The 288,358-nt window shown below is 36.5% G+C and overlaps 21 protein-coding genes and 3 pseudogenes across 30 annotated transcripts in view; 15 read left to right on the forward strand and 9 right to left on the reverse strand.

The window, feature by feature from the left end:
* Positions 1-16,526: 16,526 nt before the first annotated feature.
* On the reverse strand, positions 16,527-20,787 carry EMB2191 (Cytidine/deoxycytidylate deaminase family protein). Of its 2 annotated transcripts, none has more exons than XR_015120441.1 (8): positions 20,297-20,787; positions 19,793-19,858; positions 19,256-19,293; positions 18,785-18,851; positions 17,491-17,650; positions 17,085-17,383; positions 16,888-16,943; positions 16,527-16,747 (listed from the first exon to the last, which is right to left on the reverse strand). XR_015120441.1 is itself a non-coding variant. In XM_086232699.1 (8 exons), exons 2-7 carry the CDS (start codon positions 19,856-19,858, stop codon positions 16,891-16,893), a joined length of 561 nt encoding a protein of 186 aa, XP_086088825.1. In that variant the 5' UTR covers positions 20,297-20,787; the 3' UTR covers positions 16,527-16,747; positions 16,888-16,890. The 2 variants fall into 2 exon arrangements, 1 of the variants encoding a protein (XP_086088825.1); XM_086232699.1 differs by having other exon boundaries at positions 17,207-17,383.
* A 4,500-nt stretch (positions 20,788-25,287) lies between these two features.
* Positions 25,288-30,172, reverse strand: CIA2 (chloroplast import apparatus 2). Of its 2 annotated transcripts, XM_086232934.1 has the most exons (3): positions 28,237-30,170; positions 27,168-27,323; positions 25,288-25,711 (listed from the first exon to the last, which is right to left on the reverse strand). In XM_086232934.1, the coding sequence occupies exons 1-3, from the start codon at positions 29,314-29,316 to the stop codon at positions 25,652-25,654; spliced, it is 1,296 nt and encodes a 431-aa protein (XP_086089060.1). In that variant the 5' UTR covers positions 29,317-30,170; the 3' UTR covers positions 25,288-25,651. The 2 variants fall into 2 exon arrangements, with proteins under 2 accessions (XP_086089060.1, XP_086089061.1); XM_086232935.1 differs by lacking the exon at positions 25,288-25,711 and having other exon boundaries at positions 27,169-27,318; positions 28,237-30,172.
* A 13,477-nt stretch (positions 30,173-43,649) lies between these two features.
* PEP (RNA-binding KH domain-containing protein) lies at positions 43,650-48,651 on the forward strand. Its single transcript, XM_086232164.1, has 6 exons — positions 43,650-44,202; positions 45,651-45,909; positions 46,719-46,867; positions 46,951-47,229; positions 47,817-48,011; positions 48,121-48,651. Exons 1-6 carry the CDS (start codon positions 43,792-43,794, stop codon positions 48,316-48,318), a joined length of 1,491 nt encoding a protein of 496 aa, XP_086088290.1. The 5' UTR covers positions 43,650-43,791; the 3' UTR covers positions 48,319-48,651.
* Positions 48,652-49,604: 953 nt separating this feature from the next.
* On the forward strand, positions 49,605-51,605 carry LOC147293568 (Tautomerase/MIF superfamily protein). The gene is made up of 3 exons (XM_086231928.1): positions 49,605-49,881; positions 50,109-50,309; positions 51,084-51,605. The coding sequence occupies exons 1-3, from the start codon at positions 49,771-49,773 to the stop codon at positions 51,117-51,119; spliced, it is 348 nt and encodes a 115-aa protein (XP_086088054.1). The 5' UTR covers positions 49,605-49,770; the 3' UTR covers positions 51,120-51,605.
* A 1,484-nt stretch (positions 51,606-53,089) lies between these two features.
* On the forward strand, positions 53,090-68,945 carry ATLIG4 (DNA ligase IV). The gene is made up of 27 exons (XM_086233468.1): positions 53,090-53,515; positions 53,954-54,045; positions 54,116-54,201; positions 54,289-54,425; positions 54,805-54,879; positions 55,008-55,099; positions 55,373-55,444; positions 57,411-57,490; positions 57,594-57,631; positions 57,719-57,725; positions 57,889-58,044; positions 59,352-59,427; positions 60,020-60,144; positions 60,251-60,285; positions 60,608-60,666; positions 62,511-62,594; positions 63,038-63,133; positions 63,225-63,273; positions 63,426-63,513; positions 63,700-63,903; positions 64,401-64,526; positions 64,623-64,722; positions 64,823-64,928; positions 65,138-65,268; positions 65,389-65,550; positions 66,594-66,758; positions 67,782-68,945. Exons 1-27 carry the CDS (start codon positions 53,183-53,185, stop codon positions 68,581-68,583), a joined length of 3,576 nt encoding a protein of 1,191 aa, XP_086089594.1. The 5' UTR covers positions 53,090-53,182; the 3' UTR covers positions 68,584-68,945.
* A 454-nt stretch (positions 68,946-69,399) lies between these two features.
* LOC147293570 (mitotic checkpoint protein PRCC-carboxy-term protein) lies at positions 69,400-73,386 on the reverse strand. The gene is made up of 2 exons (XM_086234573.1): positions 72,180-73,386; positions 69,400-69,707 (listed from the first exon to the last, which is right to left on the reverse strand). The coding sequence occupies exons 1-2, from the start codon at positions 73,236-73,238 to the stop codon at positions 69,549-69,551; spliced, it is 1,218 nt and encodes a 405-aa protein (XP_086090699.1). The 5' UTR covers positions 73,239-73,386; the 3' UTR covers positions 69,400-69,548.
* A 6,227-nt stretch (positions 73,387-79,613) lies between these two features.
* Positions 79,614-84,480, reverse strand: LOC147293571 (basic helix-loop-helix (bHLH) DNA-binding superfamily protein). Of its 2 annotated transcripts, XM_086232603.1 has the most exons (6): positions 84,418-84,480; positions 84,299-84,383; positions 84,011-84,173; positions 83,511-83,747; positions 83,130-83,300; positions 79,614-79,828 (listed from the first exon to the last, which is right to left on the reverse strand). In XM_086232603.1, exons 2-6 carry the CDS (start codon positions 84,370-84,372, stop codon positions 79,739-79,741), a joined length of 735 nt encoding a protein of 244 aa, XP_086088729.1. In that variant the 5' UTR covers positions 84,373-84,383; positions 84,418-84,480; the 3' UTR covers positions 79,614-79,738. The 2 variants fall into 2 exon arrangements, with proteins under 2 accessions (XP_086088729.1, XP_086088728.1); XM_086232602.1 differs by having other exon boundaries at positions 84,299-84,444.
* Positions 84,481-94,051: 9,571 nt separating this feature from the next.
* On the forward strand, positions 94,052-98,316 carry PAP28 (purple acid phosphatase 28). 2 transcript variants are annotated; one of them, XM_086232288.1, is made up of 4 exons: positions 94,052-94,352; positions 94,448-94,595; positions 96,821-97,155; positions 97,521-98,316. In XM_086232288.1, exons 1-4 carry the CDS (start codon positions 94,155-94,157, stop codon positions 97,995-97,997), a joined length of 1,158 nt encoding a protein of 385 aa, XP_086088414.1. In that variant the 5' UTR covers positions 94,052-94,154; the 3' UTR covers positions 97,998-98,316. The 2 variants fall into 2 exon arrangements, with proteins under 2 accessions (XP_086088414.1, XP_086088413.1); XM_086232287.1 differs by having other exon boundaries at positions 96,728-97,155; positions 97,521-98,314.
* Positions 98,317-102,007: 3,691 nt separating this feature from the next.
* On the forward strand, positions 102,008-106,150 carry LOC147293573 (uncharacterized). Its single transcript, XM_086234410.1, has 3 exons — positions 102,008-102,837; positions 102,916-105,345; positions 105,563-106,150. The coding sequence occupies exons 1-3, from the start codon at positions 102,114-102,116 to the stop codon at positions 105,907-105,909; spliced, it is 3,501 nt and encodes a 1,166-aa protein (XP_086090536.1). The 5' UTR covers positions 102,008-102,113; the 3' UTR covers positions 105,910-106,150.
* A 1,902-nt stretch (positions 106,151-108,052) lies between these two features.
* Positions 108,053-119,773, forward strand: LOC147293574 (putative LRR receptor-like serine/threonine-protein kinase At3g47570 pseudogene; annotated as a pseudogene).
* Positions 119,774-123,080: 3,307 nt separating this feature from the next.
* LOC147293575 (uncharacterized) lies at positions 123,081-127,093 on the forward strand. The gene is made up of 2 exons (XM_086234077.1): positions 123,081-126,186; positions 126,557-127,093. The coding sequence occupies exons 1-2, from the start codon at positions 123,153-123,155 to the stop codon at positions 126,913-126,915; spliced, it is 3,393 nt and encodes a 1,130-aa protein (XP_086090203.1). The 5' UTR covers positions 123,081-123,152; the 3' UTR covers positions 126,916-127,093.
* A 2,310-nt stretch (positions 127,094-129,403) lies between these two features.
* On the reverse strand, positions 129,404-133,238 carry LOC147293576 (mediator of RNA polymerase II transcription subunit 15a-like). Of its 2 annotated transcripts, none has more exons than XR_015120381.1 (7): positions 132,640-133,236; positions 132,281-132,417; positions 132,042-132,153; positions 131,710-131,869; positions 131,012-131,092; positions 130,099-130,279; positions 129,404-129,710 (listed from the first exon to the last, which is right to left on the reverse strand). XR_015120381.1 is itself a non-coding variant. In XM_086232256.1 (7 exons), the coding sequence occupies exons 2-6, from the start codon at positions 132,388-132,390 to the stop codon at positions 130,763-130,765; spliced, it is 507 nt and encodes a 168-aa protein (XP_086088382.1). In that variant the 5' UTR covers positions 132,391-132,401; positions 132,640-133,238; the 3' UTR covers positions 129,404-130,658; positions 130,748-130,762. The 2 variants fall into 2 exon arrangements, 1 of the variants encoding a protein (XP_086088382.1); XM_086232256.1 differs by adding an exon at positions 130,748-130,806 and having other exon boundaries at positions 129,404-130,658; positions 132,281-132,401; positions 132,640-133,238.
* Positions 133,239-153,474: 20,236 nt separating this feature from the next.
* Positions 153,475-154,277, forward strand: LOC147293577 (uncharacterized). Its single transcript, XM_086231087.1, has one exon. The coding sequence runs from the start codon at positions 153,480-153,482 to the stop codon at positions 154,275-154,277; it is 798 nt and encodes a 265-aa protein (XP_086087213.1). The 5' UTR covers positions 153,475-153,479.
* Positions 154,278-154,834: 557 nt separating this feature from the next.
* LOC147293578 (putative LRR receptor-like serine/threonine-protein kinase At3g47570) lies at positions 154,835-157,370 on the forward strand. Its single transcript, XM_086233200.1, has 2 exons — positions 154,835-156,614; positions 156,844-157,370. The coding sequence occupies exons 1-2, from the start codon at positions 154,928-154,930 to the stop codon at positions 157,188-157,190; spliced, it is 2,034 nt and encodes a 677-aa protein (XP_086089326.1). The 5' UTR covers positions 154,835-154,927; the 3' UTR covers positions 157,191-157,370.
* Positions 157,371-158,529: 1,159 nt separating this feature from the next.
* Positions 158,530-159,407, forward strand: LOC147293579 (receptor kinase-like protein Xa21 pseudogene; annotated as a pseudogene).
* A 2,257-nt stretch (positions 159,408-161,664) lies between these two features.
* LOC147293580 (cytochrome P450 CYP82D47-like) lies at positions 161,665-169,119 on the reverse strand. Of its 3 annotated transcripts, none has more exons than XM_086231409.1 (3): positions 168,106-169,119; positions 167,770-168,030; positions 161,665-162,027 (listed from the first exon to the last, which is right to left on the reverse strand). In XM_086231409.1, exons 1-3 carry the CDS (start codon positions 169,096-169,098, stop codon positions 161,665-161,667), a joined length of 1,617 nt encoding a protein of 538 aa, XP_086087535.1. In that variant the 5' UTR covers positions 169,099-169,119. The 3 variants fall into 3 exon arrangements, with proteins under 3 accessions (XP_086087535.1, XP_086087534.1, XP_086087533.1); XM_086231408.1 differs by having other exon boundaries at positions 161,665-162,015; positions 167,743-168,030; XM_086231407.1 differs by lacking the exon at positions 161,665-162,027 and having other exon boundaries at positions 167,407-168,030.
* A 925-nt stretch (positions 169,120-170,044) lies between these two features.
* On the reverse strand, positions 170,045-171,472 carry LOC147293581 (xanthotoxin 5-hydroxylase CYP82C4 pseudogene; annotated as a pseudogene).
* Positions 171,473-183,027: 11,555 nt separating this feature from the next.
* Positions 183,028-185,086, forward strand: LOC147293582 (uncharacterized). The gene is made up of 4 exons (XM_086231088.1): positions 183,028-183,410; positions 183,694-184,245; positions 184,332-184,455; positions 184,610-185,086. Exons 1-4 carry the CDS (start codon positions 183,028-183,030, stop codon positions 185,084-185,086), a joined length of 1,536 nt encoding a protein of 511 aa, XP_086087214.1.
* Positions 185,087-189,557: 4,471 nt separating this feature from the next.
* On the forward strand, positions 189,558-191,825 carry LOC147293583 (4/1 protein short form protein). Its single transcript, XM_086234185.1, has 6 exons — positions 189,558-189,620; positions 189,773-189,878; positions 189,959-190,166; positions 191,027-191,160; positions 191,258-191,353; positions 191,455-191,825. Exons 1-6 carry the CDS (start codon positions 189,558-189,560, stop codon positions 191,598-191,600), a joined length of 753 nt encoding a protein of 250 aa, XP_086090311.1. The 3' UTR covers positions 191,601-191,825.
* Positions 191,826-192,423: 598 nt separating this feature from the next.
* Positions 192,424-202,153, forward strand: LOC147293584 (mannosyl-oligosaccharide 1,2-alpha-mannosidase MNS1-like). 3 transcript variants are annotated; one of them, XM_086231437.1, is made up of 15 exons: positions 192,424-192,697; positions 192,843-192,890; positions 192,997-193,146; positions 193,378-193,490; positions 193,762-193,827; positions 194,007-194,178; positions 195,996-196,085; positions 196,296-196,420; positions 197,232-197,297; positions 198,447-198,555; positions 198,637-198,735; positions 200,139-200,219; positions 200,296-200,466; positions 201,295-201,508; positions 201,614-202,153. In XM_086231437.1, the coding sequence occupies exons 1-15, from the start codon at positions 192,503-192,505 to the stop codon at positions 201,640-201,642; spliced, it is 1,728 nt and encodes a 575-aa protein (XP_086087563.1). In that variant the 5' UTR covers positions 192,424-192,502; the 3' UTR covers positions 201,643-202,153. The 3 variants fall into 3 exon arrangements, with proteins under 3 accessions (XP_086087563.1, XP_086087564.1, XP_086087565.1); XM_086231438.1 differs by lacking the exon at positions 200,139-200,219; XM_086231439.1 differs by lacking the exon at positions 201,614-202,153 and having other exon boundaries at positions 201,282-201,446.
* Positions 202,154-224,442: 22,289 nt separating this feature from the next.
* Positions 224,443-228,641, forward strand: LOC147293585 (Double Clp-N motif-containing P-loop nucleoside triphosphate hydrolases superfamily protein). Its single transcript, XM_086233204.1, has 3 exons — positions 224,443-225,791; positions 226,645-226,861; positions 226,968-228,641. The coding sequence occupies exons 1-3, from the start codon at positions 224,443-224,445 to the stop codon at positions 228,594-228,596; spliced, it is 3,195 nt and encodes a 1,064-aa protein (XP_086089330.1). The 3' UTR covers positions 228,597-228,641.
* Positions 228,642-234,664: 6,023 nt separating this feature from the next.
* Positions 234,665-249,083, reverse strand: LOC147293586 (CLEC16A-like protein). Its single transcript, XM_086232738.1, has 21 exons — positions 248,890-249,083; positions 247,073-247,124; positions 246,908-246,984; positions 246,682-246,815; positions 246,474-246,570; positions 246,306-246,363; positions 244,557-244,665; positions 244,295-244,418; positions 244,026-244,212; positions 243,550-243,872; positions 242,847-242,935; positions 242,657-242,727; positions 241,232-241,348; positions 240,002-240,067; positions 238,895-239,032; positions 236,666-236,771; positions 236,516-236,587; positions 236,347-236,405; positions 235,922-236,081; positions 235,578-235,744; positions 234,665-235,307 (listed from the first exon to the last, which is right to left on the reverse strand). The coding sequence occupies exons 1-21, from the start codon at positions 248,940-248,942 to the stop codon at positions 234,978-234,980; spliced, it is 2,589 nt and encodes an 862-aa protein (XP_086088864.1). The 5' UTR covers positions 248,943-249,083; the 3' UTR covers positions 234,665-234,977.
* Positions 249,084-276,742: 27,659 nt separating this feature from the next.
* On the forward strand, positions 276,743-277,652 carry LOC147293587 (Oligosaccharyltransferase complex/magnesium transporter family protein). The gene has a single exon (XM_086232160.1). The coding sequence runs from the start codon at positions 276,837-276,839 to the stop codon at positions 277,368-277,370; it is 534 nt and encodes a 177-aa protein (XP_086088286.1). The 5' UTR covers positions 276,743-276,836; the 3' UTR covers positions 277,371-277,652.
* Positions 277,653-286,990: 9,338 nt separating this feature from the next.
* LOC147293588 (plant intracellular Ras-group-related LRR protein 6-like) overlaps positions 286,991-288,358 on the reverse strand; it is a 3,019-nt gene continuing 1,651 nt past the window's right edge. The window contains exon 3 of the mRNA XM_086232159.1: positions 286,991-287,779. Coding sequence (XP_086088285.1) covers positions 287,101-287,779 — 679 coding nt within the window. The 3' untranslated portion in view covers positions 286,991-287,100. The remainder of the gene's footprint in view (positions 287,780-288,358) is intronic.

The raw sequence follows: 288,358 nt of genomic DNA on the forward strand, positions 1-288,358 counted from the left end.
TAAGATCTAAAATTGAAAAAAAAATAAAAAATTATATCATAATCCCCCACCATCTTTATCAGGCCTACATCACAATCCTTAACACCAAGATCAGGATTATCAATAATGAAAAACATCTCAGTTTCTTGTTTCCTAATAAAAAAATAATGAAAATTAAGCCTAAAAGCTAAATTTATGTTGTCAACCTAGCTATATTACAGTTTGCTAATGCAACATAATTTATATAGGTTGTTTAGGAAGGCAATAGTATGCATTAGTTTACTTTAGATAAGAAGCAACTTGAAAGTAGAAATGTCCATTCTCCATAACAACTAATTGGTAATTACTTTAAACAAATTTCTTACATACAACAAGGAAAAAACCTAAAAGAATGAGTGATTCTATCGAATTCATTTACAAAAAATATAAGTGGTTAAAATTCGGAGAGAAGAGCAGTATCTCACAATATGGAAGACGTGATTGAATGGCATGCAAAAGCACGGATGAGACCTCCTTGAGAGGCCGGACCTCCTACAAGATACATGTTTGTGGGAAAATCCACATAGATCCGAACAGCCAATCACGGCTCGACACGTGGCTGGTCAACATCCATCTCGGAGTTGGCTCTCAGTGGTCAAACTTTGACCTCCACGTCATCACCACTCAGCACCGCCTCTTCCAGCTCGGACCGGATCTCCATGCCAGGTCCTCCATGTTCGGTCCGAGCCGAACCGATGATCTTCCAAAGGATTGAGTGTCCATCTTTCCACGGTCATCCCGGTTCGGCTCGGCTCGGCACCAAAGTGACCTCCTTTCGAGTTCTGACGTCAGCCAGTTAGAGTTTGGAGGGCCCCCTGTTTCTATGTTCGGCTCGGTCCGGGATCCCATGCCCGATCCGATCACACAGACTTCATGCACACGCATAAGGATAGAAGTTCGGTTCGGCTCGGCTCTTCGCCGTCATTCCAGGGAAGATCACGCTGGGACGAACCGCCACACTTGAATGCACCTGACACAATCTTCTGACAGATAGAATATCCAGTCTGCATTCATGACTACTGGAGCAGTTTGCCTGAACCTTCCAACCTTGCATTTAATGAAGCATTCAATGCAACATTAAATGCTGAGGAAGTAAGCAGCTGAACATGCAACTAGGTCTGGCCAGGTGCGTGGATCTCTGGCAACCATTCATTCACATGCAGGTAACTTATTCATTAAGTCTTCCTTTGCCTATATAAGGCACCACATATGCACAAAATGAGCATCTAGCAATCTATGCACAAAACACTTACACAAAAATTCCCATCCACAAAAGAGCCTACCCAACTTGCTGAGAATAACCCAGAACATTTGCCTTGTTCTTCCCATTCTCCCAAGTTCATCCTTTGTTCTTCCTCACCCACCATCAAACACAATCACTGACTTCATCATCGGAGTGTGTTTGGCTGGTACCACACCGGTCCATCTCCTTTGATCTTGTTTCTCTTGCAGGAAAATCCTAATCAACATCCACATCAGCATCCAGCAGGACTTCGGATCAGCCAAGTCATCATTTCTACGTTGTTGCATCTGCCTTACGAGAATTTGCATCAACAGATTGGCGCCGTCTGTGGGAAGCTGACTTCAGCCGTTGTGTTCATCATCGCAAGTGCTAAGCTCTTCCTTCACGCAAGTCATCATGGCTACCGTCTATCGGGACACCAGCTCTTCTTCAGGGGCGTCTCAGAATGATGAACAACATCAACCTGAGACACCTGAGAAAAGGAGGGGAGCACAACTCCCCAGGACATCTAAGTCCAAAGGTCCCTCAAAAATCCGAGCTGCTCACAAGCTCCTTAAGGAGAGCCAGCGACATCTAGCCGCTGAAAATGCACTCCTAAAGCAGAATAATGAGCTACTTGCAAAACAGGCCGAGCTGGCCGGGGAACTCGCACGCCACCGCGTTCAGCTTGAGAATAGTGGGGGATCGGGCTTCCGATCGCGCCGGACCCGAACCGAGCAGGAGGTCCTTTCACCGTCTCCTTCTCGGCAAAGCACTCCTGCCGAGCCGAACGATCAGACCGATCGGCAGGACTCGGATCACGTCTTCCCGGGCTTCGAGGACATGCCCCCGGCCGAGTGCCTGAACGCCCACCGTCTTCTTCAGCAAAAACAGGCGGCTTTCGGGAAACGTGTCCCCAGGAATTCGGGCGGAGACCGTGCCGACCCGAATACAAACCGACGACCCCCGGCCCAATCCAGATTAGGGGCCAACAGTCCAGCCGGTTCGGCCGAAACCATGGTCCCGATTGGGGATAGGCTCGGCCCCATCACCAGCCAGGATCCTTCCCCATCAGGAGCTCACTCAGGGAGACGATCGGTGAGCGACCGACTGGGATCGACTATGATCATGTCGGATCGACGACCGGTGAGCGAGAGGATCACTCGCCAGCCGGTGAGTGAGAGACTCGGTGACCAGGCCGAATGCTCAGGGGAAAATGCGGCCGAACCGACCCCGCCCGACGTGGAAAATCTTGTCCGGACTCTGGTCCAGGACCAAATCCGGAGTGTCCACGATCGGCTCGGCCACGTCGAGGTCTCCAGGGGGTACACCGGTAGGGCCGACCACGGAGAGGAACTCCCCCTCCCGTACACCAGCAGAATCCTGGATGCTGAGGTCTCCCGCGACACCAAACCCCCCAAGATGGATCAGTACGATGGGACCAAGGATCCCTACGACCATCTTGACAGCTTCAGATACGCCATGGAGGCCCGCCAGGCATCTGAAGCCACGAAGTGCAGAATCTTCCCTTCGACCTTGAAGGGCTCGGCTCGGGGATGGTTCCGAACTCTCCAACCGAACTCCATCGACTCCTTCTCCGACCTCCGAAGGGCCTTCTTGGCGAGATATCGGGTTGTATCCGAACGACTCTACAACTTGAACGATATGTCGCTCGTTAAGCAGCAGGAAGGGGAGAGCCTCAAGGCCTATCTGATCCGCTTCAACATCGAGTATACGAAGTGCGACGATTGCGACGATAGGTCAGCTAAGAACGCCCTCATGCAAGGTCTGCACGCCGGGGGACTCCGCTCCCACCTAATGAGGAATCCTCCCTCCACTTACGATGAGCTCTCTGCCGAAGCCACTAAGTGGGCGCGGGCTGAGGAGTGGGATGCTCAGGTGGAGGCCCTGAATCCCAGGCCGACCTCGGCCAAGAGGAAGGAGGGAGAGGTTGCAACTCCCAAACCCCAGGTCCAATCCAAGAAGACCAGGACCGAGGAGCCACGCCAACTTCTGGGCAAGGGGCCCAAATTTGTCCAGTACACGGAGTACACTCCCCTCAACGCCGGTCTGGAGGCAATCTACTCCAAGGTCAAAGACCAACTCCCAGTTGCAAGGGAGATCAAGGGACCACCCCCAGACAAAATCAGGGAGGGCGTCTTCTGCAAATACCACTCCAATCACGGCCACGTCACGGGCGATTGCTACGCTCTCCGTGACGGGATTGAAACTCTTGCCCGGGCGGGTAAGATCAATCAATTCCTGGCCGGTGGGCCTAGGGTACCCAAGGCCGCGCCGAAGAAGCCCACCAATACCATCGACGTCCGAGATGCTGCCATCGGATCAATCGGGGGGGGACCAACCTTCGTGGGGAGCTCGAACCGATCCCAGAAGGAGTATGTCCGACAAGCGGCTCAAGCTCACGAGTCCCTGTCGATCCAGGCAGGTCAGCCCAGCACTTCCAAAAGACAGCGGAAGGACTGGGCACCGGTCACCTTTGAGCCGAACGAGGCAAACGAGATCATCTTCCCCCACTATGATCCGGTCGTTATAGTGGCTGAGGTGGCCGAGACAACCATCGCACGCTCCTTCGTCGATGGAGGGAGCTCAGTCAATATCCTCTACCACTCTGCGTTCGCGCAGATGGGCATCGGCGAGGATAAGCTGGAGACCGATACACCTGCCTTGGTCGGGTTCGGGGGAGAAGTGGTTCAGCCCCTCGGACACATCTACCTTCCCCTTTCGCTCGGGAAGACCGATCAAGAAGACCTGCATGACGTACTTCATTGTCGTCAAGCGGCCGTCAGCCTACAACATCATACTAGGCAGACCGGCTCTGGTCGACCTTGACTGCATCGTCCATTACGCCAACCTCCTTATCAAGTGTCCGGTGGGCGACGACTGCATCGTCATTCAGGGAGATCAGTGCTCGGCTCGGTCTTGTTACGCCGCTTCGATCAAGCAGAAGGGTCAGCTGCCGAATTCACAGGAACTCGACTCCATCGCTGATTCAGGCAGGTGGCCGAGGGCGGAAACATTCGACTTCACTTCCGAGCCGAACCCAGACACTCGGCCCCTTCCCGCCGAGGCCTGGGAGGAAGTGCCGATCTCGGCCGAGACACCGGATCGGCTCGTCCGAGTGGGGACTCAGATCAGCCCCGAGCAACGTTCTGCCATAGTTGACTTCCTCCGTGCCAATGCGGAAGTGTTCGCCTGGTCTTACGATGACATGCCAGGCATATCGTCTGACGTGATCACCCACAGGCTGAACACCGACCCGGGATGCAAACCGGTCCGTCAGAAGAGGAGGTCATACGATCCGGTCCGATACGCCGCCATGGCTGAAGAGGTAACCAAGTTGCAAAACAACGGGTTCATCCGGGAGGTCAATTATCCCGACTGGCTTGCCAACGTGGTCATGGTAAAAAAGAACAACGGGAAGTGGAGGATGTGCGTGGACTTCACCGATCTGAACAGGGCTTGTCCCAAGGATAGCTTTCCCTTGCCCAGAATAGATCAGCTCGTCGATGCGACAGCAGGGCATCAGCTCCTCAGCTTCATGGACGCTTATTCTGGGTATAACCAGATACTTATGCACAAGTCCGACCAGGAGGGCACATCTTTCATAACGGACCGCGGCATGTACTGCTACAAGGTCATGCCCTTCGGACTCAAAAACGCCGGAGCCACCTACCAAAGGCTGGTCAACCACATGTTCAGATCTTCCATCGGCAAATCCGTAGAGGTTTACGTGGATGACATGCTGGTCAAAAGCATCAGGGCGGACGATCACGTCAGGGACCTCTCAGACATGTTCGGAGTCCTGAAGGAGTATCAGATGCGGCTGAACCCAGCCAAATGTGTCTTTGGGGTTCGATCGGGAAAGTTCCTTGGCTACCTGGTCAGCCAACGGGGAATCGAGGCCAATCCAGAGAAAATCCAAGCCTTGATCAACATGAAGTCCCCAAGGACACGCAAAGAAATCCAGAGTCTGACTGGAAGAGTCGCCGCCCTGAACCGGTTCATCTCGAAGTCCACTGACCGGTGCCTCCCCTTCTTCAAAGCCTTAAGGGGAGCAGGGAAGGGCATAGAATGGACCCCCCGATGCGAGCAGGCCTTTCAAGATCTGAAAAGGCACATGGGGGAACCTCCCATATTATCCAAACCGGAGGAAGGTGAAGAACTTTTTCTCTACCTCTCTGTCTCTGACTCGGCTCTCAGCTCAGTTCTAGTGAGAGAGGTCGGTGGTGTACAACACCCCGTCTTCTATACGAGCCGAGCCCTCGCCGATGCCGAGACCAGATATCCAAGGTTCGAGAAGATGGCTCTCGCCCTGGTCAGCTCGGCTCGGAAGTTGAGACCCTACTTCCAGGCTCATTCAATCGTTGTCTTGACGGATCAGCCGCTCAGACAAATCCTGGCAAAACCCGAGACTTCGGGTCGGCTCATCAAGTGGTCAATCGAGCTCGGCGAGTTTGACATCATCTACCGTCCCAGGACGGCCATCAAAGGTCAGGCCATGTCGGACTTCATCTGTGAGTCGACCACCTCGACGGAGGATCCACCGCGCACCGACGCTATGCCAGCGGCGTCCGATCCGAACACAATCGGCGAACACGGCCAGGTTGATCTCCTCACCTGGACCCTCTATGTGGACGGATCTTCCAACGCCATGGGAAGCGGAGCCGGGCTTGTTCTGATCTCCCCAGAACAAGTTGTGATGGAGTATGCTCTTCGCTTCAGATTTCAAGCATCTAACAATGAAGCAGAGTATGAGGCACTCATCGCCGGGCTCAGATTGGCAAAGGAGCTCGGCGCGACCAAACTAAACATCTTCAGCGACTCCCAACTAATCGTCAATCAAATATTGGGAGAGTATGAGACTCGGGAGCCCAGCATGACTGCCTATCTCGAGAAGACCCGTTTGCTGCTCGGGAACTTTCGCGAATACAAAATATCCCAAATCCCGAGAGCAGAGAACTGCAGGGCCGACGCCTTAGCACGCTTGGCTTCGGCCACAGACACCGGATCCGCCAGGCATGTTCCAGTCGAAATTCTGGACAGACCTAGCACCACCGAAACCGAGGCTGCAGTTATGCAAACCGAGGCCGAGCCGAACTGGATGACGCCGATCATCACCTACCTGGTCTCCGGGATCCTTCCCCCAGAGAGGGACAGAGCACGTCTCATCAAAACGAGGTCGGCTCGGTTCAGCATGATCGATGGTCAGCTCTACAAGAGGAGCTTCTCCCTGCCTTACTTACGGTGTGTCACTCCCCAAGAAGGCCAGGATGTGCTGAGAGAAATCCACGAGGGGATATGCGGCAACCACTCTGGAGGAAGAGCCCTAGCCTACAAGACGATCAGACAGGGTTACTTCTGGCCAACGCTGAACAAGGACGCAGATCATCTGTCCCGCGCTTGTATCAAATGCCAGCAGTTCGCCGCAGTCCCTCATCAACCTCCCCAGTTGCTGACCTCCATATCCAGTCCCTGGCCGTTCGCGCAGTGGGGACTCGATCTAATCGGCCCTATGCCGAAGGCGAAAGGGCAGGTCACCATGGCGGTAGTAGCAGTCGACTACTTCACCAAGTGGGCCGAGGCCGAGCCCCTAGCCACAACCACAGCCGAACGGATGGAGACCTTCGTCTGGAAGAACATCATATGCCGGTTCGGTATGCCGCACACCATCATTGCGGACAATGGCAAACAGTTCGACTGCAAGAAGTTCAGGAGTTTTTGTTCACGTCTGAACATCAACTTGCGCTTCACCGCGCCTTACCATCCGCAGTCGAACGGACAGGTCGAGGCCATCAACAAGATCATCAAGAAGATCATCAAGAAGACCCTCAAGACTAAACTGGATAATGCTAAGGGAAATTGGCCTGAACTCTTACCAGAAGTGCTTTGGTCCTACCGAACTTCCTATCGCAACTCCACGAAGGAAACACCCTATGCATTGGCGTTCGGAACTGACGCCGTCGTCCCGGTCGAAATGGGGACTCCTTCATTCCGGACCGGCACATACAATCCCGAGACCAATGACACCGGACTTCGGCTCGGCCTGGACATAATCGAGGAGAGGCGAACCGACGCCAATCTCTGCCGAGCCGCTTACCAACAAAGGGTAGCCAAATACTACAATCAAAGGGTCAAACCCAGAAGCTTCGGATTGGGCAGTCTCGTCATGAAAAAGAATCCCCTTGCCATCAAGGAAAGCTCATTCGATCCGAACTGGACCGGACCATACAGAATCACAGGCATAGTCAAGCCTGGCACTTACAACTTGGCCACTCTGGCTAGGAAGCCTCTCAAGCATAGCTGGAACGCTGAACACTTGAAGACTTATTACCAGTAAAATGTAGTTAGGATCGGGGACTGTCCGACCTAACACCTATTCCGATCAATGAAGAGATGAACACATTTTGACTCATTTCTTCTTATTTTTCGAAACAAACACTGGGGACTCTACTCCTATACACTTCCAACAAAGAGGAAAGATCTAAGTGTTTCCTTCGAAAAAATAATAAACTCATGTGTCGAGCTGGCGCGCCATTTCCGGCCCGACGCTCGGCATATTACAGACTCATCAGGTCTATAAACTCATGTGTCGAGCTGGCGCGCCATTTCCGGCCCGATGCTCGGCATATTACAGACTCATCAGGTCTATAAACTCATGTGTCGAGCGGGCGCGCCATTTCCGGTCCGATGCTCGGCATATTACAGACTCATCAGGTCTATAAACTCATGTGTCGAGCGGGCGCGCCATTTCCGGCCCGATGCTCGGCATATTACAGACTTATCAGGTCTATAAAAATCCCTGTCCGAGCCGAAGTGACTTCCTACAGTCCTAACGTTCAACAGGATATTTCTAAAAGAAAAATATACACTCCAACCAAAACTTTCATCGTGCATGCCGAGCCGATCTGAAAGTAGGTTTGAATATTTTTCTCAAAAAACTGCATTCCTAAATATCTCAATGGGTATGCCGAGCCCATCCGGGATCAACTAGGGTTTTTGAATTTTTACTTATCTTGGTTATGCTTATCAAGCTGATCCGAAGACAAGTTCTAATTTATCATTACCATTCATTTTTATTGCGATCGGCATGCCGAGCCGATCTCAAAATGCTTTGGTTTTTATTATGTTTTTCACTTTTATCATTTTCTTGTCCATGTGTTATTAGTTTTGTCTTTTAGCTTAATTTCCGAGCCGAACTGACAGCAACTTGTATCATAAAAAGAAAATACTGATAAAATTAAACGAGATAAATCAAAAACAACATATTGTTCAAAAATCAAATCAAACCCGAGCCACACATCGGCTCGGGGAAAAAAGTAAAAACTTAACATAAAAATAAAATGCAGCTATCATCCCGATCGCTCGGCAGGTCCCTCCAGGATTGGCTCAGTAGACTCCTCGGGCGTCTCCTCGCCGAGCTGCACCACCTCAACCCCGCCGATCTGCGTCTCAGCATTAGGATCGGATTCGGGAACTGGGGGGATCGGGATCGGCTCACAGTCAGGCAGCGGAGGATCCTCCGGAGTCGGCTCGGCTTCAGCGGGGACTTGGCGATCGGGAGGAGGAGGAAGCTCGTCCTGGTGATTCCCCTGGGTATCCTCCCCCTCGTCATCGGACTCGCCAAGGAATGAGACATCCCAGTCCGGCCTCTTCGATTTGATCGCCTCCAAGAGCTCTTGATACCCATCAAAATGGGCATCAGCCAGTGCCTGGACGCTTGGAATCCCAGCTCGACGCCGAGACTCGGCCGCCCTTCGTTCGGCCTCCTCAACATCTCGCTGGAGCTGATCAGCAAGTTGCCCCAGGTCGGCCACCTTCTGCTCCGAGGACGCAAGCTCCTTCCTGAGCCGAGCGACCTCTACCTCCCTCTCAGCCAACTTGGACCGAAGACCCGCCGACCGGTCGCGCTCGGCCTTCACCACGCGCTCGGCCTCGGCCAGCTTCTCCTTGAGCTCTTGGGTCCGCTCCCGAAATCTCCCCAGTGTCGCCTCGGCCTCGACGGCGGCATGGGCAGCTTCGAACTGCCTCATGGCGAGCTGCAAAAGAAACACATTTATCACTAATCTGAACCGAGCGGATAGACGAAATCCGAAGTTAGAAAGACTTACCAACATAGCCTGGCGGGATGTGGTCAGAGCTTGGTAGCTGAAGCTCGGCTCGTCCTGACCAGCCCAGAGCCCCTCCCGCGCCCTCGCCGTCATCACGCGCTTAAGGCCCGAGACGAACGGCTCGATGCAGGGGTCCACCTCCACCGCCTTCAAGGGCGCCGAGCCGGACGCCTCAGCACCAGAACCACTGGGCTCGGCCCGAGCTCTCTTTTCCACCCGGGCCTCGCTTTGGGGAGCCTTCCTCTTCTCTGCTGGCCGAGCCGGTCTCGGCGCAGAAGATCCAGGCTGAGCTGCCGCTGCGGCAGGAACCTGGACCGGCTCGGCAGGAGCCCGCCCCGCGGCCCTCCTTTGGACACTCCGAGCAGCCTTCCTCCTAAGACGAGCCTCCAGCTCGGTGGGCGCCATCCCCCTCTCGGCTCGCGGATTCCACCTGGGCACAAACCAGGAGATCCCGCTTTGTCTGATCTGAGATTCCCCGAGCAGAAACTTAGTTGACAAGTATTCTGCTGGTGAATCCCTGATCTCGGCGATCTGATCCTTGAGCTCGCCCCTCAGCTTGTATTTGCCCCAGCTGACTGCAAAGACGAAACCAAAAAGAGTTAGGAAAAAATACAATTATCAAAAAAAAAACATATACAAATTGCCCTCGGATCGGCCCCGGATGTCCAATGCCCACCTGGAATCCTAAAGGCTCTGGGGACCCGAGCCGAGGTGGTGCTGTTCGGATCGGCGAACTCCCAATCCCCAGAGACAAAAAAGTATCTTCTCTTCCATGTCTTCTGGGAGGAGGGATTCCCACTGAAGAGTGGCCCCGAGTACGCCTGGAGGTTGTAGAATCCGAGCTCACTCTGCTTCGACCTCAGCGCGTAATTGCAGAACAGGACATCCTTGTGTGGCACACACTTGTGCACTTTGTGCCACAAGATATGCATGGACAGGATTATCCTGTATACGTTCGGATTCAGTTGGTGTGGCGCCGCGCCGATCGTCGCGAGCCAGTCCTGCAGGAATGGGTGTAGGGGGAGCCGAACCCCATTCTCGAACATCTCTGGGTACATGGTCACCCATCCCCTGGGGGGTCGGCTCGGCTTCTCCCCTTCCATCGGCAATCTCGTCTGCACGGACTCGGGAACTGAGTACCTATCCCTCAAGTCCCTGAGATGATACTCTGTCATCTCATTAGGGATCTGATCGGCTTTCCACGCCAAATCCTCGTAAAAATCCGGGTCGATCGGACTCCCCGTCATTCCCTGAGCCGAGGTCGACGCCTCGTGACCCCTGTCTCTTTCGTCCGAACCTGAGGTGAGTCTGCTCGGGATGGTGGCGATCGGCTCGACGTCAAGAGGCTCTTCGTCACCTCCTTCGGTCGTCCCTTGTTCCCGGTCAGAACTCAATATTTCGGGGTTTTCCTGGTCCCCTCGGGCTCGGCGCTCTCCACCTGGGTTGCGATTCAATGCCGAGCCGGCCTCGTCCAATTCTTCGACAAGCCATCCCAACTTGCCTCGCCCGCCGGTGGGCTTCGGCTCTGCTCGGCGTCACTATCCCCCTCAAAGGCTTCTCCCGAGCCGATCCGGCCACTCGAGTCAGTCTCAGACATCACTAACAGTTTTTCTACTTTCTCTCTCTAACTTTATGGATCAAAACGTATGCTTTTCAAGAACTCTCAAGAACACACACCCAAAACCCGAAAATGCAAAACTCAGAAAATGAGGAGAATCACTTACTGGTTTTCCTCCGGCCAAAGTCTCCACCCCTCACACACTCAGACCAACCTCGCCTACGGCCACGCTCGGTCGGAACTGCGGCCGGACTGCTGCACTGACGACGGAGATAGAAGAGGATTCGCGACGGAGGAGAGGATTCGCAGAGAGAGAGAGTGGAGATTTCTGGAAAAATTGGAAAGTGAACAGGAAGAGAGAGAAAGGGGCCTTTTATACCCCATGCAAATCAGATCTCAGCCCTTCATTTCTGGCGCTTCACATGCCAGATCTTGACACCTGTCAAGCATTCAAAAATGCCCATAACGAGGTGACCCTTACGTTCCCCCATGCAGAAATCAAACGTCCCTTCACCTGTCCCTGAGATATTTTGGCCAATCACAAGTCGTCATGTGTTCGGATCTTCGGGAACATGGACTTGTAGGGTTCGGCTCGGATCAAACAAAGTGCTATCTTTGGGAAGATCCTTACATTTCAACTTCCAATCCACCACTGCCCGCTCGGATCGGAAGTTGGGGGACTCCTGTTTGTGGGAAAATCCACATAGATCCGAACAGCCAATCACGGCTCGACACGTGGCTGGTCAACATCCATCTCGGAGTTGGCTCTCAGTGGTCAAACTTTGACCTCCACGTCATCACCACTCAGCACCGCCTCTTCCAGCTCGGACCGGATCTCCATGCCAGGTCCTCCATGTTCGGTCCGAGCCGAACCGATGATCTTCCAAAGGATTGAGTGTCCATCTTTCCACGGTCATCCCGGTTCGGCTCGGCTCGGCACCAAAGTGACCTCCTTTCGAGTTCTGACGTCAGCCAGTTAGAGTTTGGAGGGCCCCCTGTTTCTATGTTCGGCTCGGTCCGGGATCCCATGCCCGATCCGATCACACAGACTTCATGCACACGCATAAGGATAGAAGTTCGGTTCGGCTCAGCTCTCCGCCGTCATTCCAGGGAAGATCACGCTGGGACGAACCGCCACACTTGAATGCACCTGACACAATCTTCTGACAGATAGAATATCCAGTCTGCATTCATGACTACTGGAGCAGTTTGCCTGAACCTTCCAACCTTGCATTTAATGAAGCATTCAATGCAACATTAAATGCTGAGGAAGTAAGCAGCTGAACATGCAACTAGGTCTGGCCAGGTGCGTGGATCTCTGGCAACCATTCATTCACATGCAGGTAACTTATTCATTAAGTCTTCCTTTGCCTATATAAGGCACCACATATGCACAAAATGAGCATCTAGCAATCTATGCACAAAACACTTACACAAAAATTCCCATCCACAAAAGAGCCTACCCAACTTGCTGAGAATAACCCAGAACATTTGCCTTGTTCTTCCCATTCTCCCAAGTTCATCCTTTGTTCTTCCTCACCCACCATCAAACACAATCACTGACTTCATCATCGGAGTGTGTTTGGCTGGTACCACACCGGTCCATCTCCTTTGATCTTGTTTCTCTTGCAGGAAAATCCTAATCAACATCCACATCAGCATCCAGCAGGACTTCGGATCAGCCAAGTCATCATTTCTACGTTGTTGCATCTGCCTTACGAGAATTTGCATCAACAATACACATAGAAAGTTATAAACAATATAATATATATAATTGCATACCACCAACAACAATCATTTTCTTTTTTAATTATCTTTTGTTTGGGGGGAATTTTCTTATTTTTGGATTTGGGGGGGGGGAGGGGGGGATAGTACACAATTTGCATCACTTGGAAACCATGAAACTATTAATTGGCGTATGATTTTTAAGCACATGCAGCCATCACTCACCAGTTACATAAATGTCATTCTGATGTTGCTCCATTAATGTTTTTGAGTTAAAGCTTTGAGAAAGTGTAGGGAAACCATGTAATATGGTTTGCACATCACTCTGCCAAAGTCGCCAGCTATATAATCAAAGAAGTGAGATGATATCTGCCAAAGAATGTCTATAAGTACTAAGCTAGCTATGTTTCATATAAGATTTCATAAATTACACAAGGAATTGAAAAAACCAATCTCAAAATAATTAAGTAACAAATCCTGCATGTGTCTGTATGTGTGTCTGCTTTAAGTGTGTGTGTGTGTGTGTGAGAGAAAGAGAGAGAGAGAGATATGCAAAAAATAAAAAATAGAAATAAGAAAGGAATAATGTTGGAGAATCAGAAAATAAAACTTCCAAACACAAACCATAATTATTGCAAATTAAACACAGTAAGCATGCAAAAAAAACTTTCAAAATATCTTATTACCACTAAAGAAGCAATTATATACTCATTCTAAGAGATGGAAGACATGACATCAATGCAAATGCAAAAAACACTACAAATTAAGTTACAACGAAAGTTATATTTTTACAAATTTTGGTGATAAGATACAAAGCGGGCACCTCTCAGCTGTCTAATAACAATATTACTGTAATAAAAAGTGAAAGAAATGGTGTACAGAATGATTTATGGAGAAAAAAAAATTAAATCTTTAAATACGATCAGAGCAAGAAAAAAGGGGGAAAAATATTGAATTGAATTGGATTGAAACCATGATTCTTACAATTGAAAGCACATCACTATATCAATGACCAATGTAAAGAGAAAAAAACAACTAGGAAAAAAATATATAGTGAACCTTAAAGCTATTCAAACCCCTTCTGTGTGTTCAATCCAGTCCCAACAGCTATACCACCCTGTGCAAGCAGCTCAAATCAAATTACCAATCAATTAGAACATTTAAATGGAAAAATAAAAGGTGAGGGACAGCAACTGACAGTCACATTAGATGTCAACCTGTTCCATGTGAGACTCGATCAATTCCATACTTCACCTGCAGCCAAAGCAAAAGGCTTTTGGTAAGTCTCTCCCTGCACACAAGACTCGGTTACAACTCAAATAAACAAATGTGTCTTGACCAAAAAAAAAAAAAATTAACAAATGTGATACGTGAACAGTCAAAATAGGGACCAAGAAAAAATAAATAAATAGATGTTTTGTAACTGATTGAACTTTTTCGAAGAAATTTCTGTCATCGCAAATGAAATAAAATATGAAATAAGAAAATGCATATTTGCATCATCTTGCTAAATTGAAATGAACACGTTAACAGTACATATGTATTGGCTATAGGCTATAGCGATGTTAAATCTCACATACCACGTGCATGTTTATGAAAAAGAAGTCAAAAAAATTGAGAAAATTGATGTGTGGTTCAGGTGCGTGATATTTGAACTCAAGTACAACCCACAAACTTTCCAATTTACTCATTTAGGTTTAAGTTTCAATTTACTCAATGAGTTTTGGGGGCTGAGTGAACATCCCGAATGACATATGCCTTGGTTTTTGCACAGCCCACGCCGCCTAAGGACACACGTGATCAAGTGCATTTAATGCGAAGATATTGTGCCGTTGGAAAGATCTTGTCCGTCGAATCGGCGTTGTGATCATCACGGCTAGAAGAGTGAATTCAGTGAAAAATTGTTAAGTGTTGGACATCAGGTGTTTCGCCGAAACCAACAAAATTCTTAAAGATTTACAAAGTTTGATCGAGAAAATCATTTAAAAAAACTTGGCTAAGATGGCCGAATTAAACTCAAGGAAATGGGGGGCATATGTTTACACTTATATTTGGTTTTGGGCCAGATTCACATTTCTCAAGTAGGAAAAGGTTTTCCTAGAAGATAAGGAGATGATCCCTATATAAAGAGGCACCAGCCATGAGGAAATAACTCTTAACAATATACAACTTTAGAATTCTCAAAGATCTCAAACAGCTCGATCTCTTAAGCTTTTGGGCTCTTTTTCTTCTTTTTAGATCTATTAGGGTTTTATATTGTCCTTAGTATTGATCTTGTTCAAAGTTTCGACTTTTGATTTCATGTTTGTTTATCATGAGATTTATTGTTAGAACTTTCATTGTCACTCAAGTTCAAGATAATCAAATTACATACACCTTTTTCATCAAAGTTCATTGTTTGACTTATAATCCGGCCTATACTTTCGAGCCTTTAATTTGTAATTTCGATTTCACAAACACAATCATTGAAACCTATGATTACTAAAGTCCTTGAGGATCAAGGCATAGAAGAACCTAGACGAGTTTCTTGTTCCTTATTCGTCGTGCAATCGTTAAAGAAGAAGTAAGTTCGACACAAATCATTAAATCATACAAACACATCCAATTATGCAAACGGCTCTCGGCCGAAAGCAGTGGCACACTCGCATTGACACTAAAAGATATAGTGTTCTTTTTAAGAATTTGGGCAATCTTTGCCGTGAAGCATGACACAAGTAAATAGGCATGTCATACCGAAGTTTTTAGCTCATCAAACATGGCACAACCCGGGCCAAGTAGGGGCGGGCAAAAACTGGTTCAAACCAACCAACCCAACCAAATTGGGTTAGATGGGTCCGGTTTTTAACACTCAAAAATTGGAGGTCAGTTTATAACCCAACCACCAATGGGTTGGTTAACGGGTTGGGCTCTCAAATAACCGATCAAAACCGACCTGCCCGACCTAAAAAAAAACATTTATATATTTAAATAGACACTTGGCAACACATTATTGGTTAGTTTTAGGCTTATTGTGGTCTTTACTTGGTATCACATATACGTGACATATGCATAATGAGGTGGTAAATCTAAATGTTACTTATTATTAGGCCTTAAAATTGACTTTGGGCCTAAATCCACATGTTTTTTTGGGCCAAGCCTAAACCGTTCAAACCGACTTTAATTGGTTTGGATTGGTTCGATTTTTTCACTTTAATTAGTTTAGTTTGGTTTGAAAATCCACCAAACCGAATGTATTGGTTTGGTCTACGGTTTGAACCTAAAACCAAACCAAATTGACTCGTATCCACCCCTAAGGCCAAGCATGGTTGGCCCGAAAACGAAATGAGCCCGAACTAGACACGACTCGTTTAATATTGTTTTTGCCCTTTTCAAAAAACTTTTCATCAATAAAATTCAATTTTTTAAGTAAAAGAATGTTAATATCTAATTTTAAGAAAAAAAAATTCAAACAATAATTTTTTTAGAGTTAAAAAAGAGAGCCATGGAATGACCCGTTTAAGGTAAGGCACAAGCACAAATGGGCCACCGACATTGAGCCGTGATAGGCCTAAGTCTTACCTATTTGTGCCGGCACGACACGAAAGCACAAATGTGCCCAACTTAAACAGACTAAGCCAACATAGCACAAAAGTACGAATGCGCCCAAATTAAATGAACTGGGCTAGCATGGCAAACAACGCGTCGTTGTGTCACTTATTCAATTGGGCAAACCACACGTGGTTTTTAGCTACAAGTTAAGGATTGAGAGTAGGGATGATAATAAGTTACGGATACCAATCTGGTATAAGAAATGTAATACTTCACGTTACTCATACGTTAACTAGTTTCGATAAGAATGGCAATAAAAAGACAAACCACAAAAACCATTTTCTCAAATTCTACGAAGCTTATTCCATAAAATGAATGGATTTATTAAACAGAAACGATCACAAGTCTTTAAAAGTTGTACATAAATAAAGTATATTTTCCTGAATTTCTCCCAATGTCTTCCTCTACATCCCTTCCCGCAAACCTTAAGAAGGTGTAGCTTTAACATATTGTGGTCAGGTTAACCCAAGAAAGCATAAACTTATGAGAACAGAATGTAGCAAAAACCTGCAAAGAGCAAAACTAAGTTTTATCAAATTAAACTTATTAAAAGAGAGAAAACAAAACCCAAAAAAATATAAATGAAACTTAAATACACTCAGCATCACCGTCTAAATAAACTCAATGAGAAATTACCAAATACCTACATTTTATTGTGTGGCAGCTGTTTCCGGATGAGCAAGAGGTCTATGAGGCTTTGGAGCTGAAAGAAACCAAGCATTACGATCAATTAAAGACATAAAAAAAGCTTAAAGGAATACTTTCAACTAGAAAATGGACATCTTAAACAAATATATGCCAACAAAGGTGGTATCTTTAGATGAATTTGTGTGAATTTAATTACCATGGTAGGCACTGGGAACAACTCAATGAAAAAAGGATTTCATGAATTCAAAAAACAAGAATCGACAATTCCCCGATGATGAATGCTATCCAAAAAGCATAAATTATTAGTAAACCAGATACCATTAGGGTTTCCTTGCTCATAAAAACTACGGAAAAGAGAGACTGCTTCGGATGCCATTATCCCTCCATTGGATTTGAAACCTTTTCCCTGCGGAGCTCCACCACTATGCAATGACAATATTGATCCACACCCACCAAATTTATCATTGGCACAGCCATAAAATACTTCCTTTATTCCTAAACAAGGGGGGATAAGTCACCTATACATTGATCAAATTGACGGAAGGAAAGAGAAAAACAAGAGTTTCAACATTTACTAGCAGATTATAAGAAAATGAGTATACCAAGAATTGATAAAGCTGCTGCACACATTATACATGGTTCACATGTAACATAGAGGTTACATTTTGAAAAAATTTTGGCAACTTCCGACTTTGAAAGCCTCTTTTCTCTCCACTGCTCAAGAAGAGTATCAATGGCTTCCATCTCTGCATGCCTTGTAGCCTGCATTTTTATGGCAAACACATCAAACTAGAAAACCATAGGTTCCAATTTCCAAAAGCTTATATAGGAAGCAGACTTCATAGAGTGCCAAACAGAGCTCTTATAAATTATGATAATAATTGAAAGAAAAAAGAAACTGTAAGAAAACCCAAAAGAAAGGTGGTATTATATATGGTGACATGCTATATTTTGAAACATTTGGTCTTAGAAGAGTGCATTAATTGTAGTATCAATTAGGAGCTCAGGAGAATACCCTAGAAGTTAAGCATAGACCTGCATTTTTGGGATAAAGTAGGAGGCAGGTGAAAAATAATAGTAGTGAGGAAAGATGTAGCGAGATCAAAGTGTACAGTGTAGACCCACCCTACCCTCTTTAAAATGGGGAAGGGAGAAACGAGGCAGGCATAAATGCTCAAACATTGAACATATACACTCAGACATGGAAGGGGGGAAAACCTGATTAGAATCTAGAACTACCTAAATAGTCAAAAATTATATCGTCTAAGTAAATGATGGAATCATCTACTAATAAAATGAGCTCTTTTAAAAATGTTCAATAAAAATGATAATAATTGTAGCTTTGAACATTACACACAGACATCGCAGGGACCTATATGCTTTAAATTAAATTAGAACTTCACGCCAAAAGAACAAAGGATAGAAAGAAAACGTAAAAACTCCTCCGAACTACACAGGTAGTCAAAAACTAAATCATCTAAGTAAACGACCGAATCATCTACTTAACACTTGAGCCTTACTAATATTTTCACAGATAACTTATAGTCTAGTTCCAAGTAATTGAGGTAGTCTCAGCCATCCCACAAGCAACCATTAAGATATATGTGAAAACGTGCATTAACTGGACCCCATCTTTTATTTGTGATTCAAAAGAAATCAGACTTTAGGAGAAAGACGCAATTGAAATGTGAGAAATTATCTTTTATGAATCAAACTAGAGGCATGACCAGGAATTACAAATAAAAATCTAGATAAACAGTAGCAAATGCTTCTTCAGTTTACAAACAGTCACCATAGATAAAGTTACCCAAGAAAACAGAACCGACACAAGAATACAAATCGGGAAAGTAAAAAAAAAAAAAAAAAAAAAAAGAAAGGAACAGGTGGTAAGTTTACATTTCGTGTCTCAGTAGTTTGATTTCTTCCGGATGCTATGACCTTCCCGTCTTCAACAATCACACAGCTGATCAATCAAATTTAAAGATTATAAAAAAAAAAATGCACCCATATAATCATACCCTTGACTTTTAACAAAAGAAGCAAATTCCACGCATACTAGTTTTCCTAGGATCAACAGGTCGACTCTGTGTCAAGCCTCAATGATGTGGATCAATAGAATCAATCCAAAAGAAAGACTTTAAATTCTGAATTCAGTAGAAGCTTAATTAAGTGCAAAGTTGTGTAACATGTTAGCCCTGCATTCTTGCCATAGAATGAGTGACAGGCATGCTTTGCAAATTCAGAAGATAGTATTCCATGCTAGCAATATATACTTAAGAACAAGGTAAGCTAACAAATTTCCAAAAGTTATATATTAAAGAAAAGGACACAAAAGGTGAGTATAAAACCCAAAGGAACAAAGCTTACCCAACAGGCACTTCGAGGCTGTCCAAAGCCAGCTTTGCCTACATATAAGAATAAAAAGAATAAAATAACGACATGCAATGCAATCAAATCCACATGATGCCTGGTGTTTCCGCCAGTTGAAATGCAATTTCTGTTCGATGATTGGAAACACCAATAGCACTAACAGCTACAGATAAACAACAAGCACCAGGCTCAACCATGCTATAAAAGGAAAAAAATGAAAAAACAAAGTTTGCACTGATGTTGTCTCAGAAATGTTCAAAAATCTCAGTGAATGGCACATAGTAATATCAACAGGAGTCCATCATTGATACATCAACTTTGGGAATTTGTAAGGAATAGACAATCTTTTCACAATCTTAAGAGCCTGAAAATTGAAGCCAAATCACATCCCCCAATTTATAAGCCTCCCCATATTTCAGGATGTTTAAGGTATCTACGTGTAAATTTAGTCCTTAAATTACAATTAATTGACCAGAAACACACCTAAACACCAATTTAAAATTACAGCCTACTTGTGGGAAGTCTCAGCATTACCTGTTCTATAGCAAGCTCCATGAATGTAAGGGTATCATTAGGGTACTCTTCTCCAGGAGTTTCCATCTATTAAAAAATGAGAGAAGGGAAAAGAAAAAAGGCAAAACATGTAATAGAACACAAAGACGACTTTACTGTAATTACATAATCAACTCATGAAATACTCCAAAATGCATACTTAAGAGTTCTATCAGGCCTAATTTGCCACCAAAAATGAACAAATCATCAAAGGTTGACCTTTTTCTCATGTGTAACATAATTTAAAAGCTGATAATAGTTGGTTACTGCTAACTGCAATGACTACTAAAAATTGAAAGAATAAATAAATAAATGTCCTGAATGAAAGAGCAATGCTTTAAAACTTTTCTTGATTAGATAATCACTCAAACAAAGATTGACTTTAAGGACTATGATTCTCGGAAGTTCAATTGTCACCAACCATTTGAAAAACTAGATCAAATAAAGCTCAAAAAAAAAAAAAAAAATTTGCTTTAAAGTACTTACCTGGGCAGTCTTGGAGCATTCCTTTCTCTCTGTATCACTTCTACTGCAGAAAAATGCAAATGAAGGGGTTTTGTTTTGTTTTTGAGTTTTTTTCTCTTCTCTTTCCCTCAATTGCAATGGTGAGCAGGCCAGAGATCAACTTCTGCTCGTTGCTGACTGCTATGGTTCTAAATTTGCTTCTTCACATATCCAAACCATCGATGTGGGCTTCGAGTATGGACCCAATAGTAGACAGAACAGATTGGGCTTAGTCGGATTAAAAGTAGGGGTTTTCTATTCGCACCCAAAACTTGATCTTCACACCCAAGTAGGGGCTTTGCTAAGAAAGATGATCAGTAATTGCCAATGGGGATGGGGAGTGAAGAGAGAGGGAAAGAAAGAGAGAAAAGGAAGAGATGGCCGGCTGAAGCCGACGGTGAGTGGGTAGCCGGCGCCGGGATGGGGGGTCCCCCGGTGAGAGGGTTGGTGAGGTGGGGCTTGGGTAGTTGGGGTTTTTTTTTTTTTGGGTCGAAAATGGTTGGGGTTTCTGGTTTTTATCTTTTAATTTTTTAATCGTTTTTATTCGAATATGATTTTATATCATCTATTATAGATAGTAACATGAGACAGCCTACCTGCAAAAACACAAACACGATGTCAGTGTTTACTGATTCAATTTTAATGAGCCGAGCGCTCAGCACTATTTATTGTGTGGTCGATAATTACTATTATGTAACAATAATTATTTAAAAATAATATAAATATACCTTATATTTTTTCTTACATAAATATGTCAAAAACTAATGAAACTAACATAAAATACAAAATTCGATCAAGCTTATGGAGTCCACCCGCATTATAACATAAAAATGACTGTTACTAATTATTACTGTTTAAGTGTGGTAATCTGCCCAGTTTCCAAAAAAAAAAAAAACACGATAAGCCCTAGACAGAAGGGTGAGCGCTTGGCACCAAAAACATGGAACTTGTTATAATGTGAGTTTATTTGTCAAAAAAGTAGACCTATTTGTCAATACCATATTTTAGGTGAGTTTATTTATAATTAAGAACAGTAAAATGAACTTTAAAATCATTTACTTTTAACTATTTGAAGTTTTGGACACGTCACATGTGTCATTTTATTCAAAAACAAAATCTAAAATTTCTTTAAAATTTAGGATTTTTTTTCAAACTTGGTACCTAAACTTTAACCTATGTCCCAAAGTGATACATGAACTATTATTTGACCCAATTAGGTATCTAAATTTTTATTTTGTGTCTAATAGGTATCAAATCCAATTTTCATCCAATCTGTTAACAGAACCCAGGGGTAAAAATGTCCAAAAAAAATTTATTTCTCCTCTGCATTCCCTCTACCCCACCCTCCTAAGCCCACACCGGCCATGCCTCCCTTTCTCTCCTTCCCTCTCTCTCTCTCCTTTCCTTTCTCCCTTTCTCTCTCTTCCCTATCTCTCATTTCTCTCCTCAGCTCCTGATCGGAGAACTCCCACCCAAACCCGCTCGCTCCCAGACTTTGGAAGACAATCTTTAATAAGACCAATTGTCTTTATGGTCATCGTATATCAATACAAATAGAGTTAATTGTTTGTAACAAAGCTTTACCTACATATCAAAGTGGAAACTATTAGCTTTTGTCTTATATTTTTTTTTGAAATCTTATCAAAATGCTTAATTGGGTTTTTAACAACAATTTGAAAGTTCCAAAGAAACTAAAAGAAATCAACGAATTCAGTAGATTAATTACAATTGATAGAATTAAAAAAAAACAAAAAACAAAAAACTTACCAAAGAATCAAACAGAAGAATTCAAAGGGAACAAAATAAGCTCAAAGCTGCAATGTTCGTTTCTAGTAGTAATATCTATCAGAAATGCTGATTTGACTAAACCTTGCTCTATTAAATAGTATTTTTCAACATTTAAAAGATCAGAAAACATATGAGTATTGCAAAACCCAACTAAAAGAAAAGAAGTATTAGAAAATTGAAAGAGCCTCAAGGGAAAGAGAGGAGAAAGAGGAGAGATATAGAAAGAGAGAGAAAGGGAGAGAGGAGAAAGAGAGAGAGGAGATCGAGGAAAGAGAGGGAAGGAGAGGAAGGGAGGCCTGGCCGGTGTCGACATCGGAGAAGAGATGGCCGGTGTGGGCTAGGGTGGGTGGGGGCAAAGGGAATGTAAAGGAGAAAGACATTTTTTTGGACATTCTTACCCTTGAGTTTATGTTAATAGATTGGATGGAAATTGGATTTGGTACCTACTACACATAAAATAAAAGTTTAGGTACCTAATTAGGTCAAATAAAAGTTCACGTATCAAGTTGGGACGAAAGTTAAAGTTTAGGTACCAAATTTGAAAAAAACCCTAAAATTTAATACATCAAAAAATTAAAAATATTAAATTAAAAGAGGAGAGCGCATCTCCCGATCAGAGTTAGGGCATTACTCCCTTACCGAAGATGTAAATGCAACTCCTTTCAAAAGATATTTCAAAATGTCAAAAATCTTGTGGAGTTGTTGTAAATTTCAAAGCGGTAGGTACATGAACTACAAATCAATAACTAAGGCAGAATTGATGGAGGTACATAAATGGAGGCACACCAATTAAATTCTTTTCCGTCATAAAACCAGAGTTACATAAATGGACGAGGTAAACTACTTGCCCCTCTACAATGTAGAAGCTTTGTTGACATGTACCTCTTCCTTTTTAATGCATGAATTCCAAGTTAGAAGTTACTGAACTAGTATATGAGAATTTCATTTTTCATGTTTATAAGAGAATTTTGTACTAGTATATAGAGTTTGGTTTTGTGCACCTACTCTTGTATTTTCAAAAGAAAACAATAAAAAATAAAATTTTATCTACGACCAAGTTATAAGTAGCGATACAAAATGCAAGTGCATTAGGAGAAAACCCTACTTACACTTGTATACATTCATTTATTTATATGCTAGTCATATGATGTACAAAGTGAGATATACGTTGAAGTTGTACAGAACGGGTGGCGGTCAGTTTTTCTCGTCTTCCTATAATTATTGCAAGCAAGTGAAGTGAGTGGAGGTAATTATTAGTGGCAATTTTTGAATTTGTACATAAAGTGTTGGACATTTTTTGTTATTACATTGAAAATAAAAAATCAAACTCAATTTTTTTTTTAATGAAACATTAAAACTCTTAACCTATCTTAAACTTATGTCTCCACCCTTACTCACCATTTAGGCTAATTAAATCATGGACTATATGATAGATACTGGTTGGGTTCGGTACAGTTACCGAACCACCAGCCCCCAACCGACGACTGACCGATACCCTGTCAAAATGGCAATTACTAACCACCACCGCGCGACAATGTCGATATACTGACGAACAGTTTTAGTTGTTTTCGATTAGTAACAATCGGTATTGGTGGTGGCTGGGATGGTAGTGGTGGTGGATGGTGGCTGTGGGATGTTCACAGGAGAAAGATAAGAAGAAGAAGTGGGGCGGTTCAGTATCGGTATACCGACGATTTGGGATTTGGGTCAGTATGCAGTTTTTGCGGTATGTCGACCCAACCTCATGATAGATTTAACCAAATAATTATTCTTTATACTACACAGAGGCATAGACACGATCATACATGTTCAATCAGATTCATCATGTTATCAACCATGAAATAAAGACATACCTTATGAAGCCATCTCCTTCGGGTTTGATCTAGGCAAGATCTGTATGCTTTATCTCTCAATGCGGTAAGACAACTGAACTGATTAAGTTGTGAGAGCATGGACCTTGTCTTATATATATGTCATGTGCCAGAAACATTAACCTACCTATACATTAAGGGGGAGGCTATTCAGACCACCCTAAAATATTGAGTTGACCACCCTAAGATTTTTTTCCCCATTTTTTTCCTATTTTACCCCTACCCCTATTTTTTTCCCCATTTTTTCCTATTTCGGCTAATTACGACCAACTGCCACCATCACCCCTCCCCATATTTGGTTCAAACCAATCTAACCAACATCAAGAACACAACGAGAGGATCGAAAACCATACATGGATCGACCCAATTCGTCGCCGGAATCTGTCGGAATCGGCGACGAAAGCCGCAGAGCTTCACGACGTCGATTAGCCGCGCACGATGGTCGGATGAGCAAGGGAAGACCAGGGTTGGACTCGCTGTGATCTGGGGAACAAAACCCAAGTGGTCTGGCGTCTCAACTCTGCCGGAAAATGAAGATCGTCGGCGAATGGGGCAATCGGGTCTTCGCCTGGGTTCGAGTTTTCTGGGCTTTCCTGGTTTAAAGGCTACCATGGGGAGAGAGAGGAGAGGCAGGCGAGTTGACTGGTGGTGGTCTCGCCGCCACTGATCGCCGGACGGCGGCACACCGAAGAGAGAGAGAATGACTGGTCGGTCGGTCAGGCGGGCGGGCGGGCGAGTGGGTGAGTGGGAGGGATGGGGTTTTGTGGTTTTTTTTTTTAATAAATTTTTTTATTTACATTAAGGGTATATTAGGAATATTTGTAAAATAATTAAGGAGGGTGGTCAATTTAGCATTTTTTAGTGGTCTGCATAGCCTCCCCCATACATTAACCTAATTCTATATCTTATTTGGGCTTTATTAAAGCCCATATAATTAAGCCCAAATACTATAATATTAATCACAATATTATAGTTACTGGATATATTACATATATTATCTTTTTACTTTATTTGCAAGGTGTCACATATAATATTGTGTAATCTTAATAATTATATGATATGTTCAATTAGGTTCTTACACTATAGTCATATCAAAATCTGAACTACTTGTTAAAAACTTCTATGTAAACGTTGAACATTTTTTTTAGTAGCTAGAACCAATCAATTAATTGAACCATGGACTGCAACTATAATGAATAACAAATTGAGCTGCATACAAAGAAAATTGCACTCCAAGGATGGGGATCCAGTTTTCCCAAGAAGAATAGGAATGATAAGAAACATAAACCCTAACACACAAAAGAAGCAACCCAATTGAATTTGAACTGACATAACTTCATTTATGTGCTACTTTTGCCTCTCCAACAAAATCTCTTTACCTATCAAAAGGTATTCATGAGTTTGCAACCGAGTAGAAACTAAAGTATCTTTGCAACAAGACTAGAACAAAGAAAGAGAAACACATATAAAAATGAGAACCTAGATAGACTAAAAGTTATTGGATTCTCCATGCTCCTCTTCTTAATTAACTAGTCTCCATCTCTTTGGCTTCTTAGTGTGAAAAACATAAAAATAAAAAATAAAAGAAACTAATAAAACAGGAAAAAGTAAGTAACTAATACAACAAAGAGAAAGGACAGAGCGGCCACAAGTGTCATGGCCACAATCCAAAAAGCATTCATATTTCTTTCTGTCTTTGACCACTTGTGCTGGAATTTGGCCTTCTAACAAATCGACCCTGTGACAAAACAAGGAACACCAAGGTGAGTGAGAGAGAGAGAGAGAGAGAGAGAGAGAGAGAGAGAGAGAGAGAGAGAGAGAGAGAGAGAGAGAGAGAGAGAGAGTTCCAATAATAGGGAATAAGTTATTTTCTTTCTACTTGTGGGTTGTATCCAATTTTAGTTTAATTTTGCATTAATGCCACAATCATCGATTTTATTAAACTAAATTTGATCATTAAATAAGATTCATAAACCTCAACTATATGCATGCTTAAGGGGGTCAAAGTTTTGCAGATGTGATTTATGCCAGCGACCATTTGGTTTAGAGATCCATTGACTTTAGGTACCAAATTATAATATTTTTTCATTTCAACTACTAAAACATTTATGTCATTTCACTTTAGGTACTAAATTTCAGTTTGGGTACCAACTTTAAAAAACATGGTTATATCGAACTGTGACTGTCTAACAGTCATAACTTTTTTATTGATTTATTGTTTTTTCAATATTTGCAAGGCTTAAACTTTAATATTTAGTCTTTGGGTTATAGGACTTCATCCCCCAAACCTAAATCAAAAGTATGAAGCCCTTAAAAATTTTGATTTTTTATAAATTTTAAATAGTCACAACTGTGGCTGTTCGACAATTACAACTGTAACTGTTCGACAATCACAACCGTATAACAAACTGATTTGTGACCTAATCCAAAATGTTTTACTCTAGGTTAGTACCTAAACTAAAAAAATTAGTGTCTTACTGCTTTATTAAAAAACTATTAATATTTGGTATTTAATCTTAATTTTCTATTGGTTAGTGGATGATATTTAGTCTTTTTTTGTTAGAGTAAGTCTTAATTTTAAATTTTGCATGAATGGTTAATCAATAAAATAAATAAATAAATAAACACTCATTTGGTTTTTAAACTTTTGATACTTTGCAGGGATTGGAAAGTAAAATCAAAGAAAATATTAGACACGGTCTAATATGTTATGTTGTTGAAATGCCAATTCAAATTATTGTTTAAATGTATCATTTAAATCAACAATTTAACTAAATAAAATGTTTGATATAAGATGAACCAAAGTAAAGTCAAATATTTAAAAATTACTTGGTACCAAAAAAAGAACTTTTTTTGTTTTCAATTGAGTTCCTACTTTTAAGGGGAAAAGAAAAATGAATTTCTTTCAGTTGAGAAGAAAAAAATTAAAGTTCAAACAAAAAAAAATTCAAAATTGAGAAGATCAAATTCGGACATGGATGTGACTTGTGAGAGAGATAGAAGAAAAAAAGAAAAAAGGAAGGACATAAATATGTATGCCAAAAAGTAGTTTGAATGCATGATAGCCTATCTTGTGATTCGTTCGGTAAATCAATCACATGTTCACAGCAATCATGCCATCTTTATTCAACAAAATCCATAAATCTCAAACAATTATAGTGGACACGTGTAACAGTATTAGAGAAAATAAGTACCTTCATTCTGGGCCGTCGATCAGCGTTGACTTTTCTGACTTGGTACCTGATCTTCTTGGAGAAGAGGCGTGTACGCCGTTTTTCCTTGTAGCGCAACACGCTAGCTTCTCTCAGTCCTCCTGCGTCCGAGAATAAATCAATCTGCGCCAGCCTGGCCTGCCCCAAACAAAAAACCAATTATAAAGGCAACAATTCTAAAACCTTAAAAAATAGAAACATTAAACAAGGACAATTCCGTCATTTTCCCACACATTCTGGTTTGCTCCCAATAGATTATGCAATAATATTGACCCTTAGAAAAGGACTAATACTGCCTCCAATAAAGTAATGAATATAATAATAAGAAAATGATTTTTTTTTTTTTTTTTTTTAGAATAATAAATAGTTTGACATCACGGCAAAGCGATGCAATTGGCAAAAATACAAGTAACTTTGAATCATTTAAGCATAAAAAATTAAACCTATGCTATGAGCTATGGTTGATTGGTTGGTGACAAATAATCCTTTCTAATTCAGTTTGGGAAAATTTTTAGTACGACCCATATAATGAGTAGACATGAGAATAAGGAACAATATACAGGCGTCACGCATTAGAATCTAGAAGTGGGTTTTGAAAGATGAAAATTAATTCGATTATTTCAAAACGTTAACAACAAAAAGGCCACTGAAAAGCCTATTATAAAGAATGAGGTAGATATATGATTCATTAATAGCCCTCAAAAGCAGAAAGGGGTCATTTTCTTTTTCTTTTCTTTTCCCAAAAAGGCCCTTGTATGTATTGAGGGGAAAAAATCTCAAAATGTTTCAAAATTCTAATCTTAATGGGCTAAAAAAGAAGAGAAAAATCACCTATAGAAAATTGAGTTACTCATAATAAAAAAGAAAAAAAAGAAATCTGAGTTCACTTCTCTCATTAGTCATAAAAAAAAAAGATGCATAAAGTGCATAAAGCCCACCAACTTTATTGGAGTGACCAAAAAAAAAAAAAAACAGAGCTTCAAACTTTGAACAATATTTGTTTAATTTTTCATGGAATTTGATTTTTGCTGGCGAGGGATGAGAAACATACAGAGACATCATTTCCATCAGAGCCCGGAATCTCCTCCGAAAACGGCGACGCTTTGTCCGACCAAGCGCTCAAAACGTCGTCGTAGTCCAACTTCAGCATCAGCCCGGCAGAATCCGCCGCTGGCGGCGGATTAGGAATCGAATTCAGATTCGTCTCCTTGGGCAACTCGGCGGATTTCGATTCCGCCGCCGCCGGTTTTTCCACCTTCTTCTTCTTCTTCGTGCCGGCCGAGTTCGGAGCCGGACCGGCCGGTTCGCGAGACTTGTTGAACCGGGGGGAGATTTCGAGAACATCCACAGTGGGATAGCTCCACCAGTTCCCATCATCGACAGGCCTCAATGGCCTCACTCCACTTCTCCTTGTTCCGAACCCGAATTCGAATTTCCCGCCAAATCCCAACCCCATTGGGTACCCATAGCAAGAATTCGGATTCGGATTCATTTGGCCACCACCATTGGAGGACTCGTCGACTGTGTCCATGTTCGAGCTCATGCTTCCCATGATGCTATCAATAATACCCTCTTCAATTTCCTCGTCGAGAATGGACTCCGTCTCGAAATCGTCGTCCTGGTAGCCATTACAGAGCTCCATGGAGTTGGGATTGTTGGAATTGGGATTGAAATTCGGTTGGGAATCGAATTCCCCTGGACTGTGGCACAGCTTCTCGAACGAATTCGCGACTTTGGACTCGAATCGCGAACTGGGTTTTTCTCGGATTGGCTGGTGGAGCAGGAAACCGGAGTTGTCGACGACTCTGAAGGGCAAGAGCAGCTCTGCAGATTGGTCGAAGAAGTAGTCATGGGGTTTTGTGGATTTGCGTGGATTTGTGAGGTTTTTGGTGGAGAAGATGTTGGGGTAAGCTGTGGAGAGTAAAGCAGCGGCTTCATTGTAGGTCTGGTTGGGACGTTTTCGAGGGGTTCGGGGTTTTCGGGTTGAGATTGCGAGGCCCGAATTGCTCGATTCGGAGAGAGTTGAAGAAGGTGAAGATGTGTGGGAAGTCCGGGTCGATGTTGAAGGAGATTTGACTATGTCAAGCTCAAATGCATAGGTTCTTCCCCCGCCGCTTAAACACGAAGACATTTGGGGATGAATTCGATGAAGAAGTAGAATGAGTGGGTTTGAAATTCAAGGATTTGAATTCCGAATTCAGTTCGAGTTTAAGCCCAGATAAAACAGAGGAATTGAACTCATAGAACCCAAAATTGAGATTGAATTCAAGCTCTGGTGAAACAGAGGAGCTCACTATCTGGACTTGAGGGACTACAAAAGAGCCAAAACTTTTCCGAAAAGAAAAGGGTACAAAACCCTAAACCCTAAAAGTACAACAAAGAAAAGGTTTTGGTTTTGGCTTGAAATGAATAGTAGGAAAAGGCCAAGCAGTTTTGGGAATAAAATAGAAAGAGGAACACACTAGAACCCCTGAAAGATGAATCTTGAAATTCCCATTTTAGAACAAGGAGTCAAAATTGGATGTAGAGAAGTTTCATAAACCCAAGAAACCAACCTCAGAGTTTAGCATGAGAATTAAGAAAAGCATAAATTTCCTCACTATATTTTTTTTCTTTCTTAGAAAACAGTATCCCAAAACCCTAGAAAGAACCCAGAGACTCAAACTATTATGGAGGTGGGCAACTGGGTATTGGCTAAAAGGAATGGGAAATATCTCAGAACGGAAAGTTACCCAATAAAGGAATCAAAGACTGTATATACTGTGGAAACTTGGCATAAAACAGAGAGAGAGAGAGAGAGAGAGAGAGAGAGAGAGAGAGAGAGAGAGAGAGAGAGAGAGGAAGAGGGAGATGGTGTTTTTGCAGAGTAGTCACGAGGCTAACCAAATGAAAGGGCAAAGAACCGTTGGGAAGCCTGTAAATACAGGCATATGAAGAGAGACACAGATTCTCTCTCTCTCCAGAGGGAACTGAGAGATTGGAGAAGTGGCTATGTATGTGTGATGGAGATGAGACAGGGGAAGAGACAATGCTCAGTTTCAGCAGTTCTGGGTGTGGGACCCTTTTCTTTTCTTCTAACTTTTTTCTATTTTCTCTCTCTTTTCACCTCTTCAATCATTTTATCTTGCTCATTTACTAGATTGGCCTTATTCTTTCTTCATTTTTTTGTTTTGGCAGATTGACCTTGTTTTGCATTCCTTTTCTTTTGTTTTGCCTCTCTTCATTCTTAAGTCTTAACTTAACTAATATTTTTGGCCATAATAATAAAAATAAAAAAGAACATAATACTATTGGCCAAAATGAGTTCGTCTTTGATACAATGGCTGTATGATTTTAATAGTAGAAAGTTTATACCGTGATAGTAAAAAGGTGAACCAGTTAATATAATAAGATTAGAAAAATTTATACCATGATAGTAAAAAGGTGGACCAGTTACTAAAGTGAAAAAGAAAAATAATATTGTGTATTATATTTATCCATATTTACGCATGCTATTTTCAATTTTCACTTTCTTCAATTGTTTATCTACAAAATATGTGAGATTTATCTTTTTGGTCACATGATAAAGAAAAATTGCATAATTTAAATATTTTAATTATTAAATTTTACATGCTGGATATATTTTGTATTTATGATTTTTGTTTTCCATGGCTTGGCTGAAACCCTTAATTTCTAAAGAAACATAAAATTGATTTTGTTTTGGATTTTTCCCACTCCACTTGTGTTTATATGAGATGGGTCACATCACATGCAACCATAACCCTTATTTTTTAGGTTTAAAACCTGCGCAATTATCACAAGTTAAATATATAAATGATTACACTATAACAAGAGAAACAATAACCTGACTCAATCATTTTCTGTTTTTGGCATGAACAACCTACCAATCATTGAGGGCAACTTAAAAAGTAGAGCATTAAGAAACGCTAAGGTAGTAAATTTGGATTTCTCAAAGTAACTTAAATTAAAGTCATTTTCAAAAATATTTCTTAAGATGAATTAGTCTCTTATATATTAATTAGTAGGGGTGGAGCCATTATAAGGCCTGAAGGGGCCTAGCCTCCTGCAGTTTTTTATAATTGTTTTTGACGTGGCTCCAGTACCAACACTAATGCTTGTGGCCCTTCCAAAAGGGTAAATAATAGGCTTAATAGCTGAGTAAAACTTAGACCCAATAAAATGTGGTATAAATAATAGCTCTAAATTAATAAAACTTGGCATAACATTAACACAATAACCAAAATGAAAGAAAAAATCACTAACATAATTAGGCCCTTAGCCTAATATTCTTGCAAGTACAGTATAATTACAATAATACAAGTGTATATTAGTCAATAGCCTAATGGGTTAAGGTTGAAAGATGAATTTTTTTCTTTTTACTTTGTGTTTTCTGTATTGGTCCCCCTAAAACCTAAATTTTAGCTCTGCTAATTTCCTTGCTTTTCTTATTCCCTCTTTCTCAATATGCTTTTGGAGAGCCTAGTGATCGAGAAAGGTTTAATGCACCAAAAATAATGTCTAATAATTGTACTTATGCCTATAACTCTATATGAAGCAACAATCAACATAGAGTACATGTGATCAAGGAATTAGGGGCATATAGCAAAACTTCAGTAAAAGTACGGTCAGTTGTAACCCATCAAACCTTTGATTCAACTTAGATGAGCTGAGTGAGATGATGCAAATATTGTAAATTCAAATATTTATGTAATTAATTAAAGTGGACACTAGATTAAAAAAAATAAAAAATACTACAAGGGTAATAACATAATTTGGGGTGGCATATATTTTAATTCTAGCCAGTGTATGACATGGGATGCGGTGAATGCTAATCCAGATATTCTCATCCCAACCATGGGACAAGCATGGATGTGTTTGGATGATTCTTAGTATGCCACCCATACCACCTCCAAAGTTACTTAGAGATTTTATGGAAAAGGTTTCTTATCTGCTGACGTGGCAAGGTCCTATTGGGTGCTTGAGATTTTTAGGGCTGACTGGAATTGTGTTTTTGGGTTGGATAATATTCACGTGTATCAAGAAAAATAAGGTGGTGGGCTTTTGGATCTCTCTCTTGTAAGATCAATGATTTGAACCTTTTTGGTGTCTTTTGCCATTCTATGTGCGGTCGATGGCAATCATACGTTGAGCTTATCTTGTTCAGTAACTCAAGATTACAATATCAAATTGTTATGGTTCTTCTTTTTCTTATATGCTAAGGTGGGCTAAACAACCCAAACAAATAAAACCACAAACTATCCAGATACAAATTGTTAAGGTTTTAAGCAGAAAATCCAAATCCTTTCCCACAATCATTTCAACATCAGCTTTTTATTTTAGGTGTTTATGTAAAATTTGCAAAGCACAACGAGATAAATGAGCATACACAAGTTCTAACTCAAGTATTATAAGATGGTTAAAATATAAAAATAAGGATTTTAGGTTAGAAGATTTGTATACTTAAAAAAAAAGTACAAAGTTTGTGTATATATTAAAATATACACAATCATTAATATGATTGACTGTTTTATAAGAGTCTTTAAATTAATCTAATGTCGACACATATTTTTATTCACTCATACAAATTTTATTACCCGGCCAACAACTTGTTTTAAATGACTAGCCCTTAAAAGAAAATCTTATCCAAACTCATTTTATTTATTATCCCATTTTTACCCCTCTCACTAACGGGTTCACTATATACCCTCCTGTGATGTAGAATGTGCATTATAGAGGCTGTCTGTTAGATTTTAACTCTGAAAATCTTAGAGTCAAAACCTAACAAAAAGGTGACAAATCAGATGTAATTAGATTAATCTAAGGGCTCTTATAAAATAGTCTTCCACGGTCCCACATAATTAGTCTCTCATATTAACCGGACTCTTAACATATTTATATACTAGAAAACTTAAATAATTAAAAATATAGTCATTACTAGAAAGAAAAACCATCTCATAATAGATATTTAACATGTTTATTTTCTAATGGTACGTAAATCTAAAACATAAATTTGGACACGATATTTTTTTTTTGCATTGAAAGGGATTCAACTCTTAATTTATCCTCTAATTAAAAAAAAAAAACTCTTTATTTATCATAAGCTTTAACTCATTAGTCATTTTCTATACCCTAACTTCCTCACCACTTGAGTTAATTAACCCAATACTAGATACAAGTTTATTTAACGATCAATTATTTTAGCGTACTATTCGACAGCATAACATATATATACAGTTGTATATACTACACTATTCTGATAAGAGAAAATTACATTTACTTCAAATATCTCAAATATGTAAATTTCGTTATATAGTATTGTAGTGGAGGAATGACAAAAGTCAACATGTATGGCTCATTTCTAGATTCCCACCCTCTGTCCTCTGATACTCCAATTATCTTTTCAAAGATATTTCCCCAAAATATCCAGATAATACATCATCAAGCCTAACACATTCCTACGGGTGATAGTTACTCTGTATATTTCTATTTTTTTTCTTGGATAAATACGGTCTATTTTTATAAGGTCATATTGTAATTGTGCTTTTACTTAATCAGTTGGTCATCTCACAAGTAAAAATGAGATTTTACCCTTCCACGTAATGCGCACATACACTTTTTAATCAATAATGCTAATTTTTTCACTTTTTTTTTTTTTTCTCACATTTGTATCTTATTTGATGTGTCATTACTTCACTGAAAGAGTATTTTTTTTTTCTTTTTTAGGTTTAATTTTTTAATTTTTAGTGTCCAATGTATAAATGTCATATAAGATGGTATGAAATTGTGGTATAAAAATGTGATAAGTGTAGCATTACTGCTTTTTAATAGACATGAGACAAAATTATTAAATTGGACCAAAATTAATTACATTTGTAACCACAACAGTACAATTAAAAATTTAAAAATCACAAAAATAACATTGAAAAATGGTGCAAATTGCAAGAGCCATTTGTGTAATTTACCATTTCATAAATATCTAATTGTAAAACATTTACTCACCATAATACTAACTATTTTTTTCAGGCAAAGATGGTAATCATGGTAGTAGGCATCATTCTAATGAGAAATATTGGGTTCTCAGTACTAATAATTTTATAATATGTGTCATTTTTTTAAATAAACTTATCTCATAATTTAGTATTTTTTATTATTTTTTTAAGATATTGACACATATTATAAGTTTATTGGTCCACATTATAAACTGAGAATTAAAATGTCGTCAAAACTGAAAACCCAAAGTATTTTCCCATTCTAATTTTTTTTAGGTTTATAGGGGCTTTAGGGGAGATGACGCTTCTAAATACATTCCCATGAGTAGCCTAAAAATATTTTCTTAAGAATAAAATGGTAATAAATTTTTTTATTTGGAGTGTAAAAAAAACATATAAAGGAAGTATATTTAGATTTTAGAGGCATTCGATCCAGAAAGAGTTTGAATTTTGAAGATGTAAACTTAATTGGCAAGGGGCCAAACTGTGGAGGGGTATATGTCCATGTTTTCTTCTGACCGCAAGACTCTAAGAGCATATATCCTCGAAAGAATGACTGAATGACCACACCTTATCTGGGTGACTTGGAAATTCCACAGCCCATGAAAATGGATAAACACAACTCAAGTAGTAGCAGGGGGGTTTGGTTTGGCCTTTTAGGATTAGAAAATTCATGAAACATATGACTCATTCCTTTGTTCTTCGTAGTACACCAATTGGGTCATTATTATGACTCATTCTTTTGTGGCAATGGATATGTTGGGAATAGCTGTAAATATAAGCATTCGAATTCGACTTTTCAGTTCGACCCTCAAAGTTAGGTAGTAAAGGAGGTAAAATTCTTTATGAATTCCCTAGGCCCAGCGTGAATTGTCTGTCTTTGACCGACTCAATGAATTAATCTGGTGGGCAAAAACTGACTCAAGACACCTTCAATTATCACCAAAAAAAAAAAAAGATTCAGATCTTCTGCTAAATTTTATATATTTATTTGTTCTTTAACCTTTTATTTTATTTATATTATTAGTATTATTATTATTATTATTATTATTATAATGAATATCAAAAGGTGAAATAAATTTGTTATACTTTTGAAGTATGAATGAAGTTATGTTATTAAATCTACAATTTAAAATTTGTATTACATTATTTACAAATTTAAAATTAAAACAAGTAAAAACAAAGAAAACACAAAATTTTGGCAACAAGAGAGGTAAAATCTTTTGTGAATTCTCTAAGCCTGACGTGAATTGTCTGCATTTGACCGCCCTAAGGGTTTAACTTAATGCGCCAAAGCTAGCCCAGAACACCCTTGATTACCCAAAAAAAAAGAAAAAACACAAAATTCTAATCTCATATTATGATGTATTTTTAACCTTTATCTCCTTTTTCATTTTCATTTCCAATTTCTATAAATACTCTTATAATCTGTCTTCAACATCACAATGATGGAGAAAGCAAAAAAGTACCAATGTACCAAATCTTCACGAATCTTTTCATCATCCTACTCGTTATCCCAATTAAGTTAGGACATTTGGTTAATGCTGATGTTTGAATCACTCACCTTTATATCCAAGAGACTAATGACTAATCAGTCTATTTGGTAATGATTTTGGTAGTATTTCATTTAAAGGTAAAATTTTTATATAGTAAAAAAGAAAATCTATCAATTTTGAAGGGCTAAAAAGTAATTGTATACAGCATAAATTTTCGCCATACTTTTAATAGAGAAGTACGTGTCTCTCAAAAATCATTCCTACCTAAATAAGTGTGAATTATTTGGTTTTCTAAAGAAGTTTTTTTTTATGTGAAGCGCGTCTAAATAATTAAAAACATTATTAACAAAGACAAAAAAAAAAAAACACTTTGCGTATAAGCACGACGAATTACAAGCCTTACTCCTTAAATTGAAAATAGATTTCCTTGGTACTAGCTTTATCATTCCACTATAGCATCATATTTGAATGGTTGAGACGCACGATGCATGAAATACATTTATACATCTTAAAATATCTTAATCAATATGACAACGCCTAAGTACTACATCTTATTTTTGGTACTGAAACAAGAGGATAGCTAGTTAATCATGCTTAACGTAATTTAAACAAATGTAAGATAACCAAGTGATGGAACTATCAAATTAACTTTCTAACTCTATGTTTTGTATCTAACAAAATGAGAAATTTGTTTGTGTAAGTATCAAATTGTTGGTCTGGTCATGCTAAATTCCAAAAGCATCATTGGCCCATTCTTTTCAAGATAGCTAGATATAGTCTGCTGCCTGCAAGTGCAAGGCTAGTGTGGGCTTACCCATTTGGCCTATCTTCCCAAACTATTGATTGAACTTTTGGGATGTGAATATATATAGCTAATCCTGCCCTGCACGGACCAAAATGCTGGTATGGCTCCAAACTCTGTAATCCAGACCATCTATTCATTAAGGTTAAGGAAAGGGTGGTCGTACAATCACATGTCTAGGGGGGCTAAAATTGAGTATTTGGGACCAAATGCATTATAAGGTGTACCTGTCCCATCCTTCATAAGCATGGATCACTACGGAGCTAGCGTCTTAAACATCATTGCTGATGCTGTTTCAGCTTCTTCATTGATCAACTCGTGGATTTTCCGTCAATTCTGTTATAATTTTGTTAAAAATTGGTTATATTCCAAGCACGTAATTAATTTTTAGGAATAAAAATGTTTATTCTCTAAAAAATAATTACAAATAATAAAATTAAAATTAAAAAATTATATAAAAATTGAAAAAAAAAGGAAGGGTCGTAATCATGATTCATGACCCAGTTGCTGCAACTCAGTCAAGCCTGTGGGAAAATGAAGAGGTGGGAGTACTGTAGTTGATTCAAAGCCCAAAGGCGAAAGAGACTCTGAGATTACTACCAGAATTGTGAAACTGCTTCCCACCATGGTTGGTCTCTCAAATTGGAGATTGACCACTGTCCTCTCTGTCTTTAACATCCTTCTTCCTGGGCTTGAAGGAGCGATTATTGAGGGAGAAGGCGACGATGGAGACGACAACGATGAGTATCGAATGCGAGTCGAGAGAGGCTTTGATGAGAAAGCGCGAAGGGGGAGAAGTAGGTGACAGCGAAGGAGGTAGGGCAGGGGTCGACGATGGGGGGCCAGTCGGCCGGTGACGGAGAGGAGAGGGAGGTGGGGTGGGGATGGTCGGTGGTGGGAGAGTTCTTCATCCTCCCTCCTACTTTTTTTTATTTTTTATTATTTAATTATTTTTAATTTTTTACAACCATTTTTTAAATGGTAATATAAGTTTGTCCTTAAAAGTTGGTCATGCGCAAGTCACTTAATCAACTTTTAACAAAATTTTTGATAGACTTGACAAAATATTTTTAATTGTAACAAATTGTTAATAATAGTCAAAATGGAATTTTCAACTGAAAATATAAATATATTTAAAGTCTTTTTGCTAAAAATTTTCCATATATATAATATGTCTCTAAGTGAAATTCCAGTATTAGGGAGTTTAGGGCTTGGTAGTTGGCATTATGGCATGTGTTTAGGCCCAAGCTTCAAGCTCGAAGCTCAGAGTTCAAGACTCGAGGTTTGATCACTAGGGCTCAAAATTCAAGGTCTAGCGCTAGCTCGAGGTTAGAGGGTCAAACATGATGAGCTAATCATTTGAGTTAGGGGTGTGCAAAAACAGGTCGGACCAAACCGCTAAAAACCCGTTTGGTTTGGTTTGGTTAATGAAAAATCAAGAAGTCAAACTAAACCATTATTAGCGATTCGGTTGTGGTTTGAAATTTCTACAAACCGATAAACTGAATCGGACCATTTATTGTATTTTTTAATTTTTTTTTATATGTGGCATATATATTGTGATTGGACTTTCATAGTTGTTTGTTTGCTTGATACATATTATTATATTGATATTATTGCATGTTTTATTGTTTTACTAGTGTAGATTATGCATTTGAATGTTTTAGTGAAGTTATTTCAAATTTAATAATTAATTATTTGATTAGTGTTAGTTGAATTCAAAATTTTCTTTTACACATAAACTGCTTAATCAAACCGGTTATGAGTGGTTTGGTTTAGTTCGATTTACAAACTATTTTTGTGTCAAACCAGATTGAACAAAACTGTTAAGTTTATTGGTTTGGTTTTTGGTTTGATATACAAACCAGACTGCGCCCACCTTAATTTGAGTTTTGTCCATTCATACTTCATGTCGTATTTTACGAACTCATTTAAAAATTGTATTGTGCTCATGCTGGCCTGGTTAATTAATACCTAGGACAAATTAATATGGCATGCGGGCCATTCTTCCTCATGTCGTACATTGAACGCGCCTGACCTAACCTTGACCTTTACTCTTTTTTATTTTATGAAGTTACAAACTTATTTTATGTTATTTTTTTATAATTAAATCTTAATGTTTTTTTCACTAAACATTGAATTTTCTTTTTTTTACCCGCAAACTTCGTCGGGCCTGGGTCTCAAGAACCTTGAATGAGGAACATTGTAGTCCTCTTTGTGATTTGGTGATGTGTGTTGCAGGCATGCCACTGTTCATGGCCCAAAGGCCGGATACAAAAATGGATCAAACTGACCCAAAAGCCATTTCGCCAAGTTTGGTATGAATGATGTTGTTATTAAATCAGTTTTGGCTGATAAGCCATTATCTGTAATTTAATATTGATTGATTTGATTTGTGCCGTGATCTGTCTTCTGATCAGTTGATTATACGGCCAAGCGAGGAACAACTTTCTTGCCTTGAGTTCTTTTTTATGCCTTGTTCCACAAAAACTTTTTATCTAAGCGTCGTGCTCTCGGCAAGAAATACAATTATTAATAATAGCCAAATATCATTAATAATCTAAAAAGAAATTCACACTGTGCTCAATTGAAATGGAGGATTAGAAATACAAACAAAGCTTTTATGACAAATGTACATGAATACACTTTCATAAAGCAATCATACCAAGACAGATATACCTTGGCAGAGCTAACAAAAACAAGATAAACAAGGGATGCTTGAATTAACTTAAAGAAAATAGCTTAACATGAGCTATTGATGAATTCAGAGTGCTTGCATATCTTGGTGATGAACTCAGAGAGCTGGGCAAACTGTTTGATGAGAGATTGGACTGTTTGTATCTGTGAGCTTGAGAGCTTTAGGTGACAGGAGGGTTGTTTGAGTGAGGTAAAGAATACCAACTTGAGAGAAGAGGATAACTTGAGTGACGTGATTGATTGGGGATCAGTAAGAGAGACAATTGTTGGACGATGCTCGTTGGGAAAATGATGAGTAAGATTGATGATAGGCAATGTTAAGGATAATTTTGGATAAGCTCTGGGCTTTTGATTGATCATGGATAACTTCCTCTGCTGAATGAATGCCTCTTAAATAGGCAAGATTGATGAACTGCTGCTGATGAACTCCAGCGCTGAAGTGCAGAGAGTTAGGTAAAATGAATTATTTATGCTATGCGCTAATCAGGGAAGGAAATGGAAGTGGATGTCAGAAGAACAGGGCATGCCGAGCCCTCGCCAGAGCTGCCAAGCTCCCGCTGAGCTTCACCAAGCACTCGGTAGGGTAGCCGAGCACCACCGAGCGCTCGGTACTAGAGCCTTTCTCTGGTTCGTTGGTTTCACGCGTTTTCCACTTTATTAGTGGCTACCTAACATTTCGGTCAAGTGTTCGCATCTGTCATGGCTTGCATCATTGCCAAATGATTGGAATGCATGCACGCGGTAAAATTGTACTAGTTTCCATCTTGATGATTTACTGTGATCTTGTCATAATACCTAGACTTTTAATGAAGAACAGAGCCACCGAGTACTTGATACTGGAACTTCATACATCTCCTTGTTCTGACTTTGGGCCGGTTTAACGTGTTAGGCTTCTTCACCGGCCAACGGCCATCATCTCATCTCTCTCTATCTCTTTCCATTATCTCTAAAACCAAATCTGAAAAAAAAAAAAATTGAAAACTTAGATTTGAGTTTTTCTCTAAATGGGTTGAGAGGGAAGAGGAGACAGAGATAGAGAAAGAGAGACAAATATGAGATGTCGGTGGGGGAGGTGGAGAATGGTGGTGGGAATTGGCCAACGACCCATCATCTTCTCTCCCAACCCAAATTTGAAAAAAAAACAAAAAAAAAAAAAATTTGAAAACCTAGATCTAGTGGAATGTGCTATAGCCAAATCTGGTCGAATTTTTGGTCGCCACATGGTCGAATTTATGGTCGTCATATGGTAGAATGTGCTATAGCCAGATCTGGTTGAATTTTTGGTCGCCACATGGTCGAATTTGTGGTTGCCACATGGTGGAATGTGTTATAGCCATGTGGCGACCAAAAATTCAACCAAATCTCAGTTTTTTAGAGAAAAACTCATTTAGAGGGTATTGCTGGGCGACATAAGTTTTTTTCATTAGATTTTGCTGGATTTGTTGCTGCATCTTCTGAGTTTGTTGGATCTACTGGGTTTGCTGCATTTGCTGGGTTTACTATAACGGTGGAGGATGAGGGCGCTGATGGCTAGGATGGCGAGTGACGCGGCGACAATGAGGCAGTAAAAGAAAAAAAAATTACTGAAAAAAAGGGTTTTATATAGAGGGTATTTTTGAAATTTTAAATGCAAAAGGGTCATAAAAGTTATATTTTAGATTGGAGGGTCAAAATAATTTATGGGATATTAAAACTGGAGGAGTGCTCTAAAACTAACCAGTTAGCAAGTTAATATGAAGCTAACCATGTTTTTGGGCCCACCACATCACTAATATCATAATCCGAACCATCAATTATTTAGGCCCTACTTCAAAGATCATCATTGTAAAAAAATCAACTAAATCGAAAATCATGTAGTCATCTAATTGAGATCAAATAAATAGACAATCAGTATTTTCGATAAAAGTATAGAAATAGTTGTTATTATAATCAAATGGCTAAATGACTTCTGATTTTGAAGATTTTTTACAGGAATGATATTTGAAGTAGGGCCTAAAAAATAAATGGTTCGGATTTTGAGATTACATTGTGCAGTGAGCCCAACAGGGTGGTTAGCTTTGTATTAATTTACTAACTAGTTAATTTTAGAGCATTTTTTATTAAAATTGTATATTGAATAAAATTACTCGTTTATATAAGAGGACTCGAAGTCTCGTGTGTTGTAGTTAGGGCTGCCCATCGGTCGGATCGAATCGGTAAATGGTATTGCCGATTCGATTACTGAAAATTTCGGTATCCAATTTTGATGCCGATTTCCGAATTGATTTTTTCGATATTCGGTATTTTTTGGATCCTTCGATTTTCGGCATTTTTCGGTATTTTCAGTATTCATCACAACAGTCCTGCAGTGCCAAATCTACACATATTGGCGACTGAGTTGGGTGAGGACTGTGAGGTAGATCGAGAGTTAGAGAGATGAGAGATGGAAGAGTGAGAGTCTGAGAGAGGCAGAGAGAGAGAAAAAGAGAGGGAGCCTCTGACATCTCTGGCTTCGATCCGCCGCCGTGGTTGATCGGATGGAGAATCTGAGCACACCATCGTGCTCAGGACGTCGAGAAGAATAAGACTTGGTTGGTGGGAAGCCTTGACGCCGCCTGGAATGAAAGTCAACTCCGGCGACAGTGCCGGATTATCGGTTCGGGTTCTGGGTTTTCAGCTGGATTATGGGCAATCAACGCTCATGCCAAGAGAGAGGAGGGAGAGAGGAAGCTTTTGGGACTGGTCTCGTCGCCATCTACCGCTAGACGAGAGAGTTCTCGTCGGAGAAGGTGATCGGCGCAAGGAGAGGTAAGAGAGAGAAGAAGAAAAAAAATGAAAAGAAAAACTGGGAAAGTGAGGAAGAGAGAGTCACCGGGGGGGGGGGATAGGGGTGGGTGGGCACAAAAAAAAAACCGAAAGGAAAGAAAAAATTGAAAAAAAAAAGGATTGGGGTTTGAGCAATTGGGGTTTCGATTGGGGTTTTGTTTGAAGTTTCGATTGGAATTTTGTTTGAGATTTTTTAGTTGTTTTAATTTATGTAATACATTTCTATATAAATAAATAATTAAAAATATCATAAACCCTAATATAAACTATAGTATAAGACTATAATACCATAATACTAAACCCTAATATAATACTATAATACTATATGTTATATGTTATATATGTTACATATATAAATTATAGTATTATAAACTATATAATATATACTATCAAATATATAAACTATAGTCTTATAGTATTATAAACTATATACTATAAATTATATAAACTATATACTATCAAATATATAAACTATTGGCTTATAGTATTATAAACTATATACTATAAATTATATAAACTATATACTATCAAATATATAAATTATAGTCTTATAGTATTATAAACTATATACTATATTATATAAACTATAGTCTTATAGTATTATAAACTATATACTATCAAACTATAGTAACTACTAAGTACTAATTAGTTTATAACTTTATAACTTTATATATAACTATATATTATATACATAAACAATGTTAGGTATATATAACATTATAAAGTAATTAATAAATAATAATAGACTTAGTGTATAGAGTTTAGTGTTTAGAAATTAAAATTGTATGCTTAATTGGGTTTTAAGTTTTAAATTTTAACTTTTAATTATAGTGTTTAGGATATTAATAGAGTTTAGTGTATTTAACTTTTAAGTTTTAAGTTTAGGATATGAGATAAAGTGTATAGACTATAGAGAATATATAATATATAAGGTAAAGTGTCTAAAACTATAAGTTATAGCTAAAAGTCTAAAACTATAACTAATTAGTAATTTTATTATATAGGGTATAAGTATAACTAAAATTATATATTAAAACATTATTATATAAGTAGTATATACTATATACTATATAGTATATACTACTTATATAATTATAAACTATATACTATATAGAGTTATACTATATACTATATAGAGTTATAAATTATATACTATATAAAGTTAGTAAAGTTATAAACTATATGATATTATAAACTATATACTATATAAACTATAAACTATAAAGTATATAAACTATATGCTAAGCATATTAATGTAATAATAATACATATAAATATATATAACCATATACTAACCATATTAAATTATTAATGTAATAATATTACATATAAATATATATAATTAAATTTCGGTAATTGTTTCAGATTTTTCGGTATATATTTTGGTTTTTTTGATAATAATCGATTCGGTTGCTTTCGGTAATCGGTCGGTTTACTAACTTTTTCAGTTTTTACCAAAACCAAACTAACTTTTTTGTTAATTTTTTGTTTCGGATTTTTAATTTTCGGCTTGTTAAAATCGATTTATCAAACTGAAAAATTTCGATCGGTAGACCGGTCGGTTCGATAAATACCAAACCAATGAATACCCCTAGTTGTAGTGTGAGTGGTCACGTGCTATGTGACATCCATATTCCCAATTTCCCATACTCGAACAACAACCAAATAACCAATATTTTGCCTTTGCAACACCCACCGAGCAGCAGCTTCAACAAAACCCCTCTTCCGTTTTCTGGCATCCACTGTCTGCCCAACAAAACCTTTGCCCTAACCCCCTCCTCTCTCTCTCTCTCTCTCTCTCTCTCTCTCTCCCCCTTATGGCCACCGCCCAACCCGTCGAGAACGGCTCCGCCAAGGCTCCGGAACCTGACCCGCAACCACCCACATCCGAAACCGTCACCGCAACCGCCACAACCGCCGCACCCGAGTCCGACCCAACATCAACAACAACAGATAACAATCAGAATCAAAACCCCGAGCCCGACGCCGCCCCGAAATCGGAGCCGGGGGCTCCGGCAATCGCGACGACCGCTAGCAGCGATGCCAACTCAGCCGCCGATAAACGATGGCCGGGTTGGCCCGGGGACTGCGTGTTTCGGCTAATTGTGCCGGTGCTTAAGGTCGGTAGCATTATCGGACGAAAAGGCGAGCTCATCAAGAAGATGTGCGAGGAGACCCGAGCTCGCATTCGGGTCCTTGACGGCGCCGTCGGCACTCCTGATCGCATCGTGAGTTGTGCCTCGTTTTCTCTTTTTATGGGGTTTGCTCTTTTCAAAATTGCTATATTGAACTGTTTTTTTCGGCTGGGAAAATGATAGAAAGATGAAACAAAAAGAAAAGAGAAGAAATTTGGTCGAATTCAGCTTCAACAGTCTTTTATAGTTGTTTTCAAGTATAGGGTTTGTGCGTTTTAACTTGCTTTCGTTATAAAGTGTGTTGTTCTCTGTTTAATTGTGAGAATGAAGAGAAGCATGAATTGAATAGAAGAGAAGCATGAATTGAATAAATAATCTTTGTTGAACTTTTATATCAAAGCAGGAAAAATTGTAGCATAATCATTGTTTAGGGTGTCTACTTAAGCTTTGTGGTTGCTAACAAAGTAACAAGTCTGAGAACAATAAAGAACGAAAATTTGTAATTGAATTCTGGGAACTGAGTAGTATTTGTGTCATGAGGTAATAGAAACCCCTAAAGCAAAATTTTTCTAATGCTAGTGCTTGGTTCTTAGATGCTTATAAGATGCTTTGAAAGAATGATCTTTGGGGGGGAGGGGGTTTAGGTTTTGGTTTTTGGGTCTTGGAGGAACCAAAACAATCCGAAAGCTGAGAATGGGACATAATCATTAATGGGTATTCTGCTATGCGAACATGGCCCATTGTTACGCTAATCCTTTGCGTCTGGCTTGTATTTTAGTTCAAACAGTCAATTTATTAGTAATGGGCATAAGAGGAGTAACTGTCTCAAAGTTTTATACACATAGTTTGATTGACAATAATTTTTATAAAACTAAAACTTTGTTTTCTTAAGCACCATATGATTGAAAATAATAAGATTTCAGACCTTCATAACAGATTTCCATGGTTGTCAATGTCATGAAGCCATTATAACTTGTTTCTCTTTCTGTGGAAAGTCCTACACCTTAATCTCAAAGTGGTCTATCACTACTTTGATGGCTGTGTTCTTCTTTGCAGTTTCTTGCATGACAGAATTTTTGTTTTTTTCTCCATCTTAGTTAATAATGTGCATTGAGGTTTGTTAATTTATGTTGTATTACATTCAGCTGTATTGTTCAAACTGTACTATTACTCCATCTGGAGTAGGTGTTATACCATAAATATATTGCTAGACTGGATAATTAAGTTCAAAATCAAGTGACTGTTCTATATAAGTCTACAAATATTTTAGTTGTTTAGGGAAGACATCCAAAATGCCTCTTGGAGTTCTGATGTAGACTTATCAGTTTTACAGCCCTCTAGTTTCACTTTACAAGGGTATAGAGAACAAATGAGGAGATTGAAGTTCCCTTTGCTTTTAATGCTTTTAGTGTTCTGCTCCTTACATGCCAGTCTACTATCCCTATCCCTTCCACATGCATATCCCTTCAAATAGACATTTGATTTAAGTCTCCAGTGATACCATTCTTTGCCACAATCTTTCTAATACAATTTTCTTTTAGGTGCTGATCTCTGGAAGGGAAGAGCCAGAGGCTTTTCTTTCCCCTGCAATGGAAGCTGTAATAAGAATATTCAAACGTGTCTCTGGATTATCTGAGAGTGAGGGTGATACAAAAGTGTCTGGTGCTGCTGGAGTTGCATTCTGTTCAATCCGGTTGTTGGTAGCATCCACACAGGCAATTAATTTAATTGGAAAACAAGGTTCATTAATCAAATCTATACAGGAGAAAACAGGGGCTTCTGTGCGAGTATTGTCTGGAGGTACGCTCTCAGTGTTGCATGAAACAAGTTTTGGACACCTAGGTTTGCTATTGGTAATCTAGATTTCAATATTCATGCTAGTGAAGATACTTATTGTGATTTTCTTAATACTGTGTGTAGTTTAACATATGTTCTTCTCCCTTTTTCTTTTCCAGCAATCTGAGTTATGCATTTTTTGGATCTGTTTTCCATTTTAGAGTCCTTTAACTTCGGTATGCGGATGTTTATGTAAATATGGAATTATTCTTTGATAAGATGTAAATATGGAATTCTAAATCACAGTATGTCTTCCTATCATATGTTATGTAGCTACTCCTTAAAATTTTGGTGTAGTAATATCCGTCATTCATTTTAGAAATGCTCTAATGATACTATTTATCTTCAATCGATGTATTCAGGTTTGTAATTGGATGCAACTAATGCCTCTAATCCTTTTTTTCCCTTTTCCTATTAAGGGCCCGTTTGGCACTGCTTCTTAGAAGCGCTTATAATCAGTAGCGCTTTTGTTGGAAGTGCTTCTGCTCATAAGCACATATAAATTTTTATAAAAAATTCAAGTGTTTCATGCAAAAGCACTTGGAAGTGCTTCTTGAGGAAGTGTTTCTCAAACAACCACTTAAAAGCGCTTTTATAATCCATAAGCACTTTTATTTATTTATGTCAAACGCAACCAAAAGCGCTTTTACTAATTTGAAAGCACTTTTGCCAATTTTAAAAGCAGTGCCAAACAGGCCCTAACTCTCATTCTCAAGTCGCCTTGCCTCTTTCCATGCTAAAAGCCATGTGATAACTAATTTCTGTAATGGCAGATGAGGTTCCATTCTACGCTGCTGCAGATGAGAGGATTGTTGAATTGCAAGGAGAAGCCTTGAAGGTTCTCAAAGCTTTAGAAGCAGTAGTGGCTCACCTGAGGAAATTTTTGGTTGATCATAGTGTTCTTCCACTTTTTGAGAAGACTGTAAGCTTAATGCCCATTAACATCTGGTGTATTTTCATTTCTTTGCATTGCTGTGTATTGATTATTGGAACATGCATCTTTAGTACAATGCAACAATCTCACAAGACCGCCAACCAGAGACCTGGGCTGACAAGTCATTGCTGCATTCTTCTTCTCAAACTGGAGTTAGCAGTAATTATCCTCTCTCAGCAAAGAGGGAATCTTTGTATCTCGATCGTGAAACTCAATTGGAATCACAACTGCCTTCCTCTGGAATTTCAATCTATGGACAAGATCCTACTTCACTTTATGGCCAAGATCCTACCCTTTCTTCTATTCGTTCTTCAGGCCTTGGTCGTACTGGTGCTCCTATTGTTACTCAGGTTGGTCGTTCTAACTATGAGTTTTTAGCTTAAACTTCCTACTTTATGGTAGCGCTCATTTGCTCATTTGCATCTTCACATGTATGCTCATATACACACAAAGATGGTCTAACTTGTAATTAAGTTAAATGGGACCAAGTGTGTTATTGTAGTTTTTGCTTCCCTAAAATGCTTGAGGATCTTTCACTGTATGTCCTAAACGTGATATACTTTGTAACATTAGGAATATATATATCTTTGTTAAAAATCTGAATCTAACTAAAGTCATATGTTTTACAGACTAACTTGTTTATTTGATTACAATGTCTTGATGAGTGACCTATTGTGAAAATTTGTTGTCAATTGGGAACAGAACAATATCCTAAAATAAGCAAGATTGCATCAGGCTTGTGTTACATCTGTCAATCTCTCCATGTATACTCTGATTGTTCATAAAAAATAAAAATAAAAATTGAGTCTAGATAGGACTATGAAAAAAGAGGAACCTTCGTTCTTGAGATTTGATAGCATTCTGCTTCACATTCTTGTACTTCATTCCTATTACAAGTCTGGATAACAATATTTTCTCTGTTGCATTCTATATCCAGATTGCACAAACAATGCAAATTCCTCTGTCTTATGCTGAGGACATTATTGGGGTTGAAGGGTCGAATATTGCATACATTCGTCGTAGTAGTGGAGCCATCCTAACTGTGCAAGAGAGCAGAGGACTACCTGATGAAATTACTGTGGAAATAAAAGGCACCTCATCACAGGTTCAGATGGCTCAACAACTGATTCAGGTATGCTTTTTGAAATTTGAACTGGTATTTGTGAATTCTTTAGGGGGAAATGTGAAACCCTGCTTGGAAGTTTTAAGCATGGTCGGTATCTTTTCTTATGTATTTTCAGGAAGTTATGAGCAGTCGCAAGGAACCAGTTACAAGTAGCTATGGCAGGATAGATAGTGGATTGAGGTCATCCTACGGTCAATTAGGTGCTTCATCTTACGCTGCTCAGTTAGGTGCTTCATCTTCACTATCCTCACAACCCTATGGTGGGTATGGATCTTCTGGTCTAGGAGGAGGCTACAGCACTTTTAGGCTTTGAATTAATTGGTAAACAAAGACTAATGGTGGCTTCTCTGCTTGGACTAAGCTATTTCCAATTAATTCTGATCAGAGAAAAATTGACGTTCCAGTGTAGTATTTTGTAAAATTGCCAGAGGGGTTCCCATTATGTTATCTGATATCATCAGATCGGATCTGTTGGTAGCTTTTGAGGTAGCCAAGCTTGAGAGGGATATAGAAAGGTTGTAATGAAATAGTGATTTTCATTATGCTTCCTGAATTTGTGCACTATTTGGATGTATTTTTTTTTTTTTCCTTTTTTTGATAAGCGCATTAGTTTGCAAGTTAAATGAGCATGTTGCAATTTTTTTTTTCTTGAATATTTTGTCGAGTGACATTACCATCTCAAAAACTACTCATTTCCCGGCTGATTTTTCCTGCATTTAAAAAAAAACATTGTGACTGATGAGTGATGAGGCAGCTTCCTTTGCTCCTTTTGGTTTGGGCTTAATGTATCTTGGTTGGGGTTGCTAGTCTCTGTGTCATTTCGTTGCAATTTTTTTTTTTTTCTGTTCTTGGGGCATTGTTCCCATTTCGCAAAAAGAATATTGCAATTAGAGATGTTATTTAAGTTTGATTTTCAGAACTACTTTTAATTTTCTATTCAAAAAATAACTTTTAGTTTTTAAAAATGATAATAACATGTTTAATTTTATTGCTCCATCTGTCCATCAACATAAGAAAATGAAAAACATATATCAAAAAAGAAAAAATCAGAGGGAGATATGGTCCAATACAATAGAGGCATGTGTTGCTTTTGAAAATTTTCTAAATATGTAACCAAAGACTGTAGCAACCTTCTCAAACATGTAATCAAATGCTCTAGCAACCCCACTCCCTCCCATCCTCACTATTGGGAGGTCCAACACTGACGTCTCCCATTGTCAACGCCGGCGAGCCTAACTTCCAGAAACCCTCCCTAAAAATAGGCCGGTGAGTATTCCTATTAGTCTTTGGACTTGCTTGGAAAAATTGTTTAACAATGCAATCATTGAATATGACTCCTCACTGACACCTATTTTGAGCTGTTAAATACAGTCGTTGGATGTAGTGGCCAAAAAAAAAATACAGTCGTTGGATGTGAATCCAATGAGTGTAGCGAATTTATAAAAATGATAGAGGAATTTCATTTTATTTTGAGAAAAATTATGAAATTTGTTACCGTGCGGACGTTCCTACTTCCTAACATATAGACGCATTTCTCAAAAATTATATTATTTCTAGCTTTCTCGCTGTATGGTGCATACATGGATAGCGCTCGAGACAGCCAGAGGTGACTGCAAGGAGTTAAACTATGACAAGACGACATTCCTCGTCCTAAAAGGCGTTATCTACAAGCTGCTCTTTTGAAACCACCCATTAATCTCCCACTTCTAAGCAAAACTCTCTTCTTCATTTGCTCTCAAACTCCAAACAAAGAAAACAAAAAGAAATGCCGACGTTGAATCTGTTCACAAATGTGCCAGTGGATGCAGTGGTGGCCTCTGACATTCTCAAGGACGCCACCAAAGCCGTCTCCAAAATCATCGGCAAACCCGAGTCTGTTAAGTCTCTCCCTTTTCCCTCTTCTTGGTTTGAACGTATAGTGTTCGATGAAAGTACTAAACCAACAGAAACATTCTCTGCATGCAAACTTTTAACCGAATTTTTTGACTTCCAATCTGAATGTTACTATGAATGTGCTCATTCATGCACTCCAATATGCTGTTGGTGGCTTCTTTCATTAACATTGTGTATTCATGTTTTTGTGTTCTATATATGTTCTTTCAGTACGTGATGATTTTGCTGAATGGGAGTGTGCCTATTGCGTTCGCCGGCACCGAAGAGCCAGCTGCCTACGGAGAATTGATCTCCATTGGGGGCATTGGACCGAGTGTTAACGGAAAACTGAGTTCAACTATTGCAGAGATTCTCGAAACTAAGCTCTCCATAGATAGCTCCCGCTTCTACATCAAATTTTACGACGTTGAGGTGAGCCCAATTAACTTGTTTTGTTTTAGATTGCCTAAATTTTGCAGCTACAGTCTACTAGTCTAGAGATGTGGAATACTGCTCTTCATATTTGAACTTACAGATAGTACTGCTTTCTGGCGCTTCAGTGGTAAAAGAATTACTCCGTACTCACGACAAGAGTTTTATTCTTGTCCTGCTCTTTAGTGAATAAAAAGAAAAGTTCAAACTGTTGAAAGTTATATCATGTCGAGAATGTAAAGCCTTCCGTTACAAAATATAATGCTCTCCACTCATTGCCATTGGTTTTGGGTCTCTCCACATGGTACTAGAGCAGACAATTCACTTGTTAGGCCCAATGGTCACATGCTCTCAAGTCACCTAGTATAAGTTGTTTGGTCACGTGCTCCCAAGTCACCTGGTATAAGTGGTATTTGAGTCGAGTCACGCCACAATAAAAATGAGTTATTCTATATAGGTCTGTCAATGGACTGGATTTTGATTTTGATTCCAATTTTATTAACTAGATATGGATGGTGATTTCAATCTGATTCTGAATATATATTGGGTAGATTAGGATATAGATTGATTCTGTTTACAAACCTAATTGTATATATGGTTTGGACATTTTTCACCTTCCACAGCCCTGATGGTAGACTGGAATATGGATTGTAATCGAACAAAAATCAATCTCAATATTGTTAACACTTAAATTATCCAATGCTTAAATGCTTGTAGTAATATATTCATAATTGATTACTGACTAGTTTATATGATCATCCCTTTCTGCTGCAGCGGTCGTTCTTTGGGTTTAATGGCTCAACATTTTGATCACCGCTATTCTTGGGTAATATGTTCATCAAGTGTTGAAGGCCGAAGCTGGCTGGCTAATGACTTATTCTTGCCTTCAGTTGTAATTTTTCTTTATATGAAAGAAAAGTCATTGTGTTTGATTATATCTTTTGATGAAAATATTTAACTGTTGTTCAAATAAAAAATAGTTATCCTTAGAATTGATTACTTAATAGTTGTTATGATGTCACTGGGAAAATAGTACTGTTGAAGCTACAAATTGATTGACAATCACACAGCTCCAATGGCGGAACTGAGGGTTTGATGATGTGCTCAGAGTGGTCAAGCAGGTGGGTGCTGCTAAAACCGTGTAAAAAGGGAGTACAGGTTGTCAGAGTAACACCGGCCGGTGTGTTGTTGATGAAGACTCTCCGATGACTAAATCAGTAGAGAGATCTCTAGTACAAACATTGGTTGAATATATAATGCTATATCAATGGAGCTTGTGCTTGTTTCTAATTTTCATTTTTCCTTGTGATTCACCAAAGAAAGCAAAGTATTGCTACTATAGGAGGCTGATGGTAAATTAATAAATTTTCTGTTCATGAGCAGATAATCAAATAGTAACACAAGTTGTAGATTCATTACACATTGGTCACTAGCCAAGCCTTACCAAAGAGGTGATCGTATGGTGCCTCCAGTGAGAAGTGCCATGATCTGATCATGGCCACCATGGTCTTTCAGCCACAATGGTCAGCTTTTCTGAAAAAAATTAATGTTCTTATGTTATAAATTTCTGTTAATTTTGGTTTTACAGTTTTCCTTGAGATTTGCGGCAAATCACTACTCTTCTAAGTAAAAAAGCATCACAACCTCAAAGATAAAACACGAGCACGAAACATGCCAAGTATGACATAAGTTCGAGTACGAAATGAGCTTGGATTAGGCGCAACCTTTTATCATTGTTTGTTTTCCTTTTTAAATAACTTTTCAACCAAAAAAAGTATAAATTTTTAAGCATAAAATGTTTGTGTTTTATTATAAAAAGAAAAAATTACACAAAATAACTTTTTACCTTGAAATAGAAAGAAAGGTCATATGCTCGGTCCGTTTCACAAACAACACAAGCAAAAATAGGTTGTGAGTCGCAAATCGTGTCAACTTAGGCATCACATATACCAACGCGAGCATGACATGATTATTAAATAAGTCAGTATAAATGCGATACGAAGCACAAATGAGGTCTAACTTAAATGAGTTGGACGAGTACGACACAGCTCGGTTAACACCTCTAATAAGAGTTAATTATAACAACAATCCGCAAACTTTACCCCGTGTCTCACTTGTTTACTTTTAAATTCTTGAGTTCACAAACTTTTCTACGTCACTCACTTCAATCTACTTTGTTAAATTTTTCCAAATTTTCGTTAAATATTTGCACGTAACAAGCGCATGACTAACTTTTGAGAGAAAAAAACATTAAATTTTGAGGTCTATGTGCTTGTCACATGCAAATATATGACAAATGAAGAAAAATTGGCGGAGTGGACTGAAATGAGAAACTTGAAAAAGTTTGTGGACTTAAGGAATCTAAAAGTAAAGTTGGCGGACAGTTGGTATAGTTTTCGATAAGTAACCACCGAATGGAAATGAAAAAGACATTTGGCAATATTTTGCTGAATATTTATTATATTTGGCCATAAGCTGCCAAATTCCTTAGTATATTTCGGTGGTTTGCTGCCGAATGAATTTGGGTAATTATATAATTTTTTGCAAGAAAGGGTATGATAAAAAAAATTTATCCAAAATATATTAAGGTGGTCAACTCAACAATGAAGATAGTTGGAATAGCCTCCGCCCTAATGATAATGAGTTAAATTTTTTATTTGAGGAAAGGGGAGGGAATGCCAAATTTGGGTTCAAATAGAACTTTTTCTTATTTAAAATAAAAATAGAGAAATAAGGGAACTAAAAATTATTTAGGCGTACGAAGCACGATGAAAACTGGAAATCCAATTTTGGTCTTTTCCTACGTGCACACCTCTAACTGATTTGTACTTCGACTAAGTTCAGTGTGCTGTGCAGCCTCTTCTAGCTTGAAAATGGCTGCGGAGACTAAGTTCAGTGTGCTGTGCAGCCTCTTCAACTGGATGCAAAGAAGCAAAACTTCAACCCAAAAGCGCTCCAAATTCCGCAAATTTCTCGACGCCTTCTGCAAACCGACTGAATACTTCAACGCAATTCGTCTAATTCTTCCCAGCCTCGACCGCGAGCGCGGCACCTATGGCCTCAAAGAGTCTGTGCTCGCCACGTGTCTCATCGACGCACTCGGCATGGCCAGGGACTCCGAGGATGCTCTTCGCCTCATCAATTGGCGCAAAGGTGGCGCCAAAACTGGTGCCAATGCTGGTAACTTCGCTCTCGTCTCAGCCGAGGTACAGTTTTGGTTTTTTTCTTTCTTTTTCTTTTCTCCTTTTTGGTTTGGTATTGCCATTTTTGTGGTTTGTTTTGGTTTAGTGGCATTTGGTGTTTTGGCATCTGGGTCAGTGAAATTTTGTGTTTTTATGTTTGGGTTTTGGCAGGGTATGCTTTTTTAAGGTTTTGAATTTTGTGGGTTTATAATGGCTTGTTGCAAATAAGAGTTCAGTTGCATGAAACTGAAGAAATGAAGCCAATCAGATTATTTTGGGACCGATGATCACTTTTTCAGTGGTGATTAAAGAAACACGATACTCGGACCCCAAGGAACTCATATGAAATGACTTACAAAATTAATTCTTGGTTCATAGTTTTATAATTTTATTGTGTGGTTCCTTCGGTTTTATGCTTTTAATTGGTTTTTAATTGTTTTACATTTGTGATTTGTGTATCAGGTGCTGCAACGTAGACAAGGATTGAGTTCAGGTGGACTAACAATCAAGGAGTTAAATGACTTGCTTGATCGTTTAGCGTCAAGTGAAAACAGGTATATTACTTTACTGTTGTTTTAACTTGAGTATAAATGTTCAACTTAAATGACACAACTATGTCAACAGGGCAGAGAAAACTTCAGTTCTTTCTACTTTGATAAACAAGACAAATGCACAGGAAATGAAGTGGATTGTCATGATCATTCTCAAAGGTGTTGTCTACTAATGTTCATGACACGAATTTTTTCATATCCAATATTTTAAGCTTCAATAGTTAACGTTTTTATATTTTCTTGTAGATCTGAAGCTGGGAATTAGTGAAAAGAGCATCTTTCACGAATTTCATCCAGATGCTGAAGACTTGTTTAATGTCACTTGTGACTTGAAATTGGTTTGTGAAAAGCTGAGGGATAGAAGTCAGCGTCACAAACGCCAGGTCTGTTACAAATTCTGAAACAATTTTGTATATCTCCTTTAGACATTTTATGGCGTAACAAATTATTATGTTATTTTCCATAGTATTTACTACTCACTAATTCACGCTACTTTGGGAGAGATTATCTCAAGCTATTGTTGCATGCCAAAGATTTAAAAACCTCTGGTGATTGCTTGTGAAGAACATATCTTAAGAAGCTCTCTTTTATAAGAGCTCTCCCTGATGTTATACATCTCAAAATTGCAGTACCTACTGCAGAAGATTTGATTTTAATATTGTATTCTGGTGTATTGTTTGTGTTTTTTTAAAAATGTGTACATTATATGCATGCAAACTATATAGCTTCTGAAATAATGACAGTTCTGCGCATCAATTGCAGGACATTGAAGTTGGAAAAGCTGTGCGCCCTCAACTAGCTATGAGAGTTGGTGATGCAACTGGTGCATGGAAAAAGGTTTTATATAACAGATACACAAATTATGCACACATACAAGTATCTGTAAATTCTATTGTAATGGTGTTGCTATTTCATATGTCTTGCTCCTATAGTATCTTTCTTATGTCTTTTCCCTGCCTTCTCAGCTTCATGGTAAGGAAGTGGTTGTTGAGTGTAAATTTGATGGTGATCGCATCCAAATTCACAAGAATGGAACCGAAGTACATTACTTCTCAAGGTAGAGGCATATTTATCAGTAATCACAAGTCTTCCTCACAACTTTACCAATGTTTTCAATCTTTATATTGGGGATGCTATTATTCTCATGGACATTCTTTAATTGTGATTACAAATCTTACTATATTAAACTGTAAACTTAGTTCACAGTATGTCAGGATTACTCAAGAAGAAATATTTTTTCCCCATTGAAATTATGAACAGCATGGGCCTTTTTTATCTCAGTGGTTCCTTAAGAAAAAGTGTTTTGAAACTGACAAATTACCTTATGCAGGAATTTTCTTGATCACTCTGAATATGGGCATGGAATATCAGACATTATCATACAAAATGTTCTGGCTGATAGGTAAATATTTATGCCAAATTGTCATTTTTTGCTGCTATTTTTTTTTTTTTTCCATATCCCTTTTAGAATCTACACTAGATATGACTTGTTTTGATTTGCTGGCTCACTTTGTTCTTTTCTTGCTTTGTTGGGAATGTAAAGTATCTTGATAAGTACTCCGTAATATGGATAGTCCTTCTTTCAGTTGTTTGCATACTTTTTTTGAATGAATTGACAAAAGGATTAGAAGAAAAGAGTTGTGGGATAAATGAGCTGGAGTTACTAGTTAAGAGATACCTTTGTTCTGCAAAAAACACATGCACGCCCCCTGCGCACACACACACATATGACAGTGGAAAATGTACAACCCTTTGTAATCTAAGCAACTCTCAATGCGCAAAAATGGAAAAAGAAGAAAAAGAAAGGGATAATTTTAGCAAAAGTACTCCAACTATACCCCTAGTTGCAGTTGAGGATGCCACATTCAGTTTGTTCCAATGAAGGATCCCAAACTTTCTGTTTGGCTCAATTACCGATAAAAAATACAAATTTTGAGGGGCAAAAACGTCTCTTTGCCTAAAAAACAATTATAAAAAAAATGAAACTAAAAAAAAAAATCCACAAAACCCTCCCACACCCAGCCTCCACAACTTGGGCAGCGGCAGAGGCTTCCCCTCATCCAGGCGGAAGGAGGCGTCGTCGTCGGCAGAGGTGGGGAAAAGGAGTCGTCGTTCGAGAAGTCGAAGACAGAGTTAGACGAGTTCTTAGGGCGGGTCGAGTTGTTGAAGGTTGTTAAAGAACTGGTTGTTAGCAGAGGGGGTGGGTCGGGCTGGGTGGGGAAGCAGTCGTCGTTCGAGAAGTCGAAGATGAAGTTAGACGGGTTCTTGGGGCGGGTCGAGTTGTTGAAGGTTGTTAAAGAACTAGTTGTTTGCAAAGGGGGTGGTTTGGGCTGGTGAGGGGAAGGGGTGGGTCGGCGCTGGGTGAAGGGGAGGGGGTGGGTTGGGCTGGGTGAGGGGGATGGGGTGGGTCAGCGCTGGGTGGGGGAATGGGGTTTCGGGGTGGGGCTGAGGTGGGGTCTGGGTAGATAGGAGAGATGGGTCGGGGTTGGGGGGGGGGGAGGGAGGTGGGTCGGGGCTGGGTGAGGGGGATAGGGTGGGTCGGGGCTGGGGGGAGGGGTGGGGGGGAGCTGGGTAGAGTTATTTTTTTAGTTTTAGTTTGTAAACTATTTTTTTTATGATTATTTTTATTTTTTTATTTTTTAATAATTTTTTAAGTTAAAAGATGTTTTTGCCCCTCAAAATTGGTATGTTTGACCGAAAATCCTTAATTGAGCCAAATAGAAAGTTTGGGATCCTTAATTGGAACAAAGTGAATGTCGCATCCTCAACTGCGACAAGGGGTATAGTATGAGTCCTTTTGCTAAAATTATCCCAAAAAGAAAACCCTCAAAATCACCCCTCAAGTTGTTGTATCATTTCATAACAAACTTGTTGTGCTAAAGTTTATTATTTGGTCAAGCATATAGATTATACTAATTTTTGTCTTGCTATTGCAACCTTGTTAGGTAACTTTGCATTTTATTTGGGGGATAAGTAATAACTACATTAGAATGAGTTAAATGGAAAAGCTGTCTTTATTGTCCATTTGAACAACCATCACCAAAATTGGTACTCAATTTTCGAAGCTTCTCTCTTTCTCTCTCTCAAGCTTTACAGTTCCTCTCTAGAAAACACCAAAAGATGCATAAAGTAGTGCCTTTCACAGCTCTCTAATTATTTAACCAATCCATGTGTGAACACTATTTTTTGAAATGCTTGTATGCGTGCAAACTGTTAATTTTGTGAGGGTGTTTGGTTTAACTAGCTGTGCATCATTTACTGTCAAATTCCATACATGTTGGCGTGAGAAACCATGCAGTTGCTTTTTCATCTAATGTTTTGTAATCACCTTAAGCAATTATTAATTCTTCCCCTTCCAATGTTGGTAGGTGTATTCTTGATGGTGAGATGTTGGTCTGGGACACATCTTTGAATCGTTTTGCTGAGTTTGGTTCAAATCAAGAAATAGGTTTTCATTTTTTTTTTCCTGATTAATTTTTTCTCGATATGGTCTTTTTTCATTTTCTGCATTTTCCATTTTTAAATTTGTTTTCCTTGTCTTACTCTTACAGCCAAGGCAACGAGGGACGGATTTGACACTGATAAGCAGGTTTTCTTTTTTGTAATATTTTCTTTTATATTCAGGACTACCGAGCTAGAGTACAGCTAACTCTTTATGTTCCCCCTCCTCATGCAGTTGTGCTGTATCCTTTTTGTGTTGACCTCGCTCCAAGTTGAGGTCCAGGTCTAACTTTTCAAGCATTTCAATGTGATTGATGGTGAAAAATCATTGAATCTGCAATTCAAAATGTGAGGGACAGTTATGTAAAAAGTTGATTGTCTGTACCTTGACATGAAATTGACTAGATGTTGCATTTGATATCCTCTATGTCGGAGATACTAGTGTAATTCATCAGAGCTTGAAGGAACGACATGAGCTTCTCCAGAAAGTTGTGAAGCCTTTAAAGGGTCGTTTAGAGATTTTAGTGCCTAATGGTGGTCTTAATGCTCACCGTTCTTCAGGTAAAAACATTTTAGATATTCATAATTTGTTTATATGTTTTATTCAATATAGTAAAAAAATTTACCCTATGCATTGTGATTGATCAGTGGATTTTGTTGGTTTAGTTGACATTTTTATATTATCATCTCCTTGGTAGTGTTTTGATTTAGTGTAGACCAGCACTGGTCAAGTTTCCAACCTATGCTCTGGATTGTGTTGTAGGTGAAGCAAAGCTTTAGTCTAAGATTTGCAGTTTTAAGGAGATCAACTTTAACTAATTCAAAATTTGTTCTTATAACCGAATCTTTTTTTTTTTTTTTTTTTTTTTTCCATCAAGGCAGATGAGGATTGGGTCAACTTTGTTCATGATATCTTGGACAAATCATGTTTCTTGGTTGCCATACCGAAGTCATGTGGTCCTGACTAAATCATTTAGATCTGTGGACTCCAACATTGACTTGTATGACTAAATCTTTTAGGTTATCTGTTGGGAATTTGTGGCTGCAAGACTCTCTCTCTGTCTTGTCTCTATCTCCTCCCTTTTCTTGTAAGGGAGGCGACTGGGTGGTCATTAGGAGGGTAGAGGTCAGGGATGCTGCATTGTTCACGCTTCTCTCCTGCTAGATTACTCTTATGTCACTGAAGTAGCACTACCAAACACAACCTTCTTTTCTTTATGGTGACTTCTTAGTCAAGCTACTTGATGGAATGTCTGTTATTTTACACCATTATCTGTCACGAGTTGGAACACTTTAACTAATTTGTTGCCTCTACTGCTTCATTCAAAAAGTGGAATCCCCACATCTGTGGACACTATATCCTCTATGAAGTCGAGCATGTTGTGATGACTGATGAGAACTGCCCCCTGCGCTTGTCAATGAGTTTCATCTAAAATGTAGGATTTTCTATGGAGGTATAAAACCTCCTAAGTATTATGTATCTAGCATGGGGAGAAACTTGTGAGAGTAATCTTTGATGAGAATTCCTCTAAAAAGATAATCATCTTTAACCTGTGGAAAAGTTGTGTATGTAAACTTACTATGTGATCCAACTGGGTTTGGGAATTTTTTTTATCCCAGTAAAAAGTTATTCTCTATGGGAGAGAAATTTTACGAAAAAAGAAAGATGAAATAGAGAAAGAAGCACAAGATTCCCATCATTATTGTCTGGTGTTATGTTGATGGGTTAGCATACTCCTCTTCTGCCCCATTGGCAATTCCTGGTATACAAATACAATGATGTTTTTTTTTGTCCTTGAAAGTTAATCAATGCCAAATAATTTAATATTTACCAGTGGATCAATGTCTTACCCATGCTGGTCATGCAGGGGAACCTTGTTGGTCGCTTATTGCTCATAACGTGGATGATGTCGAGAAGTTTTTTAAAGAAACCATCGAAAATAGGTCAGCATTCCATGTATTATAAGGTCAACAGAAATTCAACTGATTTTTTAGCTTTGAGGGCCATACCCTCAGAATTCTAGTTAGTTAGAATGGACTATGATTGTTGTTTATCACGTCTATTCTTCCGGAAAAACTTTTCTTGCAAGATTGATTTTAATTTTCTTTACTGTCTGATTTCATCTTTGTTCTACATATATAATATGTATGTATATTTTATTCTCTCTCTCTTTTTCATGGTATGTTTTATGTTGCTAGGTTCTGTGTTGGTTCAGCTAAATTGAAAAGTTAATTTTTTCTACACTACTTGCAGTTTACCTTTAAAATTATGTAAGGATGATCACGCCCATCAAATGTCGAACATGAGAAAAATTTGAATAATACAAATTCAAGTAATAAGCCCTTTTCCCCATGCTGTATTAGCATCTTAATTTCTCCATGTCTGAAATCAATGTTCTCTCTTGTTCCTTGTATTGAATTTATAGTTGTTCTTTGAGATAAATGTCTTATGTGTACATTATCAAATTGAGTTGTTCACGTGTCATTTGATCAGTTGTTTTCTTAAGCTCATATATCATTTTTTTTTTCCATTTAGAGATGAGGGGATTGTTTTAAAGGACCTTGGTTCTAAATGGGAACCTAGTGATCGTAGTGGAAAGTGGTTAAAATTGAAGCCGGATTACATTCGTGCTGGTTCTGATCTGGATGTTCTTATCATAGGTCTGTAATTTATTTTTTTTAAATTCTTATCTACCTCAAAGAAACATGTTGGATTTATCATATCTGCTATAGTTTTTTAGTTAAATTTTGGCATACGTGTGTTTAGGAGGGTACTACGGTTCTGGACGTCGTGGAGGGGAGGTCAGTATGCAATCCTTGCTAATGTACTAATCTATTCCCCTGTCCCACCCAAACACACACGCGTCTGTGTGTGTAAATGTGTATCACGAATTCTCTTAAGGTCCTCAAATAAGGTTATGTTTCTCAACTGTTTAGATTATATATAGACAACTGAGATACATGCATCTCACTCACTGTGCATCTCAGTTGTTTTTATCTGATATAAATGTTGAGAAACAACCTGATTTAAGGATCTTAGGAGAGAAGAATTGTGTATTCATATATATATATAGATATATTTTTGTTTGAGTTAGCTCTAGTGATAAATTTATCATTATTGCAGGTAGCTCAATTCCTGGTGGGTCTTGCTGAGCGTCCAGTCCCAAATACATACCCAAGAAGGTAAGTATTTTTCAATGGTTAGTTGATCTATACAAAATGATTGTCCTCAAATATTGGAGCAGCAACTTAGATTTTGTATTGTCTTATGAAACGAAGATTACCCATATTTGTTCAGTAAATCTTTCTAAGAATGCTTCCTGAGCAGTCTCTCATCATTATGAAGGATAACTATTGAAACTGATTGCCCAAACCATAACTTATATGAAATGATGATGCACCATGCTTTTGTGGGGAGATGAGCAAAGAGTTAGTTGAATACTTTGAGAGAGAGAGAGAGAGAGAGAGAGAGAGAGTAATAATAAAAGTTGATGTTGGTCTTCACTGTTGGCTTCCCTCTTGATGGAATTTAAGGATTTATCTCTTTCTTTTGTAATGTTGGATTGGAGGGCAGCTGTAGGATGAGATCTCATTGTTTTTTTTGGTCATTTCATTTATAGATTAGATCTGTATCTCTGAGGTATTGTTCTGTTTTCTTTGTTCTGTATGATTGTCATTGCTTCTGTATTTCTGATGTGGATTTCTTGTCCACTGCCTATTTATTTTTGTTAGTAAAAGTAGATGTTATTAACAGAGTATAACCGTATTGTATGCTTATGTTAATCTTTATGGTAAGCTTATTGAAATCATGTTCTGGCTTAATGTGGGATTTGCGACCTTGAGTTAACAAAATATAAGCAAGCTCCAATAAATTTCTTTAACCTTCCTGAAAAGATGATTTCAATTATGTGTTTAACTATAGGATTTGGCCATGAGCGATGCAGATACTATCTGTTAGTTTGATGCATTCAGTTTTATATACATTGCTGGGGCTGCTCTCTAACAGATTTAGCTTTTGAGATCAGCAATAACTTAAATTTTTTTTTTTTTATAGGAAATGCAATAACTTAAAACTATTGAACTGATATGGTTTTGTCTTAGACCCGTTTATCCACCAATTTATTGGCAGCCTTTTTTTTCCCCAAAAGAAACGAACTTTATTGGTCATCTTAAAATGATACAGAACTGTGGACAAGATATCCACATCCTAAATACAACATTAGAATACACAGGAAAATATTTAGCTCTAACCTAGGAAAAATGAAAAATGAGCACTATACTACAGCTACCTTCAAATCTAACAATATAGAAGAAAAGCAAAAGTCCTTAATTCCGCAGAAACAGAAGCCCACGACAAAGACCAAAAATTTACTTTATCCCGAAGTTCCTTCACTCCTTCCCCTTTGTAGTCTTTAAAATCCTCCTATTCCTCTCCATCCAAATAACTCAGACCACCGCCCAAATGCTATAACGGATAAGCCCATAGAATTTCAGCCTTCCTCCCTCCATGAAACACGGCATGATTTTCAATTAGCAGAGAATGGCGCCCTGATGCAATTACCAATTCATAGCCATGATAAGACGCCATCACTTTTGCATGTGTTTCTAGCTTTTTTTGATGTTTCTATATTCTTCCAATTTCTTTACATATGAACAAGTTGATTTCTTGATTTTGGTTGGCCTTATCTATTGGGTTAGATCCTTGCCTGGGTAATTTATACTAGAGTTCAATATGCTTTAAGCCGATTCATACTTAGGTTGTTGCTACTATCTCTTTAAACATAAACTAGTTGATTGTTTCTTTTGGGTGGTCTTTATCTATCTGGTAGGATTCCTACCTGGGTCATTTTATACTAAATTTTGAATATGAATCGGCTGACTCAAAGTTGGCTTGCTGCTAAAATATTGACTCAGAGTAGGTTGCATATGCACTGTGTTACGTTGTTTGTTGGCGCTCTATGTTTTCGGTAATGTACTTCAAAACACTAGGGAACCTAAAGCATCATTGGTGCTTGTTATCCTTGCAGATTTGTATCCTTTTGCAGAGTGGGTACTGGACTTTCTGATGAGGAGCTAGATGCTGTTGCTACCAAATTAAAGCCTTATTTGAGGTATTTTGTTTTATAACTTAACATTGTGGTAGCTCCTCAGGTCATTCAAGAAAATATCCAATGAGCAACATAAAATGCCCATTGAAACAACCAGAACAGATTGTGCTGTGACAGTTTAATTGATGGCCATTAAATTTATGGTCTTGGACCGAAAATTGATTTCATTGGTGATTTTCAGTGTGGTTTAATAATCTTAGGACCCATCAGTTTGACTATTTTATAATGAATGAGAAATGCCGTTGAGATAGTGCTTGGAGCTGACACCCAAATAGGACATGTTTGGCAAATTACTGGTACCGGGAATGATAAGTCTGCTTATATGGTCAAATACTACATCTTATAAAAAAAAATACTATACCTTATGGCAACAAAATACTAGGCATTAGGTGATATACTTTTTTATTTGGTACAAATATAAATTGAATTGCTCTCTGTTCTGTCAGGAAATATGACTACCCAAAAAAGGCACCACCAAGTTTTTATCAAGTAACGAACAATTCAAAAGAGAGACCAGATGTTTGGATTGAAAGCCCCGAAAAGTTAGTATGATTGCGACTGTAGGTCTGCTGTGTATTCATTTTCAGCATATATATTCAGTTATCTTTTTCCTTTTCCACCTTTGTATTGCAGATCAATAATACTTTCTATAACAAGTGACATCCGAACTATAAGGTCTGAGGTACGTCCTAACAGCTGTAATATCAATTGTGATTCATTTAATATTCTGAATTTTGCATGTAACTCTAGTATGAAGGTCAGAGTATATAGGTTGTATTTTGAGTGTGACTTGGTCATTATTCGACTGAGCTGTTGGCTGTTGCATTCTTCCAGGTTTTTGCTGCACCATACAGCCTGAGATTTCCACGCATTGATCGAGTTAGATATGATAAACCTTGGCATGAATGCCTTGATGTGCAATGTAAGAAGATCGAATTTGTTCCAAATGCATCATGGGATTGTAGTTTTACTTATGTTTACCAGTATATTACTAATTTTCTAAACTATGATTCCTCTCTATTTCCTTAGTTTCAGCATCAAAGATGGGGTAAGCTCTTAACTGTCGCACGCTTAAAATTTTTGGTTATTTGCTTTTCTTCTGTTGCAGCATTTATAGAGCTTGTAAATTCAGGCAATGGTACCACACAAAGGGGGACGGATTATGATGGTTCACAGGATAATAAAAAGAAACACAAAAAATCTTCTAGAAAGGAAGAAAAAAGAAATATGTCTGTTGTTCCCTCTCATTTAGTTCAGACTGATGTTTCTGGCGTCAAGGAGGACACATTAATATTTTCAAATATGATGTTTTGTATCCTTTGAGGTTTCCGCTAAGTTACTATCTTAATATCTGAGTCAAGTGATTGACAAAATTACCTGATCTTTCATTTTAGATTTTTCTTAAGATAATAATAATTATTTTTTCTTTTCTGGGGCATGTTGTCAGCTTCCATGTACAATGGTTATATTTTCTGCATTTTGTCCCTTTCTTGTTTTTCCATTAAGGGGTTGGTGGGGGGAGTGCTTTAGGTGGAAGAGATGATGCACATGCGTTTGATAACCCCAGAAGAAATTATTCTTTAACATCTTTCCTCAAGGTGTTTTATGTAGATAATATCCAAAATATAAATTGAATAAAATAAAAGGCGATACAATTCACATGCAATTGGAACCAATCAAATTGGTTATTTTGATACTAGTGACCAATAATTGCATCTATTTGTTCAATGACTTATCAAAATGGGATATGGTACAGTACTGGATTTTGAATCCTTTTCTGCTGTACTGTGTTGTCCTTGACATGTTCAGACTTTGTTAATGTGCCTCCAACTCATTCTCTTGATTCGTTGCACAAAATTGTTGTTGAGAATGGGGGTACTTTCTCTATGAATTTGAATAACTCAGTTACACACAGTGTTGCAGCTGATAGCAAAGGTCTCTCTCTCTCTCTCTCTCTCTCTCTCTCTCACACACACACACACACAGAGACAATTAAGATTGGCTCTAATCAATAATAACTTAATTTGACAGGGATTAAGTATCAGGCAGCAAAACGTCATGGAGATGTCATTCATTTCTCATGGGTATTGGATTGTAGTTCTCAAAAGAAGCTCCTTCCTTTACAGCCAAAGTCAGTGACAGTATCTCATCAATTGCATATTTGAAAAGACAATGCAAAATATGATTCCTATCATGATTGTACAATGCTTTGAATTCTTTTTTTGTTGAAGGTTCTATCTCTTCATATCTGACTCTTCAAAGAAGAAGTTGCAAGAAGAGATCGATGAATTTTCTGACTCGTACTACTGGGATCTTGACCTTGCGGACATCAAGCAGGTATATACACAGAATTCTTAATTGCTCACCAAACAGTGAATTTGCTCTATTATATATGGAGTGATATAAGAAGAAAGCAAAAGAAGCATCAGATTTAAGTTTGAGTACTTATGTTTACCTTTGATATATTTAGTACTGGTAGTACTACTGGTGGGGGAGGCAGGCTTTTGATAGACAATGAGGTAATTTGTCTATTTTATTCTTTTCAGCTTTTAAGCAATGTGTATAGATCAGAGGATACCAAAACTATCGACCATTACAAGACAAAATACTGTCCATTGAAGAAATGGTCTCACTTTCACGGCTGCTGCATTTACTTTAACCCATCAATTCATTCCTTGTAAGATCTGTTGGTTATATAAAGTTTTCTCGGGAGACAGATTATATCATTATATTACCCTTTTTTCCTACATATTCTCAAATTTCTGTTATTTTCTTTCTGATTAACATTTGATTATAGGAAACCGGATTGGAAAGTCCTGTTAGGACTCACACTGAGAAGGTTGAAGATTGAAGTCATCATGGGTGGTGGCAGAGTCACTGACAGTCCTGCTCATGCTACCCATTTGGTAGTCTTGTCAGTGCAGGGTATTGATGTGGAATTTGAAATTTTATTGCAAAGGTAACCTATGGCTCATAATTTTTGGACTTATATGATTAATTATTCTCAGTCTCTTTAATTGAGGGTGACTGCTGGCTTCTTCTGATAAATAAGATATGTGAACTTATTATTGAAAATTTGAAACATTATTAACATGCAAACACATTAGGTTTCTCGGAACCTCCAAACATTATTAACATGATTATTTTTGTTTTTATGACTAATTTGTTTATTGGCGGTTTTCATCAATTATGGATGCTCAGTACTTCAATTGTTCTCCCCCCAATCATGGGTGTGCGATCACTTTAATTTCGGTACTTTTATGGATGTGTCCATATCATGTTTAGGGATGGTATTTATCGCATCTGATGAACAAAAAGTAATATGTTCACTCATTTGCTTTCCAACTATATTGGCAGAGGTGTTTTTTCTCGCATGACTTGATTTTTTCTTTTATCTTGGGGAGGGGGATCAAACTTGGGACTTCTCCAACATTGTGGAGGGAAATACTAGTAGACCATTTGCAAGTTGGTTCTTGCATGACGTGATTGACAACATGTTGGTGAGAAAATTGATTATTCACGATAATTAATCAAGAATCATGCAGTAAAGGCGTATGCATTTGAAATTGAGTTCCTGTAGTACGATTTGTCTTGAGTGGTGTCACTTGTTTCTCACCATGGCCGTATGCATGGTTTTTATAATAGCCATTGTAACTATCAAATTTCATGTTAAGAAGACACATGTTTCAATTTCTTCTTTCAACTTATGGTTGGTTAAATGCATGGCTTCTTTTTTTTTTTTTTTTTTTTTCTTTTTCTTTCCCCTTAAATGATACTATAAGGCTTTGTTAAGGTGATTTAGACATGATTATCATTATAAGAGGACAAGTTGTTTGCTCTGTCCTATTCCCCAGTTTTAGGTCCTGTTGTTTTTCCCCACTACAACGGAAATAGCTTTTCCCAATGTCCTCCCCTTTCCTCATTACAGCTGTTATCTATATCAATTTAGTCCTTGACCTTTTCTCCGTTTATCTTTTCATTATTGATTTCTCTATGTTACAGTTTCACTCAAGTAGAGAAACGCTTTCTGCATAACAAAAGGTTGCATATTGTTGGATCTCAATGGTTGGAAGACTGCCTGGAAAGGAACCAAAGACTGCAAGAAGAAACATATAGTTTAAAACCCAATGGGTTGGACGAATGGGAAGAATCCAACATTGAAGAGTGGTGAGTGAAAATATTTTAAAATAATATTTCAAACCATTTCCACTCTGCAGTGTGTGTATGTTCTTTCTTTTCTTTTCCCTTTTTTTGTTTTTTTTTGTTTTTTTTTTTTGTAAGGAGGTGTTTATAGGTCATGCTTTGGGTATTGGTGTCTACTGCTGTTTCACTTATTTGGTATTGGGCTGTACGTATTGTTAAAGCCTACTAAATGAAATCAGTTGATTTGACTTGTAGAGGCTGTTCTGATCACAAATTTGTCCATAGGTATAATCAATCTAACAAGAGTCCATATGTATTTCAGATTTATGACATGGAAAACAACAGTCCAAGACGGATTTACCTATGTCCGGTGACCTATAACCTATTTTTTTGTTGAAAAGAAATGCTTAAAACCCAGTTTTCCCTATCTCTCTGTGGAAATCACATCTCATTCTTTTCCAATACCATATAAGTTATTTATCTTCTTGAACATAGGTGATCCATTTTAGACTGTTATCGTGAGGTCTAGAAGATATGATTTTAGAAAAGAAAATATAAATAAGATAGAAAAATGATTGCTAAGACATATTGCTAAGACATATTGCTCAAGGTTAGCTGTCGTTTAGCAATTTGTTTCCTCTTTTATTCTCTCATTATTTTCTTAATTTTGTTTTTCCACTTAATGATGTACACTGTGGGGCATTTCTCTTATAATAACTCTTGGAAATAACCTACTAATCTGTGGGGGACTTCTTCATGGTATGTCAAATTTGTTTAAAGGTACAGTGCATCTCTGACATATTATAAATAATGTACATGATGCCCCCTTTACATTAAACAAGCCCAATAGTAGGTTTAAAAAATAAGGTTAATATGGTAATATAAACCTAACTTTCTCTACCACATTATACTTTTCCTCACCCTATTCTAACTTCCATCACACTGCACATGCATAGCATGTGTGTAATGCTTCTAGTTGTCATTAGCAGAACATTTGGGGGGATTTTAGGGTGGCTAATATTTTTGTTCTGCTCCTGTTCTTTCTAGCAAACATGACATGGATTTAGAAGAAGCGCCCTGTGATGCGGACACTGTGGAAAACCATAATTTTTCTTCTTTATCTAACCTAGAAGGAAAAAAGATTGGAGGCAAAGCAGCTCCAGAAAACTATAGGATCTTGGCCTCACCTGAGAAAGGTAACAAAAGGAAAAGAGGAAGACCTGCTCGCACAAGCATGAACAAAGGAAAAACAGGTGTCAACCAAGCTCGAAGAACCCGGGCACGAATTGGAAGTAAGCCTGTTAAAATATCGGGTAATGAGTTAGATGAAGGTGGTTCTCATGATAATACATCATTTGGGGAAGAGGTTGGTATAGGAGAAGGAAAACATGGAATTGTAGGTGAGGAAAGTTTAGACATCGAAGAAAATGTACTGAAGGATGATGAATCATTACAAAGAGGCAAGTCAACTGAGCAGGAGGTTGCTGAAGACATTAGATTTGATATGCATTCTGATAAAATTCCTGAAATTGAAATGATTGAGAAGCATAGTAACCGGGACAGTAAGAAGCCAGAGAAACTTGAAGTTATGGTTGATCCAGTTCAAGCCATGTTGTTTGACTTGATTCCAAGTCTTGGAATGAAGAAAGTTGAAATGACGAATATGAGTACTGAGGATGAGAAGCCACCAGTATATCTGAATGCAGAGCCTACAAAGAAAAAGAAAGTTGAAATGAGGAATATGAGTATTGAGGATGAGAAGCCACCAGTACATCTGAATGCAGAGCCTACAAAGAAAAAGAAAGTTAGCTACAAGGATGTTGCTAGTGAGCTGCTTAAGGATTGGTAAATTGTTTTCTGCATTGGTTGTTTTCTGTCTGTTCTGTATATATGTTACAATCGGGCATTATGGATTGATAGAATGTAATGGCTTTTGAATTCCCTTGTACCTAAATTATATGTCAATACTCGTAGGATAATACAAACTGAGACATTTTGTTGCGTTATCTAGACACTTATCAGTTGTGGGCATTGCAACTACTTGGGTCACAGAAGACATGAATGATGGATGTGTCAGCTAATGCTGTTTGACTTGAGCGTTCCATTTTGGTTGATTGTACTCTATCATGCATACAAATAGCATATTGATTGGAACAACATATTCTTTCATCTTGCTCTTTCGCTCTGTAAAAGACACTCAGTGCCTTGGGGAACTGCCGAATTTTCTGCATTAGGTTTGATATAGGCATGATAGAAACAGATTCTTTTATTTTTTATTTTTCCTTTGCAAGACAATAAGGTATTTCAAGCCAATAGATGATGTACTGGATTGGTACCTTCCCCCATTATTACTATTAATGTTATGGGAGACCTGGTCAGTGCAAACTCCTTTGGCTTTGCCCTTCCCATGGGTATCCAAAATCCACAAAATGGAGGCTCAAATAGCCCTAAAATAAGGCACAATATTATTGTTATCTTACGCATGTACTGTAACCCAGCTCACGTCCAACAAGAGAGATGAACTTAAACAGGCTAATTGACTCTTCTTCCTGAAAGTCCCTACTGAAGGGGATAACCTACTGTTACTAACAGGCATAATGGCTAAAGCTTCCTAACATTCCAGCTTCCCAAAGTAGACAAATCCAAATAGCAAAACTTTCTCCAATTAAAATTGAAAACATCATTGATATGATAGAATAATGAAGAAACAAATGAACTTTGAGCTAGCACTATGAAGAGAAAAGCTCATATCTTTTATGTCACTATTTAAAAATTACAGTTTCATAATACAACATATGAAGAATTGTCCCAGGATCACCACCCATACTTGGCTTGTGTTTCTGCTTTTGTGAGGAACCCTCTTGAACGCCGCTCTGCAAGTTCCATCTCCTTCTGCTTCATATCAAAGAATAGGGAACCAATCTGATGCTTCCTCTTGTGCAGCTTTGAAGGCTTCCCCTTTGTCGAAACAGGCTGCAAGTAAAAGGTACAAATAAATACGTCAATGCGCAAACTAAAATGAAAATATAATGAATGAGAACATAATAAAACACAGTCCAGCCATTTGCCTAAGATTGTAATGAGGAGTTCTTTTCTTGCTGAATGGAACGTTCTATAACATATGACTGAAATTTAGAATGATGTATTGGCTGACTGAAATCATTTCCAAGTTTCAACCAGAGACAACCGTTGTATATGTCTCTTTAACAATTAGAAACAGTATATTTCATTACCATGTGATAGTTCCTTGTATAACATGTACTAGGTGCTCTCAGAAATAAGTAACAAACAAGCACAAAGAAGAAAAAGCCATGGAAGTATAAAACAGAAAAACTATGAACCAAGTATTCAATGAACATGAACAGTAAAAAGACCAAACACCAAAAAAAGCTACTAATAACTATGATTCCATCTTGACTACACAAAAAAAAAAAAAACTAATTCCGTCTTTATATTTTTTGATAAATAAATATATATAATCCTCCATTCCAATATCAACCATTCATCACAGAAAAGTTACACAAACAGCCTTGACGGTATATTCTTCTCAATATGATCCCCATCTTCTCACTCTAATTATAACTTGTATAAAATGATATATCAATTCCTCATGACGTTTGCCAAGCACATCCATTGGGGGTAGTCTCTTGTCTAGGAATGAAATTGAGGATTGTTAAGATCTTTTTTTTTTTTTGCCAGGGAGAATTGTTAAGATCTTATCAAGCAGTACTCAACAAACAAGTTGCTCTATGGTGGTTTTCGGTAATTCCAAGTCAATCTAGTTGAAAAAGGGTCTTCCCAAATCCCAAGGACTTGCCGAGTTCCAACACACTTTAAAAAAAATAAATAATAATAATAAGAGAAAACCCATGTCCACTTATGGACCCAATTTCTGCAATGTCCACCCATAGATCCAAGCATTCTCTACAAATTTTCCATTAGTTTTTTATTTATTTTTTATTTTTGGATTGAATTTTTCCATTAGATCTGCAAAACAATGCATCTCTAACAAGAATATTTCTACAAAGCAAGTTGATTATCCACAGGCCTTCCAGTTCTTCATGCCAAGGAAAACACTCTAGTATCATAACAGACACCTTAATCTTGTCCACCATTGTCTCAGAAACATCACCTTCTGAGTCGACTTCCCATGCATAGGAACAAGCTTCTGAGATCTAACTTAGGCCATGCTTTGGATGGCTGCCTCGGTCCTTTCCTTATGACTTTCTGAATTAATTGCTCTTTTGGAGCCAACATAGTTAAAAACCATCCAAGTTCCTAACTAGCTAACTGTGCATTGGGTTCATATCGTTTTCTCTTGTAGTATTGAAAACTTAGACCCTCAATTGATTATATCACATAAAAAATAGTTACTAAGCTAATCCTATAACAGTAGGACATCTCCCAAATGGTAATTGACAGTTCAAAGTCTTCAAACTGCTGCACACAAAATGCCCTCCTGTCAACTGCTGCAAAATGCTTGTATTAGCATTTTGATTTTACTATAAATATGTGAACAGACACAAGGATGTTATGCCTTTTCGCTAATCCTATAACAGTAGGACATCTCCCAAATGGTAATTGACAGTTCAAAGTCTTCAAACTGCTGCACACAAAATGCCCTCCTGTCAACTGCTGCAAAATGCTTGTATTAGCATTTTGATTTTACTATAAATATGTGAACAGACACAAGGATGTTATGCCTTTTCGCTAACATACTTGTTTGCGCATATTTATCTAAATAACTGGCAACTGTGCCAAATTTAAACATATCCACATGGTCTCACTCCTATCAGAAATTGAACTTGCAGTCTTGCACTAGGAGAATTCTTTATTACAAATTACAGATGATTCCTCATAGACCTTTTTTTCCATCAAAATTTCCTCTTCTTCATGTAATTTTAAACGTCTTACTTCAGGACAAAAGCTCAGAGCCTCCAACTGAATCCTTGATCCTACCTGATGCCTAACATATTAAGGAACATTATGCATGGGAAAGCATAGAGGATTTCCCAGTGTTATTTAACAATTTTGTATGAATAATATATTCACGCAAATTATTAAAATAAACTGTAGTTCAGATTACAACACCTCTCCTTTCCACATCCCCTTTCATTGAGCTTATTACACTGTAACTGACTTAATGTTTGTATTGCTTTCTCTAAAATACATGCACAGATGATCAAATTACCAGGTTATATTTTTTCTCTGGTACAAGAATAATGCATGAAGAGTGTTATCATCTTCATTAATGGAAAGAATGTAATGCACTATCAAGTTCTTCCTACAAAACTAACAAGATAAATCACAATAAAAGATATATCTCAAATGCACAGAATTGCACTAAAAATACTGCTGATGGTTTCAGAATGCATTAAAAAGTAGCTATTTAATTAAATGACTGCAGAGAAAACAAGAACCTAGAACTGTAAGTGGTGATAATACCTGGTAAGAAGGCCCAAAAGCTATTCCAGTTAACTTGACCTGGTCCTCCCTTGGCCTATTCTTCATCAACTCGTCCTGCTTAACCTCAACTATTTCAGTTGGGATTTCATTCCTTCCTCTCTTTCCAGTCACTTTAACTCCAATTCCACTGCCTCCCGACATTCCGGGCACTGCAGTTGCCGATCCGCCAACCCAATCATTCCCATGCTGCTCATAACCAGCATAACTCCCATAATCATCATAACTAGCATAATTTGAAACATCACTGCCACTAATTCTTGCTTGCAATTGAATCCCAGCATCCACATTTTGATCAATACCAGATTGGTAACTCTCATAACCACCATAGCTTTCATAATTCACTCCATTCTGATCAATGTTTGATTGGTAATTCCCATAACTTGCTGCGTTTTGATCCACACCCGCATCGCTGTCCACTCTAGAACCACCCGATTCGGTTTCCACAATGGCTCTCCGGCCTGAACCCGAACTGGGAAGAGCACCCAATGTGCCGGAGTTCCTAGGCGCCGGCATAGTCGATAAGAATGACGTCGCCGATGCAGTTTGAGCCGATGATTCGGACCCTTTTCGCCGTCGCCTTTCTTCTTCTTCTTCTTTATCATCATCGTCTTCGTCTTCGTCGTCGGTTTGGGAAGACTTTATCGAATAAGGGTTAATGGGAGGCTTGAATTGGACGACCCTTTTGGGCTTTTGGTCTGAGGATGAGAGATTGGTGATGGGTTGGTTTGAAATTTGGGATTTGGGCTTTGGAAGCGAAGAGAAAATCGTGGAGGAGGGTTTGGAGGTGGGTTTTGAAACAGGGTCTTCGTCTTCATCATCATCAAGATTTGGTGGTTTTGATTGGGTTTGTTTTGGTTTGGGAAGGGATTGGACGAAAGAGGAAGGTTTGGGTTTGGGTAGAGAAGAGAAAAGAGAGGAAGAGGAAGGTCCAGAGGTGGGTTTTGAGGGGAAAGCTGTGGTTTTTGGTGGTGGTGGTGGTGGTTGTTGTTGATCTTCTTCTTCGTCAGAAGAGGCATAGGTTGCTAGCAGAGAGTCCATGAGAGCGAGCGAGAAGGAGAAAGACTCCTGCGGGAAGTTGGATTGGATTCGAGTTCAGGAATTCAAGAACGGGGAAGGGGAGCTGAAATTTGGGGTTTTTCTCTTTTTGCTAATAGCTTTCTTCAACTGATTGCTAGATGGTTGAAATTTTATTAAAAAAAATATTTTTTTTCATTATTTATTGAAGATTACTAACTATCTTTTGTATTCGCGAGCACTCGCCTTCTTTAGGCAGTGTAATTGTACGATGAAAACCATTTATCTTTTAAATTGCAGATTATTTTTGTAAAAAATTAATCAAATCAATACTAATTTAGTTATTTAATTATTATCAAATAAATAATCGGTCAATTTAACTCTTTACTTAAAAAAAATTTTATTTAATTTATTTTTTAGAGATGATTTCTAAAGAATTTTTTTATTTTTTTATTTTTTCATATGACAATTTTTAAAGGATAATCTATAAAGTGAACGGTTCTAATCATGATAAAATAGGCAGAAGAAAATGAAATGTAGAAATAGAAATAGAAAGAATAAAATAAATAACATTCCTGTTATTTTTTTGATTCAGTTACTTATAGAAGCAAAGATTAATTTTTGTAATTTTTAAAGAACTTTCATGTCAGGTGTTCGAACGCTCCATGAGCAAGTTCAAATGCTCATCGAAATTTCTCCGCACAATTTTTGAAAAACTATAAATTTTAAAGCATAAACTAATACATTTCTTTGATCATACTACAACGCATACTGGCACACCCAAATCACTTAGAATAAGCCAAAAAATATAATTGCAATTGTAGTTTTTAGTCATTCCAACTGCCAACTATAATTACAAATGCAACTACAATTATAACTACTGCCTCCAACTGCAAAGCATTCAAGTACTCGACGAAAATTGAAAAAGCACTGAACTTTTGTCATTAAAGTTAGGGAGTAATGCTATTTTGGGCTCCAGACTATTACACTTGTATCAATTGAGTCTTCAAACTTTTAATTTGAAAAATTAAGGACTCTTGACTTTTTCAATTTTGCCAATTGAGGTTATTCCATCAATTTACACATTTTTTATCCAAATTTAGCTGGAAATAAAAGAGGAAAAAATGGTGCATGAGGAAAAAATGATAAGATATAAATGAAAGGAACTATTTTGCCTTAAAAAAGGACCCCACGTGATTGGCACATAGTGCAATGCAAACGAAAATTTGGATAAAAAATGTGTAAATTGACAGAATACCCTCAATTGACAAAATTAAAAAAATCAAAATCTTATTAATTTTTTAAATTAAAAGTCTGAGAACCAAACTAATACAAATGTAATAGACTCCATACCAAAATGGCATTAATCTCAAGTTACGCAACTTTGTCATGATTGTCCTTCAAATTAGAGAATGATGATTTTAAAAGTTGTCGGGTCCTCTTCGTAGTTTACAAAAAATTAATTACTGAATTCATTTTTTTTAATTACTAAAATGTTATGCCTAATTTTGATTACCAGTAAGGAAAAATTTAAGTTTTTCCAAGGCAGTATATATCACTGAACAATCAGTTGCCTGACCGACCAACCAGCCATGAACCTTTCTATTTTTTTACAAACCCAGCTAATTATGATTTAATTATCACAACTTTTTGATTGAGTCACAATTATAACTTGTTTTATTTGTTGTTAGTTTTTTTTTTGTTTTTTTGAGCATTTATTTGTTGTTTGTTTTATAACTGCCTTGCCTAACATCATTTCAAGTGTGTTCTCCTCGAGTGTTAGAGTCTAACACATTGGTGGCAGAATTATTTACTTATACAGGTAAATGGAATTTGGATTTGCTCACTGCTTTGTTCCTACCTCATGAAGTTGATTCGATTCTCTCTATTCCGTTAAGGGGTTTGCATGGTAAATGATTGAGTTCAGGGGGTGAATTGAAGGGGGAAATTAGGGTGTTGCTTTTGGGGATTGATGTAATATCTTTGGGGTATCAACCTCGTCTTTGTAATTTTGTAGCCCATCAATTGGCTAAGTTTAGCATTGATCTTGACCATCCTTTAACATGGGTAGAAGATAGTCCTCTTTGACTTTTATCTTATTTGACCCATAATGTAATAGTTTGGAGAAAATTTAATGAATAATTTACTTACGGGCTTTTTCCCTTGAAAAAAAATAATATTTGGATTATGGTTTAAGGCTAGAATTAAATTTAAACTTTTATCAACACTAATCTGACAGCATGGTAGTCATAACCATATACTAAACAAAAATTAAAATATCACAGATTAAATCATAGACCAACAGATGGATCTACTGCAAAAATAAATTTCCCCTTTGCACAAGAATTCTGACCCCAAACTATTATTTTTCATTTTTTTAGTACCTAAACTTTAAAATTGTCATAACGAAAAAAAATCTCAATTTTCTTATCAATTTTCTTTTTTCTAAGAGAAAGAAAAGAAAAAAAAAAAATATATATATATATACAGGGGCCTTCCAATGAGGGATCTCATTGTGGGGCCCACACGAGTTACTTTGTGTCGATTCGAACCGTTTATTTTTTACATCTCCATTGATAGATCATAATTGCAAAAAATTAGCTAAATCAAAAATTATTTGCCTATCTAACTTTGATCAAACAAATGGACGGTTTCATTGGAAATATTTGGTTCGTCTATTTGTTTGATCAAAGTTAGATAGGCAAATGATTTCCAATTTGGTTGATTTTTTGCAAGGATGATCTATCAATGAAGATATAAAAAATGAACGGTTCGGATTGACACAAAACGACTCGTGTGGGCCCCACAGGGGATCCCTCATTGGAAGACCCCTGTATATATATATATATATATAACATATGTTTGTGGCACCTTGAATGGAAGCTAATCTAGGGACTAGGGAGGCCCCATTACGGTCTTGCTAGGACAATGCACAATAATGACAAAGAAAGATCATTTCAAGAGAAAAACTTACCTATAACAGATATATGGGTTGACTTGATATCCCTAGAAATAATTTCTGTGTTGAAATTAGAAAAAGTTTAATGTGATGATGTATAAAAGCATAGGTGTCATGATGTTATTGAATTGAGATATCAAATCAGTCATATCCCTGTTACAGGGAAGTTTCTCTATCCTTTCAATGTGTATGCTATTAATAACTCAGCACCAATAGTGAGCATGTGGTGTAAGAACAAGAATTGTGGTATAGTAATGGAGGAGCATTGTACGAGTTGTGTTGGAGTCATTTGGCTTGCTTTTTAGGCATATGGATTGGAGAGTGTTTTAGATGAACAATCTAAAAAAAGAATATGGGACTATTTTGAAGTTCTCAACCTCGTCAATCTTTATTAGTACCTCTCTTCTCTTCTGGTTAGATATCTAATTGTCCAGATAGTAATGATTATATCTTGTACCTGAATCGATGACTTACTTTTTCTAAGTAATGAGGAAGAGGATCAAAACATGTTATTGAAAGACTCTACTGAGACAAAGATGAGACAAAGATGGGCTGTCAAGAACGGAGAGGAGATAGGATGGATAGTTGGTCAGATCTAGTATTAATAGTTATTTGCACATATAGGACAAATGCGCCAATATTATGTTTTTTTGCTACGACTTCCTTTTTGTTTTCTCAATTTATGTCATGTCTTCCAACAAATATTCAACGCACTGATCATATCACTTGATTGATTAACTTCTTCTATTTATAAATATATAATAAAGAAATGGAATATGAATGAAGCCTTATTTATAAGCAAAAATGGATTTGATTAAGGCACTAAATGCCTCCTGCAATCGCTCTTAAGCTGCTGGGGTTGTTCTAGATCGGCCTAAAGAGGTAAGCTGATGTTGGAGTGTGCAATGGCAGACCTTGACTTGTAAGGCTTTCTATGGGCAATTGAGTTTTTTGGGTTCCTTTCAGGATGACTCACAATTTTGTCTTTCAGTCAACATTTGGGCTTTGAAGGGAGTGAGAGCTAGTTGGACGTCACTTAGGGCTTTGCTCTCTAGGTAGCAAATCTATTCTATTGTCATCTAGAAAATAACTTGTATGTCCCTGTAGTAGGGACAAGCTGGTGTCAAGGCAAAGAGAGAAGGAGAGAAGAAGGAGAGGACAGAGAGGGAAATGGAGTGAGAGAGAAAAGAGAGAGCCAATGATAGGCAGTGGAGATGCCATGCCACCTCTCCCTATTCCAGTGATAGAAAAGTTTCTCTTTATCACCTATAGGTTAAAGGTGTACTTTGTTAATATATGTAGCATTTTGCCGTGAAAATTTGTTTCCTCAAAATTAACAAATTTTATCACTTCAATGAATAGACAAATAGTTAGAATAAATAATATATTATTATTTAATCTTGAATTTATGTTTGTAGGATATATATTGATTAAAAGTGCTTCGTTTTCAAAGCCATACAAAGTAGTAAACTGGCGAAACAATTGTTAGGCCCCAAATACCATTTACTTGACTTCAGGTGGGCTTGGCTTACCTTAGGGTATGTTATGGGCTTTGTATGAGTTTCTGGACTTAGATTTATACATGGGCTTATTTAATGCTATGGACTTACTTGTCGCTCCTTCATCAGCCCATATTATTTATTGTATTGGAGAATGGTTCGAGCCTATTCAAACTACATAAATAATTCGTGCATGTCTTTATCGTTCCTCCTCATATTTTTCAATTTTCAAACCACAACCAACTTGTGAGTCCCGAATAGTGGCCTGAGTCCCACTTGCATGACATATATAACATGTATTTAAGGCCATGTTTGTTTAGTCGTAATTCAAAGTCTGGAATAAAATTAGATTTCAGTTCAGGAAGACTTGATGTTTGGTTGACTAAAAAGGAAACAAAACTAAAGAATTAACCTTAGTTGACTGTAAACCAATTCCATAAAAAAGGAGGAATAGAAATACCATGAGGGGGGAGATATTTATATTTCATAGTTAATCTCAAATGTAAAAATTATCATATATATATTCTTTTATTATTTGGCTATACTGAAAAATTAGAAAATATAATGGGAAAGATTATCAAACGTTGAGAAATTGGAAATATTGGCACATAATTATGGCACATATCTTTCCTATTATATTGATATGTGTCAATTACCAAATTAGAAAATATAATAGGAAATATTACTAATAATTTTGATTATATTTTTGTTCCAAACGTTGGAATAAGAATTGAAAACCCATTACATTCTAGGATAGACAGGAATAGGAGTACAATTATTATTCCTAATTCTAAGATTCCGGTCAAACAAATGGGGCCTAAGAGTACTACATGACTGCTTACACCATATTTGGCAATGGGCCGTCAAAGACAACCCAGAGGCCCAAGGCGTGTAGAGCAATGGGCTTGGCATAAAAATCACGGCCCAAGCCTAGAAGAAGTCAATCTTGGTCGAATAGGGAAATGAAGTTAAGGAAAAAAATAATAACTTGAAAGTGAAAAAAAAGTAGAGTAATCCTCTTCGAAAAAGGATTCCTGGTGTTCGCTAGGGTTAAACCCTTATAAATACTTGCCAAAGGTAGAGGAGAAGGATCTTAACAACATCAACAATTCAACCTCGATTTTTGAAAAACCTTGCATATTTCAAAGATTCCTCAAGAACTTATTTCCAGCAACACCGCAGTTTTCGAAGCAGTTTTCTCTCTCGATTTTCTTGTTTTAGCTCTGCTAGGGTTTTAATCTCCTTAGTATCGATCTTTCCTTGGCAAATCCATGTTTATTGGTTTCAGCATTATGAGGTATATTGTTAGAACTACAATTGTATTCAAATTCGAGATAATTAGATTACTTATACTTTATTTATTAAAGTTCATTATTGGCATTTAATCCCATTACATTGGAGTCTGTTATTCGCACATTTAAATTCACCAATACAGTCACAGAAACACACGACTAGTGAAGTCCTTGATAACCAAGGCAAAGCGAAGTTAGGTTGGGAATTGTTCCTTCCTCGACCATACAGTTGTTTGGTGAGAAAGTCAGTTTACGGCGCAAAACACATGCACAATTAATTCTATGCTTGGCCTCTCGGCCGCGTAGACGCGTAGTGGCACCCCCATACAAAAACAAGAAGGACGCAAGTGTTACTCGGACCAGTGGCTGAATCTTGGCCGTGACTTATGAGGGTACGTAACAATGACAAATCATGACTGTGGTCTAATATTTTTATTAGTTGGGCTTACTAGGGCCCTGTGATTAAATTTTAGACTCTAACAACATCTTAGACAACCAATTATTCATTTGCAAAGACATGTTTACTGCAGCAGCATATGCAGTTATTTAACACTGGCCTTGGACAAAAACTAAGTTAATTTCCTCATAATTAAGCAAAACCGAAAAGCCAAAAGGAAGCCGCTTCTTCCTCAAGGAAAACACCGAGGACAAAACCCAATAAAGAGAAGGACATTTCTATAACAAGATAGACATGGTGGCAACTAGGACGAGAAAAACATCCCACTAATTGCAGTGATGAGAAAAATGGAACTTAATTAGGATCAGTTCTTGTCATTATATGCTCATGGGGCTCTGTGGATCATTCAGAGCTGCAATGGCTGTTTCAATCTTTATCTTCAAATGATCTCTTTCTTCTTCCTCTGCCTGCAAAATCAATTGAGATTCAACTACTATTAATAAGTCGCTTTTCCATACATAATATACACACACACACACACATATATATATATATATATGAGATCTTTACTTTTCAGAAGTTCATCAAATTAATAAAAGCTAGCACTACAAAATAAATCATTGGCAAACAATCATCTGTGTCTTGTACATATCATATGTATGCATATGTAGACTTGCCTTTAAAACCAAAGACAAAACTAGATGTGTTGACATATATGTTATCTTGTCAGATTGTGAATTTAGATTATTGTTGAGGTAAATTCGTATTTAAATGTGTAATTTAGATTGGTAATCTAACAACATAACATGTCAAGTATCTAACAAAAGAACATTAATTTCCCCCCTCACAATCATACAGTCAAGCAGACAAAATATGAGATACAGCTTAGGTGGCCTCAGATATTCTATATCCAATCTATGAAACCATGACTTAAAATACTATTTAGATTATATGATGATGATGATGCTAATGTAATGATAATGGTATTTTTTTTGTGTGTTTCCTAACTAACCCCAATTGGAAGGTACGTCCCAGCTAGATTGGGGCCAAGAAACTGCAGCTACCCATCAACTCATATTATGGCGTAATAAAAAACATAAATTTTCAAAGCGTGTTTGATTATCTGATCAATTACCATTTCAAGAAGTTGAGTATGATTAAGACAAAGGATGAATGAGTGTCATTTTAATTAATAAAAAAAATAAGACAAAGAAATAGTTCTTCAAAATATTAAATTGAAAATATTTAAAATGTGCAGAAATAGGGGCGTTGTAAGATGTATATATGTGTAACCATCATACTTTTTTGGGTTGTGTCTTGCTCTTTCTCTAAAAAATAATAATAAAAAAAAGACATGAAAAAGAAATTGCAACGTTCATACCAGAAAAGGTGCAAATTGGGATCAATAAATTTTTGGCTGAAATTCATGGATTAAGAAACCTTATCCCACCCAAGAGGGCCAAGACATAACCAGAGTGTCTTTTTGGAAAACTTCCAACATGAAATGTACTTATCAAATTTTAAATATATGATTTCGACCCTACCCATCCCATCCATATTTCTCTTCCATTTTTTTGGGTACCTACTAAGAGTACCACTTAACGTTTTTGGTTAGAAGACTAGAATGATTTGTCCCTTAAAATTTTCCAGTTTTATTTATATGAGTCATTCACGTGAGCATAAATCTTTAAATTTTATTGTCCATGATGTATAACGCTAATATTTATTTAAATTTTTTAATAAATGCAAAATCTTAAATCAAGAGGGACATAACTTGTAACCCAACATAATTCTTTTATTTTTTTTCTCTTAAATTATGCGCTTAAGATTATTTACTTTTAGTAATTAAAAATTAAAAGTTTATAATGACAGCTCATATTTTAGTTAAGAGGTTCCCTTCAAAACCAACATTGTATTTTCAAATTGCAATGAAACAATGAAACCATAGGCTATATAATAACCGTAAAGTTCATAGTAATAATTTTGTTTTAAACTTTTAAAATCCCCCACGAGCTCTCTAAACTCTTATTCTAACCATCCAGTTTTGTCGGGTTGCTAGTATTTTCTGGGAAATCAACTTTTTTTTTTTTGTTTTTTTGTTTTTTTTGCCGGTCTAGGAAATCAACTTAACCCATGTGGGAAACATGTTTCTTGCCACCCATTGACCAAAACATCTTACTATTCACTACCTAGTTGAATCTCGTATAATACGAATTGCTGGATGACATTATAATTTTAAAACCACCTTTTTACTTTGATTCATGGCAAACAAAAAAGATAACAAGACTCGAACTCTTACCACATATACTAGTAGCGAAGTTATGTATAGATCTCGGGTAGCAATCTACATGTGGTTCTCTTAAAATTTGTTAATAAAATAAAAAAATATATGTAGTATTCTAGAAGATTTAGAAAAAAGAAATAATATATAATGACCATTTTAGAAAGAAAACAAAATCTAGAATTCTTGACTCTCCGAATTTTTTTTTTTCGTCTCTATTTGGGGATGTGATGGGTAAAGTATATTACTACTAAAGCTATAAATCTCAACCATTTTGCAAGTTCTCGGAGTTTTAGAAATATAAGATAAAATTACGTTTTTGAATAATACTTATGCACTTATTATATATAACATTCTTCTCACAACATGCATGATGCAACAAAGTAGAAAGAGTTTTGATATTTGATAATCAATGATGTTAAAGGAGCTAAGTAAGAAGAAAGGAGAAGCAAACTACAAGCTTAATTTGGTTGAAGAGGTGCCACAAAATTAAGGGACATGTTAAAGTGGAAATCCAAATGGGGTCGTTTTCGTCACTTTTGTTTATCGACTGGTTTTATTCGGACACTCTGGATTACACCAATAATCATTTCCCCCCCAAATAGCGGACCGGTATCACATAATGCTTCATCCACTTTATTAAAGTGCTCTCTATCGTTTCCAACCTTCTGCTTATTGTGGACCCTCAATTCTACCTAGCTCTTCTTTATTTTTATTAACTTTACTTTTTTAGTTTAAATTATATACCATTATGCTTATGCCTATCAACTACCTATGCATCCATATTCCAAACCAATCAAGCAATTATTCCTCTTCATTAATTTGATTAATGAAGAGTTTGTTCTTCATTCATTCAAATGGAACTTACTTTTCTTAATTTTATTTGTCTAAGAGGAATGTTAAGGGATTATATTTTTCAACTATATTATATTATAGTTGATGTACAATTAATAGCTAATCATAATAATTGATATTACGAATACACATTATCTATCACTAAATTATGTAGTTAGTAAATGATGCGGTGAAAAAAGTATGGTTGGCCTTTAGCATTTGTACTCTCTATGTCTATTGTTTATGATAAGAAATTGGAACCTACCAGTGCCATTTGAACCCAATTAACCCAAGTGTTACTTGATATTTTACATCAAACCCCACCTTAGCTATTTAAACAGTTGAGAAATTCACTTCAATCACTATCACATACACCAATAAAGTCCAATAATGCTCTTTATAGTTTTTTCCTCTTAATTCTAGATGACTCTTATCTCTTTTAGACCATGCTAATCACATGTTGTAAATGTAACGTGTAATGGTGTGTGTCGCGCTATATGTGAGTCCCACATATATATATATATATATATATCGTGAGAAAAATATCATATATGACCGACAGGGTCGGTCGTACAGTAACTTAAAAACCAAAAAACAAAACCCAAGATTGAAATAATTAAGAATAGTAAAAAGTAAGGAAAGGTGTAAGTTACCTCAACGAAGACTGTCTTTAAAACCCTCCCAGAGAAAGCAGTGATATTGGCTGTAATAATCTTGAGCTTCAAAGATTCAAAGACCTCACACAATTTCACCATTGTGTCAGTTCTTTTGCTACATGTCAAGCTAACCACCAGTGTCTTCTCCCCCATGTACGTAACCCTAAGCTGTAAAGTGCAACACCAGGCCCATTCATTATTTAATGATTGCCCACAATGAGAAATATTCTATTGCTACCCGTATTATCTTGTCGGACTATAAGGACAACCATACATCTAAATTAACGGTTGTAATTTTACAGGCTAACAATATAATATAATATAATGTTATATGATTTAATTGTGATTTAGTAGAGATTGAGTGAGTGAGTGACTTACTTCAAGGACTTCAATGGTGGAAGTTCTTGACCCTCCAGAATCATAGAGCTGCTCAGTCTTCTTCTTCTTTGATCTCAACAAGACAGGTAGCTCCTGTTCAAAATCACAACCCACAATATTGTTTTTCTTGGATTTGCCAGATTCCAGCTCCATTATCTCTGTTTGAATTCTTCTTTCTTGCTCATGGAGATCTTGGATGTAGCCAATGGCGTCCTTGATTATAGAAGCTTTATCCATCTGTCCCCAACCCCAACAAATCAAATAAAATTAAAAGAAAAATATAAATCAAAATCAAAATGAAACCCCAAATGAATCATGACAAACACTTTTTTCTTCAAAAATAATAAAACAAAGGGTCACATTCATATTATAATGGGCACAAATTAAATGCCACTAACTGCTACTTTGTTGCTATATAACAAAATGAAAGCAAGCAAGCAATAATGAATTATGATGAATATTATTGTATGGTTAATTTAATTAATTAATGAATTAATTACCTTGCTAATTTTGGGGACCACTGCTCTAAGAGCAAAGAGCCTTTCATTGAGCTTCTTCCTCCTATTCCTCTCGGACACAATGTTTTTCGAGGCCATCGATGACGCGGCTCCGTCCGGGGAGCTCGAATCATAGTACCCGGAAAACGCCTCATCCAGTCCCCAGCTGCCGCCACACAAAAAAAAAAAATTGTATGTCAAGAAATTAGATTGGAGCTCGAAAAATGGAAATTAGAAATTAATTAATTAATTCTTTTAATTAGAGTGTGGGTCTTTCATAATTAGTAGTACCTGTCAAGCTCTTCGGTTTGGAGGAACATATTGGTTTCCCAGTAATGCTTGTACTCATCACCAATGTTGTCCATGGTGGTTGGTAAGAGAGAGAGAGAGAGAGAGAGAGAGAGAGAGAGAGAGAGAGAGAGAGAGAGGCTTGCAGGTTTTATGAGATGCTGTTCAATTTTTTGTTGGGGGTTGGGAGCTAGTGAGTGAGTTTTGGGGGGTTTTTATAGGTGGGGGATTGACGCACGTGAGAAGAGAGGGAGGACGCTTTGTTTAATTGCTGCTGCTTCCTGGAAACTGGAAAGATCTGAGCCGTTGGATGATTGACTGAACGAGAGATGTGGTCTACAATGCCGCGTAATGATGCACCAACGGGCTGAGACGACTGATGACCCAAAGGAAAATGATGTACTAAAGGACTGTGCTACCTTCACTTTCTGTACCCGACGCGTGTTGTGCATTCTCCTAATAATTGGGTGTGTCCAAATTTGTGTTCTTTGGGTTTGGGCAGACTCTCTCTCTCTCTTTCTCACACACACCAAAAAAAAAAAAAAAAACAAAGAAAGTCTTTTGAAATTTGGAGAGAGACTTACATGTCTCCGGGATATCAGCTGTGGTATCTCTCTCTCTCTTCTCCTTTTTCTTTCTTTCTTTCCATATTATAAGGGCAGACAAATTATTCTCTAAAATTTGTGTGGGTTTCTAACCCAGTTTATTGAGTTACAATTATATTTTGAATTTAAATACAAATCAATCTAATTTGATTCAAACTTAAATTCGAGATTGTTGGATTCGACCTTATAACATATAAAGTTGGGTTTGGATTAGAGTTTTTGAGTACTCCAAAAATATCGTAGATCTTTTGATGAGATACTTAATTATGTACAACATAAGTTCCTCCTTGTTGTCTCAAGGACGACATGCTATCATAATCTTCCAATAGCGTATGGTGATGAGTATAATGAATCTGATTAGTTACGATGATGAAAATTATAAGGGTTACAATTCTGTAATTTCATCATGACTCGTGATACACTATATGGTTTTAATTAATTTTTGTCATTTACTATTGAGTCATAAACAACGTATAATGAGCTAGAGTACGTGATTGAGTTGTGTAAGAGAAGCGGAACAATTTGAGCCCAAGGTCAATAAAAGCGCGCATTAACTTGCTTGAAAGATTAGGACTTAGTAAAGGAAGAAAAAACAAAATGTAAGACTCAACTAGAGAAGAGGAACTTGCTTATAATGAAGTATGGTACTAATAAGGAAAGAATTGATATGATGGCTTTGTGGAAAAGAATTTACCATGATTCATATGAACACGACCCACCGCCCTTGTTTGGTCAAAGCAATAGAAGTTAATTCAGCGATGATGTGTTGAGTGTTGAGAGGGAAGACATATGTACTAGTGACAGGAATTTAGCTTTTATACATCTAATTGAAATGGGAATCTCATGTAAGCTAGGCTTAGTCATAAGTCAATATCGTTGCCAAAAACTATAATCAATAGTCCAAAACGTACATCTAGAAATTTATGTAGACAACAGAACAACATTATTCATATTATTGACTAATTAATGTGAAACCATCTTGATTTCAAATGTCCACACTTTCTAATGGAATGGAGGACACATCCCCAACTATAAAATAATTAGAGCATTAAGTCTAAACATATTTGATAATGGCTGGAGAGACCCAAATGATGTGATATAGCACTATCAACATGCTCCTTTACATGTGACATGATTAAAAAAAATAGACAATGCATGGATGACAAGGGAGCACATGTCGTCGGTCATTAGGCCTGACGTGTGTTGCCCGCTCTAACTATGTATAAATTGGACCATCAAATTCAAAACTAATTGAAAATTGATGGAGAAGACTAACAACTTTTATAAATTGTAACATAAGACTCAACTTCTTTGAATTTGGGACATTAATTTCAACACGCCCCTTCACATGTAATATCATTTAAGTCAAACATGCAAACAACTTTGAATGACATGGGAGCATATGTAGCGTATGATCTAACATGTGGATAAAAACTGAAATTTTTTAATGTATTAAATATGTTTTTAAAGAACTGAATTAAAACATAAGAAACTGATAAACTCGTCTAAAATTAATTTTAATTTGTCCTAAATTGTAAATAAAACCAAACTACAGATATTTAATTGAAAAAATTAAGACTATATAGACCCTAAGTGAAAAACACCCGATCTATAAGAACCACATTCGCCGTTTCCCCTAAAAATTAAAAAGTATTAAAGGACAAGTTCATTTTTACTCACTACAAAAAAAAAAGTGGGAATAAGCATTACCACCATTAAAAATGAATCTATTAAAGGACCCTAAAGTGGTAAGGGTCTAAAATATTGTTTTTTCTTTTTCTCGTAATACATAAGCCTTGAAGGAATATGTGACAAAGTTTTCAATTCCCCCGGAAAAGGGTGAAAAAGACAAAGGCACCCAAGGAATTATTAGGTCCCATAATCATTGATTGCACTTCCCTATTTTCTTTCTAGGTAACCATTCGTTACCCTCTTTCTGACGTCACTTTTTACCCTCTTTCTGACGTCATATCCACCTAAACAATTGATGATAGCCATGGTCCACGCATTAACTGTCCAAAAGGACTATAACCAATTAACCATGCATTGATGCTCTTAGGTGTAGAGGATTGCTTCTCTGCAAAGCGGCGCGACTTGGGGTCATTCAATTGAGATTTGGCACATGAGTGCCACGCGGAATTGCTCTCTGACCTTGTGACTTGACTCGCAACAATAATTTTTGGTAGAAAAGATATTTGGTCAAAATATGTTTCTGATCCTTCTTGTTTGGATCAAATTCTATTAAAATTTATATAGTTTAATTGTGTTGATTTTATCCCTATATTCTTGTAATGGTTACAATTTATGATTTTTTTTTAATTTAATCGATGAAGATGCCATATCAATTTAGGTTCAAAAGTTGGTCAATATCATTGGTAGAAGATAGAATTATAGAAACATATATTATGATATCTACATCAAATGGTTTGTAAGCCAGAAAAAATTATGTTCCTTGGTATGACACAAGACTTAGGGAACTTAATATACTCAATGTGGCAAAACGATTATGTATACATTACTATTTATTCGCTACGTAGATTATATCATGTTTGATGAAATATTATTTTATCCATCTCAAATTCAATAGGTAAAATTACAATTCTATAAAAACACATTTGTATTATCATTTTGCTATCTTCTTGAGTGACTGAATAACGTAAAAAATTAACTTGCTTATTTTCTCCAAGATTAAGGCTTTTTTTTTTTTTTTTTTCTCAACCATTCCAACACATGCTTCTTCTCTCAATCCTTCCAACGCCTACTAAATATTCTTCTCTCAATTATTTTGTTTTCTCTTTCATTACGTAGGTAATTAGAAGATTTAAGAAAAAAGATTATATCTTCTTGGAGATTCCCATTTTTTTTTCTCTGTTCTGCTAATTCTCCAAGAAGGAAAGGTATTAGGCATATGTGGGGTTAATTATTTTAATGAATAATGAAAGTTGTTTATACAAAAAAAAAAAAACAGAAAGAATAAAGTTAGATAGCTAGCATACGAAAATGGACTCAAGTGTCCCATGCTATGGCTAATTGTTTTGGACTACACTCTTTGTCCAACAATTTCCCAGCAAAGAGAAAAAGCGGCTGAGCTAGGAAGGTTGCCATGTCTTGTGAAAACCCTGCAAGGCCATTTAATTTTCTTTGTTCATATAGATAGTCAAGGCAAGTGTTTCAATTAAAGCATGATAACATTCTAGACATCAACAACACATATCACAATAATATGAACAATGCGCGCATGCAGCACACAGAAACGCGAAGCTGAAAAGAAAAAAGCCTGAACGACACAAGCAAATGCGCCAAAACAGATCAAGCAAAAGTCGTCTCAGGTATTGGTTGTTGTGGTCCTCTTTCTGGTAGATTACAAGAAATTTACAATGACTAATGACTAGTCTTTCCACTACAAAATAGATAGTACTATAAACCAAAATCATATTGGGTACGACGTTCTAGCTTTTGAGTTTTTAGTGTTTCAAATTTTCAGTGCCTTGTCCTATTGAGCACTCCATTAATTATTTGGACATGAAGTCAGCTTTGTGTTTTAAAGGATCAAATTGGGTTCTCATTGTAACAACCCTCCTTCCTTCTCTCCTTATCCTTTTGTTAATTTGTAACAACCCTCTTCCTGTCTTCTTGTTGTACTATTTTTTCATTATTATTTTAAGGAAAAAGAAAAACCTTTCTTGCTTTTCAAGCTTTCGGCCGGGTGCATTTGGATTGAATGATTTAGATCGAAGAAAATATAAGCATGGGTTTGACATAAGATCGACTAGATAAGTTACAAGAAACTATCAAAGCACTAGATATATAGTGTATTTGAAATAAGTGGATACAATATATTTGAAATGTCTATATATAATGAATTAATTATTTGATATCAAAGTGTTTTCTTCTCATGCAAATCTAAATATTTATGTATTGTAATACTCCAATAAAGTAAGTAATTAACTATATAAAATTAATTAAATCAATCCCTAAATTTGAAAGTACTCTCCTCCAAATAAATTCTTATTGTACCAACTAACTTATAGTCTAATGACTTTTCTTTCCATAATATTGGTTCTAAGTTCAATTCCTCTCTCTCCTAAGATAAAAAATAAATCCGGCCATTTGTTTATACATAGTTATGTTTGATCCTAATATATAGATGCGTTTTAGGATGAGTTAATTTGTTTTATTAGTCCTCATTGAATCAAGTGGGTGGCTTATAATAATATGCGTATTAGTACTGGGAACTTGATAATATATGATATCTCAATAGCCTCAATTGAGTGGGGTGAGAACTTACATTACTATATTAACTTATTAATGTAAGTGATTATGGCTCTTAAAACCCAGACCACAGTTGAGCAATCTCTGCCTTAGATCTAGGCCGAAATCTCATATTTGATTCAATCTGTACTGTCGATTACTTTTCGTGGGATCCACGCCTTTTCATATGGTAAAGTAAAACCTATTCACATTTTTTTTTTAGTCAATTTTGTTAACTTAAAAGACTTAATATAAAAGATACGTACCGTAACTCCGTAAGTGAGATACAACACAAATGTAACAAAAATATAAAATTAATAATTTATTGAAGTAAATTCACCTCTTAAATGACTCATGTTATAAGTCCCTAGATGGGCCAGACTGATTTTTGGTTAGTAAGCCCATTCACATTTTTATTTTGGCTAGTAAAGATTCACATTTTTGTAAAAAAAGGAGATTGATGCATAATATAATTAATTTTGGGAGTAAGTATGAATCACCTAAGCCACCATAATATTAATAGTGTTTTTTTGGCAAGTCTAGTTTAAGAGTTAAATATTTATTGTTTTTGGTGAGAATAAGACCAATTGACTTCACATTAATGTGATTCATTTAAACTAGTTAGACCCACTTGACGCACCACATGCCTGTCGATTTTGCATGACGCCCTGCATTATATTTCATGAAGCTTGATACTACATATCTTCTGAGAATATTACCAATGGACTCTCCCACAGTTCCATTAACATGATTCATTTGAAAAGGAGGCCCACAGAAACAGAAGCCGTTTGCTCAATAGAAGGCCCAAGGCAATGCCTTGCTCGCATTGAGCTTGGGCCGGCCTTGTAAGTTCTATTGGAGCTCGTATTTTTCCAAAGTTGGAGCGCAATGATCACCTCACTAAATAAATTCATTAAGACTTTATGTGGAAAATCAAATAGTTCGTCACATATTAGTAAATCAATCTTTATCAAGAATTAATTTCTTCTAATATCTTAGTTCTATGTAATTGTAAAATATTTTGTTGAAGCATTAATTTGTAGTTTTAATTAGATTATGGGTGTTCAAGAGTGGGTACTTAAGATACTTTACTCTTATTTTCATGTTAAAGATGTGATAATGATCACCTACTTGTTATCTATATATGGCTCTCCTATAAATGTGACCATTATTGAGAGTAATGTGGAGCAATATACTACATTGAAAAATTAGAATTTAGCATATGTGCTTACAAGGTCTTGGGCCTCTCCACCCATAGTCAATTTGTTTTGGGTTAGATGCCTAAATTCTATCATGATATTAGAGCTTGGTTGTCTGCTTACATGTAAGGACCAACGACCACACGCACTCCCACGTCACCTAATAAAATTTGTTCACATGTTAGACACAAAATCAACATTACAAAATGTATATGGTATGGAAAAAGAAAAAAAATGATGTTTGCATGAGAAATTTTAATTTTAATTTAGATGATTGATGGATCACCTGCAAAAAAAAAAATAATAATAATAATAAATAACTGTTGAAACGATATAATTATAAAGATATCAAATTAGTTAAGTTAAGAAAAAATAGTTGGTACATTAAATATTTTCTTTTTTACAATTTCAGAAGAGTGCTGCTATTTGCACACCCCTTATCACTTAATTAGTGATTTTACAAATTTATCATATTGTGAAAAGACCTTAAAATCCTCCCCAACACACCCCATCTTCTCTTTTATCTCTTCATTCCATCCCATTTAATTAACTGTGCCTTGCCCAGCACATTAACAATTCCCATTTCAGTCTCTGTCTGCAACTACCCCAGCCCAGCCCAGCCCCGTCTCGTCGGAGACTACCCCCACCCTTTTTGGCTTTCTCTCATTCTCTATCTCTCTCTCTCTCCATTTCTCTCTGGCTTCTCTCCTCTTATGCTTGCAGCACCACCGCGCGCAGCAGTCAACACCTTCCTCCACAGTACCTTCCAGCCACCGCACCTTCAAGCCATAGCACCGTCGAAGCCACTAGCGGGCAGCACCGTCGAAGCCATCTGCGCTCCCTTCTGTTCACACCAACTCAGCCACACCACACCACACCACCCCGCCCCTCTCTTTCTCTCTCTCTCTCTCTCTCTCTCTCTCTCTCTCTCCTTCTTTCTCTCTCTCTCTCTCTCTCTCTCTCTCTCTCCTTCATTTTCTCCTCTCGCCCAAGCAAACAGCCAAAAACAAAAAAAAATATATTTGTAACTGGTTTGGAAGTACAGTGTTGAACATCAAGAAAACCATTCGGAAATACAATGACAAACACTTTCATTCAGTCATGTTCGGCTGGTGACTGCCGAATGAAAAGAAAAATTTCGGAAGTGCAGTGCCAAACGACCTGCGACGTTAACAATCCCCCACTCGAAAATTAAATCTTAAACTCTAAAAAACCCACACTCCAAATCGTCTAAAACATACAAAAAATGTGTTAGGATGGATGTTGGGGGTGAACCAAAGGACTCTTAATTTTTGGTGCTGCGGGGAGAGAGGAGAGAGAGAGAGAGGAAAAGAAAGAGAGAAAGAGAGAGAAAGGGGTTGGGTGTGTGTGTGTGTCTTTTTTTTTTTTTTTAGTAGATGAGGTGTGTTGAGTAAATGTGGGTATTTGGGTAATTGGAGGGGTGTGTTAAAAGAGAAATTTTAAATTTTAAAAGAGAATAAAGGTGTATAGGAGAAAAATGTGTGCAAAAAGAAAAAAAAAAGGTGTGCAAATAGCAGCATTCTTTCAGAAACATTATGCGCTTCATTACTTTGAAATTCGCATCCTTATGATTGTGTTTCATGTGCCCCTTTGCACTACAAACTCAAGAGTCATAATCAACCTTTTTATACATAGCTATTTCACTTTGTTTAGAAAGAAAAAAATAATAATGACATTTTTTTTAAAAAGTATATTTTCAGTTTAACTAATTTTGTAGGGATAGTGTGAAGACCCATATTTTTATTTTTATGTGATAGAAAATTTAAATTTTTGGTTAGTAATTTTATTTATATTGTTTTATTTAATCAAATTATGATTATTAAGTTTTGGGCTGAATGTATATTAGAATCAACAGTTAATTATAAGTAGGTCCAGTTTTGGAAGGTCATTCAGACTAAAACCATATAAGAATTTAGATTTGTACTTAAATCCAATTTTTAAGGCTACGGTCCAAAAAATGGACTTTTTAAAATTTGTGACTCATATTATCTCTTAAAATTAAGATAATTAATATGAATTAATTTTAAAAATTATGGAAGATAATATCTATTATGATATTTTACATTTTTACATTTTTAAATTAAAACATGAGATAATTAGACTTGAGTCTTTTAGAAAAATAATTTTTAAATAGAGACCGGGAGTCTTTTAAAATTTACAAGAAAATCATTTTAATTCATAATAAAGTCCTTTAACTTATAAGAAATTTTTTTAATTCATAATAAAGTTATTTTAATTTATAAGAAAATATTTTTAATTTATAATAAAATCTTTTCCCGATTTGAAGGGTATTTTCCCTTCTAGGGTGTAGAGTGGGTTTTGTAGAAGTTGCATGTTAAGTTTTAACTCCGGGATTTTGGGCGAAAAATAAAAGGACTTAATTAAAAACCTTAAATCACTACCGGTCTTAGTCTAAAAAATACTTATAAAATGAATTGAACTTTAAGTCTCTCTTAAAACATTCAAGATTATCTAATTTTTATGTTTTATAATTTAAAATAATAAAATATAATATTTGTTTAAATTATACAAATAAAAAAAAATGCATTAACCCACAAAATCGAAAATAGTCAAATAAGTAAGAAAAAAAAAATATAGATATATTTCAATTGTACCAATACCTAGGTTTATATATATAGGTACATTTCAATTGTACTAATACTTGAGTTGGTATATGTATTCATATTTGATTAAGTGCGCACATGATCCGAACGCTCGGTTTCCTCCGCCGAACGCTCGACCAAGTTGCTGTATTATATAAAGATGATATTTGTAAATTGTTTAATCTTTTTGAGTAAATGTGACATTTCTATTTTTTTCAATCAATTCTTTAATCATGACTTATAGCTTCTCCCTATTTTAAGATTAATTAACTAGCAATGCATGTCTTATTCGAATTTTGCATTCTTATTAGCTTTTTTTTGGTGTAAATCTTGCATGTGGTCTCATTCCTTTTGTATTTTTCTTTTGATCTTAAGCCATATGAATGGATCAGAAGGAAGATGATGTGGCCGAGCCAGCCAGCCGATGGTGCTATTGGTGGTGAGAGCGGTCGGCCGGTGGAGTGGAGAGAGTGGGGGTGAGTGGTTGGGTGGGAGGGGGAGGAGTTTTATTTTGTATTTTATTTTCCTCAAGTTGGGAATTTATGCTTATTTTTAAGTGGTTAAAATTTAAAATTATAATGACATTTTATGACAATCTTATTAAAGTGAAATAAAATCCACGAAATAATTTGATCTATGAACAACATCGTTGTGATAAAAGTTGTAATGCTAGGGGAATCATTACCACAGAGCATAGAGGGAGATGTCATAAGCATCTATATCATAAAATCGATTTTCCTAATAGAAATGCATACATTTGTCTCATATAACACTACGGGATGGTGAGCCCTATTCTTGTAACTTCTTTTTCTTCATCTGATAAGTGATAACTGCTAAGTGCTAACTGCATTTAGTGGAGAATAAAAGACATCTTTTTCTAGTTTTTAACTAATTATTTTATTTTACAAGTTTACCCGTATTTTGCGTTAACAATTTTTTTTGTTGTTGTTAGAACGGTTAACTTATTAATATTATAACAAGTTTTTGTTAGAAAGAGGAGGTTATTTTAGTTAATTAACATCAGGATGACCCTCGCTTTTATAACCAGCAGACAAAACACAACGCAAATGACTCGAATCCCTTTCGAAAATTTTATCCGCTGCGTCACGCGGTCCGGTCCGCCAAAACCGGAACGCAACCCTCTCCGCCTCTCTGATTCTCAAAAGCTGAAGCAGCTTCAATGGAGTCTTATTCTTCTCCAGCTCCAAATTTTAAACACTCTCTCCTCTATTTGGTTTTCCTCTACGCCATTCTCTCGTTCCTCCACACCCAAATCTCTCACAAGTTACTAATAGGCCATCGACCTGTAAGAGTCAAGAAGACGAACCCAGATCTTCCTCTTCGCTTTCGCTCCGATGGGACCTTCAAAATCCTCCAGGTCTTTCATCGGTCTTTGACTCTCTCAGTTATTGCTTGATTTGATTTTTTTGTTGATGGGTTTTTTTTTTTTTTTGGTTCGAAAATGTGATTAAGGTGGCAGATATGCATTACGGGAATGGAGCGTTGACTCGCTGCCGAGACGTGTTGGAATCTGAGTTTGAGCACTGTTCTGATCTCAACACCTCTCGCTTCCTCAAGAGGATGATTGAAGCTGAAAAGCCTGACTTCATTGCTTTTACAGGTACCTTTTTTTTTTTTTTTTTGTTGTTGTTGTTGTTTTTTAGTTTAGAGCTACTGTTAAGCTGTAAAATATTTCCCAGGGCTTTTTTTATTTTTGGTGGATATTATTCTATGTTAACTAACTTAATGGGCCAAATGAATAGGCTTTGTGAAGATACACACATAAAACGAATTTGGTAGTAAGAATATTGCTAGTTATGGGCCTATGGCCACTTGGGTAATCTGGAAAATAGTTGTGATCTGTTCAAAAACATAAAAAGATTTTTAATTTTACCGATTAGAATGCTTATACAGTTATACTCAATCACCAATTGGAAATGAAGAGTAAGAGAAAAACTATAAAGAACTTGTTCTAAATTGAGGCATTCTTTCTATTTTGGGCCATTACTTTCTTTTTTCCACTTGGGTTTTTCTGGAAGTGTTAGAATAAAACACTTAATTCTGAAATGAGGCATTTTTTTTTCTGTTTTGGGCCATATTTTTATTTGGGCTTCTTAAAGTGTATGCATAATGGACATTCTAAAATGAGGCCTTTGCTCAAAATGTGGCCCAGGCCTTGCTCACCTTAGGCTTGGGTCGGCCCTGATCATGTTTATTGGAATTAAGAAGTTTGTGCACATTAGAAGTGGAGTTTTGAGATCATATATGTGTCATGCATGTATCATGAATATTCTACTTTGTGAAAGTTGTATGTTTAATTGGTGCATTATTAATTGGTTTAGCATTTCTTAAAGTTTTATGTTTTTAAATTGATTTCCATTGTTTCTGTAAATTTTAACAATATTTTCATCAATAATATTGACCAAAAAAAAAAAAAGAATTTTCATTAATACTGAATCATTGATATTTTCACTGATATTTCGATAAATATAAAATACCATTATTTTCACCAACCAGACATTTTCATGCTTGGTCTTAAGTTTGTAGTCCGTACACAACACAGTCAATAAACATGTCAAGTTAGTTTCAGGACTTTTTGATATGATAATTAAATAGGTAAAATTATGGTTGACTACTACTTTACATGAACCCGAAATGACACAACACGAACACCAACATGACACGACACAATTAGATTGCCACCCCTAAAATTGACCAATGATTTCTATGAATACTCTTACAAGAGAACCCACTTAATAAATGGAGAAATTTTGAAAACTAACCCAAATTGAAGTCAATAAAAGACTTTTAACCTCTTTTTTAAATTTTTAGAAATTTGACCCTCGAGTAGTGCTCGAGCTGCCCTCGAGAAGTGCTCGAACACCCCTTGAGCACTACTCGATAGGGTTCAAGTACTACTCGAGGGGGGTTTGAGCACTTCTTGAGACGAGCTCAAGTACTACTCGAGGGTTAAAATTCTAAACATTTTTAAAAAGGGTTAAAAGTCTTTAATGACAACCAAAATGGGTTAGTTTTCTAAATTTCTCTAGTAAATGGAACAAATAACACCTATACAATGATTATTCTTTAGTAAATATTTTGCTCTATTGTGGTTTCCGGTACAGAGAAATATATCATAGCTCTTATGAACCAATTGTGGTTTTTTCATTTTTGGAACCATTATAATTTTATTTTATACTGGAAACAACCAACTAGACTGGTAACCAAAATTTCATTAAACATCTAGACTAAGATTCGACCAAAAAAGGAAAGAAAAGAAATCTGGACTAAGAAAATATTCATATCAAGGCCCTGAAGTATGAATGTTTAAGCTAAAATCTTTTGAATTTCTCAAGGTTATCCTGTTAGGTGTAAGCTGTAGCCACCCGCATCTTCAGCTATCAGACTTTTTCCTTTTAAGCCAAGGTCTAAGTTCTGCATGCAGCATTTAAGAGGTGGGGAAAAGTTAAGAAATGGACTTAGTTGATCAGTTTATGCATCCTCTACATTTGGAGGGTTACAACAGGTCCCTGGATCCAGTAAACTTAATTCCTAAGAGATCTGGATCTTTCTGAATGTATGCCGGTATCATTTATTTGAAAATAGGTTACTTTACATCTAGTTAAACTTGATCCTGATTAGTTTGTCCTTTCTGATGAAGGCCAGTAACTCTCTCTCTCTCTCTCTCTCTCTCTCTCTCTCTCTCTCTCTCTCTCTTTCAAGTATTGATTTCAATTCAGTTCCTGTAAATAGGAGATAATATATTTGGGTCAAGCTCTATTGATGCTGCTGAATCCCTGCTTAAGGCATTTGGTCCTGCCATTGAATCTGGACTTCCATGGGCAGCAATTCTAGGAAACCACGACCAAGAATCTACAATGAATCGTGAAGAACTGATGTCTTTAATCTCCCTTATGGATTATTCAGTTTCACAAGTTAATCCGTTACCGGAAGATCTCTCTAATCTTTCAAAAGGAGGGGGCATGAAAGACATTGATGGCTTTGGCAATTATAATCTGAGAGTATATGGTGCCCCAGGTTCCCAATTGGCAAACAGTAGCATCCTCAATCTTTTCTTTCTTGACAGTGGTGACAGGGAGACTGTACAAGGAGTTCGAACTTACGGTTGGATTAAAGAATCTCAACTCCGCTGGCTTCGTGGTGTTTCTCAGGGATTTCAGGTATACATTCAACATATTCAATGCAATAAAGATACTTTGGCTGCATTTTCTTGCATCTCATCTGATTCATTCCAAATTGTTCTTATGAAAAGAATTGGGAAACTTTTCAGACTTGCTTTCTGAAGTGGCATTTTCATTAAATTCAAATTCATGCATACTTTTCCCTGATTTAAGTGGAAATGTGTTTTCTGTCTTGTCAAAGTCTTTTATCCCCACCCTTATTTGAAAACTACAATTCTATATCTGTATCCACTTGTTCATCCTATATTTCCCTCATTGCTTGCCATGTTCTTCAAATTCCCACAAGCTAGGGAGTTTTTGTGGATTTAGATCTCATTAACATGTTGCAGGTAACACCATAACAGGACCAAAATCAAAATCTAGATCACTCAGCCAATGATTTCACTCCAGATAAACCACCAGCCTTTGCATTTTTCCATATCCCAATTCCAGAGGTGCGGCAGCTGTGGTACAAAAAGATTGTTGGCCAGTTTCAGGAGGCTGTGGCATGTTCATCAGTGAACTCAGGAGTTCTACGGACCCTTGTATCCATGGGAGATGTGAAAGCTGTGTTCATGGGGCATGATCACACCAATGACTTTTGTGGGGATCTTGATGGTATTTGGTTTTGTTATGGTGGGGGGTTTGGATACCATGGTTATGGAAAGGTCGAGTGGCGGAGGAGGGCAAGGGTCATATTGGCACAACTTGGGAAGGGGGAGAAAGGGTGGATGGGAGTTGAGAGGATTAAGACATGGAAGCGTCTTGATGATGAGAAACTGAGCAAGATTGATGAGCAATTCTTGTGGGATTACAAGGATAATTCTGGTTGCAGCTTTTAGAAATATTGGAGCTGCCATTAAACCATGTTGTATATCCTCTTTCATTTTTGTTCTTGTTGTTGTTAATAGTACTCTTATCTCTGTTTTGTTCTTGTGTTATTGTATTGTGATTTAGGATTTATGATCTTTGTAATGCAATAGTCGGGCTAAGAAGGGAGGGTAATCCCTTGTTGTATATATAACTCAAAAGTGCTAGAAAAAAAAACAGTACATTTTTTATGCAAAAACCTCTTGTGGCATTCCCTCTTGCTTGTAATTTGAGCTTTTAATTGAGTTCATAATGATATGTGGCATTCCCTCATATACTTCTTGCAGTTGAGTTTTAAAATTGAATGTCTATTGGGAGAGGATGCAAAAGCTTTAAAGTTGTTTTTGAGCAGACCATGTTTAGGTTCCAGCGAAGAATCTTTATGTTGGGTTCCTTTGTAGAACAACCGTAATTTTTAATAATATCATCATACAATTCATTATTGTATGATAGTTTTTTTTTTTGCCCTCATTAATGTATGCATTTTATTTAATAGATGAAGAGAGAAACTTGTCTTTTGTGATGTCAAGTTAGTTCTTATTTCTATTATAGGTGAGTTTTTTCATAGATAAAATATGTACATGGACAATTGTTAATGAAACTTATTGTAATAAATTCCAACTAGATTGAGATTATGGTTAACAAAGTCCCTGGTTGGTAACCTTGTATTACTCGCCTTAATAACAATCCTCCACTACATTAATTTGCTAAAAGTAAAATGCTTCGCAATTTAGAAGCGGAAAAGATCTGCCAATGAATGAGGAGACTAAGAAAAAAGGGTTTATTTCATATTTAGTACCTAAACTTTGACCCTTATCTTAATGTGGTACTTAAACTTTTATTTGTCCCAATTGAGTACCTAAATTTTTATTTTGTGTCTAATAGGTACCAAAATGAATTTTTGTTAAAATTGTCAATAAAAATTATGGGCAATATAGTCAAAGTATATTTTAATTATTTTCTTTATATGTTTAAAATTATTAAAAAAAAACACACAACAAACAAAAAAAATTTAAAATTTAAAATAAAAAATAAATTTTTTGAAGTGACTATATTGCCCCTAACTTTTGTTGATAATTTTAACAGAAATTCATTTTGGTACCTATTAGACACAAAATAAAAGTTTAGGTACTCAATTGGGACAAATAAAAGTTTAGGTACCACAGTAAGACAATGGTCAAAGTTCAGGTACTAAATATGAAAAAAACCCAAGAAAAAATTGATTTTGATAAGAGATTGGGAAGGGAACAAGAACAACGTTTGGATCCTGCTAGTTTGTCAAAAAGTTAAGGAAAAATATATGGCTTGAGAACTCTTTTTAATGTAGGTGTGAAGATTGTACATACCATATGAACACTAGGTAAGAAATTCATTAGTTCACAAAAAAAGGCATTAGTTCTTATTACTTCCAAGCACTAGGAAGAAAATTCATCTGAGATTGTGAGACGTTTTCCTCTCAGCTTTTGCAAGCTTTGGGATCTGAGTTTTGTGTGTGTGTGGGGTTATTCCTTTTGTAGCTTAGTATTTATACCTCTTTTTGAAGTTAGGGTTTGTCATGATCCATTTGGATGGGTTCCACGTGTAGGGCCTCCCTTGATCCTCCTTTTGGCCATTACCTAACTTTGTACTATTGCCAGCTTAATAAATGCCTTATCTTGTCCTTTCCCAACTGGAATAGTGGCGTGGCAATGTTGTAAGAAATTAATGGACTTAGTCTTTGTTCTATTCGGATGCTAACAATGCTAATAATACTTAAGAGCCAAGTAATAGGAGTATTGATCAAACTACAATAGGAAATGTCCAACTAAGTCATATTCCTAATTAGAATGGGATTATGATGACTTAGATAGTGAGCTGCCCTATACTATAAACAACGCATTTATTAATCAGTCATTATATAGAGTTATACTAGGATTGAAATATAGATATCCTAATGGGAGGTACAAGATTTGATCAAGACTCTATATAGGCTCAGGTCCTTGGCCACACAGTTAATGAATCTATGCTATTTGGTACTCTGCCCCATATTGAGTAAAGCACTGCAGAAGGCTGTGTTGATTGGAAGACTTGTGCTCTTAGACTTCAAGATACTTGCTGCAGACGACATGGCTTCTTCAGATAAGTTTATTCTCACATGTGTTATCTTTATGCAATGGTGAATATACATGTCTAGTGTTTTTATGTTGTGTGTACATACAGAATATGTATAAAGTGTTTACAAATGTTACTTTTCAGAGCTTGTCCCCTGTATATGACATCACGAGGTTCCCTTTGTCAGCTTGTTTATTCCGGCTCAAATTGTAGTGTAACTTATTACGGCCTGAACTTGGTTGAGAACGCGTTATCTCGGCTGAAGAGTTGCGACTTCTTTTGACTGGCTCTGGTCTTTGTTGTTTCCATCTTCCACATGGCGACGTCAAGGTGGTGACGCGTGGCAAGTTATTTCTAGTACCAACAGGATGTTTTGGCTCGGTGTAAATGGGGACACTATCTGATGGACCAATTGTTGCTGTCAAAGTTCTCAATTTGCAAATGGAGGGTGCCCTTAAAAGTTTCAACTCAGAATGTAAGGTGTGGCGGACAATCCGGCATAGAAATCTTATCAAGGTTATAACTACATGCTCGAGCCCTGAGGCAAGAGCTTTGGTGCTGCAATACATGTCTAATGGTAGCCTTGAGAAGTGGTTATATTCTCACAACTACTGTCTAAATCTTCTTCAAAGAGTGAGCATAATGTTGATATTGCATCTGCTCTGGAATATCTACACCACTGCCAATCAGGAATCATAGTGCACTGTGATTTAAACTAGCAATATCCTTCTTGATGAAGACATGGTTGCACATGTGGGGGAGACTTTAAAATTTTGGCAAAAAATACGGATAAAACACAAACCAGAACTATTGGTACATTTGGCTAGGTTGCACCAGGTAAGTCCACAAATTTACATATTTGTTTGTTTGTGGCCAAGACAAACTAATTGTGGTTAATTGGTGGAATATATATTTAATAATAAGCATGCATGCATGGAAGTTGGCCTTCTGTCTTGGTCTTAATTAGATGGACTATGCATGTGGCATATTCATTTATTTTGTTTTTATTTGATCACATGTTATATTGATCATTGATGGCACTCTAATAATAATGAAGCATCGGAAGCATAGATGAAACTACGTTCAATATTTTTATGTTCAATGCATGCCTTGACAAACCCCCCACCTAATGCAGTCGACCGTTTTAACTTTTGATTGTTGTGACTGAACTGAACAGTTCTGTGTTTTGACCGAACACATTTTTGGAGCTCTTGCTGATTAATTCATACATGAAGATTCAACACCCAAAAGCTATTGGATTGCTGGAGAAAATAGTACGTGTTGGGTTTAAATTAGACTTGGCCCCTGCACTAAATGATTCAAAACAGAGGAAGGAAGAGCCAAAAAGGAGTGGGGCCCTGTACCCTTGTATGTTTTAGACAGTTTTCTCTCTACCTCTACTCTGAGACTTGGACAACAAAATATCTCAGTCCATTACAAGATATCAGCCACTAACAATAGCCACTGGTGGCAGTTCATCTGCCATACAAATGCAAATGGCAAAAGACTGAAATAGACATAAGATATATTGAAATGACAACATCAAATCATTTAAGTTTAACAAATAGTTGGGTCCATCGCTGAAATGTACTCTGTGATAGTAATCGAATTGAATGATAATTTAATTTGAGAAAAGAGAGAGACAATTTAAGGAAGAGGAAGAGGGAGAAGGCAGATGGGTAATTGGTAAACGGAAAAACACAAAAAAGCACACTATTACTTACTCCCCTAATAGATAGATTAGCTAGCATGGTGGAAATCGACCATGCACTTGATTTGGTTCAGGTCAAGGTCAAGCACTTGAAATCGACCCATGCATATATCAAAGTCTTGAGCTTTAATGGCACCCGTTTAGGTGGCACCGGGCAATTAAATTCGGCTTTCGCACCAGTTTAATTAGGTGGCATTAAATTCCATTCAGACACCTGCAGGAAAATGGCCGAGGGGAATGGATGAAAGAAGGATACACATGCTTAGATATTTAAAGGGATGCCCTCATGCCCTTGATAATAATTGATACAACAAACACACACTCATATCTGACCAACCAAACTTTAGCCTTTACCATGTTCATGAAAAACCCCCAAATTCTCTTTTTCTTTGGAATTGTGTTACTGCACTACTCATGCTTCCCTCACTTTCATTTGGCCATGTCTTCAGCAGCAGCAGCCACTTCCAACTTCACTGATCAATCTGCTCTCCTTGCCTTCAAATCAAAACTCACTTTTGATCCGACCAACACTGTCTTGGGTGGCAATTGGACCACCACAACAAGCTTCTGTAATTGGATTGGGGTCTCTTGTGGTAAACGCAGGCAAAGAGTCACTGCCTTGGAGCTCCCCTTCATTGGTCTTCAAGGCACCATTTCCCCTCTCATTGGCAATCTATCCTTCTTAGTCTCACTCAATCTCCAAAATAACGGCTTCTTTGGGTTCATCCCACATGAAATCAGTCGTTTACATCGCTTGAGGATACTTATACTGCAATATAACCAGTTGGAAGGAAACATCCCACCAACTTTACATCATTGCCAAAAGCTTCAAGTCATATCCCTTGCAGAAAACAGCCTAAGTGGTGTCATACCTAACGAGTTGGGTTTCTTGCCCAGTCTTGAGAAATTATATCTCGGAGCAAACAATTATACAGCCGGTGAATTTCCATCTTTTATGGGTAACATTTCAACATTACAAGAATTGAATCTGGCGAAGTGTGGCCTCACAGGTTCTTTCCCTTAATTCTTCTCTCCTTAACCTCTCTAGTTATTCTTTCTCTAATTATTGTAAATTATTAACATTTCAGGAATTCTTCCTGCGGATCTTTGCCGTTTCTGGCCTAATATTGAACTGCTTTCTGTTCATGGCAACAACCTTGTTGGCCAGATCCCTTCTACAATCGACAATTGCAAAGAGATTAGGAACCTAAGCCTGTCACTGAATATGCTTGTCGGAAGTATTCCAAAAGAGATTGGGAGTTTACAAAATCTTGAATATCTTTATCTTACTGGTAACAGCCTAACTGGCACTATACCTCCCACCATAGGTAACTTGTCCAATTTGAAGGTGTTTAATATGGTGGGAAATAAAATTACGGGAAGCATTCCGAGGGATTTGGGGAATCTTTCGAATCTATTTTCTTTGCTTTTAGGTAAAAATAGCCTAACTGGCACTATACCTCACACCATTGGTAACTTGTCCAACTTGAAGCAACTTTCTATACAACAAAACTACATTATGGGAAGTATTCCGAGGGATTTGGGGCACCTTTCTAACCTGTTTAATTTGGCTTTAACTAATAATAGCCTAACAGGTGAAATTCCTCAAGAAATTTTCAACATCTCCTCTTTACAAACTCTCAGCCTAGATTTCAATTCCCTTTCTGGAACTTTTCCTTCATTTAGTACTACTCGAGTTTTTCTTCCTAACATTGAATATATATATCTTTCTCTCAATCAAATTACAGGACATATCCCATCCTACATTTCTAATTTTACTAAGCTTACTGAGCTTGAACTTAACACAAACTTGCTCTACGGTCCAATACCCATGAATCTTGGTAGCATAAAAGGCCTTCAATACCTTAATTTGGAAAGAAATCAGTTAACAGGAGAACCTGGAATTCTTGAGCTTAGGTTCCTTTCTAGTTTATTCAATTGTACTTCACTGCAAAAATTATATTTAGATGAAATTCCTCTAAATGGCTCAATACCCGATACCTTTGGTTCCCTTCTGGAATTTTCTGCAAAAAGCTCCCAAATCAAAGGCCATATACCCAAGACAATTGGTTCTTGGAAAAATTTGACATATCTTGGTTTGGAGAACAACCATTTGAGTGGGCAAATACCACCATCAGTTGGAGGATTGGAGAGATTGCAAAGATTGTATCTTCAGAACAACAACATTGAAGGATTCATTCCGGATGAACTTTGTCTTTTGAGGAACTTAGGAGATCTATCACTAGCAAATAACAACATCTCTGGATTGATCCCAAATTGCATCGGAAACCTCACCGGCCTTCAAATAGTTCGACTAAATTCCAACAGATTGACTTCAATGGTACCAATGAATTTATTGAACCTTGAAAATCTGTTGTTCCTAAATTTGTCGTGCAACTCTTTCAGTGGAGACTTAACATCAGGAATGAGAAAGTCCAATGTTTTTGAGATGATGGATTTATCTTGGAACCAAATTAGTGGAAACATTCCAAGCATCATTGGAGCTTTCCAAAGCCTAAACTCTTTGAATTTGTCAAACAACTTGTTTATAGGACCTGTTCCACAAAGTTTTGGTGATTTGAAAGGATTGGAATTCTTGGACCTATCATACAATGATCTATCTGGCACAATACCAAAGTCTCTTGAATCACTCAAATATCTCAAGAATTTGAATTTCTCTTTCAATCAACTCTCTGGAGAGATTCCTTCTGGGGGACCTTTTGTCAACTTCACTGCCCAATCATTTTTGGAGAACAGAGCACTTTGTGGGAGAACAAATTTTGGAGTCTTACCTTGCACAACTCCTAGCACTCAAAAATCAAAGACGAAAAATCTTTTGCTCAAATATATTCTTCCTGCCATTGCATCAGCATTAATCCTAATAGCTCTCATTTATATGTACTTGACAAAGTATCAAAAAAGAAATGCAGGCATTCCAAGTTCAGTTGAATGGGTAGCAACAATTGAGCATAAAATGATATCATATCAAGAACTTCGTCGTGCTACAAATGACTTCTGCGAAAGCAACTCACTTGGAGTAGGAAGTTTTGGCTCTGTGTACAAGGGGATACTATCTGATGGAACAATTGTTGCTGTCAAAGTTCTTAATTTGCAAAGGGAGGGTGCCTTTAAAAGTTTTGATGCAGAATGTAATGTGTGGCGGGCAATCCGCCATAGAAATCTTATCAAGGTCATAACTGCATGCTCGAGCCCGGAGGTAAGAGCATTGGTGCTGCAATACATGTCAAATGGCAGCCTTGAGAAGTGGTTATACTCTCATAACTACTGTCTAAATCTTCTTCAAAGAGTGAGCATAATGGTTGATATTGCATCTGCTCTGGAATATCTTCATGGCCAATCAGAAATGGTAGTGCACTGTGATTTGAAGCCTAGCAATATCCTTCTCAATGAAGACATGGTTGCACATGTGGGAGACTTTGGACTTTCGAAAGTTCTGGCAAAAAATAAGGAAGCAACACAAACCCGAACTATTGGTACACTTGGCTACGTTGCACCAGGTTAGTCCAGTTATTTACATTTTTTTTTTTGTTTATTGCTAAAACAAAATTTTGTCTTGGTCGCATTTGCATATAAGTTTATTTGTACAAGTGTCCTAATTTTTGAGAACGAGTAAAATAATAAGTACAAGATTTACAAAATCATTGAATAATTAATTTATTTCCATATCAGTTTGAAGGTTAGATTAATTGCTTCACAATTGATGTGTGTCCACAGAGTATGGTTCTACAGGAAAAGTGTCCACAAGAGGTGATGTTTATAGCTTTGGGATTATGTTGTTGGAAATAATTGCAAGGAAAAAACCAACTGATGAAATGTTTGTTGGAGAGCTGAGTTTGAGGCAATGGATGAATGCGTCGCTCCCTTACAATGTTCTGGAGGTAGTGGATGTTGGTTTATTGAGCATAGAACAGGAAAGAGACGTGACTGTCACAAAAGATGTCATTTTCTCCATCATGAAAATAGGCTTGAAGTGTTCTGAAGAAGTGCCAGAGGAAAGAATGGACATTAGGGAGGTAGTGCCCAAGCTCATGAAAATAAAAGTGGCACTTGAAATTAAGTAGAAACAGGGGTGTTGAATTAATATCCATGTGACTATTTCCTTGGTTGTCCATGTGTGCACAAGTTTGTTGTTGTTCATCTTCCGGTTTATATATCTTTGGTACTTTTTAATCTTCCAAGCATCTTGGATCATTCAGCAACAGTAGTATTGCAATTAGTAATAAGCTTGAAATCACTTCAACTTTTTATATGTTAATATTATGAATAATAACAGTACTTATACCGAAGATATACTCTGCCATAGTCAATGCAAAAGAAACTAGCATATGTCTTATGGCTGCTATTTGAACACCCCCTCCCTTCTCACTACACCCCATTTACCCTTACACTCCGAATATAACTTTTTAATTTTTATAGTTTCTCACTAAACATCCCCAACAATATTCCCAAATACCTTCGCGTGCCTACACCCAAAAAAAAAAAAAATAATAAGAGCAACCCAAGACTTGAGACCCACCCCTGCCCCCAACCACTGGACTCGTCGTCCACTTTGTTGGTGTGCCTCCTCCCCTCTCTTTCTCTTTCTCTTTCTTTGCACCTCCCAGGCCAGCCTAGCTCCTTTTCTGTTCAGCATGGGAGGTGCGAAGAGAGAGGAAGGAAAGAGATCGATATAAAGAGAAAGAGGGAAAGAGAGAGGGGGAGGAATTGCACCCGACAGTTGGCGACAAGGGCGGTGATGTGGTGGGAGGAGGGGCTTTGGTTCCAGTTTTTTGATATTTTTTGTACAATTTGCTCTTTTGATATTGTGTTATTTTTATCATTGACAAAGTAATTGAGGGCGGTTTGTAGTGAGAAGGGAGAGTGTTAAAATAGCAGTTATCTATGTCTTTTAGGTGGCCTAATATGCCTCCTCTAGCACCCTCCAAGTAGCAATAATCTGCTTTTGTTGTCGTTGTTTCTCTTCTGCTCCACCTATATAATCAAGCACCCAATCTTGACTGGATTGAATGTGCACTTTATCAAGAGCTTGAACCTCAAGGTGAAAGTTTCACCTACTTATTGACACCTAGTATAAATAAGAGAGTCCTTAATTCTTATTTAGCTTGCCATATACTCATGAAATGTCACCCCTGTGTGAACGAATTTTGTTGAAAACTTAGGCTCAACACACCACAAACAATATCGTTTCATCCCAGATTTAAATTCGAGATTACACATTTTTAATTCTGCCATTCATTCAAGCTTTCCATCACTCATGAATTTGCGAGTCATTGTATTTAGCATAGCTCAACTGATGCTACTTGTGCTTGAAAAATAATTGGACCCTATCACCATAAAAATATTAGAACCAATATATATCAAATGTGATTTTTCTTTTTTTAGTAACAATTGGCATTCATGAATTCAATATATACCAACAGTGATTATTTTTTTAGTAACAACCGGCTTTCATGAGTTTTGAACTCAAGACCATCTTCAACTAAGGAAGGATTGGGTGTCATCAACTAGACCAAATAGTCATTAGCACCAAATGTGATTTCATAATAAATTGTGTGTGTGAAAATGTGTGTACACTATCCATATTCACCCCAATTGTATAGACCAACAATATGCTTATACCTGTCATTTCCATTAAAAAAGGAACCACCAAACATAAAGGAAAAAGAAAAAACAACGTCAACTTCTTCACCATTCTCCTCCCACTTCTCTCTCGTCACTGGTGGTCTTTGCCAACCTCCACCAACACCAACAATTACTCAAACAATAGAATTTTTTTGTATCCACAAGCAAATACACTACTGACCGTTATGCTAATTAATGTTATGTGTTGGACCCAAAAATCTTCGAAGAATAATTGTTTGGCCGACGGGTAATGTTGACTTGGGAATCGAACTTTGGATCTCGGAATTGGGATCTTCACCCTTTAATGGATCTTGATTTGCTTTGGACACAAGGTGGGGTACCCTCAAAAAATACTTTGACACTCAAGTTAGTGATTGTTCTAGTAATGCTTGCTGGATAAGAATTGCGTACCTTATCTCATAACGGGTTTCGTTATTTATACCAAAGTTTGCTTGGAGCGCAAATAGTTTATCTCTGTGCGTCGTGCTTCCCGTGCTTCACGCGAGACTTTCTTATTTCCCACGTTCCAATTATCCTCGAGCCTTTATTAATTTGTTGTCCACTCTTTAGGCTATCCCGTGAATGGACCCAGGTTTGGGTTCATTACTTCATCCCAGGTTCATCCTTTATTGGGTTCATCCCCTAATGGGCTATTCTCTAAATGGACTGTGAAAATGGACCGTGAATGATTTCCACCACATTATACGAAATAAAACCCATAATTTATTTTTATTTTTTCTGACAAATCACAAAGCAAATAGACTTGGATTATGGATTAAGCATATAGACTTCAAACCCCCAACACAAACCACTGTATAAAATGTTCCAGATCCTCACCAAATTAGTAAAATCAAGACAATGCATGTTCCTCTTGCTCTGTGGATGATGTTGTCAAACGATAGGGCAAGACAGTTTAAGCAACAATTAGATTAAGCATTTCTTGGATTATCAACAATGATCCGAAGTTTATGTCTAATGCTTTGGTGTCTAGTAAAAGATGATTTGGTGGAGGCTGGAAACAGCAACCTTAATCAGTAATCCAACGCTAAGGCACAGGAGAACAAAGTAGCTCACCCTTCTATCAATTTGATCCCAAAATCCCTAATTTCCCCAAATCTCACTTTCCAATTCCCAATCTGATCCAGTTCCTGCAATCAACCCCATCACCAATGTTCTACAACAACAGCATATCAATCGCAGTCTCCGATGAATTTGGAAGAGCTCCAGTAGTAGTGGCTCAGTGATAAATTTGGAGAAGGAAGACTTTTTTTTTTTTTTTTTTTTGTACGAGAACGATAGAGGAAACGGAGACAAACGTTTGAGACTTTTTTTTTTTGATAGGGATTAATGTCATTGTTCCACAAAGTTTTGTTGATTTGAAAGGATTGGAATTCTTGGACCTATCATACAATGATCTATCTGGCACAATACCAAAGTCTCTTGAATCAATCAAATATCTCAAGAATTTGAATTTCTCTTTCAATCAACTCTCTGGAGAGATTCCTTCTGGGGGACCTTTTGTCAACTTCACTGCCCAATCATTTTTGGAGAACAGAGCACTTTGTGGGAGAACAAATTTTGGAGTCTTACCTTGCACAACTCAAAAATCAAAGACAACACATCATTTGCTCAAATATATTCTTCCAACCATTGCATCAGCATTAATCCTAATAGCTCCCATTTATATGTACTTGACAAAGTTTCGAAAAAGAAATGCAGGCATTCCAAGTTCAGTTGAATGGGTAGAAAAAATTGAGCATAGAATGATATCATATCAAGAACTTCGTCGTGCTACAATTGACTTCTGCGAAAGCAACTTACTCGGAGTAGGAAGTTTTGGCTCTATGTACAAGGGTATATTATCTGATGGAACAATTGTTGCTGTCAAAGTTCTAAATTTGCAAATGGATGGTGCTTTTAGAAGTTTCGATGCAGAGTGTAAGGTGTGGCAAACAATCCGCAATAGAAATCTTATCAAGGTCATAACTGCTTGCTCCAGCCCTGAGCTAAGAGTATTGGTGCTGCAATACATGCCTAATGGCAGCCTTGAGAAGTGGTTATACTCTCACAACTACTGTCTAAATCTTCTCCAAAGAGTTAGCATAATGGTTGATATTGCATCTGCTTTGGAATATCTTCACCATGGCCATTCAGAAATGGTAGTGCACTGTGATTTGAAGCCTGGCAATATCCTTCTTGATGAAGACATGGTTGCACATGTGGGAGACTTTGGTCTTATGAAAATTTTGGCAAAAAATAAGCATGCAACACAAACCAGAACTATTGGTACACTTGGCTACGTTGCACCAGGTAAGTCCAATGCTGCATTTCTTTTTTGGTAAAGTAATTGTGGAGAGAATTATAAGCACATAAGTTTTCCTTCTGCATGTCTTGGTTTTAATTACAGGGGATAGGCTTAATTTTTATTTTATGGAATGGACCTTAATTAGATGCATTATAAGTTACATTTAAGAATCAGATTAATCATTTGATTGCTTAATTTGTTTTGTTAGATTATCACTAGATACTATTCTGTAATGAAACTCTCATTTTCTATGGCGTAAAGTGCTAAAGAGTATAAAAAGACAATGTGTTAACCATGATAATAATCAACTATAAAAAGTCAATTTTCTATACAGTAGCATGTTTAATTTAACCGTTGTATTTTTACATTTTAATGACTTGATTATTATTTTCATGAAATTGATTTGTTATATTAATGAAAAGTGATAAAAGATAAAAGTAACTTTGGGTCATTTTGATGCATAAAATATATAGTTGCCTAGCAAAAGTATGGATAAGCATATAAACCATCAACCATGTTGGCCCATCGAAACGTACTAGAATAACTAGTAGAGCTATGGATATCCAAAATTATGTTTTTAAGTAGACATGAATTTGTACATGTATATAGGTATAGTGCTTCAGTTTATGCGCATATATATATATATATGATCATAAGCCACTACTACAAAAAAACGTAATATATAACGGATTTTATCCGTTGTGTAAGTTGCCAAAATATCGTCGTCTAATCGACCGATGTTTATTGGGGTATCAATAGACAACGGATAATTTAAAACCGTTGTATATACACTCTCAAAAATCAATGATTTAGGAGATACCGTTGTTGCGTACTTATCTAGACATCGATTTTTATTTAAAGACCGATGTGTACTAATAGGCGAGACAACGGTTTCTATACCCTAATGCATGTATTTTACAACTTTTTTAAGTATAAACACAAGGTGAAATAGCCATTAAGCTAGACAACGGTTTATGTATAATAACCGTTGTGTAAAATAACAATTTCAATTTACTTTTGATGTATATAATGCTTTGGTACATATATCGGTTTCTATTGAAAACCGTTGTAGGACGACACTTTAAACAATGGTTTTTGAACAATATATTGTTGTATTATGTACATGTTTACATATATTTTTAGAAGCTCTCAATTGTCTTTGATATATTACCACAATGCAATTATGAACATGCACAACCTGAGATGAGTTTTTTTGGTAACATCTAGATAAAAAGTAATTAATAATATTATCAACTTTTTCAATTTACAAAGTCAGAATGTATCAAAGAAATACATGTATATTATTCATCCCTCACAAAATAAAATGTTTTGCTGCCCCTAATGACCAAGTCAATATATGTACAACATAGATAAAGTAAAAACATGAGAAACCATTGTTACCCCCAAAAACCTTCCATGAAGATAATAAGAGAAAAATAAACCGAGAGAGCAAGAGACTACTCATTGTGCCTTTGGTGCAGATGGACCGACAACCAAAGCATTTTGAGCTCCTTCCGTCTTTGAATCCCTACAGAAAAATAGGCAAATAGACTCATTAATTAAAGAAAAATCAAAGTCTGTGTAAATAAGACACATCATTGAAAATTCTATTATAAAATAAATCATATGTCACTTGGGAGATGTTGAAACTCATGGCTGCATGAATATGATACTCATTTAAATTTAAATTGACAAGGATAAAAGACTTAGCAGCTTACCTTGATATAAGCCTTGTAGTAATCTTTAATGGTTGGGTGAACACAAATACATTTGCCTTGATAAACACATACACAAAAAAATAATGAGCAGAACAGGGACCATCACTGAACACAAATGCTCTAAGAGTGCCCACTGATTTTGTAATGATTCGCATGCTGGCTTAAGCTGGCCTAAGCTGGACTAAGTATTGTCCTACGTTTGGTGCTGCAGCAGACTAAGAAGATGAACTTTTAAAAAAATGATGACCTATGTTTGGTGCTGTATCGGACTAAAATATATTATTTTTTTAAAATAATAAAATATAACCATAATGAATTTGTTCTAATGCTTCAAATAAGTCTGTGCACAAATCATGTTTGGTCCATTTTCCTAATGCCCAACTTATTATTTGAGTAATCATGCAAGCTTTAAAATTTCATTCTGATCCAGTATTCAATCCCACAACAAATTAGAATACAAAGCTAGGCTTGAGGTTCGGACCTCACCCTTTAGGACCGGACCTCCAGTAAGATTGGATTTAGAACTTTAAGTTTGAGGTCCGGACCTCACCCTTGAGGATCGGACCTCCAGTAAGATTGGTGTTTGAGACCTAGGCTTGAGGTTCGAACCTCCAGTGGCGAACTTAGTTTTCTGTCAACATGAAGCTGAGCAACCAAGACTAAACAAAAGGAAATTAACAACATTTTCAACAACTAAAATACTGATTCAACTAACACCAAATCAATAAACAAACCGCATATCAATAAACAAAATCAATAAACTCATATCAGTAAACCAAAACAATAAAGATCAAGCAAAATAAATAAGCACATATCAGTAAACTCATATCAATAAGCCCATATAATTTACAAAATCAATAAACAAACCGCATATTAGTAAAACCCAATAAACCTCATATCAGTAAAATCAATCACAAACCAGAGAATTTAACACAACCCATGAATATTGACTAAACCCAGAAAAATACCCCAAATTTTTATCAAGTCACAATAACTTCTCCCAGAACCAGAACAAGAATAAGAGAGACAGAGCATGTGAGAGAGAGGAAATGAACACAAACCTGCATGAAGAAGATCGAAGAACAGAGCGAGCGAAGATGGAAGATGGAAGAACTGGAGGCAGCGTGACTTGTCTAGAACTTGGAGAAGTTTCTTATTATGAGTAAATCAGTACAATTTAGATCATACATGAACTTGCAACAATTTTATGCAGTGTCATGTTAGGATTAAATTGAGGATATAGATCAAGATTTTAAGTTAGGTAATCATAGAAATTTAATAAATTAACCTTTATTATGAATCCTCACCTCCGGAGCCTGGAAGCCTTTAGTTCCAATACAAGGACCTTCTCTAATTTGCTTTCCACTATATATTCATAAAAAATTAAATATGGCAAACTGAAGTAAAGACATTGTTTAGTCCAACCAGATTGTCCAATTTACTAAAAGGAACAAACCTTTGTTTCTTATCAAGTCTGCACTACTGACACCATTTCCATCAATCGAAAATATGGCATATGTTCCTGAAAGGACAAGAAACACAAAGTTGAATAATATGAGTTGACAGCTGCATGTGTTAACTCAAAGTCTCAGAGAGGAATGGTTCATTATGCAAGTTCGATCTTCCAAAAAATCTAACCAGGTCCAGGACTATTTCATTTAATAGCATAATACTACTGACCAATTATTTATTAGGAGAGGTAAAATCAAGTAAACAGAAGGAAACAAGGCCAAGTATTTTCTGCCAAGAATTATGTTATGGAAGAGGAACAACATACTCGCAATTTGCCATTGTCAATGTTTTGAATGCAGGTTTTGGCAAATAAAAATGAATACTAGCCTACCAAGGTTCTTTAACTTGGGAGACAAAATACTATAAACTTGCAAGTGCCAAAGCAACATAAGCATATGTGCCTTACTTGGTTGAAACAGAGCCCCAAGCTCCTGCTATAAAAGTCAGCATATTTAACCATAAACATGCCACAGTCAAACCTGTTATCAACAATTAATTGAAGACATTTTAATTGAGGTACATATTTCACATATATATATATGAGTAAGTTTCTCATCATTGATTTTTAAATCATATCCCACTTTTAATTTGCCCGCAAAAATATGCAAATTAGCTTCCTCATTTTACATCTTTTCCCTGCGATACTAGTATGACTAGAAAACTTCAGACAAATACATTTAGCATGTATAAGCAAATGCTGTTTTTTTTCTCTACATGAATGTCTGTGTGAACAAACAGAATTTAATGAAAGAAAAAATGTATCTAGGCGAACAATCAACTAGTGACCATCCAACAAATTAAATAAAATCTAGGTTCAGTATACTAAAGCATGCCAACAGTAAATCAAGATGCATGGAGGAGATGAAAAGCTTACTAGTATTTCCATACTTATGCATATCCTGTCAAACATAGAAAAAAAAAATGAAAAAAAAGAAGAAGAAAGAAACAACAGATTTCAACATGTTGAAAGTAGGTAAATAAATCAGTGAAACAAACGAAAAATATAATAAAATACCAATAATTAATTATAACTAACCATGGCAATATTGAAATCAATGAGGTAACCTTTGTACGTTGATCGACCTTATGAGAGAGTAGGAAATTGCCAGGTTTAACATCTCTATGTACTATTCCCTATGAATGCATAAAAAAGTATTTTAGAACCTTTTACAAAATGCTCTTGAATCCAAAGAGAATATACATATATACGTACTTGCTTAAGAATATCAAGTAAGGAACTTAATTGCATCTAGATGATTAAACAATCAGAATATTGCAAGTAAAACATGGGAACAACCTATTAATCCTTTGGAGAAAATTTAAATATAATGCAATTGAATGAAGTAACATAAAACTACTGGCTTTCAAATATAATCTACCTATTAATTAATCCCAGAAGAATCAAATGAATTGTGTGCACGGAACACTTTATAATAAGAGAAGGAAACTATAGAATCAATTATGAATCAATTTCAAACCTCTCTTTGTGGGGTCTCCCCATTGAACAAGGACATGGCAACCCCTGTTAATGTGATGGCACCTATGGCACCAACAAGACCAATCCCTGCACACATAAGCCAATACCAAAATAAAGAGAATTCAAAGAAGAAACAATACCCCTACAATCAAAAGTAAATCTAAAGAAATAAAGATAGATCTCAGCAAAACTTTCTTCTTCCTACTACTCATCATCAGGTTCTTAGAGCTCTATAGAAATCCAGTTCCGCTCATCATCAAAACAAATAATAAATTAAAAAAGAAATCAAGTAAAATACATAAATCATCAAATTAGGATATGAAAGTAATAGTGAAAAAAAAATCTTGAAATACTCTTAAATAAGCAAGTAAAATATCCCAAAGTCTTTCCTTTTCTCTTTGGCCATGCAATAAGATTCAAAATAGTTATCTTTAGATAGGCCAAAATGTCCACTATTCAGGGAAGATATGAGAACAAAGGGATACCTTGATTAGGAAAAGTGTCCACTATACGTACAACTTCATCCCTAGACATGCTATCTTTCTCATGAATTTTGTGAACAATATTAATGATATCCTCATAGTTAGGCTTCTCTCCTTAGCAAAAAAAAAAAAAAGGAGCATTGACCTTTGATTGGCTGCCCGCAGAAAATAAATGGACTCTGGGCTTTGTTTTTATGCAACCTAATACCTTGAAAAAAAAAAAAAAAAAAAAGGAGTTTAGTTAGCTACTAGCAAAGGTGTAGAGCAAGTTCAGAACAATCTAAAAGGAGTAAAGAAAAAAAACCATTGCAACAAGATGGAATCACTTGATCACCTCCACCGGTTGGACTTCTTGCAAGTATCAAACCCAATGTTGTTTTAACAAGTTGCTGCAAACAAAATGTGGCATATTGTATTTGTATAAGACAAAATGTTATTAAACAAAGAAAATTGCAGAAAAATGAAATATTGCAGCAAGATGAAATAGCATGATTGCACGTGATCACGTTTTGACCTCTTGGTTCCACTTCTTGGACTTCTATCAAAACCAATATGAGATTTTGTTTTAGCAACTTGCTACAAACAAAAGATGGTTAAGACAAAATGGTCATGGAAAAAAAAAAAAAAAACAAAACAAAGAGCAGATGCACTGGCAAGTAAAAAGACAATATGCACTTCTCTCTATGTATATATTCTGAGCACACAAATGCATGCACACACACGGATGAACGGGAGAAGCTACTAGCTATCCATTAATGGTATAAGGGGACTTCACTATTTACAGAAATGAGAAACCATTTTCCAGTAACCAACCTCAATCTATATATGACACACAATGAATAAAAAATAAAAATAAAAACCTACTGAAAAACAACTATCAAGGTATGGTAATGATTGGCTTACCTTATCAAGTTTCAAAAATCTTATATGGCTCTCTGAACATATTTATCACAGTCATCAAAGAAGAAACCAATACCTCTAAAATCAAAAGTAAAGTTCAAGAAATAAATATATATCTCAGAAAAATGAAATAAAGAAAAAATCAACCATAGACCCATTCATCAGATCAACAAACCAAACCCTAGACCTGCCCATTCATCAAATCAACAAACCAAACCTAAACCCATTCATAAATCAACCATAGACAACCAAAGAAATGCCCAAATATTAACAAAATCCAAGACTAAATTAGCTAAAACAAGAATATTAAAGAACCCATACAACTTAGCCAGAATGATGCGCGACAAGATCGATCTAAGGGGAGAAAAAATAGGAAAATTTTGGATCAATCTAAGGTGATGAGCGAGTGGAGTACGCAGCTGAGGAAGATGGCAAGAGAGAAGCTCATGGGGTTGTGAAATCGCAACTAGGGCTTCATGAAGGGTAGGAGATACACCTCTGAGGAAATAAAGAGAGAGACTGAGAAGTGAGAATGAGAGACAGATAGATAGAGGAATTAGTGAGACTCTGAGAGGGATCTGGCTGGGAGCTTGGGATCGAGGGACTTTTGTCTAAGTTAGAGGGCTGGAAAGATGGAGATCGAACAATTTGGGTTAAAGAGCAATGAAGAAGGAGATGGAGAAGTCAGAGGGGCTTTGACCAAAACGGGAGTTAAGGTGCGATAACCTTTTTCATTAATTGTAGCGTGTTTTACCAAAATACAAAGACCCGCAAAATTGCCAAATTTTTTTTAACTTAACCAACACAACGGTTTTGCCTAAAACTATTGTGTTTAACAAATCAAGAAAACCATAAGAACAAAAACCATGGCATATTATCACTTCATATAACGGTTTACAAAAAAGCGTTATATGGTAAATTAAGATAACGGACAAAACAAGAACCGTTGTCTATTGACCAATGTCTATTTACGATTTTGTAGTAGTGAGCATGCACATCGTCTCTTTCTACTGAAATTTGAAGGTTGATACTCTCGGTGGTGTACACTAAACACTCATTTTGGATTATTTGTTTTATAATTGATGTGTCCACAGAGTATGGTTCTACAGGAAAAGTGTCTATTAAAGGTGATGTTTATAGCTATGGGATAATGTTGTTCGAAATAATTGTGAGAAAAAAAACCCATAGATGAAATGTTCTCTGGAGAAGAAACTTTGCAGCAATGGATGAGTGTGTCACTCTCTAACAATTTTTTGGAACTAGTGGATGTTGGTTTATTGAGTATAGAACACGAAAGAGATGTGAATGCCACAAAAGATGTCATTTTTTCCATCATGGAAATAGGATTGAGCTGTTCGGAAGACGTCCCAGAGGAAAGAATGGACATTCAAGATGTAGTGCCCAAGCTCATCAAAATAAAATTGGCACTTGAAAATAGAAGCAGGGGTGTTTAACATCCATGCATGCATGCGATTATTGCCTTGTTTAATTGTGAGTGCGCAACTTTGTTGTTGTTCATTTTAATCTTTGGTAGAGGGGCATGTACCGTTTTTCAATTCCTAATTCACCTTTTATTTGCTTCTTGTTGTTTCTTCCGAGGTATTGACTGACGTCCCCCACGTTGTAGCTTTGGTGTTTTCGTTTATCAATAAATTATCAATCTTTGGTACTTTTAAATTTTATTTTTCTTTCAGAAGAGGGTTCAAACCCGGGTGTGTAGGGAAATACTTTTTAATTTATTTTATCACACAATTTTTGTGTGCTTCTACATTATGGATAAAAATACATAGTTGGTTCGTGTCTTTTGACAAAAAATCATATTTAGTTCTTGTAATTTAAATTTTATCAATTTGATCTTTGTGTTTTATGTCTATGGGTCACCCAATTTGTCTCCTCAATAAAAATGTATTATTTTCTCGTAGTTTCCTTCTCTTTTACGACAAAAGCAAGCATGCACATCATTCTGACTAGATTGAATTGAAGTGCCATCTTACTTAATAAAAAAACTTGAACTTGAAGCTAGCTCCACATGCTCATTGACACCGAGCAATCTGTGACATACAAGTCTTTCTCTTATGTTTTTAGATTGAGTAATTTAATTAAATAGCCCCTTTTAATCATAATTAAGCTTTTTTGATCCCTTTGTTCCAAAACTTATTTTTATAGCTCTTTTGTATTTTCAGTGACTAAACTACCCCTCTATATATATACTTTATAAATTGGAAATTCCACTAGGAGACCAAAAAGTCCACATCTCTCTCCTCCCTCCCTCCCTCCCTCCCTCCCTCACGATGGCTCTTTAATGAACAAAAACCAGATCTGAAAAAAGAAAAGAAAAAAAAAAAAGAAGCTATTATAGCTCATCAAATATAGCTTGACCCAAAAGAAATTAACAGAAAAAAAATAGATCTTATTTGCCCAAAAATTAAATTTCCTATAGCTCTTTGATGAACAAAAACCAGATCTATAGCTTTGCCCAAAAACCATGGATAATTTTATTAAAGAACCCTTTTAAATACCCGGCCCTTAAACTTTTTGGCCCCCTAACCCGAAACTTAACAGTAATGATCCTTTTACATTTTTCAGACCAAAATACCCCTTTATGTAAAAATGTTGCCACAGTCCACCATGTGTCTAACCAAAAATTTGACAAATTGCTACATGTGCTCATGAGGTCGCCACATGGTCACCACAAGTCGATTTGTGTCGACCACAAATTCCACCATGTGTCGGCCACAAATTCGATCCACAAGTTCAACCATATGCTATAGCACCACCATGTTTCTAGGCCACCATATTTTCACCAGAAATTATGCCACTTTGCCAAACCTAATCAGAAATTTTTAGCTTTGAGGCTCCACCAATTTTTCAATTCAATTTCCACCTTCACATTCAAGCAAAAGCCAGAAAGAAAACAAGATGATCGAGCAGCATCATTTTATTCACGCATTATCTATAGCTTCTCTGCACTCTGCAAATTGTACCAATACCATGCATCTACTTCTAAAACCAATCACATCCATAGCAGATATAATCATGATAATGAATTGATGAGATATCTGATGATTAATAATATATAGCAGAACTAAGGTATCCATTAAATGATCACATGGTTTAATATATCATATATAGTTGCAAAATGTAAGACGCAAATAGAATTTATATATAACCATTTGTCCCAATCAATGATATCTTATAATAAAAGTTAATAAAAAACAATGATTCTTCAGAATCTAATCCATTTTAACATGAGTATATACGTACTCCTGCTTGTGTTTGTATAAATGTATATCATCATTAGCATTCATATATATTATCTCTTTAGTTGTACTGAAATTTGAAGGTTAGATTAACTGTTTCACAATTGATGTGTGTCCACAGAGTATGGTTCTGCAGGAAAAGTGTCCACAAAAGGCGATGTTTATAGCTATGGGATTATGTTGCTCGAAATTATTGCGAGAAAAAACCCCATGGATGAAATGTTTTTTGGAGAGCTGAGTTTGAGACAATGGGTGAATGCATCGCTCCCTTACAATGTTCTGGAGGTAGTGGATGTTGACTTACTGAGCATAGAAGAGGGAAGATGTGTAGAGGGAAAAGATGTAAATGCCACAAAAAATATCATTTTGTTTATCATAGAAATAAGCTTGAGGTGTTCTGAAGAAGTGGCAGAGAACAGAATGGGCATTAGGGAGGTAGTGCCCAAGGTCATGCAAATAAAATTGGCACTTGAAATTAGAAAGAAGGGTGTTTAATTAATATCCATGAGACTTTTTCCTTGGTTGTCCATGTGCGCACAAATTTTTTGTTGTTCATTTTTTGAGTTTATCTTTAGTGCTTTTTAATTTGTTGTATTACTCAATTTTTGTGTGCTATTGTAAACCATTGACTTTATGTATTACTCAGTTTATCCTTTATCAAAACTCTAGCCGTCACCCTCAAATGCTCTCTCCTCTCTCCTCAATCCTATCTCTCTTAGCCAATGTTTTCCAGGGGTGGGGGTGGTGGCTCCTGTGCTCCTCACAGGCCTGTTGCTCCTACCCCCTCCTCTCATTTCTCCTTTTCTTCTTCACTTATGGAATACTTTCCTTCCTCTTTGTGAGAGCTTTTTCATCTCTCTCTATGTGAGTTTTTTCATCTCAATAAAGGAGAGCTTTTCTTATCGCTCTGGTTTGGTCTGCCCATGGCGTTGTGCACGATCTGCGCGTTGTGCGGCATCGAATCTTGCTTTAGAGATGATTAGTTGCTCTCTGAAGGGATTTCTTCCAGTTTGGCTCTGGTTCTTGTCACACTGTGTACGGAGGTCACTATACTCGCTGGTACCAGTCCTACAAGTTATTATTATCCGATCCGCCACCTTGGTCTACTGTCAGACTCGATTTAGAGATGTTGGCTGGATTGTGGACTCAAACGCGACTAGTTCGCTAATTACTACGATGCTTCGTTGGCTCCGTTTGACGGCTGTAGTGTCTGCTCAATGCCGACATTACGAGATCATGCTCTTATTCTGTTGTAAGCGTTTAGCTTTTTTGCCCTATTATTGTAGGGCTTCTTGCGATAACCTTGTATTCTTTCTGCCTTTTTGATTATTTTAATGCAATGTTATTGTTTTCTCAAAAAAAAAAAAAAAAAAGTTTATCCTTCAATTTTGTAAACCATTGACTTTATGTTTAATTGTTGTTTATATTTTGAGCACATATATGTTAGTGATACCATTACTTGATGTGGATTAGTAACATATGTGACGGTGTAATTACCAACTTTTGAACCCTGCAATGTACTGATGTAGCCTACTGCAGCCTGCAATGAAGAAATGAACAAAGTCAGTTTAGACAGCCCTAAATTTCGAAGATTGATGCTTTTCTCAAATTAAAAAAATCAAAAATCAAAAATCAAAACCCCCTAAATTTCAAGACTGAGATGAGTAATTACCCAAATCGATCAATGGTGCATCAATTAGGGAATTAGAAATGAAGAGATAAGAGACTGAGCTAGCCAGATAGGGAATTAGGGATTAGAGTCTGAAGATCAAATTACGGATTTTAGATGGATTTAGGGATTTGACTGTTTAGGGCTTTGGGGTGTTGATCGAAGGGCGGAGGTATATGGGGAGGTCTCGGGTGGTGGTGGTGGTCGGCGGTGGAGATCGCAGGTGGTGGTGAGTTAGGTCTGAGAGTGAGATCCAAGAGAATGTGGAATGTTGTTTCACATTGGAAAGTTAGGCCTCGTTTGGAGGACGAGACTGGACATGACTAAGCAATTAAAAAGGACAGTAGTCTCTTGTCCTATGTTTGGTGGGCTTATTAAGAATTTGGGACATGACTCACACTCGGGACTATAGTCCCAAAGAACTAAGGATTTTTGTCCTCTGCTCAAAGGTACGTAGTCCACCATGGGACTAGCCTGTGCTGACTTGTCCATAGGACATAGTCCTATCCCTTGCAGTCCTGTCTTGCATTCCAAACAAGGCTTTGTAGTCTTGTATAAGTGCTCATAATTAAGGGTCTTTGGCCTCTCATCCTATAGCCAATTAGTTTTGGGTTGGATGCTCCAATTTTCTTCATGGTATTGGACCAGGTTCACCCACGTGTTAGGCCGAGGTGGCCACACGTGCTCCACATCCTTCAATATGAATAGCCACGTGTTTGATTTAAGTGACGCCACAAATTCTGGGGTGTGTAAGTGAATGTGGAGTGTTGTCTCACATTAAAAAGTTATATTTTTGTATAAGTGCTTATAAGGATCTTGATCCATGATAGTCAACATTATTTTCACCTATAGGCAAAACACAAAACTCTAATATCCAAGTGGAATCATGCAGTACCAGATACGAGATAGAGCTAGCTTCCGAAGAATGTACAAGGCTTTTTTTGAATAAGCCAATTCATTTGGGACCCTGCGGATCCACTCTTTTTCCTATTCAAAGATCAGCCTTTTATCTTTATGTTTTCACACCGAGAATTCTTTGCAGATGAAGAGATGTCAAAGGGGCTTCTTACTTCCTAAACAGATCTTCCTACATCCATATATAAACGCTGGTTTATCAAGAATACGCAACAAAAGTATTTCGAATTATTGATTCATCGCCAGAGATGGCTTTGAACCAATTGTTCATTATCTAATGGATTTTTCCATTCTAAGACTTAAAGACTTGTAGACGTTGTTGCACATCTCACCGTACCACAAATCCCTTTTAGAAATGCAGAAAATTCAACTAATTTGAGCAGCAGGAAAATGAAATAGTGAATAGTCATATGGAATTTTTGTTATTTGTTAAAGGTGGGTACACAAATAACAAAAATTCTGTATAGTTATTCATTCTTTAATTCTTTAAAAACTATCTAGTTTTTTTTTTTTTTTTTTTTGTTTGTCTTTTCCAATTTGAAACCATTGAATATGTAACAATGAATGTTTGACTAACAGACTGGCTAACGTAGGCGTACCATTGCAACTTAAACAGAACTGTAGAAATGACATTGTAACTTTTTGAAGGCAAGGTATAAATCAAAATTTAGTATAAACTTGAGGTTGTAATGTGAAATTAATCCTTTCTATTTTGAACAAAGTTATGATGGCGAATATGGACTTACCCCTTCGATAATTTGATTACAATACAATTGGCTTGAATTTTCTGGCCATTATAATTATTTGATGGTACATCTTAGGAGAATTTATTTTAGTGGGAAGCAGAGGAAAGAATGTAATTATTAGTCACTAGATCAACTTTATATCCCCAAGGAAAATTTCAACACTTTAATTATCTGATTAATTTTTCATCATTTGTTGTCGGTGTGAGATTAGCATGGTGGATTCGATCATCTAAGACTAGGACTAGATTGCCCCAGTTTCGGTGGTATTTCCATTCAGCTTTTTCCACAAATTAGAACAGAAAGAGTTTGGAAATATTTGGGCAGTGGAGCCTCTCATATTGGACGGAATATAAATTGACGAAGACTTGTAAAGCAAAAGTCAGGGCGTGTTTAATTTCACTGCTGAAAGAAGGGCCTCTCATATTGGCAAAGCAATTTACAAAGACTTGAAAATTACAAATTAAGTAGTGACAGAGAAGTAGTACACTGACACCGGTGGAGTGTGGACTGGTTCATGTTCTCCAACAAATTCTAGACCACTCATGTCCCATCACAATTTTGCAGATATTTTACACCTCCTCATCCATAAATAAACATACTCACCAAGTCACCATTGTCCTCTCAGTGACTCAGTCCCATCTTGAAAAAATTAAACCCCAAACACCTTATAGGCATTTTCTCTCTCTCTTTTAATTACCATGTTCAAGTTCATCACGCAAAACCTACAAATTCTCTTTCATTTTGGAGTTGTGTTACTGCACTACTCATGCATCCTTCACTTTCATTTGGGCATACCATCAGTAGCAGCAGCCACTTCCAAGTCCAACTTCAGTGATCAATCTGCTCTCCTTGCCTTCAAATCTAAACTCACTTTTGACCCCACCAACACTGTCTTGGGTGGTAATTGGACCACCACAACAAGTTTCTGTAATTGGGTTGGTGTCTCTTGCAGTAAACGCAGGCAAAGAGTCACTGCCTTGGAGCTCCCTTTTATGGGTCTCCAAGGCACCATTTCCCCTCATGTTGGCAACCTCTCCTTCCTAGTCTCACTCGATCTCGGAAATAACAGCTTCATTGGGTTCATCCCACATGAAATCAGTCGTTTGCATCGCTTGAGGACACTTATACTTGAAGCTAACCAGTTGAAAGGAAACATCCCTCCAGCTCTCCATCAATGCCAAAAGCTTAAAGCCATGTCCCTTGCAATAAACAGCTTAAGTGGTGTTATTCCTAAAGAGTTGGGTTTCTTACCCAGTCTTGAGGAATTATTTCTTGGTGGAAACAAATTTGTGCCTGGCAAAATTCCATCGTCTTTGGGTAACATTTCAACATTACAAATATTGGCTCTGGAGGAATGTGGCCTCACAGGTTCCTTCCCTTCTGCTCTCCTTAACCTCTCTTCTCTAGTTCTGCTTTCTATATATGGAAATTATAACATTTCGGGAATTCTTCCTCAAGATCTTTGCTATTATTGGCCTAATATTGAATTTATTTCTTTCTCTACCAACAAAATTGCTGGCCAGCTCTCTTCTAGAATCGACCAATGCAAAGAGATTAGGGTCCTAGATCTATCAGGTAATAGGATTGTGGGAAGTATTCCAAAAGAGATTGGGAGTTTACAAAATCTTGAAAAGCTACAGCTTGGTGATAATAGCCTCACTGGCACTATACCTGTCACTATAGGTAACTTATCCAACTTGAAGGTTTTTGATGTTACAGAAAATAACATTACGGGTAGTATTCCGACCCATATTTTTGGGCATCTTTCGAATCTACAGTATTTGTCTTTAGCTCATAATAACTTAACAGGTGCAATTCCTCAAGAAATTTTCAACATCTCCACCCTACAAACACTCACACTATTATATAATTCCCTTTCTGGAACTTTTCCATCATTATCTACTGGACTTTTGCTTCCTAACATTGAATTGCTACTTCTTTCTCACAATGAAATTACTGGAAATATACCATCCTACTTTTCAAATTTTACCAAGCTTCGAAAGCTTGATGTTAGCTATAACTTGCTCTATGGACCAATACCCATGAATCTTGGTAGTATAAAACACCTTCAAGACCTTAATTTGGGAGGAAATATGCTGACAGGAGAACCTGGAATTCCTCAACTCAAATTCCTTTCTTCTTTATTCAATAGCAGTTCACTGGAAAATTTATTTTTATTTCAAAATCCTCTAAATGGCATAATACCCGATTCCTTTGGAAATACTTCTTCTTCCCTTCAGATATTTTTGGCAGAAAGTTCCCAAATCAAGGGCAATATACCCAAGGCAATTGGTTCCTTGAAAAATTTGACCTTTCTTCGTTTGGCTAACAATCATATGAGTGGAAAAATACCATCAGCAGTTGGAGGATTGAAGAGGTTGCAAAGATTGTATCTTGAAAATAACAACATTGGAGGATTCATTCCGTATGAGCTTTGTCTTCTGAGGAACTTAGGAGAACTATCTCTAGCAAATAACAGAATCTCTGGATTGATCCCAAATTGCATTGGAAACCTAACAAGCCTTCAAATTGTTCTCCTAAATTCCAACAGATTGACATCGTTGATACCAATGAATTTATTGAACCTTGAAAATCTCTTGTTCTTGAATTTGTCGTCCAATTCTTTCAGTGGAGACTTAACTTCAATAATGAGAAAGTCCAATGTCGTTCAAATGATGGATTTATCTTGGAACCAAATTAGTGGAAACATTCCAAGCATCATTGGAGCTTTTCAAAGCCTACACTCTCTAAATTTGTCAAACAACTTGCTTATGGGATCTGTTCCACAAACTCTTGGTGATCTGAAAGGGTTGGAATTTTTGGACCTGTCATATAATAATTTGTCTGGCGCAATACCAAAGTCTCTTGACAGACTCAAATTTCTCAAGTATTTGAATTTATCTTTCAATCAGCTATCTGGAGAGATTCCTTCTGGTGGACCATTTGTAAACTTGACTGCCCAATCATTTTTGGAGAATAGAGCACTTTGTGGGAGACCAAATTTCGGAGTCCCACCTTGCACAACTCCTAGCAAAAGGTCAAAGCGTTTGCTCAAATATATTCTTCCAGTCGTTGCATCGACAATGATCCTAATAGCTCTCATCTATATGTACTTGAAAAAGTATCAAAAGGGAAATGCAGGCATTCCAAGTTTAGTTGACTGGGTAACAAAAATTGATCATAGGATTATTTCATATCAAGAACTTCGTCGTGCTACAAATGACTTCTGTGAAAGCAACTTACTCGGAGTAGGAGGTTTTGGCTCTGTGTACAAGGGGATACTATCTGAAGGAACAACTGTTGCTGTCAAAGTTCTAAATTTGCAAATGGAAGGTGCCTTCAAAAGTTTTGATGCAGAATGTAAGGTGTGGCGGACAATCCGGCATAGAAATCTTGTGAAGGTCATAACTGCATGCTCAAGCCCTGAGGTAAGAGCATTGGTGCTGCAATACATGTCTAATGGTAGCCTTGAGAAGTGGTTATACTCTCACAACTACTGTCTAAATCTTCTTCAAAGAGTGAGCATGATGGTTGATATTGCATCCGCTTTAGAATATCTTCACCATGGCCAATCAGAAATGGTAGTGCACTGTGATTTGAAGCCTAGCAATATCCTTTTCGATGAAGACATGGTTGCACATGTGGGAGACTTTGGTCTTGCCAAAATTTTGGCAAAAAATAAGGATGCAACACAAACCAGAACTATTGGTACACTTGGCTACGTTGCGCCTGGTAAGTACAGTAATTTACAATATATAGTTTTTTATTGCTAAAACAAACTGATTGTGGTTAATTAGTTGAAAATAATAAGCACAAAAGTTTAATTACTTCTGTCTTGGTCTGAATTATATGGGATGGGTCTTTATTTTTAAATTTATGGGATGTGCTTTAATCAGATGCATTATTAGTTTTGGGGGATATGTAGTTAAGTTAAAAATGATGTTTATGATAAAAGTTAGTTAAAAATGATTCTTCAGAATCTAATCCATCTTAACATGAGTATATGTATATAGAATGTATATTATCATAAGCATGCATATCATTATTTCCACTGGAATTTGAAGGTTTATTAATTTGTTTGACAATTGATGTGTGTCCACAGAATATGGTTCTGCAGGAAAAGTGTCCACAAAAGGTGATGTTTATAGTTATGGAATTATGTTGCTGGAAATAATTGCGAGAAAAAAACCTACAGATGAAATGTTTTCTGGAGAGCTGAGTTTGAGGCAATGGATGAAAGCATCGCTCCCTTACAATGTTCTAGAGGTAGTAGATGTTGGCTTATTGAGTGTAGAAGAGGGAAGAGATGTAAATGCTAAAAGAAATATCATTTTGTCCATCCTGGAAATAGGCTTCAAGTGTTCTGAAGAAGTACCAGAGGAAAGAATGGACATTGGAGAGGTAGTGCCCAAACTCAAGAAAATAAAGTTAACACTTGAAAATAGAAACAGGGGTGTTTAATTAATATCCATGTAACTATTTCATTTGTTGTCCAAGTGTGCACAACTTTGTTGTTCATCTTCTGGTTTATCTTGGATCATTCAGCAACAGTAGTATTGTAATTAGTAATAAGCTTGAAATCACTTCAACTTTTTATTTTAATATTATTAATAATAACAGTACTCTATGGATGATAGACTCTGCCATAGTCAGTGCAAAAGAAGCCAAGTTTGCATAGACTCTGCACGTCTTTGGTGGCCTAATTTGTCTCCTCTTTAACCCCCTCCCAGTAGCAATAATATGTTTTTGTTGCCGTGTTTCTCCTGTGCATCACCGATATGACCAAGCACGCAATCTGATTGACACGTGAGTATAAATAACAGACTCCTTAATTCTCATGTAGCTTGGCTCATAAAATATCACCCCAATGTAATAACAATTTTTATTGATCACTTAGCTAGGCTCAACACGAAAAATTATTATATGTAACCGTAATATCACGTGGTATAATAATATAGTGTTATCAATTCACTCAAATTATAATATGTGGATGATTTTAAGAGTTTTTTCTTAGATTTTAGAGTTTTAAAAATTAATTATTATATACGTGTTATAATTTGAGTGAATTAGTAACATTACGTCAGTATGCCACGTGATATTACGTACGGTCACACACAATAATCTCTCGCTCAACACACCACAAACGATATTGTACGTTTCAACCCAAATTCAAATTCGAAGATTACACAATTTTAATTCTGCCAGTCATTCAAGCTTACCATCCCTCATGAATTCGTGAGTCATTTTGTGTTTAGCATAGCTCAACTGATGATACTTGCTTGAAAATAATAAGACCTATCAACAAAAAAATATTAGAACCAATAGCAAATGTGATTTCATAATAATTTTGTAAATGAGATGTAATCTCGATCATGCTGCTTTTTTCTTTTGGGTATGATGGTGACCGAAGCCCAAAAATCAGATTTTGCATTTTCATTTGATCATATTAGAGAGAGAGAGAGAGTTGTGTGTGTGAGATTCGAAGTAGGCCACCCGGCCCAGCCCGTAGTTCTCTCCATCTTTTTCTTTTCTTTTTTTAAACGAAAAGGCGCTAAAGACTAAAAAGTCCAGCAATTAATTGGAAAAGAAAGAGAGAAAGTCCAGCATTTTAGTCCGTTCATCACATTTTCATGTGACCAATTCCGTTAATTTTTGGATAAAAGTTAACGTTTGTACTGCTTTGATACAACTTGGAAAGTTCGTGGACTAAATTGACACTTTTTATAGTCAGTGGACCAAATTGAAATTCACTGTAAAGTTCGTAGACTATTTTTGTATTTAACCCTTCGATCAAATATATCAGGTGAAGATACCTGTTTCGTTTGGCTGCCTAGAAAACGATGGAAAATAAGACAAAATAGAGCGTTTCTCGGCAACCAAACAAACAGAGGAGGTTTTATAAATTAAAACTTAGAATTTGTTCTTGAATTCACCTGCAACAATCTCAAACAAGGCCACTTCTTTCAGATAATTAGTCCTTTATTTTCAATCTGTTTATTATTATTGCTTAATTTGTGTTGTTGCCAACGTTTTCAATTTCAGTTATTTGGATTAATTACTCACTGAACGTGTTGTTTTATGTTCCAGAAAATTTGAGGCTGACCAGATTGTATGTACACCGAATCCTTTAACAATCTGGCTGATGAGCTTGAACGCCGTACCTCATGCCAGAGCTTGAAAGAAGAGCTCAAGAGAATGAAGGATGAATGCCTCAATAAAGAAGAAGAGCATAGGAAGGCTATGGAATTGCTGAAGCATATACTACTACAAAAAAGCTCATACATATCAGTAATTTACCGATATGTAAGGCCCCTAAAATTCGATATAGGAAAGCGTGATATCTATTCTCATTGGTTTACATATCAGTTTTGAACTGATATCTATATCATTTTTTACATCAGTTTCTTTTTTAAATGCGATATATATTTCCTTCCAGGATGGTTAAAAACACAATAAATGATATATTTATAATATATTATATCAGTATTATATTTATAACTGATATCTTATAAATGAATAATATGAGTTTTAATCGTATAACTGGTATAATTATTTCCATAGACATCTGTATTGTGTATAAGAACAAATATCTTAGATTAGACTTATATGTTCATGAATTACGGAACTGGTATAAATAGTCTCGTAGATATCGTTATTGGTTCTAAGAAATGATATCGTATATCTGAATTATATGTTTTAAGAGTATGAAACTGGTATAAATATACTTATAGACATCAGTTTGAGTAATGGAATTGATTTTGAAGGCATGATTGATATCACTTACATTGAAAGAATGATCTCGAATATTTTGAAATTATTGTTATGTAAACCCTGTTTAGATATCAATTTTTTTCCTGAAAACTGAGATAATTGCTCAATACCATTACACTTGTATTGCATATTTTTTTAGTGGCCAACCCATTGAGATAAATGCTCAACATCCATTACATAGTAAAGATCCTCAATTCACATAAATTTCAATATCTCCAAGTACCCAAAATATGTCTACATATCACAAAAATTAGGGGGAGACCTCATCTCTAACCCCATCCTTAAATCTAAGCTAGGCCTATATAGTCATCAACATGTACAAATATAAGGCATGGCAGTGCACACTTGTTCTAATTTGTATCATAGCAGTTCATGAAGGAAAATAATTTTACAAACTAATTGAATCAAAATTAACCCATGAAATCTGCACCTCATTGACTTCAATTTCCTCCCATGTGTACTGCTTTCCTTATAAATTCGATCACCTAACAATTGGAAAAATCAAACAAAATTACAAAATCACAGTACTAAAAAGAAGCAAATTGAGTTTTCATACCAAATTACATTACTAAAATATTCAAGATTTCATAGCAAATGGTCTATATTGTTATCTAAATTCATTGTAACTTGTAAGAATAAAAATATATGAAAATTTTCAAACATATAGTGATTTGCAAGTGCAATATACTACAAAAGGCATGTCAATAGAGATAGGTAGTGTACATGAGAAAGGAAAAAATGCAAGAAACACAAGCAAAAGAATAACATTCCCCAAAAAACTAGGCCATGGATTTGACATCAACTTCAAAACTCATTTAAAATTTAGAATGAGATAAATTCACTCAAAAGAAGCATCAATTAGTTGTATTGTACCTCAATGGAAGGCACGCTGACTGAGATGTAAAGGTCCCTGTCATTGTTCACAGCTTCCATCATGTTAATTCAGTGAGAGCTCTCTACATTATGAGCAGGATACTGGCCAGTGGCTATGCAGATTGCAGCAACAATATTGCTGGCGTGGGCATTGAACCCCCCAAGAGCACCAGCCATAGCTCTGTAGATTGTATAATCCATATCAGGCCTTATAATTAGCTATCACATAGAATATATTTTATGTTGCATTCAATTGATTATCATGAACACAACATATCTAAAAGGATAAAAAATTTATGTCAATTTCCTGGGTTTTCTCACTAGCTATACAACTTTAGCTTCTGAAAACTGTTACAATAGTAGTAATTAGCATTACCTGAAAAGATATTGACCAATGTTTTGCCATAAAAATTAAAGGAACCAACAATGCATAAAGTTTCCCATAAAAGTTGGGGTACTCTAAAGTCTAAACCATATTTTTTATGAGGATGATGAAGAGGCTGCTAAGAGCCATGATATTGATAACACCACCAATGTTGTATGATTTAGTTAAGTAGTCACTGCATGTTGTCAAGCAATGAATTAGACTCAAAGTTACAAAGAAAAGATATGAAAAATAAAATAAAACCACTTTAGTATGTAACTTTACCATAACAAGACAAGATTAGATAGATAAGGAATGACTGCATGATGGAGAGAGGCAAGAACCTGAGTGGCAAAAGTCAGCAAGGTCAGAGAATTATAGAACATAAAGATATAAAACTATCTATGATCAATATAAGGTGAAAGGACAGCAGAGACAAACACTAAAGAAACATTATATCTAGGTTAAGCATAAAAGAACATGAAGTAAATGAACCTAAAAATAAAAAATAATATAAATTCCATTAAACTACTTTATATTGGATTGCACCTTGATTTATCTTTTGGGTTGAATATGCAGATCTTTGAATCCACAAAAAATCAATAATTTTGGTCTGAAAGAGAAGGAAAGCTGTAATACCAAAGAAAAGGCAGTTATTAGAATTGTGCATCAACAAAACCCAATACAGCAAATCCAAAAATTAAACAATCTGATTGGAGCATGAGATAGACCAATCATGCATTCTTATCCTTTCCCATTATTAAATCTAAGAAGTAAGATTTAAACAGTTAGACAATTTTATAAAGTACAACACCAGTACATAAACAATAAAATAAAAAATACTATAGCAAGTTATGGTCAGCCAAAGATTTCCAAGTACATAAACAAGTGTGAAGACAAAAACACAAAAATGCCCTTTATGTTCCTCATATTCTTAATAATCTGATCCCTTGCCTGAAAAAATAAATTAAAAAAAATATAGTAAACCAACTTCAATCTCGAACTTTCATTGTACCAACCAATACAGGTATCAACATTGAATCATTTCAGATAAGAGATGTGAGAATAAGGAAACCATAGAACATTTCAGGCATTAAGAAGAAACCTAATATAAAATATAAATGCAACCTTTTCTCCATTTCAAAAGGAATATATGCATGCAGGGAGAAGGAAGGGGTAGTTGTAAGTGTAAATGAAATTTGTATAGATGCATGAAACAGGAGCACAATGTTCAGATATGTTATTACCTGGATCAGGGGGCTTGCTGCTATTACCAGCGGAGTTGGATGGTAAAGTGGCCATTGTAGAATTGGATGGTAAATTCACCATTGTAGAATTGGCTATTGTGTATTGAGACTTAGTCTCCATGGTGAGCATCTTCAGAGAAATTTTCCGTAGATAATCTGACTGGAAACAGAGATCAACACAAAACTTAGAACACATTGCTAGCCACAATACAAAGAAAGTTGAAACACAGACAATATTTGTGTAAGTAATTACATATGTAACATAAAGGTACATATCTAAGTAGGCTTACATGTACCATGAAAAATTACGACCCCAAGAGTTATGGAGGTACTTGGCTTGTGGCAGCAGTATAAATCTTTTCCTCAAACCTTACAGCAATTTTCTTGAGTTCCTGTAATCCCTCTTGACCAGAGAAGGGAAGATGCCTCTTCAATGTGTCCATTCTGTACAAGCAATATATTTAACAAGTTATTGACCATCAAGGCATGGAGGTCGGTTCTTCACACTAAAAGTAAATTCAGGATGAATAAATCAATCCACGAAATTGTTTGTTTTTTAAGATTCACTTACATCTTATTGACAATTCTTTGCCGTGAATCTGACTGCAATTGACTCCTCCAATCGCCTTCCATAGAGGGGGGTTCGCCAACTTGAGGAGGCCTCCAATTATTGGTATCCATATATATAGAATCTAACCAACCAAAAAACTGTCAAAACAAAACAACACAAATTGAATAGCAAGTTTAATGAAAACTTACAAAGACTTCAAACAGACCCGAGTTCAAACAAACTACAAAACACCCAAATTCCAGAAACACCCAAAAAACAAAACACCCATGTTCAAACAACTTGCAGATATTAGAACCCTAAATCCGAAATCTAAACTTAAAATTAAAAAGAAAAAATAACAAAACAATCTCATCAAATACCTGAAATTGTGAAGGCTGGATGGTGGTATCAGGAAGGCTTCTCTGGGTCGATCTGGATCTCGCGACTTCGTCCAGATCGAGCTCTCTCTCTCTCTCTCTTCGCAACTTCTCAGACTTCTCTTTGTCTCTCTGTCGTGTTCACTCTCTGCAAGCCTTAGCGAGTGCTCAACCCATCGATCTCGATCTAGAAGCCTTCGCTCTCAACATCTTAAGGCTGGGTGGATTGGAAGCCCAGCTACCTAGCTTAATCTTCGAGCTCAATCCATATATCTTTGTCGGAGATCAATGAAGAAGATGATAAGTTAGGGTGTGGGTGTTGGTGTGGGTTTGGTCTGGGTGTGGTTTAGTTTGGATGTGAGTGTGGGTGTGTGTAAACACGGGTTGTCAAAAAATTTTTAAGTGGTGAACAGTGCCGCATTTTTCCCATTCTTAAATTTTCGCATCATTTATTTGTATAGATATCACTTTAAAGCAGGATTAATAAATTTGTCCAACATAATATATCACATTCAAAATCCTAATGATATGTAAAATAGTTTATATATCAGTTTTTGAAAAAAAAAACTTTTAAATGATATTAAAAATCATATTATATCGAATACCTTTAAAACTGATATTAATATAGTAATATGTATGAGCTTTTTTGTAGTAATATATATATATATATATATATGCATGACTATGCATCCAAGGTCATGACTTAGAGACTCAAATTAGGAGAGTTATCTTGTTATGTACATTGTATTCATAAATAAGAGTATCATGTTATATTGTCGAATTGTCATTATTGTCGATTAGAGGTGATTCATGCCTGAGTATTAGGTTTTTGTCTAACAAAGTAACATATGCCACTCTCTGATTATTCTATATACAAACTGAAGCTGTTTGGTTTATACCAGAGTGTTTATGCTTGAAAAGGCAACAAATGAAGCAACCATTAATCTAAAGAAACCATTATCCATGTAAAATATTAGATAAATCAGAAATCGTTTAACCATTTGATTAAAGGGCCATCATTTCAAATGTTTATGAAATCACTATGTTTGTATATTTATTTAACCACAATTAGATGTCTTAATGATTTCCGATTTACTTAATTTTTTGCAAAGATGATTCTTATATAGAGACTTAATTAGAAATTAGACGGTTTTGATTATCAAATTACAATGCGGAGTTTGTCTCACAAGTTGCATATATCTCATCATGTTTAAGATGAAGTATTTTCAATGGAAGGGGCCTATATATATATATATATATAGGCCCCTTCCATTGAAAATACTTCATCTTAAACATGATGAGATATATATATATATATATTTCCTCATAAAAACTTGAAAAAAACCTTATGTCATTTTTTTTTTTCCCAAAATAAAGCCTTTATTTTTTTTAAATAAAGTTATTTGATCATTGCTTTGTCAAAGAAATATGTCATTGTTTTTTTATTTTTTGAGAGTATAGGGTACGGGTTAACCTCATATTCCTAGGGTATAGAATGAGGTTTGTGAAAGCTGCATGTTAGGTTTTATCTCGGAGCCTAAAATTTCGAAGTTAAAACCTAATATAAAGCCGACAAACCAGAGCTTGACGAAAAAGTAAAAATGCACTGCCAAACACTCGAAAATAGCCTCCGACAACTCGACGCTCAGTATATGTGAAAACAATAAAAAATAATTGACCAATATTATGTAACATGGAATGATTACAATATTATTGGACTTTAGTTAGAATTTTAAAAGCCATAAGGTTTTAGTCAGTAAATTATAAAATTAAAGAATCTAAATGAAAGTCTTTCTAAAAACTTTAAAATAGAACTACATGTATATAGTTCCAGGAAAAAGATGTAAAATCCAGAACAGAAAAATTTGGGAAATATATTGGCCGGCCATATCAGTCCGAGTAAGACAGTAAGTAAAACCATTCACAAAGACTTGGTAATTGCTAAAAAGAAAAAAAAAAAAAAAAAAAGACTTATGCAAGTGATAAAGACTTGTCTGAGGGGCCTGGATTGTTTGAGCTTCAATTGGACCAGCCTCGGTGGCATTTCTATTCAGCTTCTTCTAAGACTACATTTTAAATTGATTCAACCCAGCATATCAAAGACTACTCTTGAGTTTTAACTGCAACAGTTTCGGTGCCATTCAGCTTTGTTCCAGGAAAAGAAGTAGAATCCAGAACATATTCATTTTGGGAATATGTACACATTGGTCCAAGAAAGAGACGGTAAGTAAATCCATTTACAAAGACTTGCAAAGAAAAAGACAAAAAGGAAAGACTGGTAAAGATATTGAAAGACTTGTACAGCAAAAGTCATGCCGTGTTTAAGCGTTTACTGCTGAAAGGCGTACTCATGCTAAGATATTTAAAGGTATACCCCTGATGATAATTGATGCTACAAAATCACACTCATCATCTGACCAGCAAAACCAAACTTGATCCTAGCCTTTACTGAACAACATGTAAAACCCTCAATTTCTCTTTCTTTTTGGGCTTGTGTTACTTCAATTTCATTTGACCATATCTTCAGCAGCAGTAGCAACCACTACCAAGTCTAACTTCACTGATCAATCTGCTCTCCTTGCCTTCAAATCTAAACTCACTTTGGACTCCACCAACACTTTCTTGGATGGTAACTGGACCACCACAACAAGCTTTTGTAATTGAATTGGGGTCACTTGTAGTAAACGTAGGCAAAGAGTTACTTCCTTAAGGCTCCCCTTGATGGGTCTCAAGGGCACCATTTCCCCTCATGTTGGCAACCTCTCCTTGTTGGAATTATGATATTTTAAGTAATGAATATTGAAATTAATTATGGAAATTTTTATTTGCTTAAATATCATAATTCTATCTGAATGGAAAATGTAAGTGGAAAGGAATTAAATATTGGGCTTTATATAGTAATAGGTCCAACATTGATTTGTAGAATCATCCTCCAGAAAGTCACTGGTATACGTTCAATTAAAACTGAAGGTTTCAGAAAGAAACACTGATTGAATTAAAACAGTCATGGCCATGAACAGATGTGCATGTTGCCTATTCAATGGAATGTGTCTCTTGGCCATTTAATTCAATCAAAACCTTTCCAAAAGGCACTTTGCATCTATAAATATAGTAGTCTTGAAATCTTTTAGATATAGGAAAAATTACTAAGAAAAACTTGCATTCATTCAAGCACAGTCTTCCATTACCAAAGAAAGAGTTATTTGCATATTTGGGTTTGCAGAACCTTGTAGTTTGAAGTGCTACTACTGCAAGGAGGAAGTCGTTGTATCCTGGGAGGCGAGCGCCGATTGACCATAGCACGGTAGGGCGGGTGTAAATCGTCTTAAGGTCATAGTGTTGAACACTAGACTCGACTTCAAAGGTTTTTCTTAACTTCCTTTACTGTCTAATTCTCTGTCTTTTTTTTTAAATCTCTTTGTTTGAATATAGCAATTTATACCTATAGTTTTCCAACAATCTTAAGACAATTTAAGTTGTGTAATTTGCTATATTGTTTCTACTTTTAATTTTTTAATTTTTTTTTTATCTATTCATTCAATAACTGCTTTGACTTTGTCAATTTTGGTGGCTTTGATTTTTGTTCAACAAAGATCTGCTTTGTTTAGTAGTCTACGTTTTGATAGATATATATTTATATATATACTTACTGTTTATTGTTCCTATTTATATCATTTTTTTATTTACATCTCTAGTGAGTTTGTTCTTAGATCTTTATTAGTTTTTTGATCTTGCCATATTTATGTCTTTTGTGCTTTACCTTTTCTACTGTTGCTTTGACATTAAAGAATTCCTTTTGTCTATTTTTTTATTACTTTCCATACATTTTATCTATTTTTTTTTTCTTTTGGTTCTGGTTGTTTATTCTGTCTTTCTTTGAAAGTCAGTTTCTTTATATTTCTTTTATTCTACTGTTGTTAAATATAGCTACTTATTCAAAGATTGTTTATACTTCAAAGGAAAAATGAGTTCCTCAAGTACTGAGAATATGAATACCATGACTGGACCTGTGATAGATACAGTCCCTTTGTCATCTGCTATTCCTATGGCATCTGCTCCTGTGTTGCCGCAATCTTCTCACCATGGGGAGAAACCTGGAAAGTTCAATGGAACTGATTTCAAGATGTGGCAGCAGAAAATGTTGTTTTATTTAACAACAATGAACTTGGTCAAATTCTTGAAGGAAGATGCTCCTGCTCCTGGAACTTCCAAAGAATCTATAGTTGTTGCTGATGCCTGGAACCATGCTGATTTTATCTGCAAGAATTATATCCTTAATGGGTTGGACGATGCACTCTACAATGTGTATAGTCCAATGAAAATAGCCAAGGCGTTGTGGGAGTCTTTGGACAAGAAATACAAGACCGAAGATGTTGGAATGAAGAAATTCATTGTGGGTCGTTTTTTGACTACAAGATGGTGGACTCCAAAAGCGTGATCAGTCAAGTCCAAGAGTTCCAACTTATTTTGCATGAAATTGATGCAGAGGATATGGTACTTCCTGAGTCATTTCAAGTGGCTACTGTAATTGAGAAATTACCGCCATCCTGGAAGGATTTCAAGAACTACCTTAAGCACAAGCGCAAAGAGATGGGGCTTGAGGATCTGATCGTGTGATTGAGGATCGAGGAAGATAATCGCCACTCTGATAAGCGAGGATCTTCCATGGAGGCTAAGGCACACATAGTAGAGAATAAGCCAAATCATAGCAAAAAGAGGAAGCATTTTGGGGAAGGCACAAGTCAAGGAAATTCCAAGAAGGCCAAGGAGTTCAATGGCAAGTGTTTTAATTGCAATAAGACTGGCCACCGTGCAAAGGACTGTAGGAGTGGCAAGAGTCAAGGCAAGAGTCATGGCAAAAAGAAAGGCAAGGGAAATGAGGCAAACATAACCGAGGAAGATAAGCTCTCCAATGATATATCTTATATCAATCTTTCTGCAGTCGTCTTTGAAGTTAATTTGGTGGGAAATATCAAAGAATGGTGGGTGGACACTGGGGCTACTCGTCATGTGTGTGCTGATAGGAAAATGTTCTCCACTTATCATGGGCTTGATGGAGAACAACTGTTCATGGGAAACTCCTCCACCTCAAAGGTTGAAAGCCAAGGGAAAGTGGTTCTGAAGATGACATCTGGCAAGAAGGTTACTCTCAACAATGTGCTCCATGTTCCTGACATCCGAAAGAACTTGGTTTCTGGATCTCTATTGAGCAAGAATGGTTTCAAGTTGGTATTTGAGTCTGACAAGTTTGTACTTACTAAGAATGGGATGTATGTGGGAAAAGGGTACCTGAATGATGGTCTGTTTAAATTGAATGTAATGACTGTTGTACCAAAAGTTAATAATAATAACACAGTTAGTTCTGCTTATATGCTTGAGTCATCTAATGTTTGGCATGGTATTAGGCCATGTTAATTTTGATACATTACGTAAATTAACTAACATGGATCTGATTCCTAAGTTTTACATTGATTCTAATACTAAGTGTGAAACTTGTGTTGAAGCAAAGCTAACTAGACATCGTTCCATTCTATTGAGAGAACTACTGAACCTCTGGATTTAATTCACAGTGATATTTGTGATTTAAAATTTATACAAACTAGGGGTGGGAAAAAGTATTTTATTACTTTTATTGATGACTGTACAAGATATTGTCATGTGTATTTACTAAGAAGCAAAGATGAGGCGATTGAGATGTTTAAACATTATAAGACTGAAGTTGAGAATCAACTTAGCAGAAAGATCAAAGTATTAAGAAGTGATAGGGGTGGTGAATATGAATCACCTTTTGGTGAGTTTTGTGCTCAACATGGAATTATTCACCAAACTACTGCACCCTATTCACCTCAACAGAACGGTATTGCTGAACGAAAGAACCGTACATTAAAAGAGATGATGAACGCTATCTGCAAATCTTATTCTCAACAAGTTGCCTCATAAGAAGTTAGACAAGACCCCATATGAATTATGGAAAGGTCACCAACCTTCTTACAAATATCTCAAAGTGTGGGGGTGTCTAGCTAAGGTGACAGTCCCAAAACCTAAAAAGGTTAAAATAGGACCAAAAACCATTGACTGTATCTTTATTGGTTATGCAATTAACAATGGTGCATATCGTTTTCTTGTACATAAATCTGATATTTCAGATATACATGTGAACACAATTATTGAATCAAGGAATGCATATTTCTTTGAAAATATATTTCCTTATAAAGAGGCACGAGAAAGAAGTTCTCTTAAAAGAACTTATAATACTGTAAATGATAATAACCAAGAAAGCCATCAAGAAAATATAGACCAAGGGTCTAGTGGACAAGAACCCAATATTGAACCTAGACGTAGCAAGAGAGCAAGAACATCTAAGTCCTTTGGTCCAAATTTTCTAACTATTTGTTAGAAAATGAGCCTCGTACTTACAAGGAAGCAATGTCTTCACCTGAACCAGCGCTTTGGAAAGAGGCTATTAATTCTGAAATTGATTCCATCTTACAGAATCATACTTGGGAATTGGTGGATCTTCCCCCTGGAAATAAGGCTTTGGGTTATAAGTGGATTTTCAAGAGGAAGATGAAGCCCGATGGAACAATTGATAAATATAAAGCTAGACTTGTTGTGAAAGGATATAAGCAACAAGAAGGCTTAGATTACTTTGACACATCCTCACCAGTTACAAGAATAACATCCATTAGGATGCTAATTGCAATAGCAGCATTACATAATTTAGAAATGGATCAAATGGATGTCAAGACGGCATTTCTAAATGGTGAATTAGACGAGGATATATACATGGAACAACCTGAAGGTTTTGTTATTCCTGGTCAAGAACGTAAAGTGTGCAAACTTGTTAAGTCTTTGTATGGCCTAAAGCAAGCACCAAAACAATGGCATCTAAAATTTGACAAAGCCATGATGTCAAATAACTTTAAGATAAATGAGTGTGACAAATGTGTGTACACTAAAAGCACTAAAGATGGGTTTGTCATTATTTGTCTCTATGTAGATGACATGTTGATTATGGGTAGTAATATTGGTATAATTAAATCAACCAAGAAAATGTTAACTAATAATTTTGACATGAAAGATATGGGTGTTGCAGATGTGATTCTAGGAATTAAAATTACTAGAACATCTGATAGACTAGTCTTGTCTCAATCACACTACATTGAGAAAGTACTTGATAAGTTTAACAAGTATGATACTAGTCCTGTACAAACACCTTATGACCCAAATATTCATCTTATGAAGAATAATGGTCAAGGTATATCACAAATAGAATACGCTCGTATCATTGGCAGTCTAATGTATCTTATGAACTGCACTAGACCTGATATAGCCTACTCAGTTAACAGATTGAGTAGATATACAAATAATCCTGGAAAGGATCATTGGAAGGCTATAATTAGGGTACTTAAATATCTAAGATACACTAAGAATTTTGGACTACATTATACAAGATATCCAGCCGTACTTGAGGGCTATAGTGATGCCAACTGGATATCAGATACTAAAGACTCAAAATCCACAAGTGGATATGTCTTTACGATTGGAGGTGCGGCTGTTTCATGGAGATCCACTAAGCAAACGTGTATTGCTAGATCCATTATGGAATCTGAGTTCATAGCCTTGGATAAAGCAAGAGAAGAAGCCGAATGGCTTCGGAATTTCTTAGAGGATATTCCATGTTGGCCTAAGCCTGTGCCCGCTATATGTATACGTCGAAGACATAACACCGTAAAGCAACTGCTCTCTAGTGGTATCATTACCATTGACTATGTGAAGTCAAGAGATAATTTAGCGGATCCGTTTATGAAAGGTTTGAATAGAGAGCAAGTTTATAGATTATCAAGGGGAATGAGATTAAAGCCCTTGTAAAAGAGAAGCCATAGTGGAAACCTAACCTAGTTGACTAGCGATCCCAAGATTTAGGTTCAAAAGGGACAACTAAATTATGGTATGCTCTGACCTAGCACTGCGGAGATAAAATCTCCTTCCCATTCCTAATAAGAAGCAGTGCTGCCTGCAATGTGAATATAGGCTAAGCTATGCTTTTAATGATTCTATATCTTGGTTTATCCAAGTGGGGTATGGCAGGATATTCCTTATAGGCAGTCACCTATATGAGTGGAAATGTGGCCGTTTCTATGAGAATTTTAAGTAGGGCTGAATTCTCTAAAGCACTCATGAATACCAGGTTTTGTTCAAGGCCGAAATGAACACAACCGTTAGAACCAAAATATGTCTGGGAGGTTATTGTGTGAATACTATTGTCTTGGTTTACACCAACGGCTGAACAGTTCAAGACGTTACGTTCACTGATTAGCCAAGTAAATCCGATAGTCCTTCACTAGGGAAGGTTCAAGGCCACAATCTATCTTGATTCAATAACTTTCCAATAAGTAACTCTTTCTAGTGTCTGCATCCTCATATGCATATATTTGTGCAAATTTTCATTCATGTGGGGGATTGTTGGAATTATGATATTTTAAGTAATGAATATTTAAATTAATTATGGAAATATTTATTTGCTTAAATATCATAATTCTATCTGAATGGAAAATGTAAGTGGAAAGGAATTAAATATTGGGCTTTATATAGTAATAGGCCCAACATTGATTTGTAGAGTCATTCTCCAGAAAGCCACTGTTATACGTTCAATTAAAACTGAATAGACACAAGGTTTCAGAAAGAAACACTGATTGAATTAAAACAGTCATGGCCATGAACAGATGTGCCTGTTGACTATTCAATGGAATGTGTCTCTTGGCCATTTAATTCAATCAAAATCTTTCCAAAAGGCACTTTGCATCTATAAATATCGTAGTCTTGAAATCTTTTAGATATAGGAAAAATTACTAAGAAAAACTTGCATTCATTCAAGCACAGTCTTCCATTACCAAAGAAAGAGTTATTTGCATATTTGGGTTTGCAGAACCTTGTAGTTTGAAGTGCTACTACTGCAAGGAGGAAGTCGTTGTATCTTGGGAGGTGAGCGCCGATTGACCATAGCATGGTAGGGCAGGCGTAAATCGTCTTAAGGTCATAGTGTTGAACACTAGACTCGACTTCAAAGGTTTTTCTACTTCTTTTACTGTCTAATTCTCTATATATTTTTTTAAAATCTCTTTGTTTGAATATAGCAATTTATACCTATAGTTTTCCAACACTCCTTCCTAGTCTCACTTACTCTACCAAATAACAGCTTATTTGGGTTCCTCCCAAACGAAATCAGTCGTTTACATCGCTTGAGGATACTTGGACTGCAATTTAACCAGTTGGAAGGAAACATCCCTCCAACTATACATCATTGCCAAAAGCTTCGAATCATATGCCTTGTAGCCAACAGGCTAAGTGGTGTCATACCTAAAGAGTTGGGTTTCTTAACAAGTCTGGAGCAATTATATCTCGGTGGAAACAATCTTATGGCTGAAATTCCATCGTCTTTAGGTAAAATTTCAACATTGAAGGTATTGGCTCTGGAGGACTGTGGCCTCACAGGTTCTTTCCCTTCTGCTCTCCTTAATACGGAGAACTATTGGTACACTTGGCTACGTTGCACCAGGTAAGTCCAATGATCTGCACTTTTTTTTTTTTGGGAAACTAATTGTGGTAATTTGTGGTGAATAATAAGCACATAAGTTTGCCTGCTGTCTTGGTTTTAATTACCGGGGATGGGCCTTAATTTTTATTTTATGCAATGGACCTTACTTAGATGCATTATAAGTTACATTTAAGAATCAAATTGATTATTTGATTGCTTTGTTTCGTTAGATTATCACTAGATACTATTTTTAATGAAACTCTTATTTTCCATGGCGTATAGTGCTGTAGAGTCTAAAAAGACAATGTTTTAACCAACATGATAATAATCAACTATTAGAAGTCAATTTTCTATACGTACAGTAGCATGTTTTAAACATTATATTTGTACATTTTAATGATTTGATTATTATTTTCATAAATATTATGATATTGTTATGTAATATTAATAACATTGATAAAAGATAAACGTAACGTTGGGTCATTTTGATGCATAAGCACATAAACCATCAACCATATATGTTGGCCCATCGAAATTAGAATAACTAGTAGCGAGCGCTATGGATATCCAAATTTATGTTTGTAAATAAACATTAATTTGTACATGTATATATACGTATGGTGCTTCAGTTTGTGTGCATATATATATGATCATAAGCATGCACATTAATTGTCACTTTTCTACTGAAATTTGCAGGTTGATACTCGGTGGAGTACGCTGAACACTCATTTTTTATTAATTGTTTTATAATTGATGTGTCCACAGAGTATGGTACTACAGGAAAAGTGTCTACTACAAGGTGATGTTTATAGCTATGGGATAATGTTGTTGGAAATAATTGCGAGGAAGAAACCCACAGATGAAATGTTCTCTGGAGAACAAACTTTGCGGCAATGGATCATAAATGTGTCACTCCCTAACAGTGTTTTAGAAGTAGTGGATGTTGGTTTATTGAGTACAGAACAGGACAGAGATGTGAATGCCACAAAAGATATCATTTTTTCCATCATGGAAATAGGATTGAGATGTTCAGAAGAAGTCCCAGAGGAAAGAATGGACATTACAGATGTAGTGTCCAAGCTCATCAAAATAAAATTGGCACTTGAAAATAGAAACAGGGGTGTTTAATATCCATGCACGCATGCGATTATTGCCTTGTTTGTGAGTGCAAAACTTTGTTGTTGTTCAATGTTCATTTTAATCTTTGGTGGAGGAGCATGTACCGTTTTCAATTCCTAATATATGCACCTCTTTTTTGCTTCTTGTTTGTTTCTTCCGAGGTTTTGGCTGATGTCCCCAGACTTGTAGTTTTGGTGTTTTTCGTTTATCAATAAATTATCTTCTCGTACCATTGAGGTTCTCTAAAAACCAAATATCTTTGGTACTTTTTAATTTGTTTTATCACTCAATCTTTCTGTGCTTCTCCATTACAGGTAAATAATTTAGTTCCTACATGTGTTTTGACCATCTTAAAACCAATTGGTAATGGGAGAAGTAGTCCAAACCCTTATAAGCCACTAGCAAGGCCTTCACATTTTCAATATGAGATTTCTCTCAACATACTCCCGGACGTTGTGGCGTCATTTAAGCCTAACACGTGGGAGCACGTGTGGCCGTTAGACGCATCACGTAAATAACCTGCTCTGAAATCATGAAGAAATCTAGGCATTCATCCCAAAACCAATTGGCAATGGGAGGAGTAGCTCAAACCCTTATAAGCCACTAGCAAGGCCCTCACATCTTCAATGTGGGATTTCTCTCAATACAATATAATATTGTTTTCTCGTAGTTTCCCTTCTCTTTAACCACAAAATCAAGCACATAATTCTGACTAGATTGCGCTGAAGTGCCATCTTATAACTTTATCAAAAACTTGAACCTGGAGCTACACATCCTCATTGACACTGGGCATCCCTGTTAAACTTTCGAATATTAAAAAATACCCTTAGTTAATTAAAATATTTAAAAAATAGTTTAATTAACAAAGAATAAAACCGTAAACGAACTAATCTCTTAATATCTGATAAAAAAAAATCTCTTAGATTAACAAATCTGAAAAAAAAAACAAAAAAAAAGTTCCTAAAAAAAGAGATACCACTACAAATTTATTTCTTAACAACACAAATTTATTATCTCAAAACAAAAAACACAATGGAATAATGTAAATTTGTGGTTTTTATTTTTTAACTATCTCTTAACTATAGTGGCTGGTGTCAAAAGAATCAAACCGGCCCGGATACGACACAAATACGGCACGATCACAAATGGGCCTTGAGCCAAGACTGTGCTTAGAGCTATCTTTTGGTTTGGTTTTTACGAGCCGACCGATTACCGACCAAAATTTTTTAGTTTTGGTACTTGAAAATAGAAATAAAATTGGCACTTGAAAATAGAAACATGGGTGTTTAATTAATTAATATCCATGTGACTATTGCCTTGGTTGTCCGGCCTGTGTGTGCACAACTTTGTTGTTGTTCATCTTGTAGTTTATCTTTGGTATCTTTTAATCTTCCGAGCATCTTGGATCATTCAGCAACAGTTGTATAAATAGAAATACGACCTGTTGAATGGTTTTGGTTTTGGTTTTTTTTTTTTTTTTCTCCCATTGCATCTTGTACAAGGTTTTGATAGATCTAGCCTCCAATGCATATTGGTTGCCTCAATCCCAAATCATTATTTCTGGAGTTTAAAAGATGGATCCGCTTAAATTGCAACAAGGTCTTCATACCAATTCAAGCTAGTGTTTAATTCCTACTACTCTCCTCGAGACCACTCAAAAAATGCAAAAGAAACTTAAGTTTGCATAAGCTCATTGGCGGATCTACAATGGGGTCAATGGGGTCATTTGACCCCATGAACTCAGAAAGACTGGGCTTGATGAAAAATCTTGACCCCATGAATGAAGCTTGTGTCTTGGTTGCAGCCATGGCTAGCAGGGGCAAGATTGCAGAGTAGGGGAAAGAACCAGAACATGGGAAAGAACCAGAGCCTGTCGCCGTCGCCCGTCGCCCCCTGCTCCCTCGCTGTAGCCGTCGCCCCTTGCTCCCTCGCCGTCACCCGTCGCCCCCTGCTGGCTGCTGCCTCTGCTTGCAAGTCGCAAGCCTTGCTTCTGCCCCTGCTGGGTTTATCTTGCCCCCATACCAATGGATGTCTAGATCCGCCACTGCATAAGTTAGCATGTTTATCTTCTGTATCACTAATATAATCGCACAATCTTGACTAGATTAAATGGAAGTGCACTTTATCAAAAGCTTGAACCTTAAGCTTCACCTGCTTATTGACAAGTTATTGACACTGTGGTATAAATAACAACTCCTCAATTCTCATGTAGCATGGTAGCATGGTAGCATGGTGTACTCATGAAATTCCACCCCTTTGAAGTAACAGTTGAGATTTATATTAGAGAGGGTGTGAGTGAGATTCGAAAGGTGGGCCACATCTCACTAGTCAGCTCGGCTCAGCCCAGCCCATACTTCTCTCTCTTTGTTTTTTTTGTTAAATACAAAAATAGTCTATGAACTTTACAGTGAATTTCGTCCACTAACTATAAAAAGTGTTAATTTGGTCCACGAACTTTTTAAGTTGTATTAAAGCAGTACAAATATTAACTTCAATCTAAAAATTTAACGGAAAATGGTCATGTACACAGCAAGTGACCACATTTTTAGAGACATTCAGTCCGTTTATCACATTTTCATGTGACCAATTCCGTTAATTTTCAGATGAAAGTTAACGTCCGTACTATTTTGGCACAACTTAGAAAATTTATTGATCAAATGACATTTTTTATAATTAGTGGATCAAATTAAGAATCATTGTAAAATTCGTGGACTATTTTTGTATTTAACTCTTATTTTAATGGGTTAAATACATAAATAGTCTACGAACTTTGATCTATGTCTCAATTTAGTCCATAAATTTTAAAATGTGACAATTTTACCCACGAACTTCACATGTTGTATCTAAACAGTACAAATCCTTAACTTCATCCAAAAAATTAATGGAAGTCATCATGTGTTGTGCACATGACTATTTTTTTAGGGGCAATTCAGTCTTATGTGCCATTTAATCTGAAGGGCTTGTGAAATTTCTATTGAGGGTTGCTATTTGCACACCCTTTTGTTAAAAAAAAAAAAAATCAAAAATCAAAGGAAAAGACACACTCACCCTTCTTACACCCAAAAACCAACTCTATTTTTTCTCTTTTGCACATTTGAAATCAACGTTCTGCTGGAAGATTCCGAGGGATCAGCCCCTTCTGAGTCTGTGCGGCCCGCGAATCCAGCGGGTTCCCAGGAAGCTAGGCCGTCCAACCAAGTCCCCACTCACTCTCCCTATCCGTATCAACCAAATCAGGTAATAGGGGGTGATAGTGTGGAGGCCATCAAAAGCCGGCTATTAGGGCACGAAGGTAATTCAACCTTCGAGGCCTGCGAATTTGCCCGCATAGAGGCAAACCTTTTGGTATGTATTGCCCCCTAACTATAGATCAGATCCACCAGACGAGAAACTAAATTCCGCACTGCTGCTGAGTCGTCGGACTTATCCACCAAGGGATTCGTGGAATTTCTGTGGATTGCGTCAACAGAAAAAAAAAAAAAAAAAAAAAAACACACACACACACACACATCCACACACACCTCCCCTTCATCTCCCTCACCCGACCACACCCACCCACGCAGCCCTCCCTCCACCAAGCCCCAGCCCCGTCGCACCCTCCCTCCAGCCCCAACCCACCCACCCAACCCTGTAACGACCCGACCCAAATTTCTACTAGAAATTTAAATTTTTATTTAACTATGTTTTTAAGAGATTTTTTTTAAGGATGTTGAATTGTATTTTAAAGATTTTGAGATTTATTTGAAAAATAAAGACGGTTTTGATTTAAAATTTTTATTTATTTTTGTTTTAATTTGGGGCTTGACCCAAAGTTCACTTTTAAAATAAATGGGCTTTCGATTTTGACTTTAGGTCCGTTAGATAGGTTTCGATCCCACGATTTCATAGACACGTAGCACTCGTCGATCCGAGTTACATGAAAGATATGGGCGTTTGAAGCGAGTGGCAATTTCGTAAAATGGACAAATTGGGTTTAAAAATCAGATTTTTTTTTTAGAAGTTTCTCTCTCTCTCTAGAACATTCTCTCTCCCCTTTTATTTCTCTCACTCCCGCACTCTCTCTCCCTGTTTTCCTCTCCCCCACACCCTCTCCCCTGCGCCATAACCCCAGCCACCCCCACTCAACATCGGCGGCCACCCTGCCAGCCTTGACCTCCGACGAGCACACCCCCCAGGCGTCGACCACGCCCCCCCAGCCTACTCTCTCTCCTCGTTCTCACTCTCCCCGTGTTCTCTCTCTGCTCTCTCCCTCTGTGCGCAGCACCGGCCATCAACGCCGGCCTCCCCTCGCAATCGCCACTCTCCGGTGACCTTCCCTCAGGCCGGCGACCTCCCCCAGCACTCCTCCAGCTAGCCCAGCCGTGCGCACAGAAAAACCAGCAGTTTGGCTCCCTTTTGTGTCGTTGGATTCTGACCAATTTCCGGCACCAATCACCTCCATTTTAGGTGAGTTTTCTTCCTCTTCTATTGGGCTTTCACCCTCTTATGGTTTAGTTGTTTAATTTTGAGTAATTGGAAATTTTGAAATTCTGGGAATTATAGTCATTTCGGGATTATCTTGGGTTTTCGGATTTGGGGGCTTTTATGGTGTTGTCTAGGACAAATTTCGTCCCTAGGAGACTCAATAGTTGTCTAGGACTAAGAAACTTTATGGGTTTGGTTGAAATTAAATTTAATTGGTTGAATTTGGAGTTGGGGCAGCCACCTTGGGCGGCACCCACAGTGATTCTGAAACCCCCCACTGCCATTCGTGAATTAAGGGCTATTTTGGGCATTTGTTGAGTGAGTTTTTTTGATATTGGCTGCTTGAGTGTTGTTAGAGAAAGCCGAGGTTTGTTTGAGGCGAAAATGTGAGACTTTACCGATGTCGAAATGACTCTAAGACGAGTTTTCCGACCGAAATGAACCTTGTTCTTATTCCTTTTAAATTGAGTTCAGTTTTAGAAGTGAGAGTGACGTTGGGTTGAGCCGGGAAACATTAGGGGCGGTTGTGGAAGTGTTATTGGTCAATTTGTGTAGATCGTAAACCAATCGCATAGGAACGAAGTCGAGTGGGACGTTAGACTCCACACACATATCCTTTAAAGGGCGTAGAACCGAGACTAATCTTTGTTTTTGTTGTTTATTTTATAGGCGAGACGACCGTGGCTCGTGACGATCTGGCGGAGGATCGAAGCTAAGGATATCACTGTGAGTGGACTTGGTTTCTTGAACGTTTTTATTTATTTCATGGATTTGTTTATATTTTATATCTTGAGTAATTGATTTCTGAGTAGTGAGTTAGATTTTGTTTTCTTTGAAATGATTTTTCATAAACTTTGAGATTTAAGTCATGATTATTATAATGAGTTTTTCCAAATATGATGATTTGTGAGTTTGATCTTGATTTTAAATTGATTATGGGTTTTATGTGGTTATTTGCCTAATTAATCATTTGAAAATCAAATATGAGATTTTATCTAGTTTTGAAAATTTCTAAATGAGATTTCCGTATTGAGTATTGACCTAGTTAACTTGGCAATTTTAATTGTGGAGAAAAAAAATATTTTAAATTTGAATTATGCAATAAGTTTATGGATTTAAAGTTTCTTGGGAAAGTACAATAACTCTATTCTTGGTGGAAAAAGGATATTTTTGGACTATGGAAAAAATGGTTTTCAAACCACCCTTGCAGTACCCTCCAGGTTATCAGATTGGATAGGTCTTTGGGACCCATCACGGCACACATATAGGCTTTGGGCCGTGTATCGGGATGCTTCGCCCTTTGGGGGCCGCTCTGCGTGCACGTATGACCAGGATTGTCTGCACATGCTGATTTTATTCACATGTGTGTATGGCCAGGATATTGCCTGCACGTGTTGGATTTACTCCACGCATGTGTATGGCCAGGATATTGTCTGCCTGTGCTATACAGGAATTCCGCACAGGTGTATGGCCAGGTTATTCAGGGTATATAGCATGGTGGAAAATGAATTTGGTTATTTTCAGAAATTATTATATATGATTTTAAGTGAGGGATTCTTTTGAATTCTATCAAGGTTGCTGTTACGATGTTTTATGGTTCTTTTGTTTTAGGAAATTGTTATCTTGAGAAAATATACATTGTTTTATTGAATTTCTTAAGTTTAAATAAACTTTATGGTTTTAAACTGGGGGATTTCAAAGAGTGACGTGAGGTCTTAGAGCTAAACGTGGTTTTGGAGGATTTTCTGAAATAGGAAGTTTACTTTTGTTTTCGTTTTTTTATTAAACTGTCCACTCACTGAGTTTGTCTCACGATTTATTTTGTTTTGTCTTAAATTGTCCCCCCAGGTAGTAGCTTTGGTGGAGGTCGAGCCAATAACGTTGAGGCATTTACGTCTATCTCCCTAGTCGGATCCTGTAGGCGCAATTTAATTTTTGTAGAAATTCCTTGTAATAGAGTAGAGGCTCTGATAACCACATTAAATATTAAGTTGGTTTCTCTATGAAATTGTTGGGTCTGAGACCCTTTTTGGTTGTGGTTGAGGTGGTTGCTGTTTAGAAGTGTTTTTTAACAGATTTTGAAATTTTGGGTTAGTCCATTTTCATGGGAGGTTCTGCCGAATTTTCGGTAGGATTTTCCTTGATTTTGGATTCCCGCAGGACCTCTCCGGGTTTCAGGGTGGAATCCGGGGGCAGTCCTGTCAAGCCCCTTCCTCCCTCCCTCACCCGACCACCACAAGTAGCACCCGACCTCACCCCAACCTCCTCCTCTTCTCTCCTCCCTCTCTCCCTTTCTCTCTCTGCTTTCTCCTTCCTTCGGCAGCCACCCACCGAACACCCACAAACCATTCGACAGCCACCCACAGAACACCCACAAACCATTCGACAGCCACCCGCCGAACACCCACAAACCATTCGGCATATATTTGCCGAACCTAGAGGGAGGTGGGCCGGGTGGGTCGAGGCTAGAGGGAGGGTGTGACGGGGTTGGGTGAGAGGGGGTGCGATAGGGCCGGGGCTGGGTGGAGGGGAGGTATGAGGTCGAGCTGGGTGAAGGGGAAGGAGGTGGGCTGGGTCGGGGCTGGAGGGAGGGTGCGACGGGGCTAGGGCTTGGTGGAGGGGAGGGAGGAGGTTGGGTGTGTTTTTTTTTTTTTTTGTCTGAGAGTAAGGGGTGTGTTGGGTGAGGGGTGAGTGTGTCTTTTCCTTTGATTTTTTTTTTTTTTACAAAAGGGTGTGCAAAAAAAAAAAAAAGGGTGTGCAAATAGCAGCCCTCTTTTTATTTACCTTAAAATTTGCTCAAAACACACTACCTAAAATTTTTTCTTTAAAATACCAACTTTTCCATTAAATGAAAATAAAGAAACAAAAAACAAAAATTGAAAAGAAAAAAAGGAAGGAGATGCAGCAGCCCCACAGCCACCTAACCCCATGGCAGCCACCTCCTTCTCCGGCGAACACTCCCTTGCCAACGGCGCACTTCCCCTCCCTCTTTCTTATTCTCTCTCTTTCTCTTTCGCTCTCTTCCCTTTCTCCTACTATCTTTCAAATCTCAAACAGAAAATAAGGAACCACCCCACCTGCTAGCCCCTGTGTCTTCTTCTTCTTCTACAAAAAACCAACCCCTAAATCATAAATCGACCAATACTCATTTTTCAAAAAACCCCATAAGCACCAAACTCAAACCGCTAGGTCCAAACTCCAAACTTGATGTGTGTTTCTTCATGGCTCAGAGAGTTGAAGTATAACCAAAAGCCATAACGTATTGAGTTGGAGTATAACCAAAACTTCAAATTCATCAACCTCGATCATCGAGCTATGAGAACCAATTTCACTAAGAACAATACTGAAAGTAAGATGGGGATCTGGAAGAGAGAAAGAAGAAAAATGGAAGAGAAAAAAATAGAAAGGGAAGAGAGGGAAGAGAGGGAAAAAGAAAGAAAGAATAGATGGGCCGTCTGCAGGGGAGGGTCCGTTGGAGAAGGAGGTGGCTGCTGTTTGGGGCCTTGGTGGTTGTTGTGGGGCTGCTGCATCTCCTTCATAGTACTTTCCAATTTTTTTTATTTTTTTTTATTTGGTCAAAATATCAAAATTTCACAAACCCTTTAGATTAAAGGCACATTAAATGACTAAAATGCCCCTAAAAAAAGTTTATTTACTGTGCACATGATCACTTATGTTAATTTTTGGATGAAGTTAATTATTTGTACTGTTTAGATACAACATGTGAAGTTCATGGGTAAAATTGTCACATTTTATAATGTGTAGACCAAATTGAGACAAAGGTCAAAGTTCGTGGACTACTTCTGTATTTAACCCTATTTTAATTATGTTCAATATGAGAGAGGGCCTTCTTTGAGCAGTGGACCCTCGGTTTTTTTTTTTTTTTTTAATTCCTTTTTGTCTTTTTCTTTACAAGTCTTTGTAAATGGTTTTACTTACCGTCTTTCTCGGACCAATGTGTACATATTCCCAAAATGAATCTGTTCGATCTGGATTCTACATCTTTTCCTGGAAAACAATTTCAAACCACCTTCTTAGTACCCTTTAGGTTATCGGATTTGATAGGTCTTTGGGACTCATTACGGCACACACATGGGCTTTGGGCCGTGTGTCGTGATGCTTAGCTCTTTGGGGGTGGCTCTACGTGCACATAAGACATGATTTCTGGCTCTGCATGCGTATGATAGATTCTCGGCTCTGCACATATATGACAGGTTCTATGGGTAACTGACTTGGTGTGTTTTATTATAAATGTATTATACGGTTTTAATGCGATCGTTCATTTTAAATTTATAAGCTATTTTCAATTTTAATGTTTGAATTTTATTTGATAAATGATTTATGCTTTGGTTTAGTTTGTTAAAATATGATAGCAACTTGAACGTGTTTCTGAAAGTGTTTTAAAACTGGGTGATTTCAAAGAGCGATGAGAGGTCTTAGAGTTAAATTTGACTTTTAATGATTCGTGAAAAGTTAAACAACAATTATTTTCCGTACTTATAAATTGTCCACTCACTGAGTATATCTTACAATTTTCTTGTTTTGTCTTAAATTGTTTCACCCAAGCCGTAGCATTAGTGGAGGTCGAGCCAACCACGTCGAGGCATAGCGTCCATTTTCTCTTCTCGGATCTTGTAGGCATCGCTTCCATTATCTTTAACTGTAAAAATTGTTGTACTAGAAGTAGTGGCTCTGAAAACCATACTAGAACCTTATGTTATTGTAGTGTTGTTTGGGTCTGAGACCCTTTTTGGTTGTGGTAGAGGCGGCTGATGGTTTTTAGAAGTGCTTTTACAGCTTAATAAATTTTGGGTTAGTCCATTTTCAAGAGAGATTCTGTCGAATTTTTGGTAAGATTTTCCTTGATTTTGGATTCTCACAGGACCTCTCTGAGATTCAGGGTGGAATCCAGGGGCGGTCCTGTCATAAAATTAGCATATAGGGTAGAAATTCGATCTTCTAAAACTACAATATTTTGGTTGAGGTCAAGGTCAAGCACTTGAGCTTTAATTGATTAGCAAGGTTCATTTGGGGAGAGTTTCATTTCAAAGTTCAGTTGCTTGAACTTAAATTGAGTTGAACATAAGTTACAGAAAGGCTCGATTCACAAGGCACACTAACGCATTTACATGGGTTGATCTGACTTTCTATGATAGAACAAGTTTCTTCAAAGCTGTAGACGCGAAACCCGTATGAGAGAGACGTTGAGGTTCCTCCAACTGCACATACAAGTGGACGCCTTCCAGGCTTCCATAACAATTAGGCAATTGATCGAAGATGCATTGCATGGGGATCAACTTTCAACTTCAGTTCAAAAATTGCAATTGGGTTTAAAAATTGATATTTTAATGTATATTTTGCAACTGAACTAGAACCACCATTGGGCTTGCTGTAAGACAACATATTAAATTGATTCAGGTCAAGATCAGGCACTTTGGAATCAACCCAACCATTTACAAAGACTTGTAAAGAGAGACAAAAAGTAATTAAACAAAAGAAGGACTGAGGGTCGATAGATGAAAGAACTTTAAGAAAAAGGATTAAAAGAAAAGACCGGTAAAGACTTTTGTATAGCAAAAGTCATGCCGTGTTTAGGCGTTCTCTGCCGAAAGGCGTACACAAGCTTAATTTGATATTTAAAGTGAAGCCCCGATGATAATTGATACTACAAACTCACACTCATCATCTGACCAGAACCAAACTTGATCCTTGCCTTTTTACCATGTTCATCATGCAAAACCCCCAATTTCTGTTTCTGTTTGGACTTGTGTTACTCCACTTTCATTTAGCAGTAGCAGCAGCCACTTCCAACTTCACAGATCAATCTGCTCTCCTTGCCTTCAAATCTAAACTCACTTTTGACCCCACCAACACTGTCTTGGGTGGCAATTGGACCACCACAACAAGCTTCTGTAATTGGATTGGGGTCTTTTGTAGTAAACACAGGCAAAGAGTCACTGCCTTGGACCTTTCCCACATGGGTCTCGAGGGCACCATTTCCCCTCATGTTGGCAACCTCTCCTTCCTAGTCTCACTCGATCTACAAAATAACAACTTCACTGGGTTCATCCCACATGAAATCAGTCGTTTACATCGCTTGAGGATACTTGTACTGCGATCTAACCAGTTGGAAGGAAATATCCCTCCGACTTTACATCATTGTCAAAAGCTTCAAGTCATACTCCTTGCACGAAACAGCCTAAGCGGGGTTATACCTAACGAGTTGGGTTTCTTACCCAGTCTTGAGAAATTATATCTCGGCGGAAACAATTATATAGCTGGTGAATTTCCATCTTTTATGGGTAACATTTCAACATTACAAGAATTGAATCTGGCGGAGTGTGGCCTCACAGGTTCTTTCCCTTCTTCTCTCCTTAACCTCTCTAGTTATTCTTTCTCTAATTATTGTAAATTATTAACATTTCAGGAATTCTCCCTGTGGATCTTTGCCGTTTCTGGCCTAACATTCAATACCTTGCTATTGGTGGCAACAAACTTGTTGGCCAGATCCCTTCTATAGTCAACAATTGCAAAGAGATTAGGTTACTAAGTCTGATGTACAATAGGCTTGTCGGAAGTATTCCAAAAGAGATTGGGAGTTTACAAAATCTTGAATATCTCTATCTAAATGGTAACAGCCTAACTGGCACTATACCTCCCACCATAGGTAACCTGTCCCACTTGAAGGAGTTTGATATAGTAGGAAATAACTTTAGCGGAAGTATTCCGAGGGATATTGGGTATCTTTCTAATCTATTTACTTTGAGTTTAGGTAAAAATGGCCTAACTGGCACTATACCTGCCACAATAGGTAACTTGTCCAACTTGAACCACTTTGATGTACAACACAATAGCATTATGGGAAGTATTCCGAGGGATTTGGGGCACCTTTCTAACCTACTTTATATGTATTTAGGTAATAATAGCCTAACCGGTGATATACCTCAAGAAATTTTCAACATCTCCTCTTTACAAACTCTCAGCCTAGATTACAATTCCCTTTCTGGAACTTTTCCTTCATTTAGTACCACTCGAGTTTTTCTTCCTAACATTGAACTTTTATATCTTTCTCTCAATCAAATTACAGGACATATCCCATCCTACATTTCTAATTTTACTAAGCTTACTTCGCTTGAACTTAACACAAACTTGCTCTACGGTCCAATACCCATGAATCTTGGTAGCATAAAAGGCCTTCAATACCTTAATTTGGAAAGAAATCAGTTAACAGGAGAACCTGGAATTCTTGAGCTTAGGTTCCTTTCTAGTTTATTCAATTGTACTTCACTGAAAAAATTATATTTAGATGAAATTCCTCTAAATGGCTCAATACCCGATACCTTTGGTTCCCTTCTGGAATTTTCTGCAAAAAGCTCCCAAATCAAAGGCCATATACCCAAGACAATTGGTTCTTGGAAAAATTTGACATATCTTGGTTTGGAGAACAACCATTTGAGTGGGCAAATACCACCATCAGTTGGAGGATTGGAGAGATTGCAAAGATTGTATCTTCAGAACAACAACATTGAAGGATTCATTCCGGATGAGCTTTGTCTTTTGAGGAACCTAGGAGATCTATCACTAGCAAATAACAACATCTCTGGATTGATCCCAAATTGCATAGGAAACCTCACCGGCCTTCAAATAGTTCGACTAAATTCCAACAGATTGACTTCAATGGTACCAATGAATTTACTGAACCTTGAAAATCTGTTGTTCCTAAATTTGTCGTGCAACTCTTTCAGTGGCGACTTAACATCAGGAATGAGACAGTCCAATGTTTTTCAGATGATGGATTTATCTTGGAACCAAATTAGTGGAAACATTCCAAGCATCATTGGAGCTTTCCAAAGCCTAAACTCTTTGAATTTGTCAAACAACTTGATTATAGGACCTGTTCCACAAAGTTTTGGTGATTTGAAAGGATTGGAATTCTTGGACCTATCATACAATGATCTATCTGGCACAATACCAAAGTCTCTTGAATCACTCAAATATCTCAAGAATTTGAATTTCTCTTTCAATCAACTCTCTGGAGAGATTCCTTCTGGGGGACCTTTTGTCAACTTCACTGCCCAATCATTTTTGGAGAACAGAGCACTTTGTGGGAGAACAAATTTTGGAGTCTTACCTTGCACAACTCCTAGCACTCAAAAATCAAAGACGAAAAATCTTTTGCTCAAATATATTCTTCCTGCCATTGCATCAGCATTAATCCTAATAGCTCTCATTTATATGTACTTGACAAAGTATCAAAAAAGAAATGCAGGCATTCCAAGTTCAGTTGAATGGGTAGCAACAATTGAGCATAGAATGATATCATATCAAGAACTTCGTCGTGCTACAAATGACTTCTGCGAAAGCAACTCACTTGGAGTAGGAAGTTTTGGATCTGTGTACAAGGGGATACTATCTGATGGAACAATTGTTGCTGTCAAAGTTCTTAATTTGCAAAGGGAGGGTGCCTTTAAAAGTTTTGATGCAGAATGTAATGTGTGGCGGGCAATCCGCCATAGAAATCTTATCAAGGTCATAACTGCATGCTCGAGCCCGGAGGTAAGAGCATTGGTGCTGCAATACATGTCTAATGGCAGCCTTGAGAAGTGGTTATACTCTCACAACTACTGTCTAAATCTTCTTCAAAGAGTGAGCATAATGGTTGATATTGCATCTGCTCTGGAATATCTTCATGGCCAGTCAGAAATGGTAGTGCACTGTGATTTGAAGCCCAGCAATATCCTTCTCGATGAAGACATGGTTGCACATGTGGGAGACTTTGGACTTTCGAAAGTTTTGGCAAAAAATAAGGAAGCAACACAAACCCGAACTATTGGTACACTTGGCTACGTTGCACCGGGTTAGTCCAGTTATTTACATTTTTTGTTTTTTTTTTTTTGTTTATTGCTAAAACAAAATTTTGTCTTAGTCGCATTTGCATATAAGTTTATTTGTACAAGTATCCTAATTTTTGAGAACGAGTAAATAATAATTAATTACAAGATTTACAAAATCATTAAATAATTAATTTATTTCCATATCAGTTTGAAGGTTAGATTAATTGCTTCACAATTGATGTATGTCCACAGAGTATGGTTCTACAGGAAAAGTGTCCACAAGAGGTGATGTTTATAGCTTTGGGATTATGTTGTTGGAAATAATTGCAAGGAAAAAACCAACTGATGAAATGTTTGTTGGAGAGCTGAGTTTGAGGCAATGGATGAATGCGTCGCTCCCTTACAATGTTCTGGAGGTAGTGGATGTTGGTTTATTGAGCATAGAACAGGAAAGAGACGTGACTGTCACAAAAGATGTCATTTTCTCCATCATGAAAATAGGCTTGAAGTGTTCTGAAGAAGTGCCAGAGGAAAGAATGGACATTAGGGAGGTAGTGCCCAAGCTCATGAAAATAAAAGGGGCACTTGAAATTAAGTAGAAACAGGGGTGTTGAATTAATATCCATGTGACTATTTCCTTGGTTGTCCATGTGTGCACAAGTTTGTTGTTGTTCATCTTCCGGTTTATATATCTTTGGTACTTTTTAATCTTCCAAGCATCTTGGATCATTCAGCTACAGTAGTATTGCAATTAGTAATAAGCTTGAAATCACTTCAACTTTTTATATGTTAATATTATCAATAATAACAGTACTTATACAGAAGATATACTCTGCCATAGTCAATGCAAAAGAAACTAAGTTTTTATAAGCTAGCATATGTCTTGATGGCTGCTATTTGAACACTCCCTCCGTTCTCACTACACCCCATTTACCCTTACACACCCAATATAACTTTTTAATGTTTATAGTTTCTCCTAACTTTTTAATTTACCCCTACCCTTCCAGTAGCAATAATCAAGAGCTTGAACCTCAAGGTGGAAGTTTCACCTACTTATTGACACCTAGTATAAATAAGAGAGTCCTTAATTCTTATTTAGCTTGGCATATACCATGAAATGTCACCCCTGTGTGAACGAATTTTGTTGATAACTTAGGCTCAACACACCACAAAGGATATCGTTTCATCCCATATTTAAATTCGAGATTACACATTTTTAATTCTGCCATTCATTCAAGCTTTCCATTACTCATGAATTTACGAGTCATTGTATTTAGCATAGCTCAACTGATGCTACTTGTGCTTGTAAAATAATTGGACCCTATCACCATAAAAATATTAGAACCAATATATATCAAATGTGATTTTCCTTTTTTTAGTAACAATTGGCATTCATGAATTCAATATATATCAACTGTGATTATTTTTTTAGTAATAACTGGCGTTCATGAGTTTTGAACTCAAGACCATCTTCAACTAAGGAAGGATTGGGTGTCATCAACTAGACCAAATAGTCATTGGCACCAAATGTGATTTCATAATAAATTGTGTGTGTGAAAATGTGTTTACCCTATCTTATTAAATATTTAATTTTGTAAATGAGATGCAATTTGATATTGCATTATGCTTGGATCCACCCCGGGTGAATCTCCATATTCACCCCAATTGTATGCACCAACAATATGCTTACACCTGTCATTTCCATTAAAAAAGGAATCACCAAACATAAAGGGAAAAAAAAAAACATCGTCAACTTCTTCATCGTTCTCCTCCCACTTCTCTCTCGTCATTGGTGGTCTTTGCCAACCTCCACCAACACCAACAATTACTCAAACAAAAGAATTTTTATGCATCAACAAGCAAATACACTACTGACAGTTATGCTAATTAATGTTATGTCCAAAAATCTCCGAAGACTAATTGTTTGGCCGACGGGTAATGTTGACTTGGGAATCGAACTCTGGATCTCAAAAATCAAAGACAACACATCATTTGCTCAAATATATTCTTCCAACCATTGCATCAGCATTAATCCTAATAGCTCTCATTTATATGTACTTGACAAAGTTTCAAAAAAGAAATTCAGGCATTCCAAGTTCAGTTGAATGGGTAGAAAAAATTGAGCATAGAATGATATCATATCAAGAACTTCGTCGTGCTACAATTGACTTCTGCGAAAGCAACTTACTCGGAGTGGGAAGTTTTGGCTCTGTGTACAAATTTGATGGAACAATTGTTGCTGTCAAAGTTCTAAATTTGCAAATGGATGGTGCTTTTAGAAGTTTCGATGCAGAGTGTAAGGTGTGGCGAACAATCCGCCATAGAAATCTTATCAAGGTCATAACTGCTTGCTCCAGCCCTGAGCTAAGAGTATTGGTGCTGCAATACATGCCTAATGGCAGCCTTGAGAAGTGGTTATACTCTCACAACTACTGTCTAAATCTTCTCCAAAGAGTTAGCATAATGGTTGATATTGCATCTGCTTTGGAATATCTTCACCATGGCCATTCAGAAATGGTAGTGCACTGTGATTTGAAGCCTGGCAATATCCTTCTTGATGAAGACATGGTTGCACATGTGGGAGACTTTGGTCTTACGAAAATTTTGGCAAAAAATAAGCATGCAACACAAACCAGAACTATTGGTACACTTGGCTACGTTGCACCAGGTAAGTCCAATGCTGCATTTTTTTTTGGTAAAGTAATTGTGGAGAATTATAAGCACATAAATTTTCCTTCTGCATGTCTTGGTTTTAATTACAGGGGATAGGCTTAATTTTTATTTTATGGAATGGACCTTGATTAGATGCATCATAAGTTACATTTAAGAATCAGATTAATTATTTGATTGCTTAATTTGTTTCGTTAGATTATCACTAGATACTATTCTGTAATGAAACTCTCATTTTCTTTGGTGTAAAGTGCTAAAGAGTATAAAAAGACAATGTGTTAACCATGATAATAATCAACTATAAAAAGTCAATTTTCTATACAGTAGCATGTTTAATTATGTAAATAATTATAAACCCCCTAGATAGAGAAAAAATCTCTCATAACCCCTACCCAAAATCTACCTCTCCCATAACCCCCAATCTTACACTTAATATTTTCCTAAACCTCCTAATCAACTAATACACAGACAAGTTTGACTCCTTATCTTTTAATTTTCCAGTTTTACCTCTTTTATTTATTTTTAATTTCCATAAAATTTTAATTATGTTTTTTTTTTTTTTAATTTATTGTAATTGAATTCTTAAATTTAGTGTAATTGAATTTCTGAAATTCAGTTTCAGAAAAAAAAAAAAATCAATTTCACCAAAATTCAGTTACAGTGATGTCAGCGCGCGTCAATGCGTGTCAGGGTGCGTCAGAAGGGTAATTTAAGATTATAAGTTATAGGGGGTTTTGAGAGAGTTTCTAGATGGGTGAGGGTTTAGACAAATTTTTTGGGTGGTTAGGGGGTTTAAAATTACTCACTATGTTTAATTTAACCATTGTATTTTTACATTTTAATGACTTGATTATTAATTTCATGAAATTGATTTGTTATATTAATAAAAAATTGTTCGTATGATTAATCATCTTGGCATAACGACAAGTCACACAAGGCTTAATATCATGTCGTTTGGGCCTAAGCCCAAAAGCTAAGCCCCTCCTAGGCTTATGGGCTCCTAGGCATCGACTTCCTAGGCCCAAAAGCTAAGCCCGTCCTGGGCTCCTAGCCCCTGACCTCATAGGCTCCGGCCTCCTAGGCTCCGGCCTCCTAGGCTCCGGCCTCATAGGCTCCGGCCCCCTAGGTTCCGGCCTCCAAGCTCAAGCCTCATAGGCTCCGGCCTCCGAGCTCAAACCTCCTGGGCCCTCGGCCCGTGTCAACTCATTCGGATCCTCGAGACAGGTGACACGTGGCGGTCCTACAGTGCGAGTCATCACAAAGGGACACGTGTCATCACCAGATTGGTCGACACTCCTCCAAAAGTACTATAAAAGAGGTACTTTCTGTTCACAAAAGGACAACTGAAATCATTATTATACTATTCACTCACTCTGCTCTCAGATTCTCTGAACACTGACTTGAGCGTCGGAGGAGGTTTGGCCGGTACCACATCGGTGCCCTTCCCGCTCACTTTTGTGTACTTGCGCATGGTGCTTTGAATACTACTCTTTCTCTACTATTCACCAGTCGGACCCAGCTACCTGTTCCTGCCCCACTTCGACGTGTCATCCACTCAGTGGTAGGTCAACGGGCCCACGTGGTTCGACTCGACGTTGATTGCTTTACCATTTTTCAGCATCAACAAAGATAAATGTAACTTTGGGTCATTTTGATGCATAAAATATATAGTTGCGTAGCAAAAGTATGGATAAGCATATAAACCATCAACCATGTTGGCCCATCGAAACGTACTAGAATAACTAGTAGAGCTATGGATATCCAAAATTATGTTTTGAAGTAGACATGAATTTGTACATGTATATATAGCCTTTATAGGTATAGTGCTTCAGTTTATGCGCATATATATATATGATCATAAGCATGCACATCGTCTCTTTCTACTGAAATTTGAAGGTTGATACTCGGTGGTGTACACTAAACACTCTGGCATGGGCTGACATGTAACAAGGAAAAAAGATGATATGGGGATTGGACTGCGTAGCGCGGCCCAGCATGGTGTGTTGCATGTTTACTTTTGGGCCATTGGCCTCCTTGTAACAAGGAAAAAAGATGCTCTTTGCTTCCATGTATTTTAGGCTGTGTTTGTTTTTGCATTTTTACTTTTTAACACTCAAGAATGGGTGGATGCTTCCCATGTTTGGCAGAGGTCTCAGCTTAGGTATTTCATAGATTTTCAACATGAACCAACATTTAACAATTTAGAAATTTGATAAGAAGATGTTTTTGTATTGCTTGATTCAGTTACATCACATGGAAAGGAAAATCAATAGATTCTACCTTCCTCTTCCTAAAGCCCCCCCCCCCCCCCCCAATCTTAATTATTAGAAATATTGATTATATAACTTAAGAGTCCTCTACTCCTCTACCATAATCACATACAGTATTTATATTTAGTAAATTTTATCCATAAAGTTTAGAAGACAAGCGGGCTTTGATGAGAACTTGAAGAGGGGTGGCCTTGACGTTTCTGATACCAAAGCTCTCAGTCATATCAACTGGTGCATTGGAGGGAGTCCAGATTTGAAACCCATGTAGAAAACTAGCCAACGCAAATTGCACCATTTGAAGCCCAAATGACAAACCGGGGCATGCTCTTCTCCCACTACCAAATGGAATCAACTCGAAATGCTGACCCTTAACATCAACATCCTTGTGGGTGGTGAGAAATCTCTCCGGCTTGAATTCAAACGGGTCGGGCCACACTTTCGGGTCTGTGTGGATCTTCCAAAGGTTGGTGATCAACCGGGTGCCCTTTGGGACATATTACCCACCTATGGTGCAGTCCTCCGTTAACTCACGGGGTCCGGATAATGATGTTGCAGGGTACAAACGCAGCGCGTTTCGTTCACTATGGCTTTCATGTAGGCCAACTTGCTTATATCTGACTCGGTCACAAATCGTTCTCTGCCGATTTGGGCGTCCAGTTCATCTTGAACTCTTTCCATGCCAGCACGTGAAGGTTGTTCAACAATAGTGATATTGCCCATGTCAACATCACCATGGTGGTATCGCTACCTCCTGCAATCATATTCTGCAAAAACTTTCTATAAAAGTAATTGGGAATTTCTTAATATAACCAATATTGAGAATAAATGTCGACTGTATTGTGAAAAATTAAAAATACCAATAGGTCAATAGTTAATTAATTATGCTCAATTACAAAATGCATCCACCAACTATAGATGTTATTTCAGATTGGTCCATGAACAAAAAAATATTTCAAATTGGTCCACTAACTAATAAAAAACTACAAAATAGCACATTTATTATGAATTTCGTCAAAAAATGTAGTTAAATAACACTTTGGACAAAGATGACGTAAATTTTTTGAATAATGTGGACACCAAATTTGCTCCACATGGATTAATAATGTCATATTGATTAAAAAAAAAAATTAAAAAGTAACAAAACTTTTAAACCCTTTAAAAATAAAATTAAATATGACATCATTAATCTATGTGGTTTAAATTTGATACCCACATCATTCAAAAAATTCACATCAGCACTGTCTACACTGACATTTAATGTCCTTATTAACGAAATTTATAACAAATGTACTATTTTTTAAATATCTATTAGTTAGTGTACTAATCTGAAATATTTTTTTGTTCATGAACCAATCTGAAATACCCCCTATAATTGATGAGTGTATTTATAATTGAGCCTAATTATTTATAGAGATAATTAGGCTTAGGTCCTTTAAAAAAATAATTTTTAGATGGAGACCAGAGATGTTTTAAAATTTATAAAAAAATCTTTTTAATTTATAATAAAGTCATTTTAATTTATAAGAAAATTATTTTAATTTATAATAAAGTCTTTCTCCGATTTGAAGGGTATTTCCCCCTATTTGAAGGGTATTTCCCTTTATAGGGTATAGAGTGGGGCTTTGTAGAGACTGCATGTTAGGTTTTAACTTCGAGATTTTAGGTGGACCTAAACTTTGGAGTTAAAATCTAACATAAAAACGTCAATGAAGAAAAATAAAATAACTTAATTAAAAACTCTAAACCACTACTGATTTTAGTTTAAAAAATACTTATAAAATGTACTGAATTATAAGCAAGGAGTAAAATTTCAAAATTTTCGCCGAAATTTTCGTTTTTTTGGGGTATGAAAATTTTAACACTATACCAAATTAATTTCGTTTAAATTTCAAAAAATTTCGCCCAAATTTTCGAGCTGGGAGGCGGAGCTAGAGGGAGAGAGGGGAGGAAGTGGCCAGCCGTCGCCGGAGGAGGGCGACAGATCGAACAGAGAGGTGATTGGGGAGGGAGGTGAGAGAAGAGAGGAAATCTGGGAGAGAGAGAGAGATCGAGGAGGGAGATGAGGAAGAGGTAGGCCAGAGAGAGAAGAAATTTGGGACAATCACAGTGGGACTGGGAGAGAGAAAGAATAGGTGAGAAATTAGAGGGAAGCTTGATAGAACCGCCCCCGGATTTCACCCTGAAACCCGGAGAGGTCCTGTGGGATTCAAAATCAAGGAAAATCCTACCGAAAATTCGGTAGAACCTCCCCTGAAAATGAACTAACCCAAAATTTATAAACATGTAAAAACACTTCTATGTCTTTCAGCCACCTCTACCACAAACCAAAACAATAAGTTCTCATTCACCAGAGCACAACAAATTCAGAGCATAACTAAATTTCCATTACACTATAAAGTTAACTCCTCAACTTAAGAGAAATGACGATGAAGATCTGAAAGTCCTGTCTCGACGTGGTACGGCCCAACCTCAGCGATCTATAACACTTGGGGGGAAAATGTTATCAACAAAAATAAAGAAAACGTGAGATAACTCTCAGTGAGTGGACAAAATAAAGAAACAAAACATTAAGTGATTCATCCCTTCAAATTCCTTTAAAATCAAATCTCCACTAAGACCTCACGTCACTCTTTGAAAATCCCCCAGTTTTAAAATGCTTTTGGAAACACGTTCAAAGTTGTTTTCATAATTTAATAAACCCAACAGAAGCACAAACCATTTATCAAATAAAATTCAAACCTTTAAAATTCTGAATAGTTTATAAATTTAAAATAAACGATCGCAATAAAACTGTATAATACATATATAATACAACACACCAAGTAGTTACCCAAAGCATCTGTCATACATGCGCAGAGCCGAGAATCTATCATACACATGCAAAGCCAGAATTTCTGTCTTACGTGCACGCAGAGCCACCCCCAAAGGGTCAAGCATCACGACACACGGCCCAAAGCCTATGTGTGTGCCGCAATAGGTCTCAAAGACCTATCTAATCTGATAACCTGGAGGGTACTGCAAGGGTGGTTTGAAAACCATTTTTCCATAACCCAAATAATAGATCCTTTTTTCCACCAAAAATAAATATCATGGTACTTTCCCAAAAGAAACTTTAAATCCATAAGCCAACATACGAAATTCGAATCAAATTCAATATACATAAATCAAAATAATACTTTTCGACAAAATCGAAATATTAAATGAACCTTGTATATAAAATGAGAAACCAAATTCCTTTCCCAAAGCCCAACAACTCGCTAAAACTAACATGTAACTATATGGTTTAAAAACTTATTTATGAACACATTTGAAATTCGAAATCTATCGCCATTGATCAAATCCCAAATCAATTCAAGATATTATGCATAATAGAATTAATTTATAAGATGTGCAAACCAATTCGGAAAACAAAAGTCCACTCACAGTATTTGCCGAGCTATGCTCAACCCCTTTTTCGGAACACGTTTCTAAATCACAAACCCTCACTTGTTCGCCACTAACAGTAAACCAAGAGATGAAGCTCCATCGACCTAATACAAAAGTAATCGCTCACTTTAATAATCGAGGATTAAGTATATATATATGAATTTTAATTAAGAAACTAAAACGACCAAACGACCCTCGTGGTGTAAGTGAAGTCTCATACTAAATTTCCATGATTTATCTCATCTTATCAACTCAACTCAAATCAAACGTACAAAACCAACTTATACCTCTTGTGAGAGTTCATTCGACAAATGATACGGGGTCGGTTTTTGCATTGAAATTGAAGTTTGACTCTCGATCGGTTTCTGGGCAATAATTTCCGAGTCACTGCAACCTGCCCACAACAACGATGTACCATCAAACACTATTCAGAGTTCACGCAAGGTAATATTTTGGCTGTTAAATGGTCAAAATGGACAGTAACCACCACGCACGGTGGCTGCCCGGCCCCAAACAACAAACAACACTCACCAATACGCAATAGGGATCCTGGGATTGGTCTCTGGGTGTCCTAGGGAGGCTGATTAACAAGGGAAATCACCCAACCCGCCGCCACAAGTGGCAGTTCCGATGGTGGCAGCGGCGGCAAAATCCTGAAAATACCCAAAATCCACTCTAATTAAAATAATTTAATTTTAATTATGAAGGGCCTATGATTTTACATTATGGACATATTATGGACTATGAGATCAACTTGTGTACATATCATCATTATTAGACATGTAGTCTACATCATGCAGATATAATTTATCTTCAATCACTGGCTCATATCATATAGATGCAGAAAAATATTAGGGTCGGGCATGACATGTTTAATTAGTAATATATGTAAACTATTTTTCTAATAAATTGAGATCACATATGGTATTAAAAATATATATAATACCTTTTGTATTATTCATAGGAGTAACATATATAATTGCCAACATTGATGAGCATGGAAGATGGGCACAAAACGACAAGGATTGAACAACTTTAACAATTAATTGATGCTAACCAGGAAAAGATCTTGAGAGACTAGTACTTAATTGAGTAATTGACCGACTACGGTTTACTTTCGGTACGTGCTAAACTTCCATACGTACGTAATGGTGATGGAGGGGAGCACGCAGCCATTGATAAAAAACTATGTAATGGATCGAGGATGGAGCACGCAGCCATTGATAAAAAAACTATGCAATGGAGGATGGAGCACGCAGCCATTGATAAAAAAAACTATGTAATTGAGGATGGAGCATGCAGCCATTGATACAAAAACTATGTATAAAACTATGTAATGGAGGATGGAGCATGCAGCCATTGATACAAAAACTATGTATTTAATTTGTCTGCTTGCTAGTTTTACTTTTACCAGACTGAAGAATAGTAGTGCATGCTGTACCAAGAATATTCAAACTTGAAGGCTGGTCAGTCACGGTCTAATATTATTTGACAATATATGGCAAGTTTATTTCCAAGCTTAGTGAATCCGGCCACTAGTGACATTCAATGTACTTATGTCGCAGAGCTGGACCATTTGGGTAAGATACAATAATTATCCTCGTGTCAAACATCGAACCCTATATATATGCATCTCACAGATAAATGGGAAGGATTTAATTAATCAGTTAGGATAATACTGGATCCTTTCCTTGTCAAATTTATGTTGATCGATCTGCACTCAATTATTCATGAGAAGATTAAATAAATTTGTATCAATTACTATTTTGATCCCTGATGTTGGCTAAAAGTGAAGCTCAATAGTACTCAAAAGTGGAAGATTTATTAAATATGTATAAGTGAATCTCACTATAAAAGTGGAGCTCAATAGTCAAAAGTGGGAGATTTATTAAATATGTATAAGTGAATCTCACTATGTACAAGTGGGCTTGATCATCATGTGTGTTTAATATAGTTTGCGGTGCAGTATTAATGACTTTAGATGGAGAAAAGTTATTATATTTGGTAGTTGCGTGATCTCATTTTCAACGTATATAATACAACTTACAGAGCCAGTAATTTCTCCTAAAATATTTAATGAAATCTGGCTGTTTCTCTTTAATATTTTGTAAAATCATTTGTACAAGTGAGCTCATTGTGTTTTTATCAGTGCCATCCGGATAATAATAATATTTAAAAGTAAAGATATCATTTTTCTTTTTAATCTGGAGAAAAGAATTTGAGTTTAAAATATTTCTAATATTGTAGTGAGGAATATTACTAAATCAATAATTAATTAGTGTTAGAATATGATTTTAATTAATGTTTGCAAGTGAGAAATTTATAGAGATTGTCATTATAATTAAGAAATACACACGTATACATTCAATGATTACATGTTATTTCACATTAATCCTAGCTTATTCATATAGTAGAGTTGAGCATTAAATTCACATTAATCTTAATCAACTCATTCATTAAGATTCGGAGACAAGCGTGGCTTGACGATGACTTGAAGCGGTGTGCATTTTATGTTTGAAAGTCCAAAGCTTCCTGTCATATCAACTGGTGCATTTCCTGGAGTTGTGATCTCAAACCCATGCAGAAGACTAGCCAGGGTTAAAAGCGTCATTTGAAGCCCAAAAGTTATTCCGGGGCATGCTCTTCTACCACTACCAAAGGGCATGAGCTCAAAATGCTGACCCTTAACATCAGTGTCCTTGTGGGTGGTCAGAAATCTCTCAGGCTTGAATTCCATCGGGTCGGCCCAAACCCGTGGGTCGGTTTGGATCTTCAACAGGTTCACTAATAGCCAAGTGCCTTTCGGGATATGGTACCCTCCTACAGTGCAGTCCTCTGTGAATTCTCTTTGGCCCGAAATTGGTCCAGCTGGGCATAAACGCATTGCTTCTTTAACTGTGGCTTGCAGGTAAACCAGGTTGTTGATATCTGATTCATTCACTAGTCTTGCTTTGCCAACATGGTTGTCTAGTTCTTCATGGACTTTCTTTAAAGCTTGAGGGTTGTTCAACAACAGTGAGAGTGCCCACGTCAGGGTCACCATAGTTGTGTCACTCCCTCCAGCAATCATACTCTGCAAAATGTTAAATGATACAATAGTATTTCATTTATTCAAATTTAAATTCAAGGATCCTAGCATTATACGTACCAAACATGTTGCTTTGTTGACGGTATCAGCATCGAAGCCTGCAACATCAGTTCCATTAAGAACTGACAGCATGACATCCATGAAATCTTGCTCACCTTTAGCCTCATGACCCAGCTTGGCTCTTCTCTTCTTGTGTTCGGCCAACCAGTCCACAACTATACTGTCCAGTTCTTTTGCAGTTTTCTTCATAGCCTTCTGAACCCCACCCAAATCCAACCATCTAAGCCATGGAACAGCATCTCCCAACACAAACTGTCCCAGCAAATGAACCATCTCCCTCATGGCCTTTTGGCACCGTCGTTCCTCTTTCTCCTCATCACTCAAATTAGTACCACCAGCATTAGCAACAACATTATTAAAGTACCTTTTTCCGGAAACCATCCTAAAAATCACGTTTAGAGTCAAATCGTTGAACCACTGCTTCATCTCCACCGAAAATTGACCCGACCCATCTTTTCTTTTGACCCATTGCTTGTACAGCTCTTTCAAACTCATCTCTACTTCAGATACTCGAACATGTTTGAGTAGCTCCAGCCTGCGGTTTGAGAGAAGCTCGAGGGCAATAATTTTGCGCATTTCACGCCAGAAAGGACCGTACGGACTAAACCCGAGCATGGCGTAGTTGTAACCCAAAAGTTTGGCGCCAATAGTAGCGGGGCGGGAGGAGACAACTGAGTCATTGGTGGTGAAGCAGTCCTTGGCGGCCTCCCAAGTGTTGACCACCAGAGCAGAGTGGACGCCGATATTGATGGTGAACACTGGTCCGTACTTGTCAGCCAAGGCTCCCAAGGTTATATGGGGAAGCTGGGTCGGGTCGGATCCTCCGAATAGGTGGAGATGGCCTATTAGAGGCCATCCACCTGGGAGTTTAGGTGGTTTGGGACCCTTATTGGCTGCAGCTGATTTGGACCTCCTTATGGTGAAGTAGGAAAACACAAGTATGGCAAAGAGTCCTGCTATGGCAGTGTTTAGGTGTGGGAGAGGGAAATCCATTGTACTACTATCTTTGGCTTATTTGGCTAGCTAGTTTCAAAGCTTAATTCGATCTTATTAAGTGAGTATATATAGTTTTATATCTATCAGTGGATGATTTAATATTTCTTCATAAGTTTGACCCAGAATAGTAATGCGTAGGCTAGGAAGCAATTGTCATTCTGGTTATAAAACCAAAAAGTTCAGCAAAAAAGAATTATTTATACCACAATTGAAAACTATGGTATAGCTAACATTACTTCATAAAATTTGAGCTTCACTTCAAATTAATTTGAAGATAATTTTTTGACCTTTGGATTTTCTCAAAGGTTGCTTCGAAAAAGATATATACCTAGCTAAATCCTATATATTTAATCTTATCCGATACTATATGCTTTTTTATTTCTGTACAAGATAGTGTCAATCTTTTTATTTCTACATACTTTTTCTTGTGGTTTATTAACATTCAGCACTAAAAGTCTCTAAAGAGGGGAAAGAACAAAACAGAAGAGGTTGAAAACTAGCATCTTAAGAATCTTTGCTTTGAAAATTCATAATTATCATGGAGGCTACTGGCCGCCTTAAGATTAGTCTTATATATCATGATACTTCGATATTAATTCTTCATTGTACCTTGTCTAAACATAGATATATGGGCCTACTATGTAGAATGGGCACATATGAGTTGTACAATGGACCCATAAATATTTCATTCTTTTTCAATGCAATTATTATTACATTTGAAATAATTTCATAGAAGCCACAAGGCAAGCAAGACAACAAATAAAAGGCTATATATAAACCTCCTTTATGAACAACATTCCATCTTCCGTTATTCAAATGCGCTTCAACGAAAATAAAAATTTTATATTGCATTTTATGTGTCTAACTCTCTTATTAATCACATAACTTAGTACGTGATGGATAGAAAAACACAATAAATGTATATATCTGATTCATAAAAATTTTACTCCAAATAAAGTATACTAGGGAGGAGTGGGGTGAGGAGGACTTGTAAGGGAGTTGCTTTGGGAATGGTTAAACCCGGACTCTCGGTCATGTCCACAGGCTGGCCCAATGGGCTTTCAAACCGAAAGGAATGAAGCAGACGAGCAAGCGTGAGGTGAAGCACTTGAAGTGCAAACGACACACCAGGACAAGACCGTCTCCTAGACCCAAAAGGAATCAGTTCAAATTGTTGGCCTCGAACATCAACATTCGAATGGCTGGTCAGGAACCTCTCTGGTTCAAAAGCAGATGGGTTGGTCCAGACCCTTGGATCCCTCTGAATCTTCCACACATTTACCACCTACAGTGCAATCTTCCAAAGCTTCCCGCGGTCCTAATAGGGGTCTAGCTGGGTACAGACGAAGAGTCTCCTTGATAATGGCTTGAAGATATACTAAGTTTTTAATGTCTGATTCATCAACTTGCCTGTCTGTGCCCACATAGAGGTCTAACTCTTCTTGTGCCTTCTTCAACACATGGCCATTGTTGAGCAGTAATGAGATTGCCCATGTTAGAGTGCCTGCTGTGGTGTCACTCCCACCCAGTATAACCGCCTGCTTTCACAATTATTTGGTAAGTAAATTTAGCGAGTCTAGAAATAGTGATGAATTAATTATTATATCAAGTTTCAAAATACCAGACAGGTGGACTTGATGCTGGTATCTGAAGTGTAGTCAAAATTTGAGAGGTCCCCTTTCTCCTGAAGAGACAACATGACATCAATGAAGTCCTCGTCGCCTGCTTCGATCGGTCTTGACTTCACCAGAAATTCTCTTCTGGCGATGCTCCTCCAGCCAGCCTCCAAGTATGGCATCCAAGTCATTGGCAGTCTTCTTCATTGCCCTCTCGTGCCCCTGCAAATCCAACCACCATAAAAACGGACAAAAATGCCAATCAGATGAAAGAACTGACTAATTGCTTGCTGACACCGCCTTCCCTCGCCCTCATCACAACCAGCTGAGGCACCAAAACAGCGTTTTCGCGCCACCATCCTGACCACCACATTCAGTGTCAACTCCTCTAACCAACGATTCATTTCAACAAGCAGAGGACTACGCGACCCATTTTGGACCCATAAACTATAAAGTTCCTTTACACCCATGTCAATCTCAGAAGTCCTGACATGTTTGAGCATCTCCAGCCGTCGATTTGAGAGAAGTTCAAGGGTGGCGATCTTCCTCATCTCGCGCCAAAAGGGGCTTTAAGGCGCGAAGCCAAACACAGCGTAGTTGTAGCCCATGTGCTTGGCAGCCACTGTGGTGGGACGTGAAGCGAGTGCCTTGTCGTTTACGGTGAAGCAGTCCTTTGCCACTTCCCAACTGCTCACCACAAAAGCTCGGCGACTGCCAAGTCTGATGTTGAAAGTTGAACCATATTTGTCAGCCATTGCACCGAGCGTTCGGTAAAGGAGCTGGTCTCAGCCGCCTAGAAGGTGGAGGTGGCCTATAATTGGCCATCCACCAGCAGGTTCAGGAGCCTCTACTCTACACTTGGAAGCTACAGCCGCATTGGTCTTTCGAAGCAAATCATGAACACAACCGCAATATTCAATTTCCTATTGGCTAACTTAAACTGCGATTATTAATTTATTACTACCAGGAAAAATAAAATAAAGAAAAAAAAAACTCCGTGGGCTGAACAATTGACGCGTGAGGCCCAATCTCCGTATATGCTGCAAACCCAGGCCCAGTCCTAGAAATTTTTATTCCCGAAACAGCCCTTCCGTTTTAGTTGTTTACATGAGATGGAGATGGAATCATTAATCCCGGCCAGTGACATGAATCGAAATCTTTATCTAACAAATAATAACCAAGTAACAGAACGGTATTGGTGCATTTGAGTATTTCTCTTGCATGATAGCAAAAAAAGATTTATTGAATAAAACCCAGTAAGACAATAAGTCAATGAAAATGTTTAGCACATATATGTCATGAGCAAGGAAATATACAACAGTCCACTCTATCGCCAACTTTACACTCAATATTCATCATTTGAATATGGATATGACTACGTAAGATCTAATTTAATTTCATATAACTGTCAATTAATGCTAGCTGAAAAAGGAAAATCGATTATGAAGCATATATAGTGAAGTGTTAATTTGTAAGAAGGGATTAGGGAATAAGAAAAAGGTCTAGCTTGAACCATAAATTGTTAATTTCGATCAGATTCATGATCTTTGATTGACCTAAATAGTCACAGAACCTATTTCATACTTTCACTTCATGACCCAGATCGACCCACCTATGGACCGGCTTGTCGATCCATTAGTTATCAGGGTCCTCTATAGTTGGTCTGCAATTAACCAAGTACCGTACCAGAAATATATGTCTATATATGCATGAAATAATTTAGTGGAAGTCCCTTGTCCTTTTGATAAATCCATGCCATTAATAAATATATCTGTTAGAAATATTGGGCTACCAGTCCCAACAAAAGTTTCATGTAAATAACAAGGTAATTATAGGTACCATGCATTCCCCTCCCCTAATTTTGTGGTCAAATATATAAAAGGACAAAATTCGAAGAAACATGGAATCAACAAATAACAATTACATGCATGGTGTGATCGATATGGATGAGCCTAAATTAAGGGAGGAAAAGATATATTAATTAATTTTAAGTAGTAGAACTGTTTAATTAACACTATGGAAGGTAGGTAGGTAAGGTAGCTATATATAGCTAGCTAGGGGTTAAGTACTCATTTGAAGGTTGAGAGTATTAAGTTGCATAGTCCATTCTTCGCCACTTGGCCTTCCAAGGGTGAACTCTAGATTGAGGTACATATCATGACGATCCAAAGATGACAAGGAGCTACAATCCAACCTCTCCTTCATGCTCTCTCCACACACATCATGCCGGGCTGAATCCTGGCCTCCTGCTCTTCCACCTATTTAATAGAAATTCAAAATTAATAAAACTATATTTTATATCATACATTATAACAATTAAGCACAATATATGATACATGCATGGTTAATTTGATCTATAAAATTTTATAATTACGATATATACCTTGCTACCATTTGATGACGGGGAATATTGAGAATAAGTCAAACTATTGCTGCCATTCGTCTCCATTGAACAAGGCCACGAACCTCTGCTATATATTACAAATTAATTAGCATTTAATATAAAGTAAATGATTATAAAGTCCAAATTTGAGCTCTCACTACTTTTAAGATCCAGGTACTTTTTCTATTTTTGAAGGAGGTCCAGTTTATACCAAACCGGTCCTCTTTTTCTTTCTCCGTCTATCTTCCACTCCCTCTGTCATTTCTTTCATTTCAAAGTTAGCATTATTCTCTCTCTTCACCATATCTCTCTCTCTCTCTCTCTCTCTCCTCGATGTATAGTCATTCGGCCATGGATTGCAGCGAGACCGACCTCCCCATGCTCGCCTTTCCTCCTCTTCCTTCCCATGGCCTTCGATCGTCCATCCAATCATCAACGGTGACAAAACGACGCGAAACCTGAGAGTCAACTTCGATGGAGATCTGCTTCTTCCGGCCACCACGAGGCACCGAACCTGTCGGGTTTTGTTCCTCTCGTCGTTCTGAACAAGACGGTACCCTCCGATCGCCCATCCACCCAGCCATGGCGGCGAATCGGCGACAGAGGAAGTGTTGTATTTGATGCAGCGGCTCTGGAAAGTTGACTTCGAGTCTTCTCGGCGGAGGATTCGACTCGGCCACATTGAAAACGCCTCTTCAAGTGCCTGGTCTCAATTAAGGTGTCATCTCCTCCTTTACTTTTTTTTCTTATCAGTAAAATGGAAATCTTATTTGGTCCATTCTGCCTTCGATAAGTTGTTTAATTCAAATATTTGGACTAATAATTTGGTGGGTTAGTTTAATTTTCCTCAGTTTTTTGTGTACATCAAGTGATTGATCTTCTGAACATTATGTTGTGTGTCTGTAATTATGCTGACATATGCTAAGTACACCCCAATCTGTAAATGAAACATGCGTTATGCTAATTGTGTAAACTCAAACTTGAAACTTCTACTTTTGCTTGGCGCCAATGTTGTTTGCTTGCCTATTGTAGCATATAGCATTGACTCTTATTTTGGTGGTTTGCGTTTTTGTTTTTTTTGTTTTATTTTGATTTTGGTCACTTTCGTGTCCATTGTTCCCTCATGTGTGAATTCCAGTAGCATTTCTTTTGGTGAATCTATTCATGCTTGTGTAGTTAAACATGGATAAGACAATCTTTGGCCAAAAAACAAAAACATGGATAAGACAATCAACTTCCTGTACTAACAGCCCTTGTATCAATGTATGCCAAGGTTGGAAATATTAATTCATCCAGGTATCTTTTTGAACAAATATTAATGTAGGTATGCTCATGCATTTAGTATAAAAAAGGGTATCCACTCAAACCTCAATATGTCAAACACACTGTTGGCATTTTACTCTGATTGTCATCACCTCTCTTATTCTATTACTCTGTTTCATAAGATGCCTATAAGAAATGGCATAACATGGAATACCTTGATATCTAATTGTGTACACCATGGAGAAATGGAAATGGCAGTTGCTCTTTACCACCAGATGCAAAAAAAAGGCTTCAAGTTGGACTTATACAAGTGAGACTATAATTGTTACTGCTTGTTAGTAACAATCATAACCTCTATAAGTGAGGTTATGATTATTACTAACAAGCAGTAACAATATGTAAGTGGGACTATGACCGTTTTTTGACAAGCATATAGAACATGTTACTTGTATTATATGTTTTTGATAGTGACAATTGTTAAATAGCATTTTTTTGACAGTGGCTATTTTTTTGACAGTGGCTATTGTTAAAAAGAAAAAAAAAAAAAAAAAAGACACACGGCAGCTTCAACAAAAAAGAAAAAAGAAGAAGACACATGACAGCTTCATAAAAAAAAAAGAAAAAAGGAAGTACATGTCTGCTTCAGCAAATAGAAAAAAAGAAGAAGACAAAGATTTTTGTTTAAGTTTTTTTTGTTTTTTATGTGTTTATGTTAGAAAAATACATAAGATTTGTATATGTATGTTGTTTCTAGGTTTTTTTTGGAACAATGAGAATAGTCATTGTTCGATAGTGGCAAGAAATAATAGTTGCCACTGTGACAGTAGCAATTAGATGATTGTTACTGTGTGATAGTAGCAAATTAACAATCACTTGATTTGTTACTGTGTGACAGTAGCAATCAAGTGATTGTTACTGTGTGACAATAGCAATCAAGTGATTGTTATTCTGTGAATTTTGTAATTTTCTATAGTTTGAATTTTGGTGATTGTTATTGTATGACGATAACAAGATATATTAGTTATTTTCAACATGTGATTGTTACTGTAAGACAGTATCAATAGGTGATTGTTACTACCAAATAATAACAATTTCTGATTGTCACTGCCAGACAATAGCAATAAGTAATTGTTATTATCAAACAATGATAATACTTGATTGCCACTGCCCGGCAGTAGCAATAGATGATTGTTACTATTCGATAGTAACAATTATATTTACTATTAAAACGTAAAAGATTATGGATGCCTCATCTTGATTTTTTGTATTTTATATTGGTTATTATTTAATATGTTTATGACATGAAAATACATAAATTATTATTTGTTTTTTTTGGGTAGTTTATGTACCAATTGGTACTAAAATTATAAAAAAAAAAAAAAAAAAAAAAAAAAAAAAAAAAGGGGAAAAATGGCATTTTAAAAACACTGTAGCGCGCTACAGTAACGGCGTCACTGTAGCGCTGTTACTGTAGCACCGGTTTTTTAAAAAGTGGGCCGCTACAGTATTTTACTGTAGCGATTGGGCCGGATGAATAGTAAATTTTAAAAAATGGACTTTAAAAAAAAAACCCTTTAATATATTGGTCAGAAACTTCAACAATTAATATATTATATATGAACCACAAAATTAAATCCCCTTAATTATTTGTGGTAGTTTTGTTGGTAGGAAAAAGTGTTTAATTGTCAGGCTCGATCAACAAAACATTCATATCAATAATGCTCATTTAGTAGTAGGAAATTTGAACTGAAACTGGTGAGTTGAAGTCAGTAGAAAACAATTCATCTGTTGCCCTCTTATTGGTTCTGATCACGTTCCAATTATTATTAAAACTGAGCCCATGGTTAGGAAAGGACTTAGGCCTTTCAGATTCGAAACTCATTGGGCAAAAGATGAGCATTGTAGGATGGTTATTTCTAGGAGTTTGTCCAAACCGGTCCCTGGAAGCTTGGCATCGCAGTGGGTACAGAAACTTGAGGCTTGCAAGAGGGATTTAATCCCCTGGAGTAGAAAATTTGGGAATGTCAAGCGTGAGATGCTCTTTGAAATCAATAAACTCCAAGACTGCCCACAAGATAATGCTAAGCTTATTGCTCTACAGCGGGAAATTAGTAAACTGTGGGAGAGGGAGGAACTGTATTGGAAGCAGCGCTCTAGAATCAACTGGCTTCGGGAGAGGGACTCTAACTCCCGCTTCTTTCATATCACTACCTTGCAACACCGCCAGAAAAACAGAATTCTCAAAGTAAAATTAGGGAACGGCGAGTGGGCGGAGAGAGACACAACAATTCGAAATGAGTTTAAAGACCATTTCAAGCACATTTCCACTTCTAATGGGCCAAGAAATCTTGCCAGTGCCCTCGATTATATCCAGCCAGTGGTCACTGATCAAATGAACCAGGATTTGCTTAGGCACCTTACTAATGAGGAAATTCATAAGGCTGCAGTGCAGATGGATGCCTATAAGGCTCCAGGGACTTTTTTACCATCAGTACTGGTCTATTATTTGTGACATGGTTCAGGGGGCTGCGCATTTTTTTGATGGAGGTAACCTCATTTCTCTCTTGAATCAAACTAATAACGTCCTTATTCCAAAGGTTCCGAATCCAGAAGTGGTTTCACAATTTCGTCCTATTAGTCTCTGCAATTATTCTAATAAGATTTTGGCAAAGGTTCTGGCCAAGCAATTGAAGCTTATTCTTCCAGACATTATCTCTCCTCATCAGTGTGCTTTTGTCCCTAATCGCCAAATTCAAGATAATATTATTGTGGCTCATGAAGGGTTTCATCACCTTAAGCTTAAGAAGAGCGGGAAGATTTTTGAAGTCGGTCTAAAACTTGATACGAACAAAGATTATGATTGTGTTGAATGGGACTTTCTTGAAGGAGTCATGTATAAAATGGGTTTTGTTGCTACGTGGATTGGCTTAATTATGGATTGTATTAGAACAGTCTCTTTTGCTATCACCATCAATGGAAAGAATGGAAACCACTTTCAACCTTCTAGGGGGCTTCGGCAGGGTGATCCACTATCTGAGTAGAATGTTTGGGTTAATATTTTGATAATTTCTCATTACCACAAAATAAAGTATATATACAAGGTCCTATAGCTTAATTATAGGAGAAAAATAATTAACATAATTACACCCAAAAATATTCTCTATTAACTACCCATATATTCTCTATTAACTATTCCGTTGACTCACATCAACACTCCCCCTCAAGTTGGTGTATATATATCACACATACCCAACTTGTCTAGTGAGTCCATAAAAATCCTGTTTGCCACGGCCTTGGTCAATACATCTGCAAGCTGATCCTCAGACCGCACAAATGGAAAGTTAATGATTTTAGCTTCAAGCTTCTCTTTAATGAAGTGTCTGTCAATCTCAATATGCTTCGTCCTATCATGCTGAACTGGATTATGTGCTATCTCAATAGCAGATTTGTTATCACAATATAAGTCCATTGGTTTGGTAAGTCTGCAGCCCAAATCAGTCAACAGATTTCTCAACCATAAGAGTTCAACTACTCCAAGAGCCATACCTCTGTACTCAGCTTCTGCACTCGATCTAGATACAACTGATTGTTTCTTACTTCTCCAAGTCACTAGATTTCCTCCTACAAAGGTAAAATAGCCTGAAGTAGACCTTCTATCATCAGCTGAGCCTCCCCAGTCTGCATCAGAAAAACCTTCCACATTCAATTGACCATGATTAGCAAATAACAATCCTTTTCCTGGAGCAGATTTTAAGTATTGTAAAATCCGTTCCACGGCATCCATATGGGGTTTACACGGGGCATGCATGAACTGACTTACTACACTAACAGCATAAGCAATGTCAGGTCTAGTATGAGATAAGTATATTAACCTTCCAACTAGCCTCTGATATCTCCCCTTATCTGCAGGTGAAGCCCCTAAACACTCAAAAAGTTTGTGATTCTGTTCCATAGGAGTCACAGCTGGTTTACATCCAAGCATACCAGTTTCGGCCAATAAATCTAGAACATATTTCCTTTGAGACAAAAAAATGCCATGTTTAGATCTAGCAACTTCAATCCCAAGGAAAAATTTCAAATCCCCCAATTGCTTCATTTCAAATTCTCTAGACAAGTACCTCTGTAAGTCAGAGATTTCTTCCTGATCGTCTCCAGTCAAAACCATATCATCAACATAAATGATAAGACAAGTAATTTTTCCCTTCCTTCGTTTTAAGAACAAAGTATGATCAGAATTACTTTGTCGATATCCATAATTCTTCATTGCACGAGTAAATCTCTCAAACCAAGCCCTTGGAGATTGTTTAAGACCATACAGAGATTTTTTCAATCTACATACCAGCCCTTTATTATCAAACTCTGGTACACCTGGAGGCGGATCCATATATACTTCTTCAGTCAGCTCACCATGTAGAAATGCATTCTTGACATCGAATTGAAGAAGTGGCCAATTCATGTTTGCGGCTAACGACAATAGAACTCGTACTGTGTTCAATTTTGCAACAGGAGCAAAAGTCTCCAGGTAATCTATGCCATATGACTGGGTGTATTGTTTTGCCACTAGACGAGCTTTATATCTTTCAATTGATCCATCAGCTTTATGTTTGACAGCAAACACCCATTTGCATCCAACTGTTTTCTTCCCTTTAGGTAGAGAGACCAATTCCCAAGTTGAATTTTTCTGTAGTGCCTCCATCTCTTCTGCCATAGCCTTAGTCCACCTAGAATCTGCAAGAGCATCCTGCAATCTACTAGGGATAGAAAAAGAAGATAATTGCAAGACATAGGATTCATATGACTCTGACAACTTAACAGAAGACACATGATTTCCAATTGGGTACCTAACTTTAGCATTGGGGTCTGGCTCATATTTAACTGGTGGTTGTCCTCGGTTAGACCGAGGAGGAAGAGTAAATTTAGGAGCAATAGTATCAAGAGTAGGATTGGAAACAAGAGTATTGTTGATTACCTCAGGAGTTTGATCCAATGGAGTAGGAGAGGTAACCGTACTATCATGGAGTGGTGATTCTTCAACAATGGAAGTCTCATCTTCTTCTTCAACAATGGAAGTCTCATCTTCCACAATTTCAGTAGTCTCATTAGTCTCATGTTCCACAACCTCAGTAGTCTCATTTTCCACATTCTTATCAGTCTCATCTTCCACTTCTCTATACCCAAACTGATCAAAGAACAACATATCCTCTCGATTCTGCACTTCACTAGAACTCTCCCCCTGAAGTGTAGAGTCCATTGTACTCGAGGAGTAAAAAAGCCGATGTTCGTGGAAGGTAACATCCAAAGAAACATAGAAACGCTGGGAAGGGGGATGGTAGCACCGAAACCCCTTTTGAGATGGACCATAGCCGACAAAAACACATTCTAAGGCCCGAGGTTCAAGCTTGGATCGTTGATGAGAATGCAAATGTACAAAAGCAACACAACCAAAGACCCGTGGTTCTAAATGAAGAATACCTGGTAAGGAAACAAAATCGGATAGAGCATCTAACGGCCAACGAAAGTTCAGGACACTAGATGGTGTTCGATTGATCAGATACACAGCGGAACTCAGAGCATCACCCCATAAGAAAGAGGGCACATGACCACCCAAGAGAAGGGACCGGGTGACCTCTAATAAATGTCGATTTTTCATTTCAGCAACTCCATTCTGTTGCGGAGAATGAGGACAAGAAGTTTGGTGAAGAATCCCAGCAGAACGTAAATACTGACTCAATTCAGTATTGATAAATTCTCCACCATTATCAGAGCGAAGAACCTTAATAGGGAATGCAAACTGAGTGAGTACCATTTTATGAAAGAGTTGAAAAACAGTACACACATCACTTTTATTTTTCAGAAAATAAACCCAAGTCATTCGTGTGCAATCATCAATAAATATCACAAACCATTTCATCCCTTTATGTGTAACAGATGGGGCAGGACCCCAAACATCTGAGGGTATCAATGCAAAAGGAATATCCATACGGTGATCATTAGAAGGAAACACAGTACGATGGCTTTTCGCCAAAACACAGACCTCACAACTGAAGTCAGAAATATTTAAATCAACAAATAACGAGGGAAATAATCTTCTAAGGTAACCAAATGAACGATGACCAAGTCTACGATGTCACAACCAGATCTGTTTCTTATTCTGTAAAGAATTAGCTCGAACCACACTCACAACGCCACGACCATCTGATGGAGAAACACCACTGTGTAGATAGTACAGTCCACCTCTCTTCTTACCACTGCCAATCTTCTCCTTGGTATGGATGTCCTGAAAAATACAATGAGTAGGAAAGAATGTGGCCACACAATTATGAGTTTGAGTTAGTTTACTAACAGAAATAAGGTTGCAGTTGAGGGAAGGAACAAACAAAACATCACGTAACAACAACCTAGAAGACAAAGACACAGTGCCGCCCCCGACAACAGGGGATGACACACCATTGGCATTGATAATAAATGGTTTAGGACAATTTGATGATAGATGACTCAACACATAATAATCAGAGGTCATATGATCCGTAGCACCTGTATCAATTATCCATGTACCATCACTAGAACAAGCAGAAGTACTCAAAACAGAGTTAGAGGTACCTGACTTGGCAACAAAGCTGGATGCACTAACAGAATTCACCCTGGAACTAGTATTGTCAATCTTGGAAGTAGAGGGAGAGGCTTTCACACCTTTCGGATGCCACTCAGGATAGCCATGTAGTTTAAAACATTTTTCAACCACATGAGTTGTACCTCCACAGTGAGTACACTTCCTGTCATTTTTCTTAGCATCTTTATGTGAGAATTTTCGGGCTGCCATAGCGACTGCCCCGTCAGCACCCCCCATCATAGCGTCTTGCCGATTAGCCTCGGAGCACACAATTGCATAAGCCGCCTGTAATTTAGGTAAAGGAGACATGGCAAGAATACGGCCTCTAACTCCATCTAGATGAGGATCCAACCCAGCTAAAAACATGTATAATCTCTGAGAGTTAATCATAGTAGTATATTTTTCAACATCACTCGCATAATCCATAATACAAGGTTCAATTGCATCAATATCCTGCCAAAGTTTTTGTAGCTTGCCAAAATAGGAAATAATAGACCCACCATTTTGACGTACAGAGATTACCTCACAATGGAGTTGATATGCCTTGGAGGCATCTTGGCTCACTGTATAAGTTTGTTTGGCTGCGTCCCAGATGTCCTTCGCCGTCGGTAATCGAATAAAGAGTGATCGGACTTCTTTGGTCATAGCATCAAGAAGCCAAGACTTGACCATGCAATTCTCATCCTCCCATGTTTCAAACTCATCTGAATTTACATCTTCTGGAGCTGCTCTTGTCCCTGTGATAAAACCCCAACGTTTTCGACCTCTAATCTTATTCTGCACTATAAGAGCCCAATCAATATAGTTTGAGCCATCAAGTTTCTCGGGTGAGATTAGTGAGGACACATCTTGGGAACTCAACGGAGGGAGAGCAGGCAGTAGTGGTTTTGGGTTAACCACATCCATGTTCTTGTTTTTGTTTGAGCCACCAGGACTAGAGGGGGGTGTCTGAGACATGGTGATTAACAAAACAGAGAAAACACACACAGACCAGCAAGCAGCCAAGCAGTCGATGTTACGGAGAGCAGTACGGAGCAGAGCACTCGGGGCCGCAGCGAGCGACTGATTGTCACTGCAAACAGAGAAGACGCGCACAGAGCAATCGGCGTCATAGTGACTGGTCGGCGCACAGGCAGGCGCACATGCGAACAGACGAGGTCGGCTTCACGGCGACTTGGACGGCGCTCAGGCGAGCAGAGCGCACATGCGGAGGGCGTCGACTGGTTGGCGCACAGGCGAGGCGGACGGCGTCGACTGGTTGGTGCACAGGCAGGCGCACAGGCGAATGGACAAGGGTCGGCCTCACTGCGACTGGACGGCGCTCAGGCGAACGGAACGCACAGGCGGACGGCGTCGACTGATCTGCGCACAGGCGAGGGTCGGCGTGACGGCGACTGGACGGCGCACAGGCGAACGGACGACGTTGACTGGTCGGCGCACAGGTGGCAGTCACGGGCAGGGATGATTTTCTGGTGGAGGGAGATAGACGGGCAACGGGACTTCGTCTTTGATGTTTCTCTGTTTGAACAGAGTTACACAGCCTACACCAGTACACTAAATTCTGATAAAAAACAATTAATTTAGGATTAAGGGGAATAATGATCAAGATACAACCCTAAACATCCAAAAAACAAACCACGACCTAAACCCTAATACCTATGAGAAGGAAGAGGTGAGAAGGGTCGGCTCTGATACCATGAGTAGAATGTTTGGGTTAATATTTTGATAATTTCTCATTACCACAAAATAAAGTATATATACAGGGTCCTATAGCTTAATTACAGGAGAAAAATAATTAACATAATTACACCCAAAAATATTCTCTATTAGCTACCCATATATTCTCTATTAACTATTCCGTTGACTCACATCAACATCACCTTATTTGTTTCTACTGGTTTCGGAAATCCTCTCTTCCATCATCTCCAGATAAGTTAGCCTCAAGACCCTTGAGGGAATTGTTCTAAGTCCCCAGGGGCCTCCTCTCTCGCATCTTTTCTTTACAGATGATGCTCTCTTTTTCCATTCGTGCTTCTGTGCGTAATTGTAAACAAATGAGAGATTTGTTGGATGTTTATTGCCATGCCTCTGGCCAATTGGTTAACTTTCATAAGTCAAATTTATTCTTTTCTCCTAATACCCCTGTGTGTTTAAGGAATGCAATTGGTGCCATTTTAAATGTGGGGCAGTGTGATGTTCCTGGACTTTATTTGGGCCTCCCTACTATTTGGGGTAAGGCCAAAAGGGCAGCTCTTGCCTTTGTGAAGGAAAAAATTAACAATCGAATTCAAGGCTGGAAGCAAAAAAATTTATCCCAAGCTGGTAGGGAAGTCCTTATCAAATCGGTGGCCTATGCTGTCCCTAACTATCCCATGCATTGTTTCAAATTCCCTTTGGGTATGCGTGCTGAGATTGATTCTTTGGTTTCCAATTTCTGGTGAGGGCAGCATGAGGATGAGTTCAAAATTCATTGGAAGTCTTGGGATATTTTCTATTTGTCTAAAGAGAATGGTGGCTTGGGCTTTAGAAGCCTTTCTTGCCAAGCAATGTTGGCGCCTCATCCAATCACCCAACTCTCTCTAGGCAAGGATACTGAGAGGCCTCTATTTCCCGGATGGCGATTTCCTTAACGCTTGTAAAGGTGGGCGGGCTTAGTGGGGTTGGAGTAGCCTCCTGGAAGGACGTGATTTTCTCTTAAAGGGGTCTCTTTGGCAAGTTAGGAATGAGACTAGCATTAACTTTCTGAGGGACAATTGGGTTCCCAACTTGCCATCTAGTACAATTCAACTGTTGGACAATTCGACTCGACCTATTCCTTCTATTGTTGATCCGCTTATTGACTGGTCCTCAAGAAGTTGGGATGTTAATTATCTTGCTGGTCTAGTGGATGCCCAAACTTTGAAGAAAATAACAGCTATTGCGCTGGGTGCGGAGTCTACAGCTGATAGGCTAATCTGGCCTTCGTCCTCTACTGGTGACTATGTGGTCAAGGCTGGGTATCACTTTACTCGGGTTGCATCTTTTCAATCTCTCCCTGTGCGTCCTGGCCCTTCTAGAATGACTGACTCTGAAACTTGGAAAAGACTTTGGAAGATCAACACTTTGCCAAAAGTTAAGCTGTTCCTATGGAAATGCCTGCATAATGCTATCCCTTCCTTTCACAATCTTTTTAGAAGGAAAATCATTCTTTCGCCTGTGTGCAGTCTGTGCGGTGAAGGCCTCGAGCCAACTGAGCATGTTATTTTCCTTTGCCCATGGGCCAGAGGGGCATGGTTTGCTAGCTCTCTAGCTCACATAATAAATTGCAGAGATTTCACTTCTTTTGCAAGATGGTTTGCTCTCTTTTCTAACCCTGCAGGTTCCTCAAGGTCGGAGTTGGAGTTAGCGCTCACTCTGAGCTCCTTTCTTTGCTGGGAGATTTGGAAAGCTCATTGCAGCTTCTTGTATCAAGCTACTCAACCCTCCCCGATTATGGTGGCTCGGCAAGTTAATGAGGCGACGTTGGAGTTTCTAAAGGCTAGAGCCTCATCCTTGGAGGACCCCACCCCTGGATGCGATGACTCTGATGTCCCTCCCCCCATGTACTGGACACCGCTCCCTCCAGGAACCATTAAAATCAATTTTGATGGTGCTTAGGATTCTGGATCCTCGCAGGGTGGTATTGGAGTAATTGCGCGTAATTGTAATGGTGATCTTTGCGGGGGCTCGGCCCGAACTTGCTTCTCAAATTCAGCTCTAGAAATGGAGGCCTTGGCTACACATGAGGCGGTTCTCCTAGCACAACAACACAATTTCAAGCAGATCATTTTTGAATCCGATAATAGAGAACTAATTCAGAGTATCTCTGGTTTTATCAAGAGGGGCAATTGGAGATTGTACCCTATTTTAAAGGCTATTACTGAGGCTTCTTCCTTCTTCTCTGCATCTGTTTGGTCGTGGATTCCGCGATCTACCAATTCTGTGGCAGACCATGTCGCAGCTCTTGCTAAAAGGAGGATGTGCCCAGAAGTTTGGGTCCCCAGACCCTCATCCTCCTTAATGTTCATTCTCTCAAGGGATGGTCTACCTTGCCCCCTCTTTTTGTTGTTTGAGGGGGGTATAGTTGCCTTCTAGGTGTTGCTGGACTTGGGTTCTCCTTTGTCTAATTGGTAGCTCCTGGAAGCTTCTTCGTGGCAGCTCTGCGTTGTTGTTTCTTCCTTTTGTTTTAAGTGTTGGCGTTGTTTTTTCTCTTATGGCTTGGTTGGACTTGCCTTTTTTTCTGCTTCTTGCCCTCTGGGCTGTTCTATGATATTCCAATTTGACCAAAAAAAAAAAAAAAAGATCACATGCATAGTGATCATAAAGAGGACCATTTATATGTCAAGTGTGATACTTCACAATTAAGTTCACTTGTCATATAACTTTTGACCATAACTTGTTGGTATTTTATGTGAATATCGTTGCTTATTGTGATTATAGGTGGATGCTACCATTTATATTGGAAATCATGTCTATAGTCCTATGAGTTGATGATATTTGACACTAAGTTTGAGATAGATATTTTTATCAAATAGCTTTCCAAAGTTGTGCACGTAAGGAAATCGATCCTTAATTGGTTGTAAAGAAGGATTTTTGAATAGATGTGGCACTCAAGTGGGAGAATGTAAGAACCTTATTTGAGCTTACATCTATTTAGGAGTCCTAATTGATTAAGGATACAAGAAGGGAAGTTTTATTTGGTTATCTGGTTTCTTAAAGGTGAAGTAAATTACTAATTATTAAGGAATATATATCCTATTAGGTTATGGATTGTGGAAGTGATAAGGATAAGTTTAATTTAGGGTACTTTTCTTTATGGGCAAGAAACCTTAAGCCTTTCACCTATAAATATAAGGCTTAGGTCCCCCCTCTCACACACAACATATATACAAGCACAAAACCTACCTTATATTAGGAGTGCATAAGGACGTGTAGAGAGAGAGAAAGATCTTTGCTATTGCCACATATCATCAATGGCTTCTCAAGGTTAGTACTTTTTGTATGCATATTAAAACAATCTAACATTAGTTAGCAATAGGTTCTGGTTGTCTAAATTTCCTCGATCCAACATTTGGCAAAGCATGTAATAACCAATATATAGTGCCACAGGTATGCCCACTGCAATACAAAGAGTAAGGTAGAAGAACGTGTAATTTGTTGAATTGGCAATCACTGTAATGATATAGGAAAGGTACATTGAAAACATACAGAACTGAAGCTGCCATCGAAAAGGGAAATTGGAGACCCTATCATGAAGGGTTTGAGGGACAGAGATCCTTGCTTAAAATGTCGTTGTAGCCACTAATACAAATACAACTAACAGTGCCTTATGGGCGTCATTTGGAGAATCTCTTTGACCCCGTACGGGGGTACTATAGTTAGTAGTAGAATGTTGAACTATGTTTGGTGCCACCGAATTAGCTGATGGGACATCAAGAAGGATCTGGTGGATTTCCCTGTCACCGGTTTCACTTGGGAACATTAGTAGCACATCAACAGCTTTGAGATCCCTCCTGTTTTTAATATTCACTAATTCCAATCTTGCATCTGGAGTATGAGCACCACGTCCATTAGGACAATAACTGTATAAACTATAAAGTGAGCTGGTTTAACATTTTAAAAAATAATATATGAATTTTTTTAATATTAAAAACATTAGGTGAAATTCAAAGTGGACTTAATAATATCATTTTTTTTCTTCATGGTATTGGTATTTCTTTTAATAGATAATTACAAATAAGTCAATAAAATATTTCAAAATTATAAAAAGGTCGATACCAAATTTCCTATCTCATTTTAGTCAACAATATAATTTCATAAATTACATTTTCATCAATAGCCCTGCAGATCCCTGCCCATGATTGATTTTTCTTCGAGTTTATTTTACCCTTTTGCCTTAGCCCATTGTTTTATTTTAATAATTTAGTTAGTTTGTTACCTTTAATTTGCATACGTGTCAGCTTCTGATTAGTTTTGACTTTTTTGTAATTTTTTGAAATTTCTATGGTAATGGCAGTGGCTGTAATTTCTAATATTTGTTATGTCCTCTTTTGTATAATGCATAATTTTATTCAATTCATTTTAGTTAATGGTGATTATTTTGGGATTTAGAAAATGTTCATTGACCTATTTATAATTTTAAAATATTTTATTGACCTTTTTGTAAATAGTCCTTCTTTTAACCTTTCGCTTATTTTTCTTTTTGGTCAAGTCGTTGTTGCTATTTAAGCTCAATATTCGAGGTTGAGTCTTGCTTGGATTTTAATGTGAAACAGTAACTACAAGAGAAGGAAGATGGATAGCATACTAGCTTGCACGCAATGAACACTGTTATTTTAGGATGCAAAATTCACTTTTAATTTATTTTATTCTTTTTTTGACCTAGATTTCAATATTTTCAAAACATAATAATTATATTTGGCGATATGAAGTATAAATACATGTTACAAAATTGAATCTAACACATGTAAATAGACTCTGTACTTGGATGTTTTTGTAATCCAATCAGAGCATTCAATCAAAGAGACTCAAAATTGAGATGTAAGGTTTATATATAATACTACTTTTATATATTAAGACGTAAGGCTCGTAGTACTCCATGTGATGAGAATTTGTAATACCATGTGAATCCATTTTTGCTGCAATTGTGGTCAAATACAACTAACAGTGCGTTACGGCCATCATTCGGAGAATCTCTGTCCCTTTTACGAGGGACTATGGTTATTAGCAGAATGTTGAACTATGTTTGGTGCTACCGAATTAGCTCCAACAACATCAAGGAGAATCTGGTGGATTTCACTGTCACCGGCTTCATTTGGGAACATTAGTAGCACATCAATAGCTTTGAGATCCCTCATTTTTTAATATTCACTAATTCCAATCTTGCATCTGGAGTACGAGCATCACGTCCATTAGGATAATAACTATATAAACTAGATAAAAGATGCTCGATGAATTATATGTTGAAATACAAAACTTATAATAATATTCAATGTGAGCTAGATTTCAATATTCTCAAAACATAACAATTATATTTAGCGATATGAAGCATACATACATGTTACAAAATTGAATCTGACATGTAGATAGACTCTTTGCTTAGATGTTTTTGTAATCCAATCAGAGCATTCAATCAAAGAGACTCAAAATTGAGATGTAAGGTTTATAATACTACTTTTATATATTAAGATGTAAGGCTCATAGTACTCCATGTGATGAGAATTTGTATTATCATGTGAATCCATTTTTGCTGCAATTGTGATCATATATCTAGAGGTAAATAAAATAACAACTAATAGCATGCATATATGCTCCGTACAAAAAAAAAATAATAACATGCGTACATTTTTTGATGACTATTAATGCATGGAGCAATGCCCACGAACATAGAAGAATTCAATCGAATTGATTTGGACAAGAAGCATACAACTGTTGATAACATATCACTGTATGTACTGTAGGGATAATGGGATGGAAAGTAACGAGGAATGGAGGAGCAGAGTAGATTTATTTAATCAAATACGTCCTTAGAAGTCATTTGAAAAAGGTTTATTTCCTAGTTTGCTTTTTGAAAGTAACTTCTAATTTAATTTCATCCCCTAAGATTTATTTTGTATCACATTATCTCCTAAAATTAATTCTTTGCACACTTCTTATTTTTACAAATTTTGAAAATTAATTAAAAATAGCTTTGGACTTAAGACAAATACACAGAAAATTCATACGAACTTGTCTTGACTAGTTCTAATTTACTATGGGGTCAAATTACCAATTTGCTCTCTGAGAGTTTCTAGAAAATTTGGGAAGTCCACATTTAGGTCTAGAAAATTAAAATAAATTTCCCTCTATAAAATTTTAAAATTTCCATAAAATCTCAGATGAATTCTCAAAAATATTTTAGAAATTACCAAAAACCTGTTTTAGAGAATTCTTCCGGAATTTTACGAAAATTCTAGAATTTTTTTAGAATTTATTTTATAGAGGGAAATTTATTTTTCACTAAGACCAAGAGGTCTTTTGGATAGCAAGTGTTCACAAGAAAGGTAGTGTTATTTTTTAGAAGACCAACGATGTAAATCTCGTATTTTTTGGAGTTCGAGAGATTATCCTATGAATTTTTAAAGAGTCTAGAGTATTTTAATTTTCTGGAAACACTCGGATGAAAAATTGGTAATTTGACCCCATAGTAAATTAGTGCTAGTCAAGACGAGTCCGTAAAAATTTTCCGTGTATTTTTTTGAGTTCAGAGCTATTTTTAATTAATTTGTAAAGTTTGTAAAAATATGAAATGAACAAAGTAATATATGAGAATTAGTTTCAGTAATGTGATACAAAATAAATTTTAAGAGGTGAAGTTAGATTAAAATTTAATTTTATGGGGTGAAATAGTAAATAAGTTTTTTTATTAAAATTTTTTTTTATCAATTTTATTAAAATATGAGTAAAAACATAAGAAAATGGGGTGATAAATATAAGTATATAACCAATCTTTTTTTATTTTACAAAATAAATAAAGAATAAAAGCAAACGGAAAGGCGCTGAAGACTGAGAAGTGTAGCAATTGGAAATGGCGGCAACGAGTGACGAAGAAATGGATTCTCTGCTTTCCACTTTCGATCAAATCTACCAGGTACAACTACAGCTTTCCTCTTCCTCTATATCCTATTCCGTTTGGCTGCCTAGAAAACGACGGAAAATAAGAGAAAATTGAGCGTTTCTCGGCAACCAAACAAGAGAGCTGAGAGGAGGCTTTGTTAGTATTAACTCAGAATATGTTGTCAGGATTTCAAGAGCGGCGTAGCAGAGATCCAGCTGGTGAAATCCGCGAGCAATGCCGAGGCCAAGAAGCGAGAAACTCTTGAATTCACCTGCAACAATCTCAAACAAGGTTGGTACTTACTTCTTTCAGCCTCTCGTTTTCATTTTCAGTTAATTTTTCGATTACTGAATGGACGCGTTATATTTCAGAAAATTTGAGGCTGACCAGATTGTACACCGAATCGTTGAACAATCTGGTTGATCAGCTCGAACGCCGTACTTCATGCCAGAGCTTGAAAGAAGAGCTGCAGAGAATGAGGGATGAATGCCTCAGTAAACAAGAAGAGCATAGCAAGGCTATGGAATTGCTTAACAACGACTATGCATCCAAGGTCCATCACTTAGAGGCCCAAATTAGGTGAGCTTTCTATTGAACAAAATGTACTCCTTATTCGTAAATAAGAGTGTCATAGATGTTATGTTGTCGAATCGTCAATGTAGATCGTCGACTAGGGGTAAAATCATGTCTGAATATGTGGTCTTCAATGATGTTGTCGGATTATCAATCTTGATCTACGACTACTTGTGAATCATGTCTGCGGTCTAACATACCAGACTCTAGACTCTATGACAGTAGAAAACTGTTCTGTATACAAACTAAAGCTGTTTGGATTACATCAGAGGGTTTATGCTTGAAAAGATGACAAATGAAGCAGCCATTAGTCACCTTCCACCGGATTTAGCTGCCGATAAATCCCATATGCAAGTTCTAGCAAGTCCATTTTGATGTGGAATCATAATGTGAGGTCTTAGGAACTCCTTGGTTTTATATCTCTGTTAACAAGTATTAGTTTAGGACATATTCTTAAGAATCAGGATTTGAAGGACTGTCTTGCAATAGAATAGCAGGAGAAAAATGAGTTGAATAGAAAAATCCAAGACTTTGAAAAGGGATGTGATAGTGAGATTGCTTTTAGTTTCCTTTGTGTTCAAATTGTTTTACATATCCATTCAATGTTCTTGTTTTCGCCTGCCAGAACTGTTACATGCTAATGGTTTCCAAATTGTTACTCTAATGTATCCATTCATTCGTTATATAATCACATAAGTCTAAATATGTGGTCTTTATTGATATTGTCAGATATCAATCTATATCGTCAATTAGGGGGTGAATCATGTCTAAGTGTGTGTAATCTACATCAGATGATGTAACATGTGGCCTTTTTTTCAAGAGAAAATTACTCTGTATACAAACTAAAGCTGTTTGGATTATATCAGAGGGTTTATGCTTGAAAAGGCAACCAATGAAGCAACCATTAATCATCTTCGACAGGATTTAGCAGCCCATAAATCCCATGTGCAAATTCTAGCAAGCAGGTTGGACCAAGTCCATTTCGATGTGGAAACAAAATGTGAGGTCTTAAGGAACTCCTTGCTTTTATATCTCTGTTAAAAAGTATTAGCCAGAAGGTGTTCATGTTGATGAATTCGATAATCCTTCCGTGACAGATATTCTTGAGATTCAGGATCTTAAGGACTGTCTGGCAATTGAACAGGAGGAGAAAAGTGACTTGAATAGGAAAGTCCAAGATTTAGAAAAGGAATGTGAGTGTGAGATTGCTTTCAGTTTCCATTGTATTCAAATTGTTTACATGTATATTCAATGTGCTTGTTTAACATGCTACTGATTTCTTTGGTACACTCAGTGCTGGTCAGCAGATCAAAGCTTGTCGAACAGCAACGCGATTCGAATTCAGTTTGGCATGTTGAAACACTTAAGTCCAAGATAATGAAGCTGAGGAAGGAGAATGAGATCTTAAAGCGCAAGCTTCTTCATTCAGATGAGGGCTAGGTATAGATGGGTGGCAACAAAAGGTGTTATGAATGAACTCATTTAGACTAGTCTATGGAAAATATGCAGTCTGTACTAGTGGATCAACAGCATCATGTCATAAGCCTTTTGCTATGTATATATGTCAACTGTTAACTGCTAGATTGGTGGTTTGTGAAGTGTTTGAATGGCTCTCTTAGGCCAGTGTATTGCAGGACTTGGACAAGGAGGTTATGGAAGTTTGCAGTACTCTGGACTCTGGATTGGTATAATATCTGAGTGAACCCTCTTTTGCTTTTTAAGCAGTGGATAAATGCATTAGTCAACGACAACCTCTATGTACCAAAAGCAATGACAATCTATAAAATATTCAAGACTGTAAGTATTAGTATTTGGAGCTTTCGTTATGATAGTCAGAATTTTTTTTTTTTTTACATAATTTTCTAAGGATGCATTTGTAATAAAGAGTATAATAAAAAGAGGAGATAAACAAGATGGGAGTGAAGATAAATAAAAGCACTATTTTAACTTTTTTCTAACCATTATTGTCTCTTTAAAAAGAGAAAGGAGAGAGGGCGGGTGGATTCTGTTTCTTGTATTAATAATGAATATATGTATATTAAAATAGGAAAAATTTTAAAATTTTTTTTACCAAAAAAAGTTGAAATTTAAACATTGGGCTATAATCAGAAAACCTTAAACATCTGGAGTAGGCCCACTTTGTGTTGGGCCCAAAAAGTATGAGCCCAGTCCACGTAGACTCCCTCCATCTCTGAGGCACCTTTCTTAGTTCAAATCAACCAACTACTTTTCCTCTCCATTTTGGCTAAGAATCAACCAAAAAGCCTCATCCTCCCTCAAATAGTCAAATCTGAGTCTTTTTCCTTTTTCATTTTCATAATTCATTTATTTGCAAATAAAAAATGAAACAAATGGGAAAGAAATCGTCATCTTCTTTATCAACATCGTCATCGCCGTCGTGGTGGTGGAGAGGGCGGAGATATCTTCACCCGCGGTATTACCTGAAGAGGCCGCAGCTGCTGGCACTCGTCATTTTCTCATTCGTGGGTCTCACATGGCTGGTCTGTGACCGCCAATCCATCAGCGAAGAGCACCAGGTTCTTTTGAATCATTTCTAATTGTGCATGCCGCTTTATGCTATGCTCTTCAGCTATTGCATTTGAAATTTCAAAATAATTGAATGAATTAGTGAGTAATTTTATGAACAATGTGAAAATGTGTCTGGCATTTGAATTTGAATAGGTAGTGGTGTGGAGGTTGCATAAGGAACTGAAAATCTTGAAGAATCAGGTAATTTTGAGAAGTGGGTTTAGCTTGTTAGAGTGTGTGTGTTGTGGCAATTGGCATTGAGATTTGGGAGTGATAATTGATAAAATAAAAAAATGATGAATTGTAGCTAGAGAATGTGAAGAAGCATATAAAAGGTTGGAGGATCGTTGAGGATGATGATCCTATCAATGCTGAACGAAGAAAGGCAGTTAAAGATGCTATGATTCATGCATGGACTGGCTACGAGAAGTATGCATGGGGTCGTGATGAACTCCAGGTACTATGAGTAATGCCTTAATTCTTGAGTAATGCTATATGTGACACACTCACCACATTACTTATCACATCTCTCAAAAAGGGTAGGAACTATAAAGTGGGTCCTATGTGGGACCTACCTCTGTGATATGTCGTTAGCAATGAGGTCGGAAAATATGGCACAAGCAGTTTTATTCTTAATGCATTGCTTTGAATGCTGCAACTCTAATGACTTAACTCTAAATCAAAACAGCCACAGACAAGGGATGCTGTTGATAGTTTTGGCGGTCTCGGAGCAACTCTAGTGGATTCTCTTGATACATTGTATATAATGGGGCTTGACCATCAATTCCAAAGAGCTAGAGAGTGATTTTCTAACTGTTTTCATTCTTACCCTCATAGATCTATTTTCTCTGTTAAATGCCTGACATATGTGTAACATGTATGTATAACTGTAAAATACACATTCAGATTGAGAAAACACAGTTGTATTTCCAAATGATTTTCTTGATGTGTTAGTTTTCTCAACTAGTTCTAGCTGTAACATCCAAATTTCTTTTAATTATTGTGGTTAAGGTTCTATAATTTTTATTCTTGGTTTGAAGTGGCTAATACTGAAGATCATAAATAATTGCAGGTGGGTTGCAAAATCATTGAATTTCAACAAGAATTACGAGGCTAGTGTTTTTGAGACAACCATAAGGTTGCATTAGAAGGTTTAATTTTATTTTACATAATAACCAAGTTACTTATTTGTTTTCACACATTCCGACTAAGTTTCCTACCTCATTTGGACAAGTACCAAAATATGATAGTGCATGTCCATTGCTCCAAGTCAACTCTAGTGACTGACTCTTTGTGGCTACTATTGTTGAAATCTAGAGTTTTAGGTGGACTTCTTAGCGCGTATGATCTCTCTGATGACAAAGTCTTCCTTGAAAAGGCTAAAGACATTGCAGATAGGTTGCTTCCTGCGTGGAATACACCTTCAGGAATCCCCTATAACATGATAAACTTGATGTATGGAGATGCCCGTAACCCTCGGTGGACAGGGGTAGGTTCGAGCTTCTTTTGTTTACAGATGGATATTCTTAAGTTGTTCTTACCAGGACCATCTACTGCTTTGTTTGTCTCTTTATCTTTTTACCTTTAAGTCAACCATAAAATCATTTGCATTCATTTTATTGCATGTTTTTCTGAATAGTGTATTTATTATAATAACTGAATAATATCACGTACAAAATTAAAGAAGCCTCAAGTTGTGATACCCCTGAATCCCACTTTGGTAATGCACTGGGGATATTTGGGGTACTTAAGGCCTAGAAATCTGACATTTAACTTTGGATAGCACTTTTGGTGGAGCCTTGTGTCGTTAAAAAAATGATTTGAGTGCAACCAGCCCATTGCCTATGTGGGACTCAAGGGCCATGGTTAGGACGACGACTAAAGGCATTGTCCCCTTGGCTATGGGATAATGTGGATCTCTAAAGGAGGGGAGATTGTGATATCCCTAAATCCCACATCGGTAATGCGCTAGGAAATCTAGTAGGAATCCATAGTTAACTTCGGGCCAACACTTTTGAAGGAGACATTGGGTCGTTACACAAGTAATAGTTCAATACTGTATATTTTAATCCCCTCTTGCCAGTCTAACTGGGGACTCTACGGTGAGTGTGTTGTAGCCTGAGAAAATTTGAGGGGTATAGAACAAATAAAAGTGAAGGAGTCTGGGAGGTGCTCCCCCTGCCCTCCTTGTTTTTTTTTTTTTTTTTTAATATGAACTTGGATTTTATTTGATGAAACTTTTGCATCTATTTTGATAAATTTATTGACAATCAGTTTTTTAAATCATTCTATCCAAAAGGGAAGAAAGGATCTGTTGATAATCAAATCTATACTGTTTGGTGTCTTCTTCTCAGTTTGAACTGCATAAAGAAATTAAATATGGTTATCATTGTCACCGAACTTGCTTTCTGCTTTGTTAGGCATGGAAAAAGTTGTATAACCATTCCTCTCCTTGATCATAGTTTTCAAGTCTTATGACTTAAACTATGTTCTGGCCCAATAGAAATATGCTTTGCTAATTTAATGACTTCTTATAATTAACCTGTATTCTCATTGATATTGGTCACACTCTCAAAGCATTGTGAAACTCTGCCATGGATGGCTTTGTAACCATGATGTCCTGCTCATGAGACCTCTAGTCGTTTATCATGTGTTGTTAGAAAAGTTCGTACTGCAAAATTTTCTGACAAATAAAAAGGATAGCAAGGACTATCTTTATATAAGTGCTAATCTTATGCATGTTGTCATTATTTTTTTTTTCTTTTTTCAAGAAAAAGGAAAGAAAAGGCTGTGAGAATCTATTCCATATATGAAGTTGTTCATGTGCTTCGTAATAAAATTACTCTTGCATGTTGATTCATATATCCCTTAAGCATTCTGATCCACTTCATCAACTGCCATATATCTTTTTAGGGATCATGGTGAAAGTTTTTCCAGTTGATCAGCACGCCTTAATTACTAGTGCTAATGAGAAGAAAGTTTCATTTCAACCATGGTTTTATGACGTAATACTTAATTGATTCCCTTAATTGTCTAGCTTTCTCCCATTTTAATGGACAGTAGAGAGTGCTTGTGAGTTCATTATTGAACATTTAGGTCTCTAAATTACTATGCCTCTGCTTGGTGTTACTTAGATTGTAATGTCTGACGTATGAACACAGCACTATAATCTATGTAAAATTCTAGTGGTGTAAACCAGTGTATGTTGATATGTTGAAGTGGTCATCTAAATGGCATCGGTTATGAATCTTTTTGCAACATCATCAGATTTTCTTTTTTGTTTATGCAAACATTTTATGTTGCTAGGGAAAAAGTATTCTGGCAGATGCTGGTTCAGAGCAGCTTGAATTTATTGCTCTATCTCAAAGGACGAAAGATCCCAAGTACCAGCAGAAGGTTCTGTTTTATGTTTTGACAATGTAACTCAGAAATTATTTTGATACCTGCCTATCAGATGAAAAAGAATAATCATTATCGTGGCATTATTGTTAATATTCTCATATCTCAAGCTAATTTCTTTAGAATGAACAGAAAATGTAAATCTCAGAGAGAGCAACTCTTTTCTTTCTTTGCTCCCTATAAACTCTTTGCATGTTGATATTACAGGTGGAATATGTTATCAAAGAGCTTCATAAGATCTTCCCTGCTGATGGATTGCTTCCCATCTATATTAATCCTCACACTGGAACAACATCATACTCAAAAATCACATTTGGTGCCATGGGTGATAGGTATTGAAACTTGGAACTTATTGTAATACATATTCAATAAAAATGATTTTCTGTGTTTGAAAGTTTCCAAATTTTAAAGGAGGAAAATAACAGGTTAGCTATGTCAAGTTTTATGTGGGTATCTCCACAATTCCACTATTGAGTTTGTGCTTTTGAGGCCTTGTAGATTCCGATAAGAATTGGCTGTTGAACCCACTGTTTATGACTCTCGTTCAAGCTAGTGCTTGGTTACCTTCCCTTTTATCCTGAAACTGTAATTTGTGAAGTACATTGGAATGCTTTGGGCTATTATTTGCAACAAACATTAATAACTTGAAATTGAATGATTATTAGTAGATAAAATTTTAGCATTAACAGAAATGATGTGAGGTTTTGAAAGAAAGTTTTGGGTTAAGAAGGAAAAACCACAAGTTTTGGATGGATTTGCCTACTGAAATATAAAATCAAATTATGGATTTTATGCCTGTTAAAAACTTCATGGAGGACACCATGATGGCTGCTGTGAGTTTTAGATGTCATTATCTCTAGAATTTTGTTCATGTTTCTCAAGTATAGATAGGAACATAACGTATTTAACAAATATGTGCTGTGTATATCTGATCATGAATACCTTATTTTTGGACAAGAAACGAAATTTCTATTGAAAGTAGTGGAAAGGTACAAAGTAATGAAAGGAGGACCAGTATTCCATTCTGTATCTGATCTTCTCTACATTGAACATGAACACATATATTACCCAGTAACTTTAGGAGGGATGATATCCATACATATGGCTGGCCAATTGTTTTGCACAATGTCTTTGTGGATGCAGTTTTTATGAATATCTACTCAAGGCTTGGATACAAGGGAACAAAACTGAGGAGGTAAAGCACTACAGGTGAGAAGCTTTAGATATCATTTTTTGCGATGCATGGTACTCATTTGGGTCACCACTCTTTTGTGTTACATTTACAGTGACTAAATTGCTATGCTAAGACTGCAAAAGATTCATACCGCCACAACCTTAAGGAGGTTGGCCCATATGGCATTACTTGGTATGTCTATACTAAAGAAATTGATGATCATATGGATTTAGTGGTCCTCAGATGTACATTTCTATGCTGATATTTTGGCATTACAAATTTAATTAAGTCACCTATTAAAGCTAATGTAATTACTGTAATTGCAGTGGTCAAACCTTTCAAAGGTGCTTTCAAACTGCACCTTTAGGTGAGGTAGGCCAAAGTTATGCTAAAAGTACCGATCTTTGTATAAGATTCCTGAACAGAAAAAGCCAATACAAATGCACATTCTTAGTAAAGAAGACTTGTGCATTTAGTGCTTGTTTTTGGGCAAGTGTACTACGCCACCAGTCAACCATGGTCAAAACTAGAAGTAGCATTTGTCTAGTGTAAAACAAAAGCCTACTCTTCAATTATTGTTAGTTGACTGCTAAGGCCATACAAAATCCTCTCACAGAACTGCCTAAGAGAAAAGGAAGCAAAGCTGTAGTTTTTGTTTTGCATACTGGCAACAAAAACTGCTTTCATCTCTGCTTGTGCAACATATATAGGTTCACCTTTTTTTTTTCGGTAAATAAATATATGGGTTCACTTTACTATTTTTTATTTTACACTTCCGTATTTCTTGTTTCTGATCAGGTAACTTTTGGGGTTTAATGCTTTCTCACTATTCTCCAAATATAATAATCTTTATGTAAGATTCAAATTTCAAAAGGCTTATGCCTTCAATTTGTCAAGGCGTGCCTTGCCTCAAGGGACAACTGATTTGCCTCAAAAAATACGACAGTAATATTTTAATGATATAGTTAATCATGATGAATGGATGTACACTATTATCAACATTTCACAGTTAATAATGGTGACACATGTCAGTCTTTTGCCTTTGCATGTGACAGTACATGTGCTCTCTCTTTTTTTCACTCTGATAAATTATGATGATATGTTATGGCTTCTATTAATATCATTTAAGTCAGTTAGTTGAATCTCTTTTCTGACAAATCTTTGCCCATGAATGCTGGAATTAGGGAAATGTGGGAGACATCAATGAAAGGTCTGAAAAGCTTGATTCGGAGGACAACACCATCCTCATTTGCATATATATGTGAGAAGATTGGAAGCTCACTGTCTGATAAGGTAGTATATGAATAAACTGACTATAGTGTTTTGCCAAATAAGTTGTGAAAAATTTGGAGGGCTGTGCCTTGGTGTATGCAGATGGATGAATTAGCTTGCTTTGCCCCTGGCATGTTGGCTTTAGGATCTTCTGGCTATGGCCCTGGTGAAGCTGAAAAATTTTTATCCCTTGCGGAAGAGGTACTCACAGAAAGTATTTGAAGTCAAGTTTTTCTTTAGACTCAATTTAGCATGTAGATGATGAATAGTTGTCCTATCAACCAAAAAAGAAAAAGAAAACAAATAAATATGTTCAAATAAATACAATAATACAGTATAGTGTGTTGATTGAACTCTTCTTGATGCTCCACAACTGTTATCAGTTAACAGTAACACTGATGCTCCAAAATGTTTTGCTTTTATTTGAGACTCGTACAAAATTTACATTGCATATTGAAACTTAAAAGTTTATTTCAAAACAGTTTCAGTTTAGAATCGTGTGACATTAGCCAAAAAAAAAAATCTAGTCAAAACACTCATTTGGTTTCGTACTTGCAAGTCTGGAAAAGGCTGTCCACACAGTAAAACCAATTAACTTTTTATGGGATTAGGGAGAAAAGGCTGTGTACACAGTAAAAAAATAATGCTATCAGAGGAAAAGGAGGTAAAAAAGGCTTTCTGTGGAAGAGACTAGAGAATTAGCAGCAGCAACAAAAGAAAGAAGTGTGCATGTATGATACAAAACTCTACATTAATGTCTTGGAACTTGGAAGTTCTGATCAAGATGCAACAGAAATTGGTGGTATGCATTGTTTGTATTGTATGCTTGTGTTGCATCATCAGATTCTAACAACCATGAATGCAACCCTTATTATATTCCATCATATTAAGGATAAAATAGCCTTTTGTCTGAGGGGTAAAATTGATGAAGAGGATACTTTAACACCCAACTTTGAGTGTTTATTAAAATGTAAACAAGAGAATCACAATCTCAAGTTCTTGAAATAATTACATCAGATAAGGATCACCCTTGGTCCTTGCATACAAAATATCTAAGAATTAACATTGGTGAAAAAAACTTCTTTATCCTTTGTGCTTGTTCTCAATATGTATTACATATTGTGAGAAAACTGTTTCTATGACTGCTCTTATATTGAGCCAGTAATGAGAGTTCCATCATCTTTGTAATTTCACTGAGAATGCATTTCGGGAAAGTTTGACTTTCTTCCGAAAAATGAGGGTTGCTTATTAGAGACCAAGTGGTTATCACGAATGTGAAGTACATTTTGCTTGGTTTGTTTCTTTGGGATCACTTCCTTAAGTTCATATATAGGAACAATCACTCTTGCCATATATGTGGCATGTTATGTTGTTAGACGGTCACAAGAGAAAATTAATATACAGAGGAAAAACTTACAAGCAAAAGTAATAAACTAAAATAGTGGGTCTTTCATATTGTAATCTAATTTGGCTAACTGAGTTTCACAGCTTCTCAACCATTACTATTGTAGGTTGGATCTTAATAGCCACAGTTGAATGATAATTGTATTATGTATTCATTTGCTTATGTCTTAAATTGCTATTTCTTGCTATTTCTCATGTAGCTTGCATGGACATGTTATAACTTCTACCAGACAACACCTACAAAATTGGCAGGAGAGAACTATTTCTTCAATTCTGAACAGGTCTTAAACTTCCATTCTTCTTATACTTTACTCCAAGATGTAGATAATATTAACTTTACATCATAAAATTTTGTAGGAGATGAAAGTTGGAACATCATGGAACATCTTGAGGCCTGAGACGATTGAGTCACTCTTTTACCTATGGCGTTTCACTGGGAACAAAACTTACCAAGAATGGGGTTGGAATATTTTCCAAGCATTTGAAAATAACTCTCGCGTAGATACGGGATATATTGGACTTAAAGATGTAAGAATGTTCATTAAAATGAATTGTATGTTATTTTCTATTTTTTTGAATTTTGAGGTAGGTACAATAGCACACACACATGCAACCAAGACTCACATGACTAAATGATTTTCATCATCTTCTGCTAAAATTTATTTTCATTTTGAAAACTTTATTCCGTTGCCTCCGCCCAGCCCCCCCACCACCACTATGCTCATGAAAAAAAAAAAATATATATATATATATATATATAAGGAAAGGTCACAAATAGGTGCATCTGAACCCTTTGCTATTCTTCATTCCCATGGTGCAGTATGTGTCCATATATGTATGCACTGTGTGGCAACTAGCTCCACCTATCCCTATTGGCAGGTAATTGGAACTAGGGACATTTTTGGGGCAGGATCAAGTTAATTGGAAGTGTGAGTGACCCATATATACCTTTTTTTTTTTTGGTTGACTGTATATACCTTGTTTCCATGCCTAAGCCCTTTTTGGGGCAGGTTCAGTAGGTGTTCATGATGTTGTTTTTTAAGGAGCAGGGTTGTTTGTGGTCGGTGTTAAATTGTTGGATTTTGGAGAGGTGGGTAGCAACAACCTAACTTAATGCTGCAATTGGGCTTTAAAATCTTTGTTCATGGCATGTCAATAAATAACCAAGTTAGTAAAATTGGGACTCTTTCTCCTTTTATGTGTATATATATATATATAGGCTCGATCAATGCGAACATCTGCACCTGAATAAAATTATATATATATATATATATATATGTATGTGTGTGTGTGTGTGTGTGTGCATCCTTAAATATGTTAATATCCTTACTGAAGTATTTTAGCCAATTTTCTCAGGTGAGTACAGGTGATAAAGACAATTTGATGCAGAGCTTCTTCCTTGCAGAAACGCTGAAGTATCTCTACCTCCTCTTTTCACCTTCATCTTTCATCTCTTTGGATGAATGGGTATTTAACACAGAAGCCCACCCTCTAAGGATTGTGACTCGAAACGCTAATGGAGAGAGTTATAGTAAAGATAGATTAACAGACAGGTTTCATGGTAGGAAAGGTCGGTCAGGATCTTATTAGTTCCCGTATTTGGTAAAAGTCCTCAGTTCCCACTTTCCTACCATATATAATGTCCGAGTCTAACAGCATTAGTTCCTTGATCTAGATATTGAAGGCAATCAAACAATTCAGTGATCTGGTGCTAATGGTGAATGGCTGTGCTGGAAACTGATGAGCTGTCTTGGTATGTAACAATAGATTGTAGTATATTAGAATGAGTTCAGATCCTCTGTTTGCATTCTGAATTTTGTGTGCTGCTATTCTGTTTGTGGCCAAAACAAAAAAAATTATGTTGTTCCAGCTCTTTAATTCTCTCTCTCATGTTATCTTGTAAACTGAAAATAACGTAGTTTTGGCCATAAACATGGTATCATCACGTAAAACACAAGTAGAGGATCCTATTTTTATTAGAATACGATTGCATAGTGGTAGTTGCAGGTTTCTACATCCTAGGATCACAAACATTAAGGATGACATGTAATAATCATTTTGGCCGGTAATCATTTGGATGCTTAAATTCCTTGTAATGCTGAGTCAAGTGTCAAATGCATGTAATTATAAGAGGGCGATTGACGAGCCTTATTTATGTATAAAGTTTTGGGTGCAAGGAATTTGAATGATTTGAGTTTTGAAACACTGTTCTTTTTGTTTTTGTGAGTAAACAGACATTTTATCAGCACAAAAAATATAAATAGAGCATCTGAACTCCTTTACATTTTTTTTTTTTTTTTGGGTTTGCTGATTATTTGGGCATATAATGCTTCTCAATAGATTGTTTGATCCTATAAAAAAAACAGAACTAGGTTCTCTAGTTTATAGGTTTGATAATTCGCTATTGAAGGTCTAGTTTTATAGCTTGCTAATTTGCTATTGAAGATAACTAAAAATTTGCATGCATGGTGACAGAGGTAATTAAGGGTTGTTTGGTGTTCTATTCAACATCTATTTTCAAAAAATTTCTTAATTATATTTCATCTATAAATATCATTCATGAAAAAAAAGAAAAAAATCAGTTTCTGGAAATGACTAAAGAAGGCTCAAAATGACTAATATAATATTCCTCTCATCTTGTTGATGCCTGTATTAATTAACAAGTAACCTATCAATTGGATTCGATTAATTAATTAGATAAGTTATCATCGAACACTATGATCCGAACTTCTGCAAAAAGCAAGGATCACAAGTATGATGCCCAAGTAAAATTTTGGATCCTTGATTTTGTGTGAAAAAAAACATATACATATACATATAAATGTATCTTTGTATATGATATATATTAATGATGTAGATACAGCTTTATGATTGTATTTTATGTATATAAAGTTCTACAAGAATCAAAACTATTGATTTGTAATCAGTACATCACTGACGGCACATTTCACAACTGTTACTGCCCAAGGAGTCCGAGTCACTTTGTTTCTCTTTTCACCCCTTTTTTTGCTACAGAAAGGAGTCACTTTGCTATAATCAAACATTTCCACAAAAACCAGCAGCTATGTACATAATATAATGGTGCTCCAAATTCCCACTTTCCGAAGGAAACAATCTTAGAAGTACCTTAGCATTGCAATGTTAAACAATCATTAACTTTAACTTGTTAGAGATATATAGACTAACAATTTATATCGAGCTAACAGTTTTTTACGTACAGTTCTATTATGTACGTGAAAAGACAAATATAAGCAGATAAACATATAGATGTAGGTCCACACCTCCACCTCACCCCTTACAAACCACAACTACTAAGTGTGGAATGAGGATCAATTTCGTACACATGACCTCATGCCACCAAGGCTTGATATATATCATGTTACAAAATCACTAGAATTTAAGTTACTAGAGAATGTACCACCAATAGCTATCAAGTTAGCATGCGTGAGCTTCATCATGTAGCTCATAAACAAGTGTACATAATTGATTTTCTCAAATTTTAAGGATCAAATAATGTGAACTTGACAATAATTTACTTATTATAAATAATGAAGTTTAGAATGAACTCAAACATGAATATATAAAACACTATATCAATAAATATTAACAATATTCAAATAATTAACAAATGGGAGAAAGAACTTACCACCTCCTATATGGGGTTTCGGTTTCTTTGCTTGTTTTACTTAACCTTTAATCTTAATAGGGTATTATAAATTTAAGAGTGTGAGCAAAGAAAATAATGTTTAAGTATGCATGAGATGACATTTATGAATTTATAATTCTTGTATTAAATTCGTAATATACTACTAAAATTGATGATTTAAATTAATGATTTAATAATTAATGAGGTAGCGACAAGAAGAGCTTGTGCCTGAATGTTCCTCCATTTCACACAGATAGACACACAGAGGTGGTCAAAACCTAGACAAGTGGAAGCAGAAAGAGATAATAAATGAGGAACATTTACAAACCCAAGCAAAGACTAAAGAGACATTCCCTCAACGTCCCTACCAAAAAAAAGTAAGAATGATCGAACAAAGCAAAAGGCAGCTGCAGCCCATCCATCCCCACCACCTCTCTCAAGCAATCATGACATCAAGAGTGGGAGTGGGGTTCTCTCTCGCTCTCTCTCTTATATATAAAAGCTTCGATCTAGTATTCTATAATATATTATTTATAAAGACTCAAAAGGATCGTTCACTAGCCCTTAAATTCCCATGCAAAATAAAAGTAGACAATAAAATATAAACTCTCTCTTTCTCTCTCTCCCACACACACTATTGTGTACTATTAATTTAAATATGATGAAAGGAGAAAAAGTGTGAAAATAGAATCTAGTACTATCTCTTGAGAGAGGTGATGGGTTTTGCACTGGCAAAGAGAATCCATGTTGGGAGCTTGAAAAGGTGAGCCATATGAATGAGAGAGAGAGAGTTAGTAACATTAGGGGGATGTGTGTGTGTCAGCTTCACAAGGCATGCGTTCTTCAAACTTCAAAGGAACTTGTTTTGTTGTTGCATCGATCAGACACATTAAGGAATGTTAGTGGGAATTGGGTTCTTTCCCTTTGGCGTTTTCCCACATTCCCTTCTATTCTCTCAGGCTAAGGCCAAGGTTTAATTATTTCATCTTGTCCATATTTAATCTATGTAATATATATGTATATATATATAAGATAATTTTTTTTTTTTTCGCACTAAGAATCTGAAACACTCATAATCAATAATCAAGCTAATTAATGAATAATATTTACAGCCTGATAATATAAAAACTTTATATTATCACACTACTTTTATTTATAAGGAAAAATTATTTGATAAGAGAACATTTTTATACAATCAGAATTCACAATTTGAAAATATAAGAATGCTCCTTTTATAAAACATATATGTATTGAGAGACTACTTATTTATACATACGTGTGTGCAGTTTAGTCTCTGGGGCATAAACACTAAATTCTATAAACAAATTCTTTTCTTGCTTTGTCCTGTCGGTGGGATTAATTCATCTTTGAGAATTGAGACAGAGCTAGAAAAGGAATTAACATGGCAGGGAGAGCCCAATGGAGCCTCAAAGACATGAAAATGCAAGTGAGATACGGATAAAGCTTTTTTTGATTCGACCCTCTATCCAACGATTTAAATAAATAAATAAAACTGAAATATTTAATTTAGTGAATAAAGAGATCCAAAAACAGATGTGAAAAAAGGTCGTAGAAAACTTTTTGACTATAATAGTGCTCTGTACACTTACAGTACCTTTTGGTCCTAATTGAATAATGTAAATGAAGTACTCAAAAGCTTTTCCCTCAAAGTTACTGTCATATATGATATATCATATATTGTAAGGGATTATTAATTAGGTCATTAATTAATCACGGAGGGATATTAGCTAGTCTTGGAAGAATTGTGTATTTTGAATAGAGGCCAAATCACTAATTTTATTACTGTAGTTTCACTAAGATGTCAATTTTGTTCCCGTAATTTTAATTTCAACGATCATACTTACATTTCAGCCATTTTCAATTTCTATCAAATTTATTGGACATAACAATCAATTTCCGTTTGATAATTCTGTCAATAATTTGACAGACATTGATAATTGTTCTTAAATTACAAAGTATTAAAACTAAAAAAATATATACTTGTTAAAATTGAAACTATAAAGACGAAATTAATATTTTAATCAAACTACATGAAAGAATTGATAATTTAGCCTTGAACAAAAATAAGCTGTTTTAATTTATCTTTTTTGTACATTGCATTTCCTTTATAGCAAGTATATTTCAAAATACACATCGGTAATTAACACCAAAACAAAAAAGTGAGCCAATGATTTTCGTGTGACATGCAACTTTTATCTTCTACGATAAATTTTGAATTAATTAAGCTTTGTAAACCTTATAATACATTTAATATTTTCTTCGTCAAAAATAATGAAGTGGAATTTTAGAATAGATATCAAGTGGATCTTTTTCTTCATCAAATTAAATAGTAAAAAATAGTTTTATATTTTTTTTAGTTTAGATACGAAGGAAATGAGACACAATCACACAATTAGCGTGGAGTCAAAAATTTTGTATAACACAGAGAATTTTTTAGTGGGCAAATTACACGTAGATACCTTAAGTATCCACATTTTTTCAAGTTAGTACCCCAACAAAAATAAATGTTGCTCAGAAGTATCTCAACTACCATTTTTTTACACCCGCATACATTCGTTAAGTTTTCCGTTTGAGAGGCCGTTAACCGCCAACATGGCGCATTGACATGGTTTCTAAAAAATGCCACATGGACTAAAAAATAATAAAAAATTAAATAAACTTTAAAAAATAAAATAATTATAAAAAGCCTAAAAAAATTTAAAACTCAATAATTAAATTTTTTTTTAAAAAGGCCAAGAACCCAACAACCTCGCAGCCCCGAGCCCTCCTCCCTCCGCCTCCCCCGTGTCGGCCACCCAACCCAACCACCCACCTCCCTCCCCCTCTCCGACCACCAGCTCTACCCTTCCCCCTCCCTTCCCCACCACCGTCAATGTCAAAAAATGGTAGTTGAAGTACCTCTGAGCAACTTTTTTTTGTTGGGGTACCAATTAACTTAAAAAATGGTGGATACTTGAGGTACCTATGTGTAATTTGCTCTTTCTTAGTAAATTGATTTGTTGTTCTACATAGCAATCTCATGATCTACTGATCAATTTGTTGTTATATATACAAATCATTATGTAGTGTTTTTTTTTTTTTGGTTTGGTAGTTGTGACTGCTACACAATCATTGAGGTATGACTACCATGCAGTCACACTAGAGTTCATAAAAGTTCAAGGTTTATAAAGGTCTAGACTTCACATTAAAGTTTGAGTGCTAAATTCCTAAAATCAAGAGACTAAACATTAAACTCTAAGTCTTACATCAAAGTCCAAATAAATTGAAGAAATTGAAGCATCTGACCCAAAACTAATTGGAAATGAGTGGAGAGACTTACGAGCAATATTGGTGAGAGGTAATATTTCAAATGAGCCCAATGCCCAATTGTGTATGGAAATTGGTGCTTTATGAGCAACATTAATTGTTGTAGTATAAGTTATGGAAGGCTTCACATATCTGATGTGAGATACACTCAATATACCCCACATGTGTGACAGCTCTTAAGCCAAATATCTAAACAACATCATGTAACGTGGAAGCGTGTGTGGTCATTGAATCTGACATGTGTATTGCCTGTGCTTTAATATCATGAAGAAATTAGAGTATCCAATCCAAAACTAATTGGCAATGGGTAGAAAGAGTCAAGATCTTATTTTTAGTTACGCAAGACTTTGCATTCTCAATGTAAGATACTAGGGCTGGGCACGGTACGGGACAGTTCAGTATGGACCACTTATCGATCCTAAAACCAAAATAGGTATTCGGGACATGATGGTTCGGTATTGCCATTTTTAAACTGAAATCACCTTGATCAGTTTGATTCGGTACCAATTTTGGGAGGGCATCAAAAATAAAAATTCATATCAAATGTGGCTTTTCAAAACAAAATTCAATTGAGTCAGTTCACAATATGGCTTTTATAACAATTTGTATGAGTTATAAACCAATGGAAAACAAACAAAAGGAAGATAAACATAAAGGAATGCAATCAGACTAATCAGTAAATCACCGCCGGCTTCATCTATTTGATTCTCCTTTGTGGGTGAGAATCGGGGTAGGGGAAGGGCATGGTTGAACTCGCTGTGACCTAGGGAAGAGAACCCAGGTGGTCCAGCGTCTTAACTCGGCTGAAAACGTCGATCACCGCCGCGACTGTACAATCGTGTCCGGGGCAGGATGTTGGTTTTAGCTGAGTTTTTGAAAAATCAAAGGCTATGGGGAAAGAAAAGAGGAATAGAGAGAGAATGGTAGTGTTCCCATCGTCATCAGCCGCCGCACAATGAGGTTCTTGCCGGAGATGGTGGCTGGCAAGAGAGAAAAGGAAGAAAGTGTGTCGCAGGGAAAGAGAAAGAAAAATGAGGAAAAAGAGGAAAAAGAAAGAAAAAATAGGAGCACTGGGAATGGGCGGGATTAGGGTATAGGTGTTATTGGTTGTGGTCAAGTCTATACTATAAGTATAGACTTGCCCAACAACTAACCATAGGTTGACATGTAATAAAAATTAAATAAAAAATAAAATTAATTCTATTCGGTTCGGTTCAGTACGGGAACTATTGGGAATGAAATGTGGGAACTAGTGGCAGAATGAGACATATGACTAGCTAGGCTATAGCCCAGCTGAAAATTTTGCTAAAAAAAAGATGATTATATATATATCAAGCCCAATAACTATAAAATCTGAAAAGTCAAAAAGAATTTTTTAAGTTATTAAGTTATTAACCTAACATAGGCTATATAGCTATATCTAATATTAGGTATTCACATAATAGCTTTCAAACTTCTCCTTCTTTATTCAGAAGCTTTCACGAGAAATATAAAATAAAAAAAAACTGCTCCCCTTTATTCTTTCATTACCAATTAATCTCCAACTTATCATCAATTCTTCTTGATCAATCTCATGCCTAAGTAAGTAAAATTTTGAGTTATTTTTCAATATTTAATTTAATTTTGATTTATTAATTTGAATTGAAAATTTAATTTAGAGTTTAAAGTTTAAGATTAGGGTTTAATCTTATTCCCTTTGAATTTGCTGATAATATATATTGATTATGATTTTGTGATTGATGAGTTTGATGCTATGGGACCTCGTAGGGCAAGATTTAGATAATATTATATTGTAATCGCATTGCATGTTTATTTACTGTTTTCTTTGTTATAGTTTAATGTTTGTATAGATATGCATTTTGAGGGGTAAGGTTCAATATATCCCCTCTGACTATGTATATTTTTTTTTACTAGGAAAAAATTGTCTAGAGATTTATACCACCCAAGTTTCAAATCTTGGTTCTGCCACTGATGGGAACCAATACCATCTCATTTAACCCGGTTTGGTTCAATTTCATACCGAACACTAAAAACAAAACGGTTTGAGTTTGGTTAAGTTGGAACCGGTTTGTGTTCGGTTTTCCGGGTTTAATGCCCAACCCTATGAGATACTCTTAACAGAAAAACAAAAAATTTGTGAATAATTTTTGGATTACCATTCATCGTTTTAGCTGAAGTAGATTTTGAGCTTATTACATCATTGGCTACACGCATGGGTTGACTTGGCATCATATTAAGTGGCCTTTAATTGTGTCCCCTGAATATGGTAATTGTGTGGCTGCGTGACATATATATAGTACGTGGGAGGTGGTAGTCCGTTTGCGAGTAAGTGTTCTATCAATGTTGTGCATGCAAACAAAAAATTAAAAAAAAAAGTAATATATAAGTGGTCTATCAGCTAGATTCAAGATTTTAATAAAACAGCAAATATTGTGATGTCCAGGAGGCCTCGAATGTTTATCAACATATGGGGTTATGTGAAGACGTATTCAAATCTCTCAAGTAGTCGTGTTATAATTTTCAAAAGATCAAGGTCTGTTTTGAAAAATCCTAATCTTTAAGGGGTCTCCATGTAATTGTCTTATTAATTTATTGTTCAACAAAACTTAAATATGTGATTATTAAGTTATTAGGATCTCTCCAGAGTCCAGTCTCGATCTCCACCATTGGGATAAAACATGTTTTTATTTTATTTTTTGGACGATAGAAGGGATAAAAGATTATTTTGAATACTTTTTTTTTATCAAAGATTATTTTAAATACTTGAGGCCTTCACACATTATTCTTAAGAATAGTAAGAATATTAGCATAGCATATTTTCCTCTCTTTTTTCAAAAAAAAAAAAAAATGATTGAATGGAAAAGGTGAGAATTTTGTACCAGGGTAGTCGGTAGCTCTCAAATCTTAGTCAGTGTCCCGCCAACTGGTCTGAATTAAATATGGCCATGGCGCAGATTGTATGCAGGCAGTGACATTGTAGCATATATGGATAATGGATGCAGATTTTTATTCCCTCTCAGTCTCAGATTGACAATATGTGTTGATGTAAAATTTATAGAATCTTTTCTGATTAACATGTACACATCGTCTTCCTATTTGCTTGTTCAATAATTCTGTTCTTTTAAAACATTTTTTTCGCATTTGGGTGGATTTATTAGACCTCCAATTATTTGCTCGGTTAACTGTTCTTATTCTTAATTTGTAAACTCTTTGTTAGCTAGCTATTAGAACCAATCAAGTACTATATATCAACAATAAGATAATATGGTAGAAATGCTCTCAAAGCCTCCCAACTCATGGCCTGTCACAGGTCATGCATGTCCTATATTTACAGTACGTACGTAATTACAACCACTATCGAATTCCAAACCTTAAATTAATTAGGTCCTATATATATTTTATAGAGCTCGATCTTCAATTAAACCTAAATTAATTAGTTTCTTTCTTCCCCTCTCACTCTTTTTATATGTTTTTTTTTTAAGAAAAAATTAATTAAACAACAAAAAACAAATTGATATCAAAGAGAGGCCTAATATATATTTGCTAGTTTGAGTTGGATCATGCAGTATTACTCCGTTGATGTCATATCGATCTTTACTTTTAGTTAGATCAAATATATGATTATCTTTTAATATTCTTTTAGTAAGGTTGATGTCATATCTTTTCTTTGACCAAAAAGCATCTCCTTCTCGCAAAGTATGGGGGTAAAGCTAGGGTGATTACTGGTTCAACAACACTACCTGCTATTTGCTTGAGTAATAGATGTGTTGTCACTAGCTTCAAGTTTGGATGTTTACTATTTTTGGATGAAACCTGCATGCTGATGATAATAATATGCTTACTTTACAAGAGACAACCCATCATTTGAATGTTCCTATTTACAGACCGACTTATATAAACCAAGCATATATGATGATCAAAAGGTTAATTTTCCTATTGCCATTAAAGCAATACTCAAATGAATATATATATATATATAGGCCTAATTACAATTTAGTACCTAAACTTACTATATTTTTTAAGCTCATATCTCAAGTTCAAAAATTTACAAATACATACCTCAACTTTCATTTTTTGTTAATTAATTCGTACGCTTCATTAGGTTTTCTATCAAAGTTATTTGCTGAGGTGGCAAGGGTATTTTTGTCTTTTCACCAAATGTAAAATAAATTTAATATTTTTAAATTTTTTTGAATAATAAAAAAAAAACTATTTTCATCTTTCTTTTAAAAAAAAAAAAAAAGTTCTTCCTCCTTTCCCTCCCCCTCCCTGCCCCCACCCCTCCTCCTCACCCAAGCCCAACGCACCCTCTCCCCCTCACCAAGCCCCGCCCCACCCTCTTTCCCGTCTCTTTTTTCTGTAAGGTTGGTTTGCCCGAAACCCGCCACAATAGCTCATCAAACAAGTCAACCCGATAGGCTTATCTAGCAAGTTCATCGTTTCTGGCAGCGTCAAGACCTTCCACCACCTTTTTCTTCTTCCTCTTGACGTGGTGAGTGTAATGGTGACCTTCGATTGCCCAGCCAACACTCGACGGCAGCAAATCGATGATGTAAAGGCCAACGGCTTCCTCCTCCTTTTCCGGCGAAACCAACTAGCGGCAATCTCGAGCCATCAAGGGTATAAGGTCACTCCTCTTAACCTCCTCTTGCTTTTGGGTGGATTAATGAGTGAATTGTTGCAGACAAAGAGGAAAGAGAGATGTGTGAGGAAAGAGATATGCAGAGGTTGTGGAGAGAGAGAGAGAGAGAGAGAGAGAGAGAGAGAGAGGTGAGAAGCAGAGGGGTGAGGGGAGGATGGGAGGGGAAGGGAAGGGGCTAGGTTGGGGGGTGCTCGGGTGAGGGAGGCCGGGAAAGGAGGAAGAACTTTTTTTTTTTTACGGAAGATGAAAATAGTTTCTTTTTATTATTCAAAAAATTTTATATTAAATTTATTTTACATTAGGTGAAAAGACGAAAATATCTTTGCCACGTCAGCAGATAATGTTCTCTGACAAAAAACTTAATTAACGGATGTATGAATTTGACACAAAACGAAAGTTGAGGTATGTACTTGCAGTTTTTGAACTTGAGGTATAAACTTGAAAAACATGGTAAAATTGAGATACTAAATTGTAATAAAGCCATATATATATATATATATATAACACAATGAACCACTCTTTCTAATTAATAATGTACTTGTAGGTTATTTTAAGTTCTGAACGGGAAACAAAATTATCTATATATCCTATTATAGTGACGTGGCATCACACATGTGAGAGGAATATTTGGGACATTAAAAGTTGGGACTAATCCTCATTTCTCTATGATGGCGCGTCAGTATAATAGGATCGAATAGATCAAAATGTTATTCTCCTCAACGGGTATAGATCTAGAGATTTTAATACATATATATTATGAATTCATCGCTCACGCATATATCTTATAGTAAAATGTAAAATGTGATTACACTAGAAGTCTAGAACCACCTTTTATTTGGGTTTAGTCTTATTAGCAGTATTTGACCAAAAAAAAAAAGTCTTATTAGCAGGTGTATAGAGGAGAATGAGGTCTAACGCCCTGACACAACAAGATTTTCTGCATTAATTTATTATAACAACTCATTCATATTTTCATTAAGGCAAAAACAAAATACTCGATGAAATGTCTAAAAGAAATTGAGGTAGGTAAAAATTCCTGAATCCTCCACCGGTGGTCCCAGAGTTAATTCGTAGTGCATATATGTTTCAAAACCACAAGACAGTGTGCAGCTTAGCAAGTTAGCACGCAATGGGGGGATGCATGCATATGTATATATAAACCCGTGAGAAGTCTATTCCAAAGCTAGCAGGTACTCACAATTAAGTCAAATACACACACAAAGTGAAAATGTGATAGCTAGCTAGGTCTATTTTTAAACCCATCACGTAGCACTGAGCAGTGGTCAGTCTGAACTTTGAAGGGTCTATTTTAAAACCAGCACAAGTCTCAGGAAGGTTTTGTTTGTTGTGGACTTGGACTATATATCTAGATTAATGCTAGATGATTGTACGTACTTATATGCTATGTGCCTATGCATGCATGTCTACTTACTTCTCTGCCCTTTGTCCATCAATTATATATATAAATATCAAATCTCATCAGATGATCAGACATCAGAGTAAGCTTTTGTCCATCAATTATCAGCTCACTGCCTCACTGCATATTGGGAGTACTACATGCCTGCCTGACCATCTTTCTGTTAGCATTTGCTGGCTTTTTGTAACTGTCAGAGTAATGGGATGGCAAGAAATGCCCAAAAGAGAATAAAACAGGCTACATGTACAAAATATATCTGTCCTGCTGTCATAAATTTGGGAACTTGGGGATTTTATTGGGCCTGTTGGCTTTTGGGTTGATTAATGTGAAAACTTAATTGGGTTGTTTTAGTGTTTTAATTAGTTCTCTTTTTTTTTTTGGTCCATTAATTATTTTTCCTTATAAGGTTTTTTTGTTCCGATCTATATATATACGAAATCCAATTTTAAATTTTGTTAGTTTGATGCTTGTGTACGTTTTATGTCGTTTACAATCTCATAACAATTTTGAAATTTTGTTAGTTAATCCGAAATTTGGAGAAGACTGATTTGTTTGCATGTTTTCAAGAAAACATGTTGTTGGGGACTTGAAAAATCATTTTATGGACTTTCTAAAACTAATTTTAATTTTCAATACTGTGTGTACTTAATTGATAGAGATATCAAGGCTCACATAATGTTTAGGATTTGAAATTTTCATTAATTCGACTAATAGAAATTAAAAAAAATTGATTGTTTTAAAGAATAAAAACACAATTAAATCCTAAAAATTAATGTAGGTTATCTAAAGTTTTGTAAGGGGCCCAATGGCCATTTGGTTTTGGTTTAGTACGTAGATGACACCTAGTCTCCTCTTGTCGGATGAGATCCTGAGTTCAAATTAATCTCATGAATAACTGTTGATAAAAAGAAAAAAAGTTATTTAAAAAGAGCATGGGTGTGTATTTATACTCTTAACATTGAAGTGCATTGACAAACTTAGGAATCTATATCAGTCATTCTCTTATAATTAAAGATTTCCTCATTTTAAGAAAAGTAAAGACAATTAATATTGGTGGGGCCCATCATACAATGTGTTCCCAATAATTGAAACCATCTATTTTTGCATAGAGGTATCCATTTAAGGATCATAAAAAAACGACTAAATTATAAATCATTAGCGATTTGATTGATTATCTTCGTAATCATTTATATGTTTATATATAAAAAAATCACATTCATATATTTATTTGGTTATAATTAAATGACTAAATAATTTTAGATTTTGTTAAATTTTGTAAGGATATATGATCATTATAGAGAAACTAAAAAATTAATAAATAGTTCTAATTATTGAATCACATTACACGTTAGGTGCGCACCAACATGTCGTCCTTATTTTTCTTAAAATGAGAGCATTCTTATTAAAGAATTCTCATGTATACTATATAAAAAAAAAATATAAAGTATTTTTTAATCAACCAATAAATCTATAATGAAATAATGTTTCTTTATACTTAATAGTACAAGGAAATCTCCTTTGTTTAAACGTTTTTTCCTTTGTATAAACTTTTTTTCCTTTGTATAAATTTCACAAAAATCAAACTTAGCCATTTAGCTAGCTAGTGAACAGAATCTCCTTTTTCCCTTGATCAAATTAGTATTGTACGTGTCAGCAAGTTGTTCCAAACTCCATGAAATTCTTTCTTTTTAAAGCTAAAAAAGGGAGAGAAAAAGAAAATATTGATGATCATGTTCTCATAGGGATTAGGGAGCCAAAAGGAAAGAGTGGCAGTAATGATGGGGTTGGGTTGTCATCGGCAATCGGCATGCAAATATGCAATGTACAGAAAGAAGGGAATTAAAGAGAGAAAGCAAACAACACACTTTCTTTCACACACACACACACACACACACACACTTATATACTTACCTTTTCTTTTTTATGTTTTTCTTTCACTTTCTGGGTGACCCACTTTAATCACTCTCTCTTAGATTTCAGTAACAAAAAAGCTTTACCCTTCTGATGCAGGCCTCTTTTTTTTCCTTTACCCCTTTTTCATGGTTTGTATATTCATTATTGTGATCTGTCTAGTACTACTTAATTTGTAGTTTGCACTGTATATATATACTTTGTAATACCAAGCTCATTTAATAATGTATTCTTTGTGTGGAATCATGGAGTACTAGATCGAATTATATATAGAAAGTAAGAAAGAAATTTCCATAGTATAAGTCGATTGAATTAAATGTAAAATTGATATTTAACTTTCATCATTGTGTTATTTGTATATAATTTGTTCTCAAAAAACTAAACTTAATTGATTAAGCTTGTTGCAAATTAAGGAGAATGCTCATTTATAGATTTAAAAAATAAAAAAATTAATTCACAGAATTATTTTAAAACGGTACAATATATGATTTAGTATTCAAGCCTTAACTTAGAAAATAATTCAATAAAAATATATATAAAAGAATATAGTTTTGAATATAAACACGTACAATTCGATCAATAAAGAATAGCATAAACTGAGGATTGACACTCGAGAGTCAAGAAAGAAGGCAAGGATTTAGTGATTTTGTTTAAAACATCATGATATGATGAATTACTTAGGCTAATTAATTAGTGGTAAAAGTTGAAGTTCAAATTGTTTCCTTATTACTATCTTGAAGGGCATATATATATGCCAAGGAAAAGCCCAACTATATATTTGTTTATAATTCATTAATTTCATTATGTGTTATAATTTCTAGGACTTCTCACCAAATGATTCAGGGTATGATTTGGTTGGTGCATATAAATCATGTCGAGCTTGCCATGCATATATCCCTTTTGCTTCTCATGATCGATCAATCAGGTTAAAACATGCGCGCAGCACACCATGCAAATTAATTATACAATGTTATAATAATTTAGATGAAGAAAAAGGTTGGAATAATTAAAACATTCACACGTGGGACTTAATTATTTCAGTATGGAGCAGTTCATGGAGGGCTTCTCGATAGAATGATCATTATGTAGGACGCAATATAAGAATTATATCACAATTCATTTTTTAGACAATTAGACAAAACTCCAATTTTTGGAAGCTGGTTTTGAATTTTATCCTTTTAAAATAAAAAAAAATTAGATATACATCTATTTTCGAATTTGCTATGCACGATTTTTTTTTTGCAGAAATTTTATTTTTTGGATATCTATTTTATCTTTCAAGTTAACAAGGATAAATTTTAAATTTGGTCAATTAATGTTTTATTTAAGCTATTAGCATTTTGTAAATAATTAATTATAATTTTCAAAATGAAAATTTTCCTTTCTATTTATTTTTAAATTTCAAATGATGTCTTACGTTATTCATTTTGGGATTTATATTTGTTAATCATTTAGACGTTGTTCACCTGTAGTCTAGGTTAACCATATTTGTTAACCATCAAGCCAATGCATGTCCTTTTCATAAAGAACCTTTGGTTCCTAACCTCAGGCACTACTCTCTCCTATCTCGTATCCCAACTCTTTTGCGCCCAACTCCCTTCAGTTCCAATCGATCAACACGTACATGTTTTGAAGGTATGTTTCGTAATCACCCTATAATAGGCCGGTGTAATACGATTGGGGAGAGGGTGGCGTTTCATTCACAAAAACGATTATGATCTGCTTTTTTTTTTTTTTTTTGGGTTATTTGATTGGGAAGATGAAAATGGATTTTGAGTTTTTGAAATGATGATTTTACATGCATATTCTTCTACCATATTTGCTATTATTTGAGATTTACGATTAGGAAGAAATGTGATTTAAAGTAGGAGGCTAGTGTTGACACTTCATGTATGAGTGCTACGTACTTGACAATATTCATGGATCTATGCCTTAGCAAGAGAAAGAAACTGAGAGAAAATAGGGAAAGCGAGAAAAATGAAATGCATGTGTTCTTTGTATTGATTTTCTGAATGAATTACAATGAGAGGTTTACATGTACTTATATGCAAGTACTCAACCAATCAGCTTGCATATATATAGCTAATAATTAATACTCTAACCAAGACCAACCAACACTAATTACTAACATTTTTTCTGACTACACTTATGCCGACTCAGCATTACTAGAAGGAGTGCTAGCTCTAAAGCTAACTAATAAGCAACTTAATATGAATCTAACCACTCTTTTGGTCCCACCACATGACTAATCTCATAATCTGAACCGTTCATTTTTTAGACTTCACTTCAAATATCATTTGCAAAAAATCAACCTAATAGGAAATAATTTAGTCATCTAACTATGATCACATAAATAGACGAACATTGTTTTTAATAAAAGCATATAAATAGTTGTTATTATAATTAAATGGCTAAATGACTTCTGATTTCGAAGATTTTTTACAAAAATGATCCTTGAAGTGAGACCTAGAAAATGAACGGTTCAGATTATAAGATTACATCGTGTGATGGGACCCAAAAGGATAGTTATTTTAGTATTAATTTGCTAACTAGTTAGCTTTAGAGTATTTTCCTTACTAGAAGGGTCTACGCACCCTTAACACTACTATTCTATTTGTCCACCCATATATCCTCTTTTCTCACAATCTCACCTGCCAAGTTTTAAAGAAGAAAAATTAATCTACTCTTCTCACCTCACTATATATTTTAAGGATTTTTCATATAATAACGTACTTTTTTTTTTATAAAAATTAATTAAACTATTTTAAGTTCAAAATAAAAATTATTATTTTTATGATTCTTTGGACATTTTTTGAATCAAAATACCTCTTATGTCAACCTAGAATCTCGACCTATTCGATTTTAACATTTTAAAAGTACATTGATCTATTCGATTCTAGATATTTTGATCATTTCATATCTAAAATGTGTCATAATTAAAAGCAATAATTTATGTTTTGAGGTTAAAACAGTTTAAGACCCTAACAAGGGTCATTTAATTTACAAAATATTCCATTATATCCCATATGCTCCTAATGTAATAACTCAACCACCCACCCCATGTTTTTTAGGTCATGTGTAAAAATAGAAGGGTTTAAGCTGGTTGCCTCAGCTTCTGTTACAGTGTTACTAAAAGGGGAGAAATTAAAGAGGGAGCTCAAAGCCTCAAACAATCTGGCAATCTCCATGTCATGAAGTGTAAATTAATTTTACCAATATTTTGTAGCATAATTAAGTTTAGCATTCATCACAAGAATCACAAGAGAAAAGGATAAAAGAAGGAGCTGGTGGAGTAAGAGACAACCAATCATAAACAGAGTTAACAATTGAAAAAAACAATAATAAAGGAGGCAATATTATCCAGTCCCCGAGAAAAACAATAATAAAGGAATGTAATGTGAGTACGTAGAAAAGAGTGGGGAATTGGAATTGGAAAAGAAAAGAAAAGGAAAAAAGCAAAAGAGGGATTGATGAGACTGAGTGAGGAGAGGCAGCCAGCCAGCCACATACATGTCATATGATAGGATATGTGTCCGGCCGAGACATTTATTGTATAAAGTTGCACGCTTTCTTTTCACCCTCTCTTCCCCATTTACTTTTTCAGTCAGCTGTGAGTGTTTGACTGGCATTTTATACCAACTTTTTAGAACAAATGTGAATATGTACCAAGCTCAAATCTAAAATGATCTGTTGTGCGTAGGTATAAGATTATAAATAAAAACTGTATATTCAAAATAATAAAAGAGGAATAATATAGAAAATAATGTCATATTATCGATCATATGATGAATTAAGACAATATACTCAATACGCATGCATGATTCCATTGAACTAATGAACACGCATGTAGATTTAGATACTACTCTACTTAAAATAAAAATCCTAATTCATAATATAATAGCATAGCATAATATATTGTTAAGTTATCAATTCATATCGTATATTCGAATGTGATTCCAATAAAATAAAAGATTACAATACGATAACATAAGAAATGGTAGTGAAATACTACTAGCTATTATTAATTTCATGCTAGTAATTACATATTTATTTTGAAGGAAATTTGAGCATCTAATTCAAAATTAATTAGCAAGAGAGTTAAAATTTAAATTTAAACAATTTATATTATGTGACGTGAAATACGTATGACCACTAGGCTTAATACATGTTGGTGAAACTGGTTTGATACTATAAAGGAAATTAAAATATTCAACCCAAAAATCAATTGATAATAAAAAAAGAGGACCAAAATCTTTATAAACATTTATACAAGACTACAATTTTTTAATGTGAGACATCTCACATTCGCACTCGCCACATTCTCACACATTCAAGATGCATTGTTCACATGATTCAAAGGGTCCACTCATTCACCTTATCCAAACTCTGTGTCTCAAGTCTCTCTTTGTTTTTGTTACAACATTCTCTATCTCTTTTTTTCTTTTCCACATATCACATTCCAACCTCGAATTCGTAAAGGTAGAGCGTTATTTATGTTCATGAGCTAGCACCGCATTTAATTGTGTGTCCTGGAAACGAAATGACCTCGGCCAACAAGAATTAATTTGCTTGCATCATGCTTTTCTAAGACTACCCACAAGGCTGTTAGGTGAGGCCGGGCCATTGTTATCACCAAACAACAACAATGATACAGAATTGCAGATCAATCACTCGATCTGTTGTCCAGTACTTGCAATTATCGACCGATCAGGGAAGTACTGGCACGCAGTTACTTGAATTTATGAGCTACCTACCATTGCATCATCCTATAGCAAACTAGCTAGGAATAATCGCATTGAAAATATCCTACATGACAAATTCTAATACAAAGTTCTAATTTCCTGAAATGAAATATCTTTTGTTAGGTTTCATCTGTCCCAAAATTTGAAAATTTGAATGCAATTTAATGATTGATCGAATAATTCATTTGTTAAGTCTTCTTTAACCATTATTCTTGCAAAAAAATAAAGTTAATCAAAAAATATTTAATGATTAAAGTATAACGATAAACACCAAAATGATCACAATAATAATTAAATGATCAAATAAATTTTAATTTTATTAATTTTTTGCATAGATAATTTTTAATGAAGATCGATCTAATTTGAATTATTTGACACATTATGAGGGCGGCTCCACCAATGCAAAGCCTTTTGCTTCTTATAAAAAGGCATTCCTCTTATGAATTAGACCCTATATATCATAATTCTTATCAGAAATAACAACTAAGATACTTATGTCGCCCAATTATAGATATGGAGTAAGGCCGTCTAGATTCACAAGTTAAACTGTTGGGTAAGAGAAGGCCATAAAATAATTGTTATTTAAGAATTATGAAAAGAAAAAAAAAATTACCCAGGTGAAACTATTTACCTAGCTGGCTCAATTGGCTTTTTGGTCCTATTCAAAAAAATTGTCTTTTTGGTATGTGGGCCAAAATGTTTCATTTAATGTAGCTTGTAATTTATACTTTCTTGCTTTGTTGAAAATGTGTTAGGCAAAATGTAAACCAAATCATTAGATGACGCATTCATTCCAACAATAGTGAAATCCGTAGTCTCAATTAATTCATAAAGGGATACTTTTCTTCAAGCTAGAGCAAACCCAATTCCGTTCTCTTTGAAAAAAAGAAAGAAAAATAATGTTCCAATGATTTGGGCACTCCCTTTTCTCTGCCTTTCAATCAATTTCACAATCTCCCTTCAATGGAGTTGGAGGGCGTTGATAAATGATAACCCCACAAATACAATGAGCCTATTATTATTATCTAATTAAACCATAATTGTATAAAGCTGCAAATGAAGTGCTCCATTTGATAAAAAAATGGGTGCTCAGAACAGACAAAAATGCCCCAACCCCATCATATATTATGACATTCAATGCTCACTGTCTTAACTTTTTATCTTTATCATCACATTCACGGTATATGCAAATCTCAGATGAAGTTTTCAATCATGAGATGGATGTAAGTGACAAGAGTTAATAATTAATAATGGCAATTAATTCCACCATTAATTTTGCATGAAATTTTAACCTAGACGATATGTATGACTTTGACTGCAAAAGTACGTGGTGCTCATCAGCTCTTTTTTTTTTTATATAACTAAGCTCAAAAGTTCAAACTTCGATCAGATAAAACCTGTTCGATCTATATCTACTACTTTTTTGACCCAAAAGTGCTTTTAGCTTTTAGTGAAGTTCCATATGTCTATTGACTAGTAACATACACAGAACATATTGCAATAGTATTCATTTCTGTTTTAATTTTCCCCATAAGTAAGTAAGCTTTGGTAGAAACGGCGGAATGATAATGAGTATATAAATCAATAAAGACCAAAGATAAGTCTAAACTCTAGCATGTTGTGAAACAAAGATTTTCAATGAATACCTTTCAATTCTCGAAGTAGTATTTCCAATATGATATTTGAATATATCGGATTCTATCATGCAGTATCTGCATGCCTATACATTCTTTTCCAATTAACCTATGGTGCATATTGTATGCACACCACATAATTGTATTAAAAAGAGAATACTATGGTAGAACGTAATATATATGAGAATGTCATATAGGTTAGGAGTAAAAGGTTGAATTAAATAGTATGGTGTTCAAATTTATTCACCAAACATTATTCATGTCAGTATCTTATTAGCAGGAAATAAAATCCATCTAGAGTGAATTCATATTTGAATAAAAAATAAAAAATGACACATCATTAATGAATAAATTTGATAAATGGTAGCTAAATATATGATTGATATATATATATATATAAACGAAAGGTATATTAATTCTCAATTTTATTAACATTGAATGTGCTTTTCCAAATACTTTGAACTGAAGCTAGGCACTCCTCCTTTACTAGTTGGTAGTGGCTTCAGCAAGTTTCTATCTTTTGGCTCCTTTTAATGCAATAGAAATTGGGAAATCACCCTTCAATCTTCCTTTTACCACATCTTTAGATGCTATTCTTGAAATGCACGCCAAGAGCTTAAACCATCAAGCCATTCCTGCTCGGCCCCTCTCTCCCTAGTTGCATGTCTCGATCTTTCTTTCTTCACATTGGTCAAACTATCTAGCTAAAGAAAAAGGGAAAAACAATTAGGGTTCATGTGGTCTAGTTTTATGCACCCACACTGATATTATCTCCAATTTAACCACGTACTTTCCAAACTCAGTTCTCATCAAAACAATTAATTGCTAGCTACATTTGTTATATAACCACAATACGCTTCAAAAAGTTTCAACTATTAAAAAATGAGTTAACAATATATATCAAACTTACAACGTTCACTTAATACAATTATTCTAAAGATAATAATGATGTCATTTGCATCATTAAGAGAACACAAAATACTTTTAAGAGGATTGCACAAAGTTTTCCCCAACAAAAATAGAAGTGATGATATATAGAGTCAATGGGATAGTATTTCCTAAAACATGAAATCATCAATTCCAAATTAGTTCATTGCCATTAATTTGAGACAAATCCATTTGGGTTTTATTTTCTTCCTTTAAGCAAAAAAAACAAACATAAATGGCAGAAACTTGCTACCTGCTGGTCTACAAAGTCTGAAATGAACTTCATTTGCAGCTTTAATTTGGCGTATAGTACTGTGGTCTATCAAAATTTTCAAAGGTTACAGCAGCAAATCATTTTGTCTCTACCAATTAATTGAACTATCAAGGTACAGAAACCAAGAAATTAAATCTGAGTTCAATTGACTAAATAGAAATTATCTTGTTCTATTTGTTTCTATCTTCCACTTCAACGATGGCTCTCATTTAATAGAACAAATACGAACAAGATAATTTTAAAAGCAAGTACTGATATGTAAGTAAAGGGTGGTAAACGATGATATCAAAAACCAGTCAAAAAAGTCACTTATTAAAGTTTAACAAAAAAGCCCGGTATGTAAATTCTTGGCATGCAGGCTTTGTTTTTGGTCTACAAGTATCAAATATGACAAACCATGTGGTTGTGAATCTTAATTACATAATTACAAGAATGTGAACACATTTCTGGGGTATCCATTAAAACAGTAGGCTTGATCTGTTAATGCCTTCCTTTATTTGGTTAAACATAAAAGTGTTGATAAGTGGGTAGTTGGAAATTAGATTTTGGGGGATTAAACAAAAGGTAACAGTGCAGTTTTTGCACAGAGAGAGAGAGAGACTGAGAAAGAAGCAATAATGCAATGTAGGATAGCAGACAGAGGGTTGCTTTTTGGGTACTTGGGGAATAAAATGCTGTCTCTCTACGAGGATTGGCGTGAAGAGAGAGACTCTCTTTTTCCTCTCTCTCTGTGGATCTCTCTCTCTTAAGAACAAAGAACAAGCCAATATTTGCACATATCTGTCATGCATGTAAAAAGAACAAATTATAAACACGAGAAAGGAAAATTTGGAAGAAAATAAAAATAAGTAAAGAAAATAGGAGTGTGGCCTTTTTATCTTTCATCACACACAGACACCCTGTCTTCTTTCTACCTTTCCCTTTTGGTACTGTTTTTGAATTTCTGCTGGCTTTGTCTGTCCATTCAAAGGCTGATGTGTAAAAAGGAGGGAAGCCCTCTTTCTCTTTGTGCACCATAAGAATTTTGAATTGTGGGTCCCATTAGTGAACCCCTTTTGATGAAATCCCAATAGTTATTGCATAAAAATATATACATATAACACAGTTTAACACAGCAGAAAGGATGACTTATTAATACTGTTACTATATAGTGTAAATCCTAAGATTTTCGTTCCTTGTCTGTAAATGTATAAAAAACTCACATTTATAAGAGTGTCATTGATGACCAAAAACAAATAATAACAGTGTCATTGAAGTAAAAGCAAAAAGAAAAGGCAATTAAAATAAAAAGAGAGAGTAGATTGAAATCTTCTTTTGCAGCCTTTGAGGACCATAATGAATATGAGGCCAGGGAAATATTATTTGATAGGTGCATCATGTTTCATGCCATTAAAACTTACTGTATACATTGATATCTGGAAGTCCCAACAGATGAAAATGATTATAAAAAGTCACTCCTTTTTTATACTAATTGCCTTCAAAACAAAAATCTTTAGTGACATAACAATGGGTGATCATAAAAAGATGGTGCAGTGCTAACTGTAAACAGAAGAGAGAGAAATCAATAGAAAAGAAAAGCTAAAAAGAAAAGCAATCACCCCCAAAAAAAAAAAGTAAAAAAAAATAATAACAGTACACAAATAAAAAGAAAAGAAAACTCATCAATAACAGGAAGTATAAAGAAGGTGGTCTAGTTTAGCCTGGTATTTCCTAAAGCTATAGCTCATCATCAACTAAACCTCAGAGAGAAAGCTCTTTGTTTCAAAAACTCACTATCTCTACTTCCAGTTGAGGTGGTGTGTGTGATATTTTCAACTTCCAAGCTTTTTTTCTGAGCTTCTTCTTTTCAAGTTAGAGAGGGTGGGGGTGGTGTTGAGGAAGAGGGGGATAGAGAGATATAAGAGAAGAAAGTGCTCTCTTGGTTCTGAAGAAAAAGTGTTCTTAACAAAGGGGTGGGTGTTGGGGGGTGGGTTTTGGTCAAGTGATGCGCTCAGGAGGTTGTGCAGTGCAGCAGACCCTCACAGCAGAGGCTGCTTCAGTGTTGAAGCACTCTCTCAGCTTGGCAAGGAGGAGAGGCCATGCTCAGGTCACTCCTCTTCATGTGGCTGCCACTTTGCTGAGCTCAAGAACCAGTCTCTTGAGAAGGGCTTGTCTCAAATCTCATCATCATAATCAGCCACACCAAACTTCCTCACATCCACTTCAATGCAGAGCCCTTGAGCTCTGCTTCAATGTGGCCCTCAACAGGCTCCCAACAACACCTGGTCCTCTGCTCCATGGCCAGCCGTCTTTGTCCAATGCTCTGATTGCAGCTCTCAAGAGAGCACAGGCTCACCAGAGAAGGGGCTGCATAGAGCAGCAGCAGCAACAACCACTCTTGACCATTAAGGTGGAGTTGGAGCAGCTGATTATCTCCATCCTCGATGACCCAAGTGTCAGCAGGGTCATGAGAGAGGCTGGCTTCTCCAGCACCTCTGTCAAAAACAACTTGGAGGACTCTTCAGCTTCCTCTGTTTCCTCTGTTTTTCAGTGTTATAGTAGCTCTGGTGGGGTTTTCTCTTCTCCTTGTTCACCTTCACATCACCAAAACCAGCAGAGAGATGTTTTCAATAGTCCTCCTGGTAATTTTTGGCAGACCCATTTCTTGTCTTACACTTGTGACCAAAACCCACTTCTCTTTTCATCATCCCCACAGAAAAAAGTGGTTGTCCCAATCAACCCCATCATCCCAGATCACTCTGCTTCTTACAAGGAAGATGATGTCAAGCTGGTATTTGAGGTGTTGGTGAGGAAGAACAAGAGGAAGAACACTGTGATTGTTGGTGATTCTGTGTCCATCACTGAAGGCCTAGTTGGTGAGGTGATGGGGAGGATAGAGAGAGGAGGAGATCAGGTTCCTGAAGAACTGAGATCAGCCCACTTCATCAAATTCCAATTTTCACCAGTTTCTTTGAGGTTCATGAAGAGAGAAGATGTTGAGACAAATGTTTCAGAGCTGAAAAGAAAGGTGGACTTGTCTCTAGGAGGTGCTATCATTTACACTGGAGACTTAAAATGGACAATTAGTCATCATGAGAGAGAGGAAGCAGTCTCAGCTGGTGGTTATAGCCCAGTTGAGCATTTGATTGCAGAAATTGCAAGGTTGGTCTCAGACTATGATCATAGCAACAGCTCAAACTCAAACTCAAAGCCAAAGGTGTGGTTGATGGCCACTGCAAGTTACCAGACATACATGAAGTGCCAAATGAGGCAACCACCTCTTGAGATTCAATGGGGTCTTCAAGCTGTTTCTGTTCCATCAGGTGGACTTGGTTTGAGCCTCCATGCTTCCAGGTTCAATATTATATCTCTTGATCTATACATACTCAATATTTTTTCAAGTTATCTGTTAGCATGTTGTATGTTGATGTGCATAAATCCTCCATTGATGGTCATTCCTTGAGCTTGAAGCTTTTGTTTTGTACTTTTCTGTTGCTGAGCCTAGTACTACTGCCTACATGGTGGTCTGCATGAAACCAGAAACCACTGAGGAAAAAGTAAGACAGAGATATAAGAACCACGACCGTCCTTTTGTTTTCTCTTTTTTTTTTTTTTTTGTCAGGATATAGCCAACCCACTCATCAAAATTACAGATTTCACTGCCACATATTGAATTAAGATAAAAAAAATAAATATAAAATTACCAGGTCTATTTTCTTTTTCTTTTTTTCCTTCTTCACCTTATATAAATAAAAAAATTCATAAGAAAATTTAATATTACAAATAACTCTTTCGTTTGTTTTTTTTGGGTACAAACTCAACTCAGAAAACTATTTTGGAGAACCCTTAAGAGGATTATAATTAGTTAAAATAAGCTAAATAAATAGTTTTGCATGTGTAGATAAATGACTTTGTCCCTATTTTCAAGGGAAGAAAGGAAAAACATAACATAAAGTATATGCATGTACAGTATATCTGAGATGATGGCATTGGTCCAATATATACTATATTCTTTATCAAAGGGTGTTCTTCAAACAGCCAGTACTAATATTTTTTATTAGCAAAGAGAAAAAAACATTTATATAACTTATATTTTGTTAGTTGCCCCATCTTAAATATTTTATTTCATACAGTAGTATTGATAAATGAAAGAATAAATTGGTATTTTACAGCAGCTGATGTATGTTTCACTTATGTTTGATCACAGTGTGCATGACTCAAGATTAATCTTCTCTCAAAACCCATCTGAAGTGCTGGAAACAAAGCCATTCAATAGCAGCAAGGATGAACAAGATCATAATAATAAGCTCAGTTGCTGTGAAGAATGCACTTCAAACTATGAAAAAGAAGCTCAGCTGTTCAAATCTGGGCAGCAGAAATTGCCTGCCTGGCTGCAACCACAAGGCCCTGAAGCCCGTCAAAAGGTACCCAACATTTGTCATACTCAACTTTTGACATGTGGATCACATAAAATTGATTTTTTTTTTTTTTCGAATTTAATTCTGATTATAATATTACAATAATTTTCAGGATGAAGTGGCAGAATTGAGGAGAAAGTGGAACAGATTATGCTACAGTCTACACCAAGGAAGGCATGCAACTCAGAATCATTTAAGCTCTGCTTTGTACAACCATCAAAGCCTAATGGGAAAGAACTGTTCTTATACTTCATCATACCCTTGGTGGTCTACAAGGAATGGCATCTCTCCTGATTTGAATTCAATCTCCTTTGGTGATCAACCAGCTAATTCAGAGCCTGCAGCAGCCCAAGGCTCGAATCTCGTGCCGCGATTCAGGCGTCAACAATCATGCACAATTGAGTTCAATTTCGATAATGGGGTCCCAAAACATGAGCCAAGTTTGGATTCTCTGAAAGGCACTGAAGGCAAGGAGGTGAAGATCACCCTTGCTCTTGGTAACTCTGTGTTCTCTGATTCAGTGAAGATGGTGGAAAGAAAAAGTGAATTTGGGACAATGCAGAGAGGTGACATGTGTAAGGTGTTGAAAGAGAATGTGCCTTGGCAATCAGAATCCATTCCTTCAATAGTGGAAGCCATTATTGACTCCAAATCAGCAAAGCAGGAGACTTGGCTGCTGATTCAGGGGAATGATTCAACTGGAAAAAGAAGGTTGGCTCATGCATTAGCTGAATTGGTTCTGGGGTCTGCTGATTCACTCTTGCATATCAACATGAACAAAAGAGAAAGTGAGATGAACCCAAGAGCTGAAATGCTTGAAAGAGCCTTGAAATCCAATGAAAAGCTTGTTGTGTTGGTAGAAGATGTTGATTTGGGTGATACCCAGTTCTTGAAATTTTTAGGTGATGGTTTCGAAACTCGAAAATTCGGAGAAGTGAGTAGAAGAGAAGGGAGTCAAGGACAAGCAATCTTCATATTGACTAAGAGTACTGACTCCACAAGCTATGAAGATAAGGCAAAGTACCCAGATTCTATAATCCAAATGGCATTGAAGGTTGATCATGGTAAAAGCACTAATTTTGGGACACCTAACTTTGATCACAAGCGAAAAGCTGAGTGGGAGCTGCTAAGCAAGACCAAGGCTCCAAGAATTGAAACAAAGGAAGATCCAAATGTGGTTGCTGTTGAGAATGTGAATAGCAAGGGATTCTCAAGGCAATCAAGCTTCAACGCCCTTGATCTCAACCTCAAAGCCGGTGAGGAGGATGACGAAAACGAAGACAGGCCCGGGGAGCTCAGTCCTAATTTAAGTGACTTGACTCGCGAAACCACCGTGGATGGCCAAACCCCACAAGGGTTCCTCGAAATGGTGGATAACCTCTTTGTTTTCAATCGAAGCCCGGCGAGAGATCGCGAGATCACTGAGCTTTTCTTGTCCAAGATTGAAGGGTGTTTTGAGGAGGTGTTTGGGAAGCAAAATGTGGTTAGTCTTAGTGTGGATAAGGGGGTGTTAGAGGGGGTTTGTGTTGGGTCTGGTTCTTTTCCCAATAGCTTGTTTGAGAAGTGGCTGAAAGACATTTTTCAAACGAGTTTGAGGGCGGTTAAATTTGGAGGGAAAGAGGGTATACTTGTAGGGAAGGAGGGTATACTTGTAAGGCTCTGTTTGGGTAGTAGCAAAGAAGAAGGCATTTTGGAAGGTTTCTTGGGTTCTTGTCTTCCCAAGAAAATCCAAATTTCTTGAGTGAGTGAGTGATATTCTACATATTCCTCCTCTCCAAGAAATGAAACTGGCCATGTTGTCCTTCTGTAACAACTGCTAATTTTCTAAATAGTATGTGTTTTTTTTGTTTTTCTTTTTTCACACTTCTTCTCTAGTTTATCCTACATTTTTCAATGCAAATTAATTTGTTCTTCCTGTTTAATTTATATCTTTGAACGCCAAGAGAAAAATAAAGAACAAAAACACATAAATTTACGTAGTTCGACAAATTTATTGGTCCACGAAAGAATGAGATCGATGGTTCATTAACTTCATTATCAATGAAATAATTACAAAGCTTTTCCAATTACCTCTCAACCTTACAACCAACCTAAAGTCTTAATAAACACCTTTTGCACCCTCTAGCATGTGTGGTCAAATTGGACCTAATAGGTTGATAATTGTATGCTCTTACCATGTCAAAGTTGGTGCACCAAACTGTTCAAACCAAAACTAATTGACACTAAATAAAGAAATCCAAGAGTTTATATGGTGTGATACAAAGATTCGAATTAAAATTTTATATATCAAAATGTACTCTGTTTAGTCTTTGAATCTTCTTTGTTTCTTATGCTTTATCAGTTCATAAAAAGATTTGTCCCCCAAACTTTACAAACCTCATATTTTGTCAAGTTCGTCAATAGCTCCATTAAAAAATTCGACATGTCGCTTATGTGGATGAGCAACACTTCAGCTTTTTTTACGAAGTCATTGACGGACTTGACAAAATATGACTTACTGAAAGGATTTGTAAAGTTCGGAAGGCAAAATAAGAATAAAAATTACTTTCAAAAGGCATTTATCTGAATAAACCTAAAAAAAATAGGCGACATATCCTTTATTACATTTGTTGTGTGTGACTTCTATCCCTATGAAGTTCCATCATACGTTCTCATTTTAGGAAGAATTCTTTGTCAATTACAACATTTCCAAAACCATATATAGCCATGAGATAACAACGAATCAAAACCATGCTTCTGATGTTTAAACAAGAGTTCCTTCATTTTTATGGATATGCATCTCACTCAATGGCCCAACACCATTTTTTTTTATTCCCAATTTTTTTTAGGTTTTGGGGTTATTCCCCATTTTTTTAGTTTTCTCTATATATATATATATATATATATGTATGTGTGTGTGTGTGTACCATAGTGAATTGGTGTAATTGTATCTCCAAATTGAACCCATGATCCCAATGTACTGTTTCAGCAAGCATGCTTATTCACAACCACTCTACCACAACAAAAGAACCTTTTTAGGCTTTTGAGGGAGGAGTACTTAAAGAAATAAATAAATAAAAGTATTGCAAATCTTTCTTTGACAAATGTAATATCACTATGTATGTATATCTAGCATAGCTAATAGGCTGCTATCTAATCCGCAGTTCCACACCATCCCCTAAAAGAGATTTGATTCCTGTGATGAGATTATTATAAACTAAAACTTTTGCTTAGCTCACTATGCCTATCCTCCAATATTAATCACACCTTTAATGGACATTAACAAACTTCACATTTTTAAAAAAAATATACTGTACACTTCTTTGTAATTAAGATAAGGTTATTGTGCGGTCCCTTCATCTTGTTCATCATCACATCGTAATACTAAATTATTGTATAATAATCCCCATGACATATCTACTAATTATAAAGAATTGTTAGGGAAAAAGGAGGAATTAATGCCCATGTACCCTTCAAGCAATGATTACTATTTGAGACATTAACAACCCCAATCGATAAGAAAAAAACAAACTAATTAAAGTACTAGTATATACTATATACAAAGATTATCAAAGTGGAAGATTTTAGCATAGGGAGGTGAGTTCCACTTCCACTCACCAGTCACCACCAAGGTTTCTCAACCACATTTTGGCTTTTGCTAAATCACACCTTTTGCTAGACAATGGTATTTTTATTATTTTAATTTTCAAAGGAAGGAAAAATGGTTTACAATAATACTAGAGGTATAAGAATTTTTTCTTTTAATTATAAGTTTGAGCGTTGTGAGAGACTATGTATAACCATAGTCTCGTTAATTTGCAGGTGCTCTCATTAATCGTATTACATCCAATTTTTTACCAATTTTAATTATTGTGTTAATTCTAAGGGCTAGATGCATTGTCCTTCATTTGTTCTTCAAAGTATGTCCATTAGGTGCAATAAGTATGTGGAGAGAGAAAATTCCACATTTGGGAAGTAAATTATTGCTTAACAATTTATAAACTCTTGAACTTCTCCACACATTTTGATTTTGAGTTGGTTAAACTAATTTCTTCGTATTATAACTTCACGCTCTGATACCATATTATATTAGAGGCTTATCCGAGTATCTCATGCAATATGAGACTGATAATACTCCTCTTCACATAAGACTCAAAAAAAAAGAGTTCAAATATGAACAAGTTATTAAAGTACTTTCGGTTTCAAATGAGATATAAAATTTTGAATTTGTTTCGAATTCTCTTTTTCCTTCTTATACTTTTTTACCACAATCAATGGCACTTCATGCATCTGTCATTATTGCCAAGAAAAAATGAGTAATGATACATATTTCATTGGGCTTGCTCACCAAAAAAAAAAAAAAAAAAAAACATTACTCTCCAATCTCCACTACAAGCCAATGGCACTTTATGAATTAAATTATTTCTTTTCTTTAGATATATTCTATGATTACTTTGACCTAAAAGGGTTAATTGATGATAGCAAACCATATGATTGTATCGAACGGCGGATGTGGGGTCTGTCTTCCTATGATGCAACATATATGATCAAAATTTTAGTCTTTGTGAGTTTCTATGATATGATAATTAAATTCTTTGCACCGCTTTAATAAAGGTCTCAAGTGTCCATTATTATTAAGTAAAAGACTGGTCTATTATAGGGGAATGATGGGCATATATCTTCATACAATTAGTGGACCATAATAACACTCACATGGCCCATACAATTAGTGGAACATAATAAGCGAAAAAGACCCAACTTGGGTTATACTAACGAAATTGAATATTCTTCAGCCCAAGGGAAAGGCTAATTAACATTATTTACTGGGCAAAAGTAAATAAAGAGCCTCTTATAAATTGGGTAGAGAGTTTCTGGGTTAACCCAGTGGTGGGTGGGAGGATAATAAGTTAGGATTAGAAAACGTTGAGAGTTCGAGTCTCTCCAATATAGCCAAAAGTTGGGAAGGGATTCAACAAGAGAAGAACACTGCTAACATCGATCACCTCTATTCAGTTTGAATAACATGTATCATAAAAAGTTAAAAACATCTTATATTACTAGACTGTCTAATAAAAGAATAATTTTGTGCCTACTACTGCATTACTAATGATACATTTTATAGATAAGTAACCCACTTCCATATATAGATCTCACATTAGTTCCACCTCTATGAGACATGGAATCAGTGATATAATCTATGATACAAATAATTTTAATAATTCAATTTTATTTCTTGCAAGTGTCATAGTCTTGCTATTTGCTAATCTACCTTTCACCGTTTCCATAAAAGTGTGTCCAAATAGTTATTATAATTTTGGAGAATCATCTCTCCTTGTCACTTGTTAGGTTTGGTAATGATGATGAGTCTCATTTTCTTCCATGGTAGGCCGTTCTTTAGAAATACTAGGACCCCCACTTTTGTTCAATAATTGCTTCCAAAAGAGGCATTAATTATCTTCCATTATTCAGAATAATATATAACTCTTAAGTTCAAAGTGTTTGTTTGTTTTTAAATGAAGATTAGAGGTGTACAATGAGATGGGCCGGCCCGAACACAACTCGTTTAAAGTTGGTTTGGCCCAACCCATTATTAAGTGGGCCGGGCCAAGATTTTCTATCTCGTTGGGCCGGTCCGGCACGAGCCCGTCATGGGTGCCCAAATCCGTGTCAAGCTTGGGCCGGCTCGAACCCATTACGGGCCAGCCCATTTACATTAATTTTTCTCAATTTTTTTTCAAATTGTTAAAAAATAAATTATCTCCATAAATAAATAAAATTATTTAAATTCATAAATTTCCTAAAAGTTAAATACAACATATTTTCTTAAAGTCATTCATTATTAATTGTTATTTTTTTAAAACATATTTTATCATTAATTTTTTTTATAAAATTGTTTCTTTATACAATATTCTAATTGTACAAGTATCCTTATACGTGAAATATTAATTTCCCTATAATATATTGAGACGATGTTGAATAACTTAAATTAATTTTTAATTTTTAAAAATAAATAATCGGGCCGGTCCAGCACAATCCATTATGGGACGGGCCATGAGTTGGGCTGGGCTTAAAGTGTAAGATAATTGGATCAGGCCAGTCCAACCCGATTATTAAATAGGCTGACCCAAACATAGCACGAAGTAAGAATAGACCCATTTTAGATGGGCAAGTTATACACCTTTAATGAAGATGTTGCAAGTTAATTAAAGAGCAATTATCATTGGAACATCATAAAGGAACAAGGCATTAATCATTAAGTTTGTACTTCATTGTTATTAGATTTGTTTTTTTATTAATTCATTGTTATTAGATTGAAAAACAATCGATCATTCACGGACTAAGACTCTAGCAAATGAGGCCCAGCTTGCTATTACTCTAGTCTTATTGTCTTAATAGGTATAAACCTATAAGTATTAGGTACATCAAACAAACAAGGGCAATTTTACACTTCTCTACATTCGCCAACACATTAAAAATGTTGAAAGTAGCATTCCACTAGTCCATCATGCAATCATGATGCATAGACTTGGGTTTTCTGTGTTTCATGCTTTTGGGTTTGTGTTGGTTTTCAAAAATTTTAGTTTGTGTGATTTAAATTTTTCTGCTAAATGAGTGTGGAGCTATGTGTAATCGTGTTGTGTGATGTTTTGTGTTGTCTTATGTTGTAAAAACGGCTTTATTATGCCGACATGATATGACAGACCAATAGTGAAATTAAACATAGGGAGATTTAGATTTCAATCCATTTTATGAGTCTTTCTTAGACTAAAACCGGTAGTGATTTAGAGTTTTTAATCAAGTCATTTTATTTTTCTTCTTTGACAGCTTTATGTTAGGTTTTAACTCTGAAATTTTGAGCTCCGTCTAAAATCCCGAAGTTAAAACCTAACATACAGTCTCTATAAAGCTCACTTTACACCCTAAGAGGGGAAATACCTTTCAAATCGAGAGAGGACTTTATTATGAATTAAAAAGATTTTCTTATAAATTAAAAGGACTTTATTATGAATTAAAAAAATTTCCTATAAATTAAAAGACTTTATTATGAATTAAAAAGATTTTCTTATAAATTTTAAAACACTCCAGTCTCCATCTAAAAACTATTTTTCTAAAGGATTCAAGCCTCATTATCTCTTAAACATATTCATTAATGGTGAAATTCATAATATTTAAGTCATACGAATCTTATAAAAATTTAAAATTCAAAATATTATAGGCCCTACCGCCACCAATGAATACGTGTCATCTCTTTATTAGTTTGTCATACCATATCAAGACTATGAAGTGATATAAATATCTCATGAAAGTGTTTGTGTGAAGTTCTTGAAGTGCTCAAATTGAAGTTGTTGAGTGAAGGGTGTTATTTAGGATTAGATTATTCTGATGTATGCACTCAAAATGTAGGATATGGTGAATGAATGCCAAGGTGTAAACTGTAAATGTCAGTAAGCTGGAAATATTCTCCACTAAGCCTCAATCAGAACTCACATTTCTGATTGATGAAATTTTCAAAGAAGCTGTTATTTGCATTCCAAAACTAAATTCATGCAATCACACAATACTCATTTGTGAATGCATGGGTGTGGAAAAACTAATCCTGGAGTGCATTTATCATTTTCAATTACCATAAACCCACTCTTTTACCCAAGTTCTATCATTAAAACCCGTGAAATTTTCTTTAACGTTGGATGATATCCAACAGTTATAATTACAATATGCTCTATTTTTTTTTTTTCACATTTTACTGACGCTCCCTAAGAGAATCCCTATACATACAAAAACACAAAATGCACATGCACACAAAGTCATAGTATCTGTTATAAAAAGAGATGCACAAAAAAGCCTTCACTATGGAATTGCCTCATTTATACAATGTTGTTACAGGGATGACAAATTATGGAAGGAACAACCTAGGGTTAGGGCTGCTAAAGAATGAGAAGCAAAAGCTGACATAACTTAAAAATCAGGGCAAGGAAAGCTAGTATACAAAGAATGGTACTAAATTGAAGGTGATACTCTACATTTCTGGGTATATATACCTAAGGTTGGCTCAACAATATACAAAGGGTGACTAAGGCATATATATTCCCACCCCATTGAGCATGGCAAACTATTATTGGGAAAACTCAAGCAAGTTGGAGACCTACAAAGAATTGGAAGGTGTTGAATAAGAAGAGGAAACCTCAGGAGGACTTGGAGAAGAGTTTGAAGGTTCTACAACGGTTTCGAGGTCAAGTAAAGGTTTTAGTCTTCTCTCCACCTCATTGCTTTGTAGGCTTATCTCCTCCAAAATCATAGACAAAGCAGATTTGCAAGACTCTTCATCCCTGAATGCTAGTGTCCATCTGCCATCAATCAAAGCTTTTGTCTTCACTTTCCCGTAGGCACCAGATCTAGCGGGATCCACATAGGGTAAAGTGGATGGACGGATCCGCAAGTGTAACCATCTTGGATGCTTATCATCAATTTTTGGCTGAAGGCAATGAAAAGAAAAGATTAGATACAAGTGAAACCATAGCATCATGGCAATTATAATAGAAAATTATCTGGTGCTGTGTACCAATATGAACTGTGAAGAGATGGAAATAGTACACATATTTTGCATACTCTATGTTTAAGAAAACCATTAGATTTAATATGAATAAGAACAAAGAAAGCACTGATTCTATAGATGTTTCACAAAAATGTGAAACCAAAGTACAAAAAGAAAAAAAGCACAGAAACCACTTCAGCTGTAACATACGTTGGAACCTGCCAAAGGTGCAGCAACACGAACGACTCCACAATGCTGCTTTAAGGGTAATTCTTCAGCTAAAACAACCCACCCAGATGCTCCCAAAGAGATTGCTAGAAAGCAAAAATGGCGTTCTTTACCCCTCTCAAACGCAATTCTACAAGGCACAGCATCGTCTGCATATGGCAGTGACCACAACAAATTAATTAAGAAATACTTATCCAGGGTTCTAGCAATAAAGTAATATTATGTATTTGAAGGGTGCGGCATGTAAAATATTGAATTACCATTTGTATGGTCATATGTACTAAAAATTTATTATGGTAGAGATATGTGCGGGATAGAGAACTGACCAAGTCTTAGCTCAATGCCAGGCTTTGGACCTGAAGCATCTAGGCCAGCACTTTTTGCACGAGAAGTTTCAAAAACATCAGCTGGAGGATTAATAGGAGGTTGCTCAGGCAAAGCTCTACCAAGGGAGAAAATCTGAAGTTGATGTAGAAGTACAAATCCCTAAAATATGACAAATATTAGCGCCCGACCAATTTATCAGGTACCACCACAAAGGGATACAGAAGACATGCATGAGATGTATTTATGTATTTTCACAAATCACACCATAAGGTTCTCTTTTTATTTCTTTATTTAAGATTCACTAATCAGTGGCAAAACCACAGAGTAAGACATTAGTTTACTGATTTTCAGCTTCATGGATACCCAACAGTAAATGTCTACCTGAAAACATCTTAAGAAGATTAATAGAGTACAAAACACAAACCTTCACCAACTCACACATCCTTTCACCAGCAGCAAAGGATGAATCACTTGTGATACCATCTGTCAGAAAAACAGATGCATTAACTCGAAGTCTGCTCAATTAAAGCAAAAAACAACCTTGGGGGTTTCAAAATCCCCAATTAAATACCCACAACAAGTCTCAATCCTACCTTCAGAAGAGAACTTCTGAGATGAAAACAGAATGCACTTGGGCTCTTTCTGAGGGGATGAGGCCTCTATAGCTACATTTTTTCAAACACATCACTAAAACATTTAAAATAAGTAACTCATCATTCCTACCAAAGAATGACAAGAATTACCTCTCTTGCACTTTTTCCATTCGTCACAGAGGACTGTTATGAGTAGATCTGGCCAGATACCTCTAGTCTCCTTGAGAAGTGTACTAGCACAGTTCTTGTATGAATCCTAAATAAGAGAAACAATAGAAGTAAACATTGTCATGTTATAAGCAATATATCTAAAAAAATTAAAATATGGATCTACTTGGATGCAACTAGCATTCAAAGAGAGCTTTTTTTCTTTTTTCTTTTTGGTCTATGCATTGTTGTCGTTTTCAAGTGGAAGTCTACATCTATCTTCCATGGATGAACAAGAAGATGTGAAAACACACCTCCAAACTGGTCATGAGTACACAGGCAATGCGAATGCTGCAAATATGACGCAGGACAGAAGCCAAGGGCTGCTGTCTTGCTGTTGTAATAGGGTAATAGGGTAAAAACCACAGAAGAAAGGAAATTCCAGCAATAAACAGTAGAAAAGACAGAGAAGAAAGTTGAAGGATCAAAGTTGGATTGTTGATAGATGAGTTCTAGGGTAAAGAGACCCAAGAGAAACTCTAAAATTTGAAAACCCAGAAAAATATTGCATAAAAAGTGTCTATTACAACCTAAGGGTAAACATATTCCTTAATTGACTAGGAAGACAATAAACCTTAGCTAAGAAAGAAAAAATCCTAATTGACTAAAGGCACATAAGTACTAGAAATCTAACAAAATCAGGAAACTAGACTCCAAATCAAACTAGGAAATAAAAATTAGAAAGTTACTAAAAAAGAACTAAATCTTGGAAACCCTAGTAGATGCTCCTGCATCAAAATATCATGTCCCCAATGACATTGGAACTTATATGCATGCTGAGAAGCGCATATGTCAACAAAGTAGGTATTTATAGCCATAATTGGATAATCAAGGTCCAGCTAATTATGCGGGTAATTGTTTTAAATATTGGATGATGTTTCAACTTCATAAAGCTTACTAGTTTGGAAACCATTTTTACTTTACTCAAAACCATTGTCAACATGTAGCAATGTTTGTTTTTTCAGTTGTTCAAATAATGATTCAGTACAAAACCAAAAATAAGAGGCCAAAAGGAACCCCATGCCATGAGATCAAATAAGTCTTACCAGCATAAACTTTGAAAACCTTAGCAAACAGCACACAACAAGATTTGCAAACAATAGAATTAGAAGCACTAATAGAAGAAAGACGATAAGAAAACATAGAGCTTATACCACAAATAGGGCATCAATATATGGTCATATTAACCCAATCCAAATGACGTACATGAAACTGTGAAGATTGTTGTGTCCTAGTGCCTAAATCATATCCACTAAGACATGAATTTCAGTCAAGCTCCAACCAACAAGATAATATACCAACAGAAGTTCAAGATTCATGCAAACAATACGAGATCCTTCCATAGACCCAAAGTTTTGAAAGGCGAGGTGTAAGCCTTTTGAGAAATAATTAATATGATTAAAGAATATAATATATATATAAGTATATATTTATATACCTATAGATATAGTATACAAGTCTTTTAGCATTAAATTTTATTTAGCATTACTGTGTTAGGAGTCCTCTTTTATTTAGTTTTGATAGATTTTCTCTATTAGGGTTTTTATGTCTATACGACTTTAGGAGTTTGTTTTTCAAACTAAAGATGGTTTAATTTAAACATGTTTTTAAGTGAGCCCCATGCGTCACTTTGTTTTGTTGATAGCCACACACCTTTTTTAAAATAAAAATACTGTCGTTTCATTAGTTAAAAAGGGTAGTATTGTCTTTTCAGGACATCAGCTTTCTTTTTTAAAAAACCCATGCGTTGATGAAAGGAATCGTTTAATTAAAAGGAAGAAAAACAGCAGAAACGATGCCGTTCTCTCGAAAATTTTCAGAAATAAAAGGGCATCTGATTCAGATCATCTTCTTCCTTATGGAGCTGTACACCTCAACCTCCATTAGCGGTGCCTTTGCAACTAAGCGTACACTTCGCGCCGCCTCACCCGCAACGTACACACCTTTCGTGATTTCTGCTAAACAAGCCTACGCCTCACCCCGACGCGGGCCTCAAAAATTCCTTTTAAAACCTTGCATAGACCAATATAACTGGAGCAGCAACTTAAAGTGTGGCAAATTGGCAACTAATTATTACCATTAGACTGTCAAGAAAAGCCAAAACATCCATGGCAAAGAAGACAAGACAATAAGCTATTCTATTAGTATTCTGTCATATAAGATGGAACTTACATTCAGTAACTTGAGGTGATGGCTGTTAAATTCTGCCTCACTATAAGGAAGCAACTGCCGCAAAAGCCAACCACCATCCCACAATGCCTCTGCAGATATATTTGAACGGCCAAAAAGACTCACCAATGCATCAAGCACCTACGCGATATGCCCAGAAATATAATATGGTTACAAGTTTCAAACTGACAAAATGTGGACTATTTCAATTCTGTTGAATGGTACAAAGAAAATAAAAGCTGAGAGAGAGAGAGAGAGAGAAACAAATGTGCTTACTAATTGCATAAATATTTAGGGATTAAAGAAAAGGAAGGAAATCATGCATGTTAGAGTATAATACAATAGCTGGCTCACATCCAAACATCTTAAACTTTTGGGAACAATGGTTCACCAACAAAATTTGATATAATATCAAAAAAGAAAGCCTGAGTTTAAACTCCTATAGAACCTCCCAATTCATGTTGAATTTCTTACTTGGACTCTCTGGTGGTGAAGAGAGACCCACACATGATGGGGAGTGTTAGAAGATAAAACAATAATTGGCTCACATCCTAATAGCTTAAGCTTTTAGGACCCAGCTGCAAGGATTAAACTCAGGATATCTTGCTACCATTTTAAATTTTTTTGGTTACCCACCGTAGCCAAAAACTTTAGTTGTTAGGATGTGGGTTAACTATTATTCTATATTATAACAATGCCTCAGGTAAGAAACCCTAAAAGAATCTCCTAGTCAAGCAGTAAAAGAAGATGAGAACCAGACCTGAATAAGGCCAATTATATAAAACCCTTAATTTTACAAAAGCAAACCCAAGGAAATTGAAATAAATAAAAATAAAAATTCCATGCCTGAGAAAAAAATTTACTAGGAGCTGTAAATAGCCACAAGTGATGAACGGGGTGTTATTTAACATAATAATTCAAGACAATCATTGGCTTTTTGTGGACAGATTTTTTTCCGTCAATCCAGCTTAATTTTATTTAGCTTACCACAGTTAACTAACTTTAATTAGACCTATTTTTTAACTGAGTAGATTCAGTGAGGCCAACCATTTAAAAAAACTGTTCTGAAGGTGCAAAGTTTGCTAAACTCAACTTTTTTACCCAAAGTACCTGAAATCTATGTACACGAGGGCTAGCGCTCACTTCCAGAAAAGAACACGACACTCCAAACTGCTCCTGTAAGTTACAGAAAAGAAACAGTAAACTGACTTTGATAAAGAAATCATAATGATAGCAACAAAGTAACGCTGAAAACAAGCTAAAAGTTCCACCTACAAAAAGTGGAGCATTCCAGAATAATCAAGACTTTAAATTCTTATTAGCTAGGGAATTAATAAATAATCATAAAATTTAAGCGGCCAAAGGTTGTACAATAATCATTACCCGAAATTGTTAATTTATTGGCCCAACTTCAAATCTTTGAACCCTTTCATAAAACAAGTGGCAATCTAATTTTTCTAAACTGTATTATACAATTAAAACACAGCCTTGATTATCCAACTTGTAAAACCTGTGGCTAGGTGTATGAGGGATGGAGTGCACAAAATTTCACTCTATACAACCTAAGGACAGCTCTAGTAAACCTTAAGCGGTTTTATCATTTTTACATATATTATATAAATATCAACTTGAAGTCTTAGAAACCTTTATAAAGCATTTGCAACCTAAGTTCTCTAAACTGCAATGACCAATTGAAATACATATATACCTATGTATACAAATTCAAAATTTTGACCCCAAGAGCCCAAATGAATGAAATCACAATTATTGCTTGCAAGAAAACTCAAAAGTCAAACCAGTAGATAATTTTTCCCCCATCTTTTTGGTGCACAATAGAGGTGGGAGGATGAAAGACGGTTTGTTTGACATTGGAGAAACAGACAACAATATAAACACCATACTGGCACGAAATTCAGACAACATGCACACACATAATTTAGTCTTCAGTTAAATGGTTTACGGACAATATAGTATGTTCTTTGTAGAAGGAATGCAATATGGAGTGGGGTTGATCAGAGTCAACCAACCATGGATCTATGAAAAAGAGTTGACTGCCCTTTTCAAACTGATAAAGTTATTGTGGTAGAATAAAATCACCAATCATTGCCATTTGTTCCCACCAAAGAAAGGGGAAAAGCTGTGTCTTTTGTGAAGGGGTTCAATGAGTGCAATGCATGGTTCAGTAGACGTAGCTCTCTCTGGAATACTCTTCTTGCAAGTTAGCAAGAAGGAATACCGCATGTCTACTGTAAGGTATATAATTATTTGTTAACCAGTGAGTGAGTGAGAGAGGGAGAGAGAGACAGAGACAGACAGAGAGCAGTCAAAAAGAATTACTACCCTAAGCTTTTGTAGACAGCCATCCAGCTCACTACCAAATTCAATACTATCTCTCATTGAGCCACTTTCTGAAGAAAAAAGTTGCTCTTCTCCTGAGCCTTCACCAACCAAAGCTTGCTGCAAGAATGCAACAAAAAATGCATTATATTCGAAACAAAATGCAATAACATTTGCAATCATATAATGTAGTGGAGAGTGTAAATTTAAATTAAAACAATTAGGACAAAAACAGATACCCAGAAGAATCTAAAACTTGTAAATTCTTTGTTTCCCGGGAACGGGTGTATTGTTCTAAGTGTTTCTTGGATTTTGTGTATCTGTTGTGGTGGTAGTTTTTGTTTTTTTTATAAGATATATTGTTGTGGTAGTAGCTATTTGATGGACCTTCAATCCATTATATCTGCATTCCTTCACATTTCTAATAAAGTTATCCCTTCTTATCAACCAAAAAAAAAAAAAAAAAATTCATATGACAAAAAAAAGAGTGGTGGTAAAAATCTCATGCTCATCTCAATTCTTTCAGAAAAACAATACATGTAGCTATTTGGTTAATTTTAAAAAACCCCCACTATGCAATTACTTGGACATCATTTTGTATGATCATATGTCTTGTGAGTAAATAATCAAGGGGATAAATAACAAGAATTGTAAATGGAAGAGAAGAAATTAAGTAATTAACCTTACATAAGCAATATGCTTGCTTGATATGATCTAATTTGACAATTTAGAGAAATAGTGAGATCTAGGCGTCTTGTTGTTTGAATTACTTGGTTGGAAATGGATCAGAGCTGTGGCATCTATGGAAGAAAAATAAAATAATTGATTAAGAAGAGGGGTGAATGCTTTGTTGGAGCAGTTTCTGTACAGAAAAAGCACAGGATGTATGACTGTCACAAACAATACCAATACCTCGAGGAAGTCTTGTGTAATATGGGCATACCAAATGGGGTTTTACTTAAGTGAGCCCCATTTTTATTCCTTGGGGATACATACTTACTTGAAGGTGTGCAACAAAAACCAAATAAACTGATAAAAACAACCAATCCAAACCAAAGCGACCAGTTTGGTTCTGTTTTTAAATTTTATTCGTTTGGTTTGGTTGTAATTTTCAAATTTTAGAAATTCTTAAAATTTGGTTTGATTTTGGCTTTTACAATTTCAAAACTAAGATTTAAACCAACCTGAAGTATGCCACTGGTAGGTCTACCATATTACAAAATACTCCCTCCTATGTCAATGGTACCTCACACCCACCTAACCCCACTAAACAGACCCTTCCGGCCTTCCCCATTCACATATCCTCAAATTCATTAAGTGACAAAGATACCAATCATTCAGTAATTCTCTTGTTCCATGGGGTTTTGATTATATAACTCATTTCTCAAGAAAAAAAATAATCATAAAGTAGTTTTTACAAAGGCATACCAGCAGGAGTTTCTTATGCTGTTTGCGCTGAGGAAGAATTCCAAAAGCATCTAGCATTGATTCATCCAATTCTACAGAAGTGGATATCCGGTAAGAAACAGTGATGAGAATTACAGAAGTGGATTTTGGTAAGTGAACAGTGATAATAAGTTGTGAATCTGTGCTGAAATCTGCATTTCAGTAATTTAACCTTTTGTCTGCAACAAAGTAGCCAGAACACTCAACGAACCCGAAACTTGTACATCATCCCCACTCGTAATGTAAGAAAGCAATGCCTCCCTATACAGATGACCAACATCATGATGAATAATAAACAAGACAAATGAAAACAGAAATAAACAATGCCATACCACCAAATGAAAAAAAGTGACCAAATAATAAGCAGAAAATGCAATTCTGCTCATGACTGGAAGGAATAAAATATGAGGTAGAAAGACATAGGAGGAAAAGTAAATAAATGAGAACATTCCATTTATTGACCAACAGTTAGAATAAGGCAGAAATTAGCACAAGCATATCTTAAGAACTTCAAAAATCTCCATCCAGTTCATTTTTCTTTCTTTTTGCATTCCTATTTCTGGTGAAAGTATAACTTCATTTGTAAATTTTATCTACAGTTCATGAGAGAACAAAAAAAAAAATAGAGAATGCGTACAAGTTAACAAATTAAATCAGCATACCAGGGTGAAAAACTAGGGACAAACACATTATAATTTTGCTATTGGCAGCTAATAAAACCAAAACAATAAAAAACGTGGTCACTGGGCAATCTATCATTAGAGACTTGCTCTTGTAGCAGACATCGTATCTTAAAGGTCCATTTAAACGATCACGTAAGAAAAATAGAAGAAAAGAAGTCTGACGTGTAGTTGTATACAATGGCATTGCGTTACCTCAAAGAAAAATGAAAATCACAACAATCTTCTGTTGTGACATCCACTGGCTGGATTTGGGCAGAGCTTGACAAGTTTGGTACATCAACTCTTAAGAGCCCAGCATCTTTCTTGGTTAGATTATTACTGCCTGGCGGTTGACTTTTATGTGCAAAACCACAACCAGACATATAACCATTAGGTTTAGCTCCAGACTTTGGTACAAAAGCATCTAACGGACAGAAAAGAGCAGCAGCAATTGTATTTGCCAAATCCTTGATTTTCACTATGCGCAAGATGCAACAAACTAAATACAAAGAAGTGACAGCCCCGATTTGTATCCCCTGGATTTACAAACTACCAAAAGTTAAACAGGAGCAAGTTGCATTCTTAAAATTATAAAAATACACCGACTACCAACAGGCTATTAAAATCCCTTTGCCTCCCTAGTTGGAAAATTTGAAATAAAAGAGGGCAAAATGTGTATGTTTCCATACTTGGACAGCTTTCATTGTAAGAGAAGGAAGAATCAATGGGAATATCAATAGCTGCAAGATGTTGTCTGTAATTAGCCTCCCAACATCGGGAATTCCTGCAGAAATAACATCACTAAAATAGTAGAGATTGTCCTCAATCTCATCAACAGCAGCAGGAATTGATGAGATTGTGTCTGCACCCGGGTTTCTGTCACAAAATTCAAAGGAAACCTTTTAGAGAAAATAAATGCATTCTCACAATGAAATCAGAATACTACTCTCACTCTTACTTCATAGTGTCAGAAACCAATGCATTTAGATCAATGCACTGCTTCCGGAAAAATTTAACTAGATTTGAAAAATAATCTGCATGAGGGTCACTGGTGACATATCTGTTGACACAATCATCTCCAACTGAAAAATCAGAACATTTTTTTACATGTCAATATAAGTTGCACTAAACACAATAACACTTTTTAGTTTGGGTGAAAGGGGGGAGGAGTAGGAGAGAGATTAAGTTTATTAAGCAGAGAGGAAACAACTGAAACTGACCATGATAAACATTAAGCGTCAAAGCACGTACGGCAGTGCGAACCATGCTCTCCTCATGAAAAGCAAATCGTATTGCCTCAACATACAGTGGAAATGAAACTACTTCATCCTAGATGCACAAAAAGAGATACATGCATGGCTATCATTCACTAAAACTTAGAAAAGATAAAGAGATTAATTAATCAACATAGATTTACATCAAGTCATCAACTATGATTTTATTAGAACAATAAAAAAAGGTGAGAAGTACAAAAGTCTAATCCACACTACAGTACTGCTTAAAGAATGAGAGAACTCTAAAGAGAGGATTCAACCAAAATATATTCAATAAAAACTAATAACAAGTATTATTTCAAAACTTCATATTTCATCATTTGGCATAACATCTAATGCACTCCATTATAAACATGCCACAAAATTTTGCAGTTTGTTCCCAACAGACCCAAGCTCCATATAGCCAAGATACCACTAAAACATGCCCAAAATGGTATTAATTTAGAAGTTATAGCCGACATGCAAGCAATGTGCAAAATCTAAGGCAGGACAAGTAATTCATGATCCTTGTTTCCTCATACTGCATCTGTCTTGTACATGACTGCATTTTATAAGACTCAAGGCTTTTTTTATGGAGTTAAAATGTCAATCGTGTCCCCTCATGATAAAGCAATTGAAAAATGATCTAGGCAATCTTATATGGTCTGACAGTCAAGTAATGAGGAATCTAGGGTTATAAATAATCTTTCAATTACTGGTTCAAAATTTCAGAACGCTTTTCTATTTGGTGGAAGAACTATAATTTTTTAAAACATCTGCTCAGAACCTTATTAATTAGCTCTTTTAAGGGTACTTTTTAACCAAAAATCTGTCTAGAGCTTTCTATGAGTCTCTAGAAGTCAAATTGCTGTTTATTGGATTTAATATTTGCTTTTTATCGAGTTCAACTCCATACAGTTTTCCATAATTTCTCTTCTTCATATTCACTTTTCGAAGTTACCATATTGGGAGTCTTCAAGGTAGAAAATATAACTAATTCTACCAAAAAGAATTCAAACTTTTAATGATGGACTATTGAGATTAAGGCGAATTGAGTAGTACTCTCTCCCTTTCTTGTAGTTTCTATAAGTACTATTCTTAATTCCCTGTATTATTGCATTCACTTCACTACACTAAAATCAGCCCAGCTCCATATGTGGTGTTAAGGGCAAGGACAGGCCCAAAGGCCATCGGCTGTAACAGCCCCTCTATTCATTACTTTTCCATCATAAAACCCTTGTTTCTATAACCTCAATTTGTGGTATCTGAACCAACATCCAAGCATCCCAAACCTCGAGAATATAAACCCTTCTCATAATTAATTTAAAACCCAACTCAAGCCCTAGGTCCCTTCGATTACCATTAAAAAAGTAAATTAATAAAAACCTCAAATCGTGACACCTTTACAATAAATTTTTAAATGCTAACCCCAATTTGATGTTTGCCTTATATTAGTTCCCCTCACTTATTGTGCTTTTATTTTTTATTTTTAAATTTTTGTAAGTCTACGACCCAAAATAAAATTCATACCAACTAACAGCCAAGTGACGTGATAGAGTGTAGTAGCGACTAGCTATGAAGCCATATACATTAAACAAAAAAAAAAAAACAAATCAAAACAAAACAAAACAAAACAAAAGTGAATATCATTTCAAAGATAATTGTAAGTGTTATCAACAGTTCAACACAATAAAAAGAGAAAGAAACATTACTTACATTTTGAGTCTTTACAAGCAGAGAAATTGTATTCCTATCTAGCTTTCCACTTATTGCTCTTCACCAACCATAGCACGTGCAATCAAATAACATAGCAATCAGATGATTTGTAAGGATATAAGGTAATCATCAATTACCACAAAGACAACAAAGAAACCAAATACAAACCTTAAGAAGGATATGTAGTACGACAGTAGCTCTTCATTTTGAAAATTAAATGAATAAGTTATCAAGCAGTTCATATGTTCATTACTGAACATGTAGTCTGCAAAAATCTTTAATAGGTAAGACCACCAAATCCATCAACATGGTTATAACCAACTATAGAAACTGGAGAACTACAAATTTATCAGTTCTTTCTTCAGAAGCAACTTACATATAGCATGTTCATTTTTTAGGTTTTGGATCATAATGCTGATTGTCTGCAACAACTGGAGTGAAACAGTCACAGTTCTGCTAACCTTCAATATACGTACAAACTCTCCCATCACTTGCTTCTCCATGAAATATCTGCAAAATTGACAGACAATATAAAATAAATAAATAAATAAAAAACAGTAAAACATGTACAACAAGCAACACTAAGCATTGAGAAGTCCTACTCAAAAAAGGTCGGGTCATGTTGGTCACCATACGTTATCAACTCCGCAATTGATCTCAGCGCTTCAATAACGTAATCCTTTATAATAGACTAAATGTTAGTACATTGAGAAAAGAATCCAATAACATAATTCAGCTGATGGAGGAACAAAATGGACACCAATTACCTTGTTGACGTCATTCACAATTTGAACTTTCACCAACTGATCAGTTAAATACCTGCTCCAGTAAGACAAACATTGATTGAAAAAACATAATTATGGCAAAATATTTACTACCAACATCACATATCAAATTTCGAAATCAGGGTCCAAAACACCACCAGTATTCTAATGATACAATGCTCCTGAATGACAGAGAAGAAATTATGCACCACAAGAACTTCAGGATAGCAAAACATTGAAAGGAAAAAATGTGACTTAAAAAAAATGTTAGGATACCATTTATGGATCAGAAAAACACCATTAATGTAACCAGAATGATAAAAAGGGATTCTTATAAAATTGTAACAACAGAGTTTTTGATAATACAACAGATTAATAATTAAATAGCATATATATTTATTTTTTATGGACACATTCCTACCAAATGGTATTCTAATGTTTTCAAGATTCAGCATGTACAAACATAGACTTTTAGAAGTAGACGTCCATTATAAAAGAAAGAGTGAACAACATTGTAGGATCACCCCTACAATGTAGTGCAATGATCCAAACCATTTATTTTTTAGATCTTCATAAAAGGATGATCCTTCCAAAAAATTAGCTAAATCACAACATTTAACCATCTAATTGTGGTGAAATAAATATACGAATATAGCACTTTTGATAAACACTGAAATGATGATGATTGTAATCAAATGACTAAACGATTATCAATTTGGTTGATCTTTTACAGGGATGATTCTTAAGGGTACCTAAAACTAAACTGTTCGGATCATTGGACTACATTGCAAGGTGCACCCCCTTTATGTTGTGTCCAATCTTTTCTTAAAAAGTGGACCACTTTAGAGAAGGACTCTACATACCACATATCATCATATAGGTAATAAGAAGTAAACTTCAACAATGACAAAACTAAACCTTTGTTCCTTCTCTTTCTAGTTTTTTATTTGACAAAGATGAACTCATTCCAGCCATGTAGACATTTGATTTCAAGCTCTGGTCAGTTAATTGTAGGCTATTTGTAAACAGTCATGAGCCCTTTCCAAATCAAGAGTCAGCTTCACCATGCTAGTCAAAAGCAAGCAGCATTCTTCTTTGTGCCTTATCTTTATGGCTCCAGCACAGAGTCAAGGTCATTAAAAATACGCACTCTCCAAAATTCAAATTTGTTTTCCAAGGGACATTCAATATGAGGTCGAAACCTTGCTTGAAACCCTTTATTATGGTATGATTCCACTATCACTCACAGTTCAAAGAGTATAGTCTGTGTAGAAATTACACTCTTTTTATTTATATCAAGCTCGAAACAGCGCTAATTCTCAATTCAAACCTTTGGTATCTAAAGTTTCCCTCACCAAAGAACATCACTGCTTAAAAACTCAACTTGCTCACCAAACTATGAAACAAAATTTTAAATACCAGCAGTGGAAGGTTCTTGACACTATTCACACACAAACTATATCCACTTATAGTTGTCACTCTTCACACTAATTTTACTTTTTGGGATTGCTAAACAATAATTTTCTGTTTGCTGTTCTTTCCCACCACTTTCTCACAATCCAAACATAACAAGAAAAAAAAAAAAAAAGAGTAATCGACTTTGCTCCATACTTTGGATTTTGAAATATAAATTGTCAAAAATACAATCTAAAATGTAAAATTCTCAGTCACAATATAATCAAATTAATCAAAGCAAACACGCAGCACGCACAGTAGCCTGTAATTTAGCTAATTAACATTATCTTAATTATACAAAAAACAATGAAGAGAATCAGAATTCGAACTAAATTAAGCATAAATACAATATGGGGCATACAAACCTGAGCTCGTCTAAGGAAAATCGATCCCTGGATCTCCAAAATGAAAGCCACATGATTTTTTAAATTCCCAAATAATTTAGAGCTCAATATTGGAATTCATTCCAATATGGATTGCGAAGATCGAACACGAAACGCAGCGTTTTATTCAGCATCAAGTTTTAGAGCAGCTTCGGAGAGAATGTGTTTGATTTTGATCGCAGACAACGTAAGAAACAGAAAATTTGCCAGAAAGGCATGAAGGCCTTGTCGCCTTGATGCTGGTGGAGCTGGCAAACGGGTCACGGGGTTTTGGGCCGGGTTAAAGTTTTATGGGGCTAGGCTATTACCGTGTCCAATATGGACTCCTATACCTACAACAATTTGATTAGTAATTTAGTACAGACAGCACTCATTTGTATTTTTCGAAATCTACAAACTTGCCATTAGATATACTGATAAATAATTTTAAAAAGTGCAAATTTCACTTTTGTTCCATATAGTTTGGGCTAATTTCTATTTATGTCTATGTAGTTTTAATTATTTTGATTTAGTTTTGTACTTTACAATCCATTGCAACCAAGGACATGTTAGCATTTTTTATTTGTTGCGTATTTAGTCATATACAATAAGTCGGTCCGTTTAAAAGTGGACTATTCATGTTTTGTATTGTGTTCAGATTGAGCCAGACCAGTCTAATTATTTTAAATTTTAAGCTCAGCCCAGTCCATAAAGGGTCATGTCGGGCTCGTGTTAGGTCGGGTCGGCCCGATTAATTAATTTAATTATTTTAAGTTTCTATTATTATTATTTTATAAATCAAAGACTTAATTTTTAAATTAATCAACAATGTCAATATAAATTAAAAAAATAATTAATAAGAAATAAGTTTGTAATTGAATATATAATTGTATTTTAGTTTTTTGACAATATTTTTATTTATGGAATTAAAAATTAGTATTTAAATCTAAAAAAAAAAATTGAGAAACTAGTATAAACAGGCCAACCCATAATGGGCTCGGGCTGGACCGGCCCAACAAGATAAAAAATCTTGGCCTCACCCGGCCCATAAATACAGGATGGGCTGACTTTAAATGGACTGTGCTAGTATTGGACTCGTGTCGGCCTGACCTAATGTCCACCTCTAGTCATGTACTTTATAAACCGTTGCAATTTTAATAATGTACTTTACAAACCGTTAATAATTCAAGAACAAATTTAACGAATTAATAAATGGATATTTTAATGTGTTTTTCAATTGCAATAGTTTATAAAGTATATGACTAAATTCAAAACATGTAAAGTACAATTGAAACTATAAGAATAAAAATAAAACTTTGCCCAAATTACAGTAACCAAATAAATAAATAAATAAGTAAAGACCAGCCATAGTTGGCTGAGGAGCTCGAACTGGAAACCCCCATGTAAATGGGGGGTTCTTATGAGTCCAAACGATATATGGCAATACTGTAAATGTTTTTTGGAGGTCAATTGGACCAACAATATTCTTGATGATAGAATAATATAGAATAAAAAATAATGTCAATGAATGGGAGATGCAGCCGGTACGAAAATGCAAGAAGGTAATAACACACGTTTCTTTCACTTGGAATTATTTGAAATTGAATAATATGTAAAATGTGTCAAAAGAGGCAGGGCAATGATCATATAAGACTTTGTTTCCTTTTGGTATAGAGTGTGTGATAATGCTCGGAAAGGAAACAATCTAGAGAAAGGGAATAGAAATTGACTGGAGTCAACTTCTGTTAAATGGGCAGAATAGAATAACCACAAGAGGGTGGTATTTGAAATAATGAAATTGTGAAATTGTTTGAAGTTGACTACTTAACTGTCATCCTCTCATGGGCATTCTCATGATTTAGTTGGAGAGGATGATCAGAATTTTTTAATCTTCTTTATTTTTAATATGGACCTTCCACTATTTTACACACTAAATTTCTTGGTTTGTGCTCATGTACATGTTTGTTAGCTTAATATACATTATTGTTCATTTTTTGATAGTTTAAATTTTTAGAGTATAGTGATTATCTAGAAGAAAAAAAAACTTACGTAGGGAACTACTTACTACCTCAATGTGCTAAGTGACAAAACCACGCACTAAAAACTTTCCATTTGTTTAATTGTTACTATAAAAAATAAGTTGACAATTCAAAATATAAAATATAAATGAAAAATTATAATAACAATTGAACAAGTGATAGTTTTTTTATAGGGAAAAATTTACAAACAGGACACATACTTTGATGACTGTTTCATTTCAGAATATTAATTTTGATTCGTGTTAATGAAGGACACATACTTTTATTTTGTGTCAATTAAGGACCCTGTTTTATCTCAACTTTGGCTCGACATTGGACCTATCAAAACTCTACCAAATTTAGCAAACTTACACTTGGTTTAAAGCTATGCATCTCCTCTTTACAACCATATAAAGATCACTTAAATCGGACATTTACAACTTCAGATAATTGTCCCAAAAGTAGGGTACCCAAAACTGTCTAATCGGACCTCTAAAAAAAATTTGAAAAATCAAACAATTTCGGGTACCCTATTTTAGGGCCGATTATCTGGAGTTGTAAAGATCCAATATGGGTAATCTTTATATGGTTATAAAGAAGAGATGCATATCTTTAAACTCAGTATAATTTTTCTGAATTTGGTGGAGTTTTGATGGGTCAAACGTCGGACCAAAGTTGAGAAAAAAACTGAAAAAAACATAGTCCTTAATTAACACAAAATGAAAGTATGTGTCCTTTATTAACACAAAGCAAAATTAATGTCTTAAAATGAAACAACCATCAAAGTATATGTCCTGTTGTAAGTTTTTCCCTTTTTTTATATGTGGTTTTGCAACTCCAAGTTATCGAAATCATGTTTGTAAAAGGTCTTAGGTTTAATTTTCTCGATCTTCTAATGTTATTTGCTTAAGCTTTTGAGGGCTAGAGTTATCTAACAATGACAAAAGACTTTTTCTATTAAGCACAGGTTAAATTTATTTTTCAACAGTAAATGATTTTACGTTGTTTTGGAATGTTTTGCTAAGGTGAAGAAAAGTGCATTTACAATATCAACCCACATGCAAAGAGTTTTTTGTTGTTAGATTAATGGGGCCTAAGCCCAGAGAGAAAACAAACTACAAAATCAATTTGGGCTAAGGATGGCCAGCAAGATCATGCAAGCCCAAGCAAACCTAATGAGTAATGACCCATCCTAGCGAAGCAATCAGCAGAACAGTTGCCCCCATATTTCCATGTACACATTCACCAAATTCATCACCAAGGTAGAATCCGATTACCACAGTTGAGATTAGAGGCTAATCTGATACCATAGAAAAGAGGCCACATGCAGTTCTGCATACATCAACATTAATTTTTCTTTTATAGGAAACATATTTTTTAAAATATGTAGAAGGGAGCTTCATTTGTATTTGTGTTATGATCAATTTGACCATAAAGTTTGTGATAAGTAATAAAAATAATGGATACTATGAATATGAAGGATGATAAATACACTAATAAGAAGTGAGAAAGAAGTTCTACATCTCTTATGATTTGATTTGATTCTTTAGATAATTATTGTTTGGTCATACAAAAGTTTCATTATAGAAATCAATAGGTGTAAGTTCTTATAGGTTTAGTCAATTTTGTTTTAAAACTAGCTTTTCCCTTGCCGACGTTCGACTGGCTTTGTAGAGTTATGCCCAAATCGTAATCAGCATGATTTTCACGATTGAAACGTACTCACCTTTATATGGACTTGTGTAAATCACAATTGAATGTATTGTTGGTCCACTTTTTGAAAAATTACCATGCATATGCATGCATCCCACTTGCCCATGGCCCCAGTATATAAAACCATCGACTGCTGATTATGTTGGTCCCAACGTTGACCCATCTCAACCTTGACCAATGAATAATATATAGGGATGTGCTAATTAGGCATACGCTTTATGGAAACTTCATACAAGACTCAATTTAGTGGAACGTTTTTAATTCTGAGCTACTTTTGAATAGTTAACAATTTTAACTTTTAGGGTTCTAAATAGAATTGTATTACCCAAGAAATCGAGATGGTTGAAAAAAAGTGGAGATTAGAGTCAAATTGGTTGAGGAGATGGTTAAATTGGTTGGATATGTTTAAGAGCTTAGAATCAAGAAGGTCGAGATTAAAGTTGAGCTAATTGAACTAGTATATATATATACACACACACACGTGAGATAATTAATTTGGTAAAAGAAATTAAAGATCCAAAGAGTCAAAATTATTTGACTGGGAATTATTTGAAATTGCAAGAAGGTAATAACACACGTTTCTTTCACTGGGAATTATTTGAAATTGAATAATATGTAAAATGTGTCAAAAGAGGCAGGGCAATGATCATATAAGACTTTGTTTCCTTTTGGTATAGTGTGTGATAATGCTCGGAAAGGAAACAATCTAGAGAAAGGGAATAGAAATTGACTGGAGTCAACTTCTGTTAAATGGGCGGAATAGAATAACCACAAGAGGGTGGTATTTGAAATAATGAAATTGTGAAATTGTTTGAAGTTGACTACTTAACTGTCATCCTCTCATGGGCATTCTCATGATTTAGTTGGAGAGGATGATCAGAATTTTTTAATCTTCTTTATTTTTAATATGGACCTTCCACTATTTTACACACTAAATTTCTTGGTTTGTGCTCATGTACATGTTTATTAGCTTAATATACATTATTGTTCATTTTTTGATAGTTTAAATTTTTAGAGTATAGTGATTATCTAGAAAAAAAAAAAAAAAAAAACTTATGTAGGGAATTACTTACTACCTCAATGTGCTAAGTGACAAAACCACGCACTAAAAACTTTCCATTTGTTTAATTGTTGCGATAAAAAATAAATTGACAATTCAAAATATAAAATATAAATGAAAAATTATAATAACAATTGAACAAGTGGTAGTTTTTTTTTTATGTGGTTTTGCCACTCAAATGGTGAGGTGCAAGCAACTCCAAGTTATCGAAATCATGTTTGCAAAAGGTCTTAGGTTCAATTTTCTCGATCTTCTAATTTTATTTGCTTAAGCCCTAGTGTTATCTAACAATGACAAAAGACTTTTTCTATTAAGCACAGGTTAAATTTATTTTTCAACAGTAAATAATTTTACGTTGTTTTGGAATGTTTTGCTAAGGTGAAGAAAAGTGCATTTACAATATCAACCCACATGCAAAGAGTTTTTTGTTGTTAGATTAATGGGGCCTAAGCCCAGAGAGAAAACAAACTACAAAATCAATTTGGGCTTAGGATGGCCAGCAAGATCATGCAAGCCCAAGCAAACCTAATGAGTAATGACCCATCCTGGCGAAGCAATCAGCAGAACAGTTGCCCCATATTTCCATGTACACATTCACCAAATTCATCACCAAGGTAGAATCCGATTACCACAGTTGAGATTAGCGGCTAATCTGATACCATAGAAAAGAGGCCACATGCAGTTCTGCATACATCAACATTACTTTTTCTTTTATAGGAAACATATTTTTAAAAATATGTAGAAGGGAGCTTCATTTGAATTTTGTGTTATGATCAATTTGACCATAAAGTTTGTGATAAGTAATAAAAATAATGGATACTATAAATATGATTATATGAAGGATGATAAATACACCAATAAGAAGTGAGAAAGAAGTTCTACATCTCTTATGATTTGATTTGATTCTTTAGATAATTATTGTTTGGTCATACAAAAGTTTCATTATAGAAATCAATAGGTGTAAGTTCTTATAGGTTTAGTCGATTTTGTTTTAAAACTAGCTTTTCCCTTGCCGACGTTCGACTGGCTTTGTAGAGTTATGCCCAAATCGTAATCAGCATGATTTTCACGATTGAAACTCACCTTTATATGGACTTGTGTAAATCACAATTGAATGTATTGTTGGTCCACTTTTTTGTAAAATTACCATGCATATGCATGATTATGTTGGTCCCAACGTTGACCCATCTCAACCTTGACCAATGAATAATATATAGGGATGTGCTAATTAGGCATACGCTTTATGGAAACTTCATACAAGACTCAATTTAGTAGAACGTTTTTAATTCTGAGCTACTTTTGAATAGTTAACAATTTTAACTTTTAGGAAAAAGTCGTCTCTCTCTAGCTGGAGTCTCTCTCTCTAGAGATGGGATTTTCCCGCGTCTGTTTGGCGTCTTCTACCTCGTGAGCTTCGTCTCATAACCGCCATCGCCTTTTGCATTTCAACCATGATTGAATCTCACCATTCCATCAGGTTCGTTTATGGTTAGTTTGCTCCACTTCTCTCTGTTTTGCTGAGTTGCTGTGTTTTGGTGCTCGATTGAGGCTGGTATTACGCTTCGCCGTTTGTCTTCGTCTCTCCATGTTTTCTTCTTCGTTGCTTGTTTAAGAGGTGTATTGGTGGTTTTTCATGGAGATCTCTTCGTTTCTGGTTCTCTGACTCTAGTTAGTGCTTGCGATCTTTATTTTCTTTGCTGCTACGCTATCGGTTTGGCAGTTTCAATTTCTGATCACTTGGCTAGAGTGCTGTTTGGTTGGATCTCATTTTTCTGGCTTAGATCTGAGTGTTTGTGTAGTTCTGTTTGGTGTTTGGTTGAACGTTTTCTAGTGAAGGTTTGTGTCCTCTAGCTGTTTGATTGATGGCTTCTTCATCTGCTAATCCAAAAAGACAGGGTATGCCTGAAGTTACAGATTGTCTGTCTGTTAACTTCGCTGCAGCAATAATAGCAGAGAAAGTCCCTAATCGTGGCACTGTTATTGGCATTTTACTTAATGCTTGGAAGGGTTTTGGAGATATTAAAATGGTGGGGGTTAAGGACAGATTGTTTTCCATTTCTTGCGAAAATGAATCTGTTGCTAGTAAAATTTTGAATGGTGGTCCTTGGTCTGTGAAGGGGTATTGCATGAGCATCACTCGCTGGCATGATGAGTTAGCTATTGGGGATCTTTGTTTCTCTGAAGTTCCTTTTTGGATTCAAATTACTAATCTCCCTAGAGGTTTAATGACTAAAGATGTTGCTCTCAAGTTTGGGGAAAGAATTGGATCTGTGGTAGAGGTAGAAGATCCTCGAATCTATCCCAGAGGTGTGTTAAGGCTGAGGGTGCTTGTGGATGTGACCAAGCCTCTTCTCAGTGAGTTATGGATTCCAGGGGGATGTCATGGGGATGTCAAAGTGAAGATTAAGTATGAGCGCCTTTCTGATTTTTGTTATAATTGTGGTAAATTGGGGCATTGTCACTCTGACTGTGAGGATGAAGTTTCTCTGGATGTTTTTGGCAAAATGAAATTTAATGAAAAGTTAAGAACTAATACTGCTCCTAATTTGGACTTTTTGTTTAAAAAGAAAGAAGTGAAAAAGAAAGATTTATGGAAAAGTTTGGGACCTCAAAGAACTTTTGATAAGGCTCCTATGGTGGATAATTTTCTAGACCTGAGTTTGGAAATGCAGCAATTAAAAGGCATTAAAGATCATTTGGTTGTTGGGGATGGTTTAGGTTTTAACTCAGGTACAAATTTATCTAAGAAGTCTGATATTTCAGGGAGGTCTCCATCCTTGCTTGGCACGCAACCTGAAGGCAATATTTTGCTAGTTTCTCCCGACTGTGGAAAATCTCCTGCTATAACTAGTGGTAACTCTAGCATGGCAATTGTGCACCAAACTCATAATGTAGTTTCTACCACTACTCACACTGTGAGATATGAGAATTATCCTACTGCGTCGTCTGTTGTTGATCATGGAGAAGCACAAAAAAATGCTGAGGAATTATCTGATGGTTTGATGGTTTCAGAAGTTTTAAATGATGATGCTGTTGTGGACTATTCAGTGGCATTCCCTATTGAAAATGAAGAATTTGTCCAAGCTAAAGCTTCTACACTACTGTTTGATGATGCAATGAATGAATCCTTGGGGACTATTGTCAGCCTGGAAAGGGTTTTTAAAACTCTTAACCTCAAAAGACTTGCTGATAATTATCCAGGGGATAATCCTCCTAAGAAAGCTAAAACTGAAGTTAACATGATGTTGCTTCCTGATCCTTGTGATATACCAGTGAAGAATAAGCAAATCTATTTAAGAAAAAAGAGGGGAAGACCAAAGAAAACCTCTGCCCTTTCAACTAAGCATGTCTCAGATTCTTGTTTATCTTTGGAAATGGTGGAGGTCCCAGTGGCTTCTTTCTTTGGTGGTTTAACTCTTCAGTTGGATGGTTCTGGCCAGCCACCACAGAACAATGAGAATTCTAAGTTGGAACTGTCAGGGTCTTGGGACTGACCTGACAGTTCAGTCCTTAAGGGACATGAGGAAAATGCATAGTCCCTCTCTAGTTTTCTTAATGGAGACTAGAGGTCAAAATGATAAGCTTGAGACACTTAGGAATTCTCTTTCCTATACTGGGAAATTTTATGTCCCTCCAATTGGGTTGTCTGGAGGCCTGGCCCTTTGGTGGAATCAGGAGGTGGATGTGCAGATTCTGGATTTCTCTAAAAATGTTATCAATATTAGTGTGACAGTCAAGAAAAAGTGGGAGAGGTGGAAGGCTTCTTGCATATATGGGCCTCCTGTGGATGTGGATAAGGCTAGGTTCTGGGAGGTTTTAACTCAATATGGCAAAGGAATGGTTGGTGGATGGCTTTGCTTTGGGGACTTGAATGTCATGGCCTGGAATTCAGAGAAGGAAGGTGGTAACTTGTTATCAGCCAGAGAGTTGAGGTATCTTCAGTCTTTTGTAAACAAAGCTAATATGATGGATTTGGGTTTTAGTGGTCTGTCATATACCTGGTTTTGTCACAGAAATGGTGAATGGGTTAAAGAAAGGCTTGATAGAGCTTTAGCCAACTCCATTTGGCACTTTTTGCATCCTAACGTGCAGGTGATTAATCTTCCAGTGCTTGGATCGGATCATTCCCCCCTACTTATTGACTGTGCTTATAAAGAAATTAGATCTCCATGGCTTTTCAAATTTGAAGCTAAATGGCTTAAAAGTGAAGAGTGCAAAGAAGTGATAGAAGATTCTTGGCTGTCAGATCATATTGATCATGCTGCTGTTAGATGGGACAAAAATTTACGTTCTTGTGCTCATAATCTGACAAATTGGAGTAAAAAGCACTATGGTAATAATTTGAGACAGATCCGTTTACTTATGCAGGAGCTTTCTCAGGAGCAAAATCTACCTTGTGAACAAATGTGCAAGGAAAGAATTCATGCTCTTACAAGTAAAATTAAGCTTCTTTGGGAAGGGGAGGAGATGTATTGGAAGCAAAGATCAAGAGTGGATTGGCTTCAACAGGGAGATAAAAACACTAAATTTTTTCATCTATCTACTCTTCAAAGAAGACAGTTTAATAAAGTTTTCTGCATCAAGGATTTGAATGGGGACTGGTTACAGAAAGAAGAAGATATCCATAGTGGTTTCTTGAGTTATTTTAAGCAGCTTTTTACCTCAGTTGGGCCTCGAAATTTGGATATAGCTCTCTCTTGTGTGACTCCTGTGGTTACTGAAAGTATGAATGCTGCTTTGCTTTCCCCTATCACTCTTGAGGAAGTTAAGGTAGCTGTCTTTGATTTGGGAGCTCTGAAAGCTCCAGGTCCAGATGGTTTTTCTGGAATTTTCTATCAAAAACATTGGGAAATAGTGCAAGATGTTGTTAATAGGGCTGTTAAGGCTTTTTATAATGAGGGTTCTGTGCTGCAATCCATGAATACAACCAGAGTGGTGATTATTCCTAAAGTTACAGCGCCTGAGGAATTTTCTCAATTTAGACCAATTGGTTGTTGCAACTTTTCTTATAAGATTCTGTCCAAGGTACTTGCAAAAAGACTAAAGCCTTTCATGCCTGAGATTGTCTCTCCTTTTCAAGGTGCTTTTGTGGCTAGGAGACAAATACAAGATAACATACTTATTGCACATGAAGCTTTTCATCATATAAAGATTAAGAGGGAGGGTATTACTGGTAAGTTAGGTTTGAAAGTGGATATGAATAAGGCGTATGACCGAGTTGAGTGGGATTTTCTGGAAGCTGCAGTGTTAAGAATGGGTTTTGATGCAAGGTGGGTTCATCTAATCATGGAATGTGTTAAGACTGTTTCTCTTTCTATCCACATCAATGGTAAACCTGGTGCTTTCTTCTCTCCTTCAAGAGGATTGAGGCAGGGGGATCCTTTATCCCCTTACTTATTTCTTTTTGTGGGAGATGTACTTTCTAAGATGGTTCAAGATGCAGTCCAGCAAGGAAGTTTGAAAGGAATAAGATTGAGTAGGTCAGGCCCTATTCTTTCTCACTTATTTTTTGCTGATGATTCCTTTTTCTTCCTTAAAGCCTCTACAGTGAATTGTATGGTAATGAGACAGATCTTGGAAGACTACGGTGAAGCTTCAGGCCAGTTGATTAACTATGGAAAATCCACTTTATTTTTCAGTCCTAACACTAATAATGATGTTAGAGCTGAGATTTGTTCCATCATGAATATGGAGGCTGCTTTAAATCCTGGAAAGTATCTAGGTTTACCAACCATTTGGGGGAGATCAAAAAAAGACTCTTTGGCATATGTGAAAGAAAGATTGGCTAAGAAGATTAAAGGTTGGAAGCATGGCTTTTTATCTTCTGCTGGCAGGGAGGTTTTGCTGAAAGCTGTGGCTTGTGCTGTCCCTGCATATCCAATGGCCATTTTTAAATTTCCACAAGCAGTATGTGATGAGTTAAATTCTTTAATGTCAAATTTTTGGTGGGGTCAGAAAGATGAGGAGAGAAAGATCCACTGGATTAACTGGGACAGGTTAGGATTACCAAAGTGCAATGGAGGCATGAGCTTTAGGAATTTGGCTGATTTTAACTTGGCTTTACTGGCAAAGCAAGCTTGGCGGCTTCTCCAAGAACCAGACTCTCTGTGGGCTAGGGTTTTGAAGGGTATATACTTTCCAAATTCTAGTCTCTTACATGCCAAAAAAGGTGGAAGGGCTACGTGGGCCTGGAGCAGTTTGCTTGAGGGAAGAGATTTGTTGCTTTCTGGTGGTAGATGGCAAGTCATTGATGGGGTTTCTGTCAACATTTGGAGGGATACTTGGATTCCAGGTCTTAATTCCCCCCTCCTGGATCAAGTTGTCCATAGTGCCTCTGATGTCCCTCAAGTAGTATCTGAGCTCATTGATCAAAGCTCTTGGACATGGGATTTTAGTCAAGTCTCTTTTTATATTGATGATGAGATGCAAAGAAGAATTGAGGAAATCCATATTGGCCCCAGAATTCATCATGACAGGTTTGTTTGGCCTTTCTCTAAGTCTGGTAGTTACTCAGTCAAAACTGGTTATCATTGGCGTCATTCTCATATGAAAATTCCAAATTTGGTCTCTAGTCATTCTTCTCATCAGGTGGATGGTAGGCTTTGGAGCATTATTTGGAAGGCCAAGTCTCTACCAAAAATTAAATTGTTTTTGTGGAAGGTTTTGCAAAATGTTGTGGCTTCTAGGTGGAATTTGTGGAAAAGAAAGATCATTCCTAATGCTTTGTGCCCTCTATGTGGTGAGTATGCTGAAACCACTGAACATATGCTCTTATTATGCTCTTGGGTCAGTGCAGTTTGGTTTGATTGTTTGGGGTACAAGATTGATAAGGCTGCAATTTCTACTTTTGATTCTTGGTTATTGGAGGTATTGGATTATTGGAAGAAGGACTCTGAATATATTCTCTCTTGGATTTGTTTTATTATTTGGAATATCTGGAAGCCTAGATGTAAGGCTGTGTTTCAAAAATCTTTCCCTGATCCTGTGTGGGTTGGTCTATCTGCTAAAAGAGCTTGTATAGAATATCTTGAGTGTATGTATAATCCTTCTATTTCTCTGCCTCCCTCCTCCATTTCTAATGATCATGTGGCTTGGGCTCCCCCTTGTGATCCTGAATTGAAAGTTAATACAGATGGATCTTGGGATCAAGCTTCTCACGAGGCTGGTCTTGGGGTGGTTATAAGGGATAGCAGGGCTTGTGTCATTGGAGGAAGCTCTGTTCATTGCTTATCCGATTCTGTGTCAGTGGTGGAAGCTCTATCAGTAAGAGAAGGTTTAATATGTGCTCAGAAGTCTGGTCTTACAAAGGTTGTAATTGAGTCTGATGCTCAAACAATTATCAAAGCTTGTGATAAATCAAGTCAACAGATGGACTGGCGTATTGTCCCAATTGTAGAGGAGATTTGGCATCTTGCATCTCAGTTTGATTCTGTGAGGTGGTCTTGGGTGCCAAGGAAAGCTAATGGTGCTGCTAATGCAGTTGCTTTGCTAGCTAGAAGGAAGCTGTGCCCAGAGGATTGGGTGGAGACACCCCCATCTTCCTTGCTTGGAGTTTTGGTGGCTGATGGACTCCCTCTGGATTGATTTTTTTCTGCTGTAGCTTTCTTTTTGGTTCTGTTTGAATTTTCTAGATTTCTGCTTCTCTTCTTTTGTTGCTGCCTTTGTGGCTTTTTTGAATGGAATCCTTTTGTTCTTGGCCAAAAAAAAAAAAAACAATTTTAACTTTTAGGGTTCTAAATAGAATTGTATTACCCAAGAAATCGAGATGGTTAAAAAAAAGTCGAGATTAGAGTCAAATTGGTTGAGGAGATGGTTAAATTGGTTGGATATGTTTAAGAGCTTAGAATCAAGAAGGTCGAGATTAAAGTTGAGCTAATTGAACTAGTATATATATATACACACACACACGTGAGATAATTAATTAATTTGGTAAAAGAAATTAAAGATCCAAAGAGTCAAAATTATTAACATTTCAAAGCATGAGTTAAAATTGTAGGTGTCTAATCATTAAAATGGATTATTTTATAGAACTTCGCTTACATTTTATAGATATAGATTCCAGAGGCCCCTGATGCCAAGCGCTTGGTAGCTGCAAAATGGTTCAAAAATGTTTATGTTATGGTTTAGTTCCTGAATTTTGGGTGTAACATAACGGCTCCACTAAGTCTATTCTATACGTACCCTATGAGGGGATGAGGTGAAAAGATGAGGTTTTACTCTCAAAACTCGGTGGAGGAAGAAGCGGCGAGCGTTGCTGTGTTAAAAAAATTTTGTCGAGCGCTCAACAAAGTCACTGAGCACTCAATGATAGGTGCGTATGTTCGTTAGTGCGTACTTGATGAGTTCTCATAAAGGGGACTACTAGGGTGCCTCAATGTGCCTCAATGACATGGATTACCATGTAAATTAAGATACTTGCCACATCATATATTCTATATATAACCTATTTTACCCTTTTTTAATTTTCTTCATTTTCAGAAAAAAAAAAAAAAAAAATCTTCATTTGAATCCTCAATTATCAGTCCAAACACTGCATACTAACCCTTATGATGAACTCTCCATTTTCCCTTTATTTCCACAGATCATCATTCAATTGATTCATTAGAATCAGAGATCCTCTCCCTCCCTCCCTCCCTTCCTTTCTTCCTTCCTTCCTTCTCTCCCTCCTTGCTGGGTTCATCGAACCAACTCTCTATTTAGGATGAAACAAAATTCCTTTGTGCAGTAAATGAAAAAAACAAATTCTTGGCTAGATTGATGAAGTTTTTCTAGTCCCTCCATATTTTATTTTTTTTTTCTGGTTGGGTTGCTATTACACTGATACACTAAAAAGGAAAAAGAAAAAACAATGAAAGTCTTATATACAGCAACCGGGTTTGATTTGGAGGCCCATGTTATTCTTTGTCTTTCTATGGAGGAAGAAGACTAAACGTTTGAGAAATTGTTTTGTGCTTAGAAATTTATGGGTTGACATGGTAAATTTGTAGTCTTTAGATTTTCTCTTTGAAATATAGATGGTCCATATTAAAAGATAAGTTTAGCAGCCAATTAAGGTGTTAAATTTGGAGATGTATTTTATGGGGTAAAATGGTATTTAACTAAAAATAATTTGACAAGTAATAATGTGATTTGGCAATAAATAATTATGAGTATTATTTAAAGAGATAATTAGACTTGGGTCTTTTAGAAAAATAGTTTTTAGATGAGATCGGGGGTGTTTTAAAATTTATAAGAAAACCATTTTAATTCATAATAAAGTCCTTTAATTTATAAGAAATTTTTTGTAATTCATAATAAAGTTCTTTTAATTTATAAGAAAATCTTTTTAATTCATAATAAAGTTCTTCTCCGATTTGAAGGGTATTTCTCCTCTTAGGGTGTAGAGTGGGCTTTGTACGCCCAAATTTCGGAGTTAAAACCTAACATAAAGTCGTCAAAGAAGAAAAAAAAAGACTTGATTAAAAATCCTAAATCACTACCGATTTTAGTCTAAAAAAGACTCATAAAATAGACTGAACTCTAAATCTCCCTTATTTAAATTTGCCACATCATATTGAGGCACAAAATTAAGGCACAAAATCATTTTCCTCTCATAAATTCTATACTTGTCGATTCTTGATATTATTTAAATTTAAATATAAGTAATATCTACGTGTGTCACAAAGTAGGAAACTTCTTTAGAGTTTAGGGTTTAATAAATAAAACCAAAAAGTAGATTGAATTATAACTTTGAATTTGTAATAAAATGTTTAAATAAGAAATCAAGTAAAAACAAAACAATAAGATATAGATAACGCCTCTATATTATTCTACGCAAACCGTGCATAATATCAAAAGCTTGACCCGCGCCAAATAGTACCAGATATAGCTTGGATCCCTTTGAATCTTTTTTTTTTTTTTGGTAGAGTGGGGGCCTAAAAGACCCAAACAACAACAAAATTAGCTATTAAAAAAACGACTTCTAGAGAGTCCAACCAAATCAACAATAAGCAGCATCTCACAACCAGGAGGAGGATCTTCAAAAATAGTCAAACCAAACACCAAGGAATGGCCAGATCCCTTTGAATCTTTCATTACATGCAACATGCCTATATTCAACGTAGAGCTACCCCATGACCCCACCCTCAGTGAAACTTATACTCTTTCTATATATATATATAGAGGGAATTACCAATTTAGTCCACTTATTTGTTCCAAAGTCTCACTTTGGTCCACCCTTTTTTTTTTTGGCCAACTTAGTCCACGAAATATTTAACGTTTGCCAACATGGTCCATTCCGTCAAAATGTCAATAACAGCCGTCAAATTTAGGGGCAAAATGGTGAATTCATATGCTTAATAAGTCAAATATGGTCAAATGGGGTCAATTGGCGTATGTGGGTTGTGGACTCTTCGAGAACCGATAGCAGGCCAACGGTATTGTGGGTTTTTTTTGGATTTGTTCGCGAGATCTGGTTGGAACCTTGGTGAATTCGTGTTGCATTTGAGATCGTTGGGATTTCTGGAGATGGTTATTGAATTTCGGACATCTGGGGAGCATCCCACGTACGGTAAGTGCGCAAATTGGTCTTGTTATGCTTTGGATGTTTGGTAGCTGTTGTTTATTGTTCTTTGTTTGTTTGGTAGCTAGGAAAAAGTGTGGGTGTGGTCCCTGTGTGTTCGATTTGGCAGCTTGTAAAATGCATATGTCTGCCACTTTTAGGGTTTTCCTTTTTCTGTTGTCCTTTTTCTGTTCGATGTGGTCCCAAATAACCTTTTCTCTGTTTTGTTCTCTTTAGTCTGCTGGATGGATGGGAATCTTGAATTTTATACTGTGTTGGGTTTGTTTTTTTAAGTGTTATTGCTTAGTACAGTGGTCGGTGAACATTGAAGGCTGGTACTGGTGTAGGTGGTTTGTCCTAAATGTCCTTTGTTTTTTTCTTTTTGTGGTGTGACTGTATATAGTTTAATAGGATGGTTTGTGATGGTCAATTTTTCTAGTTAATGGGGCTGCCAATTGTGTCAATTTGCCAATGCTGATAGGATATTAGGATGCCAAATGGGTTGGTTAATTAGCATGTGCATCGAGTTTGGTAAGTGGGTAGCTAGTGTATGTATGTAATCCATGTTATATTTGTGTTACTATTAGAACATGTTACACTTAGGTATGGTTTGTGAGGAATATGAATTTTTTAATTGTGTGTAGGGGATCCTGATGGGATTACTCTACAAATTCAGTATGGGGGTACATTTACAAAAGGGGTTTACAAGGGGGGCACTGTGTGCTGGGTTGATGATCTCTCAAGAGACCTTTTATCCCTATTGGACCTCATGAAAATGGGCAAGCAACTTGGGTATGATGTGAACATGGAAAAAGTTGAGCCCAAAAAACTTAGTATATACTATAGGGTTCCTGGAACTAGTGGGCCAAATGGTTTAGTGTATATTAGGTCTGATGCACAGGTTCTCTCATTGGTTAGTGTTGTTCCTCCCAACCAACTTGGACTGTTATATTATGAGGGCCCTATTTGTACCCAAGTTGAGAGTCAGGCTTCACACGTATGGCCATCTTTGGAGGGACCAGAGTATCAGTTGACTATAGATGATGTCGATGATCAAGCTTTACTTAACAATGTGGTTTCTGGTAGTGGTGGTGATGAGGTAAACAGTCAATCAAGGAAGAGGGATCCAAATGATTACACAGACTACAATGAGTATGGTTTCACAGCTGGTGAAGATGGTGAAGATGGTGAAGATGATGAAGATGTTGAAGATGGTGAAGATGATGAAGATGGTGAAGATGGTGAAGATGGTGAAGATGATGAAGTTGGTGAAGATGGTGGAATTGGTGAAGCTGCTGAAGCTGCTGAAGTTGGTGAAGCTGCAGAAGTTGGTGAAGCTGCTGAAGATGACTCATTTGTAGACAGTGATTATGAATACAGTGATAATGAGGATGATAGGGCATATGAGACTAATGTAGATCCTGAGGTTGACCCTGTGGCTGCTACCAATGATGCTGGGGAGATTTCAGATGATGGTGACAAATCAGATGAGCTAGAAAGCTTAAGTGAGGATTCTTCTGATGGTGAAGCTGAATGCTCTCGAAGGAAGAAAAAAAAGAAAGTGCCAAAGTTCAAGCAATTCAATAGGGCCACTGATATGAACAATCCTGTTTTGGAGTTAGGTAAGCAGTTTGCCACTAAAGATGAATGCATGGAGTTCATAAAAGAATGTGGAATTAGAGAAGGCAGGCAATTAAAGTTTGTGAAGAATGACAAGGTTAGATTGAATGCAATTTGTATTGGGACCACAAAATGTCCTTTCCTAGTACGGGCCAACCCTCTATCTTCAAGTTCATCCACATGGGCCATAAAGAAACTAAGGCTGCAACATATGTGCAACAGGAAGGGGAATGTGAAGCAAGCCACTTCAACCTGGCTTGCAGACAGGTTTGCTGCTAAGTTGAGGAACAATCCTGGTTGGTCTCTGGCTGGTTTCCAGAGTGAGGTGAGACAACAATTCAACATAAATGTAACAAAGACTCAAGTTTACAAGGCCAAGAGGAAGGCTGATGTCCTAAATGAAGGCCACTATGATACTCAATATGCTAGGCTAAGAGATTATGCAAATGAGTTGCTGAGAACAAACAGAGGTAGCACTGTCAAGATTAGTACAAACAGAGAAGGTGACAAAGTGCTTTTCCATAGAATGTATATTTGTTTGGATGCATGTAGAGAAGGCTTTTTACAAGGGTGTAGGCCTGTCATTGGGGTTGATGGATGTCACACCAAAGGGCCTTACCCAGGACAGATTCTCACTGCAGTGGGGGTTGATCCAAACAATGGATTGTTTCCAGTTGCATATGCTATAGTGGAGATTGAAAACAAGAACTCATGGGAGTGGTTTTTGGAGCTTCTGATGAAAGACATCAACACTGAGAATGGTCATGGTTATGTAATGATCAGCGACAAACAGAAGGGATTAGTGCCTGCCATAGAGAGGTTAATGCCAAGTGCAGAACATAGGATGTGTGTGAGGCACTTGCATAATAATTTCAAACTCAAATACCCTGGCCTCCAATTGAAGAACCTGTTATGGGCAGCAGCAAGGTCTACTTGTATTCCATGGTGGAAACAAGAGATGGACAAAATGAGGATTGTTGATAATGCAGCCTGGGGGTGGTTGAGTGAGAAGCCTGCAAAAAATTGGTCAAGGTCACACTTTGGGACACATTCCAAATGTGATATACTATTGAACAATCTATGTGAGAGTTTCAACTCTGCCATCCTTGATGCTAGGGACAAGCCTATCCTAACCATGCTAGAGAGGATTAGAATGTGGTTGATGCTGAGAATGGCCAATAGAAGGGCTGCCTGCAGGAGCTGGCATCATTCAGTTGGGCCTAGGATCTTGAAGATAGTGGAGAAGAGAAAGCTAGAAACAGGTGTGCTGATAGTAAGAATGGCAGGGCCAGCCATATATGAGGTGGAGCATATTGGGGGCTATCAGTTCAGTGTTGATATCAGTCAATGGACTTGCAGCTGCAGGAGGTGGGAGTTGAGTGGGATACCTTGTGTACATGCTATTGCATGTGTATTGATGAGAGAGGAAGATGTGCTTGATTATGTTCATGGTTGTTACAAGAAAGATGCTTACCTCAAGGCATATGACCCCATGATTTTTCCAATGGCTTCAATGGATATGTGGGAAACAGGTGATGATGATAAAATTCTACCACCAAAATGCCTTAAGCAGCCTGGTAGGCCCAAGAAAAAAAGGACAGATGGCCCAGGTGAAGTTCCAGCTGCAAACCCTATCCCAAACCCCAATCCATTAGAAGTGGCCCCACCTCAAGTATTGAGAAGACATTGGGTAACTATCAGATGCAGCAAGTGTGGAGCTGAGGGCCACAATGTGAAAACTTGTAAAAGGGTCGTAGGCAATCAGGTATTTATGCTTCTCTTTATACATGCTGAATTTTCATACACTTATTTCATTTGTATTTGAGTCATAATTCTGGTTTGGCAGAATGTGCAAGGTGAAAGGAGTATGACATCCCCTCAAGTTCAAACTCAACAAGATGCACCAACCTCAGTTACTCGAAGTGCAAACATGGTACAATGCAAATCCTTTATGTGATGTTCTTGTTATGTTATTGTGTTGGGACTCAACCAGTATCATTAATTCAATGTGATGGACAGGTAATAAGGAAGGTGACCAGAGGTAGAGCTAGAGGTATGGTAATAGGGGGAGGGAGTGGGAGAGGTGTAGTAACCACTGAGCCTTCAAATTCAACTGCAGCAAGGAGAGGCAGAGGCAGAGGCAGAGGCAGAGGCAGAGCTAAGGCAAGCAATGTGACCAGAGGAAGAGGAAGAAGTGGGAGTTGATGCTAAGGCAGAGCTAAGGCAACCGTTGGAGTAGAAATAGGGTTACTAGATTTTTTTGCTTCTTGTTGTGTTTTGATTGACCAAGGTATTTAAGCTCTGTGTTTGTAAAAATGTGGTTCTTTTGAACATTTCTGGACAATTTTTGGGCTGGCAGGTTTAATGCAAATTGGAATGCAGTTTGGTTGCCAAATTATGGCTGGCAGGTTTTATGCAAATTGAAATGCAGTTTGGTTGCCAAATTATGCAAATTGGAATACAGGTTTTATGCAAATTGGAATACAGGTTTTATGCAAATTGGAATGCATTTTATTTGCAAATTGGAATGCATTTTATTTGTCTGTCTTGTAACCAGTTTGGTTGCCAAATTGTGATGCATTTTGGCGTACACTTTGACTAAAGGGTTTGGAATGCATAAATGAGGCAAAGCCTAAAATGCTACTTCAACTTCTAGCATTACAAAGTAAAACAAAGCCAGTTTCTACCATTACAAAGCATGCCATTTCTACACAGGTTGACCGAAATGCCATTCGTACAAAGCAAGTCCTTTACACCACCAAACACCCAAAAGCCATGGCAAAGGTCCAAAACAGAGCATACCCGAAAACCAAAAAACTTAAGCTAACAAGTACATAAACTTCCAAACACAGATCACCCAAAAGTCATTCCCACTACACCCACGTTCCTCCCATTTAAATTACATCATCATCATCATGGTCAGTATAAAGAAAACCCAACTCAGCCCCAAACAGAGCAGCAACGCCTTCTCTTTTGTCCTCTGTTTTTTGATGGTCTCTTCCAATCCTCCAATCCTTCTAAGCAATCCGGGAATAACCTGCCTAGAACGTGCACACATAGGAGGGTCCAACCAATTCCAGAGATCACATCCTCCATTTCGCTGCAAAATGATGGATTTTAAATCCACAAAACCAATGACCCGAAAATGACAAGAAAAAAAAAATACACAAATAAACACCCATGCATCTATCTTACCTTCCCGAGTTGGCATGCCTCGAATCTTCTTCCTGGGTTAAGATCAGTCCAGCTAGTGGTTGTTCGGGCAAGCCTCCCACAGTCACAGAATCTTTCACCAATCCATCTTTGCGTTGAAGATGTGGACGAAGACATGTTTCTGTTTGGGGTCAAGAATGGGGTACCTGATGTGGACGAAGATGTGGACGAAGATGTGGGCAGCAGCAAGGATATATTAGGTACCTGATCTCATACATATAACCCACAAAAACTAATATTTAATTATTGGAGGGAAATGTTCTGCCTATTATTGGAGGGAAATGTTCTGGTATAGGCAGGGAGGGAAGAAAATGGCGGGGGGAAGGGTCTTTGTGCATTTCGATCTAGACCTAATTTAGATATGAATTCACCATTTTATCCTTTAATTTGATAGTAGTTATTGACATTTTAATGGAATAGAATTAGGATATGAATTCACCATTTTGTCCTTAAGTTTAACGGTTGTTATTGACATTTTGACGGAATGGATCATGTTGGCAAACGTTAAATATTTCGTGGATTAAGTTGGCCAAAAAAAAAAAGGGTGGACCAAAGTGAGACTTTGGAACAAATAAGTGGACTAAATTGGTAATTCCCTCTATAATATTATGAGGAACAAAACTTTTGATGGCCGGCCCTTCAAGTGATCAAAGATTTTGTTTTTAGAATTCACATATGTTACAACCTTTAGATAATGCGAGATGTCAGTTGACGTCTTTTTGCTTGTATATGCAGCCAAATTTTTTATTGGTAACAATATAATATTTGAAACAAAATTTTTGATATTTTTACTATTTTCTCTTTTCTAGATTATTATTATTATTTTTTTCATATATAAGCAGATGGTAATCCTTACTTATGTATTAGTCTGAACTTTTTATCACTAAGAAACTATGGGGTTCAGTAACAAGATTGATCTACTTTACTTTTTTATTTTGTCACATATATTTTCTCTTAGCAATCCATGCTAATTCAGTATCATTAGAGAGGTCTACCTATATTGTTTACATGGACAAGTTACCGATGCCTCAAGTATTTGCTAATGATAATAATTGGTATTCATCCATGATCGATTCCTTCAAATTTTCAAATTCAATCTCATTACATGACCGTCAATCTTCTCCATCCATTTTGTACACTTATGAACATGCTTTTTCTGGTTTTTCTGTTGTTTTATCTTTAAACGAACTAAATATTTTAAAGAAGTTTCCGGGATTTATCTCAGCTTATAGTGATGATCGAGCCTCTAACTCTTGGTACCACTCGAACCCCTGAATTTCTTTCTCTTAATCCATCAACTGGTCTATGACCTATCTCAAATTGTGGCCAAAATATTATTGTTGGAATCATAGATAGTGGTATTTGGCCAGAAAATCCGAGCTTTGAAGACCATGATATGAATGAAACAAACCCAGTAAAATGGAAAGTTTCATGTAAAGGAGGAGGTCATGGAGACTTTAATTCCTCCATGTGTAACTCAAAAATCATTGGAGCTAAATACTTCAATGAGGGTGTGAAAAAAAATTACAATGGAACAGTTGTGGACTCAGCTAGGGATTCTAACAGGCATGGTACCCATGTTGCATCCATAGTTGCTGGTAACTATGTAAAAAAAGCTTCTTTTTTCGGTTATGCAGAAGGAACCTCCAAAGGTGTTGCACCGTTTTCCAAATTGGCTATTTACAAGGTTAGTTGGGGTGAAGGGTTCTCATATTTATCTGATGTTCTTTCTGGTATAAATGAAGCTATTGTTGATGGTGTTGATTTAATTTCCATCTCTTTAACTTCACTTTATAAGAAAAGCTTGTTTACGGATCTTATGGCAATAGCTTCATTTTCTGCTATGAAAAATGGTATATTTGTTTCATCAGCTGCAGGAAATAAAGGTCGACCAACCCCTCAAACATTGTTAAATGGGTACCCATGGGTCTTAACTGTTGGCTCTGGTACTATTGATCGTATGTTTGCTGGAGTTTTGACTTTAGGCAATGGAGAAACTATAACAGGATGGTCTATGTTCATTGGTGATTCATCATTATTATAAAACATGCCATTGGTGTACAATAAGACTCTAGCAGCTTGCAATAGGAAGGGTTTGTTGCGTAAAGCTCCTAAAGGCATCATCCTATGTGATAGAGGGAGCGTCATAAACCAAATGAATTATATTCTCTCCTCATATAAGCAGCTATACTTGTCCATAGTGATGGATCCCTTGAATTTAAATATAAGATATGACAAAGATAATGTAGGGGTGTCACTTGACATCGCGTCATCATGTCCCTATATTGTGATAAGAGAATCTGATGCACCACTTGTCATTGCATATGCAGAAGAAAACCCTAATCCCAAAGCTAGCATAAAATTCAAAGAGAATACTGTCGGCTATTAAATCTGCTATTATGACCACTGCAGATATATAGGATAATACTCTAGATCCAATCCGAGCTTATAGGGATGATGGTAATGACCATCTATACGCTTCACCTTTTGACATGGGAGCAGGTTAATTACATCAATCCAAATAAAGCATTTGTTCCTGGTTTGATTTATGATGCAACGGTACAAGATTATGTCAATTTATTATGCTCTTTGAATTATAGCCAAGATCAAATCTCCAATATCACTACATCAACAGTTTATAATTGCTCCGATCCATCTTCAGATTTTAATTATCCATCATTAATTTCCTTATATAATGATGCTACAACGTACATCAATTACTGAAGAGTTTACGAGGATTGTAACTAATGTTGGTGAAGGATATGCCACTTACATGGCTAATGTGACAACTCCACAAGGCTCTATGATTACTATCTCACCAAAGATATTGGCATTTATAAAAAAGTATGAAAAACAATCGTATACTCTCACTATTCGTCACAAAGGAAATGAGAACAAGGCTACCTATCACATTTGGTTCACTAGTTTGGGAGGAACAAAATGTTAGTCTATCCGCTAAACATCAAGTTAGAAGTCCTATCATTGTAGCTCCTTGGAAAATTTAAGTTTGTAATTTTTTATGAGAAATACTATTAATTACTAGACATCAATTTTGAATGGAATAATTAAGATAGCTTGTGTAAGTCTCCATTTCATTCTTACTCTTATAAAATTTGATTTTTAGCAACTGAATGCCATAACATTACCTGTTTCATTGGTAAATGATGACTGACTATACATTTTGAGCTTAGAACTATATTATAGGTGATAATGGATGCTAATTGGATAAGGGAAGATGAGGGGAGACTTGTTGGAGGACAACCAAGCTTCAATAAAATTTTAAAACTAATATCTAGAAAGAAGGGAGTTAAATTGCATTAAATTGATCAAACTAGTCTTATTGACCAATTTGTCTAATAAAACAAACCTGGGCAATATTTTAGGACATGCAAAAACAATATATTAGTCTTACCATGCATCAAGACTATACCAGTAACGAAATAATCTGCCGCTGACACAAAAGTTACACTTGATCTTAGTCTACCACTATCAGAAAAGTTACACTTGATCTAATTTTGTGTAACTTTTGGGAGAAAGTAGTGTCCTTTTCCAAAAAAAGGTATGAATAAAAACTTTTTTAAATGTCATATTTTGGGAGAATAGGTTGTGGTCATAAATTTACTAGTGTTGATAAAAATATCTAAGCTATTATATGGTAAATCCATGGTTATTCACGAAATTTCTACTTTATTACATAGTCCCTTCACTATGAGGGGTCTTCATTTCCTTGCATTTCTTTTTTGAATCTGGAATCTGTTCTATTGTTTCAGGGATCGATGTTACATATGTATCGATATGGCACTTCTTTATGAATATATCTCTCTAGCACTTCTTCCCATTTGGTGGTCCGCAGCTCTTGTACAATTTTGGATACTAACTCCATCTTGGCAGGAGTAGAAGATTCAGCTATGTCTTTTCTATTGTGGCCAAACCAATAAATTATCACTATTCTTCAGATTGGGTTGCGGTACAGACTATGTACCCAAATGGGTCTTGGTAATTTTAGCTACAATTGATCTTTGCTCAGTGCTCACCTACAAGTTCAATAAAAGCACATGCTGTAAGAAAATTTGACTTTTCTTCGAACGGGGCTCTTGTTAATGTTTTTTTTTTTCGACAGTGTGAAATGGGCCTCTTAGGTTTTGGCTCCTATAAGTTGAGCCTTTGTAATTCTTTTGGGTACATTTGATTCATTTGAATTTTTTTTTTTTTTGGCCAAGAAATTCATTTGAATATTGAATGATACATAATGCCATAATGGTTGATATACAAAGTGGGTCTATATATTTTTGTGGGGTTCTTTTTGTTTGTTGAATCCTTTGCGGGCTTTTATTTTGTAAGGTCGGGTATGTTAGGATTGAGGATTTGGGCTATATTTCGACGAAAAAATGAAAGGGATTTGGGCTATCTTATTCTTAGGTTATTGCCTAAAGTGGCACTCAACGGTCCGATCAAAGTTTTCGACAAATGGTGTCAGAAGACTCACAACCATTCAAATCATAATGGTTGATATACAAAGTGGGTCCTACAAAACACACGGCTATGATCCAATGATAATCCCTACAACAAATTCACACGATAAAGCTCATTCTAATATTTTATATGAAAACAAAATCTCATTACGTCATATATGGTCACACATCTCATTTATTCATAGAGGTGCCTCGTAATTATATTAAGAGATAATTATAGATTTAGTCTACTTATTTTATACTTAATTTAATTTTGATTCACGATTTTTTTTTAAATTCTGTTTTGGTCCACTAATTATTCCACTTATTCAATAAAGGTTCATATTTGTTTTCTCAAATTTGTCTCGCCTTTTACCCTATCAAATCTCAGCCAAATTCAGCAAATATATACTTGTTTTAAAACTACACATCTTCTCTTTACAACCATAAAAAAAATCATTCAAATCGGAGTTCTAAAACTCAAGATAATTAGCCTCAAAGTAGAGTACCCAAAACTACTAATTTTTCCTAGAAAATTTTCAGATTTTTCAAACTTCACCAAACTTCAATTCTCTTTGATTTAATACTCCAAATTGGTTTCTATGACTAAGAAATGATGAAATGTAACTTATACTTCAATTATAATTGAAGAAAACACAATCAAAATGATTTAAAATCATAACTTAAAAAAAATCGTGAACGAAAATTGAACTAAGTATAAAATAAGTGGATCAAAATTGAACTTAAAAAAGATCGTGGACCAAAATTGAATTATGTATAAAATAAGTGGACCAAATTTGTAATTTCCTCTTATATTAATTGTTGGGTGTGGAATTAAGGAAAGTACATCATTAAAATGGATCATATCTCTAACATAAAAAAGAAAAAGGCGCTACAATAAAAAAAATGGAAATTTAATTAAATAACCTACTTTCATCCAACTTAAGCTATTTTGATCCCTTTATGAAAAACTTATTTTTCTAACCTTTTTCTTTGTTTTCAGACCAAAATACCCCTTATGTGAAATTTCTCATTGCCACAATCCACCACATAGTCTACAAAAAATTTCACCAACTCCTCCACCTTCTTCCTGCAGCTGCCGTTGCCAAACCCTCTTTCATTACCCAAACAAGAAGAATGAATCCAACAAGAAACTTGAGCTAATCTATTGAATCCATTATTTCATTATTTCATTATCTCATCTATCCAATGAATCTAAATCTGGCAATGAATCTCTAGTGAATCCAGATCTGGTTTTGAGGAGGGGAAGAAGGGAGAGAGGGAGAGAGCCATCTCTAAACCCAGATCTGCAACATGAACACCGCCAGCCACATCAAATTGTTGAAGAAACTCAGATCTGATTGTTGTGGAATTTAAGGAGAAACTCAGATCTGATTTTTGTGGAATTTGTGGTTGCCAGACAGTGCTATAGCACCTGTCGACCAAAAAGTCCACCGAAAAGTCCACTTGATATAGTGCTATAGCACTTGTTGACCAAAAAGTCAACCAAAAAAGTCCACATCTACAATTTTTGCATCTTCTTATTCTTCTCCATTGAATCCAATCCAAATCCATTAGATTTGTTTCTTTATCAAATCTGGGTGGACAAAAGAAATTAGATCTGGGTGAACAAAAGAAACCAGATTCATAATTTTTATTAGAAGAAACTAGATTTGGATTACCCAATCAATCAAAAAAGGTTACATACTTATATCCCTTTCATAATTTTTAATAGAAGAAAAAAGAAAAAAAATTAAAAGAAAAAAAATTAAAGGAAATGGACAGAGCTTGGCTGGGGTAGCCTAGAGGCTAAGGGAGAGGGAGGCTGGGCGCGGGCGCTAGAGAAGTTGGGCGCAAGCGAGGCTTGGGAGGCGTGGGGGTGGCAATGTGGTTTGGGTGTTAATGTTTTCTGTGATGGTAGAGGGAGGGAGAGAGAGAGAGAGAGAAAAAAAAAAAAAAAACTACAGTAAAAAAAATTTGAGAAAAAGAGGTGCATATTAAGGGTGTTATGGATATTTCACATGAAAAAGAGTTAGAAAAATAAATATTTGAGAGGTAGGGTAAAAAAGCTTAAGAGGGATGAAAATAGGTCATTTAATTAAAATTCTTGGAAAAAAATAAAACCTAAATGGAAATATGTGAACAATTATAAAGTTTTGTTCGCTTTATCGTGTTTCTTATAGTTTTGGAATCATATTTAAAGTAGTTTTGTTAGTTATTGTTTAACAGTTACAATATAGTTCAACATTTTTAATTAATTTAGTACTAAAAAAAAACACAGAGAGAGAATTTTAAAGTTTCGGTCAGTTTCACATCTTAAAAAAAGTAGGTTTTTTTTGTGACACTAATTTTGTAATTCATTAGTAGGTGAATTATTTTATCAAGATAAGATTTAAAATAACCATTTTTATCAATAGAAAATTAGGATTAAATACCAAATATCAATAGTTTTTTAATAAAGCAGCAAAACACTAATTTTTTTTAATTTAGGTACTAACCTAGAGTAAAACATTTTGGATTAGGTCACAAATCAGTTTGTTATATAGTTGTGACTGTCGAACAATTACAGTTGTAATTGTCGAACAGTCACAGTTGTGATATGACTATTTAAAATTTATAAAAAATCAAAATTTTTAAGAGTTTCATACTTTTGATTTAGGTTTGAGGGATAAAGTCTTATAACCCAATGACTAAATATTAAAGTTTAAGCCTTACAAATATTGAAAAAACAATAAATCAATAAAAAAGTTATGACTGTTAGACAGTCACAGTTCGATATAACCATGTTTTTTAAAGTTGGTACCTAAACTGAAATTTAGTACCTAAACTGAAATGACATAAATGTTTTAGTAGTTGAAATAAAAAAATATTATAATTTGGTACCTAAAGTCAATGGACCTTTTTATCAATTTATGTAAAAGTTGAACTATTGAGAAATAATTTGTATAACTGATACACTGCCATATATTATAACTAATTTATATATCATAATATAAGTGAATGTTATTAATACTATATTTTATAAATATAAATATACCGTTCAATAATACCCTTATACATTTGATTAGTTACATAACATAACGTTATACCCAATAATTTTTCAAAAAAATATTTTATGTAACAAGGAAGTGAAGAAACAACAAGAACTGTGCTAGTTTACAAAATTTTCAAAGACCAAAACTACCCCTCCATCAAAAGTTAAAACCCATTTGACTCCCCAACTCACCCTCACATAGCCGATCATCCTCCCTGTCACTCTCGAGTCTCGTCTCTACACACTAGTACACAACCAACTCCTAAAACCCCAAACCCGAATCGGATCCAATTCAGCCAAGATGCGCCCGAAATCCGAGACCCAGCCCCCAACCACCGCAACCACCACCACCTCCTCCGACCCGTTCACCAACTCCATCGACCCGATCGTCCCCATCATCCGGATCCTTCCGTACAGCTTCCTCCGCCCGCCCCGCCTCCGCCTGAAGCTCCCAACCCTAACCCTCCCCTCCCCGATGACCGTCTACGCCCTCGTCCTCCTCACCTACTTCATGGTCGTCTCGGGCATCGTCTACGACGTCATCGTCGAGCCCCCGGGCATCGGGTCGACCCAGGACCGCCTTACCGGGTCGGTCCGCCCCGTCGTGTTCCTCCAGGGCCGGGTCAACGGGCAGTACATAATCGAAGGGCTCTCGTCCGGGTTCATGTTCGTGCTGGGTGGGATTGGGATTGTGCTCATGGACTTGGCCCTAGATCGCAATCGAGCGAAGAGTGTGAAGGTCTCGTACGCCACTGCTGGGATCACCTCCGTCGTCATTTCCTACGTTATGAGTATGCTATTCATTCGTATCAAGATCCCGGCTTATCTTCATTAGCTTAGCAGCTACATTTCAATTTGAGTTCATAATTTACAAGTTCTGGACCTTAATTAGACTTATATTTGCTTTTCTTCCAACTGGGTTTATATTAATCTATATATTAAGATTTTGGCATATCTATATCTTTCGTGGGTTTTCTGTTTTCGATTTGTTTTCGGTTTTATTCAATTGAGTTTCATGTTTTGTTGGCTGATGAACTGAAAGAAGAATGCTCTATGGGAACACTATGAACCAAGACAATGTATTCTTTGTGCTTTGGAAATGTGGTTTTTATTGAAATTGATTGGCTGCATTTTCAATGAAAATCTTATATGTAATGTTAGCCTGCTGGTGAATTAAAGGTTAAAACTCAAATGGTAATTTTTCTTAACGATGAACCTATATGATACTATGATACAATAGAATGTAGCACGGATTCTTCCGAAATGGACCCATATTTATGTGAGATACTGATACTTCTAGGTACTCCTTGGTACCTTGATAATTCTAAATGTCTATATGAGATTCTAATACTTCTGAGTTCTGAAAGTACCCCTCATTTTCTTTATTAATACTTCACCGTCGTATCCATATTACTACTTGATACATATTATGGCTTGCAAAATGTGTATGATGCTCCTAAGATTGTTAAAGGGAACATAGCGTATAGGTGTTGGGCATATGAGAGGGAGTGCAAGACCTTGGATGTTGGGGTAGCTTATTTCTTATACAGGAAAGGACTATAATTGTTTGAAAACTCAGGAAGGATTGGTTTATATTCATGAATGGAAAATACTTCTGTGATTAGATAAATTGTCAATGTATAGTTTTTAACTAGAACAGAAAGATTTTTAATTGTCAAGATATTTTTTTTTACTATTGTTTCAGCAGTATTATAACTTTTTTTCTTTCTTTGAGGTTGGTAGAGTATCTAGTCTTTTTTTTTTTTTTGGTCGAAGAGTATCTAGTCCATATCATATAACTATATAAGTACCGTGTATCCATTGCTGCTGCATATTTAATAGTTACAACATTCTCTGTAGCTATTACAATTGATTTTCATTGTCCTCATTACCTCTGGTCTACACTGTTACCTTGCTCTTCATCACAGATGACGATGATGAATTCCTTCTATTTTTATGAACACTAAAATTTTGAAAAAAAAGAGGACTATGGCACAGTACATGGAGATTATTTTTTCAAAAGCAATTGCATGGAAAAGCTCATTATTTGGGGCATCACCTATGCATATACTGGAATTCTTTATTGTAGATGAGAGAGATGTGCATTTGTCGCGTATCTCTCTCTATGTGTCCCTTGATCAAGCTGGATCCTGAGATTTGAAGAAAACCTTAACCTGTTTTCACATTTTCTTAACCCTTTTCATTACGTGTTTTGCAACACACACACACAAAAAGAAAAAGAAAACAAAAGCCTCAGAACCTTTATGAACTCTCCTTTAGTCTACCCTCACTTCCATCCAGCAGACAGAGAACCAAAACGAAACTGTCATATGGAGATTTTAAAAAGTAGACCTTTGGTTTTTTCCTTGGAAATAAAATTTATACTTGTCTTGGCATTGCCTCCTGAAAGGATCAGATCCTTTTGCCTCACCCATACTCTCTTCCTTTAATTTCTAACTTCAAGGATAACCTTTTCATGATTGTTTAAACCTTAAAGCCTCTTTTTTCTTTGTTTTCCTGCCACATTCTATTACTTTGTTTACTCCCCACTTGGTTTTGAGTGCTGTTGCATCTTCTACTTGCTAAGTCGACCATGCATTTTGAATCTCTAAGCTACTTTGATGGATTTTTCCATGTAGATAGACTATCCTGAAGGTTGTTGGTTTTCTGGTTTGTTGTATGATTGGAGTTTAGAGGTAATTATTTGTGAGTATTGGATGCAATGTTGTACGATTAGTTTTCAGGTAATCCCAAGCATGTTAGTTGAAAGAAATTCTATATAAGCATAAGAAATGTGAGCATACATTGGATTGTAAGATCTTAATAGGTGATTTGCAATCCAATGACTCACATTTCTCATAAGAATACCTCTGTTAGTAGAATCCAAGTTATGTTATGTTGAGACGAAAGCTAGGGGCTTTGCTAGTTTAGGTTTTCAGAACTCAATCTTCAATTATTTCTTCTGGAGCTGGACGAGAAAAATGTTTAAATTACAGAGAATGATTGTAGGAGCACGAAACTAGGCACGATTTTGGAAGCAAACCCATGCTTAATGTACAGTAGAACTGTAGAAGAAATAGAAAGGATTTCAAAACTGCATTGCACCCCAAAAGTATTACTTCAAATCGTAGAGTCATTACTCTTTCTTCAACAATAATACTCACTTCAATATTATTCCCAACGGACCTAGATCCTTTGGCCATAAGCTAAGTCCATGGATCATCCCAGTTTTATGCTTGAGAAAAGAGTCAAAAGAGTAGAAGACCTAGTCACATGTTCAAGATTTTCTTCCATCACCAAGAACAATCTTGGGGTTAGGAGGCTTTTTCATTAATTGCTAAAGGCTAAACGCAAAAGGTTAAAAGCAAAATGCAAGATGCTTAATTTATTAAATGTATTCATATATACTCTAATAAATTAAAATTTATAAATTAATATACATTAATAATTATATTATTATAATTATTTTAATGAGATCTTTAATATGAGTATAATATTGAATATATTTAAATATTATTATTTTAATACCCATTTAAATTTTTTTCATCAACTATGTATATTTTCTCATATATTTCATCAACTACCTCATACATCAACTACCTTATCATCTATCTCCTCATCTACAAATCTATAAATACAAGCACACTACACACTCTTTATTCACAACTATCATTTTCAACTTAACTTTCATTTCTCATCTATTTGTTACCTCATCCAAAACACCATCTCCAACAACCATGGATCCCAATTTCCCCATAAATCCCAATTTTCCAATGGCCTTCAATCCCCCTATGGCCCCCAATTTTTCCATGAATCCCAATTTTTCCAATTATCTCATAACCCCCATTGTATCCTTTGACGAATTGAGTGATGAGGAGGATACCAACTTGGAAAATTTCATGGTTTTGTGGACTAAAATGGAGGAAGCAAACTCAAGCCAGGGGTGTCCGAAAGAGAAGAAAAAAAGTAAAACCGTTGGTGCCAAGTGTACATTGGTGATTGGTGGGAATTAAAAAAACAAAAAATGCAGCAGGTGTCACACACCCATTGGTGCCGCTGCTGGTCTTGTCCCCCACAAGAAGACAACATCTTCTTTTTTCTTCTCTCCAATCACGCGCCGACACGTGGACTCCACTATCTCACTATCAGTTGCTTTTCTCTCTTGTGGGCTCCACTTGTCTTGGCAAAGCAAAAGGCAATAACAAGATTTGGAGCCAAATTTAGCCTAAAATCTTACCATGGCAAAAATTATCTTGCATTTGGCCCAGCAATGTAGAGGTTTTTTCACATTTTGGGCTAAATCTTGCCTTTAGCCTAGCAATGTACATGCTTTTAGGCACGTGCATTTAGCCTTACAGTTAATTAGAAGTAGGTCCAATTTTGGAGGGTTATTCAGACTAAAAACATATAGGAATTTAGATTTGTACTTAAATCCAATTTTTTAGGCTAAGGTCCAAAAAATGGACTTGTTAAAAATGTTGACTCATATTATCTCTTAAAATTAAGATAATTAATATGAATTAATTCTAAAAATTAGGAAAGATAATATCCGTTAGAACATTTTTAATTTTTACATTTTTTAATTAAAACATTCAAGATTATCTAGTTTTTATGTTGTATAATTTAAAATAATAAAAGATAATATCTGTTTAAATTATACAAATATAAAAAAAATGCATTAACCCACAAAATCGAAAATAATCAAACAATTAAAATATATATATAGGTATATTTCAATTGTACCAATACCTAGGTTTATATATATATATATATATATATATATACAGTAGGAGTGGGCATTAGGACCGAAAATACCGAAACCATCCCATTCTGTGCCATTTCGTATCATTTGGTCCCATCCCTTTTTTTTTTTCAATCCTGTACCGATCACATCACGTACCGATCTTAAACGGGATGAGATCGGTCCTGAAGGTTCAATACCAGGATGATCCCGTCCCGTATCGATTAATTAAAATTTAATTAAAAATTTAATTATTTAATAATTTAATGGGCCCAAATATCACTAAACCCATTTTATTTTTTAACTTTCAGTCTTTCACCCAAAAACCCAACCCACACCCGCTCACGGTCCAATGGCCCATGACTCCCAAATGACCTACAATCCTAATTCAGTAATTCCTAAATGCCTGAAATCTGAATCGCCTGATAACTTGATCCCTAAAATTCTAAATCAGTAATCCCCAATTCTGAATCACTCTCACAGTCTCACTCTCTCAGACTTCAGAGTTCAGAGACTCTTCCCAGCGGCCACTCTCCCTCGCAGCCCAACCCTCTCCCAGCAGCCACTCTCCCTCGCATCCCACTTCAGATTCAGACAAAGTGTCTTTCGACGAAGTATCTCTCGCATCCCAACCCTCGAAGCCGTCGTCGTCTCTCGTCGTCTCCGTCGACACAGCCTCTCTCCCCTCGCCGTCGCCACAGCCTCTGGTCATCGAGTGGCATCGCACCACTGTGCGTTGCATCACTGGCAGCCTTTCTCCCCCTCGCATCGCACCACTGCACGTTGCCATCGCCCAGCTTCTCTGGCCATCGCACCAGGCACCAGCTTCTGTCGCCGTCGCACCAGCTTTTCTCCCCCTCGCATCGCACTGCACGTTTGCACCAGCCTCTGTCTACAGGTTATGGTAAGTGATTGAGCATTCTGGGTTAGAATGTTAGATACTTAGATTCTGTTGTTTATATCAATTAATATGTTATATGTTATGGGTTATGCAGTCTAATCCCCTCCAGCAGCAAAGTGGCCCGAGTGCGGTTGCTTGTTCTTCAACAGGAACCTCACCATCACCAATGGGACCACCATGCCCACTGTCCAACTCTATACAAACTGAACCTGCAGTAGAAGAGAGCCAATGGGGAGGAAAGAACATGCCATCCCAAGCAAATGAACCTGTAAGTGAGCTCAATACAAATAGTAAAGATAGATTTGCAAACAAGCGTAGTTGGGTTTGGAATCACTTTAAAGAGTATGAGGAAAAGAAAAAAGAAAAAAAAAAGATAATGAAACAGGGAAGATGATAGAAGTAGAAGTTGTTCATAAGAGAGCTAAATGCATATATTGTCCTAAAGGTTCTTTAGGAGATTATGTTGTTGATAGTGGAAAAAATGGGACATCGGGAATGCTTAAACACATTAGAAAATATTGCAGATACTACCCACCCAATCAAGATAAAAACCAAAAGATCCTTACTGGTGATATGAGTTAGGGTAACAAGATGGTTTTCTAGGGGGTTTGTGCAGAGTGATGTGATGGAAGCTTGTGTTGAGATGATTGTGATTGATGAGCTTCCATTTAGTTTTGTAGAGAAGATAGGTTTTCGGAGGTTTTGTAGTGTTGCTTGCCCATTGTTTGATGTCCCTTGCAGGAGAACTATAGTTAGACATTTTCTCAACATGTATGATGTCCATAAGGCCAGCTTGAAGAAGGAGTTGAGTGGCTATAGGATTAGCCTCACTACTGACACTTGGACAAGTGTCCAAAACCTTAATTATATGGTGCTCACTGCTCATTTCATTGATAGTGATTGGAAGTTGCACAAAAGAGTTTTAAACTTTTGTGTGATTTCTAATCACCAAGGGTCCACCATAGGGAAGCTTATTGAGGCTTGTTTGTTGGAGTGGGGGATAGAGAAGGTCATGGCCATAACTGTTGACAATGCTTCTGCAAATAAAGTAGCCATAGATTGGGTGAGGTCTAAGATGAATAATTGGGAGAATTCACAAGCTGTTTTGGGTGGGAAGTATTTGCATATGAGATGTGTTGCTCACATAACCAATCTAATAGTGAGGAGTGGGTTGAAGAAGCTGAATAGGTCTGTGTTAGCCATTAGGAATGCTGTGAAGTTTGTGAGGTCCTCTCCACAAAGATTGGACTATTTTAAATCCTCAATGGAAAAAGAAAAATTGTCCACCAAAAGTCTTGTATGCATGGATGTCCCCACAAGGTGAAATTCAACATTTATAATGTTGGAGGCAGCCTTGAAATTTAAAAAGGCTTTTGCAAGAATGAGGGAGGATGAGGACATCCCCTTTTTGGCTTACTTTAAGGAACCAGATGAAGAATATGATGATGATGGCCATGTGATTAAGAGTAGTGGTAAGCGGTCTAGGGTTGGACCACCTAATGAGGATGATTGGGAAAAAGCAAGGGTGTTTGTGCAGTTTTAAGGGTATTTTATGATGTGACTTTAAGGGTTAGTGCCTCTTTGCACCCCACTATCCACACAACTTTTCATGATCTTTTGGCTATTAACCGTGAGATTGACAGGTTATTTGTGACACCTGAGATGGCCACTGGTTCAGAGACTGAGAAAGTGTTGTGTGACTTGGCAGCCAATATGAGAGAAAAATACGATAAGTATTTTTGCAAAATAGACCAGCTGAACCAATTGGTGTTGATTGCACTTGTTTTGGATCCAAGGTTCAAGATGAGACATGTAACTCATTGTATAGGAAGGAGGGGTTTGAAGAATGGGAAGTGGATGGGACCACCTCACGGATTAAAGGAATTTTGATGGCCCTTTATGAAGATTATGGACCAAGAGTAGATGGTGGCATACACGTTAGAAAGAACGAGGATTCTGATTCACAAAATGCTACTTCTAGTTCTATGGTAGAAGATGAGGGTAGATGTGGTGGGAGGGATGATATTTTGGATGATTGGAGAAAGGTGGTGGAAGAGAGTAATGATGCAGTGGTGGCACATGAAGTTGATACATACTTGATGGATCCTTTAGAATGGACAGCTAAAGGAGCACATGGTTTTGACATTTTATTGTGGTGGAAGCTCAATGGTCTCAAATATCCTGTGTTGGCAGCAATTGCAAAGGATGTTCTTGCCATTCAAGTATCTACTGTTGCATCTGAGAGTTCTTTTAGCACTGGGGGCAGGGTCATATATAGATGCATTTAGGAGTTCATTAACTCCAAAATCAGTGGAGGCCTTAATTTGTATACAAAACTGGTTGAGGGGAGATGACATTTCCAACTTGGATTTAGAAGATGAACCTTGTCTTGAAGAACTTGAATTTTATGAAAGTGTTGAAGCAGGTAATGTTTTGTTTATTATCTTAAACTTTACTTAGTTTGCTTTGTAAGTTTGTATTAGTTTTGTAAGTTTCATGAACTAAGTTACTAATTGTTATGAATTATTTTGTGTAGAATATGCAAGTACTCCCATTGATGCCACTTGTAGTTTGAAGAGTTCAAATCCAAAAGCAAAGGGAAAGTAATTTGGATTTCAATTACTTATGAGTTTGAGATGTAATAAGCCATAAGGCTTAATTATGTTGTGTTTGTGATGCAATAAGTCATATGCTTAATTATGTTTTTCAGTTTTTTTTTTTTTTTAGTTTGGGATGTAATAAGTCATAAGGCTTAATTATGTTTTTTAGTTTGGATTTGGTAAATAAGCCATGAGGCTTAATTGTGATTTACTGATTTATGAGTTTATGTTTGAACTTTGAAACTTTGAATATTTGAATTGTTGAAGTTTATGTTGTATTGTTGTTTATTTGAATTTTGAATTTTGAATTGTTGAATAATTGGTTGAATTGTTGAAGTCTTGAAAATGAATTTTCAATCTTGAATAAAAACACTTTATTACTTGAATTCTTGTTCCGTTTGCATAGTTGAATAAAAATAGGTTATGTTTATTGTTTACAAGTTATTATTTGAAGATGAATCTTGAATAAAAATTGAATAATTGATTTTTTATTATTTTTTTGTCTGGGATCGGGATGGTACCGAACCCGTACCGAATCACTTTGGTACAGGACAAGATGGTATCATAATCTCAAAACCCTCATCCCATCCCGTACCGATCCCGAACTCAAATTATGAGATGGGAACGGGATGAGGTAAGTCTCATCCCCCTCCATCCCGTGCCCACCCCTAATATACAGGTTCATTCTATTGAGGTATACCTTAATTTATTTATGTTGAGGTATACCCTATTAGGGCCTATACGAGTAGTTTTGTGTCGATCCGAACCGTTTATTTTTTACATCTATATTGATAGATCATCCTTACAAAAAATTAGCCAAATCGGAAATCATTTGCCTATCTAACTTTGATCAAATAAATGGACGAACTAAATATTTTCAATGAAACCGTTCATTTGTTTTATCAAAGTTAGATAGGCAAATAATTTTCGATTTGACTAATTTTTTACAAGGATGATCTATCAATGAAGATGTAAAAAATGAACGGTTCGGATCGACACAAAACGACTGGTGTGGGCCCCAATAAGGTCATACCTCAATATAAATAAGTTGAGGTATACCTTAATAGAAGGAGCCTGTATATATATATATATATATATATATATATATAGGTACATTATACTCGATTTCAGCCGTCGATCGCTTGGCCATGCCTGCTGCTTCCTTCCCCTAGTTTTAAGGGTAAATCATCATCTTTTCACCTCATCCCTTCCTAGGGTATAAAATGAGATTGTTGAAGGCGTTATGTTAATGTTTAACTCGATAACATAAATGCCGACAAACCATCGATTGATTGGTACAATTGAAATGTACCCATAAATAATTTTTTTCTTTATTTGATTATTTTCTATTTTTTTGGTTGATGCATTTTTATTAGATTAATATAATTTAAATCCCACAATTAATTTGAGGATAATATGATAATATTCGAATATTAGAATATGATAATATGCTAATATTATAATATTTAGATAATATAAAATTAGGACAATATTATGATAATACTAGGATAATATTAAGTTTTAAATATTATTAATTTAAGGATAATATTAGACATTTTTTTAATTAAAAACATATGGATAATATTTTTGGACCTCAGACAATAATTAAAAAGCATTAAGATATTAGTCTAAGAGAGAAGGAAAAATTGAACCGGGCCTGCAAGTGGCGCTTAGCCTTATGTCTTAGCCACAGTCCACATTCTTACTTAAAGTTCTTGGCTTAGTTACCACAAAATCTTTCTGTTGGATGCTTATCCCTTTATGATTTCTCTAGTTAATGAAATAAATTTGCTTGTTAGGAATGAAGAAATTTGCAGTAATTTTATTATATTAAGCAAAGGATATGTAAAAGGAAATCCTGTATCTACCACCTACATAGAGTAAATTAATTAAGAGTTGCACAGCTCCACTTGTAATTTCCAGACAAATTTATTTATCAAAAGATTCAATCAAAAACTGCATATCAAGCGCATGAAGTTTATTTACAGACCAAGCCAAGATGGATGACTATTCTACTTACACAGAACTGTAATATTTTAGATAACCCCACACAGACCCCATGCACCTATCTGATAGGAGACCTATGATTTATAAAAAACCACTACTATCTCTAATGCAAGCTACATGATCTGCTCAAGGACTTAACCCACAATACAACAGTCCTACTAAATATGATAGTCCCAATTATATACCTACAGGGTACAACACGATTACCAACTCAATCACCCAAAACACAAACATAACTGAAAATTAACCTTATCCTCACGAGTCAAACTCATGATTCATATGATCATAGTTTTTGCCCAAAAGACACTTTTGCCCCTCACCGAGTAAAGGAATTACGGGGCGAGAAGAGGCGACGGGGTGAGAACATCCCCATATACCTCGGCGAAGCAAGGCCATCGATGGAGCGATACTCGGGCATGATGAACCCCTCTCTCTCCTCCCGGTTCCTGCTTCTGGTGGACCCGTTGAACGTTCCATACTTAACCAACTTGCCCACCCAAGATTTCTTCTTGGGTGTGGTCTTGTGTCCCCCATTCATTTTTTCACTAAGGTACTCCTTCACCGAATGCACTCCTTGCTCAAACAATTCCAATGGGGGAGAGACCAAAGGGTTCCCTTCTACAATAAGCTTCTGAAGCTTCCTGAGGCATCCAATGGAGTCTGGCAGGGTTGTGATCTTGTTGTAGCTGACATCCAATTCGACGAGGGACATGAGGAGGCCTATGGAGTATGGTAGGGTTTCGAGGTACTGGAAGTTTTGGCTCACATTGAGGACTTCAAGGTTGATGAGGTTCTCGAGGTCTTCAGGAAGAGACCTGAGGCAGTTGAGGCGAGCATCTAGTACACGAAGAGAGGTTAGGTGGGTGAGGGAGCGTGGCAAGAAGACAAGCTTGTTGGAGTTCACTGAAAGCTTCTTGAGGTTGATGATTTCAAATCCAATGGTGTCTGGAAGCTGGCTCAGCTTGTTGAAGTTGGCATTCAGCTCTTCCAATGACCTAGGTTAATAGTAAGACCACAATTAATTAAGTTCAAATGATCGAGTTTAACAACTTACCACTTGATGTCTCAATATATATGTCATGTTATGTCAGAATTTGATGTGTTAGAATAAATGAGATTTGAATTAATTTAAATAAATGAAATATTGTCACATCATTAAAGAGAGTTATACATACAATCTTTAAGTCAATTATATATTCAAACAATTTTGATATTAAAGTTTAAGAGTTACACAATTCATAAAAGAATAAAACTATGTGTCCTATTTTATTTGTTACTCTATAAACCATATCTCTACCATGTTTATTTGTTACCATATAAACCATATCTCTACTATGGCAGGATCATTAATCACATGTACTCTCAGTGGAGAATTTTTTCAATGTAACCGATACAATGTCACATGGTGTAATCAATCTAATGTGTAAGGATATTGAGTCTAGCTCTTTCTTATTTTTTGTTTTCTACTTTTTCTTCTTCCCTGATACTTAATAAGTGCTTTGAGACCGTTGATGGGCTACCATCTTGTGTTAGTTGACCTCATCAAAGTGCCCTAACCATTTTGTATTCTTTAC

Source organism: Dryas octopetala, chromosome 2 (genome assembly GCF_963921425.1).
Source record: "Dryas octopetala chromosome 2, drDryOcto1.1, whole genome shotgun sequence".
NCBI lineage: Eukaryota > Viridiplantae > Streptophyta > Magnoliopsida > Rosales > Rosaceae > Dryas > Dryas octopetala.

Coding starts and splice junctions, on each gene's coding strand:
- EMB2191 (XM_086232699.1), bottom strand. CDS start 19,858: ATGGAAACTCCTGGAGAAGAGTACCCTAATGATACCCTTACATTCATG. Junction 17,651..18,784: donor AAACTACTGAGACACGAAAT/GTAAACTTACCA, acceptor ATAAAAATGCAG/GCTACAAGGCATGCAGAGAT. Junction 16,944..17,206: donor TGAGCAAGGAAACCCTAATG/GTATCTGGTTTA, acceptor GGTTTCTTTCAG/CTCCAAAGCCTCATAGACCT.
- CIA2 (XM_086232934.1), bottom strand. CDS start 29,316: ATGTCTTCGTGTTTAAGCGGCGGGGGAAGAACCTATGCATTTGAGCTT. Junction 27,324..28,236: donor CTGATGGAAATGATGTCTCT/GTATGTTTCTCA, acceptor TGTTTGGGGCAG/GCCAGGCTGGCGCAGATTGA. Junction 25,712..27,167: donor ATCGACGGCCCAGAATGAAG/GTACTTATTTTC, acceptor GTTTTGTCACAG/GGTCGATTTGTTAGAAGGCC.
- PEP (XM_086232164.1), top strand. CDS start 43,792: ATGGCCACCGCCCAACCCGTCGAGAACGGCTCCGCCAAGGCTCCGGAA. Junction 45,910..46,718: donor TGTGCGAGTATTGTCTGGAG/GTACGCTCTCAG, acceptor CTGTAATGGCAG/ATGAGGTTCCATTCTACGCT. Junction 46,868..46,950: donor TTCCACTTTTTGAGAAGACT/GTAAGCTTAATG, acceptor ATGCATCTTTAG/TACAATGCAACAATCTCACA.
- LOC147293568 (XM_086231928.1), top strand. CDS start 49,771: ATGCCGACGTTGAATCTGTTCACAAATGTGCCAGTGGATGCAGTGGTG. Junction 49,882..50,108: donor TCATCGGCAAACCCGAGTCT/GTTAAGTCTCTC, acceptor ATGTTCTTTCAG/TACGTGATGATTTTGCTGAA. Junction 50,310..51,083: donor TCAAATTTTACGACGTTGAG/GTGAGCCCAATT, acceptor TTTCTGCTGCAG/CGGTCGTTCTTTGGGTTTAA.
- ATLIG4 (XM_086233468.1), top strand. CDS start 53,183: ATGGCTGCGGAGACTAAGTTCAGTGTGCTGTGCAGCCTCTTCAACTGG. Junction 55,445..57,410: donor CAAAATGTTCTGGCTGATAG/GTAAATATTTAT, acceptor CAATGTTGGTAG/GTGTATTCTTGATGGTGAGA. Junction 65,269..65,388: donor AACCCATCAATTCATTCCTT/GTAAGATCTGTT, acceptor ATTTGATTATAG/GAAACCGGATTGGAAAGTCC.
- LOC147293570 (XM_086234573.1), bottom strand. CDS start 73,238: ATGGACTCTCTGCTAGCAACCTATGCCTCTTCTGACGAAGAAGAAGAT. Junction 69,708..72,179: donor CTTTTGGGCCTTCTTACCAG/GTATTATCACCA, acceptor TTTTACTTGCAG/CCTGTTTCGACAAAGGGGAA.
- LOC147293571 (XM_086232603.1), bottom strand. CDS start 84,372: ATGGACAACATTGGTGATGAGTACAAGCATTACTGGGAAACCAATATG. Junction 83,748..84,010: donor TGGTCCCCAAAATTAGCAAG/GTAATTAATTCA, acceptor GGTTGGGGACAG/ATGGATAAAGCTTCTATAAT. Junction 79,829..83,129: donor TAAAGACAGTCTTCGTTGAG/GTAACTTACACC, acceptor TTGATTTTGCAG/GCAGAGGAAGAAGAAAGAGA.
- PAP28 (XM_086232287.1), top strand. CDS start 94,155: ATGGAGTCTTATTCTTCTCCAGCTCCAAATTTTAAACACTCTCTCCTC. Junction 94,353..94,447: donor GGACCTTCAAAATCCTCCAG/GTCTTTCATCGG, acceptor AATGTGATTAAG/GTGGCAGATATGCATTACGG. Junction 94,596..96,727: donor TGACTTCATTGCTTTTACAG/GTACCTTTTTTT, acceptor TCCTGTAAATAG/GAGATAATATATTTGGGTCA.
- LOC147293573 (XM_086234410.1), top strand. CDS start 102,114: ATGCCCTTGATAATAATTGATACAACAAACACACACTCATATCTGACC. Junction 102,838..102,915: donor GGCGAAGTGTGGCCTCACAG/GTTCTTTCCCTT, acceptor TTAACATTTCAG/GAATTCTTCCTGCGGATCTT. Junction 105,346..105,562: donor ACTTGGCTACGTTGCACCAG/GTTAGTCCAGTT, acceptor GTGTGTCCACAG/AGTATGGTTCTACAGGAAAA.
- LOC147293575 (XM_086234077.1), top strand. CDS start 123,153: ATGTTCAAGTTCATCACGCAAAACCTACAAATTCTCTTTCATTTTGGA. Junction 126,187..126,556: donor ACTTGGCTACGTTGCGCCTG/GTAAGTACAGTA, acceptor GTGTGTCCACAG/AATATGGTTCTGCAGGAAAA.
- LOC147293576 (XM_086232256.1), bottom strand. CDS start 132,390: ATGGATACCAATAATTGGAGGCCTCCTCAAGTTGGCGAACCCCCCTCT. Junction 132,154..132,280: donor CAAAGAATTGTCAATAAGAT/GTAAGTGAATCT, acceptor TTGCTTGTACAG/AATGGACACATTGAAGAGGC. Junction 130,807..131,011: donor AACCCAAAAGATAAATCAAG/GTGCAATCCAAT, acceptor TTTGCCACTCAG/GTTCTTGCCTCTCTCCATCA.
- LOC147293577 (XM_086231087.1), top strand. CDS start 153,480: ATGTTCATCATGCAAAACCCCCAATTTCTGTTTCTGTTTGGACTTGTG.
- LOC147293578 (XM_086233200.1), top strand. CDS start 154,928: ATGAATCTTGGTAGCATAAAAGGCCTTCAATACCTTAATTTGGAAAGA. Junction 156,615..156,843: donor ACTTGGCTACGTTGCACCGG/GTTAGTCCAGTT, acceptor GTATGTCCACAG/AGTATGGTTCTACAGGAAAA.
- LOC147293580 (XM_086231408.1), bottom strand. CDS start 169,098: ATGGATTTCCCTCTCCCACACCTAAACACTGCCATAGCAGGACTCTTT. Junction 168,031..168,105: donor TCAACAAAGCAACATGTTTG/GTACGTATAATG, acceptor AACATTTTGCAG/AGTATGATTGCTGGAGGGAG. Junction 162,016..167,742: donor CGAAAGGCACTTGGCTATTA/GTGAACCTGTTG, acceptor TATGTCCCAAAG/GGCACCCGGTTGATCACCAA.
- LOC147293582 (XM_086231088.1), top strand. CDS start 183,028: ATGAGAGATTTGTTGGATGTTTATTGCCATGCCTCTGGCCAATTGGTT. Junction 183,411..183,693: donor TCTTTGGTTTCCAATTTCTG/GTGAGGGCAGCA, acceptor TTGGCAAGTTAG/GAATGAGACTAGCATTAACT. Junction 184,456..184,609: donor TCCCCGATTATGGTGGCTCG/GCAAGTTAATGA, acceptor GATGGTGCTTAG/GATTCTGGATCCTCGCAGGG.
- LOC147293583 (XM_086234185.1), top strand. CDS start 189,558: ATGGCGGCAACGAGTGACGAAGAAATGGATTCTCTGCTTTCCACTTTC. Junction 189,879..189,958: donor CTGCAACAATCTCAAACAAG/GTTGGTACTTAC, acceptor GTTATATTTCAG/AAAATTTGAGGCTGACCAGA. Junction 190,167..191,026: donor CACTTAGAGGCCCAAATTAG/GTGAGCTTTCTA, acceptor GGATTATATCAG/AGGGTTTATGCTTGAAAAGG.
- LOC147293584 (XM_086231437.1), top strand. CDS start 192,503: ATGAAACAAATGGGAAAGAAATCGTCATCTTCTTTATCAACATCGTCA. Junction 193,828..194,006: donor GTTTTTGAGACAACCATAAG/GTTGCATTAGAA, acceptor GTTGAAATCTAG/AGTTTTAGGTGGACTTCTTA. Junction 200,467..201,294: donor GATATATTGGACTTAAAGAT/GTAAGAATGTTC, acceptor CAATTTTCTCAG/GTGAGTACAGGTGATAAAGA.
- LOC147293585 (XM_086233204.1), top strand. CDS start 224,443: ATGCGCTCAGGAGGTTGTGCAGTGCAGCAGACCCTCACAGCAGAGGCT. Junction 225,792..226,644: donor TTGAGCCTCCATGCTTCCAG/GTTCAATATTAT, acceptor GTTTGATCACAG/TGTGCATGACTCAAGATTAA. Junction 226,862..226,967: donor GCCCTGAAGCCCGTCAAAAG/GTACCCAACATT, acceptor AATAATTTTCAG/GATGAAGTGGCAGAATTGAG.
- LOC147293586 (XM_086232738.1), bottom strand. CDS start 248,942: ATGTGGCTTTCATTTTGGAGATCCAGGGATCGATTTTCCTTAGACGAG. Junction 242,936..243,549: donor GATTTTCATTTTTCTTTGAG/GTAACGCAATGC, acceptor TCATCTGTATAG/GGAGGCATTGCTTTCTTACA. Junction 241,349..242,656: donor AGCATAAGAAACTCCTGCTG/GTATGCCTTTGT, acceptor GCATTCTTGCAG/CAAGCTTTGGTTGGTGAAGG.
- LOC147293587 (XM_086232160.1), top strand. CDS start 276,837: ATGCGCCCGAAATCCGAGACCCAGCCCCCAACCACCGCAACCACCACC.